The sequence below is a fragment of the Erpetoichthys calabaricus genome, chromosome 1 (assembly GCF_900747795.2).
Source record: "Erpetoichthys calabaricus chromosome 1, fErpCal1.3, whole genome shotgun sequence".
NCBI classification, from domain to species: domain Eukaryota; kingdom Metazoa; phylum Chordata; class Cladistia; order Polypteriformes; family Polypteridae; genus Erpetoichthys; species Erpetoichthys calabaricus.
Window position 1 is genome coordinate 282,289,513 of NC_041394.2, and position 288,358 is coordinate 282,577,870.

Consider the following 288,358-nt stretch of genomic DNA (forward strand, 5'->3'; position numbering starts at 1 on the left):
AGTCAGCAGAGTCATTACAGATGGAGATGGATAGAATTCAGAAATGGGCAGGCTTGTAGCAGGGGACATTTAATATATGTAAATTGGTACATATAGCAAATAAAAATGTTAGATGTGAATAAACAATGGGAGTCTGGGAATTTGGGAATTAGCAATCATATAGTCAGTGCACTGAATCAAAAAGTTTAATAAAATGTTAGGTTACTGTACATAGCACAATGTGAAAGTACAAAGCAAGCTATAAAACATTTGTCTGGAGTACTGTGTGTGTGTCAACATATCATTAGAGAATATTCAGCGAAGAGCAGCTACACAAATTCCAAGACTATAGAGTATGAGCTACTATGGAAAGACTGAAGTACTGCTGGTAATTCTCTTACTTCCCTGACTTCCCACCATTCATATTGTTTGCTTTTTAATATGAAACTAATTTGCAAAACTCTTATATATTTTGTTCTGGCTTTCCACATACCAACATTTTCCATTTTAACAATGTCTCAGTTTTTCGCAGCATTACTTATGAACTTTATATGCATTTTGAGCTCCAAAATTTACTCAGACAACCAACAAGGGAACTCATGCCAAAGCTTGCTTTACAAGAGAAATGTTTCTCCTATGTTTATTATGGTGAGAACTAGTTGTCCCTCCATCTTGACCTTATTAAAAAAGGGAGACACATTGGCCCCAAATGCAATGTCTTCTCTTTTTTGACTTACCCCATGTGAAGATCTGGTGTTCTGTCATTTGTCTATGTCATTTCTGTACCACCTGATTTCTATTATGATTTATAATATTTATTACTCCTATTTTTTAAAGGAGGTTTTTTTGGTACTGTGGAGAATTAAGTCTGTTTGTTATTGTTTTATTTTGTTGTGTATTTATAAAAAAAAATGTATTTTCTTTTCATTAAACATTTAACTTGCCGCCCTTTTATTTTCTTGTACATGTCGCCATTTTGTAGGGACATTGTCAGGACACAACAATCTGTTCTTCTGTTCTTACAGGTGTGGCTTCGGCAGGGAAGCAGTAGTTGCGTCATGCTCACACAAGGAAACAATCTAGATAGAAACAAGTTGGATGCATTAATTTACAATCTTCAGGTATTGAAAACTTTAGGAATTCCACTTCAAGTCTGGTTAACGTTTGTGCTTTAGTCAAGTATTATCTTGACTTCCTGGCTTCACCCATTTATGTGGCATTTCGACTCTCTATTAATCTGTTGTTCCATTTATAACCATAAATCAGCTTAGTGTTCTACTGGCAGAAAAGTTTCTGTCATCCTGCATATACAACTGCAGTAGGTTGAAGGGGTTATTGTTTTGAGTTTAGTCTGTGAGGGTGGATTTGCAGGTTTTACATCTCTTGATAGCTATTAGCAGCTTAGATGTCTCTTCTGATGTCAAGACAGCCCTATCAACTATGGTATTTGTAACCGCCAAAGGGCATTCTGACCAGCAAGAAGAGAACTAATGCCACAGTATATTAATGGTTTAACAGAAAAAAATACTATAAAATAAAGCACAGCTTCAAATCTTAGCTATAACTATAGAGCTTCTCTGGGCCAAGGCAAAATCACAGAAGCTATAAACAGAAATGTTTTTTCATTTGAGTTACTCCATGCCTGATATAGAGAGATTATAACCTGGACAAGTCGGAGTTGTTTCTCATAGCAGTGCCTGAAGTCAACTGCTCATGATTCATTTGGTTCCTCTTTGTATACTTGTAATCGAAGAGGCAGGGCTTCAGCATTTGCACTTGTCCTCACTGGGTGGGCTCTACTTTCTAGCATATATGGCTGCTTATGAGTGTATTGGTCATGCCCTTACTGGGTTGGTGTCCATACTAGGTGGTCCTTAGTACTTCTTGGCCATCAGAAGCTTCTTTCTTGCCTTCACCTGGGAAAAAAAGGGAACATGTTTTGAGGTATCCGCAGTTCTTTGACATCTCACCCAGTGCTCTGCCAGAGTGATTTTGGCAGAAGGAATAATGGTAAAGAAGTAGCCAAATTGTTTTCAAAAATACTGAAAAGAGTCAGAGCCAACATGCCAAAAGGAACTGAAAAAACAAAACCAAAATTTTAGCCAAAGTTGTAGTCAAAGTAACACACACATTCGCAACTCCCTAGATACATTTTGCACTAGCTAATTGTAATAAGAATATAAGTTTAATGTCACTGTGCTCTGACATTTATATATTTATAAAAACATTTTATAAATTCACTCACATGTACAGAGCCAGATTTAGCACACAGGGGCTCATCATTTAGAACTGCTAGGCAAGCATTAGAAGACGAGAAAGGGACAACTACGAAAATGGGCATTGTACTATTTCTGTTTGCATGAAATTGAATCCTCTCTTTTCCTTGTTTGGAATGGCATGATTTACCTAAGTAAGGGCCTGCACATGGAGAAAGAGTAAAAGCCTTGGAACATTGCCCGGCACACCTTTGAAGCCAACAGATGGATGGAAGATTACGTCATCTGATCCTGAAAATCCATCCAGTGCAGCAACGAAAATGGCAGACTCTCACATGGGTTTGTCATTGGCTTCCTTGTCTGTTATGCCGCGTAAATCGTCATTAAAGAAAGCTAAGTTATTTTCTCTTATGTGATTTCTTACCGCCATATCACCTCGTCATAATATATCTATTTAGGTTCAGGTTGCTCAAAACGCCGCAATTAAAAAGAACTTATTCCAACCAGGGAGCTATTGCCCCCTAGAGGAAAACACTAATACAAGCAAAAATATTTGATGAAAAAACTGAAGATATTGAACACCAGAACTACTGCTCTACCATCTTATATACTGACCTGATCATCTGATGTCAGTTCTGGTAGTTAGATGACAAGCACAATATGGCTAACAACATAAAATTTAGGGGTGAAAATATATAAACTTAAAATAATCATGAGTTCAAAATAGTAACTGAACTGCAAAATGCTTGCAAAACTGAATTTTGTTCACTACAACACATTAAAATCATGAAAACCAGGTTATCTTAGTACTCCCAGCCCCAGTTTCATGCTGATTCAGAGCGAACTGTGACAGAATCCATACCAACATAAGAGCATAAGAAATTTGACAAACGAGAGGAGACCATTCAGTCCATCAAACCCGTTTGTTTAGTTAAGCTGTCCTAATATCTCGTCCAGATTTTTCTTAAAGGTTGTCAAGATTTCTGTTTCAACTATATTTCTTGGAAGTTTCTTCTAGAGTTCCACAACTCTTTGCACAAAGACTTGCTCTTTGGATTCAGTCTCAAATGCAGTTCCCCTTGATTTTTTTTTTTTTTTGTTCTTTGTTTCGCCTTATACAATTTCTCAAATTAGGAATTTGTTAGTTTTCGCATGCGCAGGGTCAGCCATTGTACAGCACTCCTGGAGCAATTGAAGGTTAAGAGCCTTGCTCAAGGGCCCAGCACAGTAGGATCTCATTTTGGCAGTGACGGGGATTCGAAGCGGCAACCTTCGGGATTCCAGCACAGATCCTTAGCCTCAGAGCCACCACTCCGCATATTTCCTCTGAAGTCCTTGAGTACGTGATTAACCCTTACCTTAAGCCAAAAGAATGTTGCTGGATCTACTTTATCAATGCCTTTGAGGATTTTAACTACCTGCATTAGGTCCCCATGCTGTCTCCTCTACTTAAGGATATAAACAGGTTTAATTCTCTGAGTCTGTCAGAGTAGTACATGCTCTTAAGTCCTGGGATGCATTTGGTTGCTTTCCTCTTCACAGCTTCAAGTGCTGCTGTGTCTCTTTTATACCATGGTGACCAGAACCGCACACAATGCTCCACATGAGGTCTTACGAGTGGATTACATAGTCTGATTTGACTTAAATCCAACAGTTTTAGTGATATAACCTAATATTTTACTTGCCTTTATAATTGTTTCTGTGTATTGCTTAGCACTAGAATTACCAAAGCCTATGAAAAATCTTGTAATCCCGGCCCACCTTAAATCCATTTGCACCTCTCCTTCAGCATCTTTTGTGTTGTAAATGTGCTGATAAGCACAAACAGCAAGCAGCCTGTTATCCCATCCCCCACCCACCGCCACAGTTCAAATCACAGTGCTCAGTGTTTATCTTGGAGTGAAGTGCTTGGAGCTATATAGAGTAAATAATATATCGGCATTTGGAATACATACATTTCATGTGTGTTCCATGTCAACAACAATTTATGTAAACACGTTGTTAAAACAGAAACTTTTTTCATGTTTTAGTAATAATTGACAAAATGTAGACATGAAGTGTATAATGTGTGAAGCTTGAAGTCCAAATATCAAATAAACACTTTCACAAAAGGTGCAAGTATAACAAAACAAGTGCACTTTTATTCAAGAATATAACCGAAGAAAAAGAAAGCAGGTTACAAGTTTTTTCGTAGTGTCTCCCATCTTGTATTTATAACTGATGTTCCTTTTGCCCATGTGTAGTACTTTGCCCTTTTCTACGTTAAACTGCATCTTCCAAGTGTTTTCCCAGTTCTGAAGGTTGTCCAGGTCTTTTTGAACTCTTTTTGCTGCATCCGCAGTGAATTTGACAAGTTTACTAACTATACCAGAATCAATGTCATTAATATAATCAGAAAAAGTAATGGTCCAAGGCCAGACCCCTGAGGGACTCCACTGATGACCTCGCCCCATGTGGAGTATTCTCCTCTTATCTGTACCTACTTTGTGTCCTGCTGGTTAACCAACCAGAGATCTAGTTTTATAGGTTACTTCTCATGCCTATGCAGAACTCAAATATCATGCAGTTAGTGAGTGTAGTATTTTTTCCTTTTTAAATTGCACAAATTGTAAAGAAATCTATGGTTTAAAACAAGGTCTTAAGCGGCCTGGAAGGAAACAATTTGAAACCAGGGAGACAAGGAACATAATGAATCCAAAGGTAAGAAATACAAATGCTGAATGTGGTAAGCTAGTGAGTCATTTTGGAGTGAGGTTTAAAGGCTCCTTCCTGATAGATTTGGTGTCAGAAATTGATTTGGAACAACATCATAACTGGCAATTAAGGTGCTGAGAGAGAGAGAATCAGAGAAAGGGGAAGGAAGGAAGGAAGGAAGGAAGGAAGGAAGGAAGGAAGGAAGGAAGGAAGGAAGGAAGGTGAGGTTAAAGGAACACTTGTACTTAGGTGGTTATAGTTAAGGCTTACCTCCCAAAGACAAACTTGTTTGAACTCACATCCATTGGGGCATCACTGTTTTGTGACCTTTGCTCAGTTCTGGCATATATTTTTTTAATTTGAATCTTTTCATTATCACTACTTCTCCTTTTATTTGGATGCATAAATTTATTATCTCAGCACATTGGCCAAAGATAATAAGCATATTGGGATTGCTAAGAAATGTACAAAAATGCTGAAATGAACAGAATTATCATTAGTTGTTACTTTTCACATATGAATAAAAAATGGCATCATCTGACAAGGATACAGTATGGGGCAAGGACATGTCAATTTGACAATGTACATTAATCAAATTTCTTGTAAAGGAATAACTCTTAGGACTGACGCTCAAATACACAGCTTCAACTTGCATATGGAGATACCTGCATTAGCACTAGGGTGTTTAGTAGTGGGTAAAGCACTTTAAATATTGTAATAGACATTGCTGATCAGCCCTGAAATGGTTGCCTAGTGAACTGCCTTTACAAAGAACAAGAAAGAAAAAAATTTCCAGTAAGCTCATCAGAGAAATCAATACATGTCAGTCAGACATGAAGGTGCCCAGGAAGCCTTATGTTGCTTTTTCTGCAAGGGGCTCTTTCAGCTTGTAGAATGCCAGCAAAATGCATCAATCAGGATGGGGCTTTTGTAGGGAAGTAAACAAAGATACACATATGTGATTGACATGTACTAGTTTTGTATTCAAATTGTTGTAATCTTGGTTTTTGAACCTTGTATCCCTAATTTTGGACATTTTGTACTGTTGTATGTTTATTTTTGTAATTTTGACATTATTGTTTTATAATTTTGACATTATTGTATCATCATTCTGATAATGCCATACTGTGCTCTGTTGTTTTGGTGGCTGCCGACATTTTGTGATTGTTTTGTTTTCAATTATTATGCCTGTTGCCCATAATGACATATTGTGTCATTGTGACCCACCTGTAAATGATGGTGATGCACATTTCTTGACAGCTGTGTACTAGATCGCTTTCTCAAGTCTCTTTCAACCTTATCTTATTAGCTAAAAGGCACTTCCTAGACATTAGTGTTACGCCTTTTTAACTCTTCTTTTGACCTTGCGTTTTGGGTTTGATGAATGATTCACTCACCCCCCTTTGGTATTCAGATCTTTGCCTTCTGTCTTTTCACTTCACTACCTTCAGTTCATTTTATGGAAATCTTAACACATACATTTATTGAATTGTAAAATTTATATGCTTATTACTTTTAGCACAACCCTTGTATAATTCAGCATACTTTACTATATTATCATCTTCTCTGCCACTACCTAATCTCATTTTAAACTGGACAAAGTTGCAATAAATAGACTTCCATTGTGATGCTAATTTTTTTAATCAGGTGACAGGAGGAAAATTTTGATCTTTGGTAAAACATGCATTCCTTAATAATCCACATTTTTACTGTAATAACCATAATGTGCCCATCTCTTGACTTGTTTCTCCTTCTTTGAAGAAAATAATTCTTTAGCCGTGTTGTTAGGAATTCTTATCAGGTCCGGCATCGGCACAAATCCTATTTTTGACATTGACAATTTATTCATCTGCTAGTCTCTATTGTTATGTGCTTCTGATTCAGAACTATAATCAATGTTAGTACTTAAATGGAGGTTTAACACCACACTTCAGGTCGTTAAAGATCTCAGAAATCATTTTATATATAGAAAAATGAACATCTCTCAATCCAAAATCACATCCTATCCCTTCTAAGTTAATAGAAACAGTTATGGATTTTATTAGAAAGAAAGTTAAACTTCCTCAGAGGGATGAGCAGATTTCTTTATTGGGAGAAAATGTCTGAAATTTTAAAAAGTGATTATCTGGCAGGCCAAATCTCATATTAAGTACTAATCTTCACTAAATTAATCATAAATACGGTATATGGAACTACAAAAATGGTTTTCATTTAGTTAGTTTTTTGACGCATTTAATTTTGCATTTGCTTCCTTCCAACAAGCTTTGCAAAGTGTAGCATGGCCTTTGAATGCTTTTGTTGTATAGGTGATGCCCATCAACCACACGGCAATGTTAGCATTCTACGTCTTTGTATAATGTGCCAAAAATATCCAACTATAGCTCTGTGTCTATTGAAAAATTGGCTATATATTTATGCCTACAACAAATTGTAACAAATACCATTAAAAGATTAACACTAAATGATTTAGCTCACCTACTTTTGGGTTTGCCATTCTACAAAACTAAGAACAATAACAGCATTTATTTATATAGCACATTTTCAGACAAGTAATGTAGCTCAAAGTGCTTTACAAAATTAAATAAAAGAAAGGTAATATAAAGCATAAACAAACAATAATGTTATACAGTATGTAACAAAGAAAAAGGTACGGTAGAATGGCCAGGAGGACAGAAAAAAACAAACAAACTGGGCATTCTACCTAACATTGATTATAATTCAATGCCCATACAGAGTAACAGGGATACAACTAAAATGTTGCAACAAAAAAGCCATTTTAAAATACATTACACCCCCGAAATTTGCGGGGTTAAGTTCCTAGAGCACCCACGAATTGTGAAAAAATGGAAATTATGGTTGTGGTTAAAAAATGCCTATTTTTATAGTTTAAACTCTAAAAATGCTCCCAAATCACTTTAATTTAATTTCAAACTCAGCTTAACACATTACCTAAAAAACAGAATGTAAAGGTAAACCTGTATACCGTACTGCTATGTCTCCCGCAGTGCTAGAATGTAAAATACCGATGTTACCGCTATATGTACTGTAATTCATGCAAGCATGTTTTCTTTGCCAGAAGCCTTAGAAGGTGCAGGGCGTTTCGGTGGCATCTTGGGGCTTTAACCCTTAAACTCCCACATACTTGGGGGTTAATGCATCCCAAATATCTTTTTTGCTGCACTTTTTAAGTAAATGTCACAATTCACAAAGAAAAAGTGAAATTTTAATGGAACACATTTTTTTTCATGCAAAGACCATCACAATTACTGAAACACTGATCATTTTACACACTGCTAATGAACTGTAAAAACTATTTAAAAAACTACTGGAACAATATGCAACTGATGCCATTGATGAAATTCAGTAAATCACCAAGCCAACTGCACTTGAACTGGCTGCACGCAAGCACACAGAGGTAAACGTTGATGGTGGTAGGCTAATCTGGCTAAATCTGGCTAATCTGGTTGCGTATGAACATTTACACACTCAAATTGCGATGTATAAAACCTAAACTTGGCGTAAAGCCATGCACATTTCCACGGTACCTCATACCATGGCGTACGCAATTTCTCCGCTCGGTTTTGCAGACTGGTGGCACCCAGCGTCAAAGCAGTGCTACTGTTCCTGTGTGGTTACCCTTTCTTTCTTAGACCCACATTCCTGACACGGCTTTATAAATACACTGAAATTAACTGCATATTGTTTATTAGTGTAATGCATCTGATTGTAATTAACCTGTAGCAATATAATGGTCCAGGGAATAGCCATAGTATTTCAAATACCATAACCGCTTTAGCGTTGTTACTCTCACATCTTCTTCTTCTTTCAGCTGCTCCCGTTAAGGGTTGCCACAGCGAATCATCTTTTTCCATATTACTCTCACTGCACCACTCGGAGTATTTATATCACTGTATCTGAGTGGGGAATCACAGCAGCAGCTGATCGGAAAGAGAATTATCAGTATACAGTTTCAAGCACACACTACCTCAGCCACGGCAAAACATGTCAAAGTCTTTCCTGTACGGACCTCACGTTTCAGAAACAGTTTCATCCCAAGAACTATAAATGCACTCAATCAAGTGCTCCTTGTAGAACTGTTTGTACTTATAAGTACAATTACCTCACTGTAAACTTGCACTACAGTTATAATATTGCACAACCTACGCCACTTTATAAAGTGCGTATGATGACGATATCATTTTTAAGATGAAATGCAGCAAAATAAAACTTTAACTTCATTTAAATAATCAGTATTGTTAATAATTAAACATGTGAGGAAATGGTACCGCAGCGCTAGCTAGTTCACAGATGGCTCCTGCCTTGCGCTGTATTATTGCTGGTGCTGACGCGACAATGGAAGGATAGATAGACAGAATAATTAAACATGTACTACGAAGATATTTCAATGTTCCTTAAACGTTTTGAAGAATCAGCGTTCTAAGCTTACAGATGGCTTAACGTCTATTATAGAGCTGATTGTGTGGCGATTGGGTATTTGGAGAAAGAAAAGTAAGGACAGGAATTGGAGGTTAGTACGTTTGAAAGAGACAGTACTTCTGTGATAAATTATTTCATCGAAGGTCGCTCATGGCACAGCAAGCCTCTTGCGTGAGATATGAACAATCACTGCGCCACTGTGTTCCCATGTTTAATAACATGCTTTCATTCCTATCATCATGAAAAAGATATCACGTATACATCTCAGTATTTTAACAGAGAGCTGTAATATCACGAATGTAATGGATTCTGTGTCCTTTCGGAGAAAGAAAGAACGGAAGCATGTAGTGATTCACACACATAGAGCACATAGAAGATCAAATACAGAACAAAGCATTAACGTCCTACTTTAGTTACGATGGGATTTGAGAAACTAGTAAAATAAACGATTTTAAGATGAAGTTTATGATGTTCTACTTTAATGACAAAATAAACTACGTGATTGAAGTGGAAATTTCGAGATTAAAGCTGACATTTCATGCTTTTTTCCCACTGTGTGCCTATTTTTTTTTCTCTGTACCCTAATAAGCTTGGTCATGGTCATGCAACCAGCTTGAAAGTCAGAGAACTGGCAACCTTAAGAAATGATAGAAAAATCAAATATATTAAGCAAATTACAAACTTTATTTACAGTATGTAAATCTATCATGTTCTGCTTGTCCCACCATCAAGTTCATTTGAATTATATGACATTTCTGTACTCTCTAAATGTAAAGAATGTCTCCTGTCAACTATAGTTTTGTTTATAATATTGTATTTAGGAATCACCCCTCGGGGGTATTTTCTGTACGTTGCTTAAATCATCCGAGATCAGGTGCCTCATCTTGGATAAGTTAATGCCAGTGAAACTCATCCGGGATAAGTCGGTTTTTCAAATGCAGTGGTGTAGTAGATTAGTTTAGCTGGATCTAATCATCCGAGATGAATGCGCGCGCCCGCGCTGATTGAAAAGCCCATATATATTGAGTCTAGAAAACATGATCAGCAAGTCTTTGATAGGCTGTAACAAAATGACGAAAGAACGGGCGCATTTTTTTTTCACACAAGCGGATCAGGACCTTTTATTCGAAGGACATGAAGAATTTCAAGATTTAATATGCACATGGGGTAACACTGCAAAAGCAGCCCAAACCAGAAAAGACAGCTGGCAAAAAGTGGCCGACAAATTAAACGCTAAGTAGTGTGCATTGTACTTACTGAATGCAGCGTTTCATTTCATATGTGTCAGATTAATTATTATTTAATATGTCATAATTCCAGATCAAACATGAGCACAAGGAGAACATGGGAACAGGTTAAAGTGAAGTACAAGAATATATTTCAAACTGGTAAATACTGTTATATAACTATTTAAAGAATTGTTGACATAAAGAATCATATATAATATAAAAAACATTAATTCTAAAGCTAATAAGAAGGCAGACAAGCAAAAAAACAGGTGGAGGTCCACGCGGTCCAGACCTAACCCCTGCAGAAGAGTTGGCTCTCCAGCAAAATGCCCATCATCCTGTTTCTGAGGGCATTCCAGAGGGAAGCTCCTCCCCAGAACCAGTGGCAGGATGCAGTGGTCACTTCATTTCAGGTAAAGGATGGTCATTGCATACATTTGTCCTCAATGTGTGCCATAGGTATGTTCCATATAGCCCTCTTTTTTTGTTGGGTCAGTTGCAGGGAATGTCATATCCCTAGAACTTGTGTCTGACCAACGAGATATTGACGAAGGTCAAATATTTGATGAAGGCACTGCGTCTGATTATTCATCAGGAGGAGAGGTACGTTTTCCAAATGTTTGTTCAAACTCCACTCTTATCAGTCCCATGTGCCCAAATCACATTTGGAAATCCTGGGTAATGAGAATGTTAGGCTGATTGTGAGATTCTTCATGGAACTGTGGGTGTTTTTACCTGTGTATTACCTACCTGCAAAGGCATGAAACACCTCTTTTATTGTCTTCACATGCAGGTGGCAGGAAACACTATGAAAACCCGAAGGAAATATTTCAGAGCCGAACAGACTTTACGAATTGCCTGGCAAACTACACTTTTAGATAGATTTTCCACATTGCCTACAGTATATAAAAAAAGTGCTGCTTGCAAAAAACCTCAAAGCAATGCATACTGTCTGTGTGGTTGTGAGAGCCCAACTTCGCCGAGTGCTAATAAATCTTTGAGGTACAATATTCCCCCTCGGGAAAAGAATTTCCTCTGGAACAATTAAGGATCCTGCCGATCGCGCAAAACCCTCTCTATATAAAATTCTCTTCTTATAATTTGCGCACCGATATCAATTGGTCACTCATTCATGAACGGCAAAGCCATGACTGAATGAATTCCACGCACGGACACTGATTATGTGTGTGAGCTAATCCTTGTTTACATCGAACATACCTGCTCCGAGCAGGTTTGAGGATTAGGATGTGTTGCTATGATAACACATCCAGCAAGAGTTTCAAAAAACCGACAGATCCAGGATCAGACCAAATCGTCAACAATTACATCTGGCTTAATGAGTAATCTACGTATGAAAAATACCCCCCTGAACTTTGGCAAACAATAAGTTGACCTTAAATATTTCTGACCTTTGTTCCATTTGACCAACATGCTATAATTTACTTTAAATTTCAGTCCCTTGATTATTTAAGTCTGCTTCTTGCTTCATAATCATATGAAGACAGATCCCAAAAAAAATACTAAATGAAATACTAGTATAAATTTCTAACCGTTGAAATCAAAATTAGGACAGGTTCCCCTTCATATGCCATAGTCAAGAGATGACATGATGTTACTCAAAGATTACTCAAGGTCTGTATGGCATTTGACATCAGTGGTGTAAAAACATATTGTCACTGTAGACCAAATTATACTGGAGAAGAGTGATGCTGCATAAGATGGCAAACACCTTAGGCTTTAGAGGTCTCCTGAATGCATTCCTCATGAACAAATAAATATGAACAAGGTCTGTTCAAGTTGGGTGTTGTAAGGGAAGAAAGTACTGAATGAATTTGTTCTTTAGTTCTTTAAAATGATTTACATATACAAAGTGCTATTCAGTGAAACAGATATTTGCCAAACACTTTTAACCTGTTTGACTCTTTTGATAGATAGATAGATAGATAGATAGATAGATAGATAGATACTTTATTAATCCCAAGGGGAAATTCACATACTCCTTAGATAATACTAAGACATAGGTTTGATAAAAGAATGTACCATTTATCTGTTTGTTTATTGGTGTATTAATGTATGAATGCTTCTTGATGGTGTTATGCAGATTAGCCTAACTTATTTAAGAGAGTTCTTTGTTATTTTAGTTAGTCTTGTTTCAGTGTGCTTAGCAGTACACAGGGGAAATTCCATCAGGCGTAATGTAAGAAAGAACATCCATTTTGAATTCATTGTTAACAGTGACTCATGACTACTTTATATGTATAGTTTATTTTACCAAAAAGTGTCAAGAATGTTGAATTCTGAAATGAAGCACCACCTTACCAATTTTTGAAGGAAAATCTTCAGCTAATGAATTGGAAATAGGAGAAATTCAAGAAACATTTCATAAAATTTCATAACTGCATGACTCAGAATCCAACTTTGTTGAAAGAATTGAAGCATATTGAGTCCCCTAGTGAACTATTCAAGATCCAATCCAGTGCTGACAAGATCATGTGTTTGATTTTTTATGAAGTTGAAGGTTATAGCATTTTAATTACATGCCTCAGACAACTTAAAAATGGAGTCAGAATTACTTACCCTTAATTTTTCCAATATTATCTATGTACTCCCCGTAAGTTTATTTTTTGTGTATTATATATTGTTATTTATTACATGTCCATGTTTCTTTGTTACTATGTTCTGTTTTCTTTCTTTCTTTCTTATTTATATAGCACATTTAAAACAACATAGGAATGCTGTGGCCAAAGTGCTTTACAATAATAGAATAAAGGAAAAACATACAATTAACATGAATAACATAAATATAAATAAAATAAATGAACATAAATAAGTATAAATAATAAATAGAAGTAATGTTACATAATTACAATGAGAAAACCAGCAGTATTACTGAAGGTCACGGAATGCAAGTGAATAGAAATGAGTCTTTAATCTTGTTTTGAACAGTTCAATTGTAGATGACTCCTTTATGTAATGAGGTAAAGAGTTCCACAGGCGAGGAGCAGCAGCTGCTAAAGCCCTGTGTTATGTAATGTTCTGTTATGTCATTTGTGTTTTGTGGAGCCACCCTGACATCACCACTTCTGAGACCCTCCTCTGGCTATTTAAGTCTTGAAAATGGAAAGCTCAGAAGTGGTGCATGGAAGTTTGTGGAGTCTTGTGAATATTGTTTTCTAACTGGAAATACTAGCTAATGTAACTACATTTTAATCTGGTTCTTGGATTTGTTAAGGAGTTATGTATGTTTATGTATTTTATTATCATATTTATTGTTTTTGACTTTTATGAGGCCTTTATTTTTCTGTTATGTGTATAACTATGTTCTTTTTCTTTAAATGTTCTGAGGTTGTAAGTTTTTTGGGGGTGGAGCCACCATGAAGCCACTGCTCCTGCACCCTCACTCTGTCTATATACTTAGTAAACTGAGAAGGCTCAGGAGCAGGAGATCATTCCTTTATGTGGAGTACTATGTTGAATTTTGTAGATTTCTTTATTTATTGTGCTCTGTTTTAAGGATTCAGGATTATGTTTTGGAGCTATATTGCTTAGAATTGCCTTTGTGCTTCTTTTTGCTCTTTTGAGCCTTTTCTTCTTTCAAGTCGGTTTATGATCATTCTTCCTTCTGTGAGTCGCTTGTTATATTTTTGATATATGTCTAAATGTTTTGCCAGCTTCCTATTTTGGGCCTGCCCCAGCTGAAGCCAGCCTCTGCTGGACAGACCAGTTCTGGCCTGCTCCCCTGTTTGTTTTTGCACACTCATTTTGCCATTGTGGAAAGTCCATCTTGCAACAGGATTCTTCTTATGGATTTTGTTTGAGGACTTGTTTCCTATATGATTGCCTTTTATTAGCATTCAGGTTATATTTCTCTTTTTATGAATAAGCATTTTGATTTATTAAGATTAATTGGTATATTGGTTTCTTTAAGCCAATTATTTTTCATGATTTCCTTTCCCTTGAGAGGCATTTTGATATTTTTTAACATTAAAAATAATTTGAAATTGAAAAGCTATTTTTTCCAATTTTAGGGCTTACTAGACCCAGAAGCAAGCTGATAGCGTTACGAGAAAAACTTTACTCTATCTTTAAAGAATGAAGTCACAGTGCGCGGATGAGAACATTTCTTTATTTCCACAGTGCTATGCACAAATGTCTCAGTCCATGTAGTGAAAAATCTATTAAACAATTCATCTGCTTTTATATTTCCCCTCATCTAAAACATGTAATCTGACTCATAATCTTGATATGCAGAACTTTATTACCTCCTCCAATCAACTAACACCACTAGTAATTTCTGAATCCTGTCGATTCTCCCATTATTCTGAACACTGTTTCATTAACAAAGGTGCTTTGCCCATTGTCCTATAGATCTTAGTACTGCTTTATAGGAATGTATGGACTTTCCCATCAGTTTATCCCTGCATTCTGGAGGGTTAGGGTGTGTGGTGTTATTCATTTATCTCATTCTAACCTTGGAAAATGATTTTCCGTAATTTCTCAAGACAGAGACCTCTTGCAGTTTCAGCATTAAGTTACATTTAGTTAACTCTTGAATTACACTCAATGCTTTTCATTGTGTTTCATAATTCATTCTGTTATTGTTTCATATGTATTCTTGTAATAAAATGTAAAAGATTATCATATATTAACTAAAAATACCATACTAGTATTTCAGGAGCTGGCAAGGCTGGGGTGCAGCTATTCAAGGCTGTCCAGTGAAGATCCTAGCCTGTGACTCCAAATCGCAACTAATCCAAAATTTACATCAGTTAATTTTTTAACTCCAAGGAGGTTCAGACAGGAGCTCTGCAAGTTTTGCAGTCATATAGAACATATAGGGCCTGTAACTCCATACACCAGTTTGCACATGGCAATGGCAGATCCATTATAAGCAATAGCAAGATCCGCAGTTTGTTGCTCCTCCCTGATGATGCCATTTCTGTGTGACGCCCAGAGCACAACAAGTCAACAAAAGAACAAAGTAAATAAAAATCTATAGATATTTTGTAAAATATTACTAAAACTGTAAAATACATTACTAGATTCTAACATAAATATAACTCTAGAGTGTACAAATTAACTTTTAGCAGGGCAAAGTTACAATAATTGACTGTTTTACTCATGAGGGGATGCCATGAGAACCTTTCATTCAGGACTTGCTTACAATGCAAATGCTACAATTCATGCGCCGTAGCTACTGGAGAGCCTGAGTCACAAAAGCTGCTGTACAATTTGTAGAATAATTAAATGTTTAAAGCGCAGTCTTTTGAAATTGTAAACACAGCTGCCAGCTGTGTTTATATACAGAGTACTACAGATTGCAATACGGAATTGTTTTAGAATTGGGCTTTACTTTGCCAGAATAAAATTGTCTGCAATCCACAAGAGTATTTATGCGTAGAGAAGAATATTAATCAATCATTCTTTATTTTGTAGAGCACCTTCACAGAACACACTATCATAAGGCCCTTTTGAAATCACATAATACATTTCAATGGCACAAGATACAGTAACAAAGCGCATTACAAAATAATTCAAATACATTATAAATTACATGGAAATAAACACTGGGAAGAGTCTTTAAAAGTGGAAAAGTGACTACTTGTCAGTCCAATCTAGTGTATCCTCTTGACTAGGACATTGAAACCTGGGACCTGAAATTGCAAGGCAGCTAGTTCAATCCCTGTCTTCAACTCATGGTTTGAACCTGTTCTCCCAATGTCTGTGAGTATTCCAGTTTTACACCCATTTCCTAAACACATTTGTGTTAAGTCAATCAGATGCTCTAAAGTGGCCTGTTTTGTGTGGTAAGTCATTGAACGTGCCCTCTGATAAATTAGCCCCCCTTGAAGGATTAGTTCTTCCCTTGTACCCATGTACCTTTAGCTGGTAGGACAGGCTCTGCTTCCCTACAAAGTTAAAATTGTGCTAAATGGAATGGGGTGATGGATGTTTGCTCTGTAGCTTACCTGATTCCATCTACCCACTGCCATTGATATATAATCAAATTTATGTACAGGATTATGGAGAGTCATAACATTTCCTGGTAGTGATCTAACAAGGCAACTTTGACTTGCAAAACAACTTGAAAGCATAAGCTTTACATAAAGAAAATTTATAAGAGTGGACAACAGGCAGACTGAACATATAAAGCCACCCAGCCCAGAGTCAATCCAGGGTCTAAGTGCAGAGAATCACATTAACATTACTTACTGTACACTGAGATTTATCATCTCATTTTTAAAACAGCTTTTCCTGGGGAGGCTTGTGGTGGCAGCAGGGCAAGCATGGAGCCCAGAATTTCCTATCGCCACCTACAGATTCTTCCGTTTCCAAACCATCTTAGAAAAATAATCATTACAGTGTATCCTGGTTCTGCTGCAGAGTATTCTCCCAGTGAGACATAAACTGAGCAGCTCTAAGGGAACCCATCCAGGGGACATTTTTATGACATGTCCAAACCACCTCAACTGGCTCTTCTTAATCCGGAGAAGCAGCGACTCTGCACCGAGACTCTATTGAATTGCTCAGCTTGTCACCCTATCATGGAGAATCAGCCTGGCCATCTTGAAAAGATAGCTCTTGTACTTGTGATCTCATCATTCAGGTCATTAGCCACAGATTATGACCATACCTGAGGATAGGGATGTAGATCATCAGTAAACCAAGAGTTTTACCTTTGGACTCAGCTCCCACTCGACCATCACAGACTGGTACAGTGGCCACAGAACAACTGTGTCTGTCTCATATTCCTTTTTTTCCCTTACTCATGAGCAAGATCCTCAGATTCTTGAACTCCTCCACTAGGGCTCTTATTCCACTGTTTTTTGCAGCCGATGATGTGAGGAGGCTAGGGGTATCATTTTTGTTTTATACAGATGTTGTTGCCCTCATTGCCTCATCTGACTGTGACCTTCAACACATACTCTAGTGATTTTCTGTTGAGTATGCAGCAGCTGGGATGAGGATCAGCACCTTCAAGTGTGATGTCAAGGTCATCTCTCAGAAAACAGTGTTACATTTATGTTTGTTTTTAAATTAGTAGACAACATTTCAATATAGAGAACATGGAAGTACACCATAAATTGCTTAAGAAAAATAAAAAAAATCTTTCAGTGCCAGTAGCTTTCTGCAAAATAGTGTTAACAGTACTTCTTATTTAAATCATTTTTTTTCTTTTATTTTGAATTAAACATCAGCTTTTGTAAATTGAGGAAAATTGTAACTCAATTAATAAATTTACAAATTAAATCATACCACCTGCATCAACATCTGAGGTGTTAAAAAGATGGCTTTAGAACTACACTAAAGTAGGAAAAAGGTTTTGGATGATGTCAACTGAAACAAACTAAGAAGTTTGTCTGAAACAGAAAAGGAGTCTCAGGAAAGAGAAGTAAGTACAAGATCAAAGCATGTCCATTCGAAGAAGACCCATTCACAATAGTATGCATGACATTTACACTATAATACGAATTTAGTCAAATTAATTTTCAGGTGCACTTTGTTAAGCAAGAGTAACCTCACAAAGAAGCAAAACAAATATAAGAAAGCTGCCACCAACAGTGTGGTGAGGTCAGGGTTACACCAGCAACTTAGCACTGAGTGACAAGAAAAAGCACAGGAATTGACTCACAGCACTAGCAATGGAAACAAACTGTCGTGGGAGTGTCATGTTATAGAAACGGCACAACACAGAAACTGACATGCAGGAACAACAGCTGACGCACAGCAGGCTGCATGTTTTCACAGAGCAACACTATTAAAGAAAAGCAAAGGCAATGTACATGGGGCAGACATTCAGCAATTTGGGCCAATGTGTGGAAACAGAGCACAATGTGAAAAGTCCATTTTACTGAAGTGAAGAAGGTAAACAAAAAGGTGTTGTTAGGATTTAAGCAAAACACCAAGCATAGACATTATACAGACAGTGGACTAAGGTGAGACAACAGGTTTACAACATAACGTGTGACTTGTGCTACCCTGACTGGAATGCCTGACCATCTGCAAGCTCCTAAAAAATAACTAATATTAAAAAGAACACTTTCGTTCACCAATTCATTCATCTATGGCATGCTAAGCGGTGCTATTGGGGTTCTTTTTTTTTCAGTCCTCAAATTGAATGATCCCTCCTTGCAAATTGCCCCTCTGTACCCTAGCCATTTTAAATGACACATTAACATAGGGAAGTTTCTTCACATAATTATATGATTTTTATATTTTTTATGAACAGTCTTTATGTTCTATGCTACTGCTGGAGCAAGTAAATTTCAGATCAGGATCAATAAGGTAACATCTATCTATCTATCTATCTATCTATCTATCTATCTATCTATCTATCTATCTATCTATCTATCTATCTATCTATCTGTGCAGCAAATCCCAACCAATCACAGGCATCAGACTTAATTGGGCTATTTTACAATGGGTAAGAAAATAAAATAGTTATGTAAAAATAAGATAAGTAGGAAAATGAGTGATGAAAAAGTGTAATGTACTAAACCAGGACAACAGATAATTATCAGTGGCATGACTATTCAGCTTTCAGAACAAGGAATTAGTTTTAAATTGACTTTATTAATCAAAAATCAATTAATCATATTCTAGTACAACCAATATCAGACAAAACACAAATCAAACAATCGTAAATATAAAGTTCATTTCATATGTTAAATAAGGAAAACACGTTTGCCCTCCTTAATTGTGCAAATTGCCTCATTGATGCATCACTCAATTACAAATGTATACAGATTGTGGGCCAATGTGTAAAAATTGTATTCCAGATCAGAGGGGTATTTTTCGTACGTGGATTAGTCGTTTAGCCGGATGCAATTGTCGGCGATTTGGCATGATCCTGGATCTGTCGGTTTTTCGAAACTCTTGCTGGAAGTGTTGTCATAGCAACACATCCTAATCCTCAAACCTGCTCGGAGCAGGTATGTTCGATGTAAACAAGGATTAGCTTACACACTTAATCATTGTCCGTGCGTGGAATTCATTTAGTCATGACTTTGCCGCTCATGAATGAGTGACCAATTGATATCGGTACGCAAATTATAAGAAGAGAATTTCATATAGAGAGGGGTTTGCGCGATCGGCAAGATCCTTTATTGCTCCCGGAGGAAATTCTTTTCGAAAGATACCGCTTTAGCCGAGGGGGAATATTGTACCTCAAAAATTTATTAGGACCTTATATTCAAAGTCAAACTCGGCGAAGTCGGGCTCTCACAACCACACAGAGAGTATGCATTGCTTTCAGGTTTTTTGCAAGCTGCACTTTTTTTATATACTGTAGGCGATGCGGAAAATCTATCTAAAAGTGCAGTTTGCCAGGCAATTCGTAAAGTCTGTTTGGCTCTGAAATATTTCCTTTGGGTTTTCATAGTGTTTCCTGGACACCTGCGTGTGAAGACAATAAAAGAGGCGTTTCATGCCATTGCAGGTAGGTAATACACAGGCAAAAACACCCACAGTTCCATAAAGAATCTCACAATCAGCCTAACATTCTCATTACCAGGATTTCCAAATGTGATTGGGGTACATGGGACTGATCACAGTGGAGTTTGATCAAACATTATTTGGAAAATGTACCTCTCCTCCAGATGAATAATCAGATAGTGTCTTCATCAAATATTTGACCTTTGTCAATATCTCATTGGTCAGACACAGGTTCTAGGGATATGACATTCCCTGCAACTGACCCAACAAAAAAAAAGAGGTCTATATGGAACATACATATGGCACACATTGTGGACAAATATATGCAATGACCATCCCTTACCTGAAATGAAGTGACCACTGCATCCTGCTACTGGTTCTGAGGAGGAGCTTCCCCCTGGAATGCCCTCAGAAACAGGGCGATGGGCATTTTGCTGGAGAGCCAACTCTTCTGCAGGGGTTAGGTCTGGACCGCGTGGACCTCCACCTGTTTTTTGCTTGTCTGCCTTCTTATTAGCTTTAAAATTAATGTTTTTATATTATATATGATTCTTTATGTCAACAATTCTTTAAATAGTTACAGTATATACCAATATTTACCATTTTGAAGTATATTCTTGTACTTCACTTTAACTTGTTCCCGTGTTCTCCTTGTGCTCACGTTTGATCTGGAATTATGACATATTAAATAATAATTAATCTGACACATAGGAAATGAAACGCTGCTTTCAATAAGTACAATGCACACACGTTTAATTTGTTGGCCACTTTTTGCCAGCCGTCTTTTCTGGTTTGGGCTGCTTTTGCAGTGTTACCCCTTGTGCATATTAAATCTTGAAATTCTTCATGTCCTTCGAATGAAAGGTCTTGCTCCGCTTGTGTGAAAAAAAATGCGCCCGTTCTTTCGTCATTTTGTTGCAGCCTATCAAAGACTTGCTGATCATGTTCTCTAGACTCAATATATATGGGCTTTTCACTCAGCGCGGGCGCGAGCATTCATCTCGGATGATTAGATCCAGCTCGACTAATCTACTACACCACTGCGTTTGAAAAACCGACTTATCCTGGATGAGTTTCACTGGCATTAACTCATCCAAGATGAGGCATCTGATCTCGGATGATTTAAGTGACGTACGGAAAATACCCTCCAGTTCTGGCTTTCACAATGTAAGAAAACATTTTATTTAAATGATAGATCTTATCTGATATCATTTTTTATTTCCAACTTTTATAAATATTCAGTTTTGCTTGGCTAATAAGAAAATTCCACATTAAGGAACAGCCAGCTCATTTATAAAAGTTTTTAGTCCTTCCAAACTCCATTTCACAAAGATGTTTTCTTTACTTACATACACAAAATTTAACATTGCTATTTGAGCCCTTCAAATAGGGGAGAGGCTCATTAATCAAATTTGCAGATGCTTGCCTGAGAAGTGCTTGGAAAACTTGTACCTTTGGTAAGGTTTTATTGCGAATACCCCTTTTCAGAGTATGTATTTATGTCCTAATGAGATGTGAAACTTATTTGTCTTTAGTTTATAGTTTGTCGGGTCCTGATAAAGGGGTGAGTTCCGAAACGTGTCGGCCTAAAGAACAATGATGTGAACATTTATTAGCAGAACTTTGATTTCTGGACTCTATGGTTTATTGACCCTCTGGACTTTGTTACTTCTAAGATGTTTTTAATGTTTGTTTAGCTGAAGTGCCTATGTTTGAAAAATTGTTTAAAATATTGGAAGCCTTTGTGCTTAATTAGTAATGTTGGAAGCCTTTGCACTCAAATAATAATGTTAAAATTTTTGATCATAAGTAAAGAAAATATCTTTGTGAAATGGAAGTTGAAAGAACACATCCTTTTTAATAAAACCCCTGTGTGCGTCCATGTGTTCATGTGTGTGTGTCTTCTGGTGAAGTGCGCATGCGCGGGACACGGTGTGATGCTTCAAAGCAGATGCTTCAAAGGCCGCCTGATGCGTCACACAAGACAGAGAGGGCAGGACCTACAAAATATCGCGTGGCCGATCCAATCGGATTTCGGTAAATGAGGTAAGACCTAATACATAACGCACAAAAAATCCAATCAGATACTGAGATGCGGAGACCAGCTTCCCCAAAGAGGTGAGATTAGTGTTTTTTGTGCAAGTGTTCACTCTGAAGATGTCAGATTTGCGATTAACAAACTTGGCCCGGTAAAGTGTAAAGTGTCAGTCTTTGAATGGGTTTTCCTAAATATACAAATTTTCATGATATTACAATAGGATGACTTTTAAAAGTAGATTTATTTTCGTGCACATAAAATCCGTTGCTGGGGAGACGCCACACATACAATAATCAGCTGCACGCCAGCACAGATTAAAATACTTGCTGGGGAACAGCACAGTACTTGCTGGAGAGATGTATTACTGCGAGAGAAAATTAAAGGCACACAATACAGTGCCGCATATTACAGCCACATACAAGCCAGGATTACTGTAACAGAAAATGGACGGTCCCTTGCCGTTTAATATAGACTGTTCCTACTAATGTTTATGCACTACTGTTCTAGCGCCCGTTATTGTAACGGGCTTAATGTCTAGTTTTTTTTATAAATCTCCTGACTGTTGCTTAATGTGTATCATTATATATATATAGTTGATGTTTTTTTTTGATTAGTCAATAAGAAAATTAGCTAGCCAGCTTACCTAACAGCGCCAATTACAGCAATACCATAAATAAATACAGTTATTAAAAGACAGTTCAAGAAAATTAAAAAATGGATGTAAGAAAATCTAAAAGAGGCTGAATTCTAAAACCAAACAAAACAAGCTAATTCAAAACAGTTTCTCTCTCCTTACACAGTGACTAAAGGATCAATGAGTGAGACTTAGACATTCATAGAAACGATCCCATCCAGACCACATCATTTTAGATTGCTTGTCCTTTTATTCAGTGATAGCTTATAGAAACTCATCCTAGTTGGGCTCAGACCTCCCTTCCCCCCCAGTCTTCACCTACAGGCATCATGTGGGGTTTTGGTCAACTGAGTCCAGTGATGTGCCTCAACTTCAGATCTCTGTATTTCTTCAAAGTCCTCCTTTTTAGAAACAATAGGTACAATAAACAAGTTGGGAAATGCCAATTTTGACTCTGGTATTTAATTGTTCTTGAATAATCTACAATAATCACTTTCAAATTGGAGGAGCACTTTGCTGTACCATTTGGTGTAACAATTGAGCAATCTGTTGTGAAGAGTTCAGTTTTAAAATTGACATTCTTTCTGCGCTTATCCAGCAGTGGTTCTGTAAGTCCATCATATGACAAACTTGGGTTACTGCAGATTTAATTAGCTGATGTTGAAACCAAACAGATTTGCTGGGCACAAAGTCAATAGTGGATTCTTTAGAGCTCAAAAATAAGTGACTGAACTCCAATCAGTTCTGAACAACAACAAGTGATAATAAAAAGGAAGGTCATAAACAGATAAAGTCAGATTGTCCATTTAACAGAGTGCCCGGTCAAGGTGTAGAGCCCAGACTTTGTGTAGGAAAACATAGGACAGTGGCCTCCAGAACAGAGCTGTTAGACCATAAAGTACTTTCTGCAGTGCCTGTATTTGAAACGTATTCTTCCAGCTGCATTCATCGATCAACTGCTGTCCTCCGTCTTCTGGTGGTAGAAATGTCACACAATTGGTGCCTCCCATTCCACAAGAACTGAATCAGTTTCTTCTAGAATGCATTTAACAGTTCCTATGGTGGTTCTGGAGCTGCCATAAAGCTGAAGCTACCAAATTGTTGATTATTAATGTCCGTCCTCTGAAACACAACTGCGGAAGCAACCATTTCTGTTGACTTAAATGGCATTTCACTGACTTAAGAAACTCCTTCCCATTTCTTTTTTTCATAATTATTTTCTCCAAGGAACAGTCTTAGATATTTAAGCCCACCACTTGTCCACTGCAGCCCAGCTGGTAGATGAGTAAGTTATTCATCCCTGCTACCAATAAAAGCTGATGAACATTTATTCCAGTTCACGTTAACTGATTACACTATTTGAAAAGCCTTCATCACAGAAGCCAAGCCATTAACATCACTCTGATATCCTAATATTACTACAATATTTAGACAGAATTTTATAGTCTGTGCAGAGCTAAGTCACAAGTTGCCAGTTCTTGATGTTGGAAAGGTCATCCTTGATGTTCGATAGAAGAGCCTCCACTGATCTCCTGCAACTTAATGGCAGCAGCCCATGGCTCAGACTGTTCTGCACAGTACATCATGGTCCCAGCATGTTCAAGAAAATGTGATAAAACTCAGCTGGGAGTCTATCAGTGCCAGGAGACTTTCCTTTGTTTTCAGCTCTCCATTGCAGCAGTAAGTTCATCTAATGTTATATGCTTTTCCTGAAGAAGTTTGCATTTCCTCAGGAACATGTGGCAGGTCATCAAAAAACAATGAGATATTTTGGCCTGGATGTCCACTTCTTTTGAATAGAGCTCAGTTTAACGGTCCACAGCTTGTAAGTGAATCTGACCAGGCTTTCATAACTCTTGGTCCCCTGGAGATCTCAGGTAGTTTATCATCTGACTCTGGTCCTGTTTCTTCTCTAAGCCAAAGAAATATGTTGTTGGTGTATCAGATTCTGATTCAGTTTGAACAAGGAAGACTGGTCAGATACTGGGATCTCAAGATTTGTGCTGCAGTATGCTGTCAAATATTCTGTGCTGATGCACTGCTCATACTGTTTGTGGAGAACATTACAGTATTAGAACCATTTTGATGAGAACAGGTAATTCATTCTCCATCTTATTCACCAAGTTTTTCTTACTCTCCACCACAGTATTTGGTAATTTATTCAATTTGTCTATGGTCCTCTGTGTAAAAAATGTTCTAACATTTGTGTGAAATTTGCCCTTATCAAGTTTCCAACTGTGTCATTGTGTATTTCATGATGAGTGGTTTCATCTTAGAAATTTAGGAAGAGAAGGATACCAAGCTACATGAACTGGTATTGTCATATATGTCAATCGAATAAAGAAAATTCTGACTTTCACAATGTATGGACAAGAAATTTTCATTCATCTAAACATTCACTTCAATAAGAGAACAAAAATGATTATTTTTGTTTCATTTCTTAATACTGATGTGTTTCATAGGCATCCAAATTGTAAATATGTGTAAAATGATATATCTAAATGGCAACATCTGGAAATGAAAAAGAGTTATATGCCATATCTAAGTGCAAATAGGAATGATTGCGGTCATCAAGCTTCAACAGGCACTGAAATCAATTTGGTGTGCAAGTAAACAACATCTGAATAGTTCTTGTGTCAGAATATGCAGGGTCTGAGTGCTATTTTGTGCACTTTTGCACACTTTCTGTCATACTCATGCATTTTTGAAATAGATACTGTATAAAATAGATAAGGGTAAGTGAACTAAGTAGATCTGAGAGAAAAAGAATGGGCAATGAAGTGCAGGCAGGTATAAATCAAATACCAAAGAAAGCTGAATGGTAGAGCCAGGACGCAAATCAAAAATGATGTCAGAAAACAAAAGAAAAAGGTTCTATACTAAATTCTTAATTTTATTAGCTGTTTCTGTGTTAGCAGAAGTCTTGGAAAGAAGTAAAGAGATCCCAAGCAAGAATAGCTAGGTATGTGGGCACCATCATGCGACTTATTTTAATTAAATTTGGTTAATGTTTCAATGATGTAGGCTTTGTGTGTTTGATGATGTAATTGAGGAGTGCTTTGGAACCAGTGTTGTATAAAGTACAACAACAACAACATTTATTTATATAACACGTTTTCATACAAATGATGTAGCTCAAAGTGCTTTACATGATGAAGAAAGACAAAAAAGACAAAATATAAAAAGTAATATTAGACAATACTAATTTACATAGAATAAAAGTAAGGTCTGATGGCCAGGGACAACAGAAAAACCAAAAAAACCTCCAGATGGCGATGGCTGGAGAAATAAAAAACAAAATCTGCAGGGGTTCCAGGCCACGTGACCTCCCAGCCACCTCTAGGCATTCTACCTAACATAAATTACCTCAATCAGTCCTCATGGTTATCAGGCTTCACATGGAAGAACTTTATGATGATGGTCATGTGGATTTCTGGCCTTTAATCCATCAATGTAGGGACATCACGGTGCTTTGATCGGGTGGTGGTGGTGCAGATCACCTCCACAGAAAACCAGAAAAAGAACAGCAGAGAAAGTAATGGTTAGTAAACCATTTTAAAATAATGTGTTTTACCAGTTTTTTAAAGTGCTCCAGTGTATTAGCCTAACGAATATCTATTGGTAAGTTGTTTCAGATTTTAGGTGCATAACAGCAGAAGGCTGCCTCACCACTTCTTTTAAGTTTAGCTCTTAGAATTATAAGCAGACACTCATTTGAAGATCTAAGGTTACAATTTGGAGTGTAAGGTGAAAGACATTCTGAAATATAGGATGGAGCGAGATTATTTAAGGCTTTGTAAACCATAAGCAATATTTTAAAGTCAATTCTAAATGGCACGGGTAACAAATGTAGTGACATCAGAACTGGAGAGATGTGCTCAGATGTTCTTTTCTTAGTTAAGATTCTAGCAGCTGCATTCTGCACTAGTTGCAATCAATTGATGTCTTTTTTGGGTAGTCCTGGGAGTGCATCACAGTAATCCAGCCGACTGAAAACAAAAGCATAAACTAATTTCTAAGCATCTTGCAATGTTATAAGAGGTCTAACTTTTGCTATATTTCTTAAGTGAAAAAATGCTGTTCTAGAAACCTGATTAATATGTGATTTAAAATTCAGGTTAGACTCAATAATTGCCCCTAAATTCTTTACCTCCATCTTGACTTTTAATCCTAATGGATCAACTTTATTTCTAATACCCTCATTATATCTATTTTTGCCAATCACTAAAATTTCTGTTTTCTCCTCATTAGTTTGAGAAAATGACTACTCATCCATTCAGAAACACAAGTAAGACATTGTGTCAGTGAATCAAGAGAGCCGGGGTTATCAGGCGCTATTGATACATACAGTTGTGTGTCATCAGCATAGCTGTGGTAGCTCACATTATGCCCCGAAATAATCTAACCTGACAGAAGCATGTAAAACAAAAAGAGCAGCGGACCCAGGATAGAGCCTTGTGGAACACCATATTGTATATCATGTGTCTTTGAAGTATAATTACCACAACTAACAAAGAATTTTCTACCTGCCAGGTAGGATTCAAACCAATTTAAGACCCTGCCACCCATTGACTAAGGCTATTTCTAAGAATATTGTGATCAATGGTATCAAATGCGGCACTCAGATCTAAGAGGATGAGAACAGATAAACAGCCTCTGTCTGCATTAACCCGCAAGTCATTTACTACTTTAACATGTGCAGTTTCTGTACTGTGATTTGTTCTAAAACCCGACTGAAACTTATCAAGAATAGCATGTTTATTGAGGTGGTCATTTAGCTGCCTTTTCTTGGATTTTACTTAAGAAAGGCAGATTAGAAATAGGTCTAATTTTTCAAAAGCAGAGGAGTCAAAATTATTTTTCTTGAGCAGGGGTTTAACTACAGCAGTCTTAAGACAGTCTGGGAAGAACCCCGTAACTAATGACGAGTTTACTATGTCAAGAATACTATCAATTAGCAAGCCAGATACTTCTTTGAAACAACTTGTTGGTATTGGGTCAAGGATGCAGGTGGAGGGTCTCAGTTGAGAAATTATCTATACTAATAAAAGGCAAAGCCCTCACTGACTCACTCACTGACTGACTGACTGACTGACTGACTCACTCACTCACTCACTCACTCACTCACTCACTCACTCACTCACTCACTCACTCACTCATCACTAATTGTCCAACTTCCCGTGTAGGTGGAAGGCTGAAATTTGGCAGGCTCATTCCTTACAGCTTACTTACAAAAGTTAGGCAGGTTTCATTTCGAAATTCTACGCGTAATGGTCATAACTGGAACCTCTTTTTTGTCCATATACTGTAATAGAAGAGGCGGAGTCACGTATCGCGTCATCACGCCTCCTACGTAATCATGTGAACTGAAAACAAGGAAGAGATTTACAGCACGACTCAAACGCGGGAATGAAGGTAAATGATGTTAATTGTTGAGTGTCTTTTAATACTGTGTAAGCATACATATTAACACATGTGCAATTAAACGTGTGCATTTACGGGGTGATTTCTCAGGCTTAAAAGCTCGCCTTTTATCAAACGCGGGAACGATGGTAAATGACGTTAACTGTTGAGTGTCTTTTAATACTGTGTAAGCATACATACTAACACATGTGCAATTAAAAGTGTGCATTTACGGGGTGATTTCTCAGGCTTAAAAGCTCGCCTTTTATTAAAAAGGTAAATGCAAACTGTTTTCATTCTGAAGGGCACAAACGATGTTGGATTTCAGCCGTTAAACGTGCAAAAATGTCGGTACACCAGATAAATAAGCGCAACATATTATCAGTTGTATTGTATGCTTACAATACATATAGAAATGTGTTAATCGTTAACTAATAGTATGGGATGGTGTTTTTCGACTCGCGCCTTGATTTAAACGATTCCATGTCTTGGTGGGTTTGCGTAGCTTATTGTCAATATCTTTACGCCTGTTTTTAAGACTTATTGACTGAAACGGGCTTTCACGTTTCAACAGAAATATATACCTTTATTTTTACTTCCTTAACTTGTGGAGGGTGTATCCTGTACCAAAGCCCTAACTTTTTTCATGAAAGCCCCTTTCAGTCAATAAGCCTTAAAAACAGGTGTAAAGCTAAACTTGCAGCACCGCTATTCAATTACACTTGCCTAAGGCCTCTCCTAAGGGGAGATACTGTTGGATCTGGGCATCTGTCAAAGCACCAATCACAGGCCCGATTAGAAAGCGGGAAGCTGTGATTTGTCGTCTCCCTCCCATGTAACAATCACAGCCCGTGTTACAACGCACTATGTATGTATGTGTATATGTATATATATGTATGTGTGTGTGTATGTATGTGTGTATATGTATGTGTATATATATGTTGATATGTGTGTATATATACAGTATATATATATATATATATATATATATATATATATATATATATATATATATATATATACAGTATATATATGTGGATGTGTATATATATATATATATATATATGTATATGTAGATATGTGTATATGTAGATATGTATATATGTATATGTATATATATGTTTACATAACCTCTCTAACACACTACTTCTCCGCTGCGAAGCGCGGGTATTTTGCTAGTCTATACTAATAAAAGGCAAAGCCCTCACTGACTCACTCATCACTAATTCTCCAACTTCCCGTGTAGGTAGAATGCTGAAATTTGGCAGGCTCATTCCTTACAGGTTACTTAGAAAAGTTAAGCAGGTTTCATTTTGAAATTCTACGCGTAACGGTCATAACAGTTGACAACGTCCGCCATGTTAAACCTACTTATTTATGGTGCCATCTTCATGAAATTTGGTAGGCGGCTTCCCTTCACTAACCGAAACCGATGTACATACTTATTTCGGTGGTATGACGCCACTGTCGGTCGCCATATTGAACTTTCCAATGGTCATTGTTACTTATGGGCCCATCTTCAAGAAATTTGGTACGCGGGTTCCCAACGCTAGCTGAATCCTACTTACATACATATATACGTCCATAGCCTGCAGCTCGGTTTCTGTGTGAGGCGGCGTTGCATCCCCCATCCCCATGCCTCCCATGTAGTTGGCTGCCTGCCTATATAAAGCTGTCTGTCGCTCCGGTCTCTTCATTCCCTTCCTTGCTTCGCCACAGTATTCACGTCTCCCTGCTGATAACTGCAGCCCTTTTATTTAATCCACGGCTTCTCCGCTGTTTTATTATTCATTTATTATGATTATAGTTATTGTGTAGGTATTTTAGACTTAGTTTACATTGTTCAGGTACCCATTTCCTTTATCGTTCCAACCGTACCTCCATTAACATGTCTATCGAGGTGATCACCATCGATCAAAGAACTGTCACTTACCGAGTGGTTTCTATGCCCCGTGATGGCGACTGCCTTTTCCATTCTCTGTGTTACATATTGCACGGCCATATCAGGCTCACTCTTGATATCCGGAGGAACATTGTGTCTTACAGTATGTATTGAATGACTGGGACAGGTTCAAGGTGTGGACTGATGATGTTACAGGAAATAATTATACTACACAGGAGCACTATAAGAGTGAAATGCATAAGCCCTCTACCTATGGTTCTGCATGTGAGTTGATGGCTGCCGCTGAATTGTTCGGTTGTCGCTTTCAAGTGTACCAAAATGGCCAAAGATTTTACACCTTTGAACAAACGCCAATGCCTCTTAAACATCTTAGATTCACAGGTGACAATTTGAGTAGTGGACATTTTGATGTTTATGAATGTTTCAACTCTCAAAAGCTGGATGCGAAGTTATCGATGAAACCGGTTGTATGCTTACAACGCTTGACAGATGCCGAATGTCACTTCAACACAACAAGTCCTGCAAATACTAACGTAATTGAAACAAACCATGAAACTCAAACCAATTATGACAGCTGCAATCCAAGCTGTGAGAAAACAGTAAAAAGGAGGAGTGTCAGACGTTGTGGTACATTTTCTGATGCAGCTAGATGGAAACAACTTTGTGACGCTGCAACCAAATACTCGCAGGCAAATCCACAAGTTCACAGAGACGCTGCCGCTAAATACTCGCAGGCAAATCCACAAGTTCATAGACACGCTGCCGCTAAATATTCGCAGGCAAATCCTCAAGTTAATAGAGCTTCTGTTTCTAGGTACGATCCCAATAATGAAAAGTGGCTCATACGAAAACAACAGGTTTGGCTCAAAAAAGCCGATTGTGGATTTGCGTACGACCCAAACATACATTATGAATCTGACAAAACAGTACACATTGGATCCATGGATGTTCACTGTGAGTATTGTCAAGCTCATAGGTGGATATGCGAGTCTCCTGGTTTGTGCTGTAACGGTGGTAAAGTCTCTCTCACTCCTTTACATAAGCTTGCTTCGAAACTGCGAAGCGTGGGTATTTTGCTAGTTTTATATTAATCAGGTAAATCTATCCTGGTTAATATAATTTAATTTGTTTAAAATGGAGTACTGGGGTTTAAGAGGATCAGTATTGGGGAGATTTACTATATTTTTTCTAATATTAATTTTGTGATTAAAAGATGCAGCAAAAAAACTGCATTGAGTGACCTGGATTTAGCAGACGATTGATTGTAGAGAAGAAGACTCTGGGATTACTAGCATTATTATTTATAATTCTAGAGAAATAACACCACCTCTCAAGATGAACTATGTTGTTGTATTCTGTCAGTTTAGCTTTCAATATCTCATAGTGGATAATCATTTTAGTTTTTCTCCATTTGCACTCAGCTCTCTGGCATTTTCTCTTTAGATCAGACACTGTTTGAGTCTTCCATGGTATAATAGTGCTAGTGCTAGTCTTTTTAGGTGTGATTATGTCAGCAACAGCTCTCACTTTAGTATTAAAAATTTCCACCTTACTATTTACATTATCCTCGCTATTGTAGTAAGCATTACAAACAGACTGGTTACTTAGAATGTTTGTAAACTTTGAAGCTGCTGATGAATCAAAGAAGCGTTTTTTAACAATATGCTTCTCATAAATTTTTTCTATTATTATTTCTATATTAAATTGCAAGAGGAAATGGTCTGATAAACCAGTATCAATGATCTGCTTCACATCAACTTTTAGTAATTACTAGGTCCAATGTATGTCCTGCTTTATGTGTTGCCTGACTAATGTGCTGGCTCAAATCAAAAGAGTCCAGGAGGTTAATGAATTCTTTTACTTTTGGGTCACACTGATTATCGATATGAAAGTTAAAGTCAGCAACTATTAGGAACGTGTCATAGTTCGTAATTACAATTGACACCAAGTCTGAGAATTCCTCAAAGAAAGACGCATTGTATTTAGGAGGTCCATACATGGACAATACTAGAGGCTGAGAAACTCCATGAATAACAACGGCAAAACACTCAAAGGACTTGAATTTACCAAAGCTGACATCTTTACACTTTAACCGGCTTGAGTAAATGTTTGCTAAACCTCCGCCTTTCTTACCTTGGTGATCCACATGAGCAAAGCTGTAAAGTACTCAACAACCATACTTGACTAAAGTAAAAGTAAAATTTGTCCATGAGCAAACTTCTCAAGTAAAACCTTTAATGTATCTGATATTAAGGGTACTTAAGATCATTGTGAAAATAAATAGCCTTGACACATGAAAAAAGGTTTGGGGCAGCTACCCGTATACTTAAATCCTGGCTTCAAAAGGTAAATTGGTTGCACCAGATGTGTACAGAGTTGAGTCCAAAACAGAACTGAATACAAACTGGAGGTTGTCTTGCTTTTAAGGCAGGTTGGCGTAAGTGACGTAATCGGAAACTGGAACCGGAAGTGAAGTTCTTGGGGCTGGAGCCAAAAGTGACGCCCTCAGGCCCGGAACTGGAAGTGATGTTGTTGGAACCAAACAGAGTTATCTGGTCTGCAGAGATAAAAGAGAAAGGTTTACTGCACCCCGCCCCCCCCTGGCGTGGTATGAAATTACCTTCTTTTGCTCCTTCTAGCTGCCTCCCATGCACACGTGTGTGACAACATGTAAATGTAGGATCTCTCTTTATTTTATATTTATCCATCCGATTTTTAAACCAGCTTTTCAGAAAGCATTGACTGCAAGGCAGATGTAATCCCTGGACAAGGTAGCATTGTGTTGCAGGGCAAACACACACACAGACACACACACACATATATTAGGTGCCAATTTAGCATTCCCAAGCCACATAACCTGCAAGTCTTTGGACTGTGAGAAGAAACTAGAGCACCCAGGGGAAACCCATAAAGAAATTGGGATAACATGAAAATGTCACGGAGGGAACAGCAGAGACTTGAACCCCAGTCCCCTTGTTGTAAGACAGGGGCCTCCATGATGCCCCCCATTTTATATATCGTAAAAAAAGTTCTTGCAAACTAATAATGTAGGCTGTTGTAATTCTACACGTAATCTGTGTTACAATCACTACAGTCAAGAAACTGCATCTTAATTCTGAAGGGTAGATGGGCTTCCTTTATTTTAAGAAGGAGACAATCCAGTCCTGAAAATCCTTACATAAAGTGATTTTTTGTGATGTGGACACCTAATTACAATTAATTTAAGCAGTCGTAGTCTTTTCCAACTACGTACTTCACGATCTGTTTAACAGCCGTGATGTCCAGGATAATGTGAGCAACACACACAACAAGGTGAATGAACCACAGCAATGAACGACAAGGTCACCTCACTGCAGCCTTTGCATCAGCCCCTCGGCCATCTGCCTTGTATCTGGTCCCAGCATTAGCTCTGAGAGTGACTCAGACTGGGATTGGGAGTCACCAATATCCAGCCCTGTGTAGTTTTACTTGGAATGACTGAGCAGATGATCAGGTATTAGCAAGCATTTCAAAATCTTCCCATGTTGTTTGTATTTGCAATGCTTCCTAAAGTGGGGAAGTCTATATTTTAGATATTTTACTAAGGAAAACATTGTGCGTATTTGTATAGCCCTTTTGGTTTCTGGTTTAATATTGCAGTAATGAAAGTAAAAGCAGCCATTTGTATTTGAAAATGTATTGAAGTAAAAGTAGACAGAAAATCTTCTACTCAGGCAAAGTACAAATATTCTCAAAACATAATCAATTACAGCAAAAAAAACTTTTTCTAATTCGTTACTATACAACACTGTTTGGAACCCGTTAGTGTAAAATACTGTAGACATTACTGTATTTCACACTGTTTGGTGGTGGACTGTGTCAGTTCCATTATGTTTTGCCATAATTTTGTCTGTTGCTTTATTTCCATACTGTATTTCTTATTGCCAAGACAAATGGAGTTGTTACCGTTTGTGTGTCTGAGTGCAGAAAATGTGTGATGTCATCTTTATAAACACAACAAAGCCTTTTGTTTTATTTAGTATGTGTGGAGCTGAAGACCTTTTGTATGCTGATGGCTGGTGTAGAAGTGGGCCCAGTGAGGCTTCACTTTAATAAAAAGAAAACACAAGTGACTGCTGTTCTCACATTAAACATGGTATTTACAGTCATAAACAAGCTGTGTAACCTTTAGGTGACTTACGGAAAACAATCTTTAGACCATTTTTGATTCAAGTTAGTGAAGAAGAAAATCTAAATAACGCTAATTCTCTACACTCATTCATCATTTCACTTTCTGAACAAAACGGATGAATTCAGTTTTCGTTAAAAGTCCATATTTTGGATTCTGGGTTGAGTTCTGTGGCTTCTAATATACAAAGCAGTAACCAGCACTGGATAGGATGCCAATCCAATGTTTGGAAAAAAAACTGGAATACTTGAACGAAAATCATGTAGATGCAAAAATGTGCAAATATTATATGATAATTTCTAAATGGGGGTTTGAATCCTGGCCTCTGGATATTTTAGGCAGCAGCACTACTGTACACTCCCCAGACAATGCAAATTATCAAAGTGAAAAGGAAGAAGCATCTTATTCTTTCAAATATTTTAATTGTCAAGTTTAAGCATTTTTTGTTGGTGTTGTTGTTTTCTTGTTCATTTCATGTTAAGACTTTCATGTTCTTATTTTCTATAAGCTCTACAAGCATAAAAAACATGCAAAACATTAACACTAATTTACAATGTAAATTGAGATTTGTTTTCCTTTGTTTCTTGTAAACTCCTGGCATTGCCTGCAAGTGACAACACATGTAGAGAGAGGAAATAAAACAATACTTATTCAAACCACATGCTTTTCATTAAGTGTTTCACACTTCAAATGCACCATTCCAGTTATTCTGTATGAGAAAATTACATCAATACAAATAGAGTAGCCACACAGTTTTTTTTATAACAAACAAAATCTCCTGAAGTAATAATACATTTTCATATAATTACACTGTCTATATTAAATCTTTAAATTATTATTCCTATAATTAGGATATGGAGATATATTTTTTTAATCCTTAAAATAAAAGTATGGCAACAGATTTTGGATAGGGACAGAAGAAGAACTACATGTAAAACGTGCAAGCAGTTATGGATGACGGACCCTGTCTCTGAATGCACAGAATGTTTGAGCCCCTGGTTCATGTCTGAACGTTGGCACAAATAAATATCAGAGAGAGCAAATCAAAATGTGCAGCTAGAGCCGTGAAGCTTTCCAATAGTTAGAAGAACAGATGCTGGCTTCAGAGGAAACACAGAGCTGACAGGTACTTTGAGTTGTTGCATTTTTATCTATGCAGTCAATTAGCAGGATCTTGTCTTTTGCTTCAAAGGTCCTCCTTTTCCTCTTTGATCTCTGCTAGTTAATCTTCAGATTCTACCTTGTCCATGTCTAAAATATTTTGGACTCTGTGAGTGCAATGCCTAAATCATTTTTACTGCTTGCCTTTACTCATTTGTACATACATATATATTTGTTTTTCTACTCTGAATTATTCTGTACAAATTCCTTGTGATAGGGCACACCATAAGAACCTTAGTTTAAATTAACGTTTTCATTAACTGATTGTTAAATAAAGCATGCTAATAAATTATTATGAAGTAACTGTTTTTCATTAACACATATTATATATGAAGCCCATGATTTATTTTAAAATAGGTAAAGGTATAGCATTAAGAAAAGAAAACAAGAAATTTCTCAGTTTCCAGGTATAGAACCGCACAGTGAGACTGAACTGCCAGCTGCCTCTGGTCTTCCAGGGGGTTTCACTGTCTGCATGTTACAGAGTTGTGTCAAACTTTTAAATCTATGTCAGTTTCTCCACTGTTGCCACTTGTACTTTAGTGAGACATGTTGATTGGGGTCTTTATATTGGGTGGGTCTGAGTGAGTGAGCGTTTGAATGGCCTTGTGTCCCATTCCAATCTGACTTTTGTCCATTGCTATAGGACAGGCAGCTCTATGTACAAAATTGTAGGTACAGGAGAAAGATGGCTACATAAATTTGAAACTTTGAATTTATGCTTAATTTCTTGTCTGCATGCATTTTTAAGGGAACCTCATATGTATACCAGTTAACTAAATGGATTACTAGAAGCTGTGCCAGCTGCACTTCAGAACTGGTCATCTACCCGAAGCTAAGCATGTCTGGGCTCAGCCAGCACTTGAATGGGAAACCACCCAGGAAAAGCTTGGGTTACTGCTGGAAGAGGTGTTGGCAAAGCCATCAGGGGTGCTTTTTACCCAGTGTTCTGTGCGTGGATCCCTGTGGCCTAATGCAGTGATGGGACACTATGTTGTAAAAATGTCTCAGTCCTTCCGATGAGATGTAAAGCTGAGATCTTGCCTCTCTGTGGTCATAAAAGGTCCCTGGGCATCTTTCAGAAAGAGTAGGAGGTACCTTGATGTCCTGGCTAAATTGCCCATCAGGGCCTCGTTCTTCCTGGCCCCCTAATCATCCCCTCTCGCTAACTGACTAAATGTCACTCTCAACCATTTACCACGTAACAACTAATGTCTGGTGTGCGGACTGGCACAATAGAATTTATGTAAAGTGCTTTGAGCAGCTAGAAAACTGCTACACAAATGTAATTAATTATTGTAACATAGTGACACTCATTCCTATTTCAACGTACACCAGAAAAGAATGTTAAAAATCAATCTAATATTTACATTCATACATTTGGTTTTGAACTTACTTATTCCATTGTATAGTCATATGTTCTGTACTGAAATAGTTGAGTCAAGTCACAAATTCATATAATGGCTCAATTATCCATTTTTATTATTCCGCATGGAATGCATGGTCTAAAGAAACCATTGTTTTCCATGGTATTTCCTAATTGAGCTACACCATTTTAACAGAAATCCAGCTTTTATTACATTCTGTCTATCTATTCTTATTTTCTAATCCATGAAAACCCTTTTGAAGCCTCACATTAGAACAAAAAGAAAGGATTTGACAAGAGCAGGGCATTTAGCTTGAGATAGCCTATCAATCCCCATTTGCCTACCTTTTCAAATTATTATCAAGTTGAAATGTGAATGCTCCAAAGTACCAGCCCACAATTCCTTATCCATAGCAGATGTACACTTGGGGAGTTTTGGTAGCAGACAGAAACCAGTGTCAGTAGTGGCTCAAGGCTGTTTTGTTCCCCCCTGGAAGATTATGGGGAAAGCAAATGAGAAAAGCAGTGCTGCATGCACATTTTGAAGATTCGTGGACAGTATTAACAATCTTTAAAATAGTTTATTTTTAAATAAGTATGCATTATTACTATCTGAAAAATTGTTCTATGTAGCTTTTCTTTTCTTTAATGTTTGAAAACAGTTCTGAACATGTATTTGCATTGTGTGCACAACCCCTTAAAGAACCCCACATGGAAGTTCACACAGTTAGAGTGGTTTCTGTCTGTACCTCTTGTTTGAATGTGTGTGTGTGTTGTTTGTGGTATGTGCACAGTGAATGTGAATGAGTTAGCACAGATATAAAAAATTTGTACATGCATAGACAGCTTAGGGCAAGTGCGGTCGTTGCAATTGATACAAAAATTGAATAATGTTATCCGCTCATAAGATTATAGATCCCTCTACACAGAAGGTACGAAACTGTGCTGATGCTGCATCACCTTGTTTTATGCACACCCACCATGCCATGTTTTTTCAGTTTTGTGCCACTTCCATTCTGGGGACACTCTAGTAGTGAAACACTGTCTGAATTTATCAAAACTTTAAACAGACAACTCAAGGATAAAAATAAGGAAAAGACTCCATGGATGCATTCAGTTTAAAATGTGTTATCTGAAAGAGCCCATAATCAAGCAATACAAATACATATACCCATATTGTTATGCCTCTAATATATATTCTCCAAAAGTTTGACCCTTTGCTTCCTTTTGTGCTCTTCTGCACTTCTGTGCCTTAAATTCTCACTTTGTGTGCATTGAACACTGGCCATTAAGAAGCTTTTGAAAATCAACAAAAGTAAAATCATGTGCAGCATTATCATGAAACAGTTTTGCTTCTTTTTCGTAAAATTTTAGTCAGTTGCTAAAAATACAATCTGTTGTGCCTAAACCCAGTCTATCAGAATATCCCTTCTAACCGAACGTTTAAATGTAAAAAGAGTAGCATGTAAAAAATAGCTTGCCTTAATGCTAGGAGTATCAGCTGTGATTCTACACTCAGATAAAATGGATTAAAATACTCTGAGTGGTGCACTGAGAGTTAACAATGCTAAAGTGGCTATGATATTTGGAATAGTTTGGCCATTCGGTGCACCATTATATGGTCACAGGTTGATTACAATCAGATGTCTAGAAGTAAAAAACGATATGCGGTTAATTTCAGTGTATTTGATAAAGCCGCTTTAGGGATGTGAATCTAAAAAATAAAGGGAAACCACACAGGAACAGTAGCACTGCTTTGACGCTGGGTGCTGCCAGTTTGCAAAACCGAGCTGAGAACTTATGTATGCAATGGTTTGAGTTGGCATGAGAATGTGCGTGGCTTTACGCCCAGTTTAGTTTTTATACATTGCGATATGAGAGTGGAAACGGGTGTATGCAATATTTTTGTGCGTACGCACCATTTATACATGAGGCCCAGGACCAGATAATATTTACCGCTGAGTCAGTGCATATTTAAACCCTTGACCGCAGGGCACACCCACACACACACCCACACACCAAGCACACAGTAGGGACAATTTAGGATCGCCAATGCACCTAACCTGCATGTCTTTGGACTGTGGGAGGAAGCCGGAGCACCCGGAGGAAACCCACACAGACACGGGGAGAACATGCAAACTCCACGCAGGGAGGACCCAGGAAGCAAGCCCAGGTCTCCTTATTGCAAGGCAGCAGTGCTGCCACCGTGCTGCCTAATTTATATAGTAACTGTCATAATTAAAATACAGCTCAAAGTTCTTTCAATAGATTGTAAGGATAATTGTTAGCAATAATTTATTTAATTTTAGTCTTTTTAATTCTAGCTGTACTCCACACTCTGATAGTTCTCTACTGGAAAGGTTTTCACTTCTTCACTGAGCAACATAATTTAGAAGTGTTTCCTGTTCTTCCTATTTTACTGTATGCATGGAAGAGTGACAAGCTTTATATTTCTTGGAGTGACCATAACTACTGAACTGAAGTGGACACATTCCATTTCAGCTTACCTGTGCCTCTACTTCCTCAGATGTCTGAAGACAATTCACATTTCTCAGTCTGTGCTGTCACACACGTGCGCATGGGAGGCAGCTAAAGAGCTTGAGTAAGGGCAGTTCTGAGTCATACCGGGATGTGGCAGAGTGCACTGACTCTTTTTCTCCCTTTCCTGTAGACCATTCACGGGAGATTCCACCTGGCCCTCTTGACGTCACTTCTGGGACAGAGCCTATGGAAGGAGACCTTGCTGGCTCCGGCCCCTGTGATGTCACGTCCGGGTTCGAACCTATGGCTGAAGACCTTCATGAGCCAGACCCCTTTGATCTCATTTCATATCTTCCCCTTTAAAAGCCTCCACCTTTTCCCTATTCCCTCTGTTCTGTTTTGATCTCGGTTTTGTGCACATCAGTGCTGTACCTAATTTACGACTTTGCAGCCAGGAAACCAGTTATACGGGTGGCTGCCCCAAACCTTTCTATGACTCTGAGTTGAGTTTGTGACAGTGCTTACAAACTTCTAGAGGTGTACAATGAACAATGAGGTGTACACCCTCACTGGCTGCATCACATCCTGGCCGGCTCAACAACACAGAATATTACCAGCACTGAACTGCTTTCTGTTCAGGACATGTACAACACTTGCTGCCTCAGAAATGCAAATAGGATTAGTAACAATCTCAGCCATCCTATTTGGTCACTTTTCTCAATCCATCCATCTGGCAAACTGTATACAGTGGCATTGGCCCTCGCACTAGTAAATTCAGAGGCAGTTTCTACCCACAAATTGTAAGGCTGCTGAACAGTGGATCATAAGAATTAAAATATTGCAACATAATGAATAGTGTGTATAAATGTATACTTCCAAATAAAAACAGTAATGTATATATTGTTGTAAATTAAACACAAGGACAACGTCAAAGGTTTGGGGGATCCCCCCATATACTGTAGATGTCAAGCAAGTGAAATACATCTTTACAGACTGACTATGACCAAGAGAAGGCGGTATATATATGGTCAGCGGAAGGAAATGACGTCATGAGTATGTGGCATTCTGAAACCAGAAGTGAAGTCAAGAGGAGGTGGGATCTGGTGGACTGGAACTGGAAGTGATGTTGCCTGGGGACCAGAAGTGATAGTTAGGCTGAGGGTTCTTCTGTTGTTCTGTAGAGAGAGGAGAAAGAGTTAGAAGACAGCGGCAACCCCTGGTCTGGCGAGCAAACACACTTGTTTGAGCTCGTAAACTGTCTCCTAATCACATGTATGTGACATTGTATATAATAATATATGTGTATATATCTACAGTTTATATAAACTGCTCAAAAAAATTAGGGGAACACTTTGAAAACATCAGATCTCAATGGGAAAAAAAATCATGCTGGATATCTACACTAATATGGACTGGGTAATGTGTTAGGAATGAAAGGATGCCACATCGTTTGATGGAAATGAAAATTAACAACATACAGAGGGCTGAATTCAAAGACACCCCAAAAACCAAAGTGAAAAAATGATGTGGCAGGCTAGTCGATTTTGTTGAAATTTCAATGCAGCAACTCAAAATCGTACTCATTACTTTGAATGGTCCCCACGTGCCTGTATTCATGCCTGACAATGTTGTGGCATGCTCCTAATGAGATGATGGATGGTGTCCTGGGGGATCTCCTCCCAAATCTGGAACAGGGCCTTGCTGAGCTCCTGGACAGTCTGAGGTGCAACCTGGCAGCGTCGGATGGACCGAAACATAATGTCCCAGAGTTATTCTATTGGATTTAGGTTAGGCGAGCGTGGGGGCCGGTCAATGGTGTCAATTCCTTCATCCTCCAGGAACTCCCTGCATACTCTTGCCACATGAGGCCAGGCATTGTCGTGTACCAGGAGGAACCCAGGACCTGCTGCACCAGCACAGGGTCTGACAATGGGTGCAAGGATTTCATCCCGATACCTAATGGCAGTCAAGGTACCATTGTCTAACCTGTAGAGGTCTGTGCGTCCCTCCATGGATATGCCTCCCCAGGCCATCACTGACCCACCACCAAACCAGTCATGCTGAACGATGTTACAGGCAGCATAACGTTTTCCACTGCTTCTCCAGACCTGTCACATGTGCTCAGGGTGAACCTGCTCTCATCTGTGAAAAGCAAAGGGGGCCAGTGGTGGACCTGTCAATTCTGGTATTCTATGGCAAATGCCAATTGAGCTCAATGCTGCCAGGCAGTGAGCACAGGGCTCACTAGAGGATGTCGGGCCCTCCAGCCACCCTAATGAAGTCTGTTTCTGATTGTTTGGTCAGAGACATTCACACCAGTGGTCTGCTGAAGGTCATTTTGTAGGGCTTTGGCAGTGCTCATCCTGTTTCTCCTTGCCCAAAGGAGCAGATACCGGTCCTGCTGATGGGTTAAGGACCTTCTACAGCCCTGTCCAGCTCTCCTAGAGTAACTGCTTGTCTCCTGGAATCTCCTCCATGTCCTTGAGACTGCTGAGAGACACCGCAAACCTTCTGTCAATGGCACGTATTGATGTGCCATCCTGGAGAAGTTGGACTACCTGTGTAACCTCTGTAGGGTCCAGGTATCCCCTCATGCTACCAGTAGTGACACTGCAAAAATGCAAAATTAGTGCAAAATGCCAAATGCAAAATTAGTGAAAAAACAGTCAGATAGGACGAGGAGGGAAAAATGTCAGTGGTCTCCACCTGTTAAACCATTTCTGTTTTGGGGGGTCATCTTATTGTTGCCCCTCTAGTGCACCTCTTGTTATTTTCATTAACACCAAAGCAGCTGAAACTGATCAACAATCCCCTCTGCTACTTAACTGACCAGATCAATATCCCAGAGGTTTTATTAACTTGATGCTATACTCTGATTAAAAAGTGTTCCTTTAATTTTTTGAACAGTATATATAGTGGTCATTCAAGTCTTAAAATGCTCTAACAAACAGAAACAGCACTCAATAAACACAGGCATTCTAGACATTCTAATGAAAAGGCAAATCACTCAGTTTAGCATGTTAATAGTTATCTTACTGGAAAGGTTGTAATAGCGACTTTAGACCTGAAGACAATCAGACAGAAAATGAGTTCCCATTTGATATCATGGGGATCTAGAAGAAGAACCCCTTCTTATAATTTCAGAGAGCATTGTTAATTAAAAATTAATAATAAATTAATAATTGATCGACATAGACTGGAGCCTCAATTGGGAGGAATACATCCTTATACAAGATCATTTGAGCTATTGTGTGCTTTATTTGTCTTGAAATAGGCTGGCAAGGGCAGAAACATTTATGAATAAATAATGAGTGTATTGAGAAAACTGTGTGCTGGAATAAATTAATTTAATAATATGTTGCTTATTGAGTTTACTTCCTAGTACTACACAAATGCAACGTGCATGTTGACATATTTGATTAATTTCCTCTTCCCTGTGCCACCGCAGTTTCTTCCTGAGACAAACAAACTGCATCATAGTTTTATGTTTTGTATTTGTGCATGTTTTGATGTGTTCTTTATTAAAATGTGGTGCATGAGTAGGGGACAAAGGTAAATAAAGCAATCTACTTTTGTCAAAAAACCAAAAATAACCTGCACATTAGTAAAACCACATTCATCTAAACTATCAAACAAGGATTAAAGACTTATTTGTGCATCAAAAATATAATGTGTGTATAAGCTCTACAGTCAGCTGGCAAAAATTTTGCAAAAAAGAAAAAAAATACCCAAAACAAGTAGTGTTCAAAATAATGAAAGAAGGTGCACACATAAATATAAAATAAAGTCAAACCAGAATAGGAAAAGGTGGGCAAAGAATACCAAACATATAGTATAAAAATATAAAAGATCCTGTCCTTTTGTTATATCCACTGGAACAGAGCCAGGGAACTAGCAAAAATATAACATTCTCAATCTTCTTTAACCCAATTTAGGGATATGGAGATTCAGAGTGCATGCGCTGATAGCATGTAGCCGTCCCCACTACATGACGAACCCCTGGGATTAGGACCCGAGTGCTGAAGGTGACACCTCAGCACCACACTCATCCCATCCTTCACCAACCCCAACATTTTCATTGTAAATTGGAGGATCTGCTTGTAGGGCTGGATGCAGATTAACATCATACCCAGGATGAATTATGCAAAAATGTCTCAGTTCATGGAGTGAGCAATCAATTAAACAATTCATCTGCTTTTATACTTTTTATTATGATTATATCATCTATCTATCTATCTATCTATCTATCTATCTATCTATCTATCTATCTATCTATCTATCTATCTATCTATCTATCTATCTATCTATCTAATACATCATGTCATCTGACATTTAATATGCAGAACTTTATTACCTCATCCAATCTACTAACAGCACCAGTAAATTCTGACTCATGTTGATTTTGCTATTATTCAGAACACTGCCTCGCTAAGAGCGGTGTCTTGAAGATTGTCCTATTAATTTTAGCACTGCTTCATAGGAGGTGTGTATGAGCTTTCCCATCAGTTTTTACCCACTTTCTGGAGAGGTGTTTGTTACTCATTTACCTCATTCTAACCTTGGAAAATTATATTGGCAGCCTCTCTAAGATGAGGCAGAGGCCTCTTGCGCTTTCAGTCTTAAGGTACATTTAGTTAACCCTTGAGTTACATTCAGTCGTTTTCCTTGTGTTTAATAATTCATTCTGTTTTATATACATATATATACTAGGGGGTTCACACCCTGCTCGCTTTACTCGCCAACCCCCCCTGGCCTGCGCTATACGTCTCTGCTGCTCATGTTGTGAAGAGGGGGGTTGAATGCACCCCAAGGAGATGCGGTCGCTCCTCCCAAACCCCCTCTTAAAAGGTGATACAATGGGAAAAAAATAGTTTTTTTTTACCTCCTCTTCGCTCGATCAGCTGCTGGATTGCTGCTGCTGCTGCTGCTGCCGTGCCGCATGATCTGCATCTCGCGCGGCACTTTGAACATTTAAAAGCCTGTACAGCAGCTATCCTACTCTTTGTCTTTTTTTTGGGTGTGGTTAAATCTCTTGGCACAGAGTCTTATCTCGCAGGATGTGAGTTCCTGAATTTTTTTTGGTTTAGAATTTAAATAACGTAATAAGAATCTGAAAATCTAACAGCATCACATTAAAGTTCGATAAACTCTGAAAAGAATGATACCAAACATATATATGTAGGTTTTAAAATAAGCCCGATTTAAAGCGTGACAGAAAAGTCACATAAAATCATTGCACTTTTAGGCTTAGGATTTTATATCTATAGAGTAGATATGGAAGCGAAGGTCTGTGATACGGTATGCATATCTGTAGCTAGAGATCCACAAAGTCATGTATCTTAAAACAGTTTTAATTCCTAAGCTTTTGACAACCTGGCAGTTGTCAACTTTGGAGGAAAATGATTAGACATAGGGTAGGTTGTAAGGGGGAGATGGATTAATAAAGGTGGTGTTCATAAAGTCTTTTTAATTAATTAGATGTTCTTCTTTTTAAGCCTACATATGCTGGGTTCAAGACCAAGTGTCTGTTAATGGCGTTTTCATTAGAGAATCACGATTCAGCCAGCTCTCTGGAACTCTTAGTATTGGCCCTGAATTACACGTATATAGGAACATCGCAATAATATCAGAAAGAAAGACCCACAGACTCTGATTTACACACATACAAATTTTATCAGACACACGTTTAACTGGGACACTGTGAAAATAAAATTTTGTAAAATCATGCTATATTAAACTTTAGGTTCAATTCCGTTGTTTATTTGATAAAATATATTTCTCTTTCTTATCAAATTTTTGGATAATTCCTTTATTTGGAAATACAGCACTACAGTGCAGAACATAACTCAATAAAACAAGTGAAAATAACATTGTAAGTACAATGGTATATTTTGAAAACAATCGACAAATGTCTTGCTATTTATCATAAAATTGGTTTTACCAATAAAAGATTTAAATATGTCAAGCTTGTATATACTCCTGAAGATTTCTAAAGGTTTACTGACATTTTGCATTTCATTACACATACTACCAACTTTTTGATTCAATATAGCATGACTTGCATAATAAATGCTTGAATGGAAATATACATGCAATGTACAAAATAAAATGGAACACCTTGTAGCTTTATCAAGTAAATATAATACTTTATATATGATAGCTGAATGCTGTACATACTGACCTAATTATCAATCCATACTGTATGTATTCTGAATTTGTTTCCTAACTGACAGGGTCAAAGGGAACTAAAACAGTGTGGACTCAGTATTTTCTCTAACGTGCATTTTTGGGATATGAAACAGACTTGGTGTAACCAGGGAGAAACCAAACGGACACCTAGAGACCCTGCAAAGCTCTCAAACACAATGACTAGTGTGGAAATTGAATCCAAATCACTGGAGCCGTGAGGCAAAGAAGTCAGCCACTGTGCTACCCTGCCACCCTCGACCCAAGTGGCTGTTTTATAATAAGGTAAAGCTAAAAACAAAGCCTGCAATTCTGCTTTCACATTAACTGTTGGATAGTGGATTTTATAACTTAGTATTTTTGCTGTATATGTTCAATGGAATTTCTGTCACAGACTAATTATTTACTGTCAGTTCAATACATGACTTTAAATTTGTGTTGTGAGTTAATCAGTCAGACATTAAAAGGAAAGATTAAATACAACAGCTTTTTCTGTGAGCTCTGCTTCATTTGATTTGATCTTTAATCTGCAGTAAATTGTAAATATGTTGAATTCTAAAGCACCATAAACTCTTAAAGTACTATTGTACACTTAACAAGCTAAAACAGGCTTTGAAACTATTCTGGAAAAAATGATATATTTTTTCAATATGCATTTTTTTGTTCAGTATTTCTTATTATATAGTGTCACAAATGTGCATCTGGAGACCACCTTCCTAGTTCCAATTCAGGTAATCAGTAACATCCTGGGAGGAAAGGGGCTGTTGACACTAACATTACCTTCTCCTTTCTCCTCTGCAGCCAGGAAAAAACACGTAAGAAGGACAACTGACCCCACCCCTCTACCTTCAGAAACCTCCGCCCTTTCCAGTCTCAGCCCTATAAAGCTGGCCCGTTAATGGAAGGTGATGTCAGATACCAAACTGACTTTAGCAGAGGACAGAGGTTCTGTTAACCAGTCAACACCTGAAGCGATAACAGATAATATTTGCTTGAGCTGTTATCAGCTGCCTTTTTTTGTTGAAATTAAATGGAGTGTATACAGTATATATAGGAGACAGCTTAAGGGTAACGGTAATTCCCTGCTGTGCCATATGGTATAGCGGGTACACAGCTCAGAAAAAGGTGGCAGATTTTTAAATAAATAAATAATCGAATGGCTGGTTCGATCTCTGTGGGTGTGCATGCTCACCCGGCTGTGGGAGGTTGGTGGAGTAACTGAGACAAGATTAACCTGCATGTGCTTTCAGGTGTGCGATTGAGGTGCTGTGCCCACAGAGGTATATAAGGGATAGCTGACACAAGAAAAAAGAGAAAATGAAAGGAAAAAAGAAAGATCAAAGAAAGAAGGTTAAAGGAAGGAGAGATAGAAAGGCAGGAAGTGAGCAGGAGCCAGTGCAAAATGGGAGGAAGCAGGTGGATGAGAATGGAGCCCCAGGAAGGAGCATGTGGCCGATGCTTAGGAAGGTGCTGAGGGGTCGCTCCTATTCAGTGACTATGTAGCAGAAGTGGCCATTATGCTCAGGGTGTGTTCTAGGCGAGAGGAGTCAGCAACTGTCAGCGGTGGGTGAACAGCATGCTCTCGTGGGGAGGAGTAAGGTATCAGCAGCGGTGCAAGAGGAGCAGGTCACGGCAGCTCCCCGTGGAATGCCATGTGATTGGCGGCAAGGGCCCAGGCCAGAATAAAAGGTTGTCAGCGCCTGTTGGTTTGCCATCTTTTCTGGCTGCAAGACCCTAGTAGGATAAGCCGGAGAAATGTCCATTTTGAAAGGGAAGCACTAGAGACTTGATTTTAAAGGACAGATTCTTGCCTGTGTTTTTAGCTTCATTTTAATGGATTTATGAATTGGGACTGTTTTTAACCTGCAGTTTACACCGTTTTAAGGATTATTTAATTATTTATTGACTGATGGAGGACTGCACTATTTATTTGGACACTATTTTTGATTGTTTTAATAAAGTACTGGCACTGTTTCACCTACCACTCGCTATAATTGTTTGTGTGTGCCCTCATCTGCTAGGCTTTTTCTTTTGGGCACATTATCGGTGGTAGCGGGTTCAAGAGACTCCCTGGAAGGACCTGGTAGGATGACGCTATCCCGCACCATCACACTCCATGGGTTATTTCTGTCTGTACTAACACCTTTTCTTTTCCACCCTCTGCAAACCAGAAGATCGACTGCTTTATCACCACTGATGTCACTTCCATTCGCCTGGTCCAACCTCTTTCTGCCGGAAATAACTAAAGTTGGAAGATGCACCATTTTTAGTCAGTCATGACTAGACTCCTGTCTGAGAAGATGTATTTAACACTTGTTGTAAAATGATTTTTTTTGTGTTGTTTTTTCAAGCAATCATCCAGGGCTTGCCTTCGGTGCCCCAACACTTGCTGTTTTTGTCATGTTTTTTACAATATACTATGTATACATATACACACACACATATATACATGTGCATATATAATCATTTTCAAGGTACTACTTAGTTATTACTTTGTCACTATATATATTGTATTAAACTGGGACAGCCAAATAAAGTCTGTGCTAACTTTTCACAAAAGCTAATATTATTTATAAATAAAACTGCCAGAGTTAAAAGTGTACACATGGAAAGAGTGTTTCTGTATACACACTTCAAGTGTTAATTTGGCACTGTAAATTTTGCTGGGAGTTTATTAAAAAGCAATACAATGCTAAACTTGTTTTTGACCATTATGTAACTTTTTGTTCCATTTATAAGCACTTAATTTACTTGGATACATTACTGTTCTGCCTTCTGCATTCTCAGCTTTAAGAAAGCTCTCTCGGCTCTTACAAGTGGACTTCAGTGGCCCTCACTATGAAAAGGTAAGCTGTTCTTTAAATACTCATTTTTGCAAAGAGCTGTTGCACTTCAGCAGTGGGAATAATTTTATTTTTTTTTATTCATTTCAATGGCTCAGGAACGTTTTAAGAGTCTTGTCCTTATTCAATGATTTCTGCCATCTGTTGTCACCACTGCTCCAGTGCTAACTGCTATAATAAAGCTATTGTCAGTTTCAGAGTCAGGATTACTTTTATAAAGAAACTTTTGCTTCAGACTCTAAAAACAGTAACACATGTATATATTCATACAATACATCCATCCATCCATTTTCCAACCCGCTGAATCCGAACACAGGGTCACGGGGGTCCGCTGGAGCCAATCCCAGCCAACACAGGGCACAAGGCAGGGAACCAATCCTGGGCAGGGTGCCAACCCACCGCAGGACACACACAAACACACCAAGCACACACTAGGGCCAATTTAGAATCGCCAATCCACCTAACCTGCATGTCTTTGGACTGTGGGAGGAAACCGGAGCGCCCGGAGGAAACCCACGCAGACACGGGGAGAACATGCAAACTCCACGCAGGGAGGACCCGGGAAGTGAACCTGGGTCCCCAGGTCTCCCAACTGCGAGGCAGCAGCGCTACCCACTGCGCCACCGTGCCGCCCCATACAATACATACTGTATACATTAGTTGTACATAGTTGTTCATTTATATCCTAACAAAACCTTTAATTTAGATAATGCTTTTTCCCTTCTATTCACTGTTTTAAGCTGCAGAGCTCTAGTACAATAGTTTACCAATTCTACAGTTGGAAAACAGGCAGGCAATGTGACAAAAGTGAATCAGTGGAGTGCAAACGTTTACTCTAAGGACAGTTCTTCAGCCATTAGGCCACACTGGGCAGAAGCTCCCTTAAATAAATGACAGACACAAAGGGCTCTTCTGCTGCCACCAGAGAAAGTAAAAATAGTGGATGGGGTAAAAGAGAGAGAGAGATAGGAGCACGCACTGATACAGTGCATTGCTGCACCCATCACATGACAAACCAACACTGGAGCCCAGATTAGGACCCAAGTGCAGCCATGTGGCAGGTAAGACCTAAGCACCACACTAGTTCAGATGGAGTGGAACCAGTGTGAGGTAAAAGATACAATGAAAATGTAACATTATACATAATTATTTGAATTTCAGGATAAATTTGGTTTCCAGGTATATGATACTAGGGACTACTGCAACAGAGTAATAGTTTCACTAAAAGTGATAGCTGCTAGCATTTCAACTTGCACAGTCTTTACATGAAGACCTTTCACAAATAAATCAACATCGTCAACAAAATTATGATCAATCCTGCTCATTCCACAATTTGACTATACAGAAATGGCAGTCTTCTTTGCATAGATCACATCTAGCAAAAGCAAGAATGGTGACAAATTATATCCTTGACATATGCCAAGTGTGACCAAAAGAGATCTGCACTGGACTTTTGTAGACAGTGTAGCGGCTGGAAGCGCTGCGCCTCTGAAGACACAATTCACACGCACTGCAGTGTGGGAGGAGGCGGGGTGATGAGGGAATTGGCAACAGTTGTATAGAGTTAAAGCACATTCAATGAACGGTCAGTAGTTTTTGCCTGCATTAAGAAAACGTCTGGCATGTTTTCTTTCCTCACAGGGCACTACAGTGATGTCCCCGACGCTCTTGGACGATTCCAGAGTTATGTTAGTCATGTCTGCCAACGCGGTGGCATTGAAGTTACTGGAGTTTTGGGAACAGCAAGCAGCAGCGTGGTTCGTCCAAGCAGATGCCCCTGCTTCCCCTAACACACCTGCATTCAGTTGTTAGTTCTCCAGGTCTGGTCACAACCTTCGCCTAACTGCTCTCAGACAGGGCGCATAGTGCGCACCCCAACAAAGTTAACGTTGCCTGTGCATGTGAATTCTGGGGAACCTGTGTAGCGACTGGAAGCGCTGTGCCTCTGAAGACACAATTCACACGCACTGCATTGTGGGAGGAGGCGGGGTAATGATGGAATAGGCAACAGTTGTACAGTATAGAGTTAAAGCACGTTCAGTAAACAGTCAGTACTTTTTGCCTGAAAACGTTATCTGGTATGTTTTCTTTCTTCACAGGGAACTACAGCAGCACCTGCGTCAACTGCAGTAACCTTATCTGGCATTCCAGAGACTTTTATAATTTGTAACAAGCTTGTGTTTTGTGCATAAGGGCTAAGTGCTTATTATAAAAATGAGGCTATTCCATATTTGATTGCTTTGTATCCACATGGACAAAGCTGTGTCCATTCATTCAATGATGCATTTTCCATCTTCTTATTCCAATATGGGTTCATGGGGAAACAGATGGGATAAGGATGGGACACAGGGTGGGAGCTAACTGAATTGCTGGCCGAAGCATTTACAAACCAAATTGTGCCAAAAGTGTGCAGTGTACAGTGAGAATAACCTGTGCAGATGTGAGAACATAGACCTCCCCACAGACGGTGAGGACAGGAACTGTAAAACATCACTCTCCTGCTGTGCCATATACCGGAGGTCAACATCTTGTTTCATCTCAAGGAAGATCATCAGCTACATGTTACTCCAAAATATTTACTCTTCTCTAAGGCAGACATCACAAGAGGGCTAAAATTAAAATCAGAAAAGTAATCCCTCTCTTTATAAAGTTATGATTTTGTTGCTTTAAACCATTTTCCAGAAGTTATAGCATTAACATCCTCATAATTACTGGATGCAGGTATTAAATGGCAGAGCTTAAGCATTCACAAACCCACAATGGGCCAAATTAGAGCCACTTAGGATGCTGTCAGTTGCTTCCTAAAATTAACACACAATACAGGCAAATGTCTGAAAATGAACTGAATTATGTAAATTAAAAGGAGTAGAGATTAAACCAAATGTCTCAATTCACTGTAAATAACAGGGTGATTATTGATGACAGCATATAGGGATTCTTTTTAAAAAGTATGTCAGTCAGATCCCTTGGGTTTCTCATTTAAAAACACCAACCCTGATCTTTTTAAACACCTTCATTAGGTTCCATTTACAAAAATGTAATGTGCAACTAGAAGAATGTAACAAGCTTATCTGTAAAGTCTCAACATAAACCCAATATCAAAACAACACTAAGCATCTTTTCAACTATGAAAGTGCAATTTTCAGAATATTTATGCACAGCTGTCAGTTGTATAAATGGGCTGGATGCCATTCATGTTTGACCATCTAATGTGTTGAATGTTGTACAGCCAGCGTAGCCAGTAGAGGGCAGAGCAGCTCCCCAAACTCCAGACGCAATTGCACAGACACGATTTCTGGTACAGGTAAAGGCTTTTATTAACACAATTAACTTTATTTTTCTTCTCCACTACGTGTTACAATGAACTTTCTCTTCAAACTTCCCCCCCAAACAAAAAGCTTCATACCTGGCACCAGCTCCCCCTGGGTGAAGTGAAGCAGTTTCCTTTATACCATCATACTGTATCCAGGAAGCACTTCCAGCTCCCTAAACTGGGAAAAGCTTCTCCCTTCCGCTCCTCCTGGCAATTCTCACACAGCGCAGCAGTAGTGTCCATTGGAACTACAGCTCTCCTGTAGCCCACGGCAAGACCCAGCAGAGTGTTGTTGCCACCTATCTTTCCACCATTCCATTATCAAGCCCACCAGGCCAGGTAAGGAACCATTCATCCTAGCCAGGATGCCAGCCAACTTATGTCTTCCATGACACTAGCTAATTTAGAAGCACATTGTGGTTCTTTTTTTTGCATATTGAATCCAAGCAATTAGCTCAGATGTTTATCTTTGTTCTTACTTTTAGTTTGTTACCTTTTTCTTCTTTATGTCCCATTTTTACAAGAATGGTAAGCACTTACATTTTAGATTACAAATATTAATTACAGACAGGGCAGACAACACTGTTAATGTTCAAAGATGGTCCATAGACCATCTTTGTAGCAAGGTTACAAACTCTGTTGTGAATCTTTATTTTAGCTATTTGTCCTAATTCTGATTAGAGGTTGCAGTGGAAGTGACAGCTGGCATTGTAACCAACTGAGAGATTATGAAGTTATGACAACAAAAGAAGTCCATATTCTAGCTATGGGATAATTATTATAACGTCAGATGCCAGTTATGCCTCAAGTACCCCTAGAATGGTTACTCCTGGGGAACCAGAGCTGGTGAATGAAGCTTGGAAACATGGTAGATATCCTCCAGTCCACTAGAAGGCAACAGAGTGAATATGGACCACTGCTGTTCTGCAAGAGGGTCACTTCTTCCTTTAATAAGTGGCTGAGCTTAAGAAGTGCAGGAGTTCCTGGGGCTGCATGAGTGGTCTCTAAGAGAACACCCCCAGTGGCCCTACTCTTCAGTGTAATGAGAAAGACAGGATAGAAAAAGTAGACACATGGTTAGGTAATTGAAACTCATTACTTGCTGGTCTGAAGTGATCACTAGAGAGCACTCTTCCACACTTTCAGGCTACTTGCCAAATGTATTCATTCATTAAGAAACTATTTAGTTATTCTGTGAAATATTTTAAATGTATTCAACTCTCTCATTCTCCACCCACCCGCCTTGCAATCACAGCCATTTAAAGTGTCAACTCCTAATAATCACTTGCCAAAACATCTGATTTGCAGCCTCTGTTTTATTTCTGAATGATGTGTGAAAGTGTGAGTCTGTGCAAACTCATCCTCCTGTCCCCATCTGCAGCTGCTCTTTACACCATACCGCACAAAGCTTGAGTAAAACATCAGGCCCTGTTGTGTAATTCTACATTTCCACTAGCACCAGGAACAGCCAGAAACCAGAGTGACACCAACAGCTTTGTGCTAGGTGTTCTTCCATTTGAAGCAAAAAAGTCTAAGAAGGTGCTACCTAATGGACTGATATTTACTGAATTTCCTCACATAACTGATATGAAAAAATTACTGACATGCTAATTGTTCCTTCTTCTGCATCTGTATATTCCCAGTTACACCAACAATGTCAATGAGTACTTGTACTGTCCTGCTGCTCAGGAGCATTTGTTTTGTGAACCAAACATTTCTGTTACTTTTGAGGGGAAAACATCAATGCATTTCTAACCAAGAACAAGTAAATTTCAAAATATCAAAAAAAGAAAAACTAAAAGAGAACTAAATTATTATATTTTTCCTTTGCAATATATTTGTCATAAAATATTCTTGGAGTTAATCAAATGTGCAAACAGTAATAAATAATCTAAAAACCATATCCAAACCCTAGACTCAACATCATCACAACACTCTCAGGTTCAAATAAACTATTTTTATCATACAAATATTGCTTCGTACAGGCTTCTTCCATAAAATGTCTACAATAACTGACCTCCCTTCCTCCACCTCTACTCCATGTGTGTGTCGCTCCTGAACTGCTCCCAACACTGACACACCTGGGTGAGGCAGAGGGCTCATTCTCAAGCTGGACCTGGGAGCACTTCTGGCATGTCATCACCGTAGCCCGGGTGCTCTTTCTTTGTAAGGTGGAACCTTCAGCTGAAAGGGTTCTTCCCTTGGACCCATGGTCCCAAACAGGACTGCCCTTCAGAACTATCATGTATTCCTGGGGGTGTTCAAACGGGAGCTATGCCAGAGGGATGCTGCTGCTCAGTACACTGGGAAAACCCATGGCTCTGGCAGGTAGTCTCCTGTTTTCCATCCATTACCCTGGAAAAGGGGCACTGATCCTTCAATCTGGGATTCCCAATTATCCAGACTGATGATCCATTAAGATGGCCTCCTGACCAGGTAAAGAAACACCATCACACTTGGCTGGGATGCCAGTCCCTTCATACCTTCCATTAATATATATATTGGGGGGCATCTCATACCCAAACCCCAGACACAAACACATGGCATACAAATCCCAGGTTCAAAAGACTTATTTTTATCGATAAAGTACCTTAAACGGGCTTCTTGTTCCACAAAACAATATATTTTATTTTTCTTTCTCCTTCAGTCATCCCTGGCAAACTTTGTTCTTCCTTCACACCTGACTCCAACTCCACGAGTGAAGAGAAGCAGCTCCCTTTATGCTGAACCCAGGATATTTCTGGTGCCACAACATTGCACTAGTCCTGGGTATAATGTTAAACTGTATCCGGCCCTGCAAGCAGTCCTCCAACTTGCAGGGAAATCATGGGGATTGGTGGCAGGACTGGCACTCCAGCCACCGTAAAAAAAAAAAAAAAATTCACACAGCTCTAAGATGATGGACAGGACACCTTTCTGCTCTCCGTAGGAGTAGCTCTACTGCTTGCATTATGAAGGGGAAGGGGGAAAGCCCTCAGAAACCTCATCCCCAGAAGAGTCAAAACTGTCGGAGAGCCAATGGGGTCAGGCCTGTTGGGGATCAGAACTGGTATGGTGCTGAGGTGTTGTTTGCTGCACAGCAGCACTCAGGTCCAAATTTGATGCGGCCCATCTAGGTATATGGGCCTTCCAGCCAGCCAAGGATCCATCTAACCCATTCAGGAAGCCACTCCATCCCTGCTTTCAAATACTATTATATAAAAATTTAAAAACATTTGAATAGAATGATGACGGTTTATATTAGATACGGATGCTACAATAATTGATTTTCAGAACACATGAAAACTAAAATAAACCTGTTGTCAATTAGATCCTTCCACAGCATTAAAAAAGGAAACAACAAAATAAAAAAAGAACTGAATTAGGCAGTTGATGAGAAAACTAGCTCATGTACCTGATGTGTATTTTAATGCATGGTGTAATTTTAATCTTTATAAGGAAAATTCTATTGTAATATTGGAGAGAAAATCTGAGGTTCCATACCGTACCATTTTCTAAGGCAGCTTAATCCACTACAGAGTTACAAGAAGCTGGAGCCTATCCCAGCAAGCACAGGCAGAAACAATCCCTGGACAGGGAGCCAGTCCATCATACCACACATATCTGATAAAGTTATACAGGTAATGCTAAACGGGACAATTAATCAGTGCATTCTTTTTTTTTTCAGCTGCTCCCATTAAGGGGTCGCCACAGCGGATCATACATCTTCATCTATCCCTGACTGTGTTCATGTCCTCCCTCACCACATCCATAATCTTCCTCTTTGGCCTTTCTCTTTTCCTGTTGCCTGGTGGTTCCATCCTCAACATTTTTTCCCGAAGTCCCCCTCATCTCTTCTCTGCACATGCCCAAACCATCTCAATCTAGCCTCTCTCATTTGGTCTCCAAACTGTCATACCTGTGTTGTCCCTCTAATATACTCATTTCTAATGCTGTCTGCCCTCATTACTCTGAGCAAAAATCGTAGCATCTTCAAAACTACCACTTCTAGCTTTGCTTGTTGTCTTTTCATCAGTGCCACCATCTCCAAACCATACAACACAGCGGGTCTCACTACCATTTTATAGACCTTCCCTTTTATTCTTGCAGTTACTCTTCTATCAAAAATCACTCCTGTCACTCTTCTCCACCCAGTCTACCCAGTTTGCCCTCTTTTCTTCACCTCTCTGCCACACTCTGCGTTGCTTTGAACTGTTGAACACAAGTATTTAAATTTGTCTACCTTCACCACCTCTTCTCCTTGTAGTCGCACCCTCCACCACCTTTCCTCTCATATACGCACATGTACTCCATCCTACTCCTACTGACTTTCATTACCCTTCTCTCCAATGCGTACTTCCACCTTTCCAGGTTCACCTCAACCTGCTATCTACTCTTACTACAGATCACAATGTCGTCCGTGAACATAGAGACATAGAGTTCACAGAGACTCCTTTCTGACCTCATCTGTAAACCTGTCCATCCCCTTTGCGAACAGGAAAGGGCTCAGAGCTGATCCTTGATATAGGCGGTATGTTTACGTATTATAAATGGTTGCAAGGCACATAGGGCTGATGAGGCAGGGGATTTGGAAGCAAACACCACGTCAAAATGAGGCGAAAGAAATAAGTAAAACAGCACAACACACTTGTTCAGCTTGCCTTTCTTCAACGTCCTCTGGTAGTAAAGTAAACCGTGATTGTGACTGCTGCTTCATTTGCGGCATTACCAAAAGAGCACAGGCTCTACATACAGAGCAGGAAATAACTATGCTAAGAAATTTTACAGCTGGTTCCAGGAACAGAAACAATACAATTGCATTTTGAACAAATTTTGGAGATTGTGTTCTTGAAAAACAATGCAGCATTTTAAGTTAGAATTAATGGGCAAGCAATTATTAGAAACCACATGGGAGATCAGTAGATAGATAGATAGATAGATAGATAGATAGATAGATAGATAGATAGATAGATAGATAGATAGATAGATAGATAGATAGATACTTTATTAATCCAAAGGGGAAATTCACATACTCCAGCAGCAGCATACTGATAAGGAAACTATATTAAATTAAAGAGTGATAAAAAATGCAGGTAAAACAGACAAAATAACCTATCTATTGATGTTTTATAAGTGTTATGGAGACCAAAAGAAGATGCATTTTGCAGTACCTAAACTAAAGTGTTACCAATTTATTTAGTTTGATTTGTATTGTACAGTAGCCTGCAAGTCACAGTGCAGAGTACAACTGGAGTACATACCAGTAATGCGCACTCTGGATGAAGTCATCACATTAAATTGGCCCTGAGTGAGTGTGGGAGTGTGCTGGACTGGCACACTGTCAATTGTTGATTATCACCTTGTGCTCAAGGCTGGCAGCACTGACTGCATCTTTACCCAATCCGTTCATCCTGTTTTATTACAGGGTTGTGGGTACCTATAGCTTATCCTAGTAGCATTGAACACAAGGCAAGTATGGACCCTGGGCTAATTTCAAGTCCATTACAGTGTACCGTTGTGTTCGATCCTTAGTGACTCACAGCAGGCCAATCATGGAGACACTGGGAGATCAGCCAAACTCCATATAAACTGTGAGAATGCTGGGTAATACATCCACCTTCGGTAAGCGTGTAGCAGCACTTGGTCACAGCACCGCCATACCCTTCACCCCTGTTGCAGAAGGAGAAAAAGCCCACTGCACAACTGAGTGCTCTTTTATTCTGCACTTAAGCATGGTGCATTTCATTGGTTCACCAAGCACTAGGGAAAATGAAGTTAACTGTGTCTCACATGCACATTCTTTATATACTGTATAGTAAATTATAGACTGTTTTGTCAAACGTATGTGCGAGAACCAGCTATTTCTATGAGTGCCACCCAATAAACAAGAAGCACAGCCTGAGTTATGCACTAGATCACAAGGGTTTTCAGTTAACTGGCATCTCTAAATTGACCTGTGCCCTGTAATTGACTAGAAAAATAAAATGAATAGTGACAATATATGAAAATATGTATCATGGTGGTAGGAAGTCCAATGTGATTTTGATAGGAGAATTCTCTGAGAGTAATGGCTTTCCCTTTGATATCGTGTACTCCACTCTCGTAAAAATCCAGCATGCTCCCCATGTGTGGTGCACAAGGACTGTCTTTAATTAACCACCAAGCTAACCACAGGAAATTTTTTATTCTGGTTTTCAGCTGTTGTGAGCAAGCTGTGTAGTAACACAAACAAATGCCTTTTCCAAAAATGTGAAGGAAGGAAAATAAAAGATGTCCTCACTTCTTTAATTTTCTGTGCTAAAATAATTTCTGCTACTGCTCTGCAATAAAAAAGGAAGCGGGCACCAAAAATCATTCTTTATTTATTAAGATGTTCTCAAGTGTGCAATTGTTCAATCTTTTAATTAGATTAGGTCGCTGTCTAAATAGTTGATTGAGATGAGATGCGCTGGATTCCTTTATATAGCGCTGTGTAAAAAATTTGCACCTCTTGTATTTGCCATCTCTCTCAAATACCTGAGATGTCAATGTGCTTCTAAAAACGGCGTCTGTTGTGCAGCTGAGCAGATTTTCCAAATGCTATCTGTAAAATCACTTCTGTCGCTTTGATAAATCTTTTTTCGGCTGCTCTTGTCATTCATTACTAGCACGATGACCTACTATTATGTTTGCAATGAAAACATTAAATTACTACTGTGTTACATGTTAAATGCATTTGCATGTGAGAATTGCTTTCTTTGAGATGAAATTAATTATGTATGAGAAAAATACATTAAAAATGAGCAGTCCTTTCATAAAGCATTACATTACACCAAATCTGTTAGAGATACGAAACACATGGTATGTTTTCTTCTGTAGTTACGTCCATCCTGTTTCAGACTTGCCTAATCTAGTGCTGAATTGTCTGGGCTGCAGCCTGCCCTGGTAACATCAGGTGAAGGACAGGGGTCAAACGTGGGCAGGGCATCGGTTCTTATTAGGCTCCCACATGCCCACTCTAAACCAATTTAAAGTCACCAGTTAAGGAAAGTGGAAAACTAGAATATCCAGAGCAACTTATAGAGGTATTGGGAAAATATAGAAATTCCACAAGGACAATTTGGAAACTTGAACTGAGAACTCAGGTGCTTTAACAAATCAAAGCTGATAACCACCCAGTAGTTATAATCCATCCAGCTATCTTCTAACCCAATTATCGTGGTCAAGGTTAGGGAAAGCTGAAGCACATCCAGTTACATCGGTCAGCATGTGTTTTGTGGACTTAGAGAAGGCATATGATTGTGTCCCTTGAGGGATGAAGTGGGGGGTGCTGGGGTAGTATGGGTTCCAGAGCCACTAATAAGGGCTATTCTGTCTCTATATATTCACAGTGAGAGCTGTGTCAGCATACTCAGAAAATCATTAGCATCATTTTCAGTGGGTGTGGGATCCCCCAGGACTGTGCTTTGTCCTCTATCCTATTTGTTGATTTTCATGGACAGGACAGAAGGTGTAGCTTGGGGAGTGGTGGGGGTGGGGGGGGGGGGGGGCTATTCAGTTTGGTGGCCTTATTATTATTATTAATGTATCACTGCTTTTTGCAGATGAAATGGTCCTGTTGGCTTCATCGGGCTGTGAACGTCAGCATGCATTGGGACACAGCACCTCCTAAACTAAGTCTATGGGCTTCATTAGGGAAAAAGGTGGACTCTCCTCTATGAGTAAGAGGAGAGTTACTGCCTCAAGTGGAGGAGATACCTTGGGGTCTTGTTCACAAGTGAGTGGAAAAGGGATGGTGAGATCAACAGATCGATTGGGGTGGCAAATGCAGTTAATGCAGTTACTATACCGATCTGTAATGGTGAAGAAGGAGTTGAGTCAGAAGGCAAAGCATTTTCATTTTCCAATTGATCTACAGTACGTCCTTACCCTTACCTATGATCTCTGGTACAATAGGGTGAAATGAACTTTCTCTGCAGGATGGCTGGACTGAACACTGACATCTGGGAAAATGTCAGAGTAGAGCCGCTGACCTTCTGCATCGATAGGAGCCAATTGAGGTGGTTCAGATACCTACTGGATGCCTCCCTGTGGAGGTTTTATGGGCACGACCAGCTGGGAGGAGACCCTATGGAAGACCTAAGGTTTGCTGGGAGATTATATCTCCCAGATGACCTGAGAAAGCCTTGAGAGTTGGCAAGGATGGCTGGGAAAAGGGACCTATGGGCCTCATTGCCCATTTTGGCATAAGCACTGGAAAATGAATGAACATCCATTTAGCATTAGGTGCAAAACAGGAACCAACCCTGCCGGAGGCTGCAGTCCACTCACACATATCCACTTTTAGTCAATCCCGTCAAATTTTGAGTTTGATTGATTGACCACTTACTATTTAATGTGTGCGAGTTCCTTCCCCATATCTGGGGTCAACATTTCCTTACCTGTCCTTTAAATTATACTGCTCTACTTTTAGTCCTTCTTTTGAAAGTCAGAAAAGTTATGCAGCATTATTTTAATGTCTGGTTTGCTTTTGTTTTCAAACAAACTTTTTACATATTCTTTTTGTGGTATGGCATGATGATACAGTTTTTAGTGCTGCTCAGGAACCTGGGATTCACTCCCTCATCCTGAGTAGTTAACATTCTCTGTCTATCTGTTGGATTTTATTCCCATAATCCCAAATATATGAATGTTAAGTTAGCTGGCAACACCAAATGATCAAGTGATTGTGGGTTTGTGTGTGAGTGAGTTTTTATTATGGACTAGTATCCTGTTCAAGGCCTTGCACACAATGCTGCCAGGATAGGTTCAGACCCACCACAACGTTACATTCTATTAAGTGGTGTAGGACAAAGTTATTTTTTTGATTTACTATTTGGTATGACTTTACTTTAAATGTCAATTTAACATGTATAATGTTTAACTCATTTTGGTACTATGTGAAACATTGCACATTATTGCTCACAATTAAATGTGCCACATAAAATTAGAGTCTATTTTTTTTTGGCAAAGATGCCAGTAAGGCAATGACTCCATTAAAGATGTTTAGCTACACTATACCTGGCTAAATCACTGATTCCTGTGTAAAAAAATATTTTAATAAAGTGTTTTAAAAACAATAGTCTACATAGGAAGTCCCTTAATACTTTCCACAACATTACATAAATCATTTGAAAGCTTATTTGGCTATCTCCTGACATCTGCTGGACACATTGAAGACACACATAATGCTTTCCTGGAACGACTTAACAGCTGAACTGTAATTTTAACTGGGAGCTAAGGTTAAAATATTAAACAATACCAAAGGAAAAGTAATTTCATTTGAAATGCTGTCAGAGTGCATCAATTTATACAACATGTGCTGCACTTCTTCTACACAAGAAAATCATTTTATAGCCTTTCAGTGCCAGATCAGTAAATTCAATTAAATTAACCCCTTTTGAAAAACAAAATCTGCTTAGCATATGTTGTTTCAAACTGACATCAGTTCGCTGCACTTCAACACTGAATTTTCTACCTTATATTATTTTACAAATTGATTAGTGCTTGAATCATTTTAACAATATTCATGATGGCCATAAAAAGTTGTAACATATACTGTATTAGATAGATAGATAGATAGATAGATAGATAGATAGATAGATAGATAGATAGATAGATAGATAGATAGATAGATAGATAGATAGATCTTTATTTGTCCCCAGAGGGAAATATGGCTTTTTACAGAAGTTCAATCAATAAATAAATATGTTATGGCAAACAATAAACATTTTTGAAATATACACCAGCATGACTAAAAGAAAACCTTTGACTTAGCTGTCACATTCCCAGTCAGGCATCATGCAGACATGTTGCTGTTGGTATAAAGGAGCCCTGGTTGTGTTTCTTAACACACTTCTACTGAATAATTCGTTGGCTGAAAGTCCTCAGTGTTAGTGTGTCATGGAGAGGATGTGCAGCATTGTTCATAATGGCACTCAGTTTTGTTTTAATTCTCTCCTTTGCTGCTACCTTCAAGAGTTCCAGAATGTGTCCTATAACTAAGCGTGCCCTTATAATTAGCTTGTTGATTCAGTGGGCCTCTCTTGACGTGATGTTACTGGACCAGCACACCACAGTGCAGAAAATTGCACTGGCCATCACAGAGTTATAGAAGATTCTCAGTTCATGTGGCCCACAGTCTATCCCAGCAGTACTGGGCACAAGATAGGAGAAGCCAGTACACCACAGAGCCCACTCACATATGAACTTTAACTCATGCTGACATGCCTGGTATGTGTTTGTGCTGTGGGAGTAGAACTGGATTATAGAGAGAAAAAAAAATGTAAATGAACTGAGAACATGCAAGTTTCATATAAACAGTGACTGGGAACGGGATTTAAACCTGGGGTTCTGGAGTCATGACTTACAGTAGAAGCACTAGCCACTATGCATCCCTTAAAAATAAAGTTTATCTGATATAGGGTATTTACATGTACTTGGAGCTCACCATCATTGGTGATCCTCAGTGACATTACATAAGAACCTTCCCCTTCTTCCAGTATAAAAATACTTAAATAATCTTGTACTATATGCATAAAAAAGGTAGGTTCCATATAAGGTGTCTCAAAAAAGTGATAAATTAATTCTATCAGGATCCTGCTTTGAGTTCATTGTTGTTGGTTCACAAAACGGACTGATAAAAAAGTGGATGATCCTCTGTTACTTCTAACAGACTGTTCTCACTCAGCAGGGCTATTCTTCTATGCCAAGTAGACATTAGCCAAAGATTAAGTTTAGGATTCATTTATATAATCATTATTTTCCATGGTGGTTTTCCAAAAAAAAACTTTTTAAGAAGTAATTTTGCTATAGGATAAGCATCGGCGCCAAAGCAGAAAACAACTCCAGATACAGTAAAGAGCCTGTTCATCACAGATGGACACACTCATGTATACTGGCATAACTGAAAGTCACCAGATAACTTAACAGTCAACATGTTTGGGGCATAGGAGGAAGTTTGGAGTACCCAGATAAACAGCTTTGTGTTAGACTGTGATTGCTAATAGGAAAAAATAATAATAAAATAGATTGCATTTGTCATTACGTATCTAGAAATGTTTCTTTTAAATTACATGAGAGCCATTTTTTCCCCATAAACATACAAATATTTTACTGGCATCCAGATGACGGACGTTCACTTTCAGCAGTTCTCTCTACCCTGGGCTCTTCCCTCAGTGTCAATGTTCTTATTCTCATTTTTCTTCTTACTTATAACAAAGTTGATTCTGTTTGCTGTGATGCTTAGCTAATTTTCTCTTGTAATTTTTGACTCTCATTTTATGCTGTTTCTCTGAAGTTTTTACAGTTTTTTCAATTTCCCTTTTCATAATGTGCTACCATCTTCCAACATCATGCCTTTCCATAGCTCACATCCTACTCTAAATCTTTCTGTTGACATTGTCCATCACTTTATTCAGCATTCATTCTTTTACTATAATTGAAGTATAATCAAGATAAAAACAATCATCCTTGCCACACACATTTCTAAACTTTTTAACCATTAAGTGTTTATCTTGTCTTCTTCCATTTAACTTTGGCAAAGAACTGTACAAAATACACAAAGGACATAAGCATGAGCAATCAAACTTTAAACTGCACTTTATTATGTATCCATCTTCTGAAACCATTTGTTTCCATTTTAAAGTCACGAGGAGTCTCCTCAGAGTATCAGACACAACATGAACCAACTCTGATAAGGACGCCATTCCAATGGAGTCCAAACCAGGAAAAGTAATGGTAGCACCTTTCAAAGTTAATAGACTGTAGCACACTCTGTGACAGTGGCAGTGCTATATCAATGAACAGCAGCAATGTTTAAAACTAATAAACAATGGGAAAGGCTTTTAAAAAGTACTTAGGAAGAGCAGGACCTATAGAGAGTTTGATGCGAGTTGTGAATCAAAACTTTAAGAGTAAGAAGGCCAGCTTGAGGACATCTCAGAGATTTAATGGGTTTGCATGGACACACTGCAATATACATATAGATATAATATCCAACTTAATAAAAAAAATATGTCTGTGTATCTTTGTGTCCATCTAGTTGCCATGTCACTGTCAGTTGATGCTTCACAAACATTTGTAGTAATAAAGTGCTTTGCATTTGTTATTCCGACAGAGGCCACACCACACACATTAGTAGTAATGCATTTTATTGCTACCAATGTTTGTGATTCACCATCTGTTGGAATGACAAATGCAATGCATCTTACTATACCTGCACAAACATTACAAAATATATTCCAACAGATGGTGCCCAGCAAATGTTAATGCTAAGGTCTGTATTGATTACTTAGATTTCAAACTGTCCTAGACAGGTAGCACAGCTAATGTGTATATATTTCTATCTGTATAGTTTTATATTATGTGTTGTGTTAGGTTTAATTGCACTGTAATGATGTACTGAATATGTCTTTTATAAACTATACTAAATGTGTTACTGTGTGTAGCCTTCTGAGATACCTCAGTGGGATCTATGTTGTATTACAGGATGTCCACAAAGTTTCCATACAAATTAAAAAATGTATTTAAAATACAAATGAACAGATAAGTGTGTTCAATATGTTCTATAATAAATAATAATTTTCTAAGTTTTCATTGACATTTTTTGTTTGTTTCAGATGAATGAGTAATATATCAACTGGTAACCAAAAATGCCTAACGCTCAAGAAAAGGCACAGTGTGCATTCTGGTTCACTGAAGCAAAATCAGATACGCAGGTTCAGAGAAACTTCAGGAAAAAATCCAGCATCACGTTCAACTAATTACGAGGGGCACAAAAGGTTTACTGTGATGGTGTTTTGTTGGTCTTTGGAGCATGCACCCACCACATGATGAACCACCTCAGGATCCCAAGGGATTGCGTTTAATAAGAAGAGAAACAATATTGGCTTAAACATTAATGGAAATCAAATACCGTCTTGATAAGTCATCATTCGACAAATGGTGTCCATGTGGATGTTTACTAAAATATGTGAAAAAAACTTCTAGGTTCTATTATGCAGCAATCTGCGCAGAGATATTTTTCCATTTGTGTTTTTGATAAAGTGTTTGATTTGTACAGAGACTTTGTGGACACCCTATATAATAAATTGAAATAAAACATTCTGACAAGGTTTCCAACTTTACAACCAAACCAATTTAAATTGTCTCTTTAGAATTAAGTAAATGGTAAAGAAATGTCGTGCAGAAGAAACCATCTTTCCATATTTCATAAACTGCATTTCTTAACTTGTCAGATAAGCCCTCTAATTCATCTTCCAATTGACTTTTTGTAGCACAATGGCTACATTTCTACATAGTATCCAAAAGTGTGTGATCTAAACAGATTATTATGGAGCTTGATCACACTTCCTTTGATTTATATATTCTGCGCCTTTAAAATACATAATCTAATATGTTTTGCCTTTTTAATCGCCACTGGACAGTGAGCTATGAACAGAAAATACTGAAACTGTCCTAAATTAGCTTCTTGTAGCACAATTTCCTTTATTTTAATTAGGAATCTTGTTACCTGCTTGTAGCCGTTAAATCTTTTCGACATGGATTTGCAATTTTCCAAATGATTACACATTTGCTTTACAAGTTGCCTAAGTCTTTATGAATTGTTTCTGCTTTCATAAGTTTACTCACTTCATATGAATATTTATCGTTAACATAAATGAGGAGAAGTAAGGGGCCCTAAGACACATGCCTCAGGCACTCCACTAATGACTTCACCCGGGCTGAGAAGTCTCCTGTCATTTTCGTTCTGTCTTTCCTATCTTTAAGCCATCTTTGTATTCAATTTTGTATGTAGGCACTGAAACCTATGGCTTCGAAAATTAAAGTTATAAATTCAGTGCTTAGAGATGGGCATTATGGCTCTCCTAAGTAATTAAAACCAGTCCAGTGGAAAGATCTGGGTCTAGGTCACTAAGTTATTCGGGTTGTGACCCCAAGTCCAGAAAAGCCACTGCCACTACCAGACCACCACCAAAAAGAAACACGGCTTACACATATACAAAAATCAGAGATATGTTAAGACAGATAATTTGTCAGCTAGTAGCTAGTATGTTGATTTTTAAACCACAATGGTACCAGGGTAATTCCAACCTTCAACGCACTATATCACTCTGTGAATGCCAGAAACTTTCTTTTTAATTGTCCTTCCCTAATTCTGGTGTGTGCTCAGTCCATAGTGCGTGTGTGTGTGGGTGTGTGTGTGTGCATGTGTGTGTGTAGATTTATTTATCTATTTGCCTATTTACAGTGTTTATTTTGTCTCCTCCTGGTGACAAATAAAGTTCTATCTAACTATCTATCTACCACTACATTTGCTTTTTTGTTAATATTGAAGATAATCAATTGCAATTGCAATGTCCCTTTTTAAATTTTATGATGTGTTTCTTATTGTCCAGTGTTAATGTTATTCATCTCTTGGAGGCCCCAATATATTTATTTTGACTAAAAATAGGTTGGAGTAGTGGCTCTGAGGCTAGGGATCTGTGCTGGCAATCAGAAGGTTGCCGGTTTGAATGCCAGAAGTGACTCTACTCTGTTGGGCCCTTGAGCAAGGACTTTAACCTGCAATTTCTTCATCCTGGGCATGACGTTAACATGCAAGTAGGTCCTCCAACTTGCAGGGAAAACTCTGGCACTCCAACCACTGTAAAAAAAACTCTCACACTGTTCCATTGTGGTATTGAGGTGTCACCCATTGCACGGCTGCACTCGGGTCCCAATCTGGGATTCTGAGGTGGTTCATAATGTGATGTGTGAAACTCTGACTAAAATATCACACACACACAACTGACTTGCAACCTCCAACAAAATCATAAACACAGTATATACATATTATGAGGGGCTGTTCAAGAAAAAAAAGATTGGATCTTAAATATATAAATTGGTCCATATATCTATATATATAAAAGCCAAATACCACTGACTCACTCATAACTAAATCTCCAGAACCATGAAGACTTGGGACTTGAAATTTGTAATGTAGGTTACCCTTGGCACATAGGTGCTTGCTAAAACATGGTTTTAAAAATGTCATGGTCCAAGCATGAAATTTCTTATAGTTTTTTGTATGTCTGTCTGTTTTTTTTACGAGAGAACTACTTAAAGGATTTAGATCAGGTTTTTTTTCTATAATTTGCTTGAACATTCCGTTGATTTTGCAACTTTCTCATCGTGCTAAGTTCACTTGCGGTACCAATTTATTAGCGTGAATCCAAGAGAGACTCATCAGGCTGTGGGGCCCTCCTCACTTACGCGTCGCCCTTGGGGCGTAACTTTAACTCTGCTTAGTTAGCGAATGAGAGAACTACTTAACGGATTTAGATCTTTTTTCTATAATTTGCTTGAACATTACGGTTGATTTAGCAACTTCTCTCATTGTGCTAAGAATCATAGTTCACTTGCTGGAGCGATATATTCACACTAATCGAAAACAGAGGTTGCGGGCCAAGGGGAGGGGGAGGGGGTGAAGAGTGACATCAGGAGTAGAGAGCTGGGCGGGGCCCTCCTCACTGTCCTGTTTCACTAATACGCGGGTGAAGCCACGGGGGATGGCTAGTATATATATATATATAGTCCTCATGGTTCGGGAGATTTTGTGATGAGTGAGTCAGTGGTATTTGACTTTTATATATATATAGATATCGGTTCGGATATATGCAGTGGTGGAGATACATTGGTTTGAATACATCCATTCAGATATATACATTGGTTGAGATATATATATATTGTTTGATATACATTGTTTTTTATAAATATATTGGTTTAAATAGATTAGTTTAGATATATATGTTGTCACGCTTGGGTCACAGATTTGCACAGAAACAAAGGAGGTTGTAAAGACAGGAACTTTATTCAAACACTGCAAAGGAATATTTGTCTCTTTTTCAAAAGTTTAAACGTGCTCCTTGACAAGACGGAGATGACAGTTCCATTTCACAATTAAAAGAATGCAAACATATCTTCCTCTTCAAAGGAGCCAGGAACAGAGAATGTCAGAGAGAGAGAGAGAAAAGCAAACAATCAAATCCGAAAACTGATAGGTGCTGTTCAGGTTTTTAAGTATGTGAAGTACTGCGCAGGTCACGCGATAGATCAGCCGCAAGTAAGCCCAGCAAGCAAGGGAGCAATGTGAAGGTAGTCTTTCAGCGTTTTTTGGAGGAGCATCTGTATCCTCTAGGGATGTGATCAGCCCCCCAGCTCACAATGTCCATTCAGATACATCCGTTCAGATGTATACACTTGTCGGGATACATCCATCTGAATATATAGATTGGTTCAGATATATACTTCAATAAGAAAAAAATGATTGAGATTTACAGGCGGGCATATCACAGCCATCTAAATTTAGTGTCTTCATTTAGCTTCATCATTGCTTCAACATTGTTGCCATTAGTGTTCATACTTTATACAAGAAGCATATGCCTATTGGGATTATTTTATTTTGCAAGCTGTCTTGATTTGGGGTCTTTGATTCCAAGCATTTTTTTCTTTCATTATTTAAAGCACTTGCACAGATCCCCGCCTCTTCATTCTGCTCAGTCCCGCCCACCTCTCCTGCTCCTTCTGACCCTCCCAATACATATTCTACTCAAAAGCTGAGTTATTAGAAAACATTGTTTGTAGCTGCTGTAGGTCCGTTTTTTTTAACCTCATGAAATGTTAGTTTAACATTGACTAGTTATTTCTGGTATTAACTTATTGGCAGCGTCTCATTGAAGGATGATCTACTTCAGGAAGGATAAGAGTTTGCTGAAAGAATGATCCTCTTTATGGAGGGAAACACTGGAGTTGTGCAGTTTCTTGTGAATGCTGATCAGTGACCAGGGATGCAGAATGAAGACAACAGAAATCACTGTGTGGCTTTCTATCAATGATAAAGTACGTTTCACTGGGAGAAAACCCCTGAGAAATACAAATACCAAGAGAAAAATACAAATAAAATAGAGAAGCATGTGGATGCAATTCTCTTTGTAATGTGTCTCTTAAAGTTAGAAGAAAGTAAAAAAAAATGAGACTGTGATCGATATATTTGGAAGGTCAGTTGCTGAACTGGTGAATTCAGTTAGTACAGATCAATGATTTCTGTTATTCCTTATTGGCAGCATTTCATTTAAGGGGAAGCCAGATCAGAAAGGGTAGGGAAAACTGAATCTGCCTGTTGTTTGTGAATGCCAATCAATGATTAGAAATACAAAATTATCAGAATATTACTGCTTCACAAATAACTGATGCTTATTTCTGTATATTACAGTATAAACTACCACAAAATGCAAGAGGCATTGGACACACATAGCAATGATTAAGCGAACAATGCCTTTTATTACACTGAGAAGGGATGAGTAAATACCCAGAGTGGTTGCTGTTGTCTTTTACTTGCAAGGCATAAGATTATGAAAGAATTCAATCTCAGGAGAAAATTCAGTATTACGACAACATCTTAAGTTAAGCGCTTACTTGATTGAGAAAATGTAAAAGGGTGCTGCTTCTCAGAGTACTATTTGAGTGTAGCATACAAGGAACTCATTGCCTTTTATTAACCATCACTTTCATTTTTTGCTTACTTCCGTTTTACCAGTTTAGTTAACAACGACCGCCACCAGTACTGTTAGCCAACAGGGTGCTGGCAGAAATTGAGCTACTGTTGGCCGAAGAAGAAGGAGAAGAAGAGGGGGGAGACGTGTCCAGAGGCAGGAGGAGAGGAGGAAACTAAAGAGAGTGGAACTGAGGGTAGGAACTTTGAATGTTGGCAGTATGACTGGTAAGGAGAGAGAGTTAGCAGATATGAAGGAGAGAAGGAAGGTTGATATATTGTGCGTGAAAGAGACTAAATGGAAAGGGAGTAAGGCCAGATGGATCGGGGGTGGATTTATTGTTCTGTGATGGTGTGGATGGGAGGAGAAATGGAGTAGGGGTTTTTCTGAAGGAACAGTATGTAAAGAGTGTTTTGGAGGTGAAAAGAGTGTCAGACAGAGTAATGATTATGAAACTGGAAATTGGAGGTGTGATGATGAATGTTGTTAGTGCATATGCACCACAAGTTGGGTGTGCAATGGGTGAGAAAGAAGATTTTTGGAGTGAGTTGGATGAAGTGATGAACAGTGTACCCAAGGGACAGAAAGTAGTGATTGGAGTGGATTTCAATCGGCATGTTGGTGAAGGGAACAGAGGAGACGAGGAGGTGATGGGTAGGCATGGTGTCAAGGAGAGGAATGAAGAAGGTCAGCGGATAGTGGATTTTGCTAAAAGGATGGCCATGATTGTGGTGAATAGGTATTTTATGAAGAGGGAGGAACATAGGGTTACGTACAAGAGTGGAGGAAGATGCACACAGGTAGATTACATCCTATGCAGAAGAGTTGATCTGAAGGAGATTGAAGACTGCAAAGTGGTGGCAGGGGAAAGTGTAGTTAAGCAGCATAGGATGGTGGTCTGTATTATGACGTTGGAGGCCAGAAGGAGTTACATTGCGGCTTTGTGGACCTGGGGAAAGCATATGACAGGGTGCCTCGAGAGGAGCTGTGGTATTATATGAGGAAGCTGGGACTGGCAAATAAGTATGTAAAAGATGTACTGGATATGTACGAGGGCAGTGTGACAGTGGTGAAGTCTGCGGTAGGAGTGACGGATGCATTCAATGTGGAGGTGGGATTACATCAGGGATCAGCTCTGAGCCCTTTCTTATTTGCAATGGTGATGGACAGATGGACAGACGAGATTAGACAGGAGTCCCCATGGACTATGATGTTTGCTGATAACATTGTGATCTGTAGCGATAGTAGGGAGCAGGTTGAGGAGACCCTGGAGAGGTGGAGATATGCTCTAGAGAGGAGAGGAATGAAGGTCAGTAGGAACAAGACAGAATACATGTGTGTAAATGAGAGGGAGGTCAGTGGAATGGTGAAGATGCAGGGAGTAGAGTTGGTGAAGGTGGATGAGTTTAAATACTTGTGATCAACAGTACAGAGTAATGGAGATTGTGGAAGAGAGGTGAAAAAGAGAGTGCAGGCAGGATGGAATGGGTGGAGAAGAGTGTCAGGAGTAATTTGTGACAGACGGGTATCAGCAAGAGTGAAAGGGAAGGTCTACAGGACGGTAGTGAGACCAGCTATGTTATATGGGTTTGAGACGGTGGCACTGACCAGAAAGCAGGAGACAGAACTGGAAGTAGCAGAGTTAAAGATGCTAAGATTTGCACTGGGTGTGACGAGGATGGATAGGATTAGAAATGAGTACATTAGAGGGTCAGCTCAAGTTGGACAGTTGGGAGACAAAGTCAGAGAAGCGAGATTGCTTTGGTTTGGACATGTGCAGAGGAGAGATGCTGGGTTTATTGGGAGAAGGATGCTAAGAATAGAGCTGCCAGGGAAGAGGAAAAGAGGAAGGCCTAAGCGAAGGTTTATGGATGTGGTGAGAGAGGACATGCAGGTGATGGGTGTAACAGAACAAGATGCAGAGGACAGAAAGATATGGAAGAAGATGATCCGCTGTGGTAACCCTTAACGGGAGCAGCCGAAAGAAGAAGAAGAAGATATATATGCTGGTTTCCGATATATACATGAGTTTGAATGTATATATGTCAGTTCAGATATAGCTGTCCGACTGTTCTTTGTTTTTAACTTTATTTCCATAGCATGCATATCTAGCCTCAGTTACTTTACTTGGCAATGCTGCATTTATTCATTTAATGGCTACTTTACTTCTAAGTGCTCCAATTATTTTTTTGTAAATAACAACACACTCACCAGATGTCAGTTTATATCCTTCTGTCTTCTAAGCTTCTATCCTCTATTTTCTTAGTTTCTTTTAAAGAACCCTTATCATGATTCTGGCCTGTTTAAACCCTGCTTATCTAAGTTGATGTTGTCGCTTGTCTTTCTTTTTTCTTTTCTTAAATGTGCACCTTTCTCTCTCTCTCTCTCTTTCTTTGCATGTGTATTCACAGCTCTTCACCTCACACTTTAGAAACTTCCCTGAAGTTCCTTCTCCTTTAATAAAAATAATGCTACTTTTCTAGATTCTTATGCATATTCCACCCGGCGTTGGGGTAAACGTTAACATTATTCAAAGTTATTGTCTGTTTTTACCTGCATTTTTATTACTCTTTAATTTAATATTGTTTTTTTGTATCAGTATGCTGCTGCTGGAGTATGTGAATTTCCCCTTGGGATTAATAAAGTATCTATCTATCTATCTATCTATCTATCTATCTATCTATCTATCTATCTATCTATCTATCTATCTATCTATCTATCTATCTATCTATCTATCTATCTATCTATCTATCTATCTACTGATTTATATTTATTTGCTTTAGTTAAGTGATTGCTAGTTACATAATGTATCCAGATCTAATGAAAATCTGTATTCATTTCAGTCATTTGGTACATGAGAATTGCAATTCAGTTTGGTGGTTTGTTACAGTGAGGTCTCGTGCTCATATCCAGGCAGGAATGTTAAAATTATGTGAAGAGAGAGATCAATTTCAATTTATGAACACATGTATGGCAGTTTGCACAATTCTTCTTTTTCATTTGTGGATCTCAGATAAGTACACCTCTGGTACTCAATTAACTACCAAGCAGTTTATAAAGTAAGGTGGCAGTGAGGCTGAGAGACAAAGCCTGCCACTGCATAATTAGATACCCTACAGTGGCAGTTTACAAGACACAAGCGTGCTCTACTACAAAAAAGGTAAGGCAGTATTTTTGTTTTCTTTTTAGAAAGAACTGGGAATTGGAGGACTGAGTCAGGTAAATATCAGAAGCTAGGAAAAGCCAAATTAACTAAAATGCCAAAAGCTGAAAATGTTAACCAAACAAAGTCAAAATTTTTAAGCAAAAAAGGTGTAACCCTAAAACCTATGAAAAAATGCTAACTAGCACTACAAAACATTTCTTCTAAATTTTGGACACCAGGAGGAGAGCTTTGTGCCTTACATACCTTCCAGGTTGTGATGTAATAATGCACTGCTTCTGCTTGGCACAAAATGGCTGCCAGTTCAAAAACAAATCAAAATAAACATGGTGATCACGATTGCAAAGTATTCAGAAACCTGTTTTAGTAGCTTAGAGAGTGTTTGTGCTTAGAATAATTTTTTTGGTTCACGAGATTTTAATATTTTGAAAGCTTCAATTTTCTAGCTTTGTTTCTGAGATTGAATTTCACTTCTTTGTTGGAGAAAGTTTGTTTTGCGTTTAAATAGGTGGATATTGGGCTGATAGGGGATGTTGCCTGATCGCTAAGGACCCCGAGTCACATCACATGGTTTTGCTAGTAAATATCACGGAAGCCCCTTTGTCTGAGATACAGATTTGATCAATGAAAAAGTGCATTTAGTTAGTATTGATTTTGACATTTTGGCTTTGATTTGAGGAGATTCCAGGAGACAGGCAGTTACTCTAGAAGAGCTGGACAGAGCCGTAGAATGTCCTTAACCCATCAGCAGGACCGGTATCTGCTCCTTTGGACAAGGAGGAACAGGATGAGCACTGCCAGAGCCCTACAAAATGACCTCCAGCAGGACACTGGTGTGAATGTCTCTGACCAAACAATCAGAAACAGACTTCATGATGGTGGCCGGAGGGCCCGATGTCCTCTAGTGGGTCCTGTGCTCACTGACTGGCACCGTGGAGCTTGATTGGCATTTGGCATAGAATACCAGAATTGGCAGGTCCACCACTGGTGCCCTGTGGTTTTCACAGATGAGAGCAGGTTCACCCTGAGCGCTTGTAACAGACGTGAAAGGGTTTGGAGAAGCCATGGAGAACTTTATGCTCCTGTAACTTCGGTCCATCCGACACCACCAGGTTGCACCTCAGACTGTCCAGGAGCTCAGTGATGCCTGGTCCAGATCTGGGGAGAGATCCCCCAGGACACCATCCGTCATCTCATTAGGATTATGCCCTGACGTTGTCAGGCATGCATACAAACATGTGGGGGCCATACAAACTACTGAGTATGATTTTGAGTTGCTGCAATGAAATTTAGGCAAAATGGACTAGCCTGTCGCATCATTTTTTCACTTTGATTTTCAGAGTGTCTTTGAATTCAGCCCTCAGTAGATTGATAATTTTCATTTCCATCAAATGATGTGGTATCCTTTCATTCCTAACACATTACTCAGTCCATATCATTATAGATATCCAGGATTTTTTCCCATTGAGATTGGATGTATTTTCAAAGTGTTCCTTTAAGTTTTTTGAGCCGTTTATTTTTGGTGAATGACTCTTTACAAGTCTTGTCCAACTGTGGTTATGGTTAAACCCTCTGGCTAGAAAAAAATAAATAAAAACAAACTCACAACCCTTAGAACAAGCTCCCTTCTATTTTCAATTTTGCTTTCACCCTTTGGAAAACACTTCGTTTTGGTTTTGATTTTATTTTAGTAAGAAATATGCACATCCTGGTTAGCTGCTTTAAACATCACAGTCATTGCCGAAAGATTACACAGGGAAGTCTGTTTGGCGAATAAACACTTGCTTCTTTTCCGATGTAAAGAGCTGTCGTACTGATTCTTGTTTTTGTAATTGACATAGCAGTGATAAACTTGTTAAAGTATAATCAAGAAAAATTACTTTCAACTTACATAAAATATCCAAAAAAGAAACATGAAACTTAAACTTAATACAAACCAAGGAATAAATAACAAAATATTCCAATCACAATAAAAATATATTGAGTAAGAAATAAAATCGATCAAAATCACACTCTAACCCGTCTGCATTAGGACACCTGCTATTATTTCACCAAATGAGCTTCCTCTTACTGGCTTGGAGACCCCGGGTTCACTACCGGCCCCTCTGTGTGAGGAAGTGAAATGGAAAGGGATGAGATCCTGTGCAGTTTTTGGTTGGTGACAATTAGGGGGTTCATTCAGGATTATGTGGAGAGGGGCAAGTGTAGGAAGAGCAAAGACGCAGAAAAAAAGAGAATCTGCCACTGTGCAATATAATTCTTCCCCAGTTGCCATTTAAAAGTCAACCCAGTTGCCAGTGATATATTTCTAAATATTTTTAGGAAAATGTGCGTTAGCTGGTCCTAGACGTGTAATGTTTTGGTGGCCAGTTTCCTTCCTGCAAAAGCAGGTAGGGAAAGGTGGTAAGACTGCTGGCGCTTCTGTTAATTTTTAGAGAGTCCAAACTTCACAATTTGTAAGTTACCTCCTAATTAGATTTGGATGTGTTGCCCATCCTTCTGAATGCTACTTTTTTGTATTTTGAGGACCTACCGGTATTTATTGTTTATTTAATTCTGTTTTTTCTACATTTTGTCTGTCTTATTTTCAGGAGTTAGTTAAGACAGACAGATGTTCAAGCTGACTGGAAAGAACTGGGATTAAGCCCTTGTACATTCTTTAATGGTTGCAGTTTAATTTATTTTTCAGGCTAGTGTTACAGTCTTTTAGGTTTCATTGCTATTTAAATTTAAGTATGTTAGCACCACATTTTTGGCCCAGCCAAAAATATACAAAATGTCTGAACTATTACTCATTTGAAAAAGTGTGGCATGTTTTAGTAGAAGACAAGCTGACAGTGGTTAAGGGGTTAGACATTAAAGCACAAGGCTGCAGAATACAGGCTCACTTCCACCTCACTGTGTGACCCTGACCAGGCCACTGAAACAGTTAGTGCTCCAACTATAAAATTATATATGTAAACATTTATAATGTAGCTTGATCTTGCAAAGTACTTTTAGGATAGGGATGACACTGTTATAGCAAAAGATGTTATTATTTTAGTTAATTTCTTTTGTACCTAGTATTTCTAGCCCATCATTTACTTGATTTTTAAAATCGTTTTATATGGTGTTTGCTTTTAAATATCTTTCTTAGTATAAACTTCAATAAAATACAGGGCTATTCAAAATGAAAAAGCAGGTTTCAAAATTTTATTTCAAACAAACTGTATAAGACAGTAACACATTCTGCACATCACTGAATAGAAGAAAGTTCAAAGTTTAAAAATTCAACTTCAAGAAGATTCAAATGACTTCATTTTCATGTAAGATGGTGCCCCGCCTCATTTCCACTTGGAGGTCCGGCATTACCTGAACAACACCATTCTAGGAAGATGGATTGGAAGAGGTAGACAATAAGATCTTGCTCATCGTTTATGGCCTCCCATTCCTCCAGACCTTTCCCGCTGCGATTTTTATCTATGGGGATACATTAAAGAAAAGGTGTTTGTTCCACCTATGCCTGCTAATCTTCAAGATTTGCGACATCAGATTGAAGAAGCTGTGAATACAGTAACTAGAGACCAGTTGAGTAGTGTGTGGCAAGAAATGGTCTACCGTTTTGATGTCTGTCGCGCTACACATGGTGCTCATGTTGAGTGCATGCAACCTCAAGGACCATAGGACCAAACTTTGAACTTTCCTCTATCCAGTGATGTGCGGAATGTGTTTCTGTCTTATACAGTTTGTTTGAAATAAATTTTTGAAATCTGCTCTTTCATTTTGAATAGCCCTGCATTCTATTTCTATTTATGCATTCTATTTTATATACACAAGTAGTTTTTATAGATTTTTTTTCCATTTCATCTGTAAGACGCAGTATTACATTAATAAAATAGAAGACCTTTTTAATGTTCTTTTTAGATTTCTTTGTAATACATTCAGTTTATTTCATCAAAATTTCATTTTTTCTTCAATTATTATCCTTTGTTTAAACAAGTTCATAAATATCACCAAAGGAAAAAAACGAATTTTTGGGCTGATGTACCTGAATTTTGTCCAACATTCAACTGGATGGGATCAAAAAAGGTTTTGCTAAAGTGAATAGAGTGGGCAGATAAGAAAGTTATAAAAAGGCAAAGGCATATCATTACAGTAACCTTGGTATCAATGAAGTACAATTCAGTTTTTTATAATGTTATTACCAACATGATAAAGTGCCTCAAAACTCTACACACTCCATAAAATGTAAAAGCAATACAAACAAAATATTATTAGCAAATATAGCAGCACAAAATTATCTTCAGCTATTTTAAATAATTTTTTTTAATCGAAGACTATGCAAAAGCTGAAACAAACTGAATGTTATATGAAATTTTAAGAAGATAAACCTAAAGGACTGTGCCAACCTTCTGCACCCCATTCACCTCCAGCTGCCTATTATTCGTATATTCAGTACATCTGTGATTGTCATTCTAAACGAGTGTAGCTGCAAAACACTCCAGGGAAAGACTGCTTCTGATTCATCATTACTCTTTGTCCATATTTAATTTTTTGCTAAGTGATCCATTTTACCAAATTATTTTATATCATGCTTATTGAGTAATATCAGTAATATCTTAATACTATTTATTTATTTTTAACCTTAACACAATATATTAACTCTAGTGCAAACCTTTTTCCATAACATCCTCTTCATGTGGGGATTGTAACAATTGCATCAAAACACTAAATCCATTAGCAGGAAGCAAAAAAGCTCCAATGCACATGTGGCACCAAGCCTATTACCAAGCTTACCATCCCCTCAAATGCCCCTGAACAAGGCGAAGTAAAGTGCTTCTGAACCGGCAATTTGCAAAGACAGACAGTTGTTACCATAAAAGCTTTGTTGCGGTTGTGGCTTTTTTATTTTTTTATTTATTTTTATTTTTTTATTTTTTACTGTGGTAGGAAACAAAGTCATTTTGTGTTATAAAACAAAAGAAGGGGACTGGTGGATGGTCAACAGAAAGGTTAGCAGAAATAGTGACTGTGATTAAAAAACATTTCTGTTCCATTCAATGAGAGAACGTTTTAATCCTAATTTCAGTTCCCACTTCATTATCAATTAAAATGACAGCTGATATAAAATTATGCATAATTAAAAAAGATCAACAAATCACTTTAAGCTACGGTGATTGGCTACTACATTATATACACATGTCCTTTCTGTGTAATTAACTGCTCCATCTGTGACAATGCTAAATAAAGTCGGTTGGCAGGTACCAATGGATTGCGTGTCTGTGTGTGTGTGTGTGTATGCAGTTCAGAGGGCAAATACATAAAAGGTTTGCATAAGTTACTTTCTAAGTAGACTGAGAGAAGCTGTGAGAGGATGTTTGGATCGCTGCTGGGGTTTTCATTCATGAAGGATTAGTGGGTATATCAAAAAATAGCTAGCCTCCAAAAAATATCCAGCTAACAGTGGTTGGAATGGTTGAAAGTGAAAGTGGGAAGGTGAGGTCAGACATGACTTATGTTAAGTTAAAGATATTGAGTTAACCAACACTGGAGTACAATAGTGCCACTGAAAAGTACATTGCAGACCATAGCCTGTCAGGAAAAAGGTATGCTAGGTGATGCTTCAGCAGAGTTCTTCTCCTTTAAGGGAGAAGCAATCGTGGCTGAAGTGGGTTCAGGGACACATACACATTTACCTCATCTACGCTTAAATTTCACTTTCTGTTTACTCGCACTGATTGGGAGAACAAGATGCGGTAAAAAAACAAACAAACAAACATGGGTCTATGAATACATCCTGTTTAGTATAAACAATGGAAAGTAATGTTTGAAAGTAAGACAATAAGGAATTTGATAAACAAGAGGAGACCGTTTGGTCCATCAGACTCATATGTTTGGCTAATAGTTAAGCTGTCCCAGTGTCTCATTCAGATTCTTCTTAAAGGCTATCATGTTTCTGCTTCAACTAGATGTCTTGGTAGTTTGTTTCAGAGTCTTACAACTCTTTGAGTAAAGAAATGCTTCAGTCCGAAATGCACGTGATTCACCATTTAGCTGAAAGACATCTGCTAGATCTACAAGCTTTATGAATACCTTTGAGAATTTTTGAAGACCTGGATAGGGCCCCATGTAGTCTTCCCTGCTTGAGGCTAAACAGGTTTAATTTTCACAATCTGTCAGAGTAGGACATCCTTTAGTCCTGCAATTCACCTGGTTGCTCTCTTCTGCACAGCTTCAAGTGGTGTTATATCTTTCATGTAATATAATGAACTACACCCAGTTGTTGGCAGTGTAATGATATAGGGTGTGCTTTTATCGTAAACATTGTTACAGATTGGGGGCGCTCTCGCACCCTTGAACCCTCGGACAATACGTCAGACACCAGATAAAAGTCCAAATATGAATTTATTATAATAATAAATATGCACAAAGCACCCTCCACTCCCCAATACTCAAACAAACAATAACCAAAATCACAATACTCCACTCCCAGATGCTTAGTCACCCTGCCTCCCAACTCAGGGATTTCCCAGAGTCCTTTATAGTCCTTGACCCAGAAGTGCTTCTGAACCCTCAGTCCATGTGACTTCTTAGCACTTCCGGGTCAGATTAAAAATTCTTTTTCATCCCGGAAGTACGTCATTTCCTCTGTCGCTGTGACTAAGACATACTTCGGGGTTACATCTACTTTGTTATAGATGCATTTAAACTAATCTGTATCCTCACATTTACTAGTTCTGTATTTAGTGAGTGATATAATCTATTCTTGCATTTTGCCTTGTACTTTCCACTATAGTATTGTACTTCTGAGGTGGCCATGATAGATTGGCCTTCTAGCTCTGTGAAGATTATTACTTTTGTTCTGTTTTGTGTATTGCGGTTACTGCAATTTTTGACCCCCATTCCATGCCCAACCAATCTGGAAGAGGGCTTCTGTCTGAATTGCCTTTCCCAAGATTTCTTCCATTTTTTTCCCTACAAGGGTTTTTTTTTTGCTGGGGGGGGGGTTCTTGTTTTCAGAGTCAAGGCTGGGGGACTGTCAAAAATCAGGGCCTGTTCAAGCACATTGATGCCTTCCTTGTATGAGTTTTGGTTAAACAAGAAATAAATTGCTGTCGTAGTTGTTGTATCGAACAGAAACATGACGTATGGTGATTATTTTCTTTGATTTTGTAATTATTAATGTAATATTTGCAGCCATCAAGAAAATTATAAAATAGTGAAATTTCTGTCCAAAGAATTATTGTATTGAGGTTTTGTATTTATAGTATCCTCGGGAAAAGCATCCTCGTATTTTTCCTATAGGTTTTGTATTTATAGTACAATGCCACTCAACAGTTTCCAACAGAATAATTAAAATATAAATCTTACTGCACTACATATTTCATACATTAGCCCTCCCATTATACCTTAGTTGCTGCTGCTGCTACTTCTCTAGAATGTAAAAGTAGCTTAACAAAGCCATAGTCTGCTGTTTTATCTTATGTTAAAATAATTTATAACATATGTAACAGGGAACTGTGCCTCAGGCTGTGCTTTCAGAAAAGAACTGATTTCAAAATCACAATGTTTTAATTTAGTGAGATAGCAGACTTTTAAAAATGAAACAAAAGTGTTGTACCATCATGCATGCATTCATAACTATAGAAACGGTTTGTGTTTGGACTTGTAGTGTTAATTCTCATGCATCTTTGACCTGCCCAGTCAGCTAGGACCTTACCCCTTGAGCCTCTCACATGTTACACTTCCTACCTTTGCTATTTTTTTTTCTTTTTCTTCCAGGCTCCATTTGCTGCTACTTCTTTCTCAGGCATTATTCCATTCCACTTATTTCCTATCCACCTTGCTTGGAAGTTAAGTCATGTTAAGGTCATGTTAAGTTGGCATAAAAGCAAACTTAACAACTGCAATATAATACAAACATACAACTTATAAAGTGTGGACTACCAGGGGGTGCACCAGCCTCCCCGAACCTGAGACAGCCAGACAAGGGACACAAGTTCAGCACACATATTTATATTTTTCTTCTTTTCCACGTGAGAAATATTTTCCCCCCATTTCCCACATTCACAGCACAGTCACAAGCACTAAACACACTTTACTTCTTATTCTTCCTTTCTCTCTCTCCCTTTTTCTTTCACTTTGCCTCCATTCCTTCTCCAGCAAGTTTTGTCCTCACCTCCTCCCGACTCTGGCTCTGGAGTAGTGGCTGCTGGCTCCTTTTATAAGGTACCCGGTTGACTTTCTTCCGGCCACACCCGGAAGTGCTGCAAACAAGGGCTCAGCAAACATCCAGGTGCCCCCTTCCTTGCTCCAAACCCATGGCCCCACTGAAAGCCAGGGGGCTGCCTTCTAGCGTCCCAGGGGAAATAACATCCTGGATAAGCTGTCTCTCCCGGGTCTTCCATTGTTGAGGCATCCTGGCCGGGTAAGGGCCCTGACCGTCTGCCACAAAAACAATGTTCAGAAAAAACAACAAGTAATTAGACTGGATGGCCTTTATCTGTATGGATTTCATTGAAATATGTATTTGATCTGTATAAAATTTAGACTGATTGACATGTAAAAAATCTCAACCAGTAGCCTACATACAGTACCTATCTATAGCAATGTTGTCCTATTAAGAAAAAATAAATTTTAAAAATGGTACAGTGACACTCGTTGCACTGCTTCGTCACTGATTTAGTCTCCTGGGTTCAAATACCATGCTTGGTTGTATCATGTCTGGGGTCTGCATAGGTTTTTCTCTCATAGATAGGTGTGTGTGTGTGTGTGTGTTAGGTTAATAGATGATTCTAAAATGATTCTGTGAGTGTGTGTGTGTGAGTGAGTGGGCCCTACAATGGATGGTCCTCCAGCCAGGGGTGGTTTCTGCCTTGTGCCTAATGCTGTGAAGATTGGTTGCTGCTCCTCCAGCGACACTGAATTAGATCATTTTAGTTACACTTTGGAAAAATGATAGATACAAAATAAGGTGGGCTCCTATATTAATTAAAAAAGTGATGCGGTGTAGTACTGTGTTAGCCATTATGAATGTAGTGAGAAGTCAAGCAAAATGACACCTTTTATTGGCTTATTATAAAGATTACACTATGTAAGCTTTTGAGGCAACTCAGTCCCCTTCTTCAGGTCTCGAAAGTCTGCATATTGTAATCTTTTTAGTTTAACCAATAAAAGGTGTCATTTTGCTTGACTTCTCACTACATTAAAAAAGTGAATAAATTTAAATAGACAACCAAGTTTATGACTTCATCTGCCCATTTACTGAATTCATCTTCGTCAGTACTGGATCGATGGAAGTGCATTGAAATGAACCTCAGTTTATTTTCTGGGAAACGTCAATGTAATGGCGTCATCATTATAGCACTAACATTTTCATGCCTAAATCCTTCTACATTATTGTTTGATGTAATCCCATAACATTAAATTCATGCTATTGTTTTGGGCAAAACCACCACTAGGTGATTTTGTGCCAGAAGTTAGTAAATAAAATTACAATCAGCATACATTCATTGTAGTTAATTTGGTAAAAATGTAAATTTGTATGGGAAATACAGTATAAGAAAAATCACAATGACTATGAATATGTACCTGTGTGTTCCAGTATGGACAGACAGTGGTCACTAGAGGGCAGTAGAGTCTCTACTAAGGACCAGTGCTCTCTGGGCCAGAGAGGTCAGAGGCATATTGAGCAATATACATATAGCATATATATATTTACCGTTTATGCACTATATACACACACACCTACAGTATACAGTATATAGTAAAGGGAACAGGATGTAAAAACTAACGCATTACCTCTAAAAGGAGCTGATGAAGTATGTAGCATTGCCACTGAATTCACTAGTGACTCCATATTGACCCTGCGTGATCGTTTGTTTGTGTGTGCAGACCCCACAATAGACTGGTTGCTTAATGTCTTCTTCCCGTTACCGCCAGAATAGGCTCCAGCCCCTTACAAAACTGAATTTGATTTAATGGGTTTCACAATGTTATGTAAATACCTGCAGTACAGCATCTCTGCACAAATGACTAGCAGCTAGATGTTTGAGGAGCAGGACTGAAAATCCCTGGATAAGCTGAACGTGGTAGGGAAGCAATGCTATATATTTTGTGCATTAATGCATTATATTTTAGGTGACAAATCATAATAATAAAACGAACAGGAAATAAAGTCTGAAAACAAATGCATTTGCCTTCCAAAAATGTTTACTTTTATCACTTTCCTACAGTACGTGGTAAAAAAAAAATGCTAGAGCCTGTCCTGGAAGCACTGAGCACAAGGCAGGGATGAACCCTCAAGAAGATGCCAGTCCATCATGGGGCCTCCTCACACACTCATGCAGGGTTTATTGAAGCTGCTTGACCTGCATGTCTGCTGATGGATGTGTATAGAAAACTACAGTAGCCAGAGGAAAACCCACACAGACACACAGAAAACATGCAGACTTCAAAATACCAACTTCCAGCTATGTGATTCCAACAGAACTAAATACTGCACCACTGTGTTTCTGTCAATAAATTATATATATATAATGCTTCCACTATTTTCAAAACCTAATTGAACAATTCTCTTTAATTTGTTTCCATTTAGTATACATCACATTAACAAATTCAGAGTGCTTGACATAGTTTTTTATTGTTTCAATTACCCTTGTAAACTGGGGTTAGAACAAAGCATCCTTCAGTCACCTGTTAAGAACACTACTGGCATCAGGGAGGGCATCTGGACAAATGGACTGAGTCTGAACCCAGCTCGGTCACTGACTGTGTATATTTTCCTTAGCTTTGCATGGATTTCTTTGATTACTTATCCTTTTCTTCCATCCCTGAAAGGTGTGCACTTTAACTCAACTGTGGAGTGGCGAGTGACTGTGCACTGCAGTGGACTGGCACCCTTTCTAGCACTACTTCTGGCTTGTCCCCAGTGTTTCTGGGATAGACATTTACTTCTCTTAACTGTGAACTGGACTAAGAACATTCAGTAACTTGATAATGTCACTAATTATTGTTTGCATTAATTTTAAAAGTTAAGCTAAAGAATGAAGGATTCACTTATTATGCACCAATTCTGCATTGTGCTCTCCTATTTAAGGTGTTGATCATATAGTTTAACTGGAGTCATTCTTGTACAGTAAGCTAATAGAATGGGGTGTGGATAAAAACATTTTAACTGACACAAAAAAGTTATAGCAGGTTTTTATTAAAATGAAGAGTGATGTTGCCATCTAGTGTTTCCTAGACACAGCCCCAAAATTACTTTTAATCAACAGTAAGTACATCACCATGCTGTGTCCGCCTCAGTACTGCCAACACCTGCAAGTTACCCACATAAGCATTTTTTTTAATCTGAGAAGGAAATTAACACACCACTCAGTAGAAGAAAAAAAAACTGGCCAGCCAGCACCATTTCTGTCTATCAAAGTTGGCATCACTCTTTGGCTTTTACAAATGCAATAAGTTATCACAATAATTGACAGGCATGAAAAATCCACCATAATGGAAAAATACAAGTAAGGTAAATGAACAGCTGCTAAATCAACTAGCCTTCCACTTGACAGCAATAATTTCCTGGATTAGCCAGAACAAAGAGCTGACAGCTTTCTTTTACCATGGGAATTAAACATTCCAGCGCAGTTCTGTGCTATATGTGGTACGGAATGAGCGCAGAAAAAAAGCACCAGTGGCAGAACTTAAGAAGCACCAGCTGCTCCAAACCCCAGAGGGCAGGCACTGGAATGTGCAGGTAGGATCTTTAGCAAGCTTTTTAGTGAAACTGTTTGGGGCTGTTGAAAGTGCTTTTAGATGCATGAATGTACAGAAACTGATTATACAAAATATCTATCTATCTATCTATCTATCTATCTATCTATCTATCTATCTATCTATCTATCTATCTATCTATCTATCTATCTATCTATCTATCTATCTATCATATATTAAAAGTAATCATTATTATTATAGGTTTCAGCTCCCTGTGCTCCTTGCTTATGGTAGTCTGTCTGCAACAATGTGAGCTCCCTGTAATACTAAATTGGAGAGGCAAGTTCAAAAAATGGATATAAGGATGGATTATTATTATAATATTAATATTTTCTTAGATTGTGATGTGTTGTATTGTAGATTCATATTTCAACAGGCACATTACAGTAAAAGCTTTCAGATGATATAAGCTGTGCCAAAGAGTGCAGTTTTCTATATATTGCTTGCCACTGGAAGACCAGGAATATTTAACCTTCTTGGCATTAACCTCCAGCATGGTACTCGGGCTCAGAATTCTATCTAATTACAGTTAAGCCCAAGTCAGACTCTGGCTGATGTGTAACAATCTGCTTTACAGTGTAAAGCCCAAGAAACTCTCAGGACAGTATTCTGCTGCCATCTAGTGGATAAATGTACATTATGCTACAAAGACCTTGAACATTTCTATGCATCTTGCCTCCTCCATTGCGGGGGTTGCGTTCCAGAGCCACCCGCGAAATAAGAAAATCCGCGAAGTAGAAACCATATGTTTATATGGTTATTTTTATATTGTCTTGCTTGGGTCACTGATTTGCGCAGAAACACAGGAGGTTGTAGAGAGACAGGAACGTTATTCAAACACTGCAAACAAACATTTGTCTCTTTTTCAAAAGTTTAAACTGTACTCCATGACAAGACAGAGATGACAGTTCCGTCTCACAATTAAAAGAATGCAAACATATCTTCCTCTTCAAAGGAGTGCGCGTCAGGAGCAGATGTCAGAGAGATAGAGAAAAGCAAACAAATCAATAGGGCTGTTTGGCTTTTAAGTATGCGAAGCACTGCCGGTACAAAGCTGTTGAAGATGGCAGCTCACACCCCCTCCGTCAGGAGCAGAGAGAGAGAGAGAGAGAGAGACAGAGAAAAACAAACAAGCAAAAATCAATACGTGCCCTTCGAGCTTTTAAGTATGCGAAGCACCGTGCAGCATGTCGCTTCAGGAAGCAGCTGCACAGAAGGTAGCAACGTGAAGATAATCTTTCAGCATTTTTAGATGAGCGTCCGTATCGTCTAGGTGTGCGAACAGCCCCCCTGCTCAATCCCCCTACGTCAGGATCAGAGAAAGTCAGCGCAAGAGTGAGAGAGAGAAAAGTAAGTTGGGTAGCTTCTCAGCCATCTGCCAATAGCGTCCCTTGTATGAAATCAACTGGGCAAACCAACTGAGGAAGCATGTACCAGAAATTAAAAGACCCATTGTCCTCAGAAATCCGCGAACCAGCAAAAAATCCGCGATATATATTTAAATATGCTTACATATAAAATCCGCGATGGAGTGAAGCCGCGAAAGGCGAAGCGCGATATAGCGAGGGATTACTGTAATTCATCAATATTCATGAGTGGGTTATGCCTTCAACCAAAACATAATGGTGCATAAATGAGAAGCTGTAGAGCCAGCTTTAGAACAAAATGAAACTGAACCTTTAGTTGAATCTAGCGATAATGATGACAACAAGAATTGGTCATTAATGTTGACACGGATAGTGAAACTGATGCATACGCACTGTGTAACTGAACTGCTGTTATATACCTGGTGCATTTTGGTCTCCTGAAGGTTTGCCATGGTGCAAGTATTTGCATGTCAAAAATCAAAATAATTGTGATTAACTACAAAAACAAGAAAAGACATTAGCCTCCTAAGCACTATTTACAATGCAGCACCTGTCAATGTCACTAAGCCTTGCTCTGTGTTAGCCTCAATCATGTGACATTCTACTTTCTTGTGCACAAGCAAGAGAAAAAATATATAAGAAAAGCAAGCAAGGAAACACACTTCTGTTGTCCAGATTGCAACATGGGGCTGTGTGTTGGTGACTATTCCAAAACATATCACATGAAGGACATTAACTAAATCTGCATCAGTACAGCAGTGGGCACTCAACACACCTCTACTACTGTATTTATGTTGACATTTTGATATTTACATGTCTCTGTTATGCATAACAACATTTTTCTTTGCTGAAAAAATTTAATGCTTTTGATGGGTTTTTCCAAGGGCTAAACAGGTTAAAGTTTATTCTTGAGCATTTCTAATACTCCCACCACTCCTGCCTCTATTCAGACTGGCTTTCACATTCAATATCACACTGTTTAGCCCCTTGTAGTCAATGAGCTCCTCAGCTTCCTTCAATATGATGCCATCAACAGTGGCTAAGAGGATCATTAGGTAGGCCTTCTCATTTGTATTGTATAGCTCTAAATTAAGACAATTAGCCAAGGATGGCATATTCCACAAGGCGGCAATATCATTGATGCTGATAACCTTTTCATGTTGGTGTTGGTAATACATTTTAGGAAATGGTACAACTCAAAGTCAGAGGAGAAGTAATCAGCAAAAGTAGTAAATCTACACAAAAAACAATACTTATTATAAACTCCTTCACACTTCAATGCCTGGCTGATGACTCCTTTCCTCTGAATTACTTATTAAGCCAGAGGGACAACCCAGCAATGGTGATGTCAGAGTGGCCCGCCTCCTGGGGCTCCACCCACAAAGTACAAGGAATGGAGGCACATTTTAAAAGACAGTACATAATTACCAATATAACAAGAAAATTAACAAAAACTATGAAAAATAATCAAATCAAAAATAACAATGAAACATTGAATAAGTACAAGCCAGGAAGACAACCTTGGTTCTCACACAACACATACTGTATGTGCCTAATGTGTTCATTTGAACTATTGTACTTTTTGTAGTTTCATTAATTAGAAGGTTTTGCAGTGAATGTCTGATCTTATGTTTTACTCTAATTGATACTATTTTAGAATGAAATTGCTAATTATTTCAATAATTGCTTTGGCCAAACTCAAACCCTTGTACTAATGAATACATATACATGCATATATATGTACTGTATGGTACACACCCTGTACTGTACATTCAAGTTTCAAGCTTAGATTTATTGGCATGCTGTCATAATTCAGCCTGGATCCTGCACATGTTTTGCCCGATTTTGTGTTGTTATTTTTTTTTTCTTTTAGTTGTGTAATTATGTTTTCTGTTACTATTTCTTCTCTCCTTTCTTATAATGCTTGACTGCTGATGCCAGGGTCTAAGAGGGTGTGGCCTGTTATTACTGCCACTTCAGCATGCTGAATACAATACAATACAATACAGTTTATTTTTGTATAGCCCAAAATCACACAGGAAGTGCCGCAATGGGCTTTAACAAGCCCTGCCTCTTGACAGCCCCCCAGCCTTGACTCTCTAAGAAGACAAGGAAAAACTCCCAAAAAAAACCTAGTAGGGAAAAATGGAAGAAACCTTGGGAAAGGCAGTTCAAAGAGAACTGCAGAAGGTACAATAGTGCCAGGCATGCAGCACCCTGGGTATACCCTTATGCCCCAATTTAGGGACGCACTCTTTTTGATATTTTTGATATACTTTGATAGTATTGATTTTGTTTTTCGTTACTGTAAGTCAACTTTTGAATTTCTGTTTAAGAGAATTAAGGATTTGTTAAATTATCTAACTATTAAGGATTTTCCTTCTTTTCCTTTTAGTTTTTCTGGAGTGTTTCCTTCTGTATATTTTCTTTTCAGTTTTTTTTGTGTAATCTGAAATATTGATTACTAGAGTTAATTAGTTTTTGTCCATTCCTTTATTTAATGAATAGTTAATTGTCTTAATTTATTTGTCTGTCCTTTTTGGTAATGACTTTTTTTAAATTAAATATTTAATTATTGATATTAATGTGCCTTAATTAGTAAAATTGGAGGCACACAGCACAGTTTTTGAACTCTGGGCTTGAGTTTGGATTTTAAGTATTTTAGCTCTGTCTCAGTGGGCATTCCTTGAGTCAGGAATATGGGTAGAAAATGTACAGAAATTCTTCCTTACATGTCTTACCAACATGCAAAATGCTGCCAATCTCTGGTGCCATGATCAGCAAGTATGATTAGTCAGATATGGCCCTCACCTTGAAACTACTGGATTTTCCTTTGCCAAAAGCGATTTGTTCAGAAAGCGTCCTGAAAATCACAGTGACCACACTGCTGCATAAACTACAAAAATAAAATAAAATGCCATATCTGACACCTTCTCAGCAACCATGATTCCTTCTCAACGCCACTTAATCCAAATCAGGGTCGGAGGCAACTGGGTGCTGTCCGATTCTTTGCTTAATTAGCCCTAGACAGGATGCTAGTCCATCATAGGGTCCATTCACACATATACCCAAACTATCACTAACACAGGGTCACTTTAACATGAGTAAAACATTCCTGCTGTAGATTAATTCTTGCCTTTCCTAGTGTCTTGGGTTTTAGAGGAAACGGTATTCTTTTGAATTAAACAGATTAATAGTTGGAATGATGGGAATTTTGGGTATAAAAATAACTTCACCATTTGAATGTAACACTTTGATCTGTAACCTTGTACCATTACAAAGTTTTGAATCAAATGCACTTAATGCTGAATTGTGTTTTCCTTTAACTTATTACATACAGCATTGATGTTTACTGGCTGCACATTTGTGTGGCCCATGCAATGAACAGAATGTTTTAAGCTCTGTACCAGACAAGAACAGATGGAAAGAAATAATATGGTGAACTATGTACAAAGTCCTCCTCCTTTATGTTCTGTCCATGGGATACCCTTTAAGTGTGCAGCCATTTAAACTAACTAAGGTATGCTGTTGCTCCTGGCTTATGTTGTACCCAGGCCTTGAAGCGGGCTGGTGTGTTGCTCTGGCAGTTCCCTGTTTCTGCTTTGTGAACATGAGCATAACAGTACATCATGGTCTGATGTATATAGGGACACTCCAGTTCTCTGCAAAATTGCATGAATTTTTACCACCAAGCCAACAATCCACCGTTCTTTGAAGTTTATGCATATAAGAGCACTCAACAATACAATCTGCCTTGACTTTGTATGCATTTTATACCACATTTGCAAAGATTAACAAATATAGATTGCTGCATGTACCCAAGGAGGCCACTTGCTAATCATATCTTCTTTGCATTCGGCCAGCTTTTCTTCACTGATTTCACATCTTATCTTTCATGCACCTTGCCATCTCATCTCTTTTTTCTGTGCAGGACAACTGCCCTTTTTCACTCTGTAGCAGCCCCATTTCTCACTGTGATCACAGCCTATGTACAGCTGTGTGAGTGATACACACACAGACACACACACACACATACTTAGCAGCACACAAAGTAGTTCACAGACCTCATTGAAACACTCATTTGTTATGATCACTGCAGTGGTGTAGCTAGGGGCGATTCGCCCCGGGCAGCATATTTTTGGGGGTGGTATTATTGGCCAAAAGGCTCAGTACAATTCGCGTGTAAGCAGCAGGGTTCGGAAAATTGAATTAAGTAAAATTCTCTGATTTTTATCCACAAATGCTTCAAAAATAATTTTCAGACTGTCCTTCTGTGACAACATCAGACACAGCAGTTGAAATTTATGAGGCAATAACAAAAATAAACTTAAAAATTACACAGATAATAATTTCTAGGACGATAAACAACTAATTTACAATTTTTAACTTTGTTTCGTTAACAATCCGTATGTGTTCTTGCTCTGACAGAAAACATCCCCACCTATCACTTGTACACTAAACTGATTCTGGTTTTGGCAGCGTAATTATATTAAACTAATAATTAGAACACGGCTTATCAGTGCGTTTATACTATATTCTTGTCTTGTTGATGCTTAAAAAATAATTATATCTGAAATAATGATTACTGTTTCTCTATATATGAATAAATCTATGCAAAATTTATCTTCATTTTTCTCTATATGTCATTTTAATTTTCTATTCAAATAGGTTAACATATTCAGATATGTTGGAGGGTGGCAAAATTGAAGCACTGCCCCACCCCGAGCAGCATGAACTCTAGCTACGTCACTAGATCATTGCTTCAATTTATTCTTTTCATATGTTCTGTAAGATTGGTAACAAACGTTGGGTATAGACACAGAGATTTCTTGTTTTCAATGCATTATTCACAGAACTGGTAGTATGGCACTTTCTCATCAATTTCTGAAATGCTGAATTTTGCAGGAGTTGCCGTAATGGAAAATGGTTCTATAAATCTATTGTGTGTTAACTTGAAGCAGCCTATACAAACATACAGCTCCGGAATCAAAATACACTAGTTCAACAACTATGGTATGTCTTATCTCTAGCAAGTAGGCAAATATTAGAACTTGCAAATTAAACCAAAATATACTAATTTCTTCTAACTACATTTATCTCTGGTAAAAGTGTACTTTTACCATGAAGGGGGTTCATTTTTGTGCTGCACTGTGATTATTTGCATATACTGTATCTCAGCCCAGCCAAGCATGTAATTAATTTTCTTCTTTCCTACTATTCATTAACTTCATGATTGGCCAGAATTTGTAGGGAAAAATTTTCCCCTTATTTCTTTCTTTGTTACATTTTTTTATTGTTCCCTAAAGTTGCATAGCAATTGTTCAGATGGAAAATGTTATGTTTTTGCCAGGAATTGTTTCACTGGCTTGTTTGTATTTTATATTTAATTTTATTTTTATATTTTGTTTTTTTTTCTTCTTTTTTTTCTCTTTCTTCATACTGTAAAGCACTTTGAGCTACATCATTTGTATGAAAATGTGCTATATAAATAAATTTTGTTTTTGTATTTTCCTTTTTGGTGTCTTTTTTGTTTATTTTTGAGTATGTTTCATGTGTTTATATTAATATTGTTGTTTACTCAGTATGCATGTCTCTTGTATTGTTCTTTGATGTTTTGTGTATTTAGCCAGGTGAACCCCCCAAGTGATGGGACCCACATTACATCTCTGCTAAGGAACTGTCTTCAGCCTACAAGTTCAGGCTGGAAGCGAGTGTCTTAGCGGTTCCTTGATTGCTGTTAGAGTTTTCAGTCTTGCTTTTCTTTGATTACTGAGGTTTCCTGATTTCTTGCTTCTGTTTTTGGATTACTGATTACTGGATGACAGATTAGACTTGTTTGTCAAATAAATATCTTTATTTATAAAGATTCTTTGTTCAGATTATCTGTACAACCCAAATTTTCTTTACTGTTTTTTCTCTTTTGTGAGAATTTTTTGAGATCTTTTGGACTCTCTTGCTATTTTTTAACTCAAACGCCAGTTTTCCTATTTTGGGGCCTTCTTAGGCCACAGTGTGCAGTTAATAGTTTGGGTCAAGCTGCCTTGGGGTGAGACTGTTTTGGACAGACCAGTAACAATCCAGGCCTGCTTTTATAGTACTTTTTAGAGGCCTTAGTCCCTTTTCATTGTAGTCCTGACTTCTAATCATGACAAAGAGTGTCTCTCTTATTTCAGAGTTCATCCAAATTTTTGTAATTTTTCCAAATTAACTTATTTGTGAAAGCAAACCAACGTTTTGTAAAAACTAAGTTAAGTTTATCACAATTTTGTACAGGATATCAGTGCCTAAATCTGTTAGGACTGATTCACTTGCAATACTATCATTGCATCTTTTCTTGTGACATTTTCTGTACTTGAGCTGCTAATGTTACTTCTATTCACAGATCAGCAATAGTAATACATTTTTGTGACTCTTACTAAGTCTTTTCTATGCAAATTATAGACAGACTTTCTGATTATTGATGTTAGCTTTCATTCATGCATGATTACAGCCCTGTAATGTACAGGCAAACTACTGAGATATTGGAAGGACCTACAAAGTTTGAACTGAATACTGCAGTCTTATGCTTTAAATTTCAGCATGGTCACATCTTACCTGCAACTTAACAAATGTTTGATGGATATACAAAACATGTCTCTATATTACAAGGATTTGTATAGTAATATGAAGACTTCAAATGAAAACTGGCACAGACAACAAATTGCTTAAGTTTAAGGATTGCAAAGACCTAAATTTTACTCACCTGGCTAAGCAAGATCAGACTTAAGGAGTGTCCGCTTAAGGAAAATACCTCCTAAAGAGCACAAAAAGATAGCCAGAGTGCTAAGAAAAAGAAATGGTATAAAAGATTAAACATTTGCACAAAAATAAATTTAAAATCTGCGGTGGGTTGGCACCCTGCCCGGGATTGTTTCCTGCCTCGTGCCCTGTGTTGGCTGGGATTGGCTCCAGCAGACCCCCGTGACCCTGTGTTCGGATTCAGCGGGTTGGAAAATGGATGGATGGATGGATAAATTTAAAATGTACCAAATGCAAATCAAAGAAAAACAAAGAACAATACAAAATTGCAAGGGAAACAAATCAGTATGGAATTGTCCATACAGTACTTCCATTTAAGTTGCACTTTAGTGATACCACAGACAATCCTTCAATGGAAGGTTTGACAGTAAAATACAACCAATTACACTGTACAATAATACAGCATCAAGTACATTAACTTGTATAATATACAGGAGTGGGCAAAAGTGGGTTTACAATTTCTATGGAAAAAAGGCATGCAAGTTATGATTGCTACACTCAAGCACACTTTAATAATAATACAATGAAGAATACAAATCTTCTTTTTTCGGCTGCTCCCGTTAGGGGTTGCCACAGCGGATCATCTTCTTCCATATCTTTCTGTCTTCTGGAACTTGCTCTGTTACACTCATCACCTGCATGTCCTCTCTCATCACATCCATAAACCTTCGCTTAGGCCTTCCGCTTTTCCTCTTCTTTGGAAACTCTATCCTTAGCATCCTTCTCCCAATATACCCAGCATCTCTCCTCTGCACATGTCCAAACCAGCACAATCTCACCTCTCTGACTTTGTCTCCCAACCGTCCAACTTGAGCTGACCCTCTAATGTACTCGTTCCTAATCCAATCCATGCTCGTCACACCCAATGCAAATCTTAGCATCTTTAACTCTGTCACCTCCAGCTCTGTCTCCTGCTTTCTGGTTAGTGCCACCGTCTCCAACCCATATAACATAGCTGATGTCACTACCATCCTATAGACCTTCCCTTTCACTCTTGCTGATACCCGTCTATCACAAATTACTCCTGACACTCTTCTCCACCCATTCCACTCTGCCTGCACTCTCTTTTTCACCTCTCTTCCACAATCCCCATTACTCTGTACTGTTGATCCCAAGTATTTAAACTCAGCCACCTTCGCCAACTCTACTCCCTGCATCTTCACCATTCCTCTGACCTCCCTCTCATTTACACACATGTATTCTGTCTTGTTCCTACTGACCTTCATTCCTCTCCTCTCTAGAGCATATCTCCACCTCTCCAGGGTCTCCTCAACATGCTTCCTACTATCGCTACAGATCACAATGTCATCAGCAAACATCATAGTCCTAGGGGAGTCCTGTCTAATCTCATCTGTCAACCTGTCCATCGCCATTGCAAATAAGAAAGGGCTTAGAGCCGATCCCTGATGTAATTCCACCTCCACCTTGAATGCATCCGTCACTCCTACCGCAGTCCTCACCACTGTCACACTACCCCTGGAAATATCCTGTACAACTCTTAAATACTTCTCTGCCACTCCCAGCTTCCTCATACAATACCACAACTCCTCTCGAGGCACCCTGTCATATGCTTTCTCCAGGTCCACAAAGACGCAATGCAACTCCTTCTGGCCTTCTCTAAACTTCTCCATCAACATCCTCAGAGCAAACATTGCATCTGTGGTGCTCTTCCTTGGCATGAAACCATACTGCTGCTCACTAATCATCACCTCACTTCTTAACCTAGCTTCCACTACTCTTTCCCACAACAATACAATAAAGAATACAAATAATACAAATAAATAATACAGTAATGAATAAATAAATAAATACAAGAATAAGCTATGTTTCTCATATTCACAACTGTAAACCTACTTTTGCCCACCCACCCCTGCATATTATGTACACAGATAAATGTAAAGTAAAATGAAGCGGCTATTGAATCAAATGAACAACTTAAATAATATTTAATTTAAAACTGAAATCATTAGGCCAAATGAAGTAAACAAGCTTCATAAAGAGACAGATTGGTACAGGGTGGCCAAATGTTTCTGTCCATGACGTCCTTTACAGATCTATTGTGGCCATAGGAGTCAATTTTTCACTTTTATTGAGAGTGCATTTCACAGACACATGTCCATAATAGCCTACGTAAGTGTGACGTCCATATAATGAAGCCTACCACATTCTTTCACCCTGATATTTAAGCAGTGTTGCAGTAATTAGCGCTTTGGCATGCTGTCTCTTTGCTTGTATAATTTTTGGCCGAACTTGTACTTTCTGCAGTATTATTTGGGGTCTGTCTGAGCTGTGTTGATGAAAATGCAATGCACGTTAGCCTCACAAAAGAGTTATCCTCATTTTCATCCTTTCAGTTCTACTATTGTTCCTTGCAAGAAACTCTCATTACTTAACCGTCACAACTTAATTATGCTTGCATCACAGTGTGCAGTGTGGCAAGCACAAAGCACTGCACAATGCATACAATTAAAAAAGTGATTCTCGATGAATCTGAATCTCGACTTTTGACTTACATACATGATTTTTTTTTTCTAATTGTGATCACTTGCAGTTTTCATCATTATGATTCATCTTGAAAAATGATGTTCTGGATTTAATTCTGTTATTTTGAATTATTACAGTACAATCAGAAATAGAAGTGTCAGCTGGCAAATTTCATCATGTGTCAGCATATTTTACAGCATTGTGTAGAGTCCACAATAAACATATATAATTTTCAGCCTGTCCTTGATCACTACAGAAAGGGTTGACAGAGGGTCTTAAAATATTTTTTAATTTTGGGGGAGTTCTAGCTTAAGAGTGTGTGTGTTAATTTATTTCTCCACATCATTGAACATATACTCTGGTAGGGCTGACAAACTGTAAGCTATTGTCACTTATACATTTCTTTGAATGTTCTTTTGTGGCTATATTCATGCACTTCAATGTATCACCACCATAATAAAAGAATAAGTGTCTGTGTGTCTGTCTCTGTGTCTGTCCAGTTGCTATGTCATTGTCATTCCAAATGATGGCGTATAACATTTTTAGTAATAAAATGATTGCAGTTATCATTCCAACAGATGGCACATCAAAAACATTAACACTGCTTTTACAAATCCCGTAGAAAATGGAATATAACAGAGACATGCATTGTATGGTGCATTGCAAATGCTGATTACTTAGATTTCAGCCCGTCTTAATAGGTAGCACAGCTAGTATTTAAAAACATTTTATATCTCAAATTTGAAAAATGTGTTCAGCCAGTTGTTGAACCTAAAAAAACACCATAGACTTTTTTCTTGTCCTCTTCTTCTTCTTTTGGCTCTTCCATTAGGGGTCGCTACAGAGGATCATCTTTTTCCATATCTTGCTGTCCTCTGCATCTTGCTCTGTCACACTCACCACCTACTTGTCTCCTCTCTCCACATCCATAAACCTCCTCTTAGGCCTTCCTCTTTTCCTCTTGCCTGGCAGCTCTATCTTTAACATCCTTTTCCTAAAATACTCAGCATCTCTCCTCTGCACATGTCCAAACCAACGCAATCTCACCTCTTTGACTTTGTCTCCCAACGGTCCAACTTGAGCTGACCCTCTAATGTACTCATTTCTAATCCTATTCATCTTCGTCACACCCAATGCAAATCTTAACATCTTTAACTCTGCCACCTTCAGCTCTGTCTCCTGCTTTCTGGTCAGTGCCACCATCTCCAACCTTTATAACACAGCTGGTCTCACTGCCATCCTGTAAATCTTCCCTTTCACACTTGCTGGTACCTGTCTGTCACAAATTACTCCTGACACTCTTCTCCATCCAGGCCATTCTGCCTGCACTCTCTTCTTCACTTTTCTTCCACAGTCCTCTGTATTGTTCATCCCAAGTATTTAAACTCATCCACCTTCGCCAACTCTACTCCCTGCATTCTCACCATTCATCTGACCTTCTTCTCATTCACACATGTATTCTGTTTTGTTCCTACTGACCTTCATTCCTCTTTCCAAAAGAGCATATCTCCACCTCTCCAGCATTTCCTTGACCTGCTCCCTACTCTCGCCATAGATCACAATGACATCAGCAAACTTCACAGTCCAAGGGGACTCCTGTCTAATCTCGTCTGTCAACCTGTCCATCATCATTGCAAATAAGAAAGGGCTCAGGGCTGACCCTACTCCTACTGCAAACTTCACCACTATCTTACTTCCTTCGTACATATACTGTACCACTCTTATATACTTCTCTGCCAGTCCCGACTTCCTCAAATAACACCACAACTCCTTTCGAGGCACCCTGTCATATGCTTTCTCCAGGTCCACAAAGCCATCAAGCTGCCTCCCCCATTTGGCCATTCCTCAGCTGAAACAGCACTGGGCCAGCCAATCCGATGAAAGGACCCATCTACCCAACGATTCCTGCGATCCTCCATCAGGGATGACTTTACCTTAGGCAGGCAAAACAACTTGGCAGGAGGGCCGTGGCACCAATTGCCACATTTGAGTACCAAGAACTTCTCCATCAACACCCTCAGAGCAAACATCGCATTTGTGGTGCTCTTTCCTGCCATGAAACCATAAATCTGCTGCTAATCATCACCTCATTTCTTAACCTAGCTTCCACTACTCTTTCCCATAACTTCATTCTGTGGCTCATCAATTTTATTCCCCTGTAGTTACTACAGTCCTGCACATTCCCCCTTATCCTTAAAAAGCGGTGCCAGTACACTTCTTCTCCACTCCTCAGACACCCACTCACTTTCTAAGATTGCATTAAACAATCTGGTTAAACACTCCACTGTCTTCGGTCCTAAACACCTCCATGCTTCCACAGATATGTCATCTGGACCACTCTGTTTGACACTCTTTTCACCTCCAAAACACTCTTGACATACTGTTCCTTCAAGATAACCCCTACCCAATTTCTCCTCCCATCCACACCATGGTAGAACAATTTGAATCCACCTCTGACCTACCTGGCCTTGGTCCCCTTCCATCTGATCTCTTGCATGCACAATATATCAACCTTCCTTCTCTCCGTCAAATTGGCTAACTCTCTCCCTTTGCCAGTCATACTGCCAACATTCAAAGTTCCTACCCTCACTTCCACTCTCCTAACCTTTCTCCTCTCCTCCTGCCTCCCGACACGCCTTGCCCCTCTTCTTCTCCAACACCCTGTTGGCTAATAGTAGTGGTGGTGGCCGTTGTTAACCTGGACCTTGACCGATCCTGTGTGGAAATATGTATTGTTGTCCAGATATTTAACACTGGTCACCCTTTCTGATGTAACCCTGCCCATTAATCCAGGCTTGGAACTGGCAAGAAGAAACACACTGGTTCGTGCATCCCCGTGGCTGGGTTTGCTTTTTTCCTCTTGTCTGAAATCCTTTATTTTCTGTTGTACTGTAAAGTGCTTTTTCTTTAACAATGGAGCAGAATATTATCAGGTCTGCTGCCGTTTTCACCACCATTTCTATTATGATCATTATTGCACCACACTGTGTCTTGCAACAATTTGTTTCTTTTCAATCACAACTTAAGTTTTTTTTTTTAAATGATCAATACCACTTCTTATTATATTATACTGGGAAGCCCATTTTTATGATTAGAAGTTTTCATGGAGTATATGTTGGCTTTTTTGCCACTTTTGCTGGCATATACATGATTATTTTATTAAGTAACATCACACACAGATCCTAATACATCTTATAGCAGATGAATAGTAAACTTCAGTTGATACACATAAGTATTGATGACAGTGCAAATGTATTTTAGAGCATTCTTTCAGTTTTTACCTGATAAAACCCATCAGGAAAAGTATGAGATAATACTCTAAATAAAATGACCCGCCTGTTTCTTGCTTGTATGCACCATGTGAACAGGTCGTTAATTATTTTAATAAAAGTCCTTTCAGTAACACAACAGACTTTCAGCCATTAGAGAAACAGCAATTAAGTACTGCTAGAACAAAGAAATGTTATACATTTTAGTTTAGATTTAAAAGTACACCTTACTTCTGTTGAAGCCATTTATCAGATAAAAATAGTCGGCAACAAGAATGTCATGATTAATGAGGATAGACTTCAGCTAATTACTGTTTCCTCCAGAAGTAATTAGGTTGGCATTGCTAATCAAGATGAATGAGCACCCTGACCCTCTTTTAATGTAAAACGTAGATCTGCCAGGAGCCTCTGTTGCAATAACATCGTTTAGTTCAGACAGTGTAGTCTTTATTAAACTTGTAGTTTGATTAAATTCTTTTGTTGTAGAAGGATTTACATGAGCACGTGGGAAGATGAATGCTCTGATGTTCAAAGCATTTTTTACCTTTAATTAAAGATGTGAAAGGCTCATTCACAGGAAAGTAAATAGAACAACTTGTGAGGCTGATGGTTTTTAAGTGAAGATGAGTGAGCAAGACAAGGCAATTATTGCTTTTTAAAGTGTCAAGTATGAAGGATCAATCAGGGTCTTGTTCACAGCAAAGGATGCTTGTCTTTTTGTGATAAAAGAAACAATGCTGAAGGTGGAGCCTTCTAATGCACCGTTTCTAACAGAACGAAACTACCCCATATTTTGAATAATTGGGCCTACAGCTTGTCAGATTTATTCTATATAACGCTTGTATACTTTATACTACTAAAAGCAAACACATTTCATCCTATTGAGCTGACACAAATATGGAAACACATTGACAAATAAAATTTCTCTAGGGTTTTAAAAGCTTCTGTTTCACATGATTTAAATGGAGGCATAATAGCACTTTCTGCAGATATATTACTTTAAAAGTATTTAGGTGCAGTTTTATCATAGACTTTTAGAGCACTGTAATTAATATGTTTTTTCACTTTTTAATTTGATAAAGAAAAATGCCAAACAAAAAATTTAAACTTAGTTTGATTTTATACAGCACACTCCCATTTACAAGCTCAGAGTGCCATGTACAATTACAAATGTAGTAGTGAAGTAATAAAACAAAATGACTCGCAACAAAACACAGACACCACACACAAAATGTAGAGAAAAAGGTAAAGAGCTAGAAACGCTTTAAACCAAATCTAGTTTGACCCAGAACAGCAGAAGAAAGTTAAAAAAAATAAAGACAGGAATGGTTATAAAAGCAAAAAACAGGAAAAGAGACATTGGTGAGCAATGCTGCCTCGCAGCTCCACACATCTGAGTTCAATTCCCAGTATGGCTGTGTGGAGTTTGAATATTCTCCCAGTGTGGTGTGGATTGTTTTCTGCCATTCTGATTTCCTCCCTCATGACTTGATAAGATAGTCAGTCGGCTGCTATAAATTAGCCTTGTATGACAAAGTGAGGGGCAGCGCTTCAATGAGCCTTCCAGTGCTGGTGCCTGTCCTGTGTCCAGTGCTGCCAGGTTAGGCTCCAGCTCTAAGAACCATGATATGGAAATAAATGAATGCTCATTGGATAGGTCAGTTTATTCAAAAGCATAACAAGCATCAAGAAAATGATAAAAGTATTTGTCATGAAGTTCTAGTTCAAATACCTCAGAAGGTGCTAGACTCACTTGTAATAGATGCAGCTGACAGGCTCCTCCACACTTACCAGTCTCTCTCTGCTTGTCCTCTCATTCTTTATCTAGCCTCAGAATGAACACTCCTCTTTCCTGACCATAATTCATGTACCCCTTTGTGAGACTGGCTCTTTAACCACCCTTCGGAGATAAATTAAGGGTTCACCAGTGAATGCCTTGTGGCGCCCGGCTGGGGTTCATGCCCAGTCGGGACGCCCAGGGCGACAGGCGGAGGGTTCATACCTCCTCCAGAACATGAGGGGGCGTCTGCCCTGGTTGTATTGGGGGCCACGGGTACAGGGCTTGGAAGCCCAACCCTGTAGGGGCCCATGGTCACCGCCAGGGGGCATCCCCCTGCTTGAAGGACCTTGGACCCCAGTACTTCCACCACACCAGGGAGTGCTGGGGGGAAGAAGAGAGGGAACACCCGGAGTGCTTCTGGGAGGACAGCAGGCACTTCTGCCACACTGGGGCGTGTCCGTGGGATTGCCGGTGCACACCTGGAACACATCCGGGTATGGATAAAAGTGGCCGCCTCCCTTCATTCAAGGCTGGAGTCGGGTGGAAGCAGGACAAGGTCGGAGAAAGAGAGAAGGAGGCGGTCCGAAGAGGCAGAGTGGTTGGCCTGGACTTTGGGGGAGATTGGGGTTTGTGGTGCACTTAGAGACATTGTAAATAGTAGTAGTGTAAATAAACGTGTGGTGGAGCTTAATAACATGCCTGCCTGTCTGTGTCCGGGGCTAGTTCCACAGCCTTTAAGTGCTCTCTCTAAGTAGCTTCTGGCTGCTTGTGCAACCCTTATTCTCAATCACAGCATATTAAAGGTGGCGTAGGCCTGAATGCTCCAGTTCAGTATTATCCTTCCTGTTGGGATACATCTCTAATTGTTACAGAAGAGTACATCTAGACGTGGAGCCCTCAGTTAGAATAAATAACCTTTAAATATAGTGCTGGGATGGCCCTGCGTTGCAGTGGTAGGTTCACATCTCAGGTCCTGTTAAATTGGCCCTTGTGTGTGCGTATGTTATGTCTGTGTTCACCCTATGATGGAATGACGTCCTTTCTGGAGATTATTCTTGCCTTTTGTTCCATGCTTGCTGGGATAGACTCCAGCTTACAGAATAAAGCAGCTTTGCAAAATGGATGGTTGGACGGATGCCTTTCTATTGTGAACTCTTTACAAGTATGGAGATGTAATACAAATATTTACAGAAAGTTTGAAGATGTTAGTCTTGTGCTGGACCCCAGAAGAGTCATATTCTGCACACGTGTGTGACTCACAAGCATCAGCTCTGACCCCAGGGTCAGAGCAAGTCAGGGCTCCTACATAAGAGTGTGGGCTGCCTTTATAGTTGTATTGATGCTACTGGGGATTGAAACTTCAACTCCCACCAGTCCCTGCAGTGGCTTTGATTGGTTGCCTGTTAGGGTTCAAGGGCTGCTGGGTACAAGGAGGCCGGTGTGACATTTAAAAGGGGGATACCAAAAGAAGAGAAGTCTTTTGTGTTTCGTGTCTGGAGTTGCCTGTCTGTTTGCCTTCCTGTTTGATACCTGTGGGTCTTAAGGGAAAAAAAAAACGGTTCCCCTATGGCAGGGGTGTCGAACTCCAGGCCTGCTGGTTTTCATTCTAACCCTTTTCCTAATCAGTGTCCAGTTTTCAATGCTAATTAACTTCTTTTTCCTTCATTTAAATAGCCTTGTTCTTAAGGATTCGGTCCTCTGAATTGATTCTTTTCTTCATTAAATGACTGCCAAACAGAAATGTGATATGAAATAAGCCACCAGATCATCAGCTAAACCGGGACTTCAAACTGCAGTCAATTACACTCCAACCAGTTTCTTAATGAGAAGTCAATTCTTGCTGTTAATTAAACTCGTTCTTTAATTCCATGGCCTGTTGCTGCTCTCATTCTGCCACAGCAGACATTTCCAAAACTGTTGATTTGCTGTTTTTTCTAAGAACACCATCAAAATGCTTTGGTAAGCTGAGCAGATCAACCTTACTGAGACCTTCACCTTTCTTTATTTTCAGATATTGTGTGATGGGCACAGGTGAGCTGCTCATGCTTTGGCTCGTTTTGTGTCTCATTATTGTTTGGCTACTAATTAAGGAAAAACAGACAACTAAGGGGCCTGAGTCAAGTTAATTAAACTAAGACAAAAGAAGTTAATTAGCAAAAAGTGGTCACTAATGAAGAAGATGGTTAGAATGAAAACCTTCAGCCACTGCGACCCTCCAGGACTGGCGTTTGACACTCCTGCCCTATGGCATTGCTCTGTAGTGCCACTCTGGCAACTTTATTTTTAAGAGTGTGGCATGCCTTGCTTTCTTGTCCAGCAGATTTGGCTCAGATATGTTATTAGGTATTTTGCATCATTGATGATCACTTAACTCATCTCCTCGGCCAGGTTGGAGGATAAAAAGAAGAAAAAAGTTAGACGGTATGGATGCTGTTGCAGGGGTTTGTTTCAAACTACTGTCACAAAAACAGTCATAAGACATCAAAGAGGATTGGAGCAGCCATCCGTGTACTATGCCCTGGCTGCAAATGGGTAATTTTGGTTGAGTTCCTCACAGGTTTGAGTCCAAAACAGAACTGATTTGAGTTTGAGAAAATGGCAGCTTTAAAGGCTGGGACAGGAAGTGACATGACTGTAACTGGAAGTGATGTCATCAGGACCAGAAGTGACATCATCCATAGTGTCGGGCCCAGAAGTGACGTCTTCAGGATCAGAAGTGACATCATCAATAGCGCCTGTACCAGAAGTAATGTCATCACTTGCGCAGGTAGCGGAAGTGATGTCATCAATTGCACCGGAACCTAGCAGGATTTCCCGTGGATGATCTGCAGAGGATTGACAGAGAAAGTCAGTGCAGCTCGCCACCCCCTGGTCTGGCATGGTACCACTGTTATTTAGGCCCTTTAGCTGCCTCCCAATCGCACGTGTGTGACATTACAAATGTACTTTTTGCAGCAGTAGACCATTGCACAATGTTGGGAACTTGCTTTCAGATTAAGACTCTTAAAAATGCAGTCCTCTTAGAGAAGCAAGACATGAACCTCCAATACTTTTGTTGACCTATGGCAAAGGCCTACCTAGCCCCTACTGGGCAGTCTGCGTTTACATTATCTAAGCCACTTTCAGGTCCTGTCCACAGTACTACGTTTTGCTTAAAAAACACAGACATCAGTTTCAATTTTTGCTTTTCATTCACACTACCCCCAGCATTTTCAACCCCCTAAAACACAGACTTTTGAAAATGTTCTGCACAGCCATATACTGTACATGTGAAAACGCACTCACAGTATTGAAATGTGGATGGGCGAAAACACAGATTTTTGAAAACTCAGACTCCAGTTGCATTCTGATTGGTTTAGGCTTATTATGTGTCCTTCCCCTGATTGGATCTTGCTTATTACAACCTCTCACTGCCTGAATGGCCACTCATCACAAGAAAACCGTATTCCAATATAGTTATCACAGAAGAGTTGCTTTTTCATGGTGTTTATTGTGTTGCTTATCTGTATTCATCTAAATTATGTTTCATACTGTTTGAATAGTACATACATGCAGTAATTTACTAGTCGTTACAGTTTTGCCATAAATCCCATGACCGGTGGCAATTCCACCCCTTCAAGGATTTTTCCGCTGATGCATACATGCCCAGTGTAAGCAAACATCTACTGTATGTCATATGCGTTTTTAGTCATTTTTGTGTGGACAGAGAAATGTTTGTAAACTATATGAAAACACTATTATGGATGGGAATTATTTGCAGTCATAAAATCAGTCATAAAATCATTGCACCCTGATGATGCTGGAGTCACTGTAAATGTTTGTTGTGTCATGTTTGCGTATTGATAATAGAAATAATAGAAAAGTAAATGCACTGTTACTACACAAGAATGTATATATCACATAACCAGAAACAAGGAGCCTGAAATAACCTTCTATTACAGCCATACACTACACAATGAGAGCAGCAAACAACCCTCCTTTCATAGCTTACATATAAAGGGCAAACGTTAAATCATCAGTTGTCAGCTTTATGCTACAAGTGAAGTAAAAAACTCAGCCTTAAATCAGAGGGTGCAATGTAGTGACTTTAACCTTTAAGGTTGATATAGTTAGCTTAGGTCTCATGTTTGGCTCACTGTGTTACTCTGAGGGTATCACTTGACCTGCCTGGACACCACTGTGATGACGATTAACAAAGGGTTGGATGAAGGTGTTGACTAGATATGTAACAAAATAATAATATATTTCCTCCCAACCTAGACTGCCAATGCAGATAAGCTTGTACTTTCAAAAATTCAGAAGTACAGAGTTTGACGATATACAGCAGCATCTACTGGCATATAATGGAAATGCTACCTGCTTAAAATCAAACAATGTCAGCAACAGCACACCTGATTCTTTAAAGCTTAACAGTAGCTTGCATTCATCGGAAACTAATGCATCAGCCACTTGAACATTATAGTTTAAACAGTAAAATGTTAAAAGCGGAGCACAGCATATTTTGATAGCTCCCTACAAAACACTACAATTTTATGGTACGATATAAAATTAGAAAATAATAAGTCAGATTATAAAATTAGAAAATAATAAGTCAAATTATAAAATATTTCACTGAATGTAAGTTGTAGTAGGGTGATGTACCATGTTAGCCATTATGGATTCAATGAGAAATGAAGCAAAATGACACCTTTTATTGACTAATTGAACAGATTACAATATGCAAGCTTTCAAGGCAGCTCGGGCCCCTTCTTCAGGCAGGTAGAAGTGAATGTAACTGTAAATGTAATAGCCTTCATTGTCAGAATTTGAATACACCTTAAAGTTTTCATTGTACTAAGAATTAGGGATATAGAGGAGCTCATCAAAATCACAACCAATGTAAAGCATTAGGACTTTCATATGTAGCAGACTGCGTACATTAGATGAGAAACAAAATGGTATGCTGTCATTTCTTCTTGATTGCGTGTCTAAATTAATCAAAGCTATTTTTATTGAAAGCAGCCCACTCCAGAAGCAAAGAGAACAGATAACAATTATTTGTAAGGAGTAAGCTTTGAAGCACACTGGAAAAAGATCATTGGAAGCATTTGATAAATGTTCGATAATCAAGATCTCTCGATAGTCAAGCAACAACATTAATTAGTATGAGAAGTGGCATCTTAAACGTGTAACTTTCTTTCTACATGTAATCTTGATATTTATTCTGTGTTAAATCATACTGTCCTCCTTTTCTATTAGAGATTTTAATGGTATTAGATGTATTGTTTCCAGTGATAATAATTACTGCTATTTGCTTTTTTGGTAATTTGTGGAAAACCCAAATAATGAGTTCTAGTGTTTGGAGAGGATATTTAATTTATTTTTAATTAATTTTGCACCTCTGGACAAAAATAACTTGAGGGGTAGTAAGTAATTCAGTTAAGTACAAAGTGCCTTCAGTTAATTTGGACATTTGCATTGCAATTATTAAACATAATAACATTTGTAGGTATTAAGATATGCCAAGCTGGAAGTTTCATTTTCTTCAAATCTAAACAGGAAAGATTCAAGGCTTCAAAAATTTGACAGCACTTTCAAAGAATAAAATAAATAATTTTACTAACCTCAAAGCATGTAAAATGAAACTTGATTCCAATTATTCAGAAAACATTTTTATTTCTTGCAACCTTAAACTGAGTTACACAGGTTCAATAAAAGATGATAGGAGATATCAAAGAAAGATGAGGTTAAATGGTCCAATGGACAAAGGCTTGTACAAGATCCAGCAATTCACTGGAGCTTTTAAAATAAAAAATAAAATGTGTTGAGTCTTTTTGTCACAGCAACGCATATATAACTGCACTGACATGGTGAGAAGAGCCAGATAAGTGTCACTAACAAAGAGGATTAGACCCTCCATCCCTTGACTTCTAAATGGAACACTCATCAAGACGACAAGCCAGTTCTCACCCAGGGTGGAGTAAATGATAAAGAAGTGGCAGAATAAAGGCTGATGAATCACAGTTCTGAATACATGGCATTCTTTTCTCATTTTTTCCTCCAGACATGTAAGTGTCAGTGGATCAAGGCTGTTGGAATGGAGGAGAATTATGTTGAAAAAACGGAATTGTCAGTTCCACATTGCTGTTGTTTTACTGGGAAAGAATTCATTGTTGATGCTTTTTTTGTGAGTGACTTTGAATATGAAAAAAATAATCTACACTTCTGTATCTATTATAAAGAATGTGAAAAACATTTTTATTTCATTCACTAAGACAGATGGATTTTTATGGACAGGTTAAAATGGCTGCAAGAACAATAGGCATAGAAGTGCACATTTGATAGATAGATAGATAGATAGATAGATAGATAGATAGATAGATAGATAGATAGATAGATAGATAGATAGATAGATAGATAGATAGATAGATAGATAGATAGATAGATAGATAGATAAGCAGTGACTAATGAAAGAAGAGTAGATTATTATAGAGGAGATGTGACTCCGAAGTTGATAATGGACCACACTGTCTTTCACATGCAGTGTACTAAAGTGTTGGCCATAGTATTTTTTGCTTGCCCCACATCAGCTCTTGTTCTGCATTCGTTTTCTGTTCTTCTTCTATTTAATGTGAAGCAATACAGTTATTGTCTTATGACAGACCCTGTCTTTACTTTCTTGTTATATTTGTTTGTTTTCTTAGTGTTCAAGTGGATGCCAAAGACATGCTTTTAGGTGCTGGACATCTAACTTGCCCAGTGGGAGTTAGCCTGTCTGAGGGTACCCTGTAATGAAATGGCATGCAAGCCTTGGTCACTTTCTACCTTTTACCACTTACTGTAAAACTAGTCTTTTAGCTTCCTGCTTCTCTTTACATTAACAGCTGGTATAGAAATTAGAAGGATGGTTGGCAAGATATGTTAGTAAATTCTCATATTTTAGCTCTTCTTCTCCTAAACTTTCATAGCGTAAAGCAAAGTGTTAAGCCACACTTGGATGCAGGAAATTCAGCTCCTTCATGTTCCGCAGGAAGAATCATTCCTTTCATTTTACCCAGCATCATATACTGTATATCCATGTCCTCTTCATTCTTGTTCATCATCTTATCCAGTCCACGTCTATGCACATTTTCTCCCAGTCATTCCAAATGCTCAAACCTGCTCAGCCCATTTCTTATTAGGACATGATGTGTTGTCTTCTTGTCAATCCTTGCCCTCCACCCTGCACTGATCTCTCTGCACTTCTTCCTGATTTGGCTAATTTCTCCCAGATTGGTGTCATGTTGTGCCTTCATTGGTTGATCTTCATTTATATACAATATAAAGCTCCCCACTTTTCCTTTCATTGCCAGACAGACGACATTAAAAAATCAGAATGGGATATGGCTGATGGGAACTTTTTCTGTGCACCTCACTCTTTTGTTACCAACAGAAAGTGCACTTTAGTCCACTTTCATTGTTACTTAAGTATCCAGACTTACATACGCATTGCAAATATGTCGGCTTTCATTTTATACATGTTGTCCTCCTGTACCTTCTGCATACTTTCAACAAATAATAACTGCAAACAGTCACCCACTCCACCATATACAGTAATTATAAACCCACTTCCAGCAGTTCTTGCACTGTAGGGTGGTCGTCCCAAATACCTGAGCTCCACCATGTAGCCAAAATTCTTCTTCCATTATGTGTAACCATCATCTAGTGTTCCCTACATAATTTCTCAAGGCTTTCATGACTTCACTTCAGTTCCATCATTTCGAAAATTAAAATGAAGCAGCTTCTGAAGGATTAATGCAATTGCCGAGGCAGAGACTGGTGAAGATAGGAAAATAAAATGTCTCAGTGGAGGAAATGCATTATTTTTAATACTATAAGTACACAGTTTTAGTTTTGAGCCAATTAAGTAGCAATGCACTGGCTTTTCTACAGTGGATCAAACTTTCCAAATATCATAAGATTAAAAATCAAAAGTGCCTTTGAAAATAAGACTAAAATAAATGTGTCTTGGAATAAAAGAGTGTGCATGCATGATGGGATACAGGTTAATCATACATAGCAATGGACATAGCAATAGATGAAAAGTCACTGGAGCTGATCATGCAGTCACACTCATTTTTAGGGGGTGGGGGGTGTGATACACTAGATGCCTTTGTGGGACCACTCACTTTTGTGGGATAATTTGGTGTGTGCTCTGGCCTTCCAGGAGTGTGTGCTGGAGATCAAGGTTGAAAAAGGAGATTATAAAATCCATTGTTAATAAATATAAATGATTTAGATAGGAATATAAGTAACAAGCTGGTTAAATTTGCAGATGATACCAAGATAGGTGGATTAGCAGATAATTTGGAATCCGTTATATCATTACAGAAGGACTTGGACAGCATACAGGGTTGGGCAGATTTGTGGCAGATGAAATTTAATGTCATTAAATGTAAAGTATTACACATAGGAAGTAAAAATGTATGGTTTGACTACACAATGGGTGGTCGGAAAATTGAGAGTACACCTTATGAGAAGGATTTAGAAGTCATAGTGGACTCTGCTATTAACTTCTCAACAGTGTTCAGAAGCCATTAAGAAGGCTAACAGAATGTTAGGTTATATAGCACAATGTGTGGAGTACAAGTCCAAGGAGGTTATGCTCAACCTTTATAATGCACTGGTGAGGCCTCATCTTGAGTACTGTGTGCAGTTTTGGTCTCCAGACTATAAAAAGGACATAGCAGCACTTGAAAAGGTCCAGAGAAGAGCAACTAGGCTGATTCCGGGGCTACAGGAGTTGAATTATGAGGAAAGATTAAAAGAGCTGAGCCTTTACAGTTTAAGCAAAAGAAGATTAAGAGGTGACATGATTGAAGTGTTTAAAATTATGAAAGGAATTAGTACAGTGGATCGTGACTGCTATTTTAAAATGAGTTCATCAAGAACATGGGGACACAGTTGGAAACTTGTTAAGGGTAAATTTCACACAAATGTTAGGAAGTTTTTCTTTACACAAAGAACGATAGACACTTGAAATAAGCTACCAAGTAGTGTGGTAGACAGTAAGACATTAGGGACTTTCAAAACTCGACTTGATGTTTTTTTGGAAGAAATAAATGGATAGGACTGGCAAGCTTTGTTGGGCTGAATGGCCTGTTCTCGTCTAGAGTGTTCTAGTGTTCTAATGTTCTAATGTGTAATGTTAGGAGCAGCTTTCATGCCATGAAGTCCATCCTTAGGATGATTCTCTTTAAACATTACAATTTGCCACACCAGATATTGATTAGCGTGACAACCTCAGTGGCTCCAGAGGAGTACTCCAGTGTACCTCCTAGCATCATAAAGACATTAGGTTTATTGGTGACTCTGCTGTGGTTGTGTACGTGAGGGTGCCTGATGACATGCTGGCATCTTTTCTGACATTTGATCAGGTCTTCTCACTGATGCTGCTCCTCTGGTCACTTTCTGACTGGGTACAGCAACTTTTCAATTTATTTTAGGGTGATAGTTTTTACAGAGTTACTTCCCATCTTGCACAATATTCTGCTGCAATAGGCACAGGCCCCAGCAACCTTGAAATGGATTAAGTGTGTTGTATGGTTGAGAACATTGAAAATATAATTTCTTCAATACTACCAGTAAATTTTTACTATCCACCATTCTCTACGTTATTCACATTTTGTTTGCTTTAAGCAGGGAAAGTGCCAGCATATACCACACTAGTTATAAATGAGAAACTTTTATCATATATCTGAATAAGAGCAAAAAACACCAGTATAAAAGAACAGACCCAGTCACAATGCGGGCAGAGGAAACACTCAATAACTTAGATTCTCAGTCAGCACTAATTCCACTGTCATCATCTGGATAAGCATGATGTCTGATGCCAAGAGAAGCTTACTTACATCAATTGGAAACTCTCCTGCGGTTAATGACACTTGCACTGAAAATCAGCTTATTACATGTGATTTTCAAATCAGCACCTCAAAGGTGTCAGATCTGCATATTTTAATAGCAGGCTTTAGATTTCATTTTCTGTTAAACATGGATTTGGTGCATAAATCACATCTAAATAATGTACAGAACAAGAGAAGATGATGTTCATTTCATGGTTTACTCCATTTCCCTGACAGAGATACAAATATTTTAAAAGCTATAAGTATATAATGGATTGAAAAAAAGTCTGTATGGAAAGAACAGACAGCTAACCGTTTAAAAAAATACAATCAAGAACAACTTCCTAGTAGACTGCACGTCTCATCTTTGGAGCAGGATATCATAAATTAGACTTATCTGTAATTAAAAAGAACCAATGGTATGATAAGTGTGTAGTTCAGCCCCCTCAGGGAACCCAAGTCCTGGGTTCAAATCCCAGTATGGAGTTTGCAAGTTTCCCTTACATAGTTATTATTTTGAACACTCTAGTTTTTCTTTCTCATCCAGAATAATACCAGTAATACCATATCAATACATCTCAGTTTGGTTCCTGCCAAGATAAACACTGAATCCTGTTATTGTGTAATGGAAAATAGTCAAAAAAAGAAATAAAAAGTACAAATGTGAGTTGACTGATATAGCAACATCTTTTAGCTTTGTCCTAAACGTTTGCACATAGAACAAAAAAGAACTGCAATTAAGAGCAGTGATGTATGTCTAATTGGTTTCCGTTTGGGATTTACAGCTGCCCTCATCTTGCCCATAGAGGCTTCAAATTAACATGTCTTCTCCCTTCTGTCTCTGCCGCAGCCCACATCAGTTGCCCTGCGTCCCAGATGCAGCACGTGCAAGTACTTCTAGCACTCACCAAACAGCTTTATTCTTGAGGCTTACAGGCCACATAGGATGCTTTTCATTTCCCTCTATAATTTAAAGTGCATGTCTGCAGGCAGGGCACTGCTAAATTTTAAACCTCCACAATTACAGTTCTGTGGTTTTCCTAGGAAGGACACACACAGAGAAAACAAAAGAAAAGGAAAACAAAACAGGCCACCGTACTGTGCAACTTTCTTTAATTCAAATGTGCTCGACAAAGGCACTGGTGTAAAAAGGGGGTCTCCAACAAGCAATTCATTAAACCTGCTTGTTCAGACAGTGGTGATAGAGGAAGGGGACCACATTTTTTTGAAAAAGACAATAAATGACGTTTAGGCCAGTCTTGTACCCACCAACTTTGCCACAATGTTATGTGTTAAAAGCCAGTACCTGTTTCGGACAAAGGTTCATTTTTTTCCACTCCATTCAAACTAATTTATACATAAATGGCTCTCTTTTCTGGAGACAAAGTCAAAATGCTTACACAGAAAGTATAGAACAGCGTAATAATTAAAAACATCATCAGGCAGATTTATTCATTCATTCATTTACCGTATATACTCATGTATAAGTTGGGTCTTGAAACCCGAAAAATTGATGATAAAATCAGACCTCGCCCGTTCAAAAATTTTTGCCTCATCCAATCTTGCATCAGTTTTTCAGATGCATCGAATTTTGTTGCAGCAGTGCAGTTACTAATTTCTTTCACTACTTCAACAATGTTTAATTTAAAACCAGCTTCATATTTTCTTCTGATCGAACGATCCATCGTAGATAAGGGATGCTCTTACGATAAAGGTGTATGAGGGTGTGTGATACAAAAAACACAAATCAGTGAAAACATTGCTTCGGAATAGTATGGGTATTACCGTGTGGAAATATCATATTAAAGTCATATCGTAATCTCTTGGACCAATAGTGTGTGTTTTCCGCATTCGACTTATACGACTGACATTATAAAATACCAGAAATTATACAGTAAAATCAAGTCCTGACTTATCTACGAGTATATACTGTATTTACTGATATTTCATTAAATTCATAGATTTTAGATTTCATTCAATTTTCTAATACAGGGTCATTTGCAGACAGAACCTTGCTCAGCAATATCAGATACAGGGCAGAAACTAACCTTAGATGGAAACAGGTCCATTAGAGCACATTCATTTAAATGTTTGTTCTCTTGATGCACCTTGGACACATCCTCAGCGATGATCCTCGTTGAGTGTTTCAGGTCTCTAATCATCATACACCCTCACCTAGGTGACCCAGCCTAGGTGAACCTGTATCCAAGAAGCTTTGTGTGCCATGGATTACCCATTTTAATCCAAAAACACCTAGAACCCTTTTTATGCAGCCTCTGTGTTACTCTTGAATGCCCTCATCACTTACAGGCATGTGGTGCCAAGGTACTTGAGGATCCAGTATAAAGAGCCAGCAAAGCCTCTACAGTACTCCTCGGTTGACCTCCATTGAGCATACTATCCATTTGTTCTGCATTCATTGACCAAATCCTCATACTACAACCTTTTCCTTTATTTTGCCTCCTCGATCCTCTCCTTCCTGGGGACAGTCAGTTCCAGCATGACCACATGATGCCAAGCATCAGGGCAATGGAAAGTTATAGAGCTACTAAAACAAATATACATGCTTGGCTAAGTTGTTCTCAATTTATTGCAGTCAGGAATTTCAGGGAAATTAACCAAATACAAGACATGACAATGGAGAAGAAGGAAAAAAAACTTCAGTTAACAGCATTTCTGGAGAAAACAAACCACTAGTGGGATAACAAGTCAAAGTCAAATTGATCCAGGCCAACAAGTCACACAACAGCTCCTGTCCATATGGAATAGGACAAGCTAATGATCACAACTTATGGGAAGCTCCAAGGAGTCACAGTTGACTCAACTTATGAGAAAGATCTAGCTCTTGTAGTGGACACTTCACTTTCTACATGCTGAAAGTGTACAGAAGAGATTAAAAAAGCGAACAGGATGTTAGGTTATTTATCACGTGGTGTGGTGTACAAGTCAAAGGAGGTTATTATTAAGGAACAAAACACACCAGTGAGGCTTCATCTGGAGCACTTTGTGCAGTTTTACTCTCCATATTGTAAAAAAGAGGTAACAGTGGTACAGAAACTCAGTGGCAATTCTTATAGGGGGACCCCTCCCCGATTTGATGGTCATCAAGGACTGGATCTTTACACTAAGAAAGACAAAACTGGGTCACAAGAAGAAAAGTATACCCATTTTATGACTAATCAATACAGAAAACTAAACAATTCCAAAGGGTTCATAAACTTTTTCTTGTCACTGTGGACCGATTACCTGGCAAATGCTTTTTGAGAACCTTCATTACTAAAATCCGAAAATTTCAGGAAAAGAAAATATGCTTTGCAGCACCAGGGACAGGGAATGCTATTGTTTGATTGGAATAGGATCAATATGTTTTCCAGATTTTAATGCTAAGTAACTTATAACAATATCAAACAGTGACTACGTAAGCCAAGGATTTGATATGGCTTTAGGTAACAAGCTAGATGGTTGTAGATCAAACACACACGTTTGACGTGTCTGAAAAAGTTGAGGAGGCCTTCAAGAATTCAATTTACTTATTTAATAAGTTAATTATGTACAGCCATATAGAAATAAGTCAATTCTCCTTCTTTTTTTTTTGTGGTGCGCTGGTGTTTTGCAGGGCTCAGTCGCACAGACAATCAGAAAAGAGTATGATACATTCAATCCAGTAACTGAATCCTATAAATAAAGAATCTGTTTAGTTTTACTTCTGTTATTTGTAATAGATATTTTGAAACAGTGTGACCTGCTGCCACAGAGGTCAATACTCATAAATAGGGGCTCAACTTAGGGATGGAGAAACTGGATGATGTTATTATTACATCACAGCATATGAAGAACTAAACATTTCCTTAATTGAGAAGTATTACTGACTTATTTCTAGCATTCAGTCTGAAGTTAAGTGCACTCATTAATACCAGTCAATCCAGAAATGTACTGGGAGAACATGTGCTACCACTCTGCCTACATGCTTACAACATCAGTACTAAACTTACTAATATTCAACTTGATTTAAAACTAAATGCATGCCTATAATTTTTGTTCAGTTCATGTCACTTGATTGCAAGATTCATGTGCACTTGACCTCTTGCTCAATAGAAGTAGCTAGATGACTAATGCATGAGTATACACACTGACACCATCTCTTTTTGCCCTAGTTTTGACGAGCTCCTTCGCTCCTTTTCTCATCCAGGAAGATGTATTAATTTCTTGTCCAAACGCTTCAAAAATATAGTAAGACCCTGCTTAATGTGGGGGATATGTTCCAAGAAATCCCAGCGCTAAACGAAACAGCGTTAAACAAGGTCATCTTAACACATAAATAATGGGGATAGGTGAAACAGGACAGAGAATAAAAAAAGTTTATCATTTTTTTTGTTTTATTTTGTAACATGTAAAAATCAAATACTGTTTTATTACATTAATTATAGACATTTTTTATTGCTAATATTGATTTTTATTCATAAATCATTAATGAAAATCAAAAATATTTGATTAAATACATAATTTATGTTTGTGATGGCTCTAAATGTCGCTGGAAATGCAACAGCTGCTTCTATATCTCCACTTACCGCTTCTCCAGTAATCTGTATGTTATGAAGATTGTTTCTGTTTTTAAATCGATGGGACCATCCTCGACTAGCAATGTCATCCATCCATCCATTATCCAACCCTCTATATCCTAACTACAGGGTCACGGGGGTCTGCTGGAGCCAATCCCAGCCAACACAGGGCACAGGGCAGGAACAAACCCCAGGCAGGGCGCCAGCCCACTGCAGAGCACACACACACACACGCACACACACCAAGCACACACTAGGGACATTTTCAATTCTGAATGTGTTTAAAAATTGATTTAGCTTTTTCCATTAATATTGCTTGACTTAATGGCATATTGCATTCGACTTCATCGTCAATCCAGATGGAAAGTTGTTTTTCCATTTCCTCAATCACATTGCTTCTGGAACGGGTAATTTTTGTTGCAGAAGTCGTTGTGATTGTAGTTGCTGATGATATGATTTTCTCTTTATTTTTTAAAATTATTCGTATTTTTGAAGTTGACATATTTAATGCAGTGCCGATATCAATTTGCCGTTCACCTACATCTAATCGTTTGAGCACCTGCATTTTAGTTTCCAGCGAAATGCTTTTTCTTGTCACTTTACTTTCTTTTTCTTTGCAATCACTCATTTTAAAACTTCTTCTTCTTCTGCTGCTGCTCCTGTTAGGGGTCGCCACAGCGGATCATCTTCTTCCATATCTTTCTGTCCTCTTCATCTTGCTCTGTTACACCCATCACCTGCATGTCCTCTCTGGGATAATTGTTATTTATTACAGTAAAATAAAATGCTATGTTTATCGTTACTGTGGACACTTTTTCTATGGTGTCGTTTCTCGTGACTGAAGACAGAGAGATATAATTAAAGTTAGTAAAAAATCTTTTATTCATACACACCAGGCAAAGGTTAAATGACAGAGAAGCGCAGTCCTAGGACACTGCCCTTCATCTGCCCCCCGGCCAGGGCATCCCAAAGTTTTTATAGGGCTTTGTCTTAATGATTACAATTACACAAGTATTGCAAAACAACAACGGTTAGTTCCTTAAAACAACATATAAAAGCTAAGCTTTTTCTTATATCCCTAACTAAGCATTTTCTTACAATCTCCAATATTGGCCACAAGACAAATGTCATGTACCCCCTGCGACCTTGTGACTTCTTCACCCTGTCTCATTTACTTTGAGGAAGTTAACCAAGAAAACAGTTTGAATCATATAGAAACTGATCTTCTTGAGCCCTTGCACAATATATTTTTGTCAGTTCATAACCTTTGTAACAGGGCTTACAAGCATTGCTGAAATGAAAGTTTTTAGTCACCAAATACACAGAGTACGAGGTGCTCAGGAGAACATCCTTCTTCTACATTACACAATAACGTTGAAGACCAATCATAAATCAACAGTGATGCAGCAGGCATACGTATTGTACTGTACTGCACTGATATCAAATGCGCCACGAGATTGGATGTGAGTATCTAATCAAGTCGTGCGATGAAGACAATGCTTTTATGTGACTACAAAGTGAATCAATGAAAAATTAGAATTTAAAAAAAAAACGTGTAATACTGGAACAGTGTTAAACGGAGCGGCATTAAGAGGGGTCTTACTGTACTCTTTTTTTTTTTTTTTTATACCAGAGTTTTGCAAGCATTACCATTGATTTCAACAGAACAAATGTTTAGCTGCAAACACTCAACAACTGTTGCATGCAAGGAGTTTTCTGAACTGCTTGCTACTAAAAATGCTTAGGTGTTGTAATAAAAAAGCAGACACAAGTATAAAGGTTTGGGGTTTTGAGGCCCCATATACTGTAAAGCAAAAAGGTATGCATCAGTGTTTTCTTCTCAGTACAACAGACAACAAAAATAAGGCAGGTCGGACAATTTATAACAGAGGACAGGAAGTGATGAAATGATGGGGAAAGTCGTGATGGTTGCATGGGAAAGTGATGTCATCATTGAGGGACCAGAGGTTAGAAGGGAACCCAGAAGTGGGTGGTACCAAAAGACTTCCGGGACTGTTTATGGCAGCGGTGCTTCGGTCTTTCTGAAGAAACAAGAAAAGAGAGGTTAGTACCCCACCATTGTCCCCTGGCACGACTTGTTGCGGCGCCCGTCGGGTCCTTAAGTCGCTCCCCATGCGCTTGTGCGTGACAGTGTGAATAGTCTCACTGAAAATAATGACAAATAACTTTACAGGCAGTTTGGGAGCACTGTGGTGAAGAGGTAAATTGCTGGGTCCATAGTGTCAAAGTCAAGTCACTTTACTATTGCTGTTGTAGTAGCTCATCATCATTACATTGTCAGTGGAAATTCTGTGATCGTTCATTTAGAATGTCAAAGGTAGTTTATTGTCATTGTAGTTTATTGATGTCAGCTATAAGGCCTTGTATGGGACACATTTAGATATTAAAGATCAGCTTAGGGTGGAAGGACAATAGGCTGGACAAGTATTACATTCGAACAATGGCAGTCAACTAGATGAGTTGGAATTTTATTTACACTATTAATATATAAATGTAAATATCTTTTGTGAGCTCCAAGGGTGCTGTATTATAGCTGCTTGAAAATGAAACAAAGCTAAATTACTTTGTCTGACATACTACATATGAACCTAAGCGGGACGATAAAAGAGATTTGTACATTATATTGTCTTTAATATTTGCAGTGCGAGACTTATAATGAAATGATGTTTTATCTTTGTTCTAAGCCCTTTTTTTTCTTTAAAATTGGTTATCATCAATCACACCATGTTGTAATCTGGAGTATCAAACATAACAAAATGGGTGTGAGGCCTCCATAATATTGTCACACTAGAAAATAAGCCAACAGGATTTGTTTAGAAAAGGCAATCCACAGCATACAAGTCCTAATACACAATCTGCAGGCAAAATCCATTCATCCATCCATTATCCAACCCGCTATATCCTAACACACTTTCTGAGTTGAATATAAAGCCAGAAGAAGGACCTAGCAGCAATGACATCTGGGTGGCCCTGCCTCCTGGGGCTCCAACCACAAAGTATACACAGTTAACGTTACAGGACCCATTTATTAAATAATAAACAAACATAAAGAAATTGCATAAAAGCTTAAAAAAGTAATAATTCAAAAATGACAAAAATAACAGTAAAACAACAAATAAACAAAAGCTTGGGAAAAACTCATGGCTGTGACATAACACACCCACTGTGTCTAAAACATCCTCAAAAATGTCACTTTTCTTAAAAAAATCATAAATATTTAGAACAATGGGGATTTCTCCATATTCATCCATATTCAAGATAATATAATTTTTCTTCTTGGTGCATTATAGTTATTTATTACCTTTTAATTGTTAACAATGTGTTAATATCTGCCACAGCATATACATATTTTATTATGCGCTAGCCACATTACTTGTCAAAGACAGGTAATAGAAGAATTTTAAAAATATCTCATATCTTTTGCCCTATGTGTAGCTGCAGCATTTTTCCTTGGTTTCCTTGTGTGTCTGAACTTCTCTTGACTTGCACTCCCGCTCTTGAGCACACTCCTGTAAAGCCTGCTTCTCAAACTCCACCCTGCTCACTTCCTCTGCTTTTATACTTCCTATTTTTGAAGGTGAGTCTCAAATTGCGTCATATGCCTTTAATCATCCTTGTGTATCTCACACTCGCATTTCCTTTTTCGATTGCAACACCAAAGTCAAACGGACCAATCAGAATGCTTGAAGTGACTGGACACACACATACACAAATCTTAGCATTTTATTATATAGTAGACACACACTCTCTCTTCTCCTTTGGCTTGTGCAAATGCCAGTCTGAGGTCAACAAAGCAGACTTAATTCCAGCTTTCGCCACCCAAAGGGTTATCCAAGTAACTCTTGGCTCTGACAGAGACATGGATGTGACCGGAAAATTCAGTTACACCAACAGCACTCTCCTCTGCCTTCAAATTCTCCCACTCTTGCTGCTTTACTGGTAGGGGTGGGGGTTTGACAAGTATCCTTATGTCCAAGAGCTGGAGATTCACCCCACTGGGTAATGAACATATGCAACTTCACTACTTTTGAGTACCATTCAATTACAGTCTTCTTTCCAATTAACATGACCATTGTTGTTATTTATCGCCCTCCAGGTTTGCTCAGGAACTTCCTTGATTTTCGGGAAGGATGGATCTCTACCCTCCCAGATGACTGCAGCAAACTTCTAATTCTTCGGGACCTGAACATCCACCTGGACAGCCCTCCTGCTGCTGCCTGTCTCGCTCTTATTTTCACCTTTAGCATCACCCAGCTCCATGCCCCACTTGTGCACAAAGCTGGCAATCTGCTTGACCTCATTCTCTCATACAACTGCACTCCCACAAATGCAGCTGTCAGTCTTCAACACACGTCTGACCACTTTTTCATTCACTTCTCTCTGCTGTTTCCCTCTTCTCACTCTTCTCCTCCCCCCCGTATCCTTCTACCGACACATCCCCTCCCTCTTTCCCACCCATTTCTCTTCCATAGTCTTCTCTGCTCTCCTTCCTCCTGACCACTTCTCCTCTCTTGACACCAACATTGCAACTAGAACACTATACTCGACTATGTCCTCCTATCTGGACAATGTTTGTCCCCTCTCTCCCAGGCCTGCACACAAAAGACCCTCCCCTCCCTGGTTTACTGAGGCAGTCTGCAATCAATGGACTGACCTCAGGACAATCAAAAGAAAATGGAGGAAGTCAAAGGCGCAAGCAGACCTGGCTAAGTACCAGTCCCTTCTTACATCCTTTTCTTCTGCCAATATCAATGCTAAGGTAATGGTCTGCCAGACCATAATTAACAGCATCACCCAGACACACTCGCTGTTCTACGCTTTCACCTCCCTTCTTAACCCTCCTCCACCTCCTCCCCCAACCTCCTTTTCTGCTGATGACTTTGCCACTTTTTTTCAGGACAAGGGGGCTACTATCAGCAATCAGTTTTCATCCTCACTGCCACCCATTATGCCTCCCCCTGAGCATCACCCAACATTCTCTCCACTCTCTGTCACTGATGTTTCTGACCTCCTCTCCAATCACCCCACTACCTGTCCACTTGAACCTATCCCCTCACATCTCCTTCAGACCATCTTCCCCTCACTCATCTCTGCAGTTTTCTACCATCTTCAAACATGCTCTAATAACCCCACTCCTCAAAAAAACAACATTTGATCCATCCCAATTACAGGCCTGTTTCTCTCCTTTCCTTTCTTTCCAATAAACTTGAACGTGCTGTTTCTAACCAAGAACGGAATGCTTGATACCAACCAGTCCAGCTTCAAGAGGAACCACTTGACTGAGATGGCTCTACTGACTGTGGCGGACCAGCAACAATTCGCTAGAGCTACCAACATGTTAGTGGTCCTGATCTTTCTAGACCTCTCCTTTGCCTTAAACACAGTCAACCATGACATCTTCCTTGCCATCCTCTCTGATCTTGGCATCAATGGGTCTGCTCTCAAATGGTTTGAGACCTACATTTTTTGCAGGTCCTACAGTGTGTATCCTAGTGAATGGAGTTGTCAAGGGCACACCAGACATGCACAGGGGTGCCCCAAGGATTGGTGCTGGGTCCTTTCCTTTTCTTTCTGTACACCACCTCACTGGGCTCCATCATCCGATCCCATGGGTTATCTTATCAGTGCTGTGCTGATGATACACAGCAGTAACTGTCGTTCCATCCTGTAGACAACATGGTATCAGCTAGAGTCTCTAAATATCTTACTGATATCTCAACCTGGATGAAGGACCACCATGTACAGCTCAACCTGCAAGATCAGAAATAATCTGAGGGAAAATGCAGTATAACTTCTGGTCCAGGCTTTGGTCTTGTCGCACCTGGACTACTGCAAATCACTTCTGGCAGGAGTACCTATATGTACTATCAAGCCGCTGCAGATGCTCCAGAATGCAGCAGGCCATCTTGTCTTTAACCAGCCAAGACGGGCATGTCATTCCTCTCTTCAGATTGCACATTGGCTCCCTGTAGCAGCACGCATTAAGTTCAAATCTCTGATGCTTGCCTACGGAGTAATCAATGAGTCAGCAGCTGTGTATATGGAGGCACTGGTGAGGTGCTGTGCTTCTTCTCGTTCAATCAGGTCTGCCAGGAAACAGCAATTGGTGATGTCACCTCTGCATGGTATCAAGTCTCAATCTAGATTATTTTCCGGTGTTGTTCCTAATTGGTGGAATATGCTGTCCACCTCCATCCAAACTGCTAACTCTATTGCCGACTTCTCAAATGTATTTAAGAAGCAATTGAAGACCCAGCTGTTCTGTGAATATCAGTCTGATTGATTGAAGAAAAAAAAACAAAAAAACTTTGCTCTCTGATCTTTCATATTGTTAGTTGATTTATTGTTAAATTAAGTTTAATTGCTTTATCTATTGTTAATCTATGTTTGTAAAAGTATTAGTTATGACATCTTTTCACTTTTTGTAAATAACTTTTGTTACCTGTCCTACTACATTTGCTGCACAAACAGGCCCTGGCCTAATGTTACTTGATTATGCTTACCTTTATTTTAAGTTGCTTTGGATAAAAGTGTCAGCCAAGCAAGTAAATGAAAATTATCTCCACACTAATTGGTGTTTTAGCTGAAACTAATGTAGCTCTGGAGATATCTGCCAGAACTCTCTGGGAAACACTGTAATCATATCCAAGAGGAGATATAATCCCTTAAATTTCACACAAAAATGAATTTTAAAATAGAAGGTGAAGAGAATTAATCAGCCATAGCTCGAGCATTGATGATGAACATAATCACCCACTACTGAGCTTCTTTTTGCAAGAAGAATTCAATTTACAGACTGTTAGGAATAGTTCAACAGAAGCCTGTGATGCGACCATTTTGAGAAGAATATGACCAAAATATTAAATTGAGAAGAGGCTTTTTGCAATGTAACTTTTCTTAAATATTACTCTGTTTAAATTATTTAGTAGTTATGTATTGTGAATATGTGTCTCATGGCTACATTCCTTGTGTATTCCCTTTAGATCGCCTTACCTTAATGTCCCTACTGAGAGCCACTCTCAACATTTATATATAGTGGCGAGTTCTTTAGCGATCCAATGATAGTTGAGTATGTTGTGATTGTCTTTATAAGCATCATTTGAATTTGTTTTTTTTTTTTTTTATTATTTTTTGCACAGGTTTTAGATTCTGCTTTTGGATTATAGATTTGACTTTTAACTTGAGTTAGGCTAAAAAGATAACCTTTTTTAGCTTCATTTTTTGTTCTTCTAATTGGTTTGCTACCAATTTTGTTAACTTTCAAAGAGCATTGTTCCACTTTGTCCTTTAAGCCAGAAGGTTCACTATTACACTCTCCCTTGAAGGGAATTTTTGAACATTTAAGGAATTTTTCAGACTGTCAAAGCCTGAACCCATTTTTGGACTGTGCGGGACTGGATGGATGTTGGGACCAGTCCAAATGGAATAAGGCCCATTTGCCAGTTTTGTGTATATATACACTTTATATCCTGGCTGGGATAAAGCAAGGAATCATACCTGGCCAGGAAGTCACAATTGAACGATTGGGCAAATGGGCTCAACCCATTCCCCTACACAACAGGTGGCAGTATTCCTCAAGGCTGGACCAGTTCAAGACAGCTGCACGGTGACATGGAAATTGGAGTCTGGGTCTTTGTGGACAGCCACAGGATGCTGCCTGGGGAGGATTGCCATGGTTTCTGCACGATCCGGAAGTGCTTCAGAGAACTTGCACAGGAAACCATAAGCAGTTCCTGGGTTGACTTCAAAGGCTGGTACAACAATGGAGTGGAGACAAAGGCAGCAGATGATACTCTTGGAGAAGGAAGGAGAGATTGGAGAATTGATTTTTTTTGCCTGGTGTTCTTGTAAGGAAGGTATTAGAGGTGAAGAAAAACCTTTTATTTGAACCAGAATCGTGTTTGGGAATTATTGTGTCTGGGTTTGGTGCTCCGTCAACCTTGTGGTTACTATATATGTTTATATACACACGCTGACACATACACCAAAAGTTCTCCAAACTAAAATGTACTGATTATACCCACCATCATCCTTGAGTCAAGTACCAGAATTGCGTCCTAGGGTCACTTTAATAATAAGATGAAGTAGACTCCACCCTGGCAGTGCCCAATCCTGAGGTTCACATCCATGGTTGGAACCACAAGGCAGCAGTGCTAACCAGTCCACAGCCATAACAGATTTAGTTTATAGATATTTATACAGAAAAAATGTTTGGAAATTATTGTACAAGATTAGAACCTTAGGAACATGGCTACAGGACATCATCTTCAATCTTAAGGACATATTTATACAGAAAAAATGTTTGGAAATTATTGTACAAGATTAGAACCTTAGGAACATGGCTACAGCACATCATCTTCAATCTTAAGGACAGAGTCAAAAATTAATATTTCAAATAGTAAAATAATTTTTAATGTCAAATACAGTGTCTTTTTTTAGGGTGACGGTGTAATTTTCTGTTTTTGGGCAGAATACTCCTATAATACTTTAACATGACGTATGTCCCCGCTTCAATGTGTGATTCACATACTTTGCTTTGGAGCATACAATTCTTGATGCAAAGCCATACTGAAAAATTCACAGTGACTTAAAGATTAAAATTATTGACTTCTTTTTTTCAAAAATTTTATTTTAAGGTTTTTCTCTTCAGTGGTAGCGCTGCTGCCGCGCAGTTAGGAGACCCGAGTTTGCTTCCCGGGTCCACCCTGTGTGGAGTTTGCATGTTCTCCCCGTGTCTGCGTGGGTTTCTTCCCATAGTCCAAAGACATACAGGTTAGGTGCATTGGCGACTCTACATTATCCCTAGTGTATGCATGTGCCCTGTGGTGGGCTGGCGCCCTGCCCAGGGTTTGTTTCCTGCCTTGTGTCCTGTGTTGGCTGGGATTGGCTCCAGCAGACCCCCCGTGACCCTGTAGTTAGGATATAGCGGGTTGGATAATTGATGGAAGGTTTCTTATCAGGCAGAGGGTGTATCTCTCCTCAAAAAACAAGAACCTTATGGGCAAGAGCAATCCTGGAAAGCGGCTACAATTTTTTTTTTTTTAGCAAATGGACCAAATGGTCAAAAGCCTGGCTTTGCGACACTTACTGTAATAGGTTTGTTCCTTACAACATTAAACAAACTTGTTTCTCCTTAGACTTCACCTGCGGTGATTCTGAACACAGCTCATCAATGTTAAGTGCACAAAATTAAGTGCACAAAATTCTCCATTCTTAGTTGGACACTCAGAACATCATTTGATATACCAGAATGGATGTGGCTCAGAAAAACGTTCCTGGATATCTTGTGTTTTCTGCCATCCTAATGATACATTTTTGCACCCAACATCAGATACAACTGGTCTATGTGCAATCTCACTACAGATCAACTTCAGACTGTTTTTTTTTTTTTTTAAACAGCTCTCATGTAGCAGCTTTCAGTGTACAAGAGCCACAATAATGATGGGGAGTTTTAATCATTTATTTATCACTACTATTCTCCTAAAAAGATGCTATTTTCTGAAAGGTATATGTAGAGGTTAAAATTAATTTCAAGAGTTTAAACAGTCATTCTGCAAATGACCGGTGCATCAGACAAAGGCCTCAAAATTGACATGCGAGTTAAACTATGAGTTAGCATTTTGACAAAGTGCCCCCAACAAAATATAAACTCATTATTCATGTAAAAAACCCAATTACACTTGTTTTATGTTTAAGAATTGGGATGCTCTGAGCATAGTCAAACAAACTAAGTTATAGAAAGCCCAGTTTATACTATGAGGTAATTCTCTTACAAGCACTTAAGAGTCTGTGACAGCTGAAGTCTGCCTCATTAGCTACACACATTCTGGGGTCATTAACCTAGTAAAGTGCACAAAGACCACACTTATCCGACAGATAATGGAACGATTCTTCAGTTCAATTTACTCTTGTATAATGCAACGAAAAGGGACACTAAATTAAGCAACTCAAATTAAAAATGCTAAATATATTTATTTTGTTTATTTTTAATGCAGTAATTATGTTTATGCAAGAAATCACTAAACACAAGCCAGTGGCTTACTACTTTGCAAGTACAGTACACAAGTGTGTGCAAAACCAGCCTAAGCAAAACATTATCTAAACTTGTTTCTTCAAATTCCAGATTAGTCAATTGTATTACATAATTCTTCTTCAAACAAAATGATACATTAGAAAGAAAACAGGATTGACTTAACTTTACCATATAAATGATATACTATTCATACAGAGGAAACAAACTTAAGTGAATCTGAGATGATGGTATCTTCGTGATCCCAACAGACTGTTGCTTATATCTGCATTGATTCCTGTTAACCTTCCTTAGGGTTTAATTACATTGGAGTTAAAAATGGGCAATGATGCCTGGAATTTATAACCCTGGCCACAAGGACAATATTGGCACAGGCAACTGAGGTGCTTTCCTGTGACACATATTATTCATCAAATTTTAATATAAATTATATTAAATAAAATAATGTAAATTTATACACACACACACAACATTTCAAAAAAGGAATTAGCAATTATTTTTGGTATTTAGAAGAAAATCATTCTAAATATTTTAAAAATATACACATGGTATAAATGTTACAAGCTCTATCTGGAAAAATTAATGATATAAAAGGTGAAAAGAAAACAAAAATTTTGAAGGAGATCATTTTACAATCATTTTGTTTTCCCCAGCTAAAAGTACACATATCATATCCGGATTTAAACTATTTTAGTAAATGTATACATTTGCATATATGATACAAAGCTCAATTTATACACTTTCATTTATTAATTATATTTACATATAATCTACAAATTGTCAGACAAAATTTTCACATGGAGCACTGCTTTACAAAAGCAAACATGTGCCACTATAGACTGTACTACAGTGAAAAAAATGAACATTGCCAGTTACCAAAAATATTCAATAACATTATGACGTTCCATTCAATGATTGCTGGAAGTCTTCACAGTATGTGCATGAGAGTAATTAATGCACAATACTAAGTTTGAAAGCTAAGATACAATCAATTTTTCCAACACTGGAATTCAAACTTAATATGGATAAATAATCAAGTAATGAGAAAATATCCTGAAACAGCAACATGGATTATACCATTCCATCCTTTCATACATATAGTAGAATGTTTAAACACAAGTACTGAATTTCCATTTTGCTTTAAAGAATTAACATGCACTTTTCTGGTAAGAAGTCCTTAAAATATTTGAAGAATATCGTATTATTAATACAACATGCTATAAGCACAAATGATTCTGGTCTACTTGATGCACTGCCGAAAAAAATTAATAGAAAAACAGCACAGATCAGCTGTCTGCAAAAATTAAATTGTTCAAGAATGTATCTTTTGAATTGTTTAATCTGATTAATTGCATTAATTTTTGCAAGTCAAATCATATTAATTATCAACTCTAATGCAATATAAAAAAATGAAATTCTTGTTTTAATTTTTTCAGCCTACTTCATATTAGCAAAGTTGCACTGTTATGTGAAACAATCACATATGCAAAGTTTTTCAGAAACTATCAGGTACTGTATTAGCCACTGATTTGAATCAGCCTGTATGTGAATTAGAAAAAAAAACACTGTCTGCAATTTGCAACAATTTTATACATTAAGGCATTGAAGATTTAATGTTTTTGTAAACAGTGGCTAGAGTTATTAAAGGTGTTATTTTGTCTGTGGCTAACTTGTTTTTGGCATATACATACATTGAACCTAAATATTAAAAAAAAAAAAAAAAAAAAAAAAAAAAACTTTAAATTCACATTAAAATTTTACATGACTACCTGTGTTAAACGGTTTACTTATTTCATTCAACTATAAACAAAATCCCTACATTTAAATGCTGCCATATAACAGATAAACGTGTTCACATACGTAAACTCCCAAGGTTTGTACTCTTTGTAGTAGCTGTACAATATATTTACAGATTCTCCAGGTTTGACAGGTTTTGAACAACCTATTCTCCAAACTACCATACACTCTCCAGATATGCATCATTACTAACAGACAAGAAACCGTTTTTTTTTTTTGTTTTTTTTCCCCCACTGTGGGAATAAAAATGTTTTCCTGGCAAAGAATTTCACAAAACAATTTTTGTAGGCAATCAGTTTAAACAGTAGGCAATTCAAGATATACTGACCATTAAAAACACATTAAAGGGATATAATTCAAAATCCAGTTTCTGGACCTCTTCACGCATTCAAGACAGCTGAGGTGTCCTATCTGTCATACTTACAATAACTACAATATTTAAATATACAGTGTATTTGTTTCTGAATGTCAATTGGATTTAGGCATTCCCTGATGCAGCACTGTAACTTTGTGGTAATATGTCTACATAGAATCAATGTCCAGATATTTACCGGGCTCAATGGTATATTACATAGTGTTAAAAACATAAGTGAAACAATACATCTGGATTTTTTTCTTTACCATACGTAACCTGAACATACAGTAAAGGGTTTTCCTTAAATAGAGGACTTGGAATGTCTTAAAATGAAAAAAAAAAGTTAAGATCATCATGTATTTGTTCGGCAAAACTGCAGCCAAACTGAACACCATGATTATTTTGGAATTTAGTGATGATCATCTTTTATACTGAAGTTTAAAAGAACTCGGAATTCTTTAAGGGAGGCTTAGAGCTGTAACTTCAGGTTTCATTTTGAAGTACTGAGTGAAACGAACCACTGCATACCTGTAGACAAAGGGGGAAAAAAAGTTAAGACACATGAAAGCAAATTGTAAAATACATTCCCACAATTAAATCTAAAATAAAATGAAAAAAACACAGGGGCAATAAATAAGCGGTGTGTTAGATAATCTCAGGTAATTTGTTTTCTACCACCAAGTGTAGATTGGTAGTAGCTTTAATACAAATATGCTTTTCATACTGTGAAGGAAAAGCATAATGTGCTTACGCGGACGGAGTTGTTCAAAGAGTAAAATTTGAATATATTTCTTCTAGGCCATTTTTCCTTCTTCGTTAACAAACAAACAAAAAAAAAAAAAAAAAAGAAATGGCCTTTGGGTTTTCCTGTAGTATTCACAAGTAGCATTTCTAACAAAAAAGTCACCATATAAAAGAACTAAATTGACATAAAATTTTTAAAATGTAGGTTTGAACCTGTATTAAGTGCTAAATAGTGCAGTTTTTCTTCAATTTCTTTCTAACATAACATTTCCTCAAATATTGGCAGGTGTTTATTGGGCTGATGCTCAAAATTTACAAGAAATTAAACTTCTAAACTATTAAACTTCAGTTTACCATTGGGCAACTATATACAAGCTGATAATGTTAAAATTTACTGAAATATATGTTAAGTTTACAAAACAATCTTATTAAACTATATTATCTGAAAATTAACAAAACTAGCTACACATAAATAATATCTTCATCTTTTTAACAATACCCTAAAATTGTATTACTCTGTCAATTCTGAAATCTGAAAAAGCATTAAGGAAAATATCTAACCCATCTGCTTGAGGAGTTGTAACTTTACATGTTAGTGAGACACTACAGGGTTCACATTAAGCAAAGTTGGAAAAAGAGGAGAAAGATTAGATGGATGTTTGAAGTTGTTCAGAAGAGTGGCTTTTAGGAAACAAATGTGGTGGAAAAGATAGAATGATGGAGTGAAGAAGTAGCCTGTGATGGATGGAGTTGTATGGGGAGAGACCAAGAAACAGAAATCTAAAGACGATGTTGAGGAAATTTCCCCCTGGGGACAAAGTTCTATTTGTCCATCTGAGATTATCAAAACCTCAGAAATTAGAAGTACGGAAGGCAGTCAGTCAGTCAACCTAGTTGAGACCACTTTTGATATATAATAAACTCTTTGAATTCTACGTTTTACATGTTTAGAGAGACCAATGTCCCAAACCACCAATACTTACCCAAGGTAATCAAAGTCAATTGTTGAGTATTTAGTTTGGATTAAAGCCCACAGTCCCCAGAAAAAATGAGAAGCCTGAAGGAAAAAAAAAATAAGACAATAAATGGTTATATTCACATTACTCACAACTATAGTTAGCGTTTTATCAGAAGAATCGCCTATTATTCAATTTCACTCATTTACTGGTACAGAACACTGTGTACATCTTTCTTGAAAACAAAAACATTTATCTTATATAAAAAAAAAATACCAGCAAATGCACTGTGCACAATGATTTTTATCAGTCATGCTGAGGCAATCAATTCTGCCTAATCTGCCAATCTATTTTCAGCTTTGAGAAGGCCCTCTCCGGTTAATTTGTCAGCCCTACACATACTTTGTAAAATTGGTCCATGTATAAAATGGCCACAACAGGCAGACCGTGTCTTTTATTGACTGCCAGAAAATGAAAGGAAAAAAAACCACCACAAAACTACAGATTTTGTAGAATTTTTGGAGTACAGTATTTATACTCGTAGGAGTTGACATCAATTATCCCAGCAGTTCTATGTGTTTTACAAGGTTGTAAGCATTTGGACCAAAGACATAAATGTGCCAGGTTGCAGCCAGCACAGAGAGACCAGCTAGCAGGAAAACCTAGAACTTACTGTTATACTGGAAAAAATTACTCAATAAGCATATGGCACTCCTTGTCAGAGAAAGCAATGTACAGGTGGTCTCTTAAAATGGGTCCAGATTGGTATCCGTAACAGCCATTTGCACATGTGAGATTTCAGTATATTGAGAGGTTTCCATCAGCAGAATGAAGACAGCAAACGGTGAAGAATTATGTAGTAACTGCAAGTATAAGTTTTACTGGTGTCGTTACTAGAACATTGTTAACTGCAGCTGACCAGTAACATTCTTTGAATTGGGATCTCCTGACTGGTATTCTGCATAAGCTAAAGCAAATGCAAAAAACACTGATTTGAGAACAAATACATATGGATGGAGTGAAGGGCAAAAATTAATGGAAAACTAATGGAAATAGTGTTAAGATAACCATTTCTGACGAATACATAAAGATAATTTTAAAATTATTGTGCTTAAGAAGATCTATGTAGTAAAACAGAACTACACGTTCATAAAATATACAATACTTCCCCCTAGTGGATACTTTTAAAAATGTTTTGCTTGTGTTGCAAATGTTCATATTCACAGTTAATTTGGTTTTGCTTTACAGTTTTGAGCAAGATACTGTATTGCATAAAACTAATCATTGCTAATCTTAAATATACACTTTCTCAAAAAGTAAAACTAGGTAATTTTCATTTTCTTTTCAAGTTAATGGATTACTACAAACTGAAACAATGTTTTTTAAGCCTTCTTCAAGTACTACCGGGAAATGTTTGAAATCCTCATAACTGGAACTGAACTGAGCAAGTTCATAAATGAAAAAAGGATGGATGGATGATTGCTACAAGAAGAAGTGAAGCATGTTAGGCATTCATGAGTGGCATCGGGGATTGGACAAGAGGCCAGAGTTTACAGGTCCAATATTTTAATTTCATTTGTGAGTCAACTTTTTTTGTGGATTTGTAAATAACAGGAGACTGTTTGAATCCTGGTCCTGATCACTGTCTATTCTACAGTTTACACACTACCCTACTTTGTAGGTACTTTAGTGTTCCCCTCACATCCCATGAATGTATAGGATAGGTTAACTGTTTACCTAATGGGCCCAGTGCAGACATGGCCTGCACAGATTCCTGCCTTCTGCCTGATTTTGACAGCATAACTACAGAAATCTACATATCCTAAAATTAATACAAAATGAAAACACCATGGGGCGGCACGGTGGCGCAGTGGGTAGTGCTGCTGCCTCGCAGTTAGGAGACCCGGGTTCGCTTCCTGGGTCCTCCCTGTGTGGAGTTTGCATGTTCTCCCCGCGTCTGTGTGGGTTTCCTCTGGGTGCTCTGGTTTCCTACCACAGTCCCAAGACATGCAGGTTAGGTGCATTGGCGATCCTAAATTGTCCCTAGTGGGTGCTTGGGGTGTGTGTGTGTGTGTGTGTGTGTGTGTGTGCACGCGCGCGCTCTGCGGTGGGCTGGTCCTGCCCAGGGTTTGTTTCCTGTGTTGGCTGGGACTGGCTCCAGCAGACAAAAATTCTTATTTGCATCAACATGCAACATGTCGCCTCTATCCACTACAATGATTAATGATTATAACAAACCTTCCTTGAAACTTCCGTCTTCTTTATCTAGAATAGCTATTGATTTAATGTTAGGATTATAATGTGCAGTTAAAGTAGAAGTACTGCATGGAAATGTGTTGTATTTAACGGTCCTATTAGAGTTTGCTTCAAGTAAAAACTGGGTAACATTTTGGGGTTAAGGAAAGTATTTTATAGATTTCTATTATCTGCGCGCTGCTTCAAACCCATTGACTTTCCTGGGAATTATTTCAAGGGTCATACATCCCAGGTATAAGGTGGCAGGCAAGGTATGATTCAAATTGTTATCTGTAGGGACAGTGGACATAGTATTCCATACTGCAGGGGTGCGGAAATCCAACGCCCGACTCGTCCGACACGGGTAAATTGACCATCGGACAAGCGTGTTTTTCTGTTTCAGTTGTCCGTGGACAAGTGCAATTTTCTGGAGAAAAATTATTATTATTAGGGCACATTTTACCACTACTTTCACATTTTAAACATTTGGGTACGTACTTTGTGCGGAAACAGTCTACTTAGGCATGTTCTTCATGTCTCAAATTGGTCTTCAATATTGTTTACAAAATGACGGCTGATTTTTCAAAGGGGAAGCACTCTTACGGTCTTACAGAAGAAGTATTTTACCCTAATACTTACATGCTTGGAGATGCGGTCATTTTTTTCATGCCGACATTACGATGTAATCTGATTTTTTCATTATAATCAATAACTTTTATATATTACCAGTAATGGCGTACTGCACGATAACATGCAGTGAATAAATACACTTGACTTGAGCATTCATAGTTTTCATCCTCTTTCTCTGTACGTTTAGCATACATTTGCTCAGAGGTTGATGTGCTTGTTGCTTCCTGAGCAGCCCTTCTTTTCTCCACCCTAGCGGCCCGCTGCTTCTCTTCTTTTGTCGGCATCTTTTTGCGTTAAAACTGATTAAGTTAGTTTTTGTGTTGCAATTACTTAGTACATTTTCTTTAATTTTTCACTTAAACTGGCACTTAAGTCTTCCATCTGCCTCAAGAATGATTAGCGAAGGTGGTGGGGAATGAACGGCTCCCATACGCATGCGCCGCCCTGCTGCGCACTTCCGAGAGTTGATTCAACAATAAAATAAAATAAAAATAAAGAATAATACAAATCATCACCCCGAAAGCGGATAGTAGACGTCACGTAGTATACTGTATGTGTACCAAATTTCAAGTCAAAAGGTGAAATGGTTTGCGAGCGACAGGTGATTTAAAATCCTGGACAGACAAACAAACAGCCACGGTAGCGTATTATAGAAGAAGATTGATAAAATTCATTGTTTCTACATAAAAATGCAGTCATTTTACTTACAATACAATTGTTTTCACCATATAACAAAGCTTGTTAGGCAGTTAATCTTTCCTGAAATTTGCGATTTCATGTAGGTTGTGATATATTAAGGAGTTGAGAAATTTATTGCGTGATAACATCAATTTTGATGAGCTGTCAATAGATCGTTTTTGATTAGCGAATATTTCATATAAAACAAGTTGGTTTCGCGCTGTCAGTTTATTAAAAATAAAGAAGAAAACATTCTAACGGTTTCCAAAGGTTATGAAATATCTATAAAAATCTTCACTGTAACTGTAGTATGTGAAACAGAACTAGTGTAGCTATAATGAAGGCATTGTTTATTAGTGAGTTAAAATGATAAGGGAATCTTTTATAAAATGTTCTAGAGCAAGATGGCAAAATACTACTCCCTGAAAGAACTTTTTTCAGTTTTAAAATGGAAGGCAGTTTTGGTATCAATAAAAGAGATCAGAAAAAATAAACTATTTTTCACTTTTGTTATTTGTTTATGGACAAGTGAATTTAACTGGCGAACAAGGGGATTTTCTAAGTTTACTTGTCCGTGGACAAGTAGAACAAAATTTGATTTCCACACCCCTGCATACTGCAAAACATAATGGGGTAAAAAAACAAATCTACAATAAAGTCATTGTGTTCAAAATCTCTAGTCAACTACAGTGGAAATGTAAAGATTTGGGCACCCTTGCTTAAAATGTCTGCTACTGTTAACAGTTAAGTGAGCAGAAGATTATCTGATCATCAAAAGTCATACATTTAAAGATGGTACATTTCTTTAATATTCTAAGCAAGATTACATTTTTATTTCCATCATTGACAGGTACAAGATTCCAAAAAAATGAAAAAGGCTGGAAGCAAAAAGTTTGGGCACCCGACATGGTCAGTACTTAGTAACACATATTTTGGCAAATGTCACAGCCTATAAATGCTTTTTGTAGCCAGCCAAGAGTCATTCAGATTTTGCTTAGGATATTTTCCTACATTCTTCCTTGAAAAAGACTTCTAATCCTGCAAGATTCTTAGGCCGTCTTGCATGCACTTCTCTTTTGAGATCTATTCGCAGATTTTCAATGATTAGGTCAGAGGACTGTGAGGGACATGGCAAAACCATCAGATTGCACCTCTTGGGGTATTCCATCATAGATTTTGAGGTATATTTCTGATCATTATCTTGTTGTGGGACCCATCCGTTTTTTTTTTTTTTTTTTAACTTCAACTTGATCCACCCTCAGGCTTAATAGTTGGAGAGGTGTTCTTTTCCTGGAATTTGGCACCCTTTTTACTTCAAACATACCTTTGCACATTGTGGCCAAAAAGTTCTTTTTTGACTTCATCAGTCTGTTCTCAGGACTCGTCTCCAAAATGCACCCTTCTTGTTTGGATGCTCATTTGTGTAGAAGAAGAATGTTCTCCTCAGCACCATGTATTTTGTGTGTTTAGTAAATTAGAATTTTTATAATAACTATTTTGTAACTTGCCAGTGAGAGACGCTTTGGCTTATGAAATAACAAAAATATGTTATTCCAGGGTTCAGGAGAAATAGTGTCCACATGAATAAAATCTAAGCTGTTTCTTGTTTTCCCTTTCTCAGAGTGAATGTTTCAGGGACAAGGTCACAAGGCTGCAGAAAGTACATGTAGTTTATGCAAAGGCATCTCTCCTGTGCTTAGCTTTGAAAACACAGATAACGCTTAGCTCAACAGACATATTGTTTAACTTTACTGTTTTGATAAGGATGTTCTTTCTGTCTTATTAATCATAAGATGCTGAAGTATAAAAAAAACCCCTCCTGGCTTTTGATCAGGGTTCAATTGAGCTTTGCGGCAATAAGTTATGCTCTTTTGAATCTCTACTTACTGTGACTCTGAATGAATAAACAAGAGAATTGAGAAAAAATATTATCTGCCTGTTTTCAGTGTGCCTTTTTCGTCCACATTTGCAAACATCAGGTGTTGAATTTTGTGGCTAGGACACAGGAAAGGTTTTACTCTGCTGAATCTACCATGAAGGTTATATTTGTTCAGGTGTTGCTGCATAGTGAACCAATGCACCACCACTCCAGAGTCTGCTAAATCTTCCTGGAGGTCTTTTGCTATCAAATGGAGGTTTTTATTGCCTCTTTGTCAATCCAACGAGCAGTTCTTTCAGAAAGTTTCCTTGGTCTTCCTGACCTCAACTCGACTTCCACCGTGCCTGTTAACTACCATTTCTTAACATCATGAACTGAGGAAAAAGCTACCTCAAAATGCTTTAGAGGGGGCTGGGTGGTCTCATGGTCTGGAACCCCTGCAGATTTTATTTTTTTTCTCCAGCCGTCTGGAGTTTTTTTGTTTTTTCTGTCCTCCCTGGCCATTGGACCTTACTCTTATTCTATGTTAATTAGTGTGGGCTTATTTTAATTCTTACTTTGTCTTTTTTCTCTTTTCTTCATCAAGTAAAGCACTTTGAGCTACATTATTTGTATGAAAATGTGCTATATACATAAATGTTGTTGTTGTATCTTCTTGTAGCTATCTCCTGCATTGTGAGCATGAATTATTTTATTTTTCAGAGTGCTAGGCAGCCGCTTAGAGGGGCCTATGGCTGCTGATTGTTGGGACAAGGTGAGAGGAGTCAGAGAATTTATACAGCTTTGCAATTTGCATCAGCTGGGGTTTCCTAAAGCTGACTGAACAAGCCATAACTCTAATGAGCCAATTAAGGTCTGAGACCTTGGTAAAATTTATCCGAGACCTCAAAGAAGTTGGGGTGCCCAAACGTTTGCATGGTGCTCCTTTCCTTTTTTCAGTGTACAATTGTACAAAAAAAACCCAAAAAAAAAACCACTAATCTTTCATAAAATGCTGAAAAGAAATGTGTTATCTTTAACTTTATGCCTTTTGGTGATCAGTTCATCTTCTGCTCAGTTAATTATTCACATTAACAGTCCTAGAGGAGACAAGCTTGTATCTTCCGGGATGCTGCTGAAACAGGCAGCGATTTAGGGAATTGCCCAGGAAGAAATTCATGGTTCAAAGGTTGTTCTCTATTAGTGGCCCACCACACTAAGGGGCTAAAGTCAAGAAATGCCTTTAAACTTAAGACGAGAAGAATTATATCTAACAAATTGGATGAATATAAAATAGGAAATTATCAGCATTGGGCCAAAGCTGTTTTGGAGGATTGTTGGAAATATGCATATAATGACAGGAATAGTTCTGAGTGGTTAGCAAAGAAGGATGGATAATATGAAATTGATAATATTCAGATTAGCCCAGTGGTAGTCTGGGAAGGGATTTCACCATGGAAATTTCAGGAGCCAGCTGTTAACCTTAAACTTTTTGGATTATTGGGGAAAACATATGGTGGAAAGGTGTGTGTGTGTATGCATGAGGGACTGTTGGAGAATGTGGGAAAATTATCATTCTTTACAGGTACATAGAGATGGTCCTTACTAATCGTGTGAGTTTGGCATCTTTGTTACTTCTTGAAAAGGTAAACTTGAAAAGATTGTAACAATAATCACTGGGCTACAGTGGCTAAGAATATAAAAAAATGGCTATTTGTTCTTATTCTGTACCTCCATTAAAAAGTGTAAAATCCTTTTGTTCTTGTGGGCAGAATTTACAAATGGGAAGTATATTCTATTGTGTATGTGTTTGTGTATGTAAGGAAAAGATTGAATTTTGCTGGGTTCCACCTCATATGGGGATGTATGGAAATGAAAAAGCTGACAAATGCAAAAGACAACTGCAACCCTTAGAAATTTTGAAATGGATAAATAGTGGACTTTAGTAAAGAATAGGTAAATTCCATAATAAATAAGGTAGGAATTATAAAATGGCAAGAGGTGTGAGACAGATGCACACTTGGTAGGTGGTATTATGGACTACATAAATTTGTTCAGGTTAGACACTTTGCATAAAAACCCAGAAAGGAAGAAAGGCAGATGGCATGACTCTAATTTGAAAAATCACTGGAAAACATGTGAAAGGTACATATAAACATGTGATAATGGAATGTTAAATATAAATATAAATATTCTGTAATGCGGGAGAGGACCTTCAGGAAAATAACAGGGAGACCAGGAGATGATATTAGGGATATGCTAGAAGCAAAGGAAGGAAAAGCGAAATTGTGTATAGCATTTGTAAAGTTTTTACTTAGTACAGGATTGAGTGAAAGAATATGGTACTTCTTGTTTAGCTTTATACTTCTACACAGTATGTGGCAATAAGTGCACCTTCAGGTTAGGTATGCTCCGCCATTAAATCAAAGAAGCAGGGGATAATGTCAAATGACAAGTGTGGGAAAGGAAAGAGGTGGAGTGCTGTATGTGGGTATTGTTGGCAAGTGGGAGAAACATAATTTTCACTTGTTGAAGATACATAATCCTATGGCAATGGTGTCAGGCTTTTGCTTTACGTTACAATGTTTTGTTAGAAAGTTGAAGGAAAAAAAAAAAAAAAAAAGGTTAATTCTTTATAAATGTATATCTTTACACTGTTACCACTTCTTAATTTTTGTAAATAATTAAAATGCATTTAATAGAAAGGATGCATAATTTTTGCATTATTCAAGGTCTATGGTAGCATGTCCCACAAGTTTAGATGATTAAGGGCTTACATGCAAGTTCAGTCTTTAGCTGCTTTCTTAATTTGTATATACACACACATACCCCACCATTTTCAGTGTAACAAAACTTAAACTTAGTATAGATAATGCCCTTAGAATCAACAATTCTGAATCTAAATTGCAAACAACAAAAAGTAGAACCGGTTAAGATATGGAGACAATTAAAAGGAGAACAACTGGTTTACTAATTATGGTAAACTTACAAGAGCAAATTGGTTTACTTGAACATAGAGTACTTCAACTTCATTGTCAGAAACCTCTGAACCTTGACCTTTGAATTCTTTATAGGCTTCCAGATATGCTCTTAGCCACTGTAGTTGCAACTCCCTGTTGGGATACTGAGCATAGTCTACTTCATTAAGACCTGAAAAAGACAGATATAATAGTTTTGAAGACTTAATGGGATGTTTATTTATTAACAAGAGAAAAGGGTACAATTCAAGGGTTGCAATTCAAATACATACTTTCAAGGTTAACTGGAGACCATCTTGCATCATTTTAATAATTATTTTAACAATTTTATGATCTATATACGCCCCTGCTGCATATGTTCTGGGGGAGCAACCATGGGCAACTCAATACCTCCCCTGGGACGCTTGGTGGCAGCCTCCCTGGCCGAAGGTGATACCTCAACCTCCCACAGGGCTTCATGGGAGATGGAGTCCTCCACAGCCCGGTTGGGAGCTGGGGTGGCCGCCAGGGTGTGCTGTATGGATTCCACAGCCCAGCTGGACAAATCTTCAGCCCCATCCGGAAGTGCAATTGGAACCAGGTGGTCAAGCACCTCGAACACTTCCAGGTGGGCTAAAAATGGGGCCAGCCACCACTTAGTGGCCAGAGTCGGGAGGAGAGGACGAAGCTTCAAGGGAGAAGTGGTGGAGCAAGAAGGGCATATTTTGTGGTGATTAGCAGTGCTTAATTGGGACTGTGTATTGCCTGTGGGTCATGGGGAACACGTGCACCCACAGGGGAAGAAAAATAAACTGTTCTTTTATACGTGCCTCCGAGTGTAATCTGTGCCGGGTCGGGCGCTATATAGCGCTATTGTTACAGATGTTAAATATAATTTTCTCTCAGAGATCAGTGCAGGGGCTACTGCTCCTTTTAATAAACATAAATGAACATGATAATATAAATAGCAAGCTTGTTAATTTTGCAGGTAGGAGTGTGCAACATATATAGTGTTCAATAATATCTTAATTGTTTAAATGATGTGTGAGCTGATATTATTGAGTATCTCACTCATTTTGCAAAATACAATCAAAAGCCCACCGTGAGAGACTACACATTCACTGTCTAACATAACCTAACAGGATAGACTACTCCACGTGTGCAGTCAGCAAACAAGTAAAGCTAGCGTAGCTGCATAAAAATGAGTGAGTAAACAGCGCCAGGGGTTAAAACAACCTCGCAATCTATGTCATTAGATTTAATTGCCAAGATTGTGGATCATCTTTACTTGTGTGGAGGTGGTTATGTGGTTTGTCCTTGAAAAGACTGATGTTGCTTAAAAGATGACAATCTGCAATCTACAGAGCACTGTAGGTGTCAGACAAAAAAAAATCTGTTATAATGAATTATTAATCCATTTGAACAGATTATTTTTATTTCCAGCTATCTTGGTTGGAGATCCTCAATTCCAAAGCACATTTTTTTCTTTCATTATTTAAAACAATTGCACAGATCCTCACCTCCTCACCCTGCTCCTTCATCCCACCTCTATGGCAGCATTAGTTGGAGCAGGTGATGACACAAGGGAAGGAGAAAAAAACAATTATAAAAAAAAAAAAAAAAAAAAAAAACCAAATTTAGAGAAGGCGAGTTTCTGCACACTGTCACTGAAAAATAGATGAAGAGCTGCTCTGGAACCAGATGCTGTGGACAGACTGGTGTTTCTGTCATACAATATGAAGTTTCCTCAGTAGAATTTTACAATTTTTTTCTGATATCTTTGTACAATATTGGATAGAACTTGAAATTAGTCATTTGTTTAAAAATATATAGGTTTTTTTTTGTATCTTTGTGCAATATATGACAGAACATATTTACCAATGCTAGTTTTTTTCCTGTGCATTATTTGTCAAAACTTTGGATTTTTACACTATAGTACGGTATGTTAGCTTTTTGTTTTTGCTTTTATGTTGCACAATTCACCTTACAGCAGAGCAGTTAAGTTTAACAATGTTTATACCCTGTATTTCAATTATGATTAGTATTTTATTCCTTTTGATTTATTCCCTTTTAATATTCACAATAAAGGCAAGTGTCTGTTTAAAATGCTCTCCTTATAATAGTTTGTTGGTCTTAGTGCATTTTTTTGAGTAAATCCTGTAGGCCACTTTAAAATAGTTTTCTCATACTTTGACTGGTGATTTTAATGTTTTTGTGTTATTTTACTACAGTTTTAAGTAAATCAAGCTAGATCAATAAGACATTCACAAACATGTTTTTAAAGGATGCAAAATATTGTCTAATTATCGTTATTGTCAAAGCCTGAGAAAAGAGAGATAATTTTTTGCCAATATTGCACACCCCTTTTGCAGGTAATACTTAATGTGGTGGATGGTGTATAGTCAGCTGAATCATTAAAGAGGGAACCATATACAGAATATACAATTGAGAAAATTTGAGGCTGATGTAATTTAGTGGAAATAAATGTAAGGTGATACATGCAATGTAATACATGTGGACGACCCACATACAGCAGATCCCTGGCGGTTGAAAATAACTGCCAGAAGAAGAAACTAATGTGATTATAGAGTCCACACTGTCAAGTGCTTCAGTGATTTCTGTTATTTTTTTCCTTCTTGTACTTGCGACCAGGCAATGGCAATGTCAACAACAATCTTATGGTAGTCGTGCGTTGAAAGTTCTTTGCATGGCTGCTACAATTCTGTGACGTCATGCTGGCCTCACAAAGCATCATAGGGCACTTGGGGAAAAAAAATACTCACTTTTGCCACCTGAACAGTGAATTTATAAGAAAATATTAGATGAAGGTGATTACTAGCGAATGCAGCATAATTGCTGTTAATTTGGAGCTTGTGGGACCAGTCAATCTTGGGTCTTACTCATGTGCATGCATGTGCACGCACACACACACACACACACACACACACACACAATAATCACACTCACACAAACTGTGTGCCAATCAAGAGTCACCAATTTTAAATTACATTCACATTTACAAACCTGAGGAAGCTAAGGTGTTTGCAGGAAAAACCCATATAGTGTGTCAATAACCTCAAAGCTTCTATAGCAGTAAGGGCACATTACTAATTATCTACCATCCCATATAAGGCAACTAATTCAACAACATTATCTAATTTAAAAACTAGTGATAACTTAAAACAATACACAACTTGAAATGGACATATTCAGAAATGTAAATATTTGAATTTGAATAAATTCAATTCAATTTTAATAAATTAAATTCAGAGGTAAATTCAAAGCAGCCAATATTACATGTGAAACTTTCTTGCATTGATTTTATAGATCATTAACGTTTTCTTACCTGCAAATTCATTAAAATGATTCCCAATATCATATGCCTGGTAGTTGTAGCCTGCATACTCATAGTCAATAAATTTTAAATGACCTACATGGGACATAAAAAATAAAACGTAAAAAACATACATTGGCAACTCCATCATAGACCTTGACCAATTACTCGCAATTTAAATCTCTATGCATATACTCATATAAGTTTATGTATATTATATACAAACTGTATATACACATAAATGATTTTCTTATTGCGTTGGACAAAGAATGCAAATGTTCCAGGGTAAGACTAATTTGTGCAATGTATTTTAAACCTTGCCTTGCATAATTTGCTAATTTGCTCTCTGTAGAAATGTTATGCAACGTAAATTACAACTTTTCCTATTGTGGGTATTCCTTTTCACTATCTCATATGTTCCTTTTCTTTAATATTGTCAGACCTAAGTACATGTCCTAGCCATGTTCTCTGTCTCATTAGAAATGTTTTAACCAAATATCCTTTCCTCTAATCTTCGTCTATTCTCATTTCTTATTCACTCGCTTATAAAACAAACTAGCTCAATAAACAGGTACCTAAGTGGCTCATATATAAAAATAGAAGGATATTTAAATTACATTTAAGCACTTACATTGCAAATTCATATATATTTAATCTCTCACAACCAGATCTTCAAAATTATAAACTGCTTACAGACAATTTCAATGTGTAATATAACTCAAATATGTATATATATCAATAATATTCAAATATGTAATAAAGCAAATTAAAAAAAAAAAAAAAAAGCAAAAAGCACCAAACAAAGTCTTACCCCTGAACACAGCAAATTAAGAATTTCAAGGAACTTTTATAGTAATTTTCTCTGCAGTGTGAAATAAAATTTGTAATATTTAAATATGTTAAAGAATGCATATAAATACACTATAAACTATAGCACATTGACATTTAAAAGGGTCCTATTTTCTAAAACAGCAACATTTAAAATTTAAGTGACAATAACAACTATTTTTTAAAACAGTTACAATTAACTTTTTGTTGAGAAAGAAATGAAGCTAACAAGATACGATTAGGCGGTTACCAGGATGAGTGCTGTCCTAGGGGGGAGGTACATGAGAACAAGTGGTGCCAAAGACCTCCGGTCAGTGCTCTAAAGTAGCACGGCTGGAGCTGGCCGTGGGGCTGCATTGTCAAACCTAATGTGCAGCAGATGAAGAAAATTCGGCAAACTCACATTTCAAAGAACAAAAAAAAAAAAAAAAAAAACTTCACTTTAACATTTTAAATTAACTGTTAATATCAAGTCCTAATGTCTCATTGTCCCTTAGAGCCCAACCATAAACTGTACTTTCATAGTTGTAAAGGACTGGCTTGAGTTAATAAACTCAGATTTCAAGATATACATTATAGAAAAAAATGTCAAGTTTGGGGAAGGGAAGTAAAAACAAAATAAAACAAAAAAAGCAAAAACAACTCATGCCAGGCAAACATTGCCAATAATGGGCTTCTTTTCAGAGACAAACATTTAATAATATTGAAGTTAAAACCTATTTTTTAACTAGGCAAGTGTAACTATATTTACATTCCTGTTATGAAAAATGGTGTATTCAAAAAATACATCTGAATACTTCAAAAATCTTTATTAAAATAAAAATCTCTCTGCTGTACTTAAACAATACACTTATCTTTAAACAAATACTTCCACTTTCAAGAATATGTTTAAATGCATTTTCTTTTTTCACATCTATTAAACAAAAACACATTATGGAAAAATGAACAATATAATACTATGAAATTTCCCATTTATCCTTAAAAACATTTAAACAAAACTTCTTTATTATAAACTGCATATTTTCCACAAAGACGACAAAATTCTTTGCAGTCTGTTTGATTGTGAATTTTTAAAATATTGAAGTTTGGCATTGGTTATTTCAAAGCACATTAGTTCTTTTGTGAACACAAAAGCTCTCTGTGAAGCTTAAAGCCATTTATGTATATAATTTTTTTGCAAATGAATTGTATAGTTATTGTTACCATCCTTTTCTAAATGAGTGAAAGCCAAAAAGAAGAAAATCACTGTATAAGGTAATGTATAAACTCCAAAGTCTGCATGAAAGATGAACATGCATTTTATGTTACTATTCTAAAACAAAATTGGATTGGTGCGGCGTCCGCAGTGATGCGGGCTCTGCATCGGTCTGTCGTGGTGAAAAAGGAGCTGAGCCGTAAGGCAAAGCTCTCAATTTACCAGTCGATCTATGTTCCTACCCTCACCTATGGTCATGAGCTATGGGTAGTGACCGAAAGAACGAGATCGCGAATACAAGCGGCTGAAATGAGTTTCCTCCGCAGGGTGTCTGGGCTCTCTCTTAAAGACAGGGTGAGAAGCTCAGTCATCCGGGTGGGGCTCAGAGTAGAGCCGCTGCTCCTCTGCATCGAGAGGAGTCAGATGGGGTGGTTCGGGCATCTGATCAGGATGCCTCCGGACGCCTCCCTGGTGAGGTGTTCCGGGCACATCCAACTGGGAGGAGGCCCCGTGGAAGACCCAGGACACACTGGAGGGACTATGTCTCCCGGCTGGCCTGGGAACACCTTGGGATTCTCCCGGAAGAGCTAGAAGAAGTGGCCGGAGAGAGGGAAGTCTGGGTATCTCTGCTCAAGCTGCTGCCCCTGCGACCCGACCTCGGATAAGCAGAAGAGGATGGATGGATGCTAAAACAAATGGCAGGGAATGTGCAAAGCATTAATTCAGACCAAAATGATTATACTATACAAAGAAAATATGTAAACTTATTGACATGCATACATGTACATACTAATCAAAATTTCTGCAATAGCCACCATGTCTTGGGTTACAGCCAGAAACCATGAATTTCAGACTATGTTCATTTAAATAAATAAGCTGCTCAAGTTCATATAGAGGGGGAAAAATGTTCTATGCATGTTCTTTTGCAGCATAAAATCTTGTTAATATTGTACTGCTTCAATTAACATATTCAAGAACAGGGCAACACAACTTAATTTAATAATTAAGCAGGTGCAAAATAAAAGACACTCCTATAATGTGTGGACTCATTTTTAAAATCTTTAATCTTTAAACAACAATAACAGCCTATTCCAAGACTCAATGATACAAATTCACTTCTGGAAAAATGTTACTTTTTTTTTTTTTTTTTTAATTCAAACATTCAACTGCACTCAATCTATAATTTTCAATCAGAATACATTAAATATGGTTTCTTAAGCATAAAATTATCCTTCTAGTACAAATGAAAAATCAATTTAAACAATGTGATTTTTTTTCCAAGAGAATGTAGATCAGGTATTCTAAAGTTATCTATACGCACGGCAGTGTAGACTAGTCTGAAAAGGTAAAATAAATAAAAAATGCAAGTTAATGCAAACTGTAAAAATTGGCTACCACAGCTGCAAGGATTTATGGAAAATTTAATTTCTGGATTCCTCTTAATTTAAAATTTTAATTTGCAGTGACATTATTTGCAACATTCACTATTATGGTATTTATATTTTTCAACTGGTACTTTACTATTCTGATTTCAATAGCAAACTGTTAACACAATGTATTGCAGAAGTTCAATATTGTGCAACTCAGAAATGTATTTAACTTATTGTTATATGGATTAATTGCATTATAATCCAGGAAGGAAATAGCCAGTGAAAAATCTGCCACCCAAAAATGTTTTTATAATCTGTTACTTACTCTGTATTGTTTGTGGTAATGGCCGAGAAACATTTTTAATCTGTGTTTTGCTTTTTTACTACGGAGAAAGGAGATAAATTGCCAAAAAAAAAAACAACAACAATCACCATCAGGACATCCCTAAAAAAAAAAAAATTCAGTCTTGTCATGCCACATAATCCATATATCGGATAGCTAGTCATATATACTGACAATGTCCCAAACAAATATATTTTTGCCAAAACAAGATTAAATAACTCCAGCAAATCTTCAATGACTGGGCCCTCAAATTTTAAATTGAAGACCTGTTTCCCCCTCATTCATTGGTCAGGAGTCCTGCATAGCAACAGTTCATTCATTGGCTAACTTGGCAATTCACACCGTATCAACACTGTAGAATATCACTGTGGTCTGAGAAATGAGTAAATTTAGGAAAGGGATGCAAATGAAAAATTATCAGGTGGAATATATGCTTCACATTTTCGTATATCTGAGGTGCACTTTCACAAGCTACCATTGAAAAACCCAACTTCAATTCCCATTCGAATGTGTTCCCCCAACTTTTCGCTGAAGATTTTTAGGAAGCTGTTTATTTATTTAACAATGCTCGATTAAAAATACACGTGATTGATTATGACTTGACATTAGACATATGGATTATGCAACACAAGCAAACCAAGATATTTTGCATGGATATTTTGATATCATTTGCTATTTTTCAGTGTTGGTCCTCATTTAAGCCGATTGTTGTCAGGGACCTTATCTCTATTCTTCATAAAAATATGAGATTAAAAATTTTCTTAGGCCATTACTACAAACACCATGAGGTAACTAACAGATGTAAAAAAATAAATATATCAGTTTTGGGCAGAGTCTTGATAAAGTTTAATTTCATGAGTTCACTCAAGAAATAAAATGCCTGAAAACCCAAAAACCAAACCTCTAAATAGAAATATAAGGGGAAAAATGCTACCATATTTAGCTATCTGAAAATAAATAAGAATGATTCTACCAGACTACGATTTCTTAATCTAAACCTTACATAAATGTGAAACATATCAAAATAAAACTTGGGATAAAATCAGCAGCAGAACTAAAGAATCTTAAAAGTGTTTTCAGGATTTTCAATGTCATGTAGTCCAGATTCAAAAAATCCAGTTTAAATAATAAATTTAGAAAAATTAGTTCAACTTAGTCAAGAGTTTTAGAAGGGAGGCTTCAGCACCTGGATTTTACAGCTGTCCCAGTGGACTCCCGCTTTTCTCCTGGTCGATCCTAGGAGAGAAAAATCTAGACAGAAGGAGCTGTGAATTTGCTCCCAATGAGAGCTACTAAGTCTGTAATTACCAACTCAGGAATCAATCTAACTTTGTAGCTCACATTCAAACTATTCTAATTTTGTGCTGAAGTTAAAACATTTACTTAATCATTACAGAAAAAGGAGACTTTGGCTCCTAAAAATAGCAAATAATTCAATGTAATGATCATCTGTATAAATTATCATTAGAATGCTGTCCAGTACTTCTAAAAATTTATGAAAAAATTACAAGTTCTTAAAAGGAATGTTACACAGAATAAACAACTGAAATTATTCTGTCAATTTCATAATATAGCTGATATGAAATTAGATAATTCCATAGCTTTTAAACCACAGTGCTTTTATAAATTACAGAAGAGCAAAAATGTCCTCTTCAAAAAGAAATACTTTAAGCCATGTTTCTGTTAGACTAACAAATGGATTCTGAAATAATATATACATTAGTAACATGCAATATTTAATCAGATACAGATTTTTATTTATTACTCCTTTGAGAATTTGGCACAATCCAGAATGTTTATTTTGCAGGAAAAAAATTCTTTCCTTTACCATCTATTTTTAGAATGTCCCAGCAATATTTTAACAACTTACATTAAAATATAAAAGTATGTATAAATATTTCTTCAAAGTATTAAGTGTCTCTAAAGCATACTATTAAAAATAAACATTGCTTTAAAAAAATATTTGCAAGTACAATATTTTAATATACTAAATAAAAATAGATGTTGCAACATTTGTGAAGAAATGTTTATATTCTGGCATGAAATCCTATTAGGAGTAATAAATAAAAAACACAAAATTAAATGTACAGTAGAAATAATATAAAAAATAGACACTAATGTAAATAATAATACAACTCTGCTACACAATGATTTGAATGTTTTAACTTTTTTGCCTAATTTGATTTATAAACTAATGTATTTGGCTACCAACTAGCAGATTACTTTTTCCTATAATTAAATGGACAAATATTGGTAGCTAAATAAGCTAAATATATTATTCTTCCATACTTAAGAACAAGTGTTTAATAAAATTCTACTTTGTGGGAAAAAAAATTAAATGTAAAATGTTTTGCTTAATTACTTAGGCAAAACATCAGAAAACAAGCAAAGGACAATATTTGTACCCTTTTGAAACGGAGCTTATTTAACAATTCATTTCTGTGCGCATGTAGACTTACAGCTATATACACTAATATAGTTTTTCATTTGAATGAGTGGGGAACCCTACTATGTAAAATAAAAAAGCAAATAAAAACGTGGCTAAAATATTTCAAAATTAATTCAAATTGCAGTCTTCATTTTTAACAAAACCCGATCTTTGATAATAGTAACTAAAATGCCTAACCCATTAGCATTATTTAAACATTAAGCCATTTACAATATCAAATTTTGTTATCTACAAGTAAAACTCACCTTCTTTATCATTGAAGATTATATTCTTACACAAAAGATCATTATGGCAAAGAACCACAGGGGATCCCAAACTAGACAACCTTTTTTTCATCCAGTTCATCTCCTGTTGCAGTTGTTGAAAGCTGGGGACACCTTCAATAAATCTACTTCAAATAAGATAGTTAAAAGTAAATGTCATCTTTAAATATTTTCGTTCATACTAAAAAAAATGAAGCAAAATAAAAAGAATCACTATATTGACAGCTCTTAAAAATCAAACTAATAAATTAAAAACTTTAAAAAGATAATATCCTAGATAAAAAAAACTGAACCGGATCTTCTTCTGTACTCCTCTGTTTTCTTTCACCATAGTCTCCCTGTTCAACCCAAAAGTTCTTCTCAGCTGGGCTGAGACCATGGCAATTGCAGTCATCTTCTTTTATGGCTCCCATCCTGATCACCATCCTTTAGAACCAACTGAGCCAGTCTTGGTGTCCACATCTGCTAGCATAGCTGATCTCCTCAAGAGCTTTCCCTTTGCTCCATCACAGTGTTCCTAGATTGTATAGCCTCCATCCTGCAACCCCAACCAATTCACTTTATCTTCCCATCTTTCTCAGAATTCCTTATTTTTCACTCTCTCTCTTCTTCTTAACCCCTCAGACTCTTTACAGACTCATGGTGTAGGTGCCTAGTCAATGAGCAACAGAGAACCAACGAGGGACAGTTGAGATGACTGTGCCCTTGCAAATGAATCAAACAGCTGCACTCCCCATTAAGCACTCCAAGGCTATATAGTTTTTCTCCCTGAACACACACTCATAGTCCGAGCTAATACCTGCACCAATTCTAATCTGCAATGGACCATGGACTCGATTACAGTATTAACTTTCAAACCAAACAAAACAAAATCAAACCTGGGAACAGAAAAGACTACAGCAGTAATTAAAAAACTAATATAAAAATAAAGTAACACAGATATGGTTATAGATTTATGGGTAGCAACAACAATTTAATATAGGCATGATTAGTTTTTTTTTTTTTTTTTTTTAGATTAAATCATTTAATTGAAATGTTTTAAAAAGCAATTTTCAAAACACAATTTTTTTTATTTTTTTTTAATTACCAAATGGTACAGTTAAACAGCTGTGCAAACACCCTAGTTTAATCAGCTGGTCAGGTGTGTATAGTCAAAATGTATTAATGCAAAGAACAACATCAGTGGTGCTTCTATAATGAATTAACAAAAAAGGCTGTAACATTAATGCAATGTTAAGTCGTATGTCTGTAACTAGATTAGATATGAATGAATCCAAATTTTTTCAGGACTTAAAAACAGACACCAATGTGAAAAAGCATGTATATACACAAACACACAGCCTGGCCAAAAAAAAAGTCGCCACCTGGATTTAACTAAGCAAATAGGTACGAGCCTCCTATTGGATAATTACTGCATGGGCGATTATCTTTGAGCTGGCAACAAGTTATTTAACCCCAACTGGTGCAATGAGTTGCTTCTCATTTCTTAAACAACCATGTCGAAAGACATAGCTCTTGGTCGTGGAAAAGATGTTAGTCTGTTTGAGAAGGGTCAAACAGCATGTTAAAGCACCAACACGGGGTGAAGCCTGTCTGGATTTAGTATTTTGTAATAATCAGGATAGAATTGAGGGTGTAGAGGTGATTGAACCACTAGGGTCAAGTGACCATAATGTAATACAATTCTCAGTATTTTGTAAGAGTGCAGATGCAAAGACTAAAATTGTTAAGTTGAACTTTGGTAGGGCTAATTTTGAGCAGATGCGACAAAGTCTAAGTAGGATACACTGGGATAAGCTTTTAAGTGTGGAGACAGTTGAGGAGCAGTGGAACAGGTTTAAAAATGTTTTACATGTAATGCAGGACAGATACATCCCTAAATTTGGAATTAATAGGAAACGAAAAAAAACTCCACGGTGGATTAATAAAGATTTAAAAAAGAAGTTGCAAAGGAAAAAACTGCTTTATAAGGCATATAAGACTAATGACTGCAAAGTGAATTGTAGAGCGTATGAGAACATGAGGGCAACCATTAAGAAGGATATCAGGAAGGCTAAAAGACAGTTGGAGAGGAATATAGCAGATAAGGTGAAAGAAGACCCTAAGAGATTCTTTCAGTATTTTAGTAGTAAAAGAACAGTCAAGGAGGAGGTCAAGTGCATCAGGAATAGTAAAGGGGAATTAAAAGATACAGACAGTGAAATAGCGGATGCATTAAACTTACATTTTTCTGAGGTGTTTACAAGTGAGCAAGTGGATAACCTCCCAGAGGTAACAGGGACTACTAAGTAGGTACTGAGGGATTTGGAAATTGTAGAGGGAGAAGTACTGCTCAGATTAAATAAGCTGAAATCGAACAAATCACCAGGACCAGATAATATTTATCCTCATGTTCTTAAGGAGGCTAGTGAGTGCATATATAAACCCTTGACGCAACTTTTTAGGAAGTCACTGTGCACTGGAGAGATTCCGAAGGACTGGAAAATGGCAAATATCTTCCCATTATATAAAAAGGGTGACAGGGCAGATCCAAGCAACTATAGGCCAGTAAGCTTAACATGCATCACAGGAAAATTAATGGAAGGAATTATTAAGGATAAGATCGAGCAACACCTGGCAAGGACAGGAGTTATTCTAAGCAGTCAGCATGGGTTCAGAAAAGGGAGGTCGTGTTTTACTAACATGCTGGAATTCTATGAGGAGGCAACAAAAGGAAACGATCAAAGTGGAGCTTATGATATTATTTATCTGGACTTTCAGAAAGCATTTGATAAGGTGCCACATGAGAGGTTGGGCATCAAATTAAAAGAGGTGGGAGTTCAGGGTGATGTTTGTAGATGGGTGCAGAATTGGCTCAGACACAGGAAGCAGAGGGTGATGGTGCGAGGAACCTCATCAGAACTGGCTGATGTTAAGAGTGGTGTTCCACAGGGGTCAGTGCTAGGGCCACTGCTATTTTTAATATATATATATATATATATATAAATGATTTAGATAGTAATATAAGTAACAAGCTGGTTAAGTTTGCAGATGATACCAAGATAGGTGGATTAGCAGATAATTTGAAATCCGTTATATCATTACAGAAGGACCTGGATAGCATACAGGCTTGGGCAGATTTGTGGCAGATGAAATTTAATGTCAGTAAATGTAAAGTATTGCACATTGGAAGTAAAAATGTTAGGTTTGAATACACAATGGGCGGTCGGAAAATCGAGAGTAGGCCTTATGAGAAGGATTTAGGAGTCATAGTGGACTCTAAGCTATCGACTTCCCGACAGTGTTCAGAAGCCATTAAGACGGCTAACAGAATGTTAGGATATATAGCGCAATGTGTGGAGTACAAGTCCAAGGAGGCTATGCTCAATCTTTATAATGCACTGGTGAGGCCTCATCTTGAGTACTGTGTGCAATTTTGGTCTCCAGGCTACAAAAAGGACATAGCAGCGCTAGAAAAGGTCCAAAGAAGAGCGACTAGGCTGATTCCAGGGCTACATGGGTTGAATTATGAGGAAAGATTAAAAGAGCTGAGCCTTTACAGTTTAAGCAAAAGAAGATTAAGAGGTGACATGATTGAAGTGTTTCAAATTATGAAGGGAATTAGTGCAGTGGATCGAGACTGTTATTTTAAAATGAGTTCATCAAGAACACGGGGACACAGTTGGAAACTTTTTAAGGGTAAATTTCGCACAAACATTAGGAAGTTTTTCTTTACACAAAGAACGATAGAAACTTGGAATAAGCTACAAAGTAGTGTAGTAGACAGTAAGATGTTAGGGTCTTTCAAAACTCGACTTGATGTTTTCTTGGAAGAAATAAGTGGATAGTACTGGTGAGCTTTGTTGGGCTGAATGGCCTATTCTCGTCAAGAGTGTTCTAATGTTCTAAATCACTGGCAGAGAAAACATCTAAGGAGATTGCAGAAACTACCAAAATTGGGTTAAGAACTGTCCAACGCATTATTAAAAACTGGAAGGATAGTGGGGACCCATCGTCTTCGAGGAAGAAATGTGGCCGCAAAAAAATCCTGAATGATCGTGATCGGCGATCACTTAAACGTTTGGTGAAATCAAATCAAAGAAAAAACAACAGTGGAACTCAGGTCTATGTTTAATAGTGAAAGTAAGACCATTTCCACACACACAATGCGAAGAGAACTCAAGGGATTGGGACTGAACAGCTGTGAAGCTGTAAGAAAACCACTAATCAGTGAGGCAAACCGGAAAAAAAGGCTTCAATTTGCTAGGGAGCATAAAGATTGGACTTTGGAGCAATGGAAGAAGGTCATGTGGTCTGATGAGTCAAGATTTACCCTGTTCCAGAGTGATGGGCACATCAGGGTAAGAAGAGAGGCAGATGAAGTGATGCACACATCATGCCTAGTGCACCATCATCAATGCAAGATCTTGGTGAAAAATTAATGAAACACTGGATGGAACCAAATCTTGTGACATTGCAGAAGCTTATCAAAACAATGCCACAGCAAATGCGTGCCGTAATCAAAGCTAAAAGCGGTCCAACGAAATATTACAGTGTGAGAACTTTTTTTTTTGGTGGCGACTTTTTGTTTTTGGCTAGGCAGTGTATATAAAAATTATATTATATATATATATATATATATATATATATATATATATATATATATATATATATATATATATATATATATATATATATATATATATATATATATATATATATATATATATATATATATATATATAAAGTATTCACAGCGCATCACTTTTTCCACATTTTGTTATGTTACAGCCTTATTCCAAAATGGATTAAATTCATTTTTTTTCCTCAGAATTCTACACACAACACCCCATAATGACAACGTGAAAAAAGTTTACTTGAGGTTTTTGCAAATTTATTAAAAATAAAAAAACTGAGAAATCTATCACATGTACATAAGTATTCACAGCCTTTGCTCAATACTTTGTCGATGCACCTTTGGCAGCAATTACAGCCTCAAGTCTTTTTGAATATGATGCCACAAGCTTGGCACACCTATCCTTGGCCAGTTTCGCCCATTCCTCTTTGCAGCACCTCTCAAGCTCCATCAGGTTGGAGGGGAAGCGTCGGTGCAGTGTCATTTTAAGATCTCTCCAGAGATGTTCAATCGGATTCAAGTCTGGGCTCTGGCTGGGCTACTCAAGGACATTCACAGAGTTGTCGTGAAGCCACTCCTTTGATATCTTGGCTGTGTGCTTAGGGTCGTTGTCCTGCTGAAAGATGAACCGTCACCCCAGTCTGAGGTCAAGGGCGCTCTGGAGCAGGTTTTCATCCAGGATGTCTCTGTACATTGCTGCAGTCATCTTTCCCTTTATCCTGACTAGTCTCCCAGTTCCTGCCGCTGAAAAACATCCCCACAGCATGATGCTGCCACCACCATGCTTCACTGTAGGGATGGTGCCAGGTTTCCTCCAAACGTGACGCCTGGCATTCACACCAAAGAGTTCAATCTTTGTCTCATCAGACCAGAGAATTTTGGCAAACTCCAGGCAGGCTGCCATGTGCCTTTTACTAAGGAGTGGCTTCTGTCTGGCCACTCTACCATACAGGCCTGATTGGTGGATTGCTGCAGAGATGGTTGTCCTTCTGCAAGGTTCTCCTCTCTCCACAGAGGACCTCTGGAGCTCTGACAGAGTGACCATTGGGTTCTTGGTCACCTCCCTGACTAAGGCCCTTCTCTCCCAATCGCTCAGTTTAGATGGCCGGCCAGCTCTAAGAACAGTCCTGGTGGTTTTGAACTTCTTCCACTTACGGATGATGGAGGCCACTGTGCTCATTGGGACCTTCAAAGCAGCAGAAATTTTTCTATAACCTTTCCCAGATTTGTGCCTCGAGACAATCCTGTCTCAGAGGTCTACAGACAATTCCTTTGACTTCATGCTTGCTTTTTGCTCTGACATGAACTGTCAACCTTGCATAGACAGGTGTGTGCCTTTCCAAATCATGTCCAATCAACTGAATTTACCACAGGTGGACTCCAATTAAGCTGGAGAAACATCTCAAGGATGATCAGGTGAAACAGGATGCATAATATAATAATTATATAATATATAGAATATATTTACTGTAGTAACCCAGCCACAGGGGATGCACAAACCAGTGTACAGTAATCCCTCGCTATATCGCGCTTCGCCCTTCGCGGCTTCACTCCATCGCGGATTTTATATGTAAGCATATTTAAATATATATCGCGGATTTTTCGCTGCTTCGCGGGTTTTTGAGGACAATGGATCTTTTAATTTCTGGTACATGCTTCCTCAGTTGGTTTGCCCAGTTGATTTCATACAAGGGATGCTATTGGCAGATGGCTGAGAAGCTACCCAGCTTACTTTTCTCTGTCTCTTGCGCTGACTATCTGTGATCCTGACGTAGGGGGTGTGAGCAGGGGGGGCTGTTTGCACACCTAGACGATACGGACGCTCGTCTAAAAATGCTGAAAGATTATCTTCACTTTGCTACCTTCTGTGTGCAGCTTTTAAGTATGCTGCACGGTGCTTCGCATACTTAAAAGCTCAAAGGGCACGTATTGATTTTTTAATCTGTCTCTCTCTAACTCTCTCTCTCTCTCTCTGCTCCTGACGGAGGGGGTGTGAGCTGCCGCCTTCAACAGCTTTGTGCCGCGGTGCTTCGCATACTTACAAGCCAAACAGCCATATTGATTTATTTGCTCCTTTGAAGAGGAAGATATGTTTGCATTCTTTTAATTGTGAGACTGAACTGTCATCTCTGTCTTGTTATGGAGCACAGTTTAAACTTTTGAAAAAGAGACAAATGTTTGTTTGCAGTGTTTGAATAACGTTCCTGTCTCTCTACAACCTCCTGTGTTTCTGCGCAAATCTGTGACCCAAGCATGACAATATAAAAATAACCATATAAACATATGGTTTCTACTTCGCGGATTTTCTTATTTCGCGGGTGGCTCTGGAACGCAACCCCCGCGATGGAGGAGGGATTACTGTATTTCTTTATGCCGGTCCCAAGCACGGATAAATGGAGAGGGTTATGTCAGGAAAGGCATCCAGTGTAAAATTTTGCCAAATCAATACGCGGACAATACAATTTTCCATACCGGATCGGTCGAGCCCCAAGTTAACAACAACGACCACCAGTACTGTTAGCCAACAGGGTGCTGGTGGAAATTGGGCTACTGTTGGCCGAAGAAGAAGGAGGAGAAGAAGAGGGAGGAGATGTGTCCAGAGGCAGGAGGAGAGGAGGAAGGTAAAGAGAGTGAAACTGAGCGTAGAAACTTTGAATGGTGGCAGTATGACTGGTAAGGTGAGAGAGTTAGCAGATATGATGGAGAGAAGGAAGGTTGATATATTGCACATGCAAGAGGAGTAAGGCCAGGTGGATCGGAGGTGGATTCAAATTGTTCTATCGTGGTGTGGATAGGAAGAGAAATGGAGTAGAGGTTATTCTGAATGAACAGTATGTCAAGAGTGTTTTGGAGGTGAAAAGAGTGTCAGACAGAGTAATGATTATGAAGCTGGAAATTGGAGGTGTAATGATGAATGTTGTTAGTGAATATGCCCCGCAAGTTGGGTTTGCAATGGATGAGAAAGAAGATTTTTGAAGTGAGTTGGATGAAGTCATGAACAGTGTACCCAAGGGACAAAAAGTAGTTATTGGAGTGGATTTCAATGGACATGATAGTGAAGGGAACAGAGGAGATGAGGAGGTGATGGGTAGGTATGGTGTCAAGGAGAGGAATGAAGAAAGTCAGAGAATAGTGGATTTTGCCAAAAGGATGGACATGGCTGTGCTGAATTAGGGTTACGTACAAGAGTGGAGGAAGATGCACACAAGTAGATTACATCCTATGCAGAAAAGTTGATCTGAAAGAGATTGAAGACTGCAAAGTGGTGGCAGGGGAAAGTGTAGTTAAGCAGCATGGGATGGTGGTCTGTAAGATGACGTTGGAGATCAAGAAGAGTAAGACAAGGCAGAGCCAAGGATCAAATGGTGGAAGACGGCAAGGTTGAGTTTAGGGAGAAGGCGAGACAGGCACTGGGTGGTAGTGAAGAAATTACCAGACAGTTGGGAAACTACAGCAGCTGTACTAAGGGTGACAAGCAAGAAGGGTGCTTGGCATGACATCTGGACAGAGGAAGGAGGAAAAGGAAACCTGGTGGTGGAATGGGGAAGTACAGGAGAGTATACAGTGGAAGTGGATGGCAAAGAAGAAGTGGGATAGTCAGAGAGATGCAGAAAGTAGACAAGAGTACAAGGAGATAAGGTGAAGAGAGAGGTGGTAAAGGCTAAAGAAAAGGCATATGATGAGCTGTATGAGAGGATGGACACTAAGGAGGGAGAAAAGGACCTGTACCAATTGGTGAGACAGAGGGACCGAGCAAGAAAAGATGTGCAGCAGATTAGGGTAATAAAGGATAAAGATGGAAACATACTCAAAAGCAAGGAGAGTGTGTTGAGCAGATGGAAAGAGTACTTTGAGAGGCTGATGAATGAAGAGAACGAGAGAGAGAAGAGGTTAGATGATGTGGAGATAGTGAATCAGGAAGTGCAAAGGATTAGCAAGGAGGAAGTAAGGACAGCTATAAAGAGGATGAAAAATGGAAAAGCCGTTGGTAAAGATGACATACCTGTGGAAGCATGGTGGTGTTTAGGAGAGATGTTTTTAACTAGATTGTTTAATGGAATCTTGGAAAGTGAGAGGATGCCTGAGGAGTGGAGAAGAAGTGTGTGGATTTATACACAATTTACATTACTTTTCTATTATTATTAAGTTATTAAGGCAGTTCGCATACGTTTGCAAACCGAGATTTTTCTTCTTTTTTTGCATATAACAAAGACATATGCATTGCATTTGTCATTCCAACAGATTGCACATCACAAACATTAACACTGTTATCGTTTTTTCGTGTCTGCCGTTTCTATAGGAGGGTGATAATAAGTTAAATTCCAATGGATGTTTTTCAAATGTTGACAAGCAATAAGCAAAAAGGTATCACTGAAAACTACAGAAAACAAAAACAGCACAAAAAGGACAAGGAAAGTTCGAAGAAAGAATTTTTTTTTTTTTTTTTTTTTTTACAATGTTTGTTTGGGGATTGTTGTGCAAATGTACACAACTGAGCTGCGATCACAGATCTAACTGCTCTGTGGATGATTCGTTCAAGCATTTAAAGGTCACTTTGTTGTAATGAAAGTATCTGCTGAATGTACTTCGTAGTAACAAAATTTCTATAGACTCTTGTCATATGGGGAAACTGTCAGGACCATAAAAATACTTTGCTGCAATACTCTCTCACCTCGGTCTCTCTCCTCTCTCTGCGCTGCTGCAAAGCCCCGCCCGCCAAGCATTCTGAAATGTCTGAGTGAGTCTCTGTTGCCGGCAGTTCTCTTGTGGCCCGGCTGTCGGGCAGCTGCAGCCCAGTAGTGGGCTGCGGACTGGGGGTTGGGGACCCCTGGTCTACAGGACGGTAGTGAGACCATCTATGTTATACAGATTGGAGATGGTGGCACTGACCAGAAAGCAGGAGACAAGAGCTGGAGGTAGCAGAGTTAAAGATGCTAAGACTTCCATTGGGTGTGATGAGGATGGATTGGATTAGGAATGAGTACATTAGAGGGTTAGCTCAAGTTGGACAGTAGGGTGGCAAAGTCAGAGAGCATTGGGTGTGATGAGGATGGATAGGATTAGAAATGAGTACATTAGAGGGTCAGCTCAAGTTGGAAGGTTGGGAGACAAAGTCAGAGAGGCGAGATTGCACTGGCTTGGACATGTGCAGAGAAGAGATGCCAAGTATATTGGGAGAAAGATGCTAAGGATAGAGCTGCCAGGCAAGAGAAAAAGAGGAAGGCCTAAGAGAAGGTCTATGGATGTGGTGAGAGAGGACATGACCGTGATGGGTGTAACAGAACAAGATACAGAGGACAGAAAGATATGGAAGAAGATGATCCGCTGTGGCGACCCCTAACAGGAGCAGTAGAAAGAAGATTTTTATTGTAGTCAAGGCAATAACAACCAAAGAATAAATAAAATAAATATAAAAGTAGCTAAATACTAAACCCTTGGAAATCACTCTTTCACATCAGGTTACAGACTCTTAGCACAATGTTATAATATCTTACCTTTCATTTACTTTGTTTTCAAATTCATTTGGAACAAGGGAAAAGTACTTTTTCATCTTTAACCACAAGTTTGATTTTGGCACCCATCCATTATGGGCATGAATAGAGTGAAATTTAGCCAGTTGCCGAGCAATAATCCTGCAAATATAAAATCATGTATTAGAATTGTATGCCCTATAGTATTTATTAACTTTAGGCATTATTTTCACTTTGTCACATTTATATCTTTCAACATGTTTGTTTGTTTATGATTTCTATGGAGGAGAAGCAGCACAACAAGTATGAAGCTGCACTAACTAAAGCAAAGATTAAAAAAAAAAATACTGAAAAACTGATTCTGTAGTTTTGCAATCTAGGACCTCTATAAAAACATATATTTTACTAATAGAAATGTAAACTAAAATACTGAAAATCTGATTCTGTAGTTTTGCAATCTAGGACCTCTATAAAAAACATATATTTTACTAATAGAAATGTAAACTAAAATACTGAAAATCTGATTCTGTAGTTTTGCAATCTAGGACCTCTATAAAAATATATATTTTACTAATAGAAATGTAATGGAAATTTTTTAGAAAATTAACATAGTGCTGAAGAAAAACAACAGGGACTTCAAGCAGCAAGTCAAAAAATGTATAAATTGTGAGAATATTTAATTTACTAAATTAATCATGGTTTTCTTAATTTCAATTTCATGTGCTCATGAAAACAAAACCGGTCCCAGGCGCATCCAATGCAACATAGAAAAACAAACTCAGATGAAATGCCAGTTCTTCACAAGATACATACTGTATGATGAAATGCCAGTTCTTCACAAGATACATATGAATTTTATAAACAAGTTATTTATGATTCAAAAACAATTTACTATGTTAACATCCCAACTATTTCCTGTAATTTACAAATGTGCCGATTTTTTTTTTTTTTTAAGAGGAGAAATTGAATGAACTAACCCTCTTGTATCTACAATATGGCAAATGACTTGCTCATATAATTTTAATGAAAAACTGAGGAGTTTAAGTAAGCATTGTGTTCAATTAAAACTATCAATTATGGAGAATCCACTGCATCCACTAAATAGTATAGATAAAGAGCAGCTTCAGCGACAGACTGCTGTCACTGTCCTGCTCCACTGACAGATTGAGGAGATCATTCCTCCCCCAAACTAACATTTAACATTATACAAAGTTATTGTCTGTTTTTTCACCTGCATTATTATCATTCTTTAATTTAATATTATTTACTGTATCAGTATGCTGCTGCTGGAGAATGTGAATTTCCCATTGGGATTAATAAAGTATCTATCTATCAATTTAGTGGTAAGCCTTATCAAGGATGTTAAGTAGTTAAAAGTACAATGAGAGAAGATTGCTTCTTCTGGTATCTATTCTAAAATGAAATAATTAACATCGTAGATGTCAATGAAATACTTAAGTAAATGATCTGAATATGGAGAGGTGTTAACAGGTGATGCAACAATTTCAGGCATCCATTCATGTTTTTAATCAATCTCACTTCAGTACTATGTAAAGACCAGGCTTATCCAGCCAACGCTGGGGCCACAGCAAGATCCACCCCTACAGAGGGACCTTTATATAACAGGACAGACTCATTAATGAATGCCCAATGTACTCCTATTAGAACCTTTCATACTAATCAAATTTATGTTATGTTTCACATACATTTTGGAATTTGGGAGGAAACTGGAGGACCACTGAAAACACACAGATAGAAAGTGCAAATGCCTGGGCCATATAATTCTTTTAAATATTCTCAATATTTACAATTTCACCATATTACTTAAAATGCAACCAACCATTATTCCTTTGTAGAAATTAAAAAATAGTATTAAACTATTTACGCGCTATTTCAAAAACACAGAAAACTGCTGCCATTTTTATGTTTAGTTAAATGGCAATTTGTCACTAATTCCAGACTTGTGATAATTTAAATCCCATTTATTTACCAGACACATTTTATTTGCACTAGAATGTTAGGATTATGCTTTTTTAAACAATTGGTGCTAGTTATAATTTGCTACGGGTTACACATTGATCCAGAAACAAAAACTGGCCTAGAAATTTTGTGGTATAGAATCCACCTTCCTAGTCACTATTCTACACTGTCAGCTTAGTCAAACTGAGATTTCAAAACTTATCATATAAACATTATAGGTAGAGGGCAAATAAAAAAAACAAGTACATCATAATGCAAAACAGGCAAAATTTTTTTACAGTTTTTGTCTATTAAAGACAACATCAACATTTAATTACCTGAAAAGTTTTGGGTGACTGACATGTTCAGGGTCAAGTGCTGTGCCTTGAATGAACTCATAACAAAGGCCATTGTTGAAGGTGCAGTAAAGATTAGGTGCGCATCCATGAGCATGAAGGACACGGAAACTTTTCAGCTCATTATCCCGATCCACAAATAGTTCTGTCATATAGCCGTAGATCCTCACTAGAACTACATCTTCCATTGTCTCATCCACATAGCAACCAATAAGCTTGTTAGTGATACCATCTGTAAACATCTAATAAAAGCATATCAATTAGAATTATAAATAATTTAGGTTAAAAAAAAAAAAAATCACATTAATTCATAATCCATTAAAAAAAACACAGGAATAAACCGACAATCAGGGCTGATATACAAGCCAATAAAGAGAGGATAGTAATTACAAACTAAACAAAGTTAAAACCAACCATGAAAAGTAAAAAATAACAGAACTCTGGATTGAGGTCAAATGAAGAATTTTAGTTTTCTTTATATTTGCTAACCGTCATCAAGATGATTTACACATTGGATCGGAACATGAAATATGCAACAATGTTATTGTATTAAAATGTAATCATCACTAGTGTGCTTAGTGACATCAAAAGCCATTTTGGATTGACAAATGATAGACACTTGACTAAAGCAATCAGAAGCCACTAAACTTCATGTATCATTGCAACTACAAAAGACAGAGCAGAGCAATCAACAGCTACAGCAAGGGGAGCCATGGCTTGCTAGTAAAAGATGGACAATTTTGGCCATTTTACAGGATCATTATTTAGTGATGGTTCAGGTTTATTCCACTCTCCCTTGTCGCTTACTCTTAAACTTGTAATCGTTGGCTCTCATGTATTGAGATGAGCGGGCAAATTGGGACACACACATTTAGCAAGGGGCTGATGCAAAAAGTGTCAGTGTTTCTATTATAAATCCAAAAGGATGTCAAACAGTGCAAATATTGCAGTGCATCAAATTGTCCCAATAAATAATCCATAAAATCCATGCAAAAACGTGCAGATTAAAATATTCAAACACTAGGGGGCTCTGCCCCCTGCTTGCTTCACTCACCAACACCTGGGTTTGGTTAACCGGATATACAATTTAAAGAGATTTTTTTTTCCATGGGAATTGTTATAAATTCATTATTTTCACTTTTACTTTAAAACTTCAGTAAAAACAATATTTGGAATTAACTTTTCTTCAAGACTGCATTGAATTTTGATTCCATATTTGGACTTACATCGTGACAACGCAACGTATAACTGCCCTTGAGTGAATATCGTTTCTTTTTCTTTAATAAACACTTTTTTGAATGTTTGTCCCTGTGATTTGTCGCCTGTTAAAATTTTACATTAGAATTGTTCAACCAATTTTTAATTCAACTAATCTTGTCCCATTGCAAAGTCCATCACTCATACATAAATTATGCAATAACATTACGATCCATCCTTCTTTCAACAGTAATTCAGCAGGTGGGAGACCAGACGGTGTTAACGCTTGTAGATATGCTAAGGGATATTCTAAATTGATGTTTTCACCTTCTGCACCATTATGGCAGAAGTGGGTTAAATACATTGGAACGTATCGCTAATTTTGACCTGAAATACTGTGTGGGTTTTATTCATTTTTCTGAATTCATGTGTTTCATATTATATGACCATCCTGTTTCGCCATCAGGGAAAAGCAAAGCAAAGAGTAATGGGATGGAATGTGGCGATTTATTTGACAGAAATGACGAATCGTGCTTGCTTTTGGATATACATGAATATCTACTCTGTCTTTGATATCATCTTTATTCAAAACTATTAAATCGCTGACAATTCGTCACATGTTGGTTTATTATAAACGCGACAGTGATCTTTCCAATTCATATAGAAATCCAAGAAAATTTCTTTGTCCGTGTTTTGCAGATAAATTTTGTGTAAAGTGCGATACTTTTGGATGTATGGATTTGTACCCATTATTGGCTATATAAATTTCTAATACATCTGATCGTTTAACTCATTCAATTTTATGTTGCATCACTTCTCTGTGATCATAAATATACACCGGACTGAATTGTGGTTTCTTTGAAATTAAATTGTAGCTTTAATTGTTGCGGGAGCACAGATTCTCACAGTGTATGGTCCATTATTGCATAAATCTACGTTTTGAGCATTGAATGATGCGAACGCGAACAGATTATTGTAGACTCGGGATATTTTGCCTGTAGTGTTTGAGGATTACAATTTCACCAAACAACAAATCTTTTAATTCTAGTGGATACACCTCTTCATTGGGAAGAAACACTACTTTTCTCTGATGGTAACACAAATTAGACGATCTACAAGTCTCCAACTTAAAGTTTAAATCTAAACAATATATTCAATCTCTTTTCTCTGTTCCTTTATTTCACCGAGTAATAATTTCCGCTTGCATTAATGCGATCTTTACTATCATTTTTTTGAGACTTTCGAATTTTCGTACTTCCATTATCTCTAATCTAATCTGCATGTGTATCGTGCCAACGTTTTTGAATTCTTTATGACGTTCTACTTCGTCATCTATTGTCTTTTATTTCTGGCTCCAGGTGTGGTTAAATCTCTTGGCACAAATTCTTGTCTTGCGGGACGAGAAAAGTGTCTCTGAGAAAATCATGTCTTGTCTTTCTTCCCAAGATTTTTTTTATTATAATAGAAATATTTCCATAAAAAATGGGGTTAAAACACAAGGGCGAGCATTTCATTTAAAAACTACGAACCTCAGTGCTGCTTTCTAAAATCCGAGGCTTCTCTGGCTTACCCTTTTTGGAATTTGCAGCACAAGGAGACTATAAACAGCAGGCACAGACAATACTTTGACCCCACTTGGGCTGCTGTTGCCAGTCTGTCTGCATGTACAGGGCATCGCAAAGTGCTTATGGAGTCATTTGGTTGCTCCAGCTCCAAAGCTGCTCAGCAGAAGCAACCCTCAGCCCCCTTGAGAGTTGGTCAACTATACTCCTCTCCCAGGCTCACTTTCGTGTCCGCCAGCTCCCACTCACTGTCTTGTACCAGCTTTATCAACTTCCAATAGCTAATCGTTTCAGTCCCTGATAATCTAAGTTTTACGGTAATTTAGTTGTAGTGCTTCTTCATACAAGGTATTATGGTAGCTTTTTCCTTTTTTGAAGCAAACTTCCTGTAGCGTAAACAAAGACCAGAAAGTTGAGGCTTGTTTAGCAGTAGGGACTCTTTCAGATATCAGAGAGCGATTGGAATATTAGCCTTTATGTTAAAGAAAGTGGAGTAATAAACTCAACTGCGGAAAAGGAATTGGAGTTGTTGTCCTCTGCAGTTAGACAAACAGAAAGAAAAACTACTTTTAATTTGGCCTTTAAATTAAAATGGACACGGTTTCAGTTTGGAAAGCAAGCTTGAGTGCTAGCACAGAAAAAAAGAATTTGAAATTGCTGCGGAGTAAACAATAGGCTTGTTAGCTTAACAAAACATTGTGTTTTACTTACAAATCTGTTACGAATGTTAGTCTTGTGTCTACTTGATAACTTAACATCTGACACAATAGTGGCTTTTTTAAAGATTTGTACTGTGTTTATTATTTGATGTTGTGTGTCATACAGCATAAATTTTGGTAAGAAACAACTACATAATTAAAATGGTAACCCATATTAATAACACCAATTACAAATGTCTAGCTGATACTCTGAAAATAACAAAACCTGTATAATTAAAGTAAATGTACATTTTAAAAGCTGTAGTGCACTTAATAATTTAAAATGACTGAAACCTAAAAGTGCATGTATATTTACATGTAAGCAGTGTTTAATTGTCAATATGAATTAATTGATTTTGTGAGAGAAACTGAATATGACCAATTGCAAAATGAGAAGCATTCTATTTTATGTCGTATGTATTATTGATATGTATTATGGATACATATTTTTGCACAAATTTTATTTATTTTTTAAGGAAATTTCATTTATATTACTATTTTTATGGTCCGTGAATAATAAGCCTACAGAATTTCATTTATTAATAAAAAATGAGCAGTTAACACCCGTGTTCTACAGTTTTATTATAAAAATACACTTTAGTATAGGACATAAGGCTTCTATAGTATGCACCTGGTTATGCAGAAGCTTATTGTAAAAAAGTTGTTTTTTTTAAATAGATAAAGGGAGAAAAGAACCCCTGGAATCGGCCGATCAAGTAACATGAAATTGGTGATCAGTATCGGCTTTAACAAACCTGATCAAAGCATCCCCAATAGACAGCTGGTCTTTTAGTTTCTTTTTTTCAGGCCTTTACCCAGTGTCCAGTATTTATGAAAATGTCCAAAGATGATGTCACAAGCTTCAGCTAGCAAGAGTACGGTTTCGAAATGTAAGGCTAATACATAACACACAATTAAAATTAACTGAAAATAGTCATGTTAATCATTCTGAACAGAAAAAATGTGCTTGTAGAAAGCAAAGAAAAAAATTATAACAGGTCAGTCAGGTCAGGTTGAGGAGCATGCACTGGTACAGCAAGTTGTCACATCCACCACATGATGAAACAGCTCAGGATCCCTCTCAGGCAGACACGCTGTCCAGTCCCACAACTCCAGAAATGATCATTTATCTGCTGCAGCCAGGTGTTACATGGGCGTCTCCTTGGCCTGGTCCAGCCATTTGGGTCATACAAGCTGGATCACACTCTGGGAATTGCACCACATGGACGCAGTGCCGTCACTGACGCTCCCTCAAAATGCAGGTAATATGTCCCATTTGGAACAAGCAACCGCTTGTTTGACACAAACTCAAACCAGTGGTACCCAAGGATTCTCTGAAGAAACAGTACCGAAGGAGTCCAGTCTTCGTCTCAGGTCACTAGATAGTACAGGTGGGCAGTATGACCAACATTCTATATCACGGTATTTTTCTAAATTATCCCGGTTTCACGGTATTCAACGGTATTTTTTTCCCCATGCATGAGTGGATGTTAACCACATTTTCCACTACAATTACTGCAGTAGACTGGCTAAGAATAACCTATTCCACTGTTATGAGAATTGTACATTGTACAAAAAAAACATTTTAATGTGCACACAAGTATTAATACAGGTTTGCATGGCCCCATAAAGTGATAGTTTTCAAGGGGGTGGCACTAATGAAGAGAAGGAATCACATTGCATGACAGATGCAGTCAAAATATAGAGCCTTTTTATTGAACAAATTTTGCAAACAACTTAAACTAAAATTTTGACAACATATTTTCAACCATCCAAAGAAGCATTTAGACTTATTAAAATATCCAGAGGTGCTTGTCAAAAGTTGTATTGCACTGAACATGTCTTAGAAAAGGAATAAAGGAATGTTGGGTTTGTGATCTGGTGGTCGGAGACACGAACACAGAATTCAATGGATGTTCTTCTGAGCGGGCTTTCTTTATTGCATGTGTGCTGTCTGTCTGACGTACCAAAACCCCAGTTCCTATCCTTCCTTTTTCTTTCTCCACATAACCAATCACCAGTCGATAAACGTCTTTCTTTGTGAAATTAAAACAAGTTGTAAACTTAGCCCACTGAGTGTTCAGAACTTTAAAAATATCTTCGTTATACACGTTTAATTATGCCATCCATTCAGGGTTGCACCAATCCCAGCAAGTCGCCAGCACATCACAGGGTGAATACGAGCAACACATACACTAGCAGGGTCAATATAGCATAACAAAACCCCATATCCTACATGACATTGAAAGGAAACTGAAGCACGCCGAGTAAACCCACCAAAAAAACATGCAAATTCAAGACAGGGTACGCCCGAGACCCCCTTGCTGAGACACAGCAGTGCAACCTCCACGCCACCGTGCCCCCAACATGATTAATACCTGCTTTAATGCATTTCATCATGAAAATGATATCAAGTATTTATCTTAGCATTCTAAATGTTCTGAGAGCAGGAATATCATGAAGTGAATGTATTCTGTGGGGCGATCGCTGCGGCACCTCCTCAGTACAAGAGGAAGTCAGTTTAAGAAGCACATACCGTTTTAACATGGCTCGGGGAACACAACACAAAGCATTTAATGTGCTATATAACATGACGGGGTTTGAGAAAATCTAGTAAATTAAATATTCATTTTACAATGAAGTTTAATTTATGATGTTCTACTTTAATGACAGATTACGAGAATAAAGTCAACATGTCAACTTTAATCTTGACATAAGCGTCGAGATTAAAGTGGAAATGTCGAGAATAAAGGCAACATGTCGTCGCACTATTACACAGTACCCAGGTACATTACACTGTATTGAAAACAAATAAGTACAACTTGGCTTGCAGTATTATCCAGTAGTATAGAAACAGTATTTACACATTTGAACATAATGGTCCACATCCGATCTTTTAAAACCAAAGTATCTCCAGGCAACGGACGTGACTCCTTTTTTTTGGCAAAAGTTCTTCTGTGTCATCATGTTCAACTTTATCGTCAGCTACAGCTTCAGTTTCGGAATGTTCTATGTCCATTTTCACCGTGCAATACCTACACTACCACTACCTATTTAGCGGTGTAGCAGTGAAAAAGAGCCCCCGCGCAAAACATTTGATTAGCGGTGTAGCAGTGAAAAAGGTCCCCACTTGAACAGTTTCCCCCTTTGCCAAGTTCCGAACATCGTTTAGGCAATTTAAACCGGTGTTGCAGTATAAGAAAAATTCATATCATAACAAAAATAAAAAACGGTTTTCGGTATGAACCGGTATACCGCCCAGCACTACTAGATAGCATCCATGTCTTGCAACTATATAGCAAAACAGGTAGCACAAAGTCCTTAAAGACTTGGACCTTCATCCTTTTGCAGAGATATCAAGAGCGCCACACACCCCTTTCCAGCATCTCATGAGTTCCCATGCTGTCCCAAACTGTTTACTGAGTTCATAGGAACAGTCACCAGAGACACGACCGTTTCTGCAGAGGTAAGTAAACTTCTCAACAAGGTCAACATTCTTTCCACAGACAGACACACAGCTGATTGCTTTGCCCAAGAGGTCATTAAAGGCCTGACGGCTCATGTATAAATGGTGCATACGCACAGAAATGTTGTGTACGAACGTTTCCACGCTCAAATCGTGATGTATAAAACCTAAACTTGGCATAAAGCCACACATTTCCATGGTACCTCATACCCTGGCGTACGCAAGTTCTCCGCTCGGTTTTGCAGACTGGCGGCACCCAGCATCAAAGCAGTGCTACTGTTCCTGTGTGGTTACCCTTTCATTCTTAGATCCACATTCCTGATGTGGCTTTATAAATACACTGAAATTAACTGCATATTGTTCATTAGTGTAATGCATCTGATTGTAATTAACCTGTAACAATATAATGGTCCACAGAATAGCCATAGTATTCCAAGTACCATAACTGCTTTAGCGTTGTTACTCTCACTGCACCTTCTTTTTCTTCTTTCAGCTGCTCCCGTTAAGGGTTGCCACAGCGAATCATCTTTTTCCATATTACTCTCACTGCACCAATCAGAGCAGCTGATCGGAAAGAGAATTAATCGGTATACAGCATCAAGCACACGTTGCCTCAGCCACTGCAAAACGCTTCAGAGCCTTTCCTGTACGGACCTCGCGGTTCAGAAACAGTTTCATCCCAAGAACTTAAAATGCACTCAATCAGTCCATCAAGTGTTCCTTGTAGAACTGTCTGTACTTAAGTACAATCACCTCACTGTAAACTTGCACTACAGTTATAATATTGCACAACCTGCACCACTTTATAAACACATATTTACATATGATGACGATATCATTTTTAAGATGAAATGCAGCAAAATATGTTGATTATATACAGATAAAACTAACTTCATTTAAATAATCTATATTGCTTAATTATTAAACATATGAGGATACAAGGCCGCAGCGCTAGCTAGTTCACGGATTGTTCCTACCTCGTGCTGTATTCTTGCAGGGCTGGCGCGACACTGGAAGGATAGATGGATAGAATAATTAAAACATGTACTCCAAAGATATTTCGATGTTCCTTAAACATTTTGAAGAATCGTTATTCTAAGCTTACAGATGGCTTAACGTCTATTACAGAGCTGATTGTGTGGTGATTGGGTATTTGGAGAAAGAAAAGGACAGGAATTGGAGGTTAGTACATCTGAAAGAGACAGTACTGTTGCAATAAATTATTTCATCGAAGGTCATGCATGGCACATCAAGAATCTTGCGTGAGACATGAACAATCACTGCACCACCGTGTTCCCATGTTTAATAACATGCTTTCATTCCTATCATCATGAAAAAGATATCATGTATACATCTCAATAGTTTGATTAATCAGAGAGCTGTAGTATTACGAATGTAATGGATTCTGTGTCCTGTTGGAGGAAGAGAAAGCCTGGAAGCATGTAGTGATTCACACACACAGAGCACATAGAAGATCAAATACAAAACAAAGCATTTAACGTGCTACTTTAGTTACGATGGGATTTGAGAAACTACTAAATTAAACGATTTTAAGATGAAGTTTATGATGTTCTACTTTAATGACAAAATAAACTACGTGATTAAAGTGGAAATTCCAAGATTAAAGTTGAGCTTTTATCCCCCCACTGTGTGCCTATTTTCTTTCTCTGTACCCTAATAAGCTTTCATATTACACTCAGATAGTGGGCTACAACTCACCTTTTAACAGCGACTTTGATATGTGACAACTTCTTTTTTTATTTCAGGCACTGTGCGCCTTTGTGAACTTGAGCTTGAGTTTCTCCGACACTATGTGACTTGATCAACTTCCTTTTGTTGATTATATCACTGTTTAAACCAACGAATAATAAGTTTTTCCTTGCCTCCACTTGGTATTCGCTGAAATTCTTCTATTTTCCCCCGTGCTTTTCCCATTGTCTTTTCACAGTACGCTGAGCTTAAGGGCTATTTATATGGATTTGCATATTCAAAGAGGCGTAATTCTGGGAGGAGTTGGGGTGGAGCAGCAGGCACATGCGTTACTTCACGCTGACCGGGATTTATGTAGCGTAAGAACTTGGAAGTTGGTGAACGCACAGATTTATGCATCTGGATTTTTCTGTGCATACGCAAATTCCTGCTTTTGTGCTTATGCCATGTTATAGTGTGAGTTCTACGCACAACATTATACATGAGGCCCCTGGATCTTGGTTTCTATCCAGGACACTCGCAAGCACAGACACCGAGACTCCTTGATCAGTCTCTCAAAAGCCCTGATCACAGAATCCGTCGACACTGCAAAGATAACAGAATCATTGGCAAAGTCAAGATCAGAGAACCTTTCTTCACCAACAGATGCCAAACAGCCACTGGACCATACGACCCATGAAAGCGCCAAAGAGAGTAGGAGCAAGAAGACACCACTGACGAACCCCAGAATCAACTGGGAAAAACCCAAAGGGTCTCCCTCAGCTATGCTCAGTACTCAAAGTACCAGTGTACAGGCTAGCCATGACATTCAGCAACTTTGGGGGCAATCCCGCAAAGTCTCAGGATATCCCACAGGGGAGCTCTATTAACCGAGTGAAATGCTTTATTAAAATAGACAAAGGCTGCAAAGAAACTCTGCTAATATACACTCGTTGAGAACCCTCAGTACCAGGATGCTATCGATGGTAGACTGTTCCGGTTACTGGTTGATGAGCATGTGATCACTGATCCTATTAAGGATGATTCTAGCAAGGACCTTACCTGGCACTGAGATCAGTGTTATCCCCCTTGAATTGCCACAATCCAGGTGATCACACTTCCCTTTCAAGATAGGGATGAGAAATCCCATCTTCCAGTCAGATGGGATGACATCCGTCTCACAAATGGGAGCCAAGATTGCCTGCAATGCCAGGAGAACAGCCTTACCCCCAGCCTGGAGAAGTTCATCCCGGATACCTGTGATGATACGGATCTGGCTGTATGCTCCCTTTTCCTCATTTGGGAGCCTCTTTAACCCGACAATATCGATAGTCATGACCAGGATGAGCTGTACAAATGAGGACATCACATGAAGCAAGGGGAAGGTGCAAAATTATTCAGTGCTTTTATTAAAAACCTATCAAAACAGTGTCCAAACAAATGGCGAAGTTCTCCAATACGGTAATAAATAATCCATAAAACAATGTGTTAACTGGACGTTAAAATAATCCCAATAAATAAATCAATCCATTAAAACAACGTTAAAAAACACTGGCACAAAACAGTCCTTTAAAAAGCCTGGTGCATTCCTTTTTCAACTCCCGGCTCCTCGGCTTATCCTGTATAGGCTATGCAGCAGAGGAATTGCCCAAACAGCAGAAGCAGCTAACCTTCCTTCTGGTCTGGTTGCCTGCTGTCCCGTGGCTACAGAAAGGCTCCCTCACCGGACCAAAACTTGGGTCCCCAACAGCCAGAGTGCACACGCTGAGGGCTTTCCTACCATGCCTTCTTGACCCCCGCCACCTTCTTGTTCTTCTACAGCAAGTCGCTCCTTTAAACGCACATTACTCTGGCTCCCAAAATTACTCCGCTCAAGGGGCTCTCACTTTCCAGTTGTCTTGTGTTCTCTCTCTCTCTCTCTACTTCATTAGGTTTATTGAAAAGTCCAAATTGGCTCCAATACAGGTAAGTATATGGGTGTGCATGAATGTGCTCTGCAATGAACCCCATCTAGGGTTCCTTTTAGTTACTGTTGGAAAACAAGTTAGAAACTGAATGACTATATGGACACAAACAATTTTAAGCATGAAATACATGAAAACACTCTTGTATGCTTAAAACTGTGAAATTTCCTTTAATTAAAACAAAAAGTGACCTATCTTGCTTACAAACAGTGGAAATGTATTTCAAAAAATTAGACTGGCTCAACTTTCATTTCTCACTCATCACAGATTTATAAATGTTATGGACTAGTTTTGCATAACAGCGGAATAAATTAACTTTGTTCTTTGGAACAGTGATCATTCAAAAGGCAGAAACTATCCCCAAAATGCCTCAGGAACAAAAATCATGTGGAATTTAGAATACTGGTAATTGTTAGCCTTGCTGTCACATGTATCCTTAATAATGCATGGAATGTTCCCTATTATCACGACCAAACATGGATACCTTTTACAAATATTGTACTGTAATCACATTTCTGGACTACTGAAGCTTGCAACTGCCTGTTAATGGTTTTATCTTTAACTAAAGGGATTAATCCAAGGAAAGCTTAATGTGTGCACAAAATGTGCCCAGGCACACATACTTGGAGCAAAGGCATTTCCTGCAGGATACAATTTTAACAGTTTCCAACATTTCACATTCCAAATGAATTCAATTGGCACTGCTCCAAGGAATATTCCGGACTTCAACATTTCAAAATATGTAATAGCATTTTAACTAAAGCACTGCATGCTGGTACAGTGGTTAGTGGTACTACCTCACAGACCATTTTATGAGTAAGAGCCCTAAATAGATTACATTTTTCAGTATGAACTTGCAACTGCATAACTTCCTCCAGAGTATTCCATTTTCCTCTCACATACCAGTTGTGTGCTACTGCCAAAATGATTACTTTAAATCGGTACATTATGAATGTGCATGAGTGAGAACACTGCATTGGACAGGAGCATTTTGTGCCTTGAAACTGCTACAATCAATCAGTTTTAGCACCCTGCAGAATAAAAACCAAATCTGATGTTGAAAAGGATGAATGGACGGACATTTTAGGGAAGCTTACCTTGCTAACCAATTTTTATATTTAAATACATCTGTATAAACTTGAATTTTCTCGGAAATGATAGTTCAGATTTAAATGAACATTACAATACTTATATTTAGTTTATTTATTTGTGGCAATTTATTCCATGAAAATGTTCTGGACCGAGATAAGAGACCAACTTCTAATAACATTCTACAGGTAGTATATTGCAATTAGTCGATAGTCATAGTAGATTCAAATATCAACAAATTCTGAATCTGCCTATCAATTTCAAGAAACTGTATTTTAAGCTAGCAATTCACATCTGGATACGTTTGCTGAAAATTAAACATTTTACCTATCAATTAAAACACTGAACTACAGGTCAGGTCAGGCTGGGAAGTATGCAGTGGTACAGCATACTGCCGCACGCACCACACAACAAAACAACTTGGAATCCTGGTTGACAACCCCCAAAGCAGACACAGCCCACTCGCACCCTCTGGAAATTACCATCTATCTGCCACAGCCACATGTTACAGGAGGATCCCCTTGGCCTGGTCCAGCAGTTTGGGTCCTCAACATTGAGGATCCTGTGTGGCGGATCACCCTCAGAGAATTGCGCCACATGGCCGTAGTGCCATAGCTAACACTCCCTCACAATGCAGGTAATGTGCCTCATTTGGGATTCCATAAGCAACTGCTCATTCGACACAAAGTTGAACCAGCGATACCCAAGGTACAGTATCTCCGAAGAGACAATACTGAAGGAGTCAAGTCTTTGTCTCGGGTCACTGGATAGCTTCCACGTCTCACAACCATATAGCAAAACAGGAAGCACCAGGACTCTAAAGACTTGGACCTTTGTTCTTTTTCAGAGGTATTGGAAGCATCACACACCCCTTTCCAGCGACCTCATTACCCTCCATGTTCTCCCAATCAGTCAGTCTACTGACTTCACAGGAACAGTCACTAGAAACATGAATGTCACTACCAAGATAAGTAAACCTCTCAATGTGGTCGAAACTCTCTCCACAAATAGACACACTGCTGGTGGTTATGCTCTAAGGGCCATTAAAGACCTGGATTTTGTTTTTTTTTTTTTTTATCCAGGACATTCGCAATCCCAGACCCTCAAGACTATTCACCCAGTCTCTCGAGAGCCCTGATCAGAGCATCCATTGACTCACAGCATCATCAGCAAAGTCAAGATCAGCGAATCTTTATTCACCAACAGATGCCCCACAGCCACTGGACCCTGCAACCCCTGCAAGAGCATACCCCTGACAAACACCAGTATCAAATGGGAAAATGCAGAGGTTCTGCCTCCACTCTACACAGCATAGTACCAGTGTAAGCCCAGCAATGATATTCAGCAACTTCGGGGGAATCCCGCAAACTCTCAGGATGTCCCACAGGGCAGCTCGATCAACTGAGTCGAACGTTTTACAAAAATCAAAAAAAGGCTGCATTGAAACTCTGCAGATACTCATGTTTGCACTCAATGAGAACCCTTACTGCCAGGATGCGTTTCATGGTAGTCTTCTTACGCGTAAAGCCAGACTGCTCCGGTTGCTGGTAGGTGGGCAAGTGATCACGTATCCTATTGAGGATTACCTTAGCAAGGACCTTACCCATGTAGCTGCCACCAATTCAGGCACAATCACTCATCCCTTTCTACATAGGGATGACAAGTCTGGCTTTCCAGTCAGTTGAGATGACTCCGGTCTCCCAAATGGAAGTAAAGATTACTTGCAATGCCTCAGTTAGTTCACAACCTGTGCAATCTCAGTGAAACTGAGTGGTTCACAGCTAATTGGAGGAGCCAAGAACTGTGGACCAGAGATGTCCAACATCCTAGTCGGAAGATCAGCTTTAAACAGCTGCTCAAAATAGCCAGCCCAGTTGACCACAACTGCAGCATCACCTTTAAGGACTAAGGACCGTCCTACCACCCACCCTGACTGCAACTCTATGAGGAACAGATCTGGATTTGTGCAGTGCTTCCAATTTCTCTGTAAGCAGGACGTGGGTCACTTGCTCACAGATTCCTCTAACACACACATCCTTATCTGCCCTCAGAGCCCTTGCAGCCGTCCTCAGTTCCCAATACAGAACCGGAGATGCCATCAAGCTGTGTGCTGTGACTCAACTCATTAATATTCTGGGTGACCTGTGAGATGAAATACCTCCTTCTGGGAACACCTGCAACACCAATACAACCATCAGGTTCTTGTCACAGAAGGTCTCCCACATCACATTAGGATTAGCACTCACACCCAAGTGTGCACAAGTTCCTCACACAAACTACATGCAAACTCATTAGAAACAGCCTGATCTTGGAGTCTGGCCAAGTTCAGCCTTATTATCCTAGTAGATGTAACTTACTGGACCTAGGCTGGATCTTCAGAGTAACAACATCAAGTCTGTGGTCAGAATTCACAAATTGGGCATTTCTGTAAACCCTGTTATTTATGTAGGAGCCTCCAGCATCTGCCCATGAGGATGTGATCAATCTCCTTCACCGCACCACTAGTACTGGAGTACCTAGTCCTATAATGCTGCTCAGGTCGCTGGAGCCAGGATCCAGTGGTCCACAGCCTCTGACTTTTTGCAAAGTTAAGGAAAATGGAGCCACTTTTACCACAGTCTCCAGACCCATGGGGACTTGATACAATCCTCATAACCAGCCCTGTCAGTGCCAGTGGTTGCAATGAAGTCATCCATGATCAGGAGTGTCACCACCGAGTGAAGCTGCAAACAGAATGTCTCTCTCACAGAGATATCACTTACCATGGTCGAAGCATACACGGAGACAATAGACAAGGCACTCAGAAAGTGCCTTAACCCAAGTTTCAATTCGCTCACTGAAAGAAGTGACATCGGCCCCTTCTGATGGTGTCCAATCCACCACAACGACACCTACTCAGAGTATGACAGCAGTATGAGCAACCAGACCAATAAAAGGTGTACACCACCTACAGAGATCTGGCGAGTCCCAGGTCTGCGTACCTCAGAGTGCCGCCACTGAAACGCAGAGTTTACAAAGATCCTCTGACAGCAGAGGAAGATGGTCGTCATTCCAGGGAGACAAGATGTTCTACACTCTTATCTGGAGAGGCAGCCTCAAATTAGGATACAAGTGCTTCTGTGCAGCAGACAACGCTTCAGTACCACACCAGTTCAGATTCCACTGGCTCTCCAACGATTTCAACTCTTCTGCGGATGAGGCTTCCAATAGCTCCCTCCCCACATCCCCTTCATAATGCGAGCAGCCTTCCTGTGGGCAGCTGCAGCAGAGCTGCATGAAGTTTACAGTGGCTGGAGTGCTAATCCTGCCACCAACTCCCAAGTTTTTCCTGAATGTTGGAAGACTGTTTGCAGGGCTGGATGCAGTTTAATCTCATTTCCAGGACACAGTAGAACTACACTAGAATTCAGATGTATATAGCAGCCTTTCATTTCATTGTTACAACCATTTTAACTGCTTAGTCCAACTCATGACTCAAAGACAGGGGAGTGGCTTCTGGTAACATTTGCATATTAAGACATTTTTTAAACAACTGTGTGACTACAATTTTCTCCAGAACCCAATTCGGATTGTGTACTTTTTCTTTTCAGATATTTATCCATCGCTATCACTGCTGTCACAGCTGATGCATCACTAATTCTTTTGTTTGAATGGCAAAATGTAGATACACAGATTAGCCATCTGCTGCTACCTAGTGGAAGAGTATTTAAGTGTTCTGCCTGTCACTGTCGCATAGACGAACGAAGACAAGTTATTTGCAGTAAATAAACAATCATTTTCAGACCAATTAAGTGAAATTGAATAAATATTCCACAGTACCCCTGGTGATCTCTCATGGCACACTAATGTGCTGTGGCACAGTGGTTGGGAATCACTGCTCTAATGGTAGCTGTGATACTTTGCAGTTATGGCTTGTAGGTGAACAATCTAACTCAAGACTGAAGAACACTTTCCAAAGAATAACTACTGCATTGCAGCTAAAATTGAAGCAGGGTGAAAAATAGAGCTTTACAGTATTAGCAATTGAGATGCTATTTACTATTAAACTGAATATTGTTTAGATAAGTAGTTTTGATTGTATGTGAGGCAGCACAGTTGAGTTCAGTAGTCAATAGTGTTCCTTCCTCATACATCTAATGTCTAGACTTTGAAACCTATCTCTGGTCACTGAACATGTGGAGTTTGTATGCTCTATACAAACTAGTAGGGTTACTCCTATCTCCAAAAGCAGGCAGGTTACCTGAAATGGTGCGAGTGTGTGTGGATACAGAATAACAGTTGATTGGGGTCATTCGAGACCCAGAATCACCACAGTCAGTCATCCCAGGTCGGGTGCCCCTTAGATAATTGCTGACACAGATCACTGCAGAGCAATGGCATTTGTTTAAACTGCCTACAGTGACGGATCGCAAAACACTCCACAAACTAAGGATCTTTCTCCCCAGCATATTGAAATGATGTAGAGCAGGTTTGCTTTAAAAATGGCATAATGTCAAAAGAATTTTGTTTTTCCAAATAATGACAAGGATACTCTGTTCTATAATGTAAGTGCAAACTCAACACCCAGAACAATATTCAAAATTACTGGCTCAAAAGTTGAAGTATCTGGTAGGTTTTAAGACTTTTGATGTTAAAAATCGATCTGGTTCCATTTTTAAAGCACAAGAAAAGGCATGCTATTTTTTTAAATGTATAATAATTGTTACCACTTAAAAAAAAAAAAAATTTGCAATGGCAAATTAAGCATGAAAAAATAACTCGAACTTGGAAAAAAAAATAAAGATTTTTGACTTAAAAAGAAAGACACTACAGGACAAGACCTCTTTACAAGAACAAACAAACATTTAGATAGGTATATTCATTCTGATTTCTGAAACCTCAAGCTTACTTTTAGATTTGATTTTGTTTTTAAAACAAGATAGATACTTATGAGATGCAAGGCATGAAGTCTCATCTTGTACAAAAATTACATGCAGCTGTCAGCTCACATGCCATCCATAAAAGAGTACATAAAAATCATACTTTAAGCAATGTAACAATTGCATATCCACAAGGTAAATTTCATGGGAGATGTTCCTTCTCACTTCATGTCTGCCAGCTGGCCATTTTTCAGAATTTGTCTTCCAGCATGACTCCACATGCACAGTTGAAAAATACAAGTATAACCCAACAAAAAAGAGAAACAATTTTTCCCTTACAGGAAAAGTGATACCTTACACTTACACACATTAGGCAAGTATCTGCGTTAACAATCTGCATATCGGCCCTTCATGTGCATGGAGGATACCCAAATTAAAAAGGTGATAACTGCAACCATAAGCTTTGTGACCCTAGCAAAGTCTTTATTTCCATTGCTGAATGTGTGGTTGGCTACGATTTGTCATACTGAGATGTGCTTGCATTCAGGCCCCGAACTGTATGCCCTTGCATGTAAAATTTTCTACCTATAATTAAAGTATAAAAGCAGTGGACTGAAAGCACAGACATACTACATATGGAAAATGAAATACAATATATTCGCTTTTAGTTTATATTGGCTTCAGGACAAGTGATGACTTTAAGCACTGCAATTATGCAGGGATGGAGGTACACAGAAATGAACCCCAATTTCTTTCACTTTTTTGGATGGCTTAGAATTTTAGCAACAATGGGAGGCGTCAGCACCAAGTAAAGTTATCTTTACTGACAAGTCTTTGGAGGCTATATATGCTAGATTAATCTGTTTTGGTCTACTTTTGTAGTTTTTGAAAAGCTGTCAACAGTATTTGTAGTTTCATCCATCAGTTCATAGTTTAGTGTATCTAAAATCAATCACAAACAAGGCTTGTATTTCAAGCACAATATATGCAGAGAGCAACTAGAACTAGCAGGAGGACAACATAGATAGTGGATGGGTTTTCTCATGGAAAAGAAAGCAGAAAACACATCATGCATATGGGAATAATTTAGAAAAAGGTTTGTTTTTAATCTTCAGACGCTTGACTAAATAGTGGATCAGAAAGAGCAAATAAAAGATTGATTTTCAGCTTGTGCTAATCCTATCAGTTATTCACTACCTTTTTGTCTTCACTTCACTTTTTCTACATGTGCATTAGAGGATATGTAATCAAACAAGCCATCAGAGCATTTGGTCTTAATAATGCCACTTTTTTTTACTTTCTACGTATTATATATATATATATATATATATATATATATATATATATATATATATATATATATAAAAAAAAAAGAAAGATACTGTAGTAATGAAGATGACAAATGTATAAAACAAAAGTATAAATAACTAGGACAGGGTACAACTATGCAAATATGCCTGTATTCAGATAATTTGTAGGATCACAAGCTTAAGTCGATAATCTTGTTTGATAGTCTAACTTTAAATGAGATGTCTAAAAAATAAACACTGAGAACTATTCTCCCCCCCCCCCCTTCTTTAAAGGTTTCTTTAATAAAAATGCCCTTGCTGTAAAATGTTTAATAATTCTTAAATACCACAGTGATCTTCAAGTAAAAGTGCATGTATCCCACTAAATAGAAATCAAGAGATAAGGAAGCAACTCATTAGACAGGTATGACATTGATGATGTGTCTAACTGCCAACATGGTGCCCTGAAACAATGTTTAAAAAGTGGTTTGAACATTTAACTACTGAAGGCACTACCACAGCACAGTTTTAAAACAGCTTCCTCCAAATCATGCAGATGCAAGCATAAACTCACTCTACACAGGATGTATAAAAAAAGGGGAAGTGGTTGCTCTGTCCATGACATGCAGTACTTCAACAGTTCTTGCTTGTCTACAAAAAGCTACCACAATAGAAATCTTCACTGCACCACACTTCCCATATGTCACCAATCAGTCACATGCTGCATAGAATGGGAAGTTAAATGTATGCTCAACACCCAATACAGTTAAGAAAAATTGCAACTTTATGAAAAAGGCTTCAATATTGAAAAAAAAAAAAAAAAAAAAAAAATTTTATTCAGTAAGCCAATTCAACATACTGGGGAATACCATGCTTTATTTAATCAATTTAGGCCTGATATTTTTTCACTGACATATATTTTATAAGCACACAGGTAAATAAGGATAGGAAAAATGTTTGTATAAGATAAACAGAATTTAAAAAGTCACAAGCACTGGGAAAACACTCGCCACCACCAGAAAGTGCAAGATCCATGCAGACAAATTGAACACCTATGTGCTTCATGACTTGAACCAGAGACTCTGAAACTACATTAGAAGGCTTATCACTGCACCACAGTGTCACTTCTGGTAACAGTTTTAAATGATTTTCTTAATTTATAATGGCTTGGTAAAGAACAGAAGGAATGCATTGCTGGTTGAGGACCAATACAGCATACAAAATTATAAAGAATATCTGAAATACCATCTTGCTGCAGTGGTAGTACTCTGCTTTCCTCTCACAGTATAGGCAAACTTTGAGGTAGATCTTACTCAGTATGTCTGTGTGCATAAATATGGCCTGCATTTAACGACTGACTTAATAGTGGATGGTTCATGATTTTTTTGAGTTACGGTTGGGATACCCTTTGGCTCCCCAGGGCCATCAATAGAAAAGGTAACATGACACACATTCTAAACCTGCTTAATTCAATTCAAGGCTGAAGCAGACTGAGGTTATCCAAACAAAACTAGGTGTAAGACAGAAAATGGCCATGGGCAGCATCACCCGCCCCTTTCACACTTACACTCAAATACAGGAATCACCAATTCATTTTCTGCATGCCTTAGGTGAAGTGCCAGGAAAACTAGTCTACAGTGGTCCCTCGCTATATCACGCTTCGACTTTCATGACTTCACTCTATCGCGATTTTTTCTCATACACGCTTACGTCACTACGCATGCGCTTTCTGAGAACTTTCATCTAAGCCCCACGATGGCTCCTAAACGTGCTGCTTTTTCTAAGCCTTCTGACAATGAAACTAAGCACCGGCGGAAGATGCTTACCATCCAGAAGAAGGTGAAACTCTTAGATATGATCAAAGATGGCAATACCCTACAAAAGCCTCCTCACGCATATGAAAAGACAGCGCCAGCAACTGTCTATCAAGATGTTCTTCAGCCGCGCACCCAGACATCCACTGCCTACTCCTAGTACTCCTTCAGCGGAAGAAGACAACGACGAACCTTCTGAAGATACTACACCACCTTGTCACGCTTGGGTCACAGATTTGCACAGACACACACACACACAAAAAAAAAGAACTTTATTCAAAGCACTGCAAACAAACATTTGTCTCTTTTCAAAAGTTTAAACGTGCTCCATGACAAGTCAGAGATGACAGTTCCGCCAGGAACAGAGAATGTCTGAGAGAGAGAGAGAGAGAAACAAAACAACCAATTCCAAAGCTGAAAGGTGCTACACAATACTTTTAAATAAGCGGAGTACCACGTGAGAGGTTTATCGCGCGTTATAGCGCAAGTAAGAAGGGTAAGGAGCAATGTAAAGGTAGACTGTCAGCTGTTTCAGGGGTTTTCCCAGGGGCAACTGTGTCCTCTGAGGGTGCAATCAGTGCTCCAGCTTACAACCTGAAGACTCTCCTACTGAGCTCGTGCCTTCATAGGTTAGTGGTTGTGTGTAAGAACTGTGTGTGTGTGTAATTAAATGTACAGTACAATAATAATAATATGATATTTGTAACGTCTAATATGTCTTATTTTCTCTTATTTTGTCTAATATATTGGGTAATACAAGTGTAATGGCGACTAAAGGGTGTTATCTCATGTCTAGAGGGCTCTAATAATGTTAAAAAAACATATTTAGAAGGTTGTAAACAGGTTTTCTATACTCTATTTATAAATTGAATATTTTCGCAGTTAAAGAATCCTACTTCGCGAAAATTCATTTATCTCGGTACAGTCTGGAACGGATTAACCGTGATAAACGGGGTTCACTGTACTCAGAGGAATGCCCACACAGATATGATGAGAACATCCAAACTCTAAACAGACAATAATGGAGCATGGGATGTGAATTGAGAATTTTAGACCCTGAAGCAGCACTGCTAAATACTGCACCACCATGCTGCCTTCAGAAACAAGTAATATGTGGTTAGTTCATCTTAAATGTTTTTTTTTTTTTTTTTTTTAAAGAAAAGTGACGACTTACATTACACAAAGATACTACAAAACCTTGCAGAAACTAGTCACACCCAGGGCTGATAAGGTATCAAAGGCTGACTGCCTCTGTCCTCCTTTACAGACTTTGATAGGTCATGGTAATTGGATAGGCCTATGCCACTCCAACTGGAGATGAGTAAAGCAATGGGAAAATGACTGGCCTTTTATTTTCTCATCTAACAAAGCTTGCCTATTTTTAAAAATGTATAGAAGAGTTAGGAAATATGTTGTTTAGTATACTTCATATGCACAAAAGGACCCCATATAAACTCACCATCACGCCTGGGATCATAAAATGCATACAGTAAAAAAATAAAAATAAATAATATCATACAGTAAGTATATTGCCATTGTGGGTTATGTAATATACACAGGCGGAGTGGTGGCGTTGAGGCTAGGGATCTGCACTGGCAATCGGAAGGTTGCCGGTTCGAATCCCATAAATGCCAATAGAGACTCTGCTCTGTTGGGCCCTTGAGCAAGGCCCTTAACCTGCAATTGCTGAGCGCTTTGAGTAGTGAGAAAAGCGCCATTTAAATGCAAAGAATTATTATTACTACTCCAGACAAGTGCAATAAAAAATTAAGCATGTAACTGTGTAAGCATGTACAGTATAAACACAGTGTGACAATGTGTGTCCAGCAATGAAGAAGCATCCTTCCCAAGTTTAATTCCTGCTGTGATAACTTCAGTTATCCCCAAACCTTCAAACTAGATTTATCAGTTTCTGGCATGTGCTTAAAGTACCTTAAAACTGATGTTTAAGTACATTACGGCGGACATTAATATTAACACTGTCCACATATCTAACAGTTTTGTTTTTTTTTAAAAAAAGGACATTTACAGTGCAGTTGCTTTTCGAATAACAGCCTCCAAGAATTTCTCATGCATAATGCATATGGAGTTCACATTTTACATCCTGTGATTGACAGAGATGAATGACTGTTAAAAGTTGGAGTTTGCACAGTAAATATCTTTCATGGTGAATGCTTGCAGTGAATAGACATTAGGCAGTATTATTTCTTCAGATAAGAGTAGGAAAAAAGACAAAACAGGATTTTTACTTCAGAACACAACAGAACTACCAGTAAAAGTTTAACTGGGAAGTAACTAAAGCACAGAAAATAATAACTAATGATACATCCTGATGTGTGTAGTACTAATATTGCCTCTTCTGGTGTCAAGGAACGGGGTTAGGAGCATGTGCCGATATAGCACAATGCCGCACCTACCACGTGACAAACCACCTTAGTACCCAAGTGCAGGCATGCAACAGGTGACACCTCAGCACCACACTAGTTCAGATGGAATGGAATAGTGCAAGGTTTTTTTTTTGTTAAAATGGTGGCTGCTGGTGTCAATATGAAGAAGAAAAAAGAAAAAAAAAAAAAAAAACTAACTGTGCTGGAGAAAGTATGGAGAAGAGCAACTAGGCTGAATCCATGACATTGAGGTACGACCTATGAGTAAGATTTGAAGCAATTTCAGATCAAGAAGTAACATGATCAAATAGCTTTAAATTATGAAGGAAGTCTGTACGGTAGATTGAGGTTATTACTTTAAAATACATTCTTTGACAACAACCAAGGCATGCAGATGGAAATTGGTAAAGTGTAGACTTCACAAAAATATTAGAAAGTTTTTCTGCACTCAGAGAACCATAAATACATTGGATAAATTACCAAGTATTGTGGTAGATAGTAGTACTTAAAAGGATCTTCAACACTTGACCAGGAATTATTTTGGAAAAATACTAAATAGGACTGGTACACTTCTTGGGCTGAATGGCCTGTTCTTTTCAAGAATTAAATAATAAATTTAATAATGTACTAATGATAAGAATTACAATTTGTACTACTAATTCAGCTGTGATTATTACAGCAGACTGATGGATTTAACATTTATTTGTCTCCACAATGACAGATTCATGTTGGAGATTGTTTTTTGTATGTTTTATATCAAAGCAGGCAAGTAAACATTATTGGAAATGTTACTTCCTTATTAGGGCCATACTGACTAATTTTAAAAGTTAAATGTTGGAAAAAAACACTGGAATATTGTCCAAGTAGTATTTTAGAGGATGTATTAACACAGTCTTTTCCAACTTTAAGAGAGTGGGTTTTTAAGTAATCAAGAGAAGTTGGGACATTTGTGCAAACTGTTTGCTTCTACTTGCAAGGGTTAATTTAATTTATTTGCTACAGGACATCTGCAGGCTGTAACCTATTAGAAATATCCTTTTTTCAGTTTTTGCTAACCTAAACTTTAAATTTAAACCTCTGGCAGTTTACCACTTACCTTTTCCCATTTTAAGTCATTCAAACTTGCTTCACCTAATTCTGGGTTTCAATGAGTCTGGGTCTCTTGCCATCATGAGACACAGTGTACAAAGCAAAAGTGCTAAATCAAAGAGTCCATTCACACACATCAACTCTCACAATGGATAGATAGATACTGTAGATACTTTATTAATCCTAAGGGGAAATTCACATACAATGAGCCATTTTAAAATTGCTAGTTAACATGCACATCTTCAGGACTGTGAGAGTTTAAACTAAGGGGAAAAAACAAAAACAAAACACATGCACATATAACAAGAAGGTACCATCTCTACACAGTGAAAGGGCAGGAGATTTTGAAAAGGCAGATTTAGACTCACTCATGACACTGAAGTTCCAATCACTGATCTGATTCAACCACATACGAACATTCCATGTGTTATATATACTATATATTATGTTATGGATGGAGTGCGACAGCCAACATTCTAAACAAATTACACTCAGGTAAATGCTTAAGCAGCATAAATACTAGAAAATTAGAAAACACTGCTTGATCTACTGAAATTGTGTGACAGAAGGCAGCAATTTCTTGTCTATGTTGTGTTAACACCAGTATTGGCTCTGCTTGTAATCTTGACATTTGAGACAAAGAACAGTAAAGTACTAGTGGAACATTATGCCAGTGTTAAGTGTGCCTATAGTACAGGAAATCTATTTGTTTCAGTACAAAGAAAATCAAGGTCAGTAAATGAGAAAAGTAACCAAACAAAATACTGTGTTCAAAATTCCCTCCCAGTACTTAAAAGAAAAAGATACATAATGCAGAATTGTATTTCTTTACAGGGGTTCTCTCAAGAAGTTAGTCAAAATTTGTGAAACAAAACTTCAAAAGAAACAAAAGCAACGTGCGAGAGCTGGACATTTTTGGTATGCAATACTGAATAATAATAATTACAGTTCTTTATATCACGTTGAGTTCTCACACACGCTCACATACATAAACACTACTTTTTTTAAGCACAAGACTGACCGAATTCATATACATATTATACTGCAAGGTCGTATACAACAGCATTTGACCAAATTCTTGTATTACACATATACGTGTGCGTAAAATGTCATTTTAGTATGCGCTTTCCAACAGTTTTCACTACGCCTGGAAGAATCTTGCTTTACTAGCGCGCAAGAATTAAATACGAGTTTTGTCAATTAATTAAGAGACATCTCACACTCTCAGAAATTCGCCACCCTAGTCCATCCAAAAGCTCCGATTTCCGTTTAAATGACACAAATACTTTTCATTAAACACCTTAGCCATCATCCAATATATTTAATCTGCAGAAGGAAAAGCTATGAGGAAGGAAATCTACAAAAGCGCCGTGGGTGCGTTACTTTACCTTCCTGTTCGCTGCTTTCTCGTCTAGACATGGTCTTGCACAAACCCCATCGACAGGCTGGTGTTGCATTTACACTCTGACGTAAACCTTGATTATGTCTTTGTGAAGCGCAGCTCCTGGTATAACGAAAACGGTGCCAGCACACTACTGGTAATTGCACTATGCTGATATTTTTTTACTTTCCAACCTGCATCTTCTCTAACGCTGCTACTCGATTTTGTAATTTGACGTCTACGTGGAATACAAGACATTTTCTGCAGAGGCCCGACAATTGACCCCACCCCCTAAAAAACTTAACACCGCTTTCTCCTTTTCTTGTTGTCCAAAATACCGTATTTCAATGCAAATGCCGCCTTTTTCTACATATATTCCGAGTGAACGTGCCGAAATGACCTTCAGCTTCTCCCTCTCTGAAAATAACCGAAGAAACAAAAAGCCCCATTCATATCCACTTACTGTATTTGGAATACATCAAACTCTTACACTCACCTTCATCTTCACCAAGGAATGATTCCAAGCCGGTCGGATTTCCTGGATCAGCTTCAGTGCTCCTGCTTTATAATGCTGGTCATCTACAGCAATATCTAACTTGGGGATATCGGGGGCACTAGCAGGCACATGGATATAGTTGGCCATTATTTGGTACCGATTTTCGTCTTCACTTGCTGAGGTTAAACGTTGTTCTGCTTATAATGCGAGGTCTGCGTCTGACTAAAGAGGATGGAAAATTCCACCCATCGCATGCAAATGAGTAGTCGCACTGCATTGTGGTCATTAGAGTATATCAGCCTTTAAAACATGTTGATAAATTTGTCTGCTTTCGAAACACTGTCTTGGAAAAAATATATTGAGTATTCAATCCTCGTAACGTTCAAAACTCAGTGTAATTTAGACAAAACGGTGCCAAAATTAACGTAATTAGCATAGATACCACCCACTTTAATGCAAAAATAAGTAACGCCCCTCAAGAGTGAAAGTCACAAATCTACAGACTGAGCACAACTTTCCTTCAGACTAAATGAGTGAAATTTGTCATGTGTTCAAGTGCGATTTCCAAGTGAAACATACCTAACCGATGGCCGAGTTAAATGCAACCTAAAATGTATCACGCGATTTTCGGATATGTATTAAATAGCTCGATGTCCCTAAGTTTGAAAAGAAAAAAAAGCCACCCAAGTCCTATTCCTGGTGACATGCCGTCTGACTGCTGTGTGCTGCCGACTTTACTTTCGCCAGGACTTTCTTCACTAATAGCACAGGTGTCGGTCGTATGTTCACGCTTCTTCTTTAAAATTCAGCAACTGTGTTGCGTAATCTGCGTGTGGGTGCTTAAGGTGGCCTCTCAAAGGGGGAAACAATTTAAAAGTACACTGTGAGAATGCATGCCATGTCAGTGAGATGTTTTTTTTTTTTGTTAGCAATCTTTATCTTAAGCAGTACAATAAAAGAATACTAACGCTAAGCTTTACAGTAGCTATAAAATGTTCTCTTAACCGTTTCACATTTTATTTCAATATGAAATACTACTTATTTACGTTATCACTGAGCAACATAAAACTCGACACATTTTTAAAAGTTGTATATATTTAAAAAAAAATCTTGGAAAAACAATTTTAGTGTTAAAATCATTTTCTGTTGTGCAGCGCAACAGGAATTGCTGCTAATAAATTAACAGGCGGTGAGGAGCAAAGTTGTTTATAAAAGTATATTTTATGTCTAAATAATACTTGGCATGACGTATGCAATATATCGGCAAAATGTTAGAATGTAATAACATTCATATTTCAGAATACTTATTTTTCAATCAAAGCCTTAATATTAGAAACGAAAATATAAAATTAGGCAAATACTCTAAACAAATTAAAATATTTAAATACTAATATTGTTTTTGTTTAGTACGTTCATGTTAAATTACTTTTAATATTTTCATTTGTTCTCAAATACACACCTTAACATGTTTTTGCAGATGTAGGAGCACTGGTCTTCTAATTAAAGAAGTATTTTTCATATTGTTCATCACAGAAATATGCCTTTAGAGTTTTGCACAGCACAAACATTAAAATGTGTATTGTAATCAAATACACAGATCCTATTACTGTACACAATTAAAGAGAGGTACAAATCCAGTAGAAACACGGCCCTTAGTTAAATTCAAATACGAGATCACATCTGGGCATCAGTCTCTCCAACAGAACAGACAATGCTGTGTAAGTCGTGCTCTAGACAACAGTAGCAACATAGGAAATAACCGGACAGACAGAACGCATTTTAGATAAAAGTTACAGAGAGCATTTTACAACTGGGGATATTTTACAGATTTTTCATAAAGAAATTTCACAGAATGCCTTGTTCCTACATGTGTGTATACAGTATAATAAAGACAAATAAGAATATCCTTAAGTAATTTTGCCAGACTTCATTAAAAATAGGCATCTGCAAGAAACTAATATCACATCTTATGAAAGTACCAATAATTTATGAAAGAGCTTTCGCAAATACAAGATCCAAAATAAAGTATCATGGTGGCAGAGTGGTGAGCACTTGTCCATGGATCCACATTCCAACGATGTGCTTGTCTGATCAATTGAACATTCTGCCCATTGACAGAGTGCAATTGAATATGCGAGTTTTACGATGTAAAGAACTGCTATTCTGTATAGCGTTGGGAGCAACTTGTACCCGATGCTCCCAGGACAGGTACTACCCCCCAAAACCCTGTACTGAATTAAGCAGGTTGGAAAATGTCAAGATATATACTGTAATACAAAAGGAAATACTGAAACATTTTTTAAAGAAATCAGACACCTGTAACAGCAATCTCTAACACAGCTATGGATATTTTATTTTTATATAAACCTTTTCTGAAATGCAATTTTGAAGTGAGGTGCTGAATAGTGGATTCTGCTTTCTTTATACTTTTCTAGACTATTATCCCTCAAAAAAAAGCCAAACAAACAGTAGAGGACTGGGTGATGCATCAAGTGACTTTTTTTTATTTTTTTATTTATACTGAACTCCTGAGCCATTGAGCTTTTCTTTACATCCTCAAATAGTATGTGTGCAACAATTATCCTATACCTACTACAGGACTGATTGGGAGTCAAGGCCAGAAAGATAACTGGATGTTTTGGCAAGGTGGAGCAGCAATGAATCTGCTGCACTGACATTAAACAGGTGTTTTTTTGGTTTAAAATGATACAGGTGGAAGAAATTAAAATTTAAAAATTTTTGAATATATGTAAAGTGAGAGGCGAAACTATTTAGCTAAGTGTTTTTTTTTTAAATCAATCTAGAAGAGATTACAGCTACTATGAAAAATAAAAATAAATAAAGTAAAAAGGCCCAACTTAAAAGGATTGATTACCAGTGGTGGTTTACATGCTGCTATTCGGAACTGCCATCTTAAAATTTCTATATAGGTTTTCCAATAAAATTAGTAATTCTGTCAATTGCTCAAGAATTAAAAAGATACACATTAGGACACGGGTTATACACTAAATGAAACTTCAGGTCTAAACATTCAGCAAATTGTATTAAAAAGCAACAATCTTTCTAAATGAATGAAGTGTGTTATGTTAATGTCTGAAGGAAACAATTTATCAATCCTGGACTGAATTAAGAAAAAAGGAAAGCAGAAGGGAAAAAGTGATTCAATTAGGGTCAATCTACTGCAAGCACGACTTCCAATATCAATTACAAGTTTATAAGTTGAATTTTTTAAGAACATAAAAAGAATACAAATGATCTGACAGAAGGTTATTGCATTGAACCTGTAAATTAAGACCTGTATCCTGGATTTCCTCGTTGAATCCAAAAAGGTGTGGAGACAGGCACCAATTCTACATCACTACGAACTACAACAAAGCATGTTAAGAAAATTAATGGGTGAACCATTGCATGCATGTATTAAAATATTTTTCTAAGTTTTATCTTTACCTTGCTTTCTAAATCTGTTTAGGTTGTGTGCCTAATTGTTATTCTAATGTCAAATGCATATATTGTAGTTTTCCAGCCATATTACTGTATTGAGGCAGGGTCCATTCCTGTTAAAAGCCTTAACTGTCATATTTTCTCTCCTTGACAATAAAAATGTAACTTTTTTTTACAATAACATTGTCTTTTCGTAAAATTTTAATCAATTTAAATTTTTCAATAATTAGGTTGTTTATGTCACATGAAATACACAAAAATGCCACACAACACAGTATGTTAATCTGATAGTATGCATAAATAATACTTGTTGATCTGATCAAATCAAATACCAGAAAAAATGTGCACATACTGCATGCACTCTTCAGTCTAAATCCAAGTACTCCATTAACTTGTTGTTGTTTTAGTTCTTCACTTGGAAATGTTGAGCATTACAACACTAGTTTAAATACAATAATAACAAACTAGGGTTATTTCTTGAGGGCTACAATGACCTCTGCATTTCCACTGACCCGAACTGTTCACTAACATGTCTTGCTTAATTATTTGAAAACTAAACCGATTTTCTTGCAAAATCAAACATGTATAACAAAATAGTATAAAGTATGTGATTTTATTCCTATATATTCCATCTATAATTCACAAGAATTTCTCACTGTATTTGCAAAACAAACAAACTTAATAGTATAACAAAAGGCTGAGAATAAAATGACTGGAGACAATTTGTGTCGCGCTGGAATTACGATAACAATATGGAGGTATTCAAGTAGATCATTTTTCATTTCCAGTGTTTCTGTTGTACCTTCAACAAAAAGACAATAGTCTCAAATAAATCAATGCAACACAGTAAACTGAATTTATAATTTAGTACAAAGTGCTTGTACATATTCAGTATATGCTACTGTTCAAAAGTTTGCAATTACTTAAATAAATATTCAGGTTTTTGATGTAAATTGATACTTTATCACTGTACCTTAACATCAATATATAAATTGAGACAATACAATAGTAATGTTATAAATTGTTATTACTGATTGAAATGACTGATTTATAATTTAACACTAACATGAATGTAAAGTTCTAATTACAGCAGACATTATTCCAGTGTCCTAATAGTAAACTCTCTTATATCATCCTTAATTAATCATGTTTAAAATTACAACTGAAACCTGTTATACTGGCTTTGGAAAACATCTTGTATCACCCCAGTCCCAAAGGTATCACATCCTAGTGAGCTGAATGACTTTCGGCCTGTTGCTGTGACATCACATGTGATGAAGACCATGGAGAGGCTACTGCTTCACCACCTTAGGCCACAGGTTCAACACGCCCTTGACCCTCTGCAGTTTGCATATCAGGAGAAGGTGGGAACAGAGGATGCCATCATCTATATGCTACACCGATCCCTCTCTCACTTGGACAGAGGCAGTGGTGCTGTAAGAATTATGTTTCTAGACTTCTCTAGTGCCTTCAACACAATACAACCTCTGCTCCTTAGGTACAAGCTGACAGAGATGGGATTAGATTCATACCTAGTGGCACAGATCGTGGACTATCTTAAAGACAGACCTCAGTATGTGCGTCTTGGGAACTGCACGTCTGACATTGTGGTCAGCAACACAGGAGCGCCACAAGGGACTGTACTTCCTCCGGTCCTGTTCAGCCTATATACATCGGACTTCCAATACAACTCTGAGTCCTGCCATGTGCAAAAGTTCGCTGATGACACTGCTATCGTGGGCTGCATCAGGAATGGGCTGGAGGATGAGTACAGGGACCTAATCAATGACTTTGTTAAATGGTGCGACTCAAACCACCTACAACTGAACACCAGCAAAACCAAGGAGCTGGTGGTGGATTTTAGGAGGCCCAGACCCCTCATTGACCCCGTGATCATCAAAGGTGACTGTGTGCAGATGGTGCAGACCTATAAATATCTGGGAGTGCAGCTGGATGATAAATTAGACTGGACTGCCAATACTGATGCGCTGTGCAAGAAAGGACAGAGCAGACTATACTTCCTTAGAAGGCTGGCGTCCTTCAACATCTGCAATAAGATGCTGCAGATGTTCTATCAGACAGTTGTGGCGAGCGCCCTCTTCTACGCGGTGGTGTGCTGGGGAGGCAGCATTAAGAGGAAAGACGTCTCACGCCTGGACAAACTGGTGAGGAAGGCAGGCTCTATTGTTGGCATGGAGTTGGACAGTTTAACATCTGTGGCAGAGCGAAGGGCGCTCAGCAGGCTCCTATCAATCATGGAGAATCCACTGCATCCACTAAATAGTATCATCTCCAGACAGAAGAGCAGCTTCAGCGACAGACTGCTGTCAATGTCCTGCTCCACTGACAGATTGAGGAGATCGTTCCTCCCCCAAACTATGCGACTTTTCAATTCCACCCAGGGGGTTAACGTTAACATTTAACATTATACAAAGTTATTGTCTTTTTTTCACCTGCATTATTATCATTCTTTAATTTATTGTATCAGTATGCTGCTGCTGGAAAATGTGAATTTCCCATTGGGATTAATAAAGTATCTATCTATCTACTGTTCAATAAAGCAAGGTAACTGTGTCACGCATCTATGACAGAGCTCACCGGATTCCTCCCAGGTATGTTATACCACCCTCAACCGAGAGGGGGTGCTTCCGTTGTCTTCTCTTTTTCTTCATCCACGGTGCAGAGAAATCACCCAATGGAGGCAACTGACTCCGGCCCTTCCAGCCTCAGGGCCATAAAAGCACAACTGCCTGGAAAAAGGCGTCACGGCAAAGGAGCTCCTCACTTACCTGACAGCAGATGAAACAGTCTTTATTGGAGCAGTAATGTTATTCTGGTGGCAGCAATTTGTGTTTGTTTTTCACACTATCAAGTGTTTTTTTTTGTTTGAATCATTAGGTAAATGGGGACGGTCAGATTGCTGCCCCAAAATGTATCCTCGTTTTAGGCTGTTATTCCCTCAGACGACCATAACTATAAATTACACATGCACATATTTTAGTGTATATAGCTATACACACACACACACACACACACACTGTATTTTCAATTAAAAACTACATTAAAGACTGGAAAGTTTTGAAGTTTTATACCATTGCATCCAAGTGGACCCAAACTGCTGCAGTTATTCAGTCGTATGCATGCAATGCCCAAAACATATGCATTTTTTATTGAAATATTGTTACATACTTCTGGAACATCAGTCATGCACAAATGTGAAGTACCTTTCTTCACCTCTTTTAGTGGTAAAGAGTCCTGTCTTCAATTCAAAAGCTCAACAAGCAGCATGGGGGGGCAGTACCAAAAAAAAAAAAAAAACTATACAGTTGTGAGTAGAGTATTCCTTTAAGAATATCAGAACCGTCGCCACCCCTGTCTGTCTTGCTCTAATCCTTATTAACTCGCATGTCTAATTTGTTCCTTCATAGTCATTTACATAGGAATTTAACCATTTATCTAGAAATTCTTTACATTTATATGTTCCACTATGCACCATCATTACAACTGTTATCCATTCTATCAGAAAAACAATGGCTTCTGTTAAGTGAATTTCTTGGTGGGATATTTTCATGAAATAAAACTTACCATGGCATACAGTTTTATTTAAAACTTCCAAATACTGGGAAAAGTTTTGCTGGAAATGTAAGGGTATAAAAAAATGAAAACTTGGGTAAATTTTCCTAAGCTTATAAGTGTTCCTTTTCTTTCATCTATCTTTTTTCTGAGCCTGCTTTATCCATTACAGGGTCAAGAGGAGGTAAGTCTATTCCAACCACGCACTACACATTCATTAAAAAAAACTTGCTAATGAAAACAAAAATGTCCTTATACTGTGCTAATTAAGAGTTGCAAATCTAACACATGTACTCAGGTACTTGTGGGGCAATACACACATAAAATATTCAAATTTATCTGAGAAGCAGAAATGCCAACTACAACACCAATACTTACAATACATGCAAGAACTATACACACTAGAAAGTAGTGTTAAGGATATCAGACACTTCTATGCACAGATTTTAAACATCACCCCTGGACAACTGTGGAAAGGTCCGACATGTGTTCTATTAAGCATTGGTGCCACTGGCCAAATTAGTATGTGCACATCTAACAGTGAAAATTTGAGTAAAATGTTTTACATATGCTAATACATACCAGTAGAATTCACATTTAAATGCAAAATACATAACCGGTGGAAAAGACATTTCTCTGTAAATTTACATTTTCTTTTCTACTTTGAATTCTGCAGATAGTGTTAGCAGGAAAATTACCAGATAAATTAAAAAAAAACAAAAAACAATGGCATACTGTAGCAAGGCTACATAACGGACAGTCGGGTTAGCCTTCTGAATTGTCCATCACTCTATGAGGTTGACTGGGAGGGTGTTTTAAATAGCCCTTCAGGCACCTTTGGTGATGTCCCGTTCTGGGAGGATCCCGCCCGAGTACACTTTCCAGCTGCCTGTTGCTGGCGTAAGGTTGCCATAACAACCGAGAGGGGCAAGGATTTTCAGCGGGAAACTTTCTCTTTTTAAGGGGAATGGCGGAACAAGTAAGGAGGAGAAAAAAGAAAGGATAAGGCTGAAGGCATCGCAGCGACTATCCATGCTTTAAGAACTATTCAGGATTTTACTTCACCCAGGGACGTCTGCTATTCATGGGTGGCCACCCCGAAGAAATATTCAAGGACGAATCCCCGAGAAGAGGCCAGGGTCTGGTGTTCTCCGGGTGCTCCCGTCTGGTGAGTTGGATTCCTGAGTTTTATTCTTCATGATAGTCCGCGGAGAAGCCGTTCCGCCAAAGGACGAGTGTGTTTCCTGCTTTCACGGAGGAACTAAACTGCAGCGTTTCTTGTTTTCCTATATTTTGGACTAAGTGAAATCTAATCTTTTGCATTCTCAAAGAACAGTTTTTCTTATTATTTACCTTTTTTCTTTTTTTTGTCTGTGTCAAACCGGGGGTTAGTATTTGGGCGCTAGGGAGGGCGTCTGGGGAAGGGGTTCACTAAGGGGCACTCAGGCACCGGTCAAGTTAATGTAACAGCCACTGTTAATATATATATATATATATTTTTTTCCACTTCCTGTTGTGTTTTATTTGCTGCAAATTATTAAGAAGGGAATCGTGGCAAGAGGGGACGTGGACCGAATATGGTTGTGCTATTATGCTTTCAAACATCGTCCACCCCCCTGTACGGGTTGTGAAGTGTAGGAATCGCGTTCCCGTATTGTGCGGTTGCTACAATACTTATATCTCAGCTTTTTAAATATTGTCTTGGAAGCACTGAATACCCCAGCCTGTTTCTTCCCCTGATGTTGTTGTAGAATTTTTCTAAATTCTTTACTTTATGTAGGGAATGGGAATTTTATATATGGACTTCAAACTTTCCAAATGTCCAACTTCAGAACCAGAGTAAAGCTCTTTGATTATGAAAATTACTTAACTCGCTCACTGAATCCTTCAGCAAATTTTAAGTAAATGAGCTAAAGTCAAACAGAAACCCTGGAATTAAAATCTCTGTAGACAGCTATTGGCCTTTTGCCAATGTGTACATATGCACTTTTCTTTCCTTCTATTTGTGTGTGCACATACATTTTTGTTTCTAAGCTGCCCTCATGCTCAACACATGTACTTGGTTGACAAGACAATGTGCTCAGTAGATTTTAACTTGTAACTCTGAAAAGAACTCTCTTAGTATATGGTCCCAATATAGGAGACAACTGAAGGCTAAGAGATTTCTGTCAATTGTACTGCTACATTACCAACACTTATTTCCCTGCTTTAAACAACTTTGCTTGAATACACTCTTTGATCAAAATTTTTGTTTGTATTACATACAATTTACAAATTTCACAAAATGAATGACAATCAATACACATCTCTCTCTCTCTGGAGAAGAGGAGAGAGTTAGTACACATCACCACCCCCGGTCCAGCATAGACAGACAAATCTCTTAAGCCCTTCGACTGCCTCCTATGTGCACAACAGTGTGAATGAATAGTTGGCATCTGACCATACAGTGAGAAAGTGTGAAAAGTGGATTAGGATGGTAAAAACTATTAGATGCACAAGGGGCTTTCACCAGGAATCTATCCTTAGACTAATGTTATTATGGCAGTGACAGAAGTGATGTGCAGAGTGGTACAGGACAAACTACTTCATGTTTGCTTGACTACAAAATCTTTATGTTTAGAACTGATATACAATAGAGAAGTCTTGTTGGAATGAATCCAACCAATTACATGATTTTTAAGTTATAAAGGATATGAAGCAATACATCATTATCCTTAATATATTAAATATGGTAATTTAAAATAGTTATAGTTTAAACTCAAAGCATTTGGAGCAAGAGCCGTCTACCCAGTTTAGGCCAGCTTTCATATGGTTCATAAGAAGCATTTCAGCAGGTATTTTAATGTAGGTGAAGCAGAATTAAAATATCTGTAAAACTAACTTGCATATAATTTTCTAAGTAAACTATGCACAAGGAGACTTGAGCACTAGAACAATAATGTTCTGCCAAATAAAAATCACTAATAACAATTATTACTACATTTTCATACAAAAGCGTAGCTCAAAGTGCTTTACAAATAGTTAATGAAAAATTAAAACTGCAAAAAACAAATAGAAGATAGAAATGGAAGAATCCCTAATAGTATGATTTTTTTTAGTTCCATTCAGAAAATAGATGTGATCAAATATCTAAATGTATGTGTATGAACTTTATTCTATACCTTTGAAATATATATATGATCAAATGGAACTAAAACAAATATGTGATCCTAAGGTTCTATTGTGGCTCAAGTGCTTGGATAACTTATTTTAATTCAGTCAGAAAGTTTTTAAATATACAAATGTTATAATTATATACCAAATCATTAATGCAAATACTATTTGCTGCATTTCATTGAGAAAAAATACTTTTAAAAGAAAATGTGAAATGATAACAGCTTATCAATTATAGTTAAGCCTTTTTTTATATAATCCATAAATCTAGTCTTCAACTAGTGTTTGACTCCTGGCTTTTTGATGTCTGAAAATGTCTCCATATCCTGTCTGCCTCAGAATATGGAAATGCCTGTTTCTTTGCCTGGCATTATTCATATATACAAATGAAGGGACAGAATACATGCATGTACTGCAGCTTAAGCTTCTTGCACAAGTACTAACTACTGCTAAAAGAAGCTTGGAAATCTGGATGGTCTCAATTTTTTTATTTTTATACTATAATTTGTTAATTTGCCTAAGCACCACTTTGATGTCTATTTTTGCACTTTTGTCTATACTGCGATGGTTTATTTACTCAAGTATCTCAATGTGATGTATATTTAACATCATACAGGCCTCTCAAACTATTGAGAGCAGTGTGTGGGACACATTTACATAGTGCGAGGAGGTTTTGCTTATTTACTTATATTTAAAGGGGTTACAGTCCACTCATCTTTTCCTGCCCATTTGTATCATTACTTTTAGGACAGCTGAAATTTTTTGGCTGTCCCCCCCCCCCCCCATTTTAATATGAAATGGTCCAGATGTCCAACCACCCCAGTCTTATTTATTGTGCTACACTGGATAACACCAACATTTCCATCTTTTAAATATGCTTTAAATATTTGTTATTTAAAATTTCAACATAAAAATAATGCCATTATAACTATAATTTCAATACAGAAACATTGACATATTTTATAATGTCTTGGTTTTTGTTCATTTTCAAAGCAACAAGATTTTTTGTTGGATATACCATTCAACATTTATTCCAACATCTGAATTCTTGTCAGTTATTCCAATCTGCACAATAGTAAAAAAGGTTCTTCATCAACAAGTTTTAAGCTGCATCCTGTGAGTCCCAAGGGATGTCACTCCCAGTATACAGATGTAAATGCTAACTTGCTATTTACAGGATTACTTCCCTCCCATGGATAAAGGCTAGCTCACTCGTGCTTTCCATAGAGGCCATGGCCAGCAGGAGAAATGGGTAAATTGGCAGGAGTTCAAAGATGTGATCAATTTAAACATGCATAGAATTACAGCGGCCTCTTAAAAATGTAAAAAAATTAGCAATGCTACCTTCAGAGCAAAATTACTTTCATCAGGGCCCTGTTGTACTCTATATGCATTCCACTGATTTAACCCCTCTATCTTTCACAGATATTACGAATGTTAAGTATTATTTTAAAAGTGTTTTAAATTAAATAACAGTATCAACTGTGTATGTTTTGTTGGTTCATTTTTTGAACCTTCTTTACCCACAAGTTCAAAACATGAAAAAGGGTACAGTACATCAGGTGGGAAGCTGATCTTAACTGAAAACTTCAAAAGGCAGCACATAACTTAGATGTTAATTAAATCAAGGAATTAACTTTTTAAAAATATTCAGGATTCTAAAAGGCTTATGTACAAAATTTTATTCTTATCTGAGAAAAGGAAAGAAAGTTACATTATTAAAGGAGATACTGTCTAGCAAAAGATCTAAACATATACATTTTAAAAAATTGTGCAACTTCACTAGTATCAGGTTTTCCACTGGAAAGTGCTCTGACATGCAGGAAGAACCATTCAATAAAGACTTTACATTAGAAATGTTTGTTTACTATATGTAAATGTATGCAAATAAATAACCAAAGAATTTTGCAAGATACACTGCCTGGAAGAAAAAGATAATGGACTACTTTAAGTATGTATTTTATTAAAAATAATAATAATAATAATAATAAATAATTAAAACTGGGGGACTCCACCCCCTGCTCGCTTCACTTGCCCACCCCTGGGTTTGGTTTACCGGATATACAATTTAAAGAGATTGTTATTTTCATGGGAATTGTTACATACGCATTATTTTCACTTTTACGTTAAAACTTTTGTAAAAACAATACTTGTCCTTTATTTCTGCCCCGGGCGTGGTTAAATCTTTCTCGCAGGACATACAATGGCACTCATATTGTGAAGGGGGGCCAGCTGAATGCAAACTAAGGAGTTGCAGTCGGATCATCTGCTGGCTTGTTGCACTTTGTGTCAATCATTTCAAAGCCTGTACAGCAACTGTCCTTTTGCCACTTCGCGTCTCTGCCACTCACGTTGTGAAAGGGGGCGCTGAACGCATGCTAAGGACAAGCGGTCGGATCATCTGTTGGCTTCCTGCTGCTGGCAAGCTGAATGTTCTGCTTGTTGCTTGTCATTGTTTTAACAGCTGGGAGCACATGATGTCTGTATGCCAAAAGCATTCCAACAACTGCTTGGTTAGAGGTCTGTGAACTTGTTTTAAATGCTGTCTCACATGATGTTAAAGTGTCTCTTGCGGGACGTCAAAGTCTCTTTCGAGAAGATCACATCTCGTCTCCGTCCCGGGATTTTTTTTTTTTTATAATAGAGAGATATGTATGATGTAGAGGACATTTTATTCTCTGCCTCCTAAAAGTATGTACAGGGTTGTGGCACAGAGGATGAATATTTATCAGGAACATCAAATCCAAAAAAATAATCCTCGATAAAGGATCTCTAGTCCAGTGTACTGCACCCTGATACATATACCTATACTCATTCAAACCAAGCAAATTTAGTTGTGCTCACACCTCACAGTAATCGCCCAGGAAAACAACTGGACCCTAAGCTTTCTGAAAAGAATATTATTTTTTATATATATATATATATATATATATATATATATATATATATATATATATACACACACATACACACACACATACATATACACATACATATATATATATATACACACATACACACACACACATATACATTAGGGTGTTTCATTTTCTAAGGCAAAAAATAAAATGTAAAATGATTGCTGGCTTTGCTTACGCCCCGAGTCTCAGTGATATAAAAGATATATATGCCAAATTTCAAGAAGATTGGATAATATTTAGAGGTTACACACTTTGATCAGTTTTGTAAAAGTAGGCAAAAAATACAATTTTTCAATGTTAATTACTTTTATTGGGAAAACTAGAAATCACAAACTTAAAATAATATTAAAACTAGACACTAAGATTAATAGGTAGTATGCAAAACATGCGTTATATTAATCAACTTTGAATAATACAATCCCTTCTTTTGTTCGCTTGGTGACGACTTTTCTGTGATGCTTGACTACCCTCAACAAGAATTGTTTTTGTTGTTCGTCCCTGACCGATTTGTTAAACTTTTTTATCAGAGCAATTCCTCTTTCTGCGGTATCACTGACCACCTTAAGAGCGTTCACATGGCTTCTTAGAGAATCACTGCAGTATTCTATCACGTCGTGGATCCCAAACAATTCAAAGAACGTCTTTGTTTTATTAGTAACGAAATGGCTCAGGTCTTTTCCTTCAAAAACTAGGTTTTTACCCTCTAATCGTTTCATTTCCTTTTTCTTTGCAGGTTTGGTTTCTAAATTTTTAGTCATATTTTCCTTTTCAGCCTGAGTAATACGTTCGTCCAAAAAAGCCAATCCTACGTTTGTTTCTGACAGATACCAAAGGTGCATCTGGGTAAGTGCTCAGAAGCTGTAGCATATCCAAATCATTCTTTGGAGCCCAATTGCCTCGTGCCAAAAGCGAACATACATGAGGCTGACAAAATGTGCAACCCGTTTCATTCCTTTCAATTCTCGTTGAGGAATATTCAACTGTTTAGTGAAGAGGACAATTTTAAGTGCATATATTGCCTTTGCCATCCACCTTGCTTGATGCAGAGCCCCTGGGATCTTTTCACCAGTTTGAAATAAAAGTGATCAATGTGTGCAACCCCTAAATATTATCCAATCTTCTTGAAATTTGGCATATATATCTTTTACATCACTGAGACTCGGGGCGTAAGCAAAGTCATATGAAAATCACATCTTTGGAAAAATGAAACACCCTAATATACATACATATACACATATACATACATACACATATTATATATACACATACATATACACATACATACATATATATACATACATACATACATACATATATATTATACTAGCAAAATACCTGCGCTTCGCAGCGGAGAAGTAGTGTGTTAAAGAGGTTATGTAAACATATATATACAAAAACATATATACTTATATATACATATCTACATATATACATCCACATATATATACATATATCAACATATATATACACACACATATGCATATATACATATACACATACATACATAGTGTGTTGTAACACGGGCTGTGATTGTTACATGGGAGGGAGACGACAAATCACAGCTTCCCGCTTTCTAATCGGGCCTGTGATTGGTGCTTTGACTGGTGCCTAGATCCCACAGTATGTCCCCTTAGGAGAGGCGTTAGGCGAGTGTAATTGAATAGCGGTGCTGCAAGTTTAGCTTTACACCTGTTTTTAAGGCTTATTGACAGGATACACCCTCCACAAGTTAAGGAAGTAAAAATAAAGGTATACATTTCTGTTTTATTTAAACCTTTTAAGTTTGTATGTGGGCGGCATGGTGGCGCAGTGAAAGGTGCCAGTTAGGAGACCCGGGTTCGCTTCCCTGCGTGGAGTTTGAATGTTCTCCCCGTGTCTGTCTGGGTTTCCTCCGGGCACTCCGGTTTCCTCCCACAGTCCAAAGACATGCAGGTTAGGTGCATTGGCGATTCTAAATTGTCCCTGGGGTGTGGGTGTGTGTGGGTGTGTGCGCCCTGCGGTGGGCTGGCACCTTGCCCGGGGTTTGTTTCCTGCCTTGTGCCCCGTGTTGGCAGGGATTGGCTCCTGTATTTAGGATATAGCGGGTTGGATAATGGATGGATGGACATTTGTATGCATAGCCCCATTTTCCCGTTTTTGTTTTTTTTCTTTCTTCAGTAATATTTCAGCAAACCCGGAGCTTGTCAGTTCAAATCCTGGTACTGACACCACTGTGTGACCCTGAGGAAGTCTCTTCACCTGCCTGAGCTGCAAAAAACAAAAGTAATGTAACAAATTGTACCTCAGATGTTGCAAGTTGCTGGAATAAAGGCATAAGTCAAATAGATAAATATGTATTATACACATAGGAACTATTCATTTATTTTCAGTTAAGTCATCTGCAGCAAACCTTGCTAAATGAGGGTTTCTCCTTTTTAGATAGTGCAAACTGTTTCTTCTTCATTGAGGTTCTCTCTTGGAGAGCTTTTTTCATTTCATTGAAAATTAAAGCAGCAGCTGCCAAAATATGTAGCTTTCTTATTAATTTTTCAACATTGTGTAAAATAACTTTATAAAGTAACATAAAAGGTTTAAATACTGGTTATCCTTTTACACTAAAATATTACTGAAGAGATACAAAAAAAGTAAAATGCATATGTTGTTTTTCTTTAAGGAGATTAAATATTACTGAAGGAAGAAAGAAAAAAAACTAAAACAGCCAAATGGGGCTATGCATACGAACTTAAAAGGTTTAAATAAAACAGAAATACAGTCATCCCTCACCTATCGCGGGGGTGACATTCCAGAGCCCCCCCGCGATAAGTGAAAATCCGTGAAGTACCGACCTATATTTATTTTATTATTTATATATATTTTAAGGCTTTATAAACCCTTCCCACACTCTTATAAACCTTTCTGTCTCTCTTTTTAACCTTTCCCACACTCTTATAAACACTTTCTATGCTCTTAAACACTTTCTACACTCTTAACACCGCAGAGCAACACTACACGCAGCGATCAGACGTTGATGTGTCTGCCACTCGCTTTGTGAAGAGGGGGGCAGGTGAACGCACATTAAGCAGAGGTGGACTTTGTGCTGCTACTGCCAAAATGCCTGCTTGTCGCTTTGCGCGTTCTGAATGAGGAGGAGGAGTGTGTGTGTGTGTGTGTGGGGGTGTGAGGGCTGAACGCACGTTGCTCAAACCTCTCTCTCCGAGGCGCGGTACGCTCCTGCCACTTCCCGTTGTGAAGGAAGGGGAGGGGGGTGGGGGGGGACGGGCTTGCTGAATGCACGCTAAGGAGAAGTGGACTTTGTGCTGCTTGTCGCTCTGCGTGTCAATAAGCCTGTACAGCAGCTGTTTTCCTGTCTCACTGCCTTGTCTTGCATGAACTTAAAATGTTTTATAATAGAGAGATGTTACTCTCTAGTCCGACATCCACATATCATATGTGTTAACAAAGTGTGTTTTATAAGTTTACATGTGTTTAAAGCATGTGGGATGGGTATTTTAAGGCTTAAACTATAAAAATGTTTATTTATATGGTCTTTCTATATCGCGGATTTTCACCTATCACTGATGGGATTTTCAAGTATTTTGTTCAATTTCATATTGTCTCCATCTTCTTCAAACTGAAAATTGTTATACACCTCTAGCGCCTCTTCGCCAATTACATGTAGAAGCATAGACGCTTTCATTTTTTCACTTTTCCTATCTGCTTCAATCGCAGCAAGATACAACTCAAATCTCTGTTTAAATCTTTTCCAATTTTCAGCTACATTTCCCTTTAACTGGAGATTTGGTGGGGGCTGTAATCCTTCCATATTTTTTTTTCTCTTTTGCTAGAACGTCTTATCGCTTTCTGACCACGTTTTCAGGTTACTCAAAGACACGAGACTCGTTCAAAAGCTGAACCTCTTCTTCACATTCCTCTTCCAATCCGCCACTTCTGACACCATGTAGTGATCGTTAGGTTCGTAGTTTAATCAATACACAGGATTGAAAGATATAATAACTTTTTAATAGACAGACTTTAGAGACATTTACTGTACATGTTATTATTCGTTCTTTAGTTCACGCCCATTCTCCTACTTGCATCGGCATTCACAGGCATTACTAATCATTCTGTAAGTATCCCTTAATAGACCTTACTAATCAACTATCATTACAAAATCCAACGTGGTTTGTGCCCTTCAGAATGAAAACAGTTTGCATTTACTTTTTTAATAAAAGGTGAGCTTTTAAGCCTGAGAAATCACCCCGTAAATGCACACGTTTAATTGCACATGTGTTAATATGTATGCTTACACAGTATTAAAAGACACTCAAAAATTAAAGTCATTTACCTTCGTTCCCGCGTTTGACTCGTGCTGTAAATCTCTTCCTTGTTTTTAGTTCACGTGATTACGTAGGAGGCGTGATGATGCGATATGTGACTCCGCCTCCTCCATTAGAGTATATGGACAAAAAACATGTTCCAGTTATGACCATTACGCGTAGAATTTCGAAATGAAACCTGCCTAACTTTTGTAAGTAAGCTGTAAGGAATGAGCCTGCCAAATTTCAGCCTTCTACCTACACGGGAAGTTGGAGAATTAGTGATGAGTGAGTCAGTCAGACAGTGAGGGCTTTGCCTTTTATTAATTAGTATAGATATACACACACACAAATACATACATACATTACATACATACACACACACTGCATCACTGACTTTTTAAATAAATCTTTTAGTTTATTATTATCTCTTTAAGATGTAGAATAATTACAACTCAATGGAAAAATGAAATACAAAAAAGACACTGTTAAACGTCAGTCATCATTCAGTCATTTTCCAACCCACTATATCCTAACACAGGGTTACGGGGGTCTGCTGGAGCTAATCCCAGCCAACACAGGGCGCAAGGCAGGAACAAACCCCGGGCAGGGTGCACACACTAGGGACAACTTAGGATCGCCAATGCACCTAACCTGCATGTCTTTGGACTGTGAGAGGAAACCGGAGTACCCAGAGGAAACCCTTGCAGGCATGGGGAGAACATGCAAACTCCAGGCATGGAGGACCCGGGAAGCGAATCCAGGTATCCTTACTGTGAGGCAGCAGCGCTACCACTGTGCTGCCCTGTTAAACGTACTTTTTTCATAAATGTAGTTTGCTATAAATTAATTTTATTAATCATCATCTAAATAACGGGCATTTTACTCTAATTATGGGAGCAAGGAACACTGCACACAAAGTAGGAAGCAACACTAAAATTATTAAATACAAAGGTCTATTCAGGAAGGTTTTTTGCATAACTCCAATAAATTGATATATTAGGGTGCATTTCATGATATTTTAGCCATTCATTTATTAACCAGTTTGTTTGAAGTAAAAGATTTTGGGAAACAGGTAGTGCCAGGTATAACGCAAGGAATTAAACCTGTACAGAATTGCATGGCACTCTCTTGCACATACACTTGTATCTATACCAACTCCACCAAACCAAATGAAACTTTTTTTTTATTTTCAAGAACATTAGGTTTACATTGGTTACAGTGTTAGCGGAGATGAATAAAAAGCCATGGTAATGGCAAGATAAGATATCAAAACTGAGTTACGTGGCAATGTAGGTAAGATAATGTTGCTTGTTATCTGCAATGTACTGGCAAATATGTAATGAATTTGCTAGTGAAACTTTCAAAAACTTTCAAACAGTGCTACCTATTTACAGTCTGGTATTACACCTTTAAAATATTCTGTAGCTGCGTAACGGTGCAAGGTTTAAGCAGTTTTAAATAACACACCCCTTCTTTCGTTTTCAGTAACTGCTGCTCTTTTATTAAATGGTTCTGAAGTAAAACCTTACAATCCTTCGTTACGGTGCAAAATATTCTCCGGTTCCAGTGGCTGCAATATTCTTTACTTTTTAAATCAGGTCCTTTCTAATTTCCTAGGTTCAATTTAGATAACGATTTCCAGCCTGCTCGGTAAGGCGCCTGTATGGCAATACATAAAACAAGCAGGTTTAAGTATGGATGTAAATGTATGTTTGTGAGCGAGTGTGCCTATTGCGGAGGATTATAAAAAGCTCAGATTAGAGCAATTCAAGCAAGCAGTCCGTAACAGGAAGCGAAGCAAAACAATCGAAAATTCAACTAAATAACTGGCCCACTTCTAGAAATGTCCTTCCTGGACGTTAAAAAAAGAGGCGGAGTGACGTATTTAATACCTTTTTAAAACCTCTTTAAATGTTCTGTTTTACAATCTACCACGTAAATAGGAATGAAATACCGAAGTTATGCTTGGAAGACTATGCATTACCGATGTGAACAAAAGAGTTTCCCATGTTGTTAACATGTCCTTAACGTGCAAATAAGAAATTTCACTGCACTTAATATACATGCAAATACATTTTATAACTTTTAAAAGATTGTGACATGTCAACTCCCTGCCTCTTCTTTACTGCCTCGAAAAACCATCTTGGGTTTTAAACGAATTTACAGTACATTTAACAAGGCTCGAGTTAAGGGGGTGTGGCACAGCCCATCCCACTTCTTTTTCGGTTACTAAACGAAGAGCACCGCGCGTTGCAGACGCGAAACCGTTCTTTGCAAAACGTACGACTGCGATCCGCTTGTCTTCTAAAGCGATTTAGAAAGGGAAAACAATAATTTCACCAACACGAACAGCGGTTTTAGAAAAAAAGAGATGAGATGACCATTACCTTCATTTTTACGGCAGTAAGATCCCATGTCGGTCTGAGCTGCTGGATAAGCTTGAGGGCTCCTGCGTTGCAGTCTTGCTCGTCTACATTGATATTAAGCTTAGGTGCAACGGGGACTCCTGCAGGCACATGGATGTAGTTAGCCATTGTGTCACGGGCTTCTCTTCTCTGTCTCAAGGTAGGCGTCGCTGCGCAGAATGCAAGTTACTGTACGTTACGGTACTCTTTTGCTTGCGCTACTTATCTACGGTGGCTGACTGAGTCTCACGGAAGTTTCCCCCTCCTATTATGAAAATAAGTCGCATTGCATTGTGGTTAATGGAGTGAGTCATAACATCATGAGTTATGAGACCATGAATCTGTCATTGGCTGCGGTTTTGTTTTTGGTTGTGCCTTCAGCAATGACTTTTGTAACTTACAAGCATAGGTGTGTTAATTGTTTTATGTTTTTTTTGTGTTTCTAGGACAATTAAAGTCTCATTCAAAAGAATGTAGAAAAGTTGCGAATGGGAAGATCTCTCGGTAACAATAGCTCGAAATAAAGAAGTGATTGATAGCTATGCAGGTATCAAACAATACTTTGACCTGGCACATTGTAGTTTAATGAACATATTCTTAACTACTCCAGCATGATGAGAGTAATACATGGCTCCTTAAACCTTAAAGATAGTTATATAGTTAAGAGAATTGGTTAGTTCTCTAACAAGAAACCCTGTGCTTATAAACTTTATTATTTTGTGTATACATTTTAATCATGTTTTCTGTATTTTTCAAGATTCTTCTTCTAATCTGAATCTTATCCTTTTCACCAACCATAAGAATGAGAGCAACAGCAAATTCACTTGATCCAGTTCACAACAGTGAACATTCCGATCCTATCCTAGTGCAAGGAAGGAAACAGCCCTAAATGGGGCACCTGTGCATTGCAGAGCTCAGTCACAAATACACCTACTGGGCCAATTATAGAATAGCTTCTTGGCCTCACATGTATGTTCTTGGGGGAACTCCTGTTTATACTGGAAGGCAGAAGTTCTGCAGCCCATTCAATTGCTTGTGCTGACTACAGAGGATCTGTTTTGCTGACAAGAGTGACTATCGGACACGTAAAAGAGTAACATACTGAAAAATATACAAGTAGTAATAACCTTTCTATAAAGCTAAATATGAAACAGTAAACTAGTCTATACTGTAACTGAAATTGTACAGAATATTTCTCGGTATGTTTTAAGGATAGGTGATGTGCAGGTTAGAGTTGCTTTGGGTAGGACGGATTATAGTATTTGCTTATCCGTCTGCCTTCTAAACCTGCTTATCCAGGGCAAGGGGCAGCTGCAGCCAATCCCAACAGTCAACAGGTGCTGGCAGGAACAATACCTTTAACCAGGTGCCAGGCCATTGCAGGGTGAAAAACACACACATCAGAGGCCAATTTAACATCACCAGTTAACCTAAACTACAAGTTTTTGGGATGTGGAAGGAAACCAGAGCAAACCCATACAAACCCATATGCAAAGTCCACGCAGGGAGCACCCCAAGCATGACCTCCAGACTCCTTACTACGAGGCAGCAGTGCTATCACTGCATCACCATGTGCCAAATTCATTAACATGTTTATATTAACCGTGGTCTTACAAAATTGGGGAAAAAGACCCTTTATTGGCGACTTATTTTAGTAGAACAGTGCATCCCTTTGGGGGGCAGGTCCCCTAACCACCCATCCATCCATTATCCAACCCGCTGAAGCCGAACACAGGGTCACGGGGGTCTGCTGGAGCCAATCCCAGCCAACACAGGGCACAAGGCAGGAACCAATCCTGGGCAGGGTGCCAACCCACCGCAGGACACACACAAACACACCCACACACCAAGCACACACTAGGGCCAATTTAGAATCGCCAATCCACGGGGAGAACATGCAAACTCCACACAGGGAGGACCCAGGAGGCAAACCCAGGTCCCCAGGTCTCCCAACTGCGAGGCAGCAGCGCTATCCACTGCGCCACCGTGCCGCCTCCCCTAGCCACCCCTTAAACTCCATCCATGAGTGTAACCCCTCATCAATTTGATCACAACAGTGAAGAGGTTTATTAACTAAAGTACACCCATAAAAAACAATGCTTTAATTATTTCCTGTCAAATCTTAACCATCCCAGCAGCCTTGGCACTGCAGAGCCTTTAATTATCACCATGCTTCCTCCACCTCCTGTGTGTCAACAAGCATTTGCTCCTTGGCGTATGTATACTTTTTGTCATTTCTGTTAATTTTGAATTATTATTTCTCATGAGTTTTTGGTTAGTATGTGCATTTTGATAATATTTAATATTATTAATTATATTTTGTTAATATTATACAAATATTATGTAGTAGTTATGTTGTGTGTTTTTATGCCTTTAAGCTGCATTCCATGTATTTTGTGCGTGGAACCCCCAGAGGTGAGGCAAATGAGATGGTCCCAGTAACAGTTCGTGGATTGTTATGGAGTGCATTTCTAGTGAGTATTATTCTTTCAGTTTTTCTGGTATTAGATTTTTGCTTATTGTTCTTGGATTCTGATTATTGAATTGTGATTTGGATTTTTTTTAGCTCAGGGTTGTCTTTTAAGGAAAATCTCTTGTGCCTATTAATGCCTTTTTTCTTTGTTTTTTTCATTTTTTGATTATCTAAATAAAGTCTTTATTTACCAAGATTTTATGATTGCCTGTATTTATCAAGTCAGAGTTATACAGTTTTTCTCACTCTTGAAGGACATTTTTGTTTATCTGAAACATTTAAAGTATAGTCTTTGACTTTAAAAGCCATCCTCCACTTAAAAAGAACCTTCTTGTTGAGTTTAGGTTAGGCTAACTGGGATTAGGCCAGGTCTTTGAAGGTCCCAGTATGGTTTGTAGGTTTTTATGAAGGTCTTTTACCCTTTTTGCCATGCTTGTGTTGCAACATTTCCTCTGCAAAAAGCATATCCACCTAGATTAGAGTTCCTTAAAATGCTCTTTCTACCTCCTAATATTATCCTAGCTAGAGTGAACATTTCTCACCTCTTGCTGAGAACAACCTGGAAAGTAGCCAGTATATCCTTCCCGAGTCATTAAATGATCTATCAATATCTCTTTGAGGCCATCTGAAATTATTCTCCATGGCTTCACCAAACTGCATCCTCACATAGTTCTTGTCATTGGGCACTACCTTAGCTTCCACCTTTTTGGACTGCTGGTGATTCCACTGGGCTTTTATGTAATGACCCTAAATGGCTACATGGGTCACCAGCCTCTTTCCAGTAAACATATTCCCAGACCTGATTCAATGTCAAGGTTTTCTTTAATTAAGTCAACACTGTCATGAGAGTTATAAATAGATTGTTCCAGTGTGTACACATGGGTAGCACTATCAGTAGTGTGTATCTCCAAACAACATAGCTGCACACAAGACCCTACCCTTTAAAAGGTCACAATCCAGGAATGTTGCTTTAAAATGTGATTACTCCAGATGTAATTCTTACTTGATCTCTGACAAAATGTTTGGAAGGATTGCATTAAGCTTTTCTATGGCAGAGGGATGAGAATGTCATCCCTCACTATTTCACAAACACATATGGAGAGGCCAGCATCTAACCTACTGTAAGACCTCAAAGTTAGTTCTGTTAAAGGGCTGTTCTGTTATCCAAAGGAACTGTGTTCTAATCCTGCTGTCTCAGAGAGGATGAGCAACTGAGAGGAGGTTCACCAGAGACAGCTATTTAATACAAAAAATAATCTTCCTAAGCTTTAGTAAATCATCAAGGAGGCCATTAGAATTGGGGGGGAAAGCAAAGAGAAGAACTGAAGAAGACATATTCTTCATGAGATAAACATGAGCCAGCACAAACCTTAGGAGTTATAGCAGAGGCAACAAAATTAACATTTAGGTAGCTAAGCTTCAGAGCATATGAGAGGGTGTGTAAAAATGAAAGGAATAAAGAGGAGAAAGAAAATAGAGGGAAGAAATAGTAGCCAACAACAAAAGGAAAGCAAACAAAGAATAAATGCCAAAGATTAGACTAAAATGAGCTTACCATAGTGGATTACAGTTCCCTGCAAAGCCTTGGGCAACAAAATGGAGAGAATGAAAAGTGGTTTATGCTATTTAAGTGGAATTACATCAACTAAAATCAGTTCTTTAATGTAGAATTGAAATTCAATAAATACAATATTCTATGGTATCAACTAGCTCTTTACTCCATTTCTCCATTTTCCAACATGGCACATCCACACCCACATTTTTTCACACCTTACCAATTTAGAGTTTCCAGTTAACGTAACATACAGGTATTTGAAATGTCAGAGAAAATCTGAAGTATATTGAGGGAAAATATGCAAACTCCTCAATGGAGTTGATGGCTGGGGTTCAAACTAAAGACTGTGGTGCTATGGGGCAGCAGCACTAAACATTGTGTCTTGGTGTTGCCATGACCACATACTGTAGCTGTTAAACCAAGTAAACATAAGGTAAGCAGTCATTGCTTTCAAAATATATGTACTGTATGACATTAAATTGATTCCAGCCCTGCAAATGGTCCTCCACCTTGCAGGTTAAAACATGGTGGTTGGTGGCTGGTTTGGCACTCCAGCCATGTAAAAATATCACACAACTCCGAAACCGCAGGCAAGACTCCTTGCTGCTCTCTGCAGGAGTAGCTGAGCTGCAGCCACCCACAGGAAGGCTGCACACATTATGAATGGGATGGGGGAAAGCCTTCAGGAGCCTCATCCCTGGAAGAGTTGAAACTGCTAGGGGTCAGACCTGTGGGTGATCAGAACTGGTGTGGTGTGTCACCCATAGCACCGCAGCACACGGGTCCCAATTTGAGGCGGCCTATCTGGGTAGGCGCATAAAATGTTTCGTCTCTCCTGCATAATGATTATCTTCCTCTGCTGTCAGAGTAAATTTGTAATCTCCACCTTTCAGTGGTGGTACTCTCCGAGGTGCGGAGACCTGGCACTGGCCAGATCTCTGTAACTGGGTAGACCTTTTATTGGTCTGGTCACTCTGATGGCTGTCATGCTCAGGGAGTAGCTGTTGCTGTGACGGATTAGCTCCTTCCAGGGGTGTCCAATATCACTTCTTTCAACGAGCGTATTGGGAGACTCAGATTAAGGCACTCTCTGGGCATCTTGTCTGTTGTCTTAGTGTATGCTCTGACCGCAGTGAGTAGCTTAGGTCCAGCAGGCTACCACCAATGAGAAGAATGAGGCTGGACCTGGTTAGACTCCAAGATCAGGCTGTTTCTAATGTGTTTGCATGCAGCTTGTGTGAGGAACTTGCAGACTTGGGTGTGACTGCTCATCCTAATGTTATGTTAGAGTCTTTCCATGACAAGACTCTGAAGTTTGCTGAGGGTGGTGTTGGTGTTGCCAGTATTCCCAGAAGGAGTTATTTCATCTCATAGGGCACCCTGGATATCATCAAGAAGAGTCACAGTACGCAGCTTGATGGGAACTCTGGTCTGTACCGGGAACTTAGCAGGACGGCTGTGAGGGCTCTGAAGGCAGATAAGGAGGTGTGTGTTAGAAGAATCTGTGAACAAGTGACACACCATCTATGATCTAGTGACCCAGGTCCTGCTTATATATATTACACACATCTGAATCTGGAATCTCGGAGAGTCGCAGTCAGGGTGTGTGATGGAATGGTCCTTATGGATTATGCTACAGTTGTGACCCGCTGGGCTTTGAGCAACTATTTAAAGCTGATCCTCTACCTAGGATGTTGGACATCTCTGGATCCACAGTTCTTGAGGCTGATGCTCTAATCTCACTGAGATTGCAAAGGTAGTGAACCAGATGAGGACAGAGAAGGCTGCAGGGATTTGTGGTATCTGGGGTGAACTTCTCTAGGCTGGTGATAAGGCTGTCCTCCTGGCATTGCAAGCAATCATTGCTTCATTTTGGGAGATGTGCATCATCCCAACTGACTGGAAAATGGGACTTTTTGACCCTTTCTAGAAAGGGAAGGGTGATCACCTGGATTGCAGCAACTACAGGGAGATAACACTGGTCTCTGTGCCGGGTAAGGTCCTTGCTATGGTCATCCTCAATAGGATCTGTGATCACTTGCTCACCTACCAGCAACCGGAGCAGTTTGGTTTTATGCCTAAGAAGTCTACCATTGATCGCATCCTGGCACTGAGGTTTCTCATCAAGTGCAAACACAAATATCTGCAGAGTTTCTTTGCAGCCTTTGTCAGTTTTTGTAAAGCGTTTGACTCAGTTGATTCAGCTGCCCTGTGGGACATCCTGAGACTTTGTGGGATCTCCCCGAAGTTGCTAGATATCATGGCCTGTACACTGGTACTGTGAGTTCTGTGCAGAGTGGAGGCAGAACCTCTTAGTTTTTCCCAGTTGATTCTGGGGTTCGTCAGGGGTGTGTTCTTGTTCCTACTCTGTTCATTGCTTGCAATGGACCGGATGTTGGGCAAGGTCATGGGGTCTAGCAGCTGTTTGACATCTGATAGTGAAGAAAGATTCACTGATCTTGACTTTGCCGACGATGCTGTGATCTTTGCTGAGTCAATGGAGGCTCTGATCGGGGCTCTTGAAGGACTGAGCAAGGAGTCTGAGTGCCTGGGTTTGTGAGTGTCCTGGATGAAAACCAAGATCAAGGCTTTTAAAGTCCTCATGGGCATAGCCATCAGCAATATTTCTGTCTGCAGAGAGAATGTCAACCTCAACGAGAGGTTTACTTACTTTGGCAGTGACATTCATGTCTCTGGTGACTCTTCCTATGATGTTAGTAGGTGGATTGGGAGAGCATGGGGGGGATCATGAGGTTGCTGGAAAGGGGTGTGTGGTGCTCCTGATATCTCTGCAAAAGGACAAAGGTCCAAGTCTTTAAAGTCCTAGTGCTTCTTGCTTTGCTATATGGTTGCAAGACTTGGACACTATCCAGTGACCTGAGACTGGACTCCTTTGATACTGTGTCTCTTCAGATAATCCTTGGGTACTGCTGGTTTGACTTTGTGCCAAACGAACAGTTACTCATGGAGACCAGAATAAGACACATTACCTGCATTGTGAGGGAACATCAAATTACAGCACTATGGCCATGTGGTGTGATTCCCTGAGGGTAATCCGGCTTGCGGGATCCTAATTGTTGAGGATCCAAGTGGCTGGACCAAGCCAAGGGGGTGCCCACATAACACCTGGCTGTGGCAGATTGATGGTCATTTCTGGAGGGTGGCACTGGACTGCATGTCTCTATGGGAGGATTGCCAACTGGGATCCCAAGTTGTTTTGTTGTGTGATGGGTGCGGCAACGTGCTGTACCAGTGCATGCTCCCTAACCTGACCTGACCTGTATATAATGTCTTTGGCAGCACTGATCATCACAAGAATACAATGCAAAGCAATGATATGGTAATAAGTGAATCGGTTTGAGAATTTATGTGTCCACTCTTTTACAGAATACATATTGGAGCACTACTGGTATATGACATTTATACCACATATCCAAACTTTTTAAAATAAAAATAGCAAGACCACAATATTCCATTTTATGAAAAGAAACTTTGTGGACAGCCAGAAATAATGTTGCATTCTGTTTTGAGAAAAAACCTTAAATGTTATCATTTTGACCATAATAAGACTAAAGGTTTTAATGTAAAGCTTAGTAATGACATTTTTCCCCTCTCACTGGTAAGAAGTGACATTCTTCAGCTCTCTAGCTTTTTTCTTAACTCATGACTCTCTTCATCAGTGTTTATCCTCACATTATTTACCCGATTCCACTGCCAGACTTACAGCTTTATATTTTACCTGTGTTAATATTTGTCTGTGAGTGGAAGTAAAAGCTTTGTGGTCAGGGTAGGCACTGGGATGCCCTTGGAGTGACTGCTATTATGAACTTGCATTTTGACATTTTTAGATAATTGATTATATAATGCAATCCATGCTGGTGTATGTTTTTTCCCAGCTGACTTGTAATGAGGTTGTAGTACTGTATTTTGTTTTAATATTGCGACATTAAAAAATCAAAATGCATTTACCTGCTCATATAAGGAAGTTGAGAACCTTGTGCTTAAGATGTTATACCCAAGTCTTTTGTAAATCAGCTCGAGTTTGATGGAATTATTCCTGCAGAGAGTGCTCTTTAAAAAGGGGGATCGGAGGGTGTGTTCCAACTACAGAGGGATCACACTCCTCAGCCTCCCTGGAAAAGTCTATTCGGGGGTTCTGGAGAGGAGGGTCCGTTGGATAGTCGAACCTCGGATTCAGGAGGAACAGTGTGGTTTTCGTCCTGGTCGCGGAACAGTGGACCAGCTCTACACCCTTAGCAGGGTCCTGGAGGGTGCATGGGAGTTCACCCAACCAGTCTACATGTGTTTTGTGGACTTGGAAAAGGCGTTCGACTGTGTCCCTCGGGGAATCCTGTGGAGGGTGCTCCGGGAGTATGGAGTACCGGACCCCCTGATAAGGGCGGTTCGGTCCCTGTACAACCGGTGTCAGAGCTTGGTCTGCATTGCCGGCAGTAAGTCGAACCCATTTCCAGTGAGAGTTGGACTCCGCCAGGGCTGCCCATTGTCACCGATTCTGTTCATAACTTTTATGGACAGAATTTCTAGGCGCAGCCAGGGTGTTGAGGGGGTCCAGTTTGGTGGACTCAGGATTGGGTCACTGCTTTTTGCAGATGATGTTGTCCTGTTTACTTCATCAGGCCGTGATCTTCAGCTCTCTCTGGATCGGTTCGCAGCTGAATGTGAAGCGGCTGGGATGGGAATCAGCACCTCCAAATCCGAGACCATGGTCCTCAGCCGGAAAAGGGTGGAGTTCCCTCTCAGGGTTGGGAGCGAGATCCTGCCTCAAGTGGAGGAGTTCAAGTATCTTGGGGTCTTGTTCACGAGTGAGAGAAGAATGGAACGTGAGATCGACAGGCGGATCGGTGCGGCGTCCGCAGTGATGCGGGCTCTGCATCGGTCTGTCGTGGTGAAAAAGGAGCTGAGCCATAAGGCAAAGCTCTCAATTTACCGGTCGATCTATGTTCCTACCCTCACCTATGGTCATGAGCTATGGGTAGTGACCGAAAGAACGAGATCGCGAATACAAGCGGCTGAAATGAGTTTCCTCTGCAGGGTGTCTGGGCTCTCCCTTAAAGATAGGGTGAGAAGCTCAGTCATCTGGGAGGGGCTCAGAGTAGAGCTGCTGCTCCTCCGCATCGAGAGGAGTCAAATGAGGTGGCTCGGGCATCTGATCAGGATGCCTCCTGGACACCTCCCTGGTGAAGTGTTCCGGGTACGTCCAACCGGGAGGAGGCCCCGGGGAAGACCCAGGACACGCTGGAGGGACTATGTCTCCCGGCTGGCCTGGGAACGCCTCGGGATTCTCCCGGAAGAGCTAGAAGAAGTGGCCGGGGAGAGGGAAGTCTGGGCATCTCTGCTCAAGCTGCTGCCCCCGCGACCCGACCTCGGATAAGCGGAAGAGGATGGATGGATGGATGGAGAGTGGTCAGTCTTAAATTGTTAAGGTTCGTTTTCAGTGTTTTTGGCTTAAGAAGTGTACTTTTAGGGCGGAGGCTGCGTAAGATTCACTATGTTAGAAAAGGTAACTAAAAAATAAAAAATAAATTAAAATAACACTATAGCCACTGTTAAATTGCTACTAAAGCTCAGTCACATATGCAACATGCTTGATGTACAAAGACATTGAGGGTTGTCATTTGAAAAATTGTGGAAAATGTATGAAATCACCTTTTTTCAGTTTGTTGTCAGAAAAAAACAGCCTCACCATAAAAGATTTAGTGTGTAGCAACAAAGCATTTAAAAACACAAGACCCAGTTTAAAGGAAAGCTTTCACTGTGTTTTTATGTTGTTTTCAGTTTCTCTCCAAAAATCACAAATACACTTCAACCTTTGCACAATTTGATTCAGCCCATCAGTTTTATAAAGAAAGGACACCTAACTTTGCAAAGTAAATCGTTGCAGTGTTTGTCACAGCCTTAAAACAAATCTCAGAACTGCTGAAAAAAGCAAGGACAGCCAGGATACCAGTCTATCACAGGGCACACTCACACATATACCAAGATAAATTAACTGCATGTCATTTGATTGTGTGAGAGAATTGCAGTACCTGGAGGAAATGCAGGTGAACATTAGATCAAGTTGCATTTTCCATACATTGGCCACCACAGGCAGTAAGCAACCCATAGTTCAAGCAGTGCAAGGAGGCAACGCTACCTGTCACACCTCCATATGATATATACTGTAAAACTAAATTTGATTTTTAAAATTCCTAGTAGCAAATTAAAAACTGTAAATAACATAAAAACAACAACAATATGGTAAGCTTAATAATAAAATATTTTGAGGATTTAAGAAAACATAAAACAGCATATCTTTTCGAAGGTATCTTTCAAAGGAAACTCAAGGAAAGCTAATGTAAAACAAAACATCCATCCATCCATCCATTTTCCAACCCGCTGAATCCGAACACAGGGTCACGGGGGTCTGCTGGAGCCAATCCCAGCCAACACAGGGCACAAGGCAGGAAACAATCCTGGGCAGGGTGCCAACCCACCGCAGGACACACACAAACACACCCACACACCAAGCACACACTAGGGCCAATTTAGAATCGCCAATCCACCTAACCTGCATGTCTTTGGACTGTGGGAGGAAACCGGAGCACCCGGAGGAAACCCACGCAGACACGGGGAGAACATGCAAACTCCACGCAGGGAGGACCCGGGAATCGAACCCAGGTCCCCAGATCTCCCAACTGCGAGGCAGCAGCGCTACCCACTGCGCCACCGTGCCGCCCTAAAACAAAACAATAAAATACAAATGTATTGCAAAGGACTCTTGTAACAGAATCTTGTGTCATTAATATTTACAAAAACTGAAAATGAGTGTGTAAACCTTTCCACTTTGCTTAACAAATTATTCTTTCACTTTATAGTTGGTCAATTTTATAATAAAAAGTAGGTAACAAATTTTACCTTTTTATTGTCTCTCAATAAACACATTTTATGGGTGTAACGCTACCTGTAGGTGCTATTTTATAGATCATGGAGTTATACTTTGTTTCTCGTTTTTGAAATGAGGATGTTTTCTCATCATTTAAAAGTTCACAAACCTAATGTGATTTATGTTGTCAGTTCTAATAAGGGTAGCACAGAAATTAAAGAAACAAACACTATGTGTGATTTTCACATGGTTTCACTCCTCCCCCTGACTTTTGTAATACTGAGAAAATAAGCTCCTAAAATAATGTTGCCTCTTTATGTGCTTGATGGTATTTTACTTGCATTATTGCAATTTAAGCTTGTAAAAAATGTATCCAGGGAGGAAGACGTAACATGTAAAACAAACATAAATTGAAATCTAAGGCAAACGAAGTGTCTGGTAAGGCTTCTTTAGAATGTTCTTTAATGGGACAGCATATAAAATTGTGAGAAAGTAGAAGTTCAGAAAATAGAAAAAAAAAAGATCATTAGAGAAGTGACTGATGAAGTGTAAGTTTTATAACAGAGTAAATGAATGTCAAGTAAAAATATGCTAAAACTCCTCAAAAAGCTAATTTGTTGACAATGAGATTCAAATGGTGTGAACTGAAGATAATGGGTGTGTGCTGTATTTGACCGAGCACCTGCTCTAAGAACAAAGATCATCAAACAAAAAGACAAACTGCAACATGAAATTAAACTATGACAAGTAATTCTGGAACAAAATGTCCTTTACGTTTATATGTAATTAAAAAAAAAATGATCCAAAAAAGAAAAATACAGTGTTGTCTTGAGGCATTACCATTAAAGTGTATAATGGTTACACTAAATCCTACTGGTTTATTGTTACATTAGAAATTTTCATCACAGCTTAGGCATATCAGCTTAAAGGTATCAGATTTTTTACTTAGAAAAAATTTAAATATAGTAATATGTGTAATACAAGGGTAGTCCTATCATGTTACTGATAACATGCACATGCAGTATTATCTCATCTAATGTTCCTTGCAACACTGATTCTAAAAACATTAAGGTAAAAATACCTTTCTGGTAAAACTAGTACACCCTTCATATTCATAAATATAAATAAAGCATACTTTTAAAGTTTGATATGACTTTATGCCAGCCTTCCAATTTATACTAACAGGTCGTGTGACATAGTAGCTAAAACATTGGGCCACATCTTCCCATGGGCTCACCACCTATGGGAGGGGCCAAGGAGGTCGGGTGCAGGGTGAGTTGGGTGGTGGCCGAAGGCGGGGACCTTGGCGGTCCGATCCTCGGCTACAGAAGCTGGCTTTTGGGACGTGGAATGTCACCTCTCTGAAGGGGAAGGAGCCTGAGCTTGTGCGTGAGATTGAGAGGTTCCGGCTAGATATAGTCGGGCTCACCTCGACGCACGGCTTGGACTCTGGAACCAATCTCCTTGAGAGGGGCTGGACTCACTACCACTCTGGAGTTGCCCCCGGTGAGAGACGCCGAGCAGGTGTGGGTATACTTATTGCCCCCCGACTTGGAGCCTGTTCATTGGGGTTTACCCCGGTAGACGAGAGGGTAGCCTCCCTCCGCCTTCGGGTGGGGGGACGGGTCCTAACTGTTGTTTGTGCGTATGCACCGAACAGCAGTTCGGAGTACCCACCCTTTTTGGAGTCCCTGGAGAGTGTGCTAGAGGGCATACCATCTGGGGACTCCCTCGTACTGCTGGGAGACTTCAATGCTCACGTGGGCAATGACAGTGAGACCTGGAAGGGCGTGATTGGGAGGAATGGCCCCCCCGATCTGAACCCGAGCGGTGTTTTGTTATTGGACTTCTGTGCTCGTCACGGATTGTCCATAACGAACACCATGTTCAAGCATAGGGGTGTTCATATGTGCACTTGGCACCAGGACACCCTAGGCCTCAGTTCAATGATCGACTTTGTGGTCGTGTCGTCGGACTTGCGGCCACATGTCTTGGACACTCGGGTGAAGAGAGGGGCGGAGCTGTCAACTGATCACCACCTGGTGGTGAGTTGGCTTCGATGGTGGGGGAGGATGCCGGTCAGGCCTGGTAGGCCCAAACGTGTTGTGAGGGTCTGCTGGGAACGTCTGGCAGAGCCCCCTGTCAGAAGTAGCTTCAACTCCCACCTCCGGCAAAACTTTGACCATGTCCCGAGGGAGGTGGGGGACATTGAGTCCGAATGGGCCATGTTCCGTGCCTCTATTGTTGAGGCGGCTGACCGGAGCTGTAGCCGTAAGGTGGTTGGTGCCTGTCGTGGTGGCAATCCCCGAACCCGTTGGTGGACACCGGCGGTGAGGGATGCCGTCAAGCTGAAGAAGGAGTCCTACCGGTCCCTTTTGTCCTGTGGGACTCTGGAGGCAGCTGATAGGTACCAGCAGGCCAAGCGGAATGCGGCTTCGGTGGTTGCTGAGGCAAAAACTCGGGCATGGGAGGAGTTTGGGGAGGCCATGGAGAATGACTTTCGGATGGCTTCGAGGAGATTCTGGTCCACCGTCCGGCGTCTCAGGAGAGGGAAGCAGTGCAGTGTCAACACTGTATATGGTGGAGATGGTGCGCTGCTGACCTCGACTCGGGACGTTGTGGGTGGGGGGAATACTTCGAAGACCTCCTCAATCCCAATAACATGCCTTCCAATGAGGAAGCAGAGCCTGGGGACTCGGAGGTGGGCTCCCCCATCTCTGGGACTGAGGTCACCGAGGTGGTCAAAAAACTCCTTGGTGGCAGGGCCCCAGGGGTGGATGAGATACGCCCGGAGTTCCTCAAGGCTCTGGATGTTGTAGGGCTGTCTTGGTTGACATGTCTCTACAACATCGCATGGACATCAGGGACAGTGCCTCTGGATTGGCAGACCGGGGTGGTGGTCCCCCTCTTTAAGAAGGGGGACCGGAGGGTGTGTTCCAACTACAGAGGGATCACACTCCTCAGCCTCCCTGGAAAAGTCTATTCGGGGGTTCTGGAGAGGATGGTCCGTCAGATAGTCGAACCTCGGATTCAGGAGGAACAGTGTGGTTTTCGTCCTGGTCGCGGAACAGTGGACCAGCTCTACACCCTTAGCAGAGTCCTGGAGGGTGCATGGGAGTTCGCCCAACCAGTCTACATGTGTTTTGTGGACTTGGAAAAGACGTTCGACCGTGTTCCTCGGGGAATCCTGTGGGGGGTGCTCCGGGAGTATGGAGTACCGGACCCCCTGACAAGGGCAGTTCGGTCCCTGTACAACCGGTGTCAGAGCTTGGTCCGCATTGCCGGCAGTAAGTCGAACCCGTTTCCAGTGAGAGTTGGACTCCGCCAGGGCTGCCCTTTGTCACCGATTCTGTTCATAACTTTTATGGACAGAATTGCTAGGTGCAGCCAGGGTGTTGAGGGGGTCCGGTTTGGTGGACTCAGGATTGGGTCACTGCTTTTTGCAGATGATGTTGTCCTGTTTGCTTCATCAGGCCGTGATCTTCAGCTCTCTCTGGATCGGTTCGCAGCTGAGTGTGAAGCGGCTGGGATGGGAATCAGCACCTCCAAATCCGAGACCATGGTCCTCAGCCAGAAAAGGGTGGAGTGCCCTCTCAGGGTTGGGAGCGAGATCCTGCCTCAAGTGGAGGAGTTCAAGTATCTTGGGGTCTTGTTCACGAGTGAGGGAAGAAGGGAGCGTGAGATCGACAGGCGGATCGGTGCGGCGTCCGCAGTGATGCGGGCTCTGCATCGGTCTGTCGTGGTGAAAAAGGAGCTGAGCCATAAGGCAAAGCTCTCAATTTACCGGTCAATCTATGTTCCTACCCTCACCTATGGTCATGAGCTATGGGTAGTGACCGAAAGAACGAGATCGCGAATACAAGCGGCTGAAATGAGTTTCCTCCGCAGGGTGTCTGGGCTCTCCCTTAAAGATAGGGTGAGAAGCTCAGTCATCCGGGAGGGGCTCAGAGTAGAGCTGCTGCTCCTCCGCATCGAGAGGAGTCAGATGAGGTGGCTCGGGCATCTGATTAGGATGCCTCCTGGACGCCTCCCTGGTGAGGTGTTCCGGGCATGTCCAACCGGGAGGAGGCCCCGGGGAAGACCCAGGAGACGCTGGAGGGACTATGTCTCCTGGCTGGCCTGGGAACGCCTCGGGATTCTCCCGGAAGAGCTAGAAGAAGTGGCCAGGGAGAGGGAAGTCTGGACATCTCTGCTCAAGCTGCTACCCCCGCGACCCGACCTCGGATAAGCGGAAGAGAATGGATAGATGGACATTGGGCCACAAGGTTGCTAGTTCAACCCCAACCTTAGAACCATTGTGTGCCCTTAAGCAAGTCAATTAACCTTCATGTGCTATACTTATAAAATAAAAAAAACAAACAGCTTTAATGGATCCTGATCATATTAGTTATATTGCTTAAAGGTATTAATCAGACATTTAGTTCTTCAATGCACAGATTAATGAACATACCTAAGACATTACGCATTACTAAATGTGATAGAGCCTTTTCTGTGAGGGTCCTCAAAATGTGGGACTTTCTACTAGCCGATATCAGAATGGCCTTTTGGGTGAAATAAAATAGTTGGCTAAATCTCCAATTTTTAAAAGTCAAGAGGCGGACATGATTTCCAGAGAAGTCTAAGGTATTATTAGTTTAGCCTTTTGTAATGGGTCATGGTGTCACTAAGGAGCCAGATGGGAGGATCAAGGACAAAAACAAGGGAAATTATGGTGAAGAAAAATGGGACAATGAAGGACAAAGCAGAAGAAGACTTCGATGGAAAGACAGGAGCCAGAAGATGTGGAGACAAATGTCATCATAAAAGATGTTATCAAGAAAAGCATTGCTTTTCTGTCACAGCAGGTAGATTTATTGTTTGCCTTACAAAGAAAACTTTGATTGAAAGAGATCTTTAGAAACTATGCAGTGTTGAAAGATTGCTTGAAGAAAACAAGTTAAGCTCACCATTTCTAGATGACTGAAATTTGTCCCAAGTAAACAACATAAATGTCACCTTTTCTTCATTGAAAGTGCATCCCGGTTTTTTCATAGTGTTTCATATTAAACAGATGAGGATGGGATAAGACTTGCAGCTGCATGTGGTGAAAGGCAAAATTTAGCATTTGCCACCCTGGTTGAACTTTGTGGGGTTAGGGGCCCCTGGGCATTCAGACCCAACCTACTTATTTTGAGGCAAATATAGAAAAACTAGTATGTAAAGTCCATCCATCCATCCATCCATCCATCCATCCATCCATCCATCCATCCATCCATCCATCCTTCCATCCATCCTCTTCCGCTTATCCGAGGTCGGGTCACGGGGGCAGCAGCTTGAGCAGAGATACCCAGACTTCCCTCTCCCCGGCCACTTCTTCTAGCTCTTCTGGGAGAATCCCGAGGCGTTCCCAGGCCAGCCGGGAGACATAGTCCCTCCAGCGTCTCCTGGGTCTTCCCCGGGGCCTCCTCCTGGTTGGACGTGCCCAGAACACCTCACCAGGGAGGCGTCCAGGAGGCATCCTGATCAGATGCCCGAGCCACCTCATCTGACTCCTCTCGATGCGGAGGAGCAGCGGCTCTACTCTGAGCCCCTCCTGGATGACTAAGCTTCTCACCCTATCTTTAAGGGAGAGCCCAGACACCCTGTGGAGGAAACTCATTTCAGCCGCTTGTATTCGTGATCTCGTTCTTTTGGTCACTACCCACAGCTCATGACCATAGGTGAGGGTAGGAACATAGATCGACCGGTAAATTGAGAGCTTTGCCTTATGGCTCAGCTCCTTCTTCACCACGACAGATCGATGCAGAGCCTGCATCACTGCAGACGCCGCACCGATCCGCCTGTCGATCTCACGCTCCATTCTTCTCTCACTCGTGAACAAGACCCCGAGATACTTGAACTCCTCCACTTGAGGTAGGATCTCACTCCCAACCCTGAGAGGGCACTCCACCCTTTTCCGGCTGAGGACCATGGTCTCGGATTTGGAGGTGCTGATTCCCATCCCAGACGCTTCACACTCAGCTGCGAACCGATCCAGAGAGAGCTGAAGATCACGGCCTGATGAAGCAAACAGGACAACATCATCTGCAAAAAGCAGTGACTCAATCCTGAGTCCACCAAACCAGACCCCCTCAACACCCTGGCTGCGCCTAGAAAAAGTTATGAACAGAATCGGTGACAAAGGGCAGCCCTGGCGGAGTCCAACTCTCACTGGAAACGGGTTCGACTTACTGCCGGCAATGCGGACCAAGCTCTGACACCAGTTGTACAGGGACCGAACAGCCCTTATCAGGGGGTCCGGTACTCCATACTCCAGGAGCACCCCTCACAGGATTCCCAGAGGGACACGGTCAAACGCCTGTTTCAAGTCCACAAAACACATGTAGACTGGTTGGGCGAACTCCCATGCACCCTCCAGGACTCTGCTAAGGGTGTAGAGCTGGTCCACCGTTCCGCGACCAGGACAAAAACCACACTGTTCCTCCTGAATCCGAGGTTCGACTATCCGACGGACCCTCCTCTCCAGTACCCCCGAATAGACTTTTCCAGGGAGGCTGAGGAGTGTGATCCCTCTGTAGTTGGAACACACCCTCCGGTCCCCCTTCTTAAAGAGGAGGACCACCACCCCGGTCTGCCAATCCAGAGGCACTGTCCCAGATGTCCATGCGATGTTGTAGAGACGTGTCAACCAAGACAGCCCTACAACATCCAGAGCCTTGAGGAACTCAGGGCGTATCTCATCCACCCCCGGGGCCCTGCCACCAAGGAGTTTTTTGACCACCTCGGTGACCTCAGTCCCAGAGATGGGAGAGCCCACCTCCGAGTCCCCAAGCTCTGCTTCCTCATTGGAAGGCATGTTATTGGGATTGAGGAGGTCTTCGAAGTACTCCGCCCACCGACCCACAATGTCCCGAGTCGAGGTCAGCAGCACACCATCCCCACCATATACAGTGTTGACACTGCACTGCTTTCCCCTCCTGAGATGCCGGACGGTGAACCAGAATCTCCTCGAAGCCGTCCGAAAGTCTTTCTTCATGGCCTCCCTAAACTCCTCCCATGCCCGAGTTTTTGCCTCAGCAACCAGCGAAGCTGCATTCCGCTTGGCCTGCCGGTACCTATTAGCTGCCTCCAGAGTCCCACAGGACAAAAGGGACCGGTAGGACTCCTTCTTCAGCTTGACAGCATCCCTCACCACCGGTGTCCACCAACGGGTTCGGGGATTGCCGCCACGACAGGCACTGACCACCTTACGGCTACAGCTCCGGTCAGCCGCCTCAACAATCGAGGCACGGAACATGGCCCATTCGGACTCAATGTCCCCCACCTCCCTCGGGACGTGGTCGAAGTTCTGCCGGAGGTGGGAGTTAAAGCTACTTCTGACAGGGGGGCTCTGCCAGACGTTCCCAGCAGACCCTCACAACACGTTTGGGCCTACCAGGCCTGACTGGCATCCTCCCCCACCATCGAAGCCAACTCACCACCAGGTGGTGATCAGTTGATAGCTCCGCCCCTCTCTTCACCCGAGTGTCCAAGACATGTGGCCGCAAGTCCGACGACACGACCACAAAGTTGATCATCGAACTGAGGCCTAGGGTGTCCTGGTGCCAAGTGCACATATGAACACCCCTATGCTTGAACATGGTGTTCGTTATGGACAATCCGTGACAAGCACAGAAGTCCAATAACAAAACACCACTCGGGTTCAGATCGGGGGGCCATTCCTCCCAATCACGCCCTTCCAGGTCTCACTGTCATTGCCCACGTGAGCATTGAAGTCTCCCAGAAGTACGAGGGAGTCCCCAGATGGTATGCCCTCTAGCACCCCCTCCATGGACTCCAAAAAGGGTGGGTACTCCGAACTGCTGTTCGGTGCATATGCACAAACAACAGTTAGGACCCATCCCCCTACCCGAAGGCGGAGGGAGGCTACCCTCTCGTCTACCGGGGTAAACCCCAATGTACAGGCTCCAAGTCGGGGGGCAATAAGTATGCCCACACCCGCTTGGCGCCTCTCACCGGGGGCAACTCCAGAGTGGTACAGAGTCCAGCCCCTCTCAAGGACATTGGTTCCAGAGTCCAAGCTGTGCGTCGAGGTGAGCCCGACTATATCTAGCCAGAACCTCTCAACCTACCGCACAAGCTCAGGCTCCTTCCCCTTCAGAGAGGTGACATTCCACGTCCCAAGAGCCAGCTTCTGTAGCCGAGGATCGGACCGCCAAGGTTCCTGCCTTCGGCCACCACCCAGCTCACACTGCACCCGACCTCCTTGGCCCCTCCCATAGGTGGTGAGCCCATGGGAAGGGGGACCCACGTTGCCTCTTCGTGCTGTGCCCAGCCGAGCCCCATGGGTGCAAGCCCGGCTACCAGGCACTCGCCATCGAGCCCCATCTCCAGCCCTGGCTCCATAGGGGGGGGCCCCGGTGACCCGCGTTCGGGCGAGGGAAAACGCCATCCAAATTTTTTATTCGTCATAGGAGGTCTGTTGAACCGCACTTTGTCTCATCCCTCACCTAGGACCAGTTTGCCTTGGGTGACCCTACCAGGGGCATAAAGCCCCAGACAACAGAGCTCCTAGGATCATTGGGACAGTATGTAAAGTCAAAGCTATTAAATCAGTACTACACACAATTTACATAACTACAAAAAAAAACATAAAACCAGCATCTGAGATTATATATACAATCAACTGAATTTCCCACAGGTGGACTCCAATTAAGCTGCAGAAACATCTCAAGAATGATCAGGGGAAACAGGATGTACCTGAGCTCAATTTTGAGCTTCATGGCAAAGGCTGTGAATACTTATGTACATGTGACTTCTCAGTTTTTTTATTTTTAATAAATTTGCAAAAACCTCAAGTAAACTTTTTTCACATTGTCATTATGGGGTGTTGTGTGTAGAATTCTGAGGAAAAAAATGAATTTAATCCATTTTGGAATAAGGCTGTAACATAACAAAATGTGGAAAAAGTAATGCACTGTGAATGCTTTCCGGATGCACTGTAAATCTGCTCAGATACAGAGTTGGTGCTCCTCACAACTCTTAGAGTTTCCAGTGTGATATTGGTGCTTGGTTGGCGCCACCCCGACACAGACTGACAACGGAGGCACATGTAAAATAAACAAAAAGACTTTTAATTTCTTCACCTGTGGGGCACATCTTCCCCATGAACCCCACAGGCACAACACAGTCCCAAAACACAAACAAAGAAAAATCACCCCAAACCACACTCTTCTTTCCTCCACTCCTCCCAGGGCAGCTTCGTCATCCTCCTCCCGACTCTGGCGCTCTGAGTAGTGGCTGCAGGCTCCTCTTATAGCCCACCCGGAAGTGCTGCAGGTGCTCATTGACCTACTTCTGGCTGCACATCCGGGTGTGGCTGTGCGCCCACCCAGACAGGCTCATTAAGCCGTGCAGCTCTATGCGGCTCCCCCTGGCGGAGGCCATGGAGCCCAACCAAGATGAGCTCCAGTGTTCCACAAAAGTGGCCCGACGCAACCCAGGGGGGCTGCAAACAAAGGTTCCGAGAGACGTAGCGTGCCTTCCATGGCTGCTCCCCCAGATCTAGTGACAAAGGGGTGTCCCGGTCGTCCGCCACACCAGATACAATTGGTAATTGATAAGTCATTGGTGACAATGTTTTCTGATAATGATTTGTTACTTCTTACCATTGGTAGCATTATTCAGTTCATTATTTTATGTAAGGTGACCATCTGTCCCCTTTTTCGGACAACTGTCCCCACTCAGAAACATGTCCCCGTTTTGTCTCCGGTTGTTCCTGTACGCTAGCTAATGAAACTGCATTTTCACAACCAGGCATGAATTCTTCTCGAGACGTATGTAGTCTACGCTCCATTAGCCCCCCCGACCCCCCCCCCGTCCCCGGATTGGCCCAAAAAGAGCCACCCCCCCCCCCCATGTCCCCGGATTGGCCCAAGAAATTCTGGTCACCTTATTTTATGTAACACATGCGATGTTTAGGTATTGTAGTTAACTAAGTAATTTGTATTAAAATAAAAATTGAAATATTATAAAATGAGTTACAGTTTCACTTGCATTTTATTTAGTAATTAATTAATATATGCTTTCAAACAAAAGGTGTAAAGAGCTAAGCACAAATAAAAGCAAAATATATGAATTGTTCGATTTTCTATGAAGCAATAAAAACAAAATATATTAAAAAATTTCAATCTGAAATAAAAAGCTAATCAAAAATGGTAAGATCAAAGAGCATTACAAATTAGTTTTTAAAAGTCATGCTGAATTTGGTAACTGGATATTATGCTGATTTTGTTTTTAGTTTTTTTGTAACAATGTTGAAAGGAAATCATTCCAGGATTTCTGATCATTGCCTGATGATTTCAAATGACCTTTTCAGATATCCATCTCTATTCTGTGCTCTGGATCTCTGACTCAAGTGCACCTCCTATATCCATTCAATCATATCTTTATGCCCACCTTTTATACACAGCTACACCCTAGCAACTTTTTTTCCCAAACACTCTCCCCCCAACAAATCTTTATTTCTTTACTGCTTCTTCTCTGAAGGATCTAAAGAGACTCTCATTTTTTAACCTTTCTGTAATTCTTTTTGGTCAAGTCTTCTGACCACATTTTCCCCTTCTTATCCTTACTGCTAAAGTATTCAATGGCAATTGTTTCATTTATTTTTCCTTGACCTAGTTTATTTTATAATAGCAATTTTTAAATATCTATTAGTTTTTTAAACATACAGATATATATATCAGAACTTCTTATTCCAATCCAAGTTTTTCAACAAGCCAGACATTATCTGAGCAGCACTAGGTGCACGGCAGGAAACAATCCTTGGCAGGGCACTTATCCATTACAGGTTACGCACATGCACACACCTCACCTCACACTTAGACACATTGAACCTAGGATACTAGTTAACCATAGAAATTTGTTATGGCTGAAAGAGGCATCCTCTTAAGGATCTCCCTCAAAGGAAACTCTAGGATCATGGCTGAGTTTTTCTTCTCTGGTATAAATAGCATTTTGAATCAGCGAGGAAAGTGTCCACCTTAAACCTCCACCCGTGTTATTCTGTACAATAGGAATGTAATTATGACAACCAATTCCAAATTGAAAAGTTACCTAAATTTGTGAATTTCCCCTTAGGATTAATAAAGTATCTATCTATCTATCTATCTATCTATCTATCTATCTATCTATCTATCTATCTATCTATCTATCTATCTATCTATCTATCTATCTATCTATCTATCTATCTATCTATCTATCTATCTAACTAACTAAACGAATTTGCGTCTCTCACAGAGGCGACTCCAATTGGTTTCACTTTCCACTCAGAGCCTCGCAGCTCAAGACAAGGCGGCGGGCTAGCAGTAATTATCAGAGAAGACTTAAACATTAAAAGAATCCCAATTGACTGCCCATTGTCTTTTGAGTGCCTGGCTCTTAAACTAATAACGGAATCAGGTCCTGTCTCACTCATTGTTCTCTATCGTCCCCCAAAATACAATGCATCCTTCTTATCCGATCTGATTGAACTTTTGACCCACCTAAGCTCTTACTCTCAGAGAATTATGCTTCTTGGTGATTTCAACATCCATATTGACACCCCCACATCTAAACTGAGAAATGAATTCCTGTCCTTACTGGACTGTTTTGACTTGACACAACATGTTGATTTTCCAACCCATTCTGGCGGTCATATATTGGACCTGATCTGCACTTCTGGACTATCTGTTGCCAACATTTACAGCACTGATTTGGGACTCTCTGACCATAAAGCAGTATTTTTCACTGTCTCATTACCTATCCCACCTCTTACCTGTAAACGACAAATTTCTTACAGAAACCTTAAAAATATCTGTCCCTCTATCCTTTCTGGATCCATTTCTGATCTTTTACTGTCTGCACCTATTCCATCAACACTAGATAGTTTTGTTGACCATTATAACACAGCCCTTCACTCAGCATTAGATAAAACAGCTCCTTTAAAACATAAGGAGGTTTCCTTTAAGCGCTCAGCTCCTTGGTATAACTCAGAATTGCGATCTATGAAAGCAGCTGGCTGACGCCTTGAGAGAATGTCACGTAAGACTGGCCTCACCGTGCACATCCAGGCTTTCTCTGACCACCAAAGAGCTTACAGAGAAGCACTAACTTCTGCCAAGAACACCCATTATGGCAGAATAATAGAAAGTGGCCATGATAACCCAAGGGTTTTGTTCTCTGTAGTTAATAAACTACTCGAACCCGCATCTGGTCCAACTACCTCTTCTACTGAAGTCTGTGAGGAATTCCTCCACTTTTTCCGTAACAAAATTAAAGATCTAAATAATTCAACTAACATAAATATATCATCTGTTTATATCTCTCCCTGTTTTCCCACTCCATCCAGCTCCTTCTCTAAGTTCTCACCAGTCACTTCTGCGTTTGTTAATAACCTACTTTGTAAGATGAGGCCGACTACTTGTGTACTGGACCCCATCCCCACCACACTACTTAAATCCTGCCTTCATGCCATAATCCCGACTGTTACAACAATAATAAACTCATTCCTTGACACTGGCTCCGTGCCGCTCACTTTTAAAATTGCTTCTGTAACCCCAATGTTAAAAAAGTCTGGCCTTGATGCTGACAATCTTAACAATTTCCGGCCTATTTCCCACTTACCTTTCCTGTCAAAAGTTCTTGAGCGTGTTGTAGCTTCCCAACTCACCAATTACCTAACCTCTAATAATTTGATGGAACCCTTTCAGTCTGGATTCAGGGCGCGGCACAGCTGTGAAACTGCTCTGCTACGGGTAACCAATGATTTGCTTATGGCAGCAGACTCTGGACAAACTAGCATATTAATTCTGTTAGACCTCAGTGCAGCATTTGACACAGTCAGACATGACATCCTACTGTCCAGAATGGAGAACATGCTGGGTATCTCTGGCACTGCCCTCCAGTGGTTCAAGTCCTATCTGACTGATAGGCAAGAGTTTGTTAGTCTTGGCAACAGCAGATCCAACTCCGTGCCAGTCACAAGGAGTCCCTCAGGGCTCTGTCCTTGGTTTTCTGCTTTTCTGTATTTATATGCTTCCCCTTGGCCATATTATCCGTAGTTATGGATTGGGTTATCATTTTTATGCAGATGATACCCAGCTCTACTTCAATGTTAAAAGTGGAACTTCATCAGAGCTTTCTCAGCTCACAACCTGCCTTAGTGAAATTAAAACCTGGATGGAGCAGAACTCTTTAAAATTAAATTGCAATAAAACTGAACTCCTGCAAATTGGGACTAAAATGCAACTTAATAAAATGAGCTCCTTCCCAGTCCATTTTGGCAGTGATCTCATCAGACCTGCCTCTACTGTAAAAAATCTTGGTGTCATTTTTGATTCCTCCCTCACTTATTCCACCCACATAAATCACATTAAGAAACTTTCTTACTTTCACCTCCGTAACATATCCCGTGTTCGCTCCTTCCTCTCCTTCTCTAATGCTGAGAAACTTGTCCATGCTTTTATCACATCCCGCATCGATTATTGTAATTCCCTACTGGCAGGTGCCCCTTCTAATCTTATATCACAGCTCCAGCTTATTCAAAACTCAGCTGCAAGAGTCCTTACTCAAACCAGCAGCAGCGAGCACATCACACCCATCCTGCTCCGTCTTCACTGGCTCCCTGTGTCCTACAGAATCGAATATAAAATCCTACTAATAACCTACAAAGCTTTAAATAACCTCGCACCAAACTACATAAGTGACCTCCTCCTTCACTATGTGCCTGGCCGCCCACTAAGGTCCTCTGATTCTGGTAATCTTGTTGTGCCCCACACTAATCTATTCTCAATGGGTGACAGGGCCTTCAGCTGTATAGCGCCCAGACTCTGGAATGACCTACCAAAATTAATCAGGTCAGCTGACTCCATGAATTCTTTTAAAAAACAACTCAAAACTCATCTGTTCAGGAAGGCTTTTAGCTCTACTTGACTTTATTACCTTTCTCTCAGTTTACTTCTCTGTCAAGATGCCAATGTAACCTGTGTGTGTGTGCTAGACCATCAATTATGTTGTCTGTTTTTTTTCAGAATTTACTGTCTTAATCTTCTTTATTTATTTATCTGGTTTGTACAATGCTATATACTGTATATTCTGCCGTTCTCTATTATATTCTGTAAGTGCCTTGAGCATGGGAAAGGCGCTATATAAATAAAATGTATTATCTATCTATCTATCTATCTATCTATCTATCTATCTATCTATCTATCTATCTATCTATCTATCTATCTATCTATCTATCTATCTATACAATGTTGTACTTCAGTTCAAACAATGGATGTTCCAGCATATGGTGCAACAATTAGAAATCAGTGAATCTGTGAAGCAGTGGTAGGTTGATATTGAATGTGATATAGTAGAGACAGAAAACAGTGCACCAAGGGAGAAGTCTATGAAAGTAATGCACAATGAAATCTGTTCAGATGCCCTGTGAAATCAATGCCAGCATGACATTTTTACCCATATATATGACTCACTGGTTTACACAAATAAAAGATTTGTATGTACAAGAAAAATGGGAAGAACCAGGCCATCAGAGGGTCATCAGTTCAGAAGACGTCCACCTTATTATAGCTACTGTCACTCAAGTGCATCTGTGGATCACTCTGCAGGCTCAGCTGAGGTATGTACTACCACCCCATGTTGACAGGGGGCACTGGCGCTAAGTTTGTCCTCTTCTGTTTCCTCCAAAGTATTGAGAAGATGACCAGTGAGGGCAACTGACTCTGCCAATAATTAAGTCCAGTAAACTTGTTTGATTTTTTTCACATTGTACAAGTGTAATATTAATATTAATCTAAATGTAAACATGTTGAATGAAAAAAGGGTCTGGGTGGTCTTTTGATCTTGGGATCCTTGGAGGTTTATTTTCCCTACCATCTAGCTAGGCTCACTGCCCCAATCCATCTGTCCATCCATTTTCCTCATATTCATGAACAAGACCCTGAGGCACTTCAACTCCTCCACTTGAGGCAGTAACTCACCTCCCACTCAGAGATGACAGTTCATTTTTTTACTGCTGAGGAACATGGCCTCAGATTGGGAGGTACTAAACCTCATCCCTGTTCCAATGTGTGCTGGAGTTCATAGCCCAGTTAAGCCAATAGCACCACGTCATCTGTAAAAAGCAGTGATGGTGACACAATTTTAAGGCCACCTAAATGAACACCCCTCCCCCCCACCCCCCCCCCCCCCCCCACTTCCAGGCTGCACCTTGATAGCCTGTCTAAGAAAATCACAAACAGAATAGCAGACAAAGCACAGCCCTGGTGGAGTCCCACATCCAATGGAAAAGATGCTAATGATTTTCCAAGTATGCAGACACAGCTCTCATTCTGATCATACAGTGGGGCCCCGGTACCCCAAACTCTACCAACAACCCCCACAGAGTCACTAGAAGAACTCAGTCATATGCCTTCTCTACATTCACAAAACACTAGAATCCCCATGAGGGTAAAGATCTGGTTCACCATTCCAAAGCCCGGATGGAATCCACATTGCTCCTCCTGGATCTGAGGCCCCTCATCTGAGCAGAATCTCCTTTCTAGTAGCATAGCATAAGCTTTTCCAGGAAGGATGACAGTGTGATCACCGATAGTTGAATCATAGCCACCTGTCTCCTTTTTTAAAAATGGGGACCACCACCCTGGTCCATCAGTCTAGAGGCACAGCTCCCGGTGACCATGAAACATTGAAAAGGCCTATCAGCCATGACAGTTCAACAATGTCCAGAGCCTTCAGCATTTCTGGGTGGTTCTCACTGTGGAATTACTTAACTACATCAGTGACCTCCCACAGGGAAATGGGCAAAGATAATTCACATCAGCATCTGGCTCCTTCTCCCCCACAGACGGCGTGTCCATTGGGTTCATTAGTTCCTCAAAGTGTTCCTTCCACTGCCAGACAACACCCTCAGTTAGCATTTTCCACCCTTGGTGAGAACAGCTTGAGGAAATCCCTGCCTTCCCTTTCTGAACTGCCTGAAGGCTTGCCAAAACCTGTTTGAGTCTGATTGATAGTCACTTTCTATGGACTCTCTGAACTCCTTCCACACCCAGGTTTTTGCTTCCCTGTTCCCTAAGGCTGGTACTCTGAACTGACATTTGGTGCATAGACACATAGCATAATATAATCTTGCCTTTAAAGTATTTTTAATTTTGCTCCATTGCACCTACCTATACCTACACCTAGAAGTTTACTTAGTTAAGGCTTTTCTGTCGCTGCTCAAAAACTGTATCATTTGAAATTACATTTAATAGCAGATTCATAATGCCTAAAGACTGTGAACCTTGCTTGTTTTATAACAGCTAAATAACCTCTACACTCAGAATTCTGCTTTGATTTTTAGGAAGACTTTCAATTCAGAGTCTTCTCTGAACTCAGTCTGTGTCCCCTATAACTTTTACATGTAAGAAACAGAGAGAGTGAAGAGCAAATAATATGGGCGATGCATGAAAAAAACAATTCTATATTTAATGACTCAATTTCTCTTAATTATATATCTGTCTTATGTATTTATAATCAATTGGTTGATCATTTTAACTTCAATAATTTATTTGAGATCTATCAATGGCTTGAAAATGGCTTTAGACATTATCATGGTGTTGAGACGGCCCTCCTGAAACTATTTAATGATATCTCTCTATCATTACTGACTCAGCTGACGCAGCAGTCCTTGTCCTCCTAGACCTTTCTGCAGGTTTTGACACTATTGACCATGAGATCTTGTTATTGCAGCTTGAGTATCTGGTGGGGCTTAAAGGGGCTGCTCTTAACTGGCTCAGGTCATATCTTACTGGTAGACACTTTTCAGGGACTTTCAATTCCTCTTTTTCATCTAGAGCTCCTGTTAAATGTGGTGTTCCTCAGGAATTCATTTTGGATTCTATTTTATTTTCTATATATCTTCATCCTATAGGAGCTATTTTTATGAAGTTTAATATTTCTCTTCACTGTTATGCTGATGACACACAGGTTTATATTCCTGTGTGCAACTCTACAATATCTTGTAGAATTAAGATCTGTGAGAAAGGCGCTATATAGCGCCCGACCCAGCACAGACTGACACAGAGGCACATGTAAAATCCAAACAAGACTTTTATTTTCTTCAGCTGGAGGGCACGTCTTCCCTGTAAACCCCCCAGCCACAACACAGTCCCAAAAGCACTGAACCCACAACACACAATTCTCCACCTTGGCACCACCACTCCTCCCAGGCAACCTCGTCCTCTTCCTCCCGATTCTGGCCCTGAGTGGTGGATGCTGGCCCTTTTTATAGCCCACCCGGAAGTGCTCCAGGTGCTTGATCACCCGTTGCTAATTGTACTTCTGGGCGGGGCTGTAGAGGTGTCCAGGAGGGCTCCAGGATCCATGCAGCACCCCCTGGTGGCCATCCCAGATCTCCACAGGGTTGTGGAGAACTCCATCTCCCATGGAGCCCTGCGGGAAACTGAGGCACCATCGTCACCCAGGGAGGCTGCCACCAAGCATCCCGGGGGAAGTACTGAGGAGCCCATGGCTGCTCCCCCAGAACATATGCAGCAGGGGTGTCCTGGCCGGGCATGGGACCCGGCCGCCCGTCACAGATCCTAGATGTCTGACAAATTTCTCGATCTTAATCAAAATAAAACAGAAGTGCTGATAGCTGGTACTATGCAAAAACAAAGTTTTGAACTTCTTGACTCTTTCATGGATTTTTTGCAAAAATCAGGTTCAGAATCTTGGGGTTATTTTTGACAGTAACCTCTCTTTTGAGAAACAGATTAATTATATGGTCAAGAGTTGTTTTTTCCAGCTTTTGTCTTTTAGCCAAGGTTAAGCCTTTGTAATCTTCCAGGGATCTTGAGAAAGTTACTCATGCTTTGATCTTTTCTTGGCTTGATTACTGTAACTCGTTGTATTCTGGGATCAGCAAATCTCTGATACACCAGTTACAGTTTGGTCCAGAATGTTGCTGCTCATTTATAGGTCAGGGCAATAAAGTTTGATTCTGCTTCTTCAATTTTAGCCTTTTGACACCAGCTGCCTGTTAGTTTCAGATCTGATTTTAAAATTTTGCTGCTGGTTTTTAAATCATTACATGGGTTTGCTCCCCCTATTTACTGGAATTGTATATTTTACACCAGCCATTCAGAGAGCTTAGATCTACTGGTCAATTGTATATATAATGACTACCACAGGGCCAACCATCCATCCATTATCCAACCCGCTATATCCTAACTACAGGGTCACGGGGGTCTGCTGGAGCCAATCCCAGCCAACACAGGGCGCAAGGCAGGAAACAAACCCTGGGCAGGGCGCCAGCCCACTGCAGGGCACGCACGCACACACACACACACAGACACCCACAAACCAAGCACACACTAGGGACAATTTAGAATCGCCAATCCACCTAACCTGCATGTCTTTGGACTGTGGGAGGAAACCGGAGCACCCGGAAGAAACCTACGCGGACACGGGGAGAACATGCAAACTCCATGCAGGGAGGACCCGGGAAGTGAACCCAGGTCTCCTTACTGCGAGGCAGCAACGCTACCACAGGGCCAAAGACTGTAAATAATAAAGTGGAATTATCATTTCATGCAATTTATTATCGATTCCTCATTCAATCATGTCTGTTAAGCTATCTTGGGTTCTTAGAAAATATACTCTAGTCACACTTGTAAGTGGAAAAAAAAAGAAAGACGACTGACTGATGATCAAGAAGAGATGGAGTAAGTAGCTCAGAAAATGCAAATTACAAAAATAGCATTGAATGTCTGTTGGTTAATGGGACAAAAATCCATTGTGAAATGGATATTGATTGTGGAGTGAATATAATAAACCTAACAGATTATTATATACTGTGAAGTAAAGCAATAGTGTCCAGATCTCGTAGATTGTTGTAGACATTGTCACACATAATAATAATAATAAAATAATAATACATTTTATTTATATAGCGCCTTTTCCATGCTCAAGGCACTTACAGAATATAAGAAAGAACGGCAGGGTATACAGTATATAGCATTGTACAAACCAGATAAATAAAGAAGATTACAACAGTGAATTCAGAGAAAGAAAAGCCTAACAGACAACATAATTGATGGTCTAACACACACACACATACAGGTTACATGAGCATCTTGACAGAGAGGTAAACTGAGAGAAGGGTAATAAAGTCAAGCAGAGCTAAACGCCTTCCTGAACAGATGAGTTTTGAATTGATTTTTAAAAGAATTCATGGAGTCAGCTGATATAATTAATTTTTGTATTTTCACATGTGTGCACAGGAGTCCGCTTAAAAACTTGGGTGATGGTAATTCTCTGCCAAGGAAAGAGAGGGCCCTGTGTAATAACACTCTCAATTTTACTTGCTCTGCAGAAAGGAAATTTGCCGGCTTTCCACCTCTGATGTCATTTTGCAGTGTCTGCCCACTGCCTCACTCTCCCAGAATACCTGATAACTGGAAGAGCCACCATCTTGGACAGCAACCTAAACAGACGAAAGTCTTTGGGAGACTCATTTTGTGTTTTTACACACATTTGTTTTTCATTTCATCCATCCATCCATTATCCAACCCGCTGAATCCGAACACAGGGTCACGGGGGTCTGCTGGCGCCAATCCCAACCCACCGCAGGACACACACAAACACACCCATTGGGCCTAGGGCCAATTTTGAATCACCAATCCACCTAACCTGCATGTCTTTGGACTGTGAGAGGAAACCGGAGCGCCCGCAGGAAACCCACGCAGACACGGGGAGAACGTGCAAACTCCACGCAGGGAGGACCCGGGAAGCGAACCCAGGTCTCCTAACTGTGAGGCAGCAGCGCTACCCACTGCGCCACCGTGCCGCCCTTTTTCATTTCATTCTTTTTTAATTATATGGGATTAGCCACACGGTGCTCCAAAACTTTGACATTGTCTCTCTCCACATAACAATATGTACTGAATAAAATCTGAATACTTCAGGCTCTGCTAAAGTGGAAGTAGACCCCATCGTGTGGCTGACAACATATCTATAGTTCTGGTAGAAGGAAATACATTAAATGAACTACGCTGAGAATGGATGAAAGAACTTATATGGATGGTTTCCTTAAATTAAGTGATTTTTGAGAATAACAGTAAATATGTTCACTAAACATAATGAAGCATTTAAAATAGAGATGGGTAGATTAAACAAAGCTCATGTTAAAATCTATGTAGGTGAGAATTCAGTGCCAAGAGTTAAATACAGTTCCTTATGTAAAGAGAGATAAAGTAAAAGGAAAGTAGGACTGACATTTGAATCAGATCAGAAAATTCTTGAACTGTAAAAAGTACTAAATTGGATCCTTGAGTAGTATAGAATTAAGTTCTAGTAATTATTCATCTCTTATTACTAGATTTAAGTGTTTGTTCACAAAGTTTGTCAATCTGACAAAAGTTGGATATGAGTAAAAAGTATGATTATATTACCTTAGATAAGGAGACTAAACTGTATGTGAATGTAAATATTTATAAACGACTGTGTACTTATAATATCTTATCCTTTGGAATATGAGGGAACTATTGAAAGACTTTTTTCAAGATATTTCAGCATCTGCGGTGGGTTGGCAGCCTGCGCGGGATTGGTTCCTGCCTTGTGCCCTGTGTTGGCTGGGATTGGCTCCAGCAGACCCCCGTGACCCTGTGTTCGGATTCAGCGGGTTGGATAATGGATGGATATTTCAGCATTACAATACAGCATTTTTCCTTGATGACATGTCAAAGGCTGACTTGAGCTTGGGTTATCTTTGAGAGACATCCTGCCATAGCAGAATTTTGAAGCTCATTTCTTGATTGTGGCATATGAAGTAGAATGGTAGACATTGACAAGACCAGGATGGATCTCTAAAGATACCTTGTTTACTAGTGGTAGAATTTCTGTAATGGCACAAAACTTGATTTTAAGGTTCAGACTGAATGCTTATTGATCATCCCTCATATATGCTTGATTTTCTTTCATTTACTAATTTAGTCCTAGACCTAACTGATGTGTTTTCTGTCAGCAAGAAACCACATCTAGAGAGAATACAAACAGAAATTCAGAAGACAAGCATGGGTCAAAACCAGAATGACAGAAAGATCACTATGTGGTACCAACAACAGCATGCAAAGTTATTAGTCAAAAAACAAAGCCAAAAGACCCTCTAAAAATCTTTTTCACAAATAACTAGTTTTGTGCATTTGATTTTATATCTTTTCCATATTCTTAGATGCTGTTGTTACTGTGAAGCCATCTTAAAAAGACACAAGAATCATGACGTCATTTGCCGCACCACAGCATGTCATGCCATTGGTAACACGGACTATTGTTGCTAAGGAGAAAACAATGATGTGTGAGAAAATGAACACAAAGCGCACTGCAATGACATCCCTGTTAGAATTTTAAAAAAAAACTTACAAAAACAAATTTAAACACAAAATACCAAACAAAATTTGATTTTTGGCACAAGATGGCTTTAAAGTTTTATAATTTGCCTATTTGTGGAGTTCAAAAACAAAGTAGGCACCAATTCTTAAAAAAAAAGTCAAGCCTGTACTCACATAGAACTGGAAAGTACAAAAGACATCACAGCCAAGATTTATAGGCATTTCTTTTTTATTGTTGTTTTTGTTATTTTTCCTGAATGTAACTCCTGTTAGGATTGTTAATTATTAAGTAATTATGTATTACTTGACACCAGTGTGCACATGGGAAGCAACCTAAGGTCTTTAGTGACAGTAATTGTCCACTGAACCAGGGGTTGGCACTATAATCTAATGCCTTTTCTTCTCCTACCTTTGCAGAATGTAAGATTAACAGCCAATAAATTGCTGACATCGCTTCCATTTTCCGTCCGCCTAGACTCGCTCATTCCTATCACATGACTATATAACCTAGGAACTGGCCATCTTTCCATTTCCATTTCTGTCCTGAATTTGCATATGAGAAGATGCCTTCGTGCTTCTTGCACAATTTGTTGTTTCTCAAAATACTCAGTCATACGGGGTCACGGTGGTGCCCCAACCCTTTATTCTTATATGTCTCCTCTTTTATAAATTCCTTTAAGTGTACTTTTATTACTTAGCGGGGCCACCTTGATTTCACGGCTGAAGGACAGCCCTCCACCTTTATATGTGAGGATGGGGAGCACACCTTCAGTGGATTATTGAGTTTGTCTATCTTATTATTTGTTATATATTATTATTATTGTAAGTATTGTTTTACTTTTGATCTCTGATTGATTCAATTCTTCACTTCTGTTCTTGGATTACTGTGTTTGGCTTTTCTAATGTGACTTGTTTGCCATGGATTGCCTTTTAGGCACATCCCTTTTTGCCTTTTTGACCATTTTTTTTACTTTGCGCCTCTTTTTGCTTTCCTGTAATGTGAAGCCAAGCAAAATGACACCTTTTATTGGCAAACTAAAAAGATTACAATATGCATGCTTTCGAGGCAACTCAGGCCCCCTCTTCAGGCAAGATGTAATACAGAAACTGGAGTTCCCTGTGTTTATATAGACACTAGGATAGATACAGGTGCCTCAACATCCATTGTGGACTCAAAAACAGAAGTCAACTTCCTTGACACAACCGTTAAACTGAAAGATAAAACTCTTCTGTTTTTCACAAACCAACAGAGAGACAGACTTACCTGAGAAGTGATATAAGGTGCTCCATCATTTTTAGCCAAGCAATATGCTACAGTCATATTTGCTCTGACCCAACAGACTGGGATAAACAACTGCAGGAGCTTAGACAAGTTCATCAGACAAGGTTATACCCACAAAACATCAGACACTCAAATAAGAAGAGCTACCACCATACCCAGAGACAACCTTCTGGAACATAAAAATAAAGACAACAAGAACTGCATCCCCCTTGTTGTCACCTATAATCCACATCTTGAAGCACTTTGAAAATTCATAAAAGAACTTCAGGCAATACTAAATAATGATGAAACGCTGGGAGATGTATTTCTAGAACCTCCCCTCCTGGCATATAGACAACCACCAAACCTGAAGCAACTAATTGTCTAAAGCTCCCTGGGTGAACAAACAGAAAATGGCACATCGCCCTGCCTACAGAAAAGATACAAAACGTTTCTTTAAATTTATGATACAGATTGTGTAGTTATACCACACTGCCGGCTAGAACATCGTATAAAAGGATCATTTTTCTGCAGATCATCTAATGTGGTCTACCTATTTTTCTGTATGAAATGTCCTGACACTGCACTCTGTGTGGGAGAAACTGGACAAACATTCCATCAAAGAATGAATTTACACAGGTTCCACATCAAGCATGGCAACAAAGATGTTCCTGTAGCAGCCCACTTCAACAGCTATGGACACTGTGAGAAAGACTCTAAAGTCACAGTGCTTACAGGCAACTACAAAACACAGCAAGAGAAGTACAAACTCATGCTAAAATTTAACACATTACAACATGGTTTAAATAGGGAAGAGTTTTATAACAAGATATGAGGATTGTTTGCATCTTTCGGTCTGACACAGACAACCTTACTACAGATCCATATTGTATGGAAAAACTCATCAAAAACTTCAAAAGACTTTGTAGGACAGTTATCTTATCCAAAGATCTTGCCCATACATTGCTCTTCTCTCATGCTAAATGAATCTTAGCCTGGAGAGGTCTTTTAATTTTTTACATTTAAGATGTCTCACTTAAAGGTTTTCCAATGTTGTATCTGTCCTAGTGTCTATATAAACACAGGGAACTCCAGTTTTAGCAGTACATCTTGCCTGAAGACGGAGCCTGAGCTGCCTTAAAAGCTTACATATTGTAATCTTTGTAGTTAGTCAATAAAAGGTGTAATTTTGCTTGACTTCTCATCTCATCTATAAAGGCTAACACAGTACAACACCCTAGTACTACTGCTTTCCTGTAATAAACTCTCGGTTTATAAATACTTTTGTTTGGACTTGTCTTATTATGCCAGAAATTTGACAGTTCCTATCTTATGTAGGCCATTTTATATACTTCTGGATCATTTATAGTATTTTTGAACCTTTAAAGCCTGTTTTCCATTTGTGGGTGTGTTCACTCAGTTGTCTGCCTGTGGAGTTTAGGGACTAGCTAGGCAGGGGTGATGCTAGCCCTGGGCAGGTTGGCAAAGATCCTGGCCTGCTTTGAAGGACTTTTAGCACTCACACTATTTTGCTATTTTTGTGTCACCTTTCCACAACAGTACACCTCACAACCACACAAGTACACCTTGTCATAAAACTTAAGAAGCAGACGTTTCAGATTAAATAAGGCCTAACTATTTCAAAAAGAGAGAGGGGAACCATACAAGCCCTAACTAAATGTTCCATTTAATAATTGCACAGTTTATTAGCAAAAAGAATTTACAACCCAAAGCAAAGAATGTCAAAAGTAGAAAAATATAAAAATAAGTATTTTAACAAAGGTAATCCAAAGACTAATGAAATCTAAGTCCATATAGCAGAAATTAAAAATCAGGAGAAAAAGTACAACTTACAAAACAACAAAAACAAGGAATCTAAGGATGGGAGCTAGAGAACAGATTTGTCAGTGATGGTGCTAAGGTTTCTCAGTTTTTGAAGAGAGACGAGAGTGGACCCTCAACTGTAGGATCACTTGAGTCCAAGATAACAAACATGGAACAAAGAAAAATAAAAAAAAAAAACTGAAATTTTTAACTAACATACAGTAAAATAGTGATTAAAGAATAATAACATCCCAAAAAAGAAAACAAAAACACATGTAAGAGCCAATCATAGAAAGTTAAAGTTAATATTAAATTCACATAACTTTTTCAACCTAGAATTAAATGTTAGTTTTACATAGATAATGTAAGGTTCTATTTTACCATCTATAAGCTATCATATTCCTCATCACTCTGCTATTACTCTGATATAGCAGTAGAATAAGCTTACTTAGAAAGATGTATCATTTGAGAATATAAAGATATAGAGGCTTGCAGTTTTCTGACCATGTGTCATGTCATTTGTAGCAATGTATACAGCAATGTACTTAGCAACATAAACAGTAATGAATAAGGCAAATTAAAGAAATGTAACTAAGATATAAACCTGAAACTGATGCAACACAAGTAAGAAATTATGTTTTGTATTGAGACTCTGGAGAGGTGGAGATATGGTCTAGAGAGGAAAGGAATGAAAGTCAGTAGGATTAAAACAGAATACATATGTGTAAATGAGAGGGAGATCAGAGGAATGGCAAGGATACAGGGAGTAGAGTTGGCAAAGGTGGGTGAGTTTAAATACTTGGAATCAACAGTACAGAGTAATGGGGAGTGCAGAAGAAGGTTAAAGAAGACAGTGCAGCCAGGGTGGACAGGATTGAGAAGAATATCAGGAGTGACTTGTGACAGATGGGTACAAGCAAGAGTGAAGGTCAGAAAGAGAAGGTCTACAAGACGGTAGTGAGACCAGCTATGTTATATGGGTTGGAGATGGTGGCAGTAACAAAAAGACTGGCAATAGAACTGGAAATGACAGAGTTAACGATATTAAGTTTTGCACTGGGTGTGACGAGGATGGACAGGTTTAGAAATTAGTACATTTGATGGTCAGCACAGGTTGGACAGTTTGGAGACAAAACCAGAGAGGTGAAATTGCTTTGGTCTGGACATGTGCAGAGGAGAGATGCTGAGTATATTTGGAGAAAAATGCTAGGGATGGAGCTGCCAGGCAAGAGGAAAAGAGGAAGGCCTAAGAGGAGGTTTATGGATATAGTGAGAGAGGACATGCAGGTGGTGGGTGTAATAGACAGAGGACAGCATATATGGAAACAGATGGTCCACTTTGGCTACCCCTAATGGGAGAGTCTGATAAAAGAAGAAGAATATGTCTTCATTTTGGGTGAACTCTTTTTGCTTTCAATTTCAGTAAAACTTTCAGAATGAAAATACATGGACTGTGAAATTTTTTGTATGTGTATACTCAATGTTTGAACATAATAACATAAAAAGTTTGACAAACGAGAGGAAACCATTCAGTCTTCTATCTAGCCTGTTTGTTTAACTAGTAGCTAAGTTGTCCGAATATCTCATCCATATTCTTCTTAAAGGATGTCAAGGTTTCTGCTTCAACTACTGTACATGAACCTCTCCAGTAGTTCCAGAGATTTGGAAACATCAAAGAAATGCAGCTACAACATACTGTAACCACAAAGGTGTGCTGCAGAGCCCAAACCGCAGACACAGTAATATCCAACACGATTCTGGGTTTAAGAAATTTATTTAACCAATGCAACTTGTTAACAATCACCTGTGCAAAAGATCAATCACCAATACAATAATTCAATCAAGTTCTTCCTCCCTCCTGTGTCACCAACTGCCTCCCAACTCTGACTCTCTGATGTGAGGTGGTGGGCTCCTTTTGAGCCAGACCTGGGAATGCTTCTAGTGTCAAAACATGTCCTATTGAAACCATTTTCAGGTCATATGGAAATCAGGAAGATCCTCCTCTAACAGCAACCTCTAACGACACCCTAGGACAGGGTTGTGCTTCTGAACTCTAATTCCCAAGTACCCTGCAGGTGTCCAAACTGGGACACCACAGGAAGACCACTGCTAACTGTCATATGGGGGATGTAACTGCTCGCAGGTTCTGACTTCTACTGGTCCATCATTTATATTAGTCCAGCCAGGCAAGAAGTCATTTCCTCTTCTAGCTGGCATACTCATCTATTCTTCCATTCTGGTCTCCCGACTGAGTAAGAAATTATCCTCCATCCCAGCTGGATGCCTGTTCTTCTTCTTGGGCACTTACTGTACAATACAAAGCAAAAGTAAATGAATTAACAAGAAAGAAACCATAAACTAAAGTTTGTTTGTGATCAATTATAAAGGCCCTAATCTTGCTACAGAGGTACCAACCTGGAGTCCTTAATAGCAGACATTCCTGCACCTTTGAGCCTTCTACTGCTTTAAAAGTGCCATGTCTCCCAGCCAACATTCCTGCTGGAGTTCTGCTTACAGAATCAACCTGGTTCCTGTTCTGCTGTGCTCAGAATGTTTGCTACCCTCCATTGGCCTAGAGATCTTTAATTATTATTTGAGCCTTTTAAGGTGGCTTTGAGGCTAAGGATCTGTGCTGGTATCCAGAAGGTTGCCGGTTCGAATCCCCGTCACTGCCAAAAGAGATCCTACTCTGCTGTGCCCTTGAGCAAGACCCTTAACCTGTAATTGCTCCAGGGGTGCTGTACAATGGCTGACCCTGTGCTCTGACCCCAAGGAGTATGGGAAAACTAACAAATTCCTAATACAAGAAATTGTATAAGGTGAAATAAAGAACAAAAAAAAAATTAAGGTTCCTTTAGTATCTGTTAATTTAAATGCCTTCTCGTGTAATTAGGAAATGTAACAAGTTTTCTCCCATGTCACACTTTGCTCTGTCTTTGTCATATGTTACCGCAGGAGCCTATATGCAGCATTAGGTACATTTACAGGGCTTCCTGTGTCATCACTGTTACCACATACACTTGAATAGTAGACCCCCTTCGCTCTATAACACCCTTTTCTGCCTGCAACTCCCTTCCCATCAAGCCATCCATTATTACAAAAAAAGAAAAACAAAAAATAAACTTTTAGAATTTAAATCATTGAATTTTCTTTTTCTGAAAATTAGTCCAATATTATTTGCACTGTCATCTACTTGTGTCCTTTGTTTTTTGCTACTCCTCATAAAGGGTGAACTTACAGCCATTTTGTTAACACATTTTTCATAGATTTCCTGATATGCTTTCTATTTAATGTGTCACTTTCATTTTTTACTTAATATGAGTGATGTTGCACCTGCAATGACACAGACTGAACAGACAACAAGAAACTTTACTCTAATTATGGAATGACTCACAAACACCTCTGCCAAATTTAGTAAAGAAAAGCCTGTAGGACAGAGGCCAAGCGGAAATACACACATGGGTGCTCTCTGTTTCAGCAACAAATAACCTAAAAAAACATTTACCAATACATTAACTGACTGTTTACTCTAGAAACAGTGTAGAAGTATAATATGAACCAGAGGTTAAACATTACTAGTAATAATATTCATGTTTTGAGGTTCATGCGGTCACTTCAACGGTTAGAGGTGGATCTCTATTTGAAGACTCTGGGCTGAAAAGATGCTTACTTCAAGTCTCTAGCTTTCTCTAAAGTTACAGGTTTTCTGCTGATCTTCTTCAGCAGGACTTTTGCATCAGCTGTTCTAAATTCTTCCACAGTAGATGACACATTTTTGGTTCTTTTTTATGTTAGACACCATTTTTCAGCAGTTTCTTTTCCCCCTAGATTTGCACTTGGACTCCTTTTCCCAGCTTTGTTGGAAAGTAGCGCAACTCCCAAATGTCACTGTTGAACTTCTGCATCTAGAGCATAATCTCCCTCTGTGGCAAGATATTGATTAGCTCCCTTTTCTTATGGTCAGTGTCAGATTATAGAGAGACCTTTTAGACGTCTCATTTCGTGCCCAAGTATACTACTTCTGTGTTTATAAATAAGCTTTTTAAAAGGGTAAAGGATGGGTTTCTGTTGATTCATTTTTTGCTGCTAAAATTTCTTAAAAAACACACAGTCCTGTCTTGAAAGAAACATGTTTCTGGTTTTTCTGGTTCTTGTTTCTCAGCTTAAGGCCTGCCAGGCTACATTTAAATTAGAGAAAGCTATTTTAGCTTTGTAATAAAAGTCCATTTTTAGAATTTTTCTTCTTTTGTTCAGAGATTGTAAAGCACGGTCATTTTGTAAAATTCATTTCAGCTCCTTTCATCTAGTTTGATCTTATCCTGGCAGAAGTGAGGAGTGGAATGCAAAGCATGTGGTCAGTTTTCATTCCATTAATCCAGATGCCTGCTGAGCTTCACTATAGAAAAGGTCAATCTCTATGTGGTTTTACATCTGCTTTTAATATCTCCTGTGGCCGGATATGTGAACTTTCAAAACGACCTGATTCAGTCTTTCATTTACAGTAGTACTTATTTGGGTTGTGCTGAAAGATAGCCAATACACTATGATGAAAATACCATTTCCTTATAATAGGGCTCTAATCATTTCCACAGTTCATTGAGCGTCCTCATACAAACCAGGTGGGAAACACACAGAGGGCCCCTAACAAGGATATGGGAACTCACAGGGCCCCCAAGCCTATTCTTGTGTCTTTTCATGCCCCAGCAGGGAGATCAGATGTGCGTGGTATTCATTCCAGTCCAGGAAGGTTGGAAAGGAAAATGAGAGAATCGCTCCTTGAAGCAATTTATCACCAGAGAAATATAAGTGAGCTTGAGAAACAATTTAACATTTTTCTGTACTTCTTTGGAGCAATCACAGTTCTGCCTGAGCGACTGCACCAGGAAACCAATGGGCAACTAGATCTGCCCTCTACCTGAAACGTCTATTAGAGATTGCTTACTCTGCTAACAATACACAAAAATAAGGATGCTCACTATTCCTGAGTTAATAAATCTATGGCTGTGTTTTGATTATTTATTTGCTCTGGTGCTATGAACTAATAACATTATCTAATGTGAATATTGGTTAAAATTATATTTAATGTTCAGTGTTACTAACGTAGAATCAAGTGCTTCAAGTTTCCAAATGATTGAGAAGGAGCTTTAAACTGAAAATTGCATTAATTTGGAAGAGTAAGGCTACATATAAAAGTAAGAAAATTTTAATATATGAAGTTAACTAGATTAAAACTCAGATGATACCTTATATTAATATTAATATTCAGAAGCTACTAGCCTTTTTTATTATCTACTGTACATATGCACTGACATTAGAAGCTTTGATTTGTTATAGTATGAGTAAGATAAAACAATGCTCATTGAAATTAGAGTAGATTGTCCTTTTGTGTAATACAATGATTACATTTTAGTAATATATCAGAAAAAGTTTCATTGAATTGATTATAATTCATTATGAAGAGAAAGTATCATCTTTGTTTAGAGATAAAATTCCCTATTAAAGTTCAAAGCTCAATTTATTTTATTAAATTTATTAAATTCTTGTCTGTTCTTATTGCATACAACCAATTGACTGATTATTAAAAATGACTATATCTACTATAATCTTACTAGGCATCTGTCAACCCATTTGTTTGAGGGTTATAACAAATTCTCAGATTCACTTTCTTTTTGATAGTCGGCAGAGTGATGCTCAGATTTTAGATGAAAAGCCTCCTTCATGTATAGAATCAAAACATTCTCAAGTTAATCATCCCAGGAATTTACTGAGAATCACTGAATTATATTCACAAGGCATCACATGATCATTTGTTGGATTTATACACAGCACAATCCAGGAAAGGATCTTAAAAGTTGAGTAAAAGTTTCTCTATTCACTCTCTATTTACTCATTTCTAACCCAACAAGGGGGGCTCCGTCCCCTGCTCGCTTCGCTCGCCTACCCCCGGCGTTGGGTATCCTGAAATACATCAGTCGAGGTTGTTTGTCTTGGAGCCATGCACGCTTTGCTTGCGGCATTTCAGATGCGCGTTGTAGGCGCCTGTGTTCATTGATTTTATTCAGCCGGGCTCGTGTTTGTATATCCGTCAGTCGAGCTCGTTCGTTTTGAACCCGTGCCTGCTTTGCTTCCGCAGTTTCAGATGCGCGTTGTAGTCCCATGCGTTCATTGAGCTTATCTAGGTGGGCTTGTGTTTGTATCGTTGAGCTGTATTGTGTTTGAATTCGGTGTAAAGCGTTCAGTGGTTTGTACAATCCCAAGCAGCACATTATTCCTAACTTCACTCCGCAGTAGTGCCACTCACAATATGGCGGTGACACCTGCGCCTTCCATAGTAGTGCCACTCACAATATGGCGGTGACACCCGCGCCTTCCATAGTAGTGCCACTCACAATATGGCGGTGACACCTGCGCCTTCCGTACTATCATTGTGGACCTGTGGGGCCGCCGTAGCCTCTTCCGTTTGAATCTGGGCTGCAGCGCAGAATCCTCTTTTTTGTATGGCTGTGTCATTAGTCGTTAGCTATGGGCGCGTTGTTGCTTCATTTCTCATTCACGTCAGTTGAGCTCTTTCGTTTTTGGGCCGTGACTCCTTCGTTTGCGGTGGATACGACTTCGCGTGCGGTTTATGAGACGCGCGCTGTACGCGCCTGCGCAGTATGTCTCATGGTCCCATCGCCGTGTACCTGCGTCCATGCCATCTGGTTTACCATTCTCGGTTAGTAATATGGATTACTTTTGTTTCACAATTCTACCATGCCAAACTTCATAGCCCAAAATGTTATGAGGTGTTTACGTGTTTTTGCAATCTGAATTCTTGTCATTTTTCTCTGTTTGCTGGAGGTGGATGTCACAACTACATTCTTTGCAAAATTGTCGACTGGTAAATGCTGGTTGCTGAAGATGTCAAGAATGCTGTAGGACAAAGTGGTAATTGCTGATTCTGTACTAAGAAGAGCAGACTTAACAGAGATACAAAAAGCCAGCGGCACCTCACCCCACCTGCAGTTCAGATCGAAATTTCTTTGAGCCATGTCAGCATTTTTTCAGCTTGCTTGGTAAGTTTCATCTGATAACAAGTGATGTTAATCAAGGATGAGTCAGATATCTAAAATGACATTCCTCTTAAGCCTGTAACCGCGAGCTGAACCCTTGTCACTCTGATGTAGAAAATAATGCAGGTGCTGAATCTTTCTCATTAAAGGAGATTGATTCAGTCATCATGTTCTATTTTTCCCTTGAGAATTGGTTCTTGCATCTCTTCATTCTTGTTTAAGCACAAATCTGAATCATTCTCTTCTGGAGTAGGAGGCTAACCCATTTTCTTGGGCATAAGCTATTTTCCATGTAGATCTTAGAGTTACAAAATCTGGGATCCCTCTAGAAACCCTTCACTATCTCTGATAATGACACTCCTAAACCAAGCTCTGAGATTGTGCTTAGACTGTGAAGACTTAAAAGAAGCCTTACTTCAAATCTGATCACCTGCACTCTTGTGCAATAAAGATACATGCTTTGAGCACATCTGTCTTGTTCAAAATTGTCCAAATTGTTTCCAGGGCAAGATCCAATCTGTAAATGTTGCAGTCAACCCAGCCTCATTGGGCCACATGTTTTGGGCGTGTACCAAATTAACATAATTCTGCACCAAAATCTTTAAATGCCTATCAGACAGCCTTGGTGTCATAATCACTTCAGACCCACTAACAGTTGTGTTTGGTGTACTCCCAGATGGCCTTAAAGTGGAGAAAGACAAACAAACTGTAATTGCCTTTACTACACTATTGGCACGTAGACTTATCTAGCTCAACTGGAAGAATTCTAACTCTCCTATTCTAGGTCAGTGGGTAACTAATGTTATATACTATTTGATATTGGAAAAAAAAATCAAATTCTCACTTAGAGGATCTGTGCAAAACATTTTTAAAACCTTGCAGGATCTAATCAATAACATTTTAGAATTAGCGTTTAAAATGGGGAAAATGATTTTCTTTCCCTTTTTTTTCATATTCTTTAAATTTTTACTCTGTGTGTTGGCCTACCTTCTTCTCATAGGTGGGGGTTGATTTGAACTTAGCTTTGTCAAGTTTGACTTTCTTGTATGGAATTTTACTTGCTTTTAATAAATTCAATAAAATGTTTAAAAATAAAAAAGAGGCATGCCTTTCCATACAAAGCGGCAGCAAGGCAGAAATGACCAATAACATAGAACATGGATTCAGCAGTTAAACAACTAAACTACATGACCTGCATTAGCATTGTGCCATTTCAAATATGAACCAACAGAATAAACACTTCCTCTCTATGGTTTTCCCATCACTATGCTCTTTACAGTACTGAAGAAAATAGCTTATAAATAGATATCGTTTACATTTTGTAATTAGTTGTTTTGATATTCAATAACAAGATTAATATTGAGTTAATGTACTTGTCCACAGACTTCTTCATTTTTGTGAGAATTTTAAAAAGATGTGATGAAAAAACTGAACTGCATGATGCGATATAGCACTGCAGTTTACAACATATGATACTTGTAGTGTTTTCATTTGATTAAATATCAAAAGACATTTTTGTCTTGGTAAATCAAATTCCTGTGTGATGAACCAGTTGTGCATCACAACAAAAATGATAACATAGCTGTCAACTATCTAATTACAAAGGTTGTAAGACACATACTTTGGTTTATTTTGCTCCATCTTCCTTAAACTAGAATTAAACTTTCACTGTTAAACATGTTCCTTAAATCCATTGCAAAACTGAAATGTTGCCATCTTTCAAAGTTAATCTCAATATCTTTATTTCTTAATAAAGACAACCAAAATAAAGCAAACTATCATTTGGGTACAGACGTGACAGGGTCATCATAAATTTAACTCGTGTGGATGTGCAATGCAAATCAGGATAGGATGTTATGCAAAATGGATTGCCTACCCTTCAAAATATTTAAGACATTTGCATATTTTTTGGTTAAAACTTATGTGCATTCAAAGGAAAAAGTCAGTAACTATGATGTGATTACAAGCATTTAAAGTGTAATGCATGGCATCAATAACAGGTTGGATTAGTTTCGTAACACAAGCACCTATATAAGAAAGGGCACAGCAGGCTCTTGTTCCTTAGTAGACTATGTTCCTTTAATGTGGGAAATGACATCCTTCACATCTTCTATAACTCTATGATGACCAGTGCAGTTTTCTATGCTGTGATGTGCTGGGGCTGGTATCATCACTTCAAGAGAAGCCCACCAAATCAAAAGCTACTTAAAACAGCAAACTAAGTTATAGGACGTACTTTGAATCAACTTGAGGTAGTAGCAAAAGCGAGAGGTAAAACAAAACTGAGTGCCATTATGAACAATGCTGCACATCCTTTCTCTGACACACTAACACTGAGTACTTCCAGCCAACAAATTATTCAGTAGAAGCAGAAGTGTGTCAAGAAACGCTACTTGAGGAGGAGCGGTGGTAAAAGGGAGAAAACTGTTGGTGTGTTGATCAAGTGCTTTTTGGAATGTGTATTGCCTGTTGGTCACGGGGAAGACGTGCACCCACAGGTGAAGAAAATAAAAGTCTTTATTGGTTTTATACGTGCCTCTGTGTCCATCTGCGTCAGGTCGGGCGCCTATATAGCGTCTTGTGACAAGGGATTCCAAGGCCAAAAGTCCACCCAGTCCCCACTGGGCATCCTACAGTACCTAACATAAATGTTCCTAATTCAAACAGAAAACTGCAGATCAACTGGTAAATTGAGAGCTCCGCCTTCTGACTCAGTTTCTTCTTCCCCAATATAGATCGGTATAGTGATTGCAAAACTGCACTCGCCACCCAATCTATCTGTCGATCTCACCATTCCTGTTCACCTCACTGGTGAACAAGACCCTGAGGTACTGTATATACTCACGTATAAGTAGGGTCATGAAGCCCCAAAAATCAATCATAAGATCAGACCCTGACTTATACGCCTGTTCAAAAATGCAACACTTACATTTTTTTTTATATCTTCTTGCCTCCTCCAATCTCGCATCAGCTTCTCAAACGCATCAAATTTTGTTGCAGTAGCACAGTTACCAATTTCTTTCACTACTTCAACGACGATTAATTTAAAACCAGCTTCATATTTTCTTCTGATCAAATGCTCCATTGTAGATAAGGGATACTCTTATGATAAAGGTATGAGGGTGTGAGATACAACAAACACAAATCAGTGCAAATGTTGCTTTGGAATAGTTCGGGTATTACTGTGTGGTCACGTAGGCACAATACATAGAAAAAAAAAAGGCAGTGTGCTCCATGGTTACTCTCTCTAAAGTGGGCGTTAGCGTATCATAATCTCTTGGACCAATAGTGTGAGTTTTCCGCAATCGACTTATATGGCCGACATTATAAAATACCAGAAATTATACGGTAAAATCAAGTCCTGACTTATCCACGCGAGAACTTATCCGCGAGTATATATGGTATTTAAACTCCTGTGACAGATAGGGGGACGCTGTCACTCCCTTGAACCCTCAGACCACACACCAGACACCAGATAAAAGTCCAAAATGACTTTATTAATAATAACAAATGTACACAAAGCACCCTCCTCTCCACAATACTCATAAACAATAACACAATACAATAACCAATAATCAATCCTCCACTCCCAGATGCGTTGCCACCCTTCCACCCAGCTCTGCTCGTTTCTCTGGGATTTCCCAGAGTCCTTTATAGTCTGTGACCCGGAAGTGCTTCTGAACCCTCAGTCCATGTGACTTCTTAGCATTTTCGGGCCAGATCAAAAACTCTTCTTTTTCATCCCGGAAGCACGTCATTCCTTCTGTCTATGTGACTGGAACGTACTTCTGGGGTGTAGGGAAAATAGATGTCCTTGTGCCTCCCTGCAGCAACTCCTGGCGGTCCCCATGGTAGCCAGCAGGGCTGTGCATAAAAACTTCGTTGTCCATAATTCCCTGCTGGTATTCGGGGCACCTCCATGCTGCAAGAAGGGCTCCATGTAGTGGCCTGGGGGTATTGACAGGGATGAATGACCGGCCATATCTCACACTCCTCACTTGAGGCAGTAACTCACCTCCCACTCGGAGAGGAGAAGATAGCCCACCTTTTCCCTACTGAGGACCAGGGATTCAGATTTGGAGGTGCTGATCCACATGACTGCCACTTCACACTTGGTCGCAAACCGTCCCAATGTGTGCTGGAGTTTGAGAGTCTAAGGTCACTGAACTGGACGGTCTCCCCAACCCAGCTGTGCCTTGATATCCTGTCCAAGATAGAAGACAAAGCACAACCCTACTGGAGTCCCACACCCACTGTAAACAATGCTGAATTTATTCCGAGTATGCAGAATAATATGTGATCATATGTGTTCAGACCATACTCTATCTATCTATCTAGTACAAGGTGACAAAATAAATATACAAGAAGAAAAAAATACATATTAAAGAATAAATAGCAACAAAACAAGGTAAGGTCAGATGACCAAGAGGACAGAAAAAAACAAAATAAAGAACCCAGTTAGGTTGGAGAAAAAAAAATCTGCAGGGTGTGGCGAACGGTTGGGTCCCATGCCCGGCCGGGACGCCCCTGTGCTTATGTTCCGGGGGATCAACCATGGGCAGTCCAATACCTCCCCCTGGAAAATGTAGTTATTTATACTACATCCATCCATCCATTTTCCAACCCGCTGAATCCGAACACAGGGTCATGGGGGTCTGCTGGAGCCAATCCCAGCCAACACAGGGCACAAGGCAGGAACCAATCCCAGGAAGGGTGCCAACCCACCGCAGGACACACACAAACACACCAAGCACACATTAGGGCCAATTTAGAATCACCAGTCCACCTAACCTGTATGTCTTTGGAATGTGGGAGAAAACCGGAGCGCCCGGAGGAAACCCACACAGACACGGGGAGAACATGCAAACTCCATGCAGGGAGGACCCGGGAATCGAACCCAGGTCCCCAGGTCTCCCAACTGCGAGGCAGCAGCGCTACCCACTGCACCACCGTGCCGCCTATTTATACTACATTACACCCAAATCTGGCCATGATGCATACTGTAGGTCCATGCAATCTCCAAGGTGTTCATAATAGGAACCTTATCAAATTGACTAATTAATGGCATGGAGCTAGACAGTTTGACATCTGTGGCAGAGCGACGGGCACTGAGTAGGCTCCTGTCAATAATGGAGAATCCACTGCATCCACTAAACAGTATCATCTCCAGTCAGAGGAGCAGCTTCAGCGACAGACTGCTGTCAATGTCCTGCTACACTTTATCTGTATGCTGCTGCTGGAGTATGTGAATTTCCCCTTGGGATTAATAAAGTATCTATCTATCTATCTATCTATCTATCTATCTATCTATCTATCTATCTATCTATCTATCTATCTATCTATCTATCTATCTATCTATCTATCTATCTATCTATCTATCTATCTATCAAAAAGAAATTGATTGATTAATATCAACAATCCTTTCCTCTTCTCACAATACTCACAGTAATTAGTGATACTTTTGCATACAGACAAAAAAGGGGAAGATGTTTGCAATATGTTAGCAATTTTATCTGATCTTAGGTATACACCCACTCTGTAGAGAAGCAAATTAATGGTTTGGAAACTATGAAACTGTGCTTGAAAGTTGTTACTGAGATGTTTAATTTGTCATGCTATGCTGTATCTAGCTGTGGAATATTTTATCCCAAGGCAATTGTTTCAGAAACTATACGCCATCAAGTTTTACATTCCTTCCAACTAGAACTTGTGTAATATACCTCCAACTTTACTGCTCTGTGTTTTTTTTGTTCCTTTCTTTGAGCCAGTTAAGCACTATTAGCTCAACAATTCAGGTACAGCATTAGTTACTTTTCTCGGGTAAGTCAGCAGGTAAGGAGTTTACTCTATGGCAAGTTTTTCCTTCTTTTTCTCTCTTATCAGCGTTTTGGAGGAACAATTAATTGCATGTGCCACTGCGTTCAACAAACAACATTAAAATGTTTTTTCCCCTTCCCATTCTATTCTGGTGAATCCTAACAAAGTAGATTTACAACACCTTGCAATAATCTGATTTTGAATACTGGTAACTTTACTAACCCAGCTTATTAATACTAACAATAGATTCTCTATAAATCTGTGTTACTTACAGAAAAAAAAAAAAAAAAGTAAGCCTATTTTATTACATCAGAGTTCATGACATGCTTTAAAGAACCAGTGAGGTAAAGCTGAGAAACATGATCCTGTTTGAGTATACTGAATGCGGTTTAGGATTGCTGTTTGAATTTGCTGCAGTATTGTTGAGGTAATTATTCATGCCAAACCAGTTAAACAAGTCATTGCAGGTACTACTGTTTACAGAGTGGTGTGAATCATTATGAAAAAAAAATTAAAATAAAAAAACACATAGGCTATGAGGCTAAGGATCTTCCACAGTATCCGGAAGGTTGCTGGTTCGAATCCCGTTACTGCCGAAAGGGATCCTACTCCACAGAGCCCTTGAGCAAGGCCCTTAACCTGCAGTTGCTCCAGGGGTGCAGTACAGTGTCTGACCCTGACACCAAGGGGTGAGTGAAAAATAATAAATTCCTAATACAGGAAACTGTATAAGATGAATAAATAACAACAACAACAACAAAAAAGTTAAAGCCAGTGTTGAATTTATCGCCTCTCTTTCTCAGTGCCCCTCTGACATTTCCTTCTCGAGCAGGCACTAAATGTAGAGCATGTCTTAAGTGGTTAGAGTCTAAACGCTTTTCATACTGATGAGGGAACTCCGCATCTCTAGTCATCATTAACATTCTTCTCCACTCTCTTCCTCCCTGATGTAGGTGTGTTTCAACCAGACAGTTTAATTGAACTGATGTCATAGGTATTGTGGGCTGCAGTTGCACCCTTCTCAGTCAATTTCTACCCACTGGAAGCAAGTGTCTGTAGAACAAGGGTTCCCAACATTTTTTGTCCAGTTTACCCTGTGGCAGTTTTTTGAAACTATATTTACCCACATGGGCCCATGCTATTTTATTCAATTTACTACCATATTAAAGTGATCGACAATGGTGAAAATGTTTTTAATGGTGAAAATGGTGAAATGTTTTAACATTTTTATTTTAAGTTCAGATAACAATAACAATAATAATAGCACATAATAATGCTATTCCACTTATTTAAAATCAACTAAGGATGAGCAGATGCTGGCATACCAGAACGAAACACACTGAATCAACGAAAACACATCAGTCAGTGAGAAACTTGTCCTTGCTTTTCACCTATGATTGTGGATATTCTGTTGATGAAAGAGCAATTCTCATGTTGTCTTTGGGAACTAATCGAGATCTCTGCAACTTCATCTTTTTAAAGCAAATTTACTCCCTGGAGATACATTTACTGCTTTAGAATCTATGCCTCCCTTGCCCCAGTGTGCCTCTCACAATCAGTTTCCAGGCACTATGAGTGTCCCTCGTAGCTTCCTGGTTCTCGTTTTTGTTTATGGCATTCTCTGTCTGTTGCTTAGCTCTATAATTGTTCCATTTGTTTTTCTGCCCGTCTTTCTTGAGCATTCCTCTGGCGGTTTGCAGCTAGATGATTTTTCGCTATTCGCTGTTCACAGCCCCACACCAGACATTTCTTCTTCTGGCATCAGGTGATCTTGGATTTAAATTGGTAGTCTCTTTCTAGAATGAATAATTCTTGAAAATGAAAAAAAAGGAAATAGAAGTAGCAAAAAATACTGACTTTATGCTGCAGAATGTGAATAAGTATATCCAAAAATGTTTCCTGTCCAAGTCTGCGAGTTCACCCCGAGGTTATGTGTACATTGCTTTTTAAAGTAGGTCTACCTATTGTTTACTCTATTTCATGACAATCTGTATGCATCTTTGAGGACTCAAAACATAATAAGATAATGTGCAGTATAGCATACTTTTTCAAAGAAGCCACCACCAAAAAAATAAGTAGCCTATTCTTTGACCAGGATCAAGATTGAAATTCATACCAAATTTCTTGGAAATTGGTTCGGCCATTCTGAAGTGATACCCGGGCATAAAGACATTTATATACACTACATGACAAAAACTTCATAGATTACAATGAATTAATTTTATCTAATTTTTATCTGACCTACTCTAATCTAATACAAAAATAAATCCTTTCAATGTTTTCTCAAAATGACATCAACAGCAGCATTTACAGTATTTATATAGCACATTTTTCATACAACAATGTAGCTCAAAGTGCTTTACAAGATAACAAAGAGAAAGTTACAAGAAAAAATAACAATTAAGATTAGGCAATAATATTAAAGAACAACAAAACAAGGTAAGATCAGATGGCCATGAGGACAGAAAAAACAAACAAAAAAAAACTCTTGTTAGGCTGGAGAAAAAGACAAAATATCCAAGACCAAAAGACCACTCAACCCCCCTCTGGGCATTCTAGCTAACATAAACGTTTCTAAATCAGTCCTCTTTATTTTCATGCTTCACATGATGAAGTTGGTCTCATGGACAGCTGAGACACCTTCCTTCATTCCACCATTTCAAGGGGGCTTCATGATGCCTCGGTCAGGTGGTGGTGGTGGCACAGATTACCACTACAGAAAAACCAGAAAAGACAGCAGAGAATGGCAGAGATTAGTACAAATGCGGATCCATGAAGAATATAATAGTTCTATACCAATATAGTTTATCACAAATACAACTGAAATGTGTCTATGAAAAAGTCAAAGACTGTATGGGCAAAGAGTTCAGAGAGAAATGCATATGCAAGACAAACATTGGATAAAAAAAACATGAGTGTTTGGAGTGTACATTTAAAGCACTAGAAGGATTATTTGCATTGTAAAACTCAAGAGTTAAAAATACATTAACCTGCTGTCTGTTCATTTACAGTGGTGTTGATGGGGGAGATTTCCAGAAGATATTTGTCAGAGTTTCTCCTTTTCAATTTGATGTAAACTGATGAAAGTGCAACCACTATGGAAGGTATGTGACAATCACCACAGCCAACAATGCCACATTAATAAAGCATGAACTATAGTTGCACAATAAAGGGATACTGGAAGTTGGTCTGTAATGGGTTATTAATGTAGTGGACAACAAGCTTGAATATAACGTCTTGCCTTTCTTATGTTGACTAATAGATCAGGATATATTTTCATATAAGGTGGTGAATGGCTTAGCAGATCTGAGATTTTCAAGCCCTTTGTCTCTTGCAGTCTACAAATGGCCCTGCTAATTACTGATAATACTTTTTTTCTATAACCAGGCTACAATATATAGTTAAAATAAAGCAAAGGCTTGGTCTGCTTGCAGACAACATCTTATCACCAGTCTTGTAAATGTCAAAACGTCACGTCACAAACGTTTGAAGCCAACTACAAGTGCAGCTTGAATAGAAAAAGAAAATTTTTCAGAAGATGACAATGTGTCATTTTGGGGTAGATATTAAAATAGCACAAATAAACATATACAGTATAATCTGTGCTCATTATATGCATTGTAACAAACAAAGAGGGACACAAAGTGATTACATCTTGCAGATATGAGAAACTGAAGAGTATTGAAGATGATTCTTTAACAAAAACTATATTACACTACTGTAATTTAGATTTGGGTAGCACAGTGGTGCAGTGGTGGTTTTTCTTGCTCCAAACTTGCAGAGTTTAGTTATTGTCTTTGTGGAATTTTTACGCTGTGCCCATGCATATATTAGAGGCAAATATTATGTGAATTGGCATGAGTGCTGCATGAATGGACTGGCATCCTGCATAGCTCTGCATTACACCAATGAAATTGTCTCAAGAGCCCCTCTTCTGCAAACCGTGAATTACTAAGTGGGCATGAGGATGTAATGGCATAGCGTAAACCTACACTGTACATTAATAATAATAATACTTTACATTTATATAGCGATTTTCTCACTACTCAAAGTACTCTCCACGCAGGGAGGACCCGGGAAGCGAACTCACAATCTCCTAACATCTTTCCTTCCATTCAGCTGCATCAGTGAGAGCTTCCTGACACATTAGAATGCCATCTTTATTTAAACAAACCAAGTCCTACTTTCAATAGCCCTTGCACTGAAACTGTAATAAAGTAAGAACAAACAGTACAAAACGTTATACAAAGGGGCTGGCATCCTGACAGGTCACAATGCCACCTTCCAGAAGACCTTGCAATGAAACTGTAACAAAGTAAGGACAAATAGTACAACATATAATACAAAGAAGCTGGAACCTTTACTGCTATGTGTTTTCTTTTCCAAGTAAAGGAGCACCATCTGAGGATTAGTCACACCCATACGGCAACACGTAAAAAGACCCCCATATATTTTATGTCTGTCCAAATGAACTATTAGTCTAACAAATAGGCATAGTTGGAAAAGAGAGAGAGAGTCAGCCCAATATAAAGAAATAATTGTGAAATGGGCAAGGTTGAAACTCAGTGGTTTGCCCATTAAACCTCAGAGCTGCTTATGAGATATACATGAAATTGACTTCCCTTTGAAATCTAAAGCAGTCCAGTGCTGTTTTCTGGTCTAAACTCACAGAAAGCACTTTAACCTAAATACATCCCTTTACAGTCCAGAGAAACCTTGTCATAAGTGGTCTTCATGGAAGAGTGGCAGCCAAAAAGTCATTCATTCAAAGCAGAAACAAAGCCTTGACAGTCACTAGCTCACAAAAACAAAAAGACTGTAAGTGCTCAACAATGGCAGCTATTGCTCTGGACTTATTAGTCATAATTTGAGGTTTTTGGCTCAAACAAGAGGTAATATGTCCATAGTAGAACCGGTAAACACTGGATGGATGAACTTCTGCTGCCAAAAATGAAGCACTACAGGTAATGCCACATTTCTGTAAATGGATTTAGTGACCTCATCAGAATTAATGGAATTCTCAGTGCTAAGGTTATAAGCAGATTCTCATCCATCTTGCAGTGCCAACAGGACAATAACTCCAAACAAACAGCCACTGTCATAAAGGATTATTTTCAGCAAATTTACAAGGAGTCTGCAACTGATGTTATGGCATTCAAAAAGCCCTTATCTCAATTCCATTGAGGCTGTCTGAGGCTGCCTGGAGAGATTAAAGCAAGCAAGATAGTCAACGCCAGCACAACAACCAGATTAGTTCTCCAAGATGCTCGGAGCTTCTGATTTTCTCAGAAGACTAAACAGTGTAACTAAGAGAAATTATGCAATTTTAAAGTCAGTGAATAGTCACACCAAACACTGATCTGATTGAGTTTACCATTTCCTTCATATTGTAGCCATTTGGTTTTTTTTTATATTTAGAAATATCTAATTTCTCAATTTTTGAAAGCATTTTCTCTTTACAGATCTTTCTTTACATATGCTTTAAAGATTATTTCTATGCTGAAAAGAAAAGGTAAGAGACACAATGTTTTACTGCATAACCTTCTAGTTTCCAGTGTAAAAGACCAGGCCCCAGGCACAGACAGACAGACACCGTATGTCTTAAAAACACACTTCTTTATTTTCTTCACCTGTGGGCGCACGTCTTCCCCGTGACACACAGGCAATACACAGTCCCAAATAAGCACAATTCTCACCACTTCAACAATCCTTCTGGCAGCAGCAGCAGCAGCAGCAGCAGCAGCACCACCACCAGCAGCACCACCACCACCAGCAGCAGCAGCACCACCACCACCACCACCACCACCACCACTCCTCCTCCTCCTCAGGCTTAGTCCTCCTCCTCCCAACCCTGGCTCTCTCGAGTGATGGTGGCTGGCCTTTTTTATACCCCACCCGGAGGTAATCCAGGTGCTTAATTACCTGGGCCTAATTGCGTTTCCGGGTGGGGCTGAGGAGCTGACAAGCCAGGCTGCAAAGTCCATGCAGCTCCCCCTGGCGGCCATCCGAGGCCCCAACCAGGCTGTGTAGGACTCCATCTCCCATGGAGCCATGCATCCGGTTGGGGAATCATCGTCTGCCAGGGAGGCTGCCACCAAGCGTCCCGCGGGAGGTATTGAGCTGTCCATGGTAGCTCCCCCGGAACAGATGCAGTAGGGGCGTCCCTGCCGGGCATAGGACCCGGCTGTCCTTCACACCAGGCACTGTCTTTGTGGTGAAAAATTCTAGACACTACGAGGTGGGTTGATTGACTGGATTCCTTCTCACTCCTTGTCACTAAAGATTTTCTTAATTGTAGTCTCCTTGGAAGGTATGTTCCTTGAAGCCAATGAATAGTCAAGAAAAGACAATGAGAAGTCTACACACCTCATCTAAAATCATTTATGGGAAAACTTTAACATTTTACAACTTTAAGTAATAGTAGAACAAGTGAAATTTGCTTAATTTGAGAGTCGTATGCAATACTCAACATCAATGAGTACACCCCCTTTGAAAATTAAGATTTTTTAATTTTTCTTAATTTTTTAATCTAATGAAAATGAGATTTTTTTAATTGTAGTCTCCTTGGATGGTATGTTCCTTGAAGCAAATGAACTATCAATAAAAAAACAACGAGAAGTCTACACACCTCATCTAAAAATCATTTATGGGAAAATTTTAACATTTTACATCACTAATTTATAGTAGAACGAGGGGAATTTGCTAAATTTGAAGAGTCATATACAATAGTCATCATAAATGAGTACACTCCCTTTGAAAATTAAGATTTGTATTAATTTCTCTTTGAACACAAGAACAATTAGCAGAATTTTGACAAAACTGAGCGTTAATAAACTTTTGTTTTATTAACTACTGTAGAAGATCAGCCTGGCTACAGACAGACACATAGACCAACAATGTCCAGAACACACACGTTTATTTCTTTTTGGCACAACACAATGCACAAACCCCAATAAACTCAGTCCTTTCCTCTGCCACCTCCACTCCTCACTCGCAAGCTCTGTTTACTCCTTCCGGCTTCGGCTCCTCGAGTGGACTGAGGCAGCCTCCTTTATACTGCACCCGTTAGTACTCCAGGTGCTTCCTAATTAACATCTGGCAGCACTTCTGGGTGTGGGGGAAGTGCTACATGTGAGTTCAGCTCCTCTTCTGGCAGCACTTCCGGGTGTGGCGGAAGTGCTGTATTCCAAGGCACCGGAGCTGTCCAGGCGCCCCTTGGCAGGGGCCACAGGCCCCAGCAGGGTTGGGCTTCTAAGCCCCAAACCCGTGGCCCTCTGCCCACTTGTGTTCCGGGGAAGGTACTGTTGTTGATATGTCCACTCCCCTGGTCCTCTCTTGAAAAGGGCGTCCTGACCGGGCAAGGTCCCTGGCCGTCTATCACACTACATAAAATCTTAGTCACCAACATCATTAGGATAAGAAAAAAAAATCTCTTTTTCAAATGAGGTGAAGCAAAAAATCAATGCACCCTACAGCAGACTCCATCAAATCTAATATTTTGTATGGCTTCCATGATTTTTAAGACCAGCACCAACTTTGCTAGACATGTAATGAACAAGATGGTGACATACTGCCATGTCTAACTTTCACCTTACTTCGAAAATGAGCTCTTTCAGAGCCGGGATGCTGGATGAAGAATGATGCTCTATAATGTGTCACAGGAGGAAAACAGTCAACCCAGTTTGGCTTTCTACTACTATAGCTAACTGTGATGAACTTGCATAGTGATTTTCCACAACTTTTCTTATCGCAAATCACACATGTCGAGGTGATACCTTCCATCAAGGGCCTGGATATCTCAGAGAGCTTGCCTCAAGTCCATCCTTTTTGAATTTCTACATCACTTTTGCTAGTGTATTCCTACTGATTAGCTTTACTTATTTTCTTACAGCCTATGCCTTTTTTGTGTAAAAATTACTCTCTCAAGTCTTGTGGCATTTGAGCAAGGTTCGTAAATTGAAAATTGCTCCAGGGGAGCTGTACAATGACTGATCCTGCGTTCTGGCCACCATAGATCATGAGAAAAGACGTTTCTCACTAGGGATTAATACAGTACTCCAAAAATTTCTCCTCCATGTGGCGCCATTATTGTCATCTTTTGTTGAATTCCTGTTAATTACCATTTTATGAAGTGTTACTCCTAAGACTTCATTGGGGTGTACTCCTTTTTGCACCATAGTCTTAAATCGTTTTGTTGAAAATAAAATCCAATTTTGGTTCTTGTACTGACAAATCTCATTTGCAACCAATAAACCTGATTTGCTGGACTGTGTTATGGAATAGGATTCCACAGAAACTATTAATTGTTAAGGGAGACAAATGATTTTCTAAAAAATATTTTTGGGCATATTCATTAATGCTGAGTACTATATATGTCATCCCATCTGTCTGTATCTACACTTGATTTCAAAACTCTAGACTTAACTTATAAATCTAAACACAAAGATGAATTCATCTTCCATAACCATTGAACAGAAAAAAATAGTGCTACCAGTGCCATCTACTGGTAGAGTTTTTCTATTGGAAGCATTTATACTATCCTTCCATTTTCTAACCATGGTTTTTGCATTAAAGTGTCATTTAGAACTGGAATATATCTCAGCAATGTGAGGCAAGAGCACACACTACATGGCACACACTCACAATGGTAACTTTTGCCGGGATAAGTTATAGGTGCCAGTTAGTCTATCAGGAATATTTTTTGAATATGGGAAGAAAGTGGAGTTTCTGGAGAAACCCTGGGTAAATACATAAAGAATGTGCAGACGTGTCACTCACAAAGACTTTACCTAGGCTGGAATATAATCCCTAGGGCCTGGAGCTATGAGCAGTGTATTTATATAACCTCAAACAGAGTTACCAAAACACTAAGGATTCAATTCAGTAGTGCTGTTATGTGTATACATTTGGATTTGAAAAATATCAGAAAAAATAAAACTTAGTTTTCCAAGTGTGGTTTATTAACTAAAGTATACAAATTAAAACTCCATGGTTACCAGGTTAGTCATTGCCTCATTCAGGGTGTCACTCTGAGCTTGTCCCTTAATGTACCTGTGATTCACTTATTGCAAGTAATTTTACTATGTTTTTAAACATAATACATGAATGTTTTACTTCTATTACATAACTGTCAGTTTGTCCTCAAGCAATATGTTTTTGCTGTCTAAGCACTATAAGCACCAGAGCTAACATATAAGTATTTTTTTTATTTTTTATTATGTCATTAGTGTGCATGTCACACACCTGTTCTTCCTTGACTTTTTCTAAGTTGCTGCACTTCAAATGTACATGTTGTTGCCTTTCTGACAATCTATTTAGAAAAACTTAACTGATCACATTTTTCTTTGTTTCTTATTTACACAAAATTTCCCCTATTATTGCCACAAACAATGCCATTGAACGGAGGTACCCACATTCCTAAAAATAAAGTTTCCAAGGGGGTTCTTCAGACTGATGTCATAGAAGAACCATTTACCTTTCCCAAAAGGTTCAAGAAAGATCCTTTTATTTAGAGTTATAAGAAGAGTGACGCATAAGTCGTTCTCTTGGCCCCAGTGAGGATGGGTCTCAGTCCTTTAGCAAAACCAGCTTTATACAACTTGAAACAGGAACAGCATGGTTATTTATTGTAGCAGGATCTACCACTCTGCTATACACAGACATAGTAAATGGGCAGAGTCGGGGCCAGGTCAGTGGCCAAGTTATACTGTTCCATGCATTTATAATGTTCCTTCCATTACCCATCGGCGAGAGGCCCTTATAGCTCAATTTTGATTGGCTTGTAGTTGTTTCTGCGGCACTATGCTGCGGTGCTGTGAACTTGCGGTTACCTCTGTGACAGACAAGCAGTCTTCCACAGACGCTGCAATCACACTTCGGCATGTCATTCCATGGGGTGGGGGTGTCCCAAAACAGTTCAGAAACCTCACACAGGTTTCATAAATAAGCATGAATATGTATATTATTACATACCAATGGGTTCTTGATCTCAAAAGGACTGTTGCTACATACAACAAAACAAGCTAGGTTCAGGTTTTCTTGAATCCAAAAAACTAACTTCATATGTAAAAGACCCTTTCTCTGTCATACAAAAACTCTACAAGGAACCATAAATTCCAGTGAAATGCCAATAAAGAATTTTTAATTTTAAGAGTGCTGATGTGAATCAGTTCTCTATACGGCCTCCAGTTAATCCAAAATGCGGCTGCAAGAATTATTACATGAACAAGAAAATACGAACACATAACTCCAGTTCTTAAATCCTTACACTGGCTCCCGGTTAAGTTTAGGGCAGATTTCAAAATCCTCCTTTTAACATATAAAGCATTAAATGGCCAAGGTCCGGCTTACTTGTCTGAACTTATCATGACTTACAAATCAGAGCGCACATTAAGATCTCAAGATGCTGGTCTGCTTATGGTTCCAAGGATTAATAAAATAACAATGGGAGGTTGAGCTTTTAGTTACAGGGCCCCTAAACTGTGGAATGGTCTGCCTGCTACTATAAGAGATGCCCCTTCGGTCTCAGCTTTTAAATCCAGGCTGAAGACTCACTACTTCAGTTTAGCATATCCTGACTAGAGCTGCTAATTAACTGTACATACTGCATCTCCGTTGTTAGTCATTAGCACTAAAACATCAGTAACATGATAGTTATAATTGGATACTAACCCTCACCAATTCTGTTTCTCTTCTCGGTACTCAAATGTGGCACTTAGTGCCACGGCCCACATTGCCAAGTTGTTTTGCCTGCTTAAGGTAAAGTTATCCCTGATGGAGGATCTCAGGAATCGTGGGAAAGAGGGATCCTTTCACCGGATTGGCTGGCCCAACACTGTTTCAGCCGTGGAATGGCCAAATGGGGGAGGCAGCTTGATGGATGAGGTCTCCAGGATTCAAAAAATATCCAAATCTTATTATGTGATATCATCTACTGTTAAATTCTGCTCTTCTAAAAAATTTTTTATTTTTTATTGAGGATTTGTTCTGTTCTGTGCATTGTATTGTATTGACCCCCTTCTTTTGACACCCACTGCACGCCCAACCTACCTGGAAAGGGGTCTGTCTTTGAACTGCCTTTCCCAAGGTTTCTTCCATTTTTCCCTACAAGGTTTTTTTTAGGGAGTTTTTCCTTGTCTTCTTAGAGAGTCAAGGCTGGGGGGCTGTCAAGAGGCAGGGCCTGTTAAAGCCCATTGTGGCACTTCCTGTGTGATTTTGGGCTATACAAAAATAAACTGTATTGTATTGTAATCACTGTCTCTCTATTCCAGTGTGCACTTCACTGCATTTACATATTCTTTTTTACCTCAAGAAACCCTCTCCTGCAGTTGTTATCGACATTACTGAACATTTCAGCAGACAGCTATAAAATAATCAAGGAAAAGATATCACACTTAATAAGTACTCAAATTGTTTTACTACATGTTATAACAAAAAAAAATCTGAAAACTCTTACTACTTCAGTTAGGTAAAAAATGATTGAAAAGCTTGAAACGGAATTGCAAAGGTTTTCACACAACCTGGAATATGAGGTGCACAGCCTGCTAGAATTTGACATGAGGATGGGAGAACATGCAAAGTGGCACATAGTGGATGGACCATTTGAACCACGAGTAAAAGTGTAGTGGTGGAGTAGGGCTCGCCTGCAATGTTTTCACAGACATGGCAGGCCTGACAATGAATGCAAATGTGAAAATAAATGGCAGGATTTCTCTATGGAAATGGAAGGACTTATGCAGCGTGCAACTTGACCATAAAGAGGTACCTTTTAGGAGAAAAACAAAAAATGAATTGAGTAGAGCTATATTGAAATGCTACTGCATGTACTGAATTACATACATATACAATTACAAATATTGAATTACATACATGTATTTGATGGCAGATGTGTACACATGCATATACTGTATTTACATATCTATATTGTCAGGTCTGCCATGTCTGTGAAAATATTGCATATGAGCTGCATTCCCTTGTGGATTGCTTTGTCCACAATATGCCATCTTGTGTGTTCTCCATGTAAAACTAATGCTAGCTGTGTAGTTTGTATACTGACAGTTTTTCTGCTATATCAGGCACTTGGCACCCTTTATGCATAAGTGCATCATACATTATAAGTAAGGGCAGACATATCCATTGATAAGCAGTTATTGAAATGTTGATGTCCTTTCATACAGCGATAGTCAAATGAACATGATACTGTATGTCTGGAATCAAATATTGGATAGCTACTGATGTAAGTAACAAATATATATATATTAGATACTATTGCCTTTTTGGAGAACGATCACACTTGATTGACAGTGAAAGACAATATGATTGTTCATGTGACTGGTGAGCCTTTCAGCATTTTCACATTACTTTGCACAGTGCTTGAAGTAGGCACTTCCCTTTCTGGGCTTGGAAGTAATGCCTTTAATGTACATGTGTGATAAGGAAAGGTCTGTGGCAGTTCAGGTTTTGAGATAAAGCAGTGCATTTGTGCTTGGGGTGTGGCGTAGGTGAGCTGTAGCGAAGAAGAGTAGCTCTAGGGCATAGGTGAGGCAAAGTATTCACATGTAGAGATGTGTGACAGCCAAATGCCTCATTAGTGTCCTAGGGTTCATGATTATGTGCAGAAGCAGCCTAAAAGGAGTAGTGCAGTAATACAGGGAGAAGAAAAGGCTTTGGAAGCAAACCAGAAAAGACAAGGATGAGCGGGTGAGCAATCCAAGGCAGATATGAAGAGACGGTGTGGTCAGAACTCTGTGTGGGAGCAAAGAAATGGTGCTCCAACAGGGGTGTCCCTGCTGTGCAATTGCGTTGGAGCATGAACTGGAATCAAAGTCTCTTTGGGATCCAAAAAGCACTGGGAACATTAGAATATTAGAGCATTCTAGGAGAGAATAGTCCATTGAGCCCAACAAATCTCACCAGTCCTATTCACATAATTCTTCTAAAATGACATCAAATCTAGTTTTGAAAGTCCCTAAAGTCCTACTGTCTAACACATCACTTGGTAGCTTATTCCATGTGTCTGTTGTTCTCTGTGTAAAGACAAACTTCCTCATGATTGTGCAAAATTTTTCCTTAAGTTTCTGACTGTGTCCTCGTATTCTTGATGAACTCATTTTAAAATAACAGTCATGATACACTGTACTAATTCTGTTTATAATTTTAAACACTTCAATCATGTGTCCTCTTAATCTAAAAAGTTTCACCTCTTTTAATTTTTCCTCATTATTCATCCCCTGTGGCCCTGGGATCAGCTTTGCCACTCTTCTTTAGACTTTTTCCAGCACTGCTATGTCCTTTTTGTAGCCTAGAGACCAAAACTGTACACAATACTCTCTAGGTGAAGCTCCACTAGTGCATTTTAAAGATTGAATATAACCTCCTTGGACTTGTACACATCGTGCTATATAACCTAACATTCTGTTAGCCTTCTTAATGGCTTCTGAACACTGTCTGGCAGTTAATAGTGACATGTCTACTCACAACTCCTAAATCCTACTCGTAAGGTCTATTTTCGATTTTCAGACCTTCCATTGGGTATTCAAACCTAACATTTTTACTTCCTGCATGATATTTTACAATTACTTACATTAAATTTCTGCTGTAAATCTGCCCAAGCCTATATGCTGTCCAAGTCCCTCTGTAATGATTAAATGGAATCCAGATTATTTGCCAATTCACCAAGCTTGGTATCATCTGCATACTTAACCAGCTTGTTACTTATATTCCTATTGAAATTATTTGTATGTATTAAAAATAGCATTAGCCCTGGAACTGACTCCTGTGGAACACCACTCCTAACATCAGCCAATTCTGATAAGGTTCCTCGCACCATAACTCTCTGTTCCTGTGTCCGAGCCAACTTTGCACCTATGTACAAACAACACCCTGAACTCTCACTTCTTTTAGTTTGTTTAGTTTGATTGTCAACCTCTTATGTGACACCTTATCAAAGGCTTTCTGAAAGTCAAGACAAATAATATCATATGCTTCACTCTGATCATATCCTTTTGTTGCTTTCTCATAGATTTCCAGTTTGTGGCTAAAACATGATCTGCCTCTTCTGAACCCATGCTGACTGTTCAGTGAATCTCCTCTACATGTACTTGCCATGTGTTGCTCAATCTTTCCCTTAAATATTCCTTTCATTAATTTACCTGTGATGCACATTAAGCCAACTGACCTATAGCTGCTTGGATCTGCCCAATCACACTTTTCATATAACTGGGTAAATTTGCCATTTTCCAATCCTTTGGAATTTCCCCAGTGTGCAATGACTTCTAAAAATATGTGTCAAGGGTTTATATATGTACTCATTAACATCCTTAAGAACTCAAGGATAAACATTATCTGCTCCTTGTGATTTGATTGATTTCAGCCTATTTAATCTAGACAGTACTTCTCCTTCTACAATTTGAGATCATTTAGTGCCTCCTTAGTTGTCCTTTTACTGCTGGGAGGTTATATACAACACGCTTCTTCTCATGTGAAGACCTCAGAAAAATACAATTTTAGAACATCTGCTATTTCATTGCCTGTATTTTTTATTCCTCTTTACTATTTCTGATGCACTTCACCTTGTCCTTCACTGTTCTTTTACTACTAAAATACTGAAAGACTCTCTTTGGATCATCTTTTCCCTAATCTGTTATATTCCTCTCTAACTGCCTTTTAGCTTCCCTAAAATCCTTCCTAAAGTTTGCCCTCGTGTTCTCAATGCCCTGCAATTCACACTGAAGTTACTAATCTGATACACCTTGTTCAGCATTTTCTTTTGTAACTTCTTTTTTTTAATTTCCTACTAATTCCAAATTTAGGTTTAACCCTTTACTGCATTATAAGCAAAATGTTTTTAAATCTGTTCCACTGCTCCTAGATTGTCTCCACACTTAAAAGCTTATCCCAGTCCATAGAGTCCTTAGACTTTGCTGCATTTGCCCAAAATTTGCTCTTCCAAAGTTAAACTTAATACTTTTAGTCCTTACTTTCACACTCTTCCAAAACACTGTTAAGTGTATTGTATTATGGTCACTTGACCCTAGTGGTTCAATCACCTCTAAACCCTCATTTCTATTCTGAATATTGCAAAATACTAAATTTAGCCAGGCTTCCCCAAATGTTGTTGCTTTAACATACTGTGTTAAAAAATACTACTTCTAAAAACTCCTCTTCATGTGCTCTGCTATTTGTAAGGTTATCTCTATCCTCCCTAAAAATGTATATCATTCTATGTTATATTCATCCACATCTTTTTTATTTAGCCAGGTTTTTATTATTGCTATAATATCACAATTATGTTCTACTACATACATCTCCCACTCACTTGTTTTATTTTTGATACTTCTAGTATTAAGGCAAACAATGTTTAATGTGTTACTCATTGTACTTTTGCATTTAAACCTTGGGTTTGAATTTACGTTACTATGCATATTTGTTTTTACACCACTGTTCATCTCCTCATGTAAAGTCTTAAACCTGGCCTATCCTAAACTCCCTGCCATCCACACCCTATTTTAAACAATCCTCAATCAACCTAATTATACACCTCTGCAACACATTGGTGCTCCTCCGATTCAGATGTAGCGTGTCACAGTGGAACAGGTCCCATCTCTTCCAAAAGGAGTCTCAATGCCCCATAAGTCTACAGTATATCCTACTACCCTATATCAAGTCATGTGTTAAGCCTGATCTCCTCAATCTTACCTAGACTGGCACGTGACAGAGGCAGAATTTCGGAAAAGAGTACTTGTCGGTTCTGCTCCTCAGCTTGGCACCTAAATCTTTAAATGGGTTGCAGAACTGACAGGCTACCCTTATATGTATGTCATTTGTTCCAACATGAACAATTACAACAGGATCCACCTCTGAATTGGCCAAAAGCATATCAACCATTCCAGGGAGCTCTCCCACCTGTGTATGCAACACACCATGCAAAGGCTCTCTGTCTCTGGAGGAAACCTGCACTTCAATTTCCCTAATGACTGAGTCCCTGACTATCACTATCTCTCTCTTTATGAGAACTGGTTTTGCGGTGGCCCATTGGGGCTCATCGTGCCTGCCTACCACCTCAGAATCTTCAGAGATGCCGTCCAGCTTCAAAAGGACCTGAAAATGATTTGACACTTCACTGGTTCATGTCCCTGGACAGTTTTCACCCTTTACCTTGCGTCTTGTGACGATGACCGACCAATCTACCTGTCTTGTCTGGAGTCTCCTTCCGCGCCAACCTAAGTAGTGAACACTGTCTCTCTAAAGGACATCTGGGCCAGATCCACCAATTCTCTATTACAATACAGGTCAGACAACTGTTCCTCCAATTCAGCGACTCTGAGCTTGAGGTGCTAGATCAGCTGGCATCTCCAAGTCATCCTCAAAAAGTCCGACATCCAACAGGACTTGCATTGCACTGGCCTCATTATTAAAATTTCACTTTGGATTACTGCTCAACTTTTTTTATTAAAAATGAAATGATTTAAATTAAATGGTGAAACTAATAATATTAAGCCAAAAAATTACAGCTCCAATTATTTGACTCGTTCCAGCCTTTTAAGCTCCTGTAATATTCTCCCCCTCGCCTGTCTGCTGTTTGTCCTTTTAAGAGGTTAACTTTATTTTGCTCTGTCTGTTCTCTTAACTTTGTGCCCCTCCCGTTCCTTACATAAAAGCTCTCCACTCAGATTGTTTGTATTCCTTCATATTAATGAATCCTTACACTGTCTCCCACATAAATGCTCTGATTTTCCGACCACTAGTACATTTTTTACACAATTTTTGTTTCTTACAAAGAAAAACTTGCTTACTGAATATCCACTGTTGGTTAATTTTTTCTGTCTTGTTTCCTCCTACAGCCACTTGTGCCTTATCGGTGCCTTAACGCTAGTCACCTGCCTACGTACCGCGAAGCTCTTCTATTTACCGATTTGAAGTCAGCTGCTGCCTTTGTTTCCCACTAAGGAGTTTTGCTCTTGTGTGGACAAAAAGATGGAAAAAAGGCTTTAAAAATCCCAAAACACAACATTTTTAGGAGAAAAATTTATTTTTAAATTAAATCTCACACCTCAGAACATGTGAAGGATGACAGAGGTCTAGCTCCATGCATCAAGGTAGAGGCTAGTTGAGGCAAAAGCGACAGGAGTCGGGAGAGAGTGACTGCAGCTGTCTGCATCTTTGTCAACTGGCAGGACCTCTTAAAGTGAGTGGAGGAGACATAGGGAGAGTGAGCTGCAATAAAAGTAGGAATAATTGCCGCAGGAGACCTGGTTTCCCTAATGTATTTTATTTATTTATTGTTTTTTAACCTACACTTAAACACTCAATTTTATCATTACTTATTTGTTGAATGGATTATTGAATGGTTTTACACATCTTGCACTTTGTGGTTTTGAACCTGGGGCTGATGGTGTGAAAATAAGAGAATTTGCATAATTTTACACCATTTATCTTGAATAAGTGTCCTCAGTGCCCAGGCTCATCTCAGTTTACAACTATCAACGGTTCTGGGTTCAAGCTGTCTAAATCTGTGGAGCAACCAGGACTGTCACATATTTTGCTTACAAGCACTTGCTATAATGGACGTTCCACTTTTCATATGCTTTCACACTTCCATGGGAGACTTCACATCACTCCAAAATAGTTTATGTATATCAGCACATGCCCAGACTTTCTCTTTATCAACCTTTTAACAAAATAACACCAGCTCACTGCGATAGGACACAAACTATGGTCAAGGAGACAGACACTGATCAAGTGCTGAGGCAGTGCAGAACTCACATACAGCAAAACAAAAGTGAATACAATGTACCTATTTATGGTGCACAAACCTTTCAGACTGCAAAAAATTATAGGAGACTGACTGGTAATGTGGACACATACTCAGTCAATCATGATGCCTGCCATTTACCTACATAATCCATAAAATATGTGAGAAATGCTGTAATTTCATAAACTCTTTATTGTACATAAACAATGTCATTTTAAAATAATATTTTGAAAAATGTCATTTTGCTTTTTACAATTAAATACTGAGCTGGTTAGTCTCTGATGCAAGTACTGGCCAGGCTCAAAAAAGCTTAATTTCATGTGGATTATCTGTTATGAAGTGCAAGTGGTATGGCTGTTGGTATATAAATCCATGTAAAATGCATATTGTATATTCAAAGTTGTATCAGTTATACTATAAGTGGAAGAGGCCATGATTTTTTCAGGTATTGCCTATTGTTATTTGGGGAGTAGCTATGACATGTCAGGATGAAAACATTATTGAAATCTGCTGGGCACAAATGAAATACAGTAAAGAGCAACTTTTTATCACTTGAATTTGCGTGTGATTATGGCCAATTGTAAACTTTGAAATGACTCGTGTCCAATACTGTATGGTATTCTCTTGTAGAAATAACAATACGCTATACATGAAAGAAAAATTATGAATACTCATTTGAGGTTTCCACATCTGGATAGATAGACAGACTTTATCTGTCCCCTGGGTTTAATTTGCCTTTTTTCAGAAGCTCTTTAAATAAGTAAACGCATAGATAGATAAATATCATGACTTACAAACCTGAGCGCACATTAAGATCTCAAGATACCGGTCTGCTTATGATTCCAAGAATTAATAAAATAACAGTGGGAGATCAAGCTTTTAGTTACAAGGCCCCTAAACTGTGAAATGGTCTGCCTGCTACTATAAGAGATGCCTCTTCGGCCTCAGCTTTTAAATCCCGGCTGAAGCCTCACTACTTCAGTTTAGCATATCCTGACCACAGCTGCTGATTAACTGTACAGACTGCATCTCTGTTGTTAGTCATTAACACTAAGACATAAGTAACATGATAGTTATAATTTGACTAGCCAACCCGCGGCGTAGCATACGCCGCATAATTATGTATTGATGGGTGAACACTTCCTGAAAGACACAGTTGTCCAAATAGGGTGGGTTTGAGGATACGACTGCAAGTGAATGCAAAGATGGAACTCTAGAGAGAGGACGGGGAAGCCGGCCCGAGAGGTTTCGGGTCCTAACCGTCCAACGACGGGTCGGCACAACCGGTAACGATCCTTCCACAGGTTCACCTATGGAACCAGTGTTAGGACATTTACATCCTCTAGATAGGCAAGTTCGATCGTCTGATGCCCATTCCGCCCCCGCCATTCTAGTCTGCCGATTTCTTAAGTCATCTCTTACTCATCGTTCAGTACGCACTGCCTGCTCATGTGTCCGCCCCCCAACTCCTCACCTGAATTGCTTTTGTCTGTGTACAGTCCACATGCACTTGTGAGTCACGTTGACTGTTCATTTTCCACACACCGCCTCAGTCGCATGCACCTGTGAGCCACGTTCGGGCCGGGTGAGGTTTCCTGTGTTGAGTCCAATTAAGCCAAAGGCCCCACACCTGGTGGTGCCCTTCCGTCAATTCCTTTAAGTTTCAGCTTTGCAACCATACGCTACAGTTCACATGCACCTGTGAGCCACGTTCAGGCCGGGTGAGGTTTCCCGTTGTCAGAAAAACGACCAAAAGACATCGAGAAGGTTTTGGGCAGTCACCCATTTAATCGATTATGGCTGCAAAAGCTATTAAAGAACAGAGACATGTTCATTCAATCGAGTCCAAAACAGAACTGACTTCCAGGTAGCAAGATGGCAGCTTTAAAGGCCAGTAGCGGAAGTGAGGTCATCCCGACCGGAACCAGAAGTGACGTCAGTGGCTGCCCCAGAGCCGGGTGGGATTTCCCTAGAATGGTCTGCAAAAGATCGAGAGGGAAAATTAGTGCTCTCCGCCCCCCCCCTGGTCTGGCATGGAACTACCTGTATTTAAGCCCTTTAGCTGTCTCCTAAACACACGTGTGTGACAGGGCCCCCCCCTTAGCCCAGACCCATCGGGTCGGGCGTCCTGCACTGAGAGGTCGTGAACACGGGAGAGAGCATCGGCATTGGCGTGTAGAGAACCCTTCCGATGAATGAGCGAAAACTTGTAATGTTGCAAATTGAGGAACCACCTCGTGACTTGCGGGTTAGACTCTTTGTGTAGGGCCATCCACTGTAAAGGGGCATGGTCCGTGACTAGAGTAAACTCCCGACCCAAGAGGTAGTATCTCAACTGTGTGATCGCCTACTTAATCGCAAGAGCCTCCCTCTCCACTGCCGCGTATCTGGTCTCCCGATCCAACAGTTTCCGGCTCAGAAACATGATGGGGTGTTCAGCACCATCGACACTTTGGCTCAGCACTGCCCCTAGGCCTGTGTCCGAAGCGTCCGTCTGGAGAATAAAAGGCCGTGAAAAATCAGGCACCTTTAAAACGGGTGCCGACGTCAGGGCCCTTTTTAAGTCACTGAAGGCTGCCTCAGTCATATCAGTCCATACCACAGTGTTAGGAGCCCTCTTCTTTGTCAAATTAGTCAAGGGCACGGCTCTCTCCGAAAAACATGGTACAAACCGGCGGTAATACCCAGCTAATCCGAGAAATGCCTAGACTTGCCGCTTGGTTCGCGGACGGGGCCATGTCAAAATGGCTTTGTATTTTAGAGCACTGTGGCTTCACCGTACCACGACCCACCAGGTAGCCCAAATACTTGGCTTCCTCCAATCCAAAGAAACATTTCTTTGGGTTGATACGAAGACCGGCTTCTCCCAATGTCCGTAACACGGCTCCAACGTGCTGTAGGTGTTCCTTCCAGGTGCTGGAATAGATGACGACGTCATCCAGGTAGGCAGCACTATACGTGTTATGGGGGCGGAGCACTTTGTCCACCAGACGCTGGAAAGTTGCAGGAGCCCCATGTAACCCAAATGGAAGGACACGATACTGCCAGTGCCCACTAGGGGTGCTAAACGCGGTTTTACCATTTGCGGAGTCCGTTAAAGGAACCTGCCAGTACCCTTTGGTCATGTCAAGTGTGGTCAAGTATTCTGCCTGTCCAAGCCTCTCAAGGAGGTCGTCCACTCGAGGCAAGGGATAAGCATCAAATAGTGAGACCTGATTAAGTCGACGGAAGTCATTGCAAAACCTCCAACTTCCGTCGGGCTTAGGAACCAAGACAATTGGGCTGGACCAGGGACTATGACTCTCCTCTATGACTCCTAGATCCAGCATGCGCTTGATTTCCAGTTCCACTTCTGCTTTCTTTGCCTCGGGAAGGCGGTACGGGCATTCTCGGACTATGACCCCAGGTTCAGTCACAATGTCATGGGCAACCAGAGAAGTCCTTCCGGGGATTTCGTCAACCACCTCCGGGACGGACGAGATAACTATCTCTAGCTCCCGCCTCTGTCGGTTATTTAAATTAGACCCGAAGTTAAGGGTATTACTTTGAGGAAAAAGGGAGCGGGGCTGGCCGGAGGTGGGATCAGGGTCCCTTTCCTTCCACGGTTTCAGCAGGTTCACGTGATATATCCGCTCTCTCGGTCGACGATTGGGTTGTTTCACCAAATAGTCGACGAGCCCCTTTCGCTCTTTAACTTCGTATGGCCCTTGCCAGTGGGCAAGTAGCTTAGAGTGGGAGGTGGGAACCAATACCATGACTCGATCCCCCGGCTGGAACTCCCGGAGTGTCGTGCCACGGTCGTAATAGTGGGCCTGTGCTGATTGCGCCTCTTGCATGTGACTTTTTAATATGGGTCGAATCTTCGCAAATCTATCGCGTAACTGTGTGATATATTCCAAAATATTAGTTGTGGGAAGGACCTCTCCTTCCCAACCTTCCTTTAGAATGTCCAATATGCCCCGGGGTTGTCGCCCATATAATAATTCAAAGGGTGAGAACCCCGTTGAGGCTTGCGGGACTTCCCGGTAGGCAAAGAGTACGAGGGGGAGGAGCTGATCCCAATTCCTCCCATCCCCGCTGACCACCTTGCGAAGCATCTGTTTGAGAGTCTGATTAAATCTCTCTACTAAACCATCGGTTTGAGGATGATACACCGCGGTTCTCAAGTGCTTTATTTTGAGTAACTTGGCTGTTTCCTTGAACGTCTCCGAGGTAAACGGCGTCCCTTGGTCCGTAAGGACTTCTTTAGGGATTCCAACTCGCGCAAAGACCTCCATTAGTGCCCGTGCGATTGCTTTAGAATTAGCTGAGCACAATGGGACAGCTTCTGGATATCGAGTTGCATAATCCACGAGGACTAATATATATTTATGTCCTCGGACCGAGGGTTCCAGGGGTCCCACTATGTCGACCCCTATCCTTTCAAAGGGGACATCAATTAAGGGGAGGGGAACGAGAGGAGCACGGTCCCTCCTAGGAATTTGCCGCAGCTGACATTCCGGGCACGAAACACAGAAGCGGCGAACCTCCTCGTTAATTCCCGGCCAATAAAAGCGGAGCTTAATACGCTCTAAAGTTTTTTCGGTGCCCAAGTGGCCTCCTAGGAGATGGGCGTGTGCTAACTCACAAACTTGCCGCCGGAAAGTTCGTGGAATTAGCAGCAACTTCCGCACTCCCCACTCGTGTTCACTGACCCGATATAATAAGTCATTTTCTAACACAAAGTGGGGTCCTTGTGGCATGGGCTGATTGGTGCGTTGGCCGTTGGCGAGGACTACTACATTCTTCGCAAACTTAAGGGAATCATCATTCCACTGCTCCCTTCTAAATGATGCCGGTGTTTGTCTGAATTGAAAGCTCAGATCTGAGAGAGGGTCCGGGCTGGGGCGGAGAGTCATCCCGCTCTGGTGAGGGGTGGACTGATGACGTATTCGCCCGCGACGGGCCAGGAAGCTCTCCGTCCTCCTCGGGGTTTCCCATATCTCTCTCCACCAGCTGCGTACACGGTGTGGAGACAACCTGAGACGGTGTATTCCCATCGGTTACTAGGCCTAATTTTGAATAAGGCGAGATCAGTACTGCACCGCTTTTAATGTCAGACCAGTCCCGCCCGAGAATCACCGCACACTGTGGATTTGGATGTACAGCTACAACGAGTATTCGTAGTATTCCTCCGTGGCAGATGAAACACCGGGCGGAGTCATAGGCGCGGACATCTCCGTGTACACAGGTAATTCTGGTCTTTGTTTTTAACCACTGTCGCGGTAGTACATATCGGCAATCAACAACAGAAATGTTGCTGCTGGAATCAAATAAGGCTTCTACCTTGTGGCCATTTACTATGACCTCACCTTTATGAGCCAAAGCCAGGGGGTTTGAAAGCGCACACAACTTATCCCTCTCTCTCCACTTACATTCCGCCTTGCCTCCTAGCGAGGACCGCGCCCACGGGATCGGGGACTCTGATGCAAGCTCCGGGGTATGTCGAGAGGGCAGTGTAAGAGGGACGTAATCTCTACGGCTTCTACTTAAGGACCGTTCAGCCCTCTCAAATTGCGAGGCTGCCCTAGATGTTTCTATGAGCTCAATGAGCTCGTTTATGTTTGCAAATTCTCCCCAGACCGGCTGGGCGAAATGCTCTGGCAGGCTATTAATGAACAAAAAACAGGCCACTTTTTTCACTACCTGAAAGGTGGTACATTCAGCGGGTCTTAACCAGCCAGCCACCTCTTCCCATAGAAGGTCTAGCTGTTCTTGGGTAGACCGTTCAGGGTTAAACCTCCAGTTTTTAATTTTCTTCACCTGCTGGTCTGGGGAATGTCCACCTTCCTCTGGGACCTTAGCCCCGGTGGGACGGACAGCTCTCTCCTCCGAGAGAGCATAATAAGTCCCCATCGTATCCCCCATAGAGATCAGCCCACGTCTGTGTGTCCCAACGACACTCTCCCTATTCAATTGAGGTGACCCAGAGATAGACAAAGGGAGCGGAGTCTGCACCGGTTCTTTCCGAAACCCGAGACGCACTCCCCACCCAAAAGCTCGGCCCAGGTACTCTCCCACCTGGACATAATTCAGGTCCGGTCCCGTTCTCTTCAGGGATTCCTCCATCCTGTCGGCTACGCCACTGTCAGAAAAACGACCAAAAGACATCGAGAAGGTTTGGGGCAGCCACCCATTTAATCGATTATGGCTGCAAAAGCTATTAAAGAACAGAGACATGTTCATTCAATCGAGTCCAAAACAGAACTGACTTCCAGGTAGCAAGATGGCAGCTTTAAAGGCCAGTAGCGGAAGTGATGTCATCCCGACCGGAACCAGAAATGACGTCAGTGGCTGCCCCAGAGCCGGGTGGGATTTCCCTAGAATGGTCTGCAAAAGATCGAGAGGGAAAATTAGTGCACTCCGTCCCCCCTGGTCTGGCATGGAACTACCTGTATTTAAGTCCTTTAGCTGTCTCCTAAACACACGTGTGTGACACCGTGTTGAGTCAAATTAAGCCACAGGCTCCACACCTGGTGGTGCCCTTCCGTCAATCCCTTTCAGTTTCAGCTTTGCAACCATACTTCCCCTGGAACCCAAACACTTTGGTTACCCGGTTGGCTGCCCGGTGGGTCATGGGAATAATGCCGCCGGATCGCCAGTCAGCATCGTGTATGGTCGGAACTACGACGGTATGTGATCTTCTTCAAACCTCCGATTTCGTTCTTGATTAATGAACACATTCTTGGCAAATGCTTTCGCTCTCGCACCATGGTCGGCTGTTTAGTGAATTTTTGGTGGGCGGGGCTCTGTGAGTTGGCGGGCTTGGCTGTCTTGCATGCGTCTTGCTTGCCATGGACTTAGTGAATTATATATTTAGATACTAACCCTCACCTATTCTGTTTCTCTTCTCGGTACTCAAATGTGGTACTTGGTGCCACAGCTCACCTGCCAAGCTGTTTTGCCTGCCTAAGGTAAAGTCATCCCTGATAGAGGATTGCAGAAATCGTGGGAAAGAGGGGTCCTTTCATCGGATTAGAGCTATTTCAGCTGTGGAATGGCCAAATGGAGGAGGCAGCTTGATGAATGAGGTCTCCAGGGGCCTCATGTATAAATGGTGCGTACGCACAGAAATGTTGCGTACGAACGTTTCCACGCTCAAATCGCAATATATAAAACCTAAACTTGGCGTAAACCCACGCACATTTTCACGGTAGCTCATAACGTGGCGTACGCAAGTTCTCCACTCGGTTTTGCAGACTGGCGGCACCCAGCATCAAAGCAGTGCTACTGTTCCTGTGTGTTTACCCTTTCTTTTTCAGATCCACATCCCTGACGCGGCTTTATAAATACACTGAAATTAACCGCATATTGTTTATTAGTTTAATACATCTGATTGTAATTAACCAGTAACAATATAATGGTCCACGGAATGGTCAAACTATTCCAAATACCATAACTGCTTTAGCATTATTACTCTCACTGTGCCTTCTTTTACTTCTTTCAGCTGCTCCCGTTAGGGGTTGCCACAGCGGATCATCTTTTTCCATATTACTCTCACTGCACCACTTGGAGCAGCTGATCGGAAAGAGAATTATCGGTATACAGCATCAAGCACATGGCTTCAGCCATGCTTCCTATTTGAACTGCTTCTCACACGGCAAACACTTCAAAACCTTTCCCATACGGACCTCGTGGTTCAGAAAGAGTTTCATCCTAAGAGCTCTAAACGCAATCAATCAGTTCATCAAGTGCTCCTTATAGAACTGTTTGGACTTATAAGTACAATCACCTCACTGTAAACTTGCACTACAGTTATAATATGGCACAACCTGAGCCACTTTATAAAGCGCGTATTTACATATGATGACGATATCATTTTTAGGATGAAATGCATCAAAATATGTTTATTATATTATACAGATAAAACTTTAACTTCATTTAAATAATCTATATTGTTAATAATTAAAGGACACGGTGTCGCTACGCTAGCAAGGATCTGGTGCTCGTTCCTGCCTCGCACTGTATGCTTCACTGGGACTGGCGTGAAGGATAGAATAATTAAACATGTACGACGAAGACATTTCAGTGTTCCTTAAAAGTTTTGAAGAATCGGCGTTCTAAGCTTACAGATGGCTTAACGTCTATTACAGAGCTGATTGTGTGGCGATTGGGTATTTGGAGAAAGAAAGGTAAGGACAGGAATTGGGGGTTAGTACGTTTGAAAGAGACAGTACTGCTGCAATAAATTCATCGTAGGTCGCGCACAATCACTGCACCACCGTGTTCCCATGTTTAATAACATGCTTTAACTCCTATCATCATGAAAATTATATTAAGTATACATCTCAGTATTTTAATTATTCAGAGAGCTGTAATATTACGAATGTAATGGATTCTGTGTCCTGTCGGAAGAAGACAAAACCCGGAAGCACGTAGTGATTCACACACATAGAGCACATATAAGATCAAATACAAAACAAAGCATTTAATGTGCTACTTTAGTTACGATGGGATTTGAGAAACTAGTAAATTAAATGATTTTAAGATGAAGTTTACTTCCCATGGGCTCACCACCTATGGGAGGGGCCAAGGAGGTCGGGTGCAGTGTGAGTTGGGTGGTGGCCGAAGGCGGGGACCTTGGCGGTCCAATCCTCGGCTACAGAAGCTGGCTCTTGGGACGTGGAATGTCACCTCTCTGAAGGGGAAGGAGCCTGAGCTTGTGCGTGAGGTTGAGAGGTTCCGGCTAGATATAGTCAGGCTCACCTTGACGCACAGCTTGGACTCTGGAACCAATCTCCTTGAGAGGGGCTGGACTCTGTACCACTCTGGAGTTGCCCCCGGTGAGAGGCGCTGAGCGGGTGTGGGCACACTTATTGCCCCCCGACTTGGAGCCTGTACATTGGGGTTTACCCCGGTAGACGAGAGGGTAGCCTCCCTCCGCCTTCGGGTGGGGGGACGGGTCCTAACTGTTGTTTGTGCGTATGCACCGAACAGCAGTTCAGAGTACCCACCCTTTTTGGAGTCCCTGGAGGGGGTGCTAGAGGGCATACCTTCTGGGGACTCCCTCGTACTGCTGGGAGACTTCAATGCTCACGTGGGCAATGACAGTGAGACCTGGAAGGGCGTGATTGGGAGGAATGGCCCCCCCCGATCTGAACCCGAGTGGTATTTTGTTATTGGACTTCTATGCTCGTCACGGATTGTCAATAACGGACACCATGTTCAAGCATAGGGGTGTTCATATGTGCACTTGGCACCAGGACACCCTAGGCCTCAGTTCGATGATCGACTTTGTGGTCGTGTCGTCGGACTTGCGGCCACATGTCTTGGACACTCGGGTGAAGAGAGGGGCGGAGCTATCAACTGATCATCACCTGGTGGTGAGTTAGCTTCGATGGTGGGAGAGGATGCCGGTCAGGCCTGGTAGGCCCAAACGTGTTGTGAGGGTCTGCTGGGAACGTCTGGCAGAGCCCCCTGTCAAAAGTAGCTTCAACTCCCACCTCCGGCAGAACTTCGACCACGTCCCGAGGGAGGTGGGGGACATTGAGTCCGAACGGGCCATGTTCTGTGCCTCTATTGTTGAGGCAGCTGACCGGAGCTGTGGCCGTAAGGTGTTCGGTGCCTGTCGTGGCGGCAATCCCCGAACCCGTTGGTGGACACCAGCAGTGAGGGATGCTGTCAAGCTGAAGAAGGAGTCCTACCGGTCCCTTTTGTCCTGTGGGACTCTGGAGGCAGCTAATAGGTACCGGCAGGCCAAGCGGAATACAGCTTCGGTGGTTGCTGAGGCAAAAACTCGGGCATGGGAGGAGTTTGGGGAGGCCATGGAGAACGACTTTCGGACGGCTTCGAGGAGATTCTGGTCCACCGTCCGGTGTCTCAGGAGGGGGAAGCAGTGCAGTGTCAACACTGTATATGGCGGGGATGGTGCGCTGCTGACCTCGACTCAGGGCGTTGTGGGTCGGTGGGAGGAGTACTTCGAAGACCTCCTCAATCCCAATAACATGCCTTCCAATGAGGAAGCAGAGCCTGGGGACTTGGAGGTGGGCTCTCCCATCTCTGGGACTGAGGTCACTGAGGTGGTCAAAAAACTCCTTGGTGGCAGAGCCCCGGGAGTGGATGAGATACGCCCGGAGTTCCTCAGGGCTCTGGATGTTGTAGGGCTGTCTTGGTTGACACGTCTCTACAACATCGCATGGACATCAGGGACAGTGCCTCTGGATTGGCAGACCGGGGTGGTGGTCCCCCTCTTTAAGAAGGGGGACCGGAGGGTGTGTTCCAACTACAGAGGGATCACACTCCTCAGCCTCCCTGGAAAAGTCTATTCGGGGGTTCTGGAGAGGATGGTCCGTCGGATAGTCGAACCTCGGATTCAGGAGGAACAGTGTGGTTTTCGTCCTGGTCGCGGAACAGTGGACCAGCTCTACACCCTTAGCAGAGTCCTGGAGGGTGCATGGGAGTTCGCCCAACCAGTCTACATGTGTTTTGTGGACTTGGAAAAGGCGTTCGACCGTGTCCCTCGGGGAATCCTGTGGGGGGTGCTCTGGTAGTATGGAGTACCGGACCCCCTGATAAGGGCTGTTCGGTCCGTATACAACCGGTGTCAGAGCTTGGTCCGCATTGCCGGCAGTAAGTCGAACCTGTTTCCAGTGAGAGTTGGACTCCGCCAGGGCTGCCCTTTGTCACCGATTCTGTTCATAACTTTTATGGACAGAATTTCTAGGCGCAACCAGGGTGTTGAGGGGGTCCGGTTTGGTGGACTCAAGATTGGGTCACTGCTTTTTGCAGATGATGTTGTCCTGTTTGCTTCATCAGGCCGTGATCTTCAGCTCTCTCTGGATTGGTTCACAGCTGAGTGTGAAGCGGCTGGGATGGGAATCAGCACCTCCAAATCCGAGACCATGGTCCTCAGCCGGAAAAGGGTGGAGTGCCCTCTCAGGGTTGGGAGCGAGATCCTGCCTCAAGTGGAGGAGTTCAAGTATCTCGGGGTCTTGTTCACAAGTGATGGAAGAATGGAGCGTGAGATCGACAGGCGGATCGGTGTGGCGTCCACAGTGATGCGGGCTCTGCATCGGTCTGTCGTGGTGAAAAAGGAGCTGAGCCATAAGGCAAAGCTCTCAATTTACCGGTCGATCTATGTTCCTACCCTCACCTATGGTCATGAGCTGTGGGTAGTGACCGAAAGAACGAGATTGCGAATACAAGCGGCTGAAATGAGTTTCCTCCGCAGGGTGTCATGGGCTCTCCCTTAAAGATAGGGTGAGAAGCTCAGTCATCTGGGAGGGGCTCAGAGTAGAGCCGCTGCTCCTCCGCATCAAGAGGAGTCAGATGAGGTGGCTCGGGCATCTGATCAGGATGCCTCCTGGACGCCTCCCTGATGAGGTGCTCCGGGCACGTCCAACCGGGAGGAGGCCCCGGGGAAGACCCAGGACAAGCTGGAGGGACTATGTCACCCGGCTGGCCTGGGAATGCCTCGGGATTCTCCCGGATGAGCTAGAAGAAGTGGCCGGGGAGAGGGAAGTCTGGGTATCTCTGCTCAAGCTGCTGCCCCCGCGACCCGACCTCTGATAAGCGGAAGAGGATGGATGGATGGATGGATGGAAGATGAAGTTTATGATGTTCTACTTTAATGACAAAATAAACTACGTGATTAAAGTGGAATTTCGAGATTGAAGTTGACATTTCGTACTTTTTTCCCACTGTGTGCCTATTTTTTTTTCTCTGTATCCTAATAAGCTTTCATATGACACTCAGACGGTGGGCTACGACTCGGCTTTTCACGGCGACTTTGATATCTGACAACTTCTTTTTTATTTCGGGCACTGTGCGACTTTGTGAACTTGAGCTTTCGAGTTTCTCCAACACTCTGTGTCACTCGATCAACTTCCTTTTCTTGTTTATACCACTGTTTAAACCAACAAATAGTACCTTTTTCTTTGCCTCCACTTGGTATTCGCTGAAATGATTATATTTTTCCCCCATGCTTTTCCCATTGTCTTTTCACAGAAGGCTGAGGTTAAGGGCTATTTATATTGATTTGCATATTCAAAGAGGTGAAATTCTGGGAGGAGTTGGGGCGGGACAGCAGGAGCGTGTACGTGTGTTACTTTTCACGCTGATCGGGATTTATGTAGCAGAAGAACGTGGAAGTTTGCGTACGTACAGATTCCTGCATCTGGATTTTTCTGTGCGTACGCACATTCCCGCTTTTGTGCTTACGCCATGTTATAGTGTGAGCTCTACGCACGGCGTTATACATGAGGCGCCAGGACTCTAAACAAATCCAAATCATATTATGTGATATGATCTATTATTAAATTCTACTCCGTACTTCTAAAATTTTTATACTGTATTGAGGATTTGTTCTGTTCTGTGTATTGTACTGTATTGTATTGACCCCCTTCTTTTTTATACCCACTGCATGCCTAACCTACTTGGAAAGGGGTCTCCTTTTGAACTGCCTTTCCCAAGGTTTCTTCCATTTTTTCCCTACAAGGCATTTTTTGGGAGTTTTTTTTCTTGTCTTCTTAGAGAGTCAAGGCTGGGGGGCTGTCAAGAGGCAGGGCCTGTTAAAGCCTATTGCGGCACTTCTTGTGTGATTTTGGGCTGTACAAAAGATAAATTGTATTGTGTTGTATAAATATATACAGTTTACACACTACACACATGCACACTATGGTCTGAACACACAACTGAATGACTGAAAAGGAAGAAAATTTTAAAAAGAAAGAAAACTTCTGACTTGGCAGTCACAGCCTCAGTGGGGCACTATGCAGAAATATTGCTGTTGGTATGAAGGAGACCCAGTTGTATTTCATGACACACTCCGCTGAAAATTTTGTTGGCTGTTAAATCCTTAGTGTTAGTGTGACAGAGAGAGGATGTGGAGCATTGTTCATAATAGTACTCAGTTCTGTTTTAGTTCTCTCTTTCACTTCTACCTTCAGAGTGTCCGGAATGTATCCCATAACTGAGCCTACCCTTTTAATTAGCTTGCTTAACTGGTGGGCCTCTCTTGAATTGATATTACCAGCCCAGCACACCACAATGTAGAAAATCTGGCCATCACAGCATTGTAGAAGATATAAAGCATGTCACTTTCCACCTTAAAGGAATGCAGTCTCCTAAAGAAGAACAGCCTGCGCTGCCCTTTTATATATAGATCCTATTGGACCCCCAAGTACTTATAGGTGTGCACCATCTCTACCTTCACTCTTTGACCAGATATATAGCCTCTTTGATGCTACAAAAGTTTTTAACCAGCTCCTTGGTTATGCTGATGTTAAGGTGCAGACCCAAAAACCCCATCCACATGAAGGTTCCAGAGAGAACCTTTATTTATTTAGATCCATAACATGCTCCATACAATAAACATGAATAGATGGTAACAGATTTGTAAAATGCCACTTGTTCCTGATTTTAAAGGGTTTTCTTAATCTGTTGGCGTCAAGCTAGGATGCCTACTGTACATTAAAAACCAACTTCATAATAAAAAAAAAAAAAACTTCCAAAAATGAAATGATGCTTGGTCAAGCAATAGTTCTATGAAGAACCACATAACTTTGCATCCACTGAACAGTATCTGCTATCACTGTCCTGCTCCACTGACAGACTGAGGAGATCGTTCCTCCTCCACACTATGCGACTCTTCAATTCCACCCATGGGGGGGCTGGGGGCGTGGTGAGGGGGAAACGTTAACATTATACAATGTTATTGTCTGTTATACTGTACCTGCCTTGCACTTTTATCACTCTTTAATTAATATTGTTTTTTTATAAGTATGCTGCTGCTGGAGTCTGTCAATTTCCCCTTGGGGATTAATAAAGTATCTATCTAACCGAGTAAAGAACCATACAGTCTTATTAAAGTACCATTATTTTTAAGAGTGTACCTGCGGGTCTTGGAGATTATGCGCTTCCGTTAATTCCAACGTATAGTTGGCAACCTGCCTTGCGCTTAAAATCTTTTTTAAGATTTGAGACACACAAATGTCTAGGTAGTGTGGACGTTTTGATGCACAAATGAAATAAATTTTATTTTGGAACTAGCGGTTGTTTCCCTCACCATGGAAGACAAACACATTTGTGGCGTCGCCATGCTTGCGTTACAGGTAGGATAAGCACCCTCTTCCAATTATCCTCAAAATGGTTATAACATGGTTGGACTCACAACTCTAAGCTATATGTTCATTACAATCAGTTGAAGAAGTCGAACCTTCCGTTCTTTTAAAAAGGCAATGTATGGCTCTGCATTAAAAGACGATTAATATGGCCATTACTTCAATACCCTCACTCAAAAGCACAAATACATTTAAATGAACGCCGATTAATCACATCATCGCGCAAACACAAATCAGGTATTACTATTATTTCTGGCCGAATTTCATAAACAGATACAAGAGTCGAAAGCTCTTCTGTCTTGAAAACGCAGCAGGGTTGTTAAGCTTGTCGAGTTGTAATTCTCTCTCTCTCTTGCGCAGTGGGGTGCGCGTTCGCCCCAATTCTCTCACTTGGCCTTGGGCTCTCGCTCTCTCTCTCTCTCTGCATTTACTCATTTATCCTGCACCAAAATTACTTTTTTTTTTTCTTGTAACTGTCTCTTTATTTTCCACCCGCAGCTCCTCCGTATGAGCACTGCTGATATAGACGAATTTGAAATCACGCACAGCCTCACCGGAAGTGATAGCTGCTGCCCCCGGTAGTGTATTGTCTGTGACTTTAGCCGTCTCGTTTGTTAGTATATGCTTGTGACCAGCAGCATCATGAATTAGGAAGCCGTGCGGACTTTTCAAGCTCTTTAAGGGGGGGCGGAGACCCTGATTATTTCAAATGCAGTGCGCGATATATGCATTATTGTATGCTGCGTGTAAATTCAGTGCAAAATGAAGTGATTGAAACATTATTTTCGTCATGTTAATGGTGAGTCGAGAAGGTCGTGCAGTACCTGGACGATCGGTGTTTTGTGAGGCTGGAAACAGATACTATTAGGCAACATAATAATACATAAGGTTAGTATCACGCATTATTGTACAAATGAATATGTAACATTTTGCACTATTTTTTTAAAATAAAATTGCAGTATACTTTCATGTTCTATGCTGGAACAAGTGAATTTCCTCCCTATTATTATCATTAAAGTATTGTCTTTCCTACTTTCTGTGTAAATTAGTGTTTTATTAATAACGTGATGAAAACAAATAAGGGTGGAAATAAAGCTCTTTCAATGGTGCCATCGACACGCTTGTCACGCTTTCTGGGTCTGTATTTGTTGGCAGAAACCAGGAAGGTTAATGATAGGCAAGTGAAATTCGCGGTTTTATTGAGAATATAGTCACCTACCGGTAGTTGCAGCTGTGTATTTTATAAACCTCATGCTTATCCAAAAATATTTTAATCTGTGTTTCAGTAAAGGTGTGTTTGTATAGTAAAGATCAGTTTCGCCAGTTCTTTTAGCTGACATAAACTAAACGAGATGTTTCAGCTACACAGCTTTTGAGTACCAGTTTGGCTTTCAGTTGACTGTCAACTGCAGCTGTCCAGAGGTGACTGTGTTAATGTGAACGTCAAAACTAACTTAAAAATCTCGAAAGCATTACAATCTGTTGATTTTCTTTCTTTATTCATTATTTCTTTTTTTTCAGGACTTTAAAGCCATGCCTGGAAAACTAAAGGTTAAAATTTGTGCTGGTCGACATCTGCCTGTTATGGACAGAGCCAGTGATTTGACTGATGCGTTTGTCGAGGTTGGTCATTTTAGGCTTTTTTTTCTTTTTCTTTTTTGTTTTAAATAATACATGGCAGATAAATGTACATGTAAATGCTTAATTAAGTTAAAATTATTATTATTAGCATTGTCATAAGATTTTCTTTGCAGTAGCTATAGTTATGTTATAGATTTATTTTTCATTAAATGGTTCTGATGGTCTGGTGAAATGTTCTTTTCAATCTTAATATGTGGAACCAGACTGAGATAATAAATGCTTTGTGACATGTTGCTTTATCCTTCTGGAAGCATTGTCACCTATGACATTCAAATAATACTCAGTTGGGATTAATGTGAACAAGAAAAGTATTCCTGAAACCATTACACTGGCACTATCTATGCCAAATTCTGACCAGATATCTGCATGTCACAGATTAAGTTGAGATAGACTTTCTGATGTACTTGCCAGCTTTTTTAAAGGTCCAATGCATCTTTTGTGCAGCAATGCTGTTTTGTACAGTTTTGTTGTCAAGAGCTTCTATTTGAGTGCGAGTGGCCTTTCTTTTAGCTAAAATGAGTCTAACCTTTCTCATCTGACCCCTCTTTAAGAAGGTGTCATCACACATAAAAATGCCATTCACTGGGATTTTTAAAATCATACTATTTTGTGTAAGCCCTTCTGTTAGAAGTACATGAGAATCATTGGTGGGAAGCTGTTTCTGAGATTCTAGAACCATCACACAAACACACACACACATACACACACACATACACACACACATACACACACACATCCTGCTAATTTTAAGGTATTTGCATTGTAACAGACCTGGAAAAGGTTCAAGTTAATTTATTGTTATATATTGCACATCCATTTACAGTATCAGAATGATATAATTTACAAATTAATTCTCACTTTAGATAAAGTCTAAAATGGTGCACATTGACACTTAAGAACTCTATGTAGTGCCAATTAATTATCTCAACTCACTTATTTTATTTTTTCTTTTGTGAGATTCTGACACCAGTCCTAGCACCTTCAGACTCAAACAGGCACCAACTGTGGGCAAATTGGTACTCAGTCCGTGGGGACACAGATGCACAGTCAACCATATTTGGAGGGTTTAAAGTTGTCAGTTAAAGTCACATGGATACTTTGGGTTGGGTTAGAACACCCTATGCAGACATGGGCTGGTGTAGCAAAATATGTTGTATGCCTATTCATAGAATTTTTAAAATGAGGTACTGAAATCATTTAGATATCATAGAAATACAATAATCTTTTAACTGTTATTTTAAGGTAGTGGCATTTTTAACACTAGAATTACCAGAGTCTACGAAAAAACTCGTAGATCCGGCCCACCTTAAAACCATTCGCAGCTCTCTTTTGTCTTCTAAATGTGCCGATTAAGACGAGCCAGCAAGCAGCCGGCTATTCAATCCCCCACCGTCGCAGAGCGTTCACTAAGTTTTCCCAGCTCTTGCCTTGTTTGATTATCTGGGAGTGACTGAACTGCTAGAGTTTTAGTGTGGAAATAATAGATCGCTATTTGGAACACACACAGTTCATGTGTGTTCCATTTCTACAGCAATCTGTGTAAACACATTTTTAAAACAGAAACGTTTTTCATATTTTAGTAGTAAATGACAAAATGTAGGCATAATCTATATAATGTATGAAGCCTGAAGTCCAAAGATCAAGTAAAAACACTTCCACAAAAGGTTCAAGACTGATACAATAGCTTCCGTGGCATAGCGGTAAGATTTGCTGACTTGTAATTGAGAGTCCCCGGTTCGATCCCCACTCACTCCTATATTTGCCGTTTTCAGTAGTGAGCTCCTCTTTTTGTTAATGTTATACAGTACACACATACATTTGGTTTGCGTCTGTAACACACGGTGTGCATTTATAGGACTTGTAAAAGTTACCGTTTTTTTTTTACTTTTATTCTCTCTAAATCACGATCACGATACATACTACCCCTCTCCCAACCCACCAGGGATCTGACACTGTTATTTTTTATTTGAAACGGAATAACTGGAGATGTGAGTGGTGTTTTGAGACAATGGAACTGGACATTCTCTCATCTGGAGGGATAAAAGCTGACACACAAACGCTGGCGAATCTGCCTTCTTTGTATCTCACCGTCACTTGATTTTTTTATGCGGTTTTATTGAGTGTTCCTGCACATGCTGAATTAGAGTGCACCTTATGGTGAATGATGTCAAAACAACAAAAAAACACAGACGTGGGTATATATGATATTTGGAATTATTCGTTTTATGACCTGTATAGTACATTTCGGAAAACTTTGTGGCGCGGATGCAACATTATTCATATTATTCATATTCATTCGCATAACATCTTGCGTTTTGTAATCAGTGAATGCGTATTTTTTTTTTCCCGATCTTGCCAGTCCCCACATGTTGATGTATGCTGTTTCTTTTGTACTCCAGGACATGCAGAGGATAGAATAGTACAGAGCAGTAAGTTCAGCGTTATATGCAATAATCAGATTCAAATGTTAACTGTTCACACACACGCAAGGATAGTCTTTCCTACATTTACAACGTGTGTACCTGTTATAATGTACACGCTTCTCTTCATGCTGTGGTTCCTATTAGACACCTGAAAGAAAGAGACAATATATGTGAAAACATCATCGCACTAATGCAATATTATTTGAAAACGAACAGCGTCAGATCGGGTGTGGATTTATGTTGGCGCTATTACTAAAAGAAAAAAAGATCAACATATGCGTTGATCTAGCAGAACTGAATAAGCTCACGCGCTCTAGCATCCCCACCCCCGATCTGACTCTAAGAAACAGCGCAAGTACAGACGCAAACCAAGTGTGATCAAGATTTCCCGGTTCGATCTCTCTCACTCCTATATTTGCTGTTTTCAGCACTGAATAAGCTCACACGCTCTAACACCCCCCCCCCCCCAAAAGAGCAGCTTACTACTGAAAACGGACATAAAATTTATAAATTGGTATGCACTGTAAATCGTTAAGTTTAAAATTTCGATCGCGGTTATTTCTGTTAATTAATTCATGCTTTTTACTTAGAGTCAGAACAGGAGCTTGTTCAGCTTATTCAGCTTCTGATCTGACTCAAACAGCGCCAATATAACTTCACACCCAACCTGACGCTGTTCGTTTTCAAATAATATTGCATTACTTCGACGATGTTTTCTGATTGGTACTATTCGCGTCATAAAATGATTTCTTCACATATATTTGTCTCTTTCTTTTTTAAAATGTGCGTTGTAGCACGCAGCAACTGGCCACCTGCATGTTCTTGCGCACACTGAATAAGACAGCGTTTTATGCAATCATCAGATTCAAATGTTAACAGTTATATAGCACGGAATGGAAATCAGCAGTTCTTAGCATTGCACC

At 39.4% G+C, this 288,358-nt stretch overlaps 2 protein-coding genes and 1 pseudogene across 16 annotated transcripts in view; 2 read left to right on the plus strand and 1 right to left on the minus strand.

Annotated features, from left to right (window-relative positions):
- Window positions 1-98,689: 98,689 nt before the first annotated feature.
- etnk1 (ethanolamine kinase 1) lies at window positions 98,690-203,493 on the minus strand. Of its 6 annotated transcripts, XM_051930154.1 has the most exons (9): window positions 203,240-203,493; window positions 158,469-158,728; window positions 156,196-156,333; window positions 146,068-146,213; window positions 139,650-139,733; window positions 136,336-136,496; window positions 127,973-128,046; window positions 126,678-126,773; window positions 98,690-98,699 (listed from the first exon to the last, which is right to left on the minus strand). In XM_051930154.1, exons 1-8 carry the CDS (start codon window positions 203,384-203,386, stop codon window positions 126,704-126,706), a joined length of 1,080 nt encoding a protein of 359 aa, XP_051786114.1. In that variant the 5' UTR covers window positions 203,387-203,493; the 3' UTR covers window positions 98,690-98,699; window positions 126,678-126,703. The 6 variants fall into 6 exon arrangements, with proteins under 6 accessions (XP_051786114.1, XP_028671594.1, XP_028671578.1 ...); XM_028815761.2 differs by lacking the exon at window positions 98,690-98,699 and having other exon boundaries at window positions 124,016-126,773; window positions 146,068-146,210; XM_028815745.2 differs by lacking the exon at window positions 98,690-98,699 and having other exon boundaries at window positions 124,016-126,773.
- Window positions 118,322-120,839, plus strand: LOC114660293 (uncharacterized; annotated as a pseudogene).
- Window positions 203,494-283,963: 80,470 nt separating the features above from the next.
- Window positions 283,964-288,358, plus strand: part of c2cd5 (C2 calcium dependent domain containing 5) — a 196,939-nt gene continuing 192,544 nt past the window's right edge. For 7 of the 10 annotated variants that reach the window (XM_051930012.1, XM_051930019.1, XM_051930016.1 and 4 more), the window contains exons 1-2: window positions 283,966-284,259; window positions 284,893-284,994. In XM_051930012.1, coding sequence (XP_051785972.1) covers window positions 284,905-284,994 — 90 coding nt within the window. In that variant the 5' untranslated portion in view covers window positions 283,966-284,259; window positions 284,893-284,904. Of the gene's footprint in view, window positions 284,260-284,892; window positions 284,995-288,358 lie in introns of all 10 variants that reach the window. The other 3 variants (XM_051930024.1, XM_051930031.1, XM_051930042.1) reach the window with 2 other exon arrangements.

Excerpts from the sequence above, each read along its gene's own strand:
- etnk1 (XM_051930154.1), bottom strand. The coding sequence starts at position 203,386 with ATGGCTAACTACATCCATGTGCCTGCAGGAGTCCCCGTTGCACCTAAG. Across the intron at positions 139,734-146,067 it reads AATCTTCAATGATAAAGAAG|GTCATTTAAAATTTATTGAC; the intron begins GTGAGTTTTACT and ends TGTCCCATGTAG. Across the intron at positions 136,497-139,649 it reads TCATTTTAATGAATTTGCAG|GTCTTAATGAAGTAGACTAT; the intron begins GTAAGAAAACGT and ends TGTCTTTTTCAG.